This window comes from Corvus hawaiiensis, chromosome 8, assembly GCF_020740725.1.
Source record: "Corvus hawaiiensis isolate bCorHaw1 chromosome 8, bCorHaw1.pri.cur, whole genome shotgun sequence".
Taxonomy (NCBI): domain Eukaryota; kingdom Metazoa; phylum Chordata; class Aves; order Passeriformes; family Corvidae; genus Corvus; species Corvus hawaiiensis.
The window spans coordinates 15,592,220-15,851,640 of record NC_063220.1 but is presented as its reverse complement, the minus strand read 5'-3'; the positions used below and the strand labels follow the sequence as shown (position 1 = coordinate 15,851,640).

Here is a 259,421-nt window from a genome sequence, read left to right as displayed (position 1 = left end):
GCCAAATCCCACAGGGTTTACGTGTGTCCAAAGTGTTGTGCTCTTTGATCCATTTTTCAGAAGTACTGCACCTTAATCAGTTGTGTTGTTAGGAAGGAGCTTGTGGTTTGGGGTTGCAGTTCCTATCATGATCATAGATCACAATGAGATTTGGGATCTCATGCTGCATCAGTGTCTGATGCACGTGGCGAATTCTGCTTCTGACAGCCAGAGCCCAGGGGCTCCTAATGTAATCTTAGCATCTCACTATGCTGAAAGAATTTGAGATTTTTATATGTTTGGGACACTTTTTACTGTCAGGCACATGGTCATGTGTTGAAGGAGCTGATATGACTATCATATCTAGACAGTGTGGATGTACCTTTCTTGAGCTTTATGGATAAGCAGACCTTCACTTCTGCTTCCTAATTTCCTCATGCTATTTACTGTGTAATCACCTAGTCACAACACATCTAGTCAAGACATGTTTTAATAGACATGAGTCAGTATGCTTTATTTTTGCTCATTGCACTGTGACTCATTACACCCACTGCATTATTAAAAAGGCAGAAACATACCTCCATTTGGATATTGCTAAAAGCATTGTGATAACTGGTTTGACAAGTGTGTTAAAGGATCAATCCAGTTGAAAGGATCTCTGGATGGAAGGGTAAAATGAACCTAAAATGTTTGGTTTCATAGCTCGTTGCCAGTGGTACTCCTATCTGAAATTGTGACCCCCATTTTGAATTAGACTCTCTGTTTGGGATGTGTTTGATGAACACATGGAGAAAAGCTATGCCTTTAACAAGTAGTTAACAACCTGTGGGAAGAAGGGTTCAGGAGAAAGTGTTTTTTCTGTTGAAATTAGTCAGCACTGACTGCTTCTCTGACAATAACAGACAGTATTAAGATTGCCCTTCTCCTCTTAGAACAGAACCTATCTCCACCACCGCTGTGTAAGAGATGGGAGGAACTGGTGAGACATTGCTCATTTTACACATTAATCAACTTCAGACTTGGGGGAAAAGTGCTGTCAAGAGTCAGTGTGCATCTGTGGGCTCTATTTAGTTGCTTTGCCCATTGCTGTGATCAGGTGCACAATTTCAAAGGAACTCATATATTCATTTTCCTGTCCCATTCAGAATTACTTTGAAGGACAACATGTAAGAACCATCTCTTGTGCTGCTTGCAAAATGGAGTCATGTTTGCTTAGCATTTTGAATGCAAAATACTGCATATGAAAAAATGATATAAATCACAGACTGAAATTAGAGATATCAATATGGTAAGTAAACAATATCTGTGAAACACTCATACACTACCATATCTTAAATTTATACAAGATTCTCTTTGGCAAGAAAACAAACAAACGCTTCATATTTCTCTTCTCACTAATGGCCTCAGTCTTATGAAATGCCAGCTTGTGTTTTTTCTTTAAGTGGTGGTCCAACAATTTCAAAACAGATGGTAAAAGTCAGCCTTTGTGTTTGAATCATTACTTTGTTTAGTATGTGAGTGTGATTAGAGTAGGTATTGCTTGTAAGAAATAAACTGATTGATACTGCTGGGTGTTTGTTTTGTGGATGTTTTTTACAATTTGTAAATTACTCTTTGCTTGAAAATGCCTGTAGAATTCTTTGGAGTTTGCCATGTGAAACTATGTCTGCAGTTTGTAATTTACCATGTTACTTAGCTATAAAAGCCAAGTGGTATTATTCTTGGTTCACTGTTGTTTTTTGTAAATAAGCATCAGAATTGAATTGAACTGAGTTCTGATCCACCTTTAAAGGTTTCATGAACATAAACAGTGCCCCTTAAAGTTATCCTGAGCATGTGTCAGTGTGTTTACATGCTCAAAACTGGCTTTTTGTGTCCACATGATGTTGTAGGGAGCAAGAGCTCTGAACAGCGGAAGGTGAAGGGAAATGCACCTCAGCAATGTTGGTGTGAATATGTGACTGCAGATGATTGGTCAGGGATGGGGGCATATGGTGGGATGGAGTGGGAGAAGAGCAGAAACAGGTGATTAATAGGATTGATCATGAAGTGGTAAATCCTTAGAGACTGATATTCAAAGCAATGCTCAGACGCTGATGTTGTGCTTGGTTGGGATCACCATGGAAAAGCTGGTGGTTCAAACAGCTTCAGATATTCATTGCCAGATCACCATGTCTGTTAGATCACAGGGGCTAAATGTGGAGAAAAAAAGTATGTCAGATTAGACTGACTTTTCCAGCCTTTAGGTTTTACAACCTAATGATGTTTATTTAAGGTTTCAGATAAGCACTTCCATGGTGATAAACTAGAAGTGAAACTAAAAAACCCTCCCAACATTACACTTAGACTTAAATTATTAATTTTGTTATGGAAATCAGATGTATAATGCTGCAGACGTGGAGTCACAGATGCTAAAACAAATTTGGGTTGGGATTTAACAAAATATTAAGTTCAACTTTTGGACTTGTACAAGTAGTTTAAAAATGTGCTGCTGCAGAAAGCCAAAACTTTGATCTGGCTTAAAGTTTTTGTGATAGTTCAGCTTTGTTTAAAATACTTACTGGGTTATGCTTGTGCTGTTTATGTCAACAGTTGTCTCTTAGTGCTACATTACATTATACAAGAACAGGCATCACCTGTCCTCTGACCAGCCCTTGAAAGCTCATGTAAAAATATAAAGCTGATATAAGCTCTGTAATTTATATTCTTACTATTTCTATCACATCTAAATGGGACCTGTGTAGGTCCTTCTATTGATCAAATTTCTGCTGCTGGCTGATCCAACAGCCATAGATCTGTGTTAGTGCCTATGGAAGCCTGGTCTTAGCTATGGATAAGAACATTTGCATCCTGGGTATTTGAGTTTCACTTCCTTGTTCTGTAAAAAAGTTAGCTGTGGCCCAAGTAACTGAGTGACACTTGTGCCATGCAATCACTGGATGCAAATAATCCCTCAAATCATGCTCACCTAAATGCTAAATTGAAATCAAATTAATAACATGAGGTGGCAGAGTCCATGAGATAGAGCAACTATTAATGTAGTTACTGGAAGCAAAAAGACAATGAATGCTTAGAATTTTTTTTTTTTTTTTTTACCATCAATGGAGGAGGTTGAAAACTGAAATTATTTTAAAAAGATAAAATTACATCCTTCTTGATCAACTTTGTGGATCCATAATACAGATTGACTGAATTCAAAGAAAAAACACTGGAGAAGTTAGAAAAGACTCTACTGGGTTTGCTTCTGAGTTCAGATTAGGTCATACTGAATATTATTTCATGGCCTTTCTCTAGTGGTTTGTGAGTACTTTCCAAAGCCAAAATATACATTTTTGACTGATGAATGGTCTGCAGTTAAATGAGGGCAAGCAGTGAAATACTCTTGAGGTTGCAGAACACAAAGTGAATCGACAGAGCTCTTCAGCATAGCTACAACATCCCCCTCACAACAGGAGAAACATTATTTTACTGTCCCCATTCCCTTTGACTGGGATTTTGTGTTTCTCGTGAAACTACTGAGGTCATGATGTAAAATTTAATAATGGTAATGTATATTTCGCTTCCTAAGACATACTTTAGGCAGAGAAAATGAGGGAGCAAGCCAGCAACATATGATCAGAAAAATCTCCGCAACAAAAGTGGATATATGGATGTAGGAGAAGTTGAAAACAGATGCACTGCACGTATCTGTTTTCAACCATTTTCAAATTAGAATTATTTGCAACACAAATCTATATAAGTGTATCAAGACTAATTTTATAGTGTCATGGAATCACCACTTTTATTTAGCTGTATCAGGAGGAGCAGCTCAATGAGCTGAACAGCATTGTAGAGGACTGCAGCATTTGTCTTCCCTTCCTGTTTTTAGCTTCTTTCTGAAACAGAGGAATAAATGGTACAATTACAGCCAGGGTTTTTCTATGAACACCTAAACTACTTAACTAAGACCCTGGTATGGAGAGAAAATGTCAATTTGTAAAATGCAGTTTAACATGGGCTATTTTTCACATCGTTTAGAAAGAGGTCTCAGGAGTAAGATTCCAGGGTAATTACTCATGTCTGGCAGGAGCCTGCCCTGGAAGCATTGCCTAACTTTGACCTGCTTCCAACCAGCTGGGAAATAGCCAGGTTGCTCAGTGGAATTGATAAAACCTTCCAAGACTGTATTAGCATAATTTAAACATATCATAAGCATATCATCACCAAGGTTTAATTGAGGGCTACCCATAATCCAGATTTTTAAATCTGATTCTAGTTACTGCAACAGTTCGGTTCTGTTCCCACTGAAGTCAGTTGAAGTTTTGATACTGAGAAAGTTTTTTTTCTTAAGTTGTCAGACCTGTACAGTCTTTACTGAATAATTTATTACTTTCAGTGCCACATGCAGCACAAACAGTTGTGGTACCATTCCTGCTCCCAGCTATAGGAATGGCTGTAATCTGAGTGTAGGTAGCTCTCTATCTCACAGTCTATTTACCTGGGATATTAATGATGTAATTGAGGAAAATAAATTCCTTTAGAAACAGAAGACTGAATAATTGTGTATGGATGCCATTTGAAAAGGTTTAGAGACTACATAAATTCCCATATCATTAAGGGTGTCCCATCTGACACAGAAAGGGCAGCTAGTTAGAAACCCTAAGCATGCTATTTGCCTTAGTGTGGCTTGTGGCTTTAGTGCATCTTCCAACCTCCATCCTCAGTATGTTCCCAAACACTGTCACAGTAACTGCCTGCAGGCTTTTTGCAATATGAATCAAATGGATTTAGGACAATATCGGGGCTACTTTGAGGATCAGTATTTAGGAAGGGCATCGATAAGGACATCTGTGAGAAGTGGTGTGATTGCTACTTGTGAAACCCTGGCTGAGAATGAAGCTCAAATTTCTGGGCTGAAATTTGCTGAACTTGTCATGGCCGTTTTCCTGATAATGAAATGTTTCTGTTTATGGAGCTGTCAAATCTAGCACTGCCACTTGCTTTCTAATTCTCCAATAGGATCTAATGATGTTGTTCTTTCTGTAGTATTCACACAATGTCCTGGTTTAAACAGGAGAAAGAAACAATTTATTAAAAACAACAAAACTCAAGCCCTCTTCCTAACTCTCTTTATCCATTGCTGCAGGTTTATTCCTACTAGCAGAACCTTTTGAAGTGAATATCTAGAATTAGTCCCATTCACATATTTTAAAAAAAGACATTGAAGATTGTTAGCAAAAGTAGCTGGGTAAATTAATATATGCATGTATTGGCTTCCAATAAATGAAGGTCTTGCATGCAGAAACCAAAGTCACCCAGTCTTAAAATAATTTTGTAATGAGAATAAGGAGAGAGCAGCAAAACCAGGCAGCTTTTACTTTGCAGCAATTTGATGTAGACCCACAATTTCTGTATGCTTTTTAGGGATTTAAATTCCAAGAGTCAGTTTGGGGTTACTGAATAGGAAGCTATGACAGATTACAGGTCATTTGCAGGGTCCTGATAATGCAGTGTGATTGAAAACTGCTTGCCCCAGTGTAAAAGAAAAGCCAGGTGGGTTCTGTGTGCTGAGGACAAAAACTTAGCCGGGTGGTTGCTGCAAGGAAGCCTGTCAGGTTTGTTTGTGTGCAAAGTATTTTGAAGCATCTCACTTGAAACAGGGTTACAATATACACAGTGCTATTTTAAAAGAAACAGAAATGATTAAGTGTTCACAGGTTGAAAGTAATTCCAACTCTGAGAATGCATGGGAGTGTCTTAGTTTCAGGATCATCTTCATATGTAAGTGAATTGGTAGATTCTTGAATTTCCTGTCATTCTATGTACAGAACCTTACATTTGTGGGTATCTTGTGTGTGCCATTGGGATTAGTCACTTCAGCTAAAGGGTGTTGGAGAATTTTTTGGCTTTTTATGAATTTGTCTAGTAGGTGCCTGTGCACAAATGTTCGATTTTGCTGGATAATGAATCATGTATTGGTTTGAAAAAGGCTGGTATGGATGTCTGGCTCCAGAACATATATCCTGGAAAGTCTCCCATGATGCATAGGTTGGTTGGGATCTAGTGAAGGGCTGTGGTGAGAAACTAGCGCTGATAGCAAAGACTCAGGTTTGGAGCAATGCAGCCTGTGACTAAGTAGCTGCACTCCCACATAGATTGCCACAGCCTAGGTAGGCAGAGTGCAAGGCACTGGTCTTGGGCTTGAGTCAGCTCTGGCTTCCAGGTTTGTATGTGTACATTTTTTTCTGTACTCTTCACCAAGGATGCAGCTCAGTTCCCCTGAAATGCAATGGCAAAATCCTTTGCAACTCCCTTGGGCGCTTTGCTGATTTGAATTGCAGAGTTCATTGGTAACAGTAAGTGACAAGCTGTTGGCTTAGAGCTTCACTGATTGTGTGTGACTGCAGAGCAGAGGCAAATGTATTTTTGTGTGTATGTGTGTGTGAAATTGGGCATCCAGACTGTGAAATGCTGTCAATTGGCAGCAGAGCAATCAGACAAAGAGCTTTTGTTGCTATCTCTTCTCTGGAGGGGCTTGTTGTGATCAATATGTAATCACTGTGAGAAAGAAGCAAAAGATCTAACATTCCTTATATATTTATTTATATATATATATATGTACACACGTGTATATATTTCATTCGTTAGAAATACTTGGATTTTTTTTCCTGACCATAATTAAACAGGCTGGATGATATAAAAAAGTCAATAAACATTGATAATTTTGTTTGTCATTTCGTTTATTCACATAACAGTCCTCATTTAAGTGTTTATAGTTTTCCCTTTGTTCAGACATGAATGCGGCAGGGGAAAGGGATGAAAAAGAAACAGATAGCCCATCAAGCATAATCATTCTTAGTTAGTATATTGAAATCTTCAGCCTCGGGGTTTGAGGAGCTGGGGGCGCGAGAAGGGCGGGAAGCAGCAGCAGAGCCCGTGCTCAGCTCCTGGGTAGGGTTATGTCGGTGCCACGCGATGCCTACGACAGCCTGGCAGCTTGTAGCAGCTCAGCGACACCTGCTCGGATACGTGCCGACTTCTCAGAACTCACGCTCCTATCCCTGTTTGCCAGCCCGGCAGGGATGCCTGTGCATAAGTAGATTTGGGGACAAGGCTGCTGTTTCACCTCTAGAGGGACGCCCAGGACCGGAGATGAGGTTCTGCCACACGCAGACAGCAGCGCGGCTGCTCCCTTCCTTTGCCTTCCCTCCCGAACCTGCCCTGCCTCGGGACACAGTGCCCCAGGCGTCTCCAGAACGATAACAACGAAATCCTGAAAGGAGAGGAACCGCGGGAGGCAAAATGTTTACAGGAATGACACTGGCAACGTGCAGTGTTCAGGGAGGTGAGAAATCCCTCCAGACAGGGTTCGAATGTCTCCTGCTCCGTCCGCTCTTCTTCCTCCCTGTGAGAGGCCAGCGTAGGCAGATGATTGCACTCATGCTTCATGTAGGCAGATTGCTACTGCTCTCTGTCATTTGTATTTGCAGTTCAAACCACTTTAAATCACCGTTCCTCTCCAGTCTGACCTCTGCCACCACCGTCAGCACAGAATGAGCCCTCAGAATACGGTGGGTTACGTGATGTCTGGACGTGCCTGTAGCGTTTTCGTCTCTGCATTAAGTAGTTGCGCTGTGAAATTTCTGATAGGATCAGTTAGGGTAGAAAACAGCACTTCCACAAAAAATGAGAAATTGCTCGTTGGCCTCTAATTCAGACTAGAACAAGGGGAACATGATTTCCTTGTTACTGTCTCTCCAAACTAGTCTGAACTTGCTCTTCAGCATGACTCTTTCAAGCAAAATTCTGAATGGTTTCCTCATACTCCTTGCCAAATCTGTCTCCATGATCTTTGATTTTCTTACTTTTGATAACTACTTACAGTGAAATGCTTTGATGACATTTTCAGCTTTTTGATCTTAAACCTCTATAAATGGGCACACAAATGTAGTTATATAAATACATAGAAAACATTGTAGCCAGTTAAAAGAATAAGTAGAATGAAATATAGGCAGAGTCGTTCCTCTTCAGCTCAGAGCTCTGGGCTGTGGTTGGATGATCACACAATGCCCATTTTTTAAATTATGTTCCTCCATCCTGACTGTTGACATAGTTGTGTTCTACCTAAGATGACTTGGTGTTGAATTTGCTGATATTTGGGGAGTTGAAACGTCTGTTTGCTCTTCATATGGAAAGCCTGGACTAAGTATCTCTCTTTAGGTTTACACTGAAATATGCATCTGTGTTAAGGAAACTTTCCCGTCCGACCATCAGCAGCTGCTCTGGCAGTCACAGTCTGAGCTGGGGCCGAGGCCCCTTCCCAGCGGGAAGCTCCAGTGAGCTCTCCTGAGCTCCGCTTGACTCCCTACACTCGCCACACTCACAGTCAGACCAAGTTTCCCATAGTAAAGTCTTAGGCGTCTGAATCCTTGAAAGAATTTAATCTTGGCTCAACAACAGAATGACAGTTTGAGACTGAGCCTTCGAGGAGGGACCCTGAACAAAGGAAACCCTGGAGTTTTTATGCCCATAAAATCCATGCGCGTGAGAGTCTGGGATCCTCGACTCCTGCTGTGCTGAGTGTCCTGTCCCCTGGCTGGCGCCACAGGTCCCCAGGCCCTTTGTTATGCAAAGGGCGGCAGTTCACAGCCACTATCTCGGGCTCTCATCACCGGAGCTCTACCTGCATCTTGCACACCCAGCTACCTGTACCGAATGTATTCCTCAGCATCTGCGAGCCCGCAGGATAGTGAGATGCCTGTAGCCTCTCTGCATCTGACTGGAAAAGACTGAGGGACACTGGAAAAAATGGGAGAAAACTTCTACAGTTCTAGGCCAGCTTCAGGGACAAACTTGAAAAAACTGAAGAAGAGTGACTTGGTTATTATGATGTTAGACGGGTAATTTGATGGTTTGGATTTACAAGTTAGCTTTGTAATATATCACTTATCTGATCATGGTCATTTAATCTCTCTGAGGCTCCATTTGACATCACTGCAATGAGAATAATAATACTTATTTTCTGCTGTCTACTTAGGCAGGCTTTCAGAGTACTGATTGTCTAACGCTTTGTAGAGCTCTGAGCACCACTAAACCTTGAGCTGGTGTAACATGCTGGGCATTGTTGCACAGCCCTGCCCTGGTGTGTATGCTTCTGCTCTGCTCCCAGAGGAGAATCAAAAGACTGGAGGGAAGGTGACTTTCCAGTGTGTTCTCTTCCCCATCTCCTCTCACCGGATGTCTAAGTTTGTGGAGCAATAGCCTAATGTAGCAAGTGAGCTGCTGACTGCAAGCGACCAAGTACCACTTTGTGGCTGCAAAATAAATGATCAGAAAGAAACCAACTGCAAAATTCAGGAGACTTCCCAGCCATAGATTTTGTTATGTGAGTGGCAAAGACCAACAGGTGCTCCAACATCTGTGGGTGTAGACAGTGAAGTTCATCTGTTTTCACTAGTTTGGATCACATCCCTGGGAAAACCCTCTTTTGGGGGGTCTTTTAGGTGAAATGAGCTGTCTACCTGGGGCTTGATCAGACTCTTTGCAGCTCTTCTCCAGTGGAAAGGGGTAAAGAGGAAGAGGGGGGACCATTGCATGAAGTAAAGGGATGGCTGTAGTTGCAGGAGAGAGTTGGCTGACCAAAGCTCTTTTTTGACTTCCCTTTTTCTGGAGAAATTGTTCCACATAATATGGGCCACCCTCCTGGCCTGTCTTGCTGCTTCTAACAGTAGGTGATACAACTTGTCTTTCCTGCATGGCTTCATGGTTGCTGCTGCTTTCCAGCAATCAATGTCATCATGGAATGAGTTTTGTTTTCCGTGAAAACTCTGAAATTGGTTAATTCCTTCCATGAAATAATCAGCTCTTACTTTAATTTTTTCAGATCATAATGCCCAAGGGACTTTTTTTGCAAGCATTTTCAGTTTTCCCCCTGCTAATTTTAAGAACAGCTCAAGGTTTCCTTTCTTGCAAACGGCCTCACCCTTTCCCCATGCTACCTTTTCATCTTCCTACAGCTGCCCTTATAGACAGGCTGTTGCAGGTTGTCACTCTCAGGAGAAGAAAGTGGTGATGAAGGTTGCTGGTTATTTTTCTATGTGCCATCCTGTTCTAGCATCCTGTAGATAGAGAGTAACCAAAGAGCAGGAAGCAGTTTCATAGCAACCATGCTGTTTTGCTGTCTCTTTTCTGAAGATTATGCAAAAGGAATGTAGCAGAAAAATTCAAGGGACAGTCCTGTGTAATGGCTTTTCTGTTCTCTTGGAGTGTTCCTTGGGCATTTCTCCTGCTTTTAATTTCCTATTCATCCTGCCATATAAACCAGTCTTTCACCTCTCCAACCTTTATCAGACCCTTGGAAATCCTCAGACAGCATTATTGTCCATTTTCCCTGAACCTCCTCTGGGGCTGGTGGTTTTCAATTGTTTCAGCTATTTTTAAAAAAAGGGACATTGCCCTCATTTAGATGGCAGCAATGTGGGTATCACAACCAGCAGTTTCAGAGAGATGTTGTAAATCCGTTCTTGGCAGCACATCAAAATGGAATGGGTGTTAGGGATGCCAAAACAACCTGTTCTACTGCCCAACGGGTTTGAAGTCTTCATTATCATGCACTGAATTTGTTACCTGCATTGCTGAACACACAACTCATGCAAGCTTTTACTTGCGTGAGTCAGCTTCTCGACTCTTGGAAGCGTCTGCAGAATTATGTTCTATATCAGTTACACGCTCACAAGATGCGATTTCTCATTGCTGCTGTGAAGGAAAAACATGTAGGCATTTCTGATTGCTTTGAATTTTATTTACTTTCATATTTAATGTTATAGTCTTGTAATTTTTTGGGCAGCGTGCCCAGACAAGAATTTTTTTTAAATTTCCTTGTTACAGAACACTGCATAGAGGTTAATTTCCCCCCAGTGATCTCTGAACTTTTAAATGCCAAAGTCACTGCTCACAAGAGCTGACTATTTGATATTGATCTTCCATCTTTAATGCTTCTGCTGGTCTCCTCTGGATACACAGACCTCTTAGAGGGATTAGGGAATCCTTAATGAATGTAGGTTTTTGCTTTATCTCTCTTTTTTTTTTTTTTAATGGTTCACTTCTTCTTCCTGTACATTCAAATGCTTCAAGTGCTTCTGGTGGCTTTTTTTTTTGTTTGTTTGTTTGTTTGTTTTTTTGTCTGTTTGTTTGTATATCTATTATACTATAAAGCAAATGTCTGCCTGATATGTCTGCCTGAGTACATTATGATTTGCTGGTTTTCATTTTCACAAAACCCAGAGAATTTAGAGGAGGTTACCATAATTTCATGTTCATTTTTGTCCAGTATGAAAAAGTAGACTGGGAGTTAAAACTAGGCCCAGTGACCACAGTGCTAAAATCTATATGTAAATGCTTTATTTCCAGTAAAATAAATGGGTCACAGCCTAAAATACTCTGAAAATAATTAATATTCAGGCTTCATGCATAGACATACCTCCTTTCACTGCTGTTAATCCATGGTTAATATTTCTTCCCTGGAGGGTTTCACCCCCAGAACTGAAGTGTCAAATTGCATTGACACAAATGATTGCCAGTGAACAGGTCATGGTTCAGCCACACGGACAGTAATCCCAGCAGGAGCAGGGGGTGGATCAAACACTTCAACTTTTGAAAGAGGAGATCTAACTACATTCCTGAGACACTTGTTTGCACTGTAAAATCTCACCCTACTTTTTAAATTTAGATTTTGGACCTATTCACAAGTCACTTTTCTATTTTGTTATTTGCTGTTTGTAACAGAGTGGTGACATGGGAAGCTCTGCCCAGTCACAGACAAGGATGTCATTATGGATTCCTGCCTCTATTCACTGCAGTTTAGTCAGACTTTTTAAAAGATAAGTCTGAACTTTTTCATGGGTCTCTTCATTAATAGTCATCTTCACAATATCTCTTTCAGGTAAGTGTTCCTCTTATAGAAGAGGATCTAGGTTATGAAGAGAATCAAATTGAAATTCATGTTGGGTGCCCGATTTAAGAAAACTGGAAGGTAACTCTTCAGAGAATTCAGCATGATATTTCACTGTGCATATTGACAGTGTTCTCCACTGGCATGGGTGGCAGATCCAATTGCTGTGTACTTCTGCTCACTGGGATTGTAAGTAGCTTTTATTCAGAAAATGAGACACTGAAATTCCAGAGGTAACATGGTGCTTCAGTGGCCTAGTCAGCATACTAGGGGACTTCTAGAAAAGGCAGACAAAAAACTTTGTTCTCCAGTGTTCCATGCAGCTGCATTTACCGTGCATACCTGTTCTTACTATTGCAGTAATCCTGTCCTAACACTTCGTGTTTCCTGGTCCCTCAGCCCTATTCAAATCCATAGTGAAACTGGAGTGAGATCTGCAATAGGCACAGTGAAGCTAAACTAAGGGGTTCAGTGAGAGTTTAGCTGCTGTTTTCACTTCAAGGAATATAAATAAGATAGTAGGACAAAATAACACATTAACCATCACAAGCATAAAGTCCTGACCAAGCATTTCTGCCGTTCCATCCAAGGAACTAAACCTATGTCAGCAATCCAGCATCCAATTAGCACTTAAAAGCAGAGTTGGTCCAAGTGTTGCTATTATCAACTACTGTTTAAATTCTCACTTTTTAAATAAAAAATCTTTTCTAATAAACAGATTTTTGTTGAGATGGATGAAATAAAATGTTTAGAAGTCTTAGTTCTGTTATTCTTTAAGTTTTTTACTTAGTTTTAATTTTGACTAAGTAACTTTTATAAACATAATTTCCCAGCTTTGTTAAAAATTCCATAGATGAATGATTCTATAGGACTGCAGCATATTGACTCAGTGATGTCATTAGCTTGCAGTGTCAGTCTCACACACAAACTCTTCCCTGTGTATCAGACTTGCCCCTTAGTTTGCTCACAATACCCGTTCCAGTTGTCTCTCCACCTTCAGGGGAGAGTAAGTTTACCTCTACATTCCTCAATGTAGATTTCTTGTCTCAGTACCTTTGCCTAAGTAATTTGAGAGCCACAATGCCCCATCACACAAAGCTCTATTGTACCCATGGCTTGTGGTTCCCCTCCTGCATTCCTCAACAATCACCAGTCTTAGTTTGTCTCTGCCACCAGTAGCTCCTAACAAAATCCAAGGGGATTTTGACAGTCCTTCCTCTTATTTTGCATCTTTCTTGACTTACCCTTGATCCTGAATCTGCTTCTAGTTTGATACCTACTTCTCCAAAGAATTCACACAATCTTTATTTTCATTTAACCTTCATTTTAAAAAGTTAAACAAGATTAAAATAGTAGTATCAGTGTAAGAGGGAAATGTTATAATTCATTACAAAAAAAATTAGACTGGGAATTAGGAGGCTTTTTGCTGTCCATGGAGTGAAATTCTGTAACATCCTTTGAGAAAGAAGTGAAATGAGGTAAGCTCAACTATTTTCATCTGTAGCTGCAAGGAAGTTTAATTCTGCTCAGGAGTAACTATCTTAGAAATTTTAGCTATCAATCTCTAATAAACTTCCACTGAGCATATGTAAAAATAGATATCGCATAAACTCATAGATTGTAAATCCTTGCAGGACTATTGATCAGGAAGGCAATAGGATTATCCTTGAGTCAAACCTACGAATGCCATGCCTCTGCCTAATGGTTTGGTTTTTTTTTTGCTTCATTCAGACCCACAGAATCACTGAATTGGTGAGGTTGGAAGCGAGCCTTGGAGATCATCTAGTCCAACCACTTTGTTTTGCTGAAGTTCTTGAGAATCCTGTCCGCCCATTTCTCCAGCCTGTCCAGGTGTCTCTGGGTGGCAGCACAACCAACTGGTGTATTAATCACTCTTCCCAAGTATGACTGGCAAACTTGCTGAGGGTGCACTCTGCCCCATCATCAAAGCCTTTAATGAGGAGGTTACAGAATACTGGACCCCATATTGACCCCCTGAGGATTATGTGGGACTCTATCATTTTACTGCCAAAGTGACTGAGCCTTTCTTCACCATGGCCTTTACTTCTCCTTTCTTTTTCCTTTTTTTTTTTTGTTAATTTCTTTTCTTTTTTTCTAAATTAATAATAGATTAATGGATCTAAATCAAAATCTAAATCTAATCAAAAGATTGATGGAAGAAAATTTAGGCTCTGTTCAGGAAAATAACCTAGTTGCATGAAAGGACTTTGAGATACACTTGGCAAAAGGAATTTCCTTGATGATATAAAGTCACTGTCAGTGACTGATCATTGGCAGGTGTGTTTGGGGTAAATGTGGCCAGAATGGTACTTCACGTAAGGGATTATGAACACTTGGACTTGTCTTTTCTAGCTGCGTAGAACTGATCCCATATTAAAGGACTGCACATAGTCATCATGGATGCAGCTGAGAGTCTGGGCCTATAAATCTAATGTTTAGCAGTTAATCTGATAAATGTCCTTGCTGGAAGTGCAGGAGAATGCTGGTTGGAAGGGAAGAGTTGGAAATCTTTTAAAGCCTACTTGCCTCATGATCACCATTATTTTAAAGTATGATACAGCCAACAATTGGACAGGATATGTAGTTCATAGGCCACCTCTTAATATCAGTTTATCCCTGCTAGGAAAGGGAAAGAAGGCCATTAATCCTTGACTGTATTTATGTGCATAGTACTCCACAATTATAATGCAAGCCTGCTCACTATTATTCTAACTTTGCTAACTGGGAGGAGTTCAGCAGACATGTCTGGTATTCCCTGAGGTCCAGCTGGTATCCAATTTCCAGCAGAGTTTGCTGAGAAACATGAAGGTCAAGTAACTTCCCCAAGGTTACACCATAAATGGCTCAGCTGGGATTAGGACCCAGATTGGCCTTGCTCCTAATCTTTTGCCTAATTAATCACTGTCGTCTCTTTCTGCAAATACCAAACAGGTTCATCTCTGTAGTTTCACCAACAAAATGCTGTGGGCAAACTCACTTAATTTGGGGGAATAGATTTCATGAGAAGGGAAATAATGAAATAGCATTAGCAAAGCTAACTGGTAACTGAAATGGAAAACAATTAGGACTGGATTTTGCCTGTGGGAGATATTATTGTAATGGCTGTGTTGTACTTCTCTTCTTGATCTCTTATGTCTCAAAACCGTGCACATGCGGCCACTCTCCCTTATCAACTGTCAGTATGGATGCTATTGAGAGCATGATATTTGCTGAAATTTTTGGACTCTGTATTTATTTACCTTTATTATAACTCAAGGAAATTGGCTGACTGGAAATGCAGAAACAGTAACAAGGTGGCTGTCACATGGGTTATTTTCCTTTTGTAAAACTCTCTGTGATGCAAATACTGCAGCATTTTGGACACAAAACTGTTATAATGCAGTTTTTTTACTCATCTCTTGTATGGGATGGAGTACTCTAAGAGGAAAATCAGCAACCAGAGTTTTAGGTAGGATGAAGAAATCCCCTGATTTTCTCAATCTCTAACTGAAACCCATGGTCAGTATTATGGAGCATGAAACAGTTTATAGTGCCAGCTGGTTTTAATTAAAGGCTTAGTTTCTCCAGCATAAAGACACTTCATTACAAACCAATGAACGTGTTCACACCAGCAGTCTGACTGTTTCTGTAAATAGGAATGGGTACAATGTACAGGTCTGGAGAACTGCTTGGAAAGCCTTGTGGGGCACAGAACTAAAATAACAGCCAGCACATCTCACATGGATTAAGAAGCCAGAAAAACAAAAATGTCATTATTTAGGCTGTTGCTAAACTGCATCATCACAGTGTAACTGATCTCCCGCCATTAGGCAGTGAAATCCAAAGCCACAGAGCACAATTAAAAGGCAACCTGACACCTGCAGTCTCCAATACACCTTTTGAAATAGGTAGAAGGAAAATATGCATCTCATCAAGGGGTTGAGGATGGTATATGAAGGATTATCCATGGTAGGTTCCTACTTCAAAGTTAGTTCAGTACTATATTGCCTGGATTCTTACATAAAGGGAGTTCAATCTCTATCTCCACTCTTCAAAAGTTACTACTTGATACTAGTAATCTCAGCAAAAGTGCCAAAGATGAATGAATAAGGAAGTGGGACTCATTTGCAGTGTGATTACAGATGATTAAATGCAATTACATAGTTGGGGGGCTATGCAGAGAAACCCTCTTATGCTGCTGCCTTTGTCAGAGCTGGAGTGCAGCAGATCTGCTAGCCTAACATTCAAGATGCAAGATGATACAAAATTTAAGAATTGAAAACTATATTAAACCAACAGATTGCTAGATTTTAGCCTAAGAATAATAATTTAAAATCAATTTGAAACCTTGTAGGCAGCCAATGAAACAGAACAAAACTAAATAAACTGGTAAAGATTTCTGCCAATGTCTAACTTGATACCATGATGAGACATTTTCAAGGCAATTTCTAGAAGATCCAGATAAAATTCAATGTGTGGTGATACAAAAAAGTACAAAGGTATGTGAGGAGAAGAATTTAGTTTCTCATTATATTCAAGGTTGGTACGTATTTTATTTGGAGAGGTTTATCGGAGTGACTGGCATGGAAGTTATTGTTCAAGCAGCAGAGGGTAAACAAGTCCTGTCCTATTATGCATGGAAATATTTCTGTAATTTCCACAGAATTCAACAGGAAGCAAACATTCATATCATATCATAGAAGTTGTTTACTTCTCCCATTTGCATTTGGTGTGAAGTGTATGTGTGTATCTCTGGTTAAAATGCATAAAGTCCTGTCAATATTCATGAGAAAAATATGTTGTATGAGAAATGTCACCTAGTTCTGGAAAAAGAAACTCAATTTCCTAACTGATATCAAAGAATGTACAAAGCTGTTGGTCTGTTGAGAAAAACAAACAAATAATTAATTCTTTAGAACCCTCATGAACGCACAACTTCACTCCAACTGATGGATACACTGAAGCAGAAAGGATAAACAGCCTGACCCGAAGTGTGCAGGTGTGGACATGTGCATCTAGATGGTAAAAACTCATGAGAGGGTTCTACTGACAGACTCTCATAACTGTTAGAAATGCAAAAATGGACAGAAGTTTTAGTGTTATAAAATATATAATGCCATGTCTTATGTTATGGCATAGAACAACCTGTTGGTTTAGATATTTCTGTTTATCTGCGCCTTCCAAAAGGGAAATTAGCACCCGCCTTGCTAAAGAACATCAGCCCAGTATTCAGGATGTATTTTGCAATGTTGCATCAGGACAGTATGTGCAATGGTGTGTGGTTTCCAGTTTGTTTGCTACCAAGAGTAAAATCTTCTCCATTTTGAGAAAGTCTTGAGATTAATCTTGCTTTCTTAGCATTTATGTGCACTAACAGATTATTGGAGTTTGCTTTGATTCCAACTTTTCTGGGTTTGCCAGCCTCTCTTGTCTCATCTGGGCAATTGTGATCCAGCTCACTGCTCACATGTTACTTCACTACCGATAAAAAGTGTTGGGATCGTGACTGTCTGATGATGAAGAAGATGCTCGTGTGACTCGAGGCACCCTGCTAGTTCAGCTGCCACTGAAAGCTGTGAAGTCAAGATATCTCCCACAGTCAGCTCAGGCACCTCCTTCTTAGTCATCTGGCCATAACTAGTTTTCCAAAGGATAATGGCCTCACCTCTCAGACGTTGGTATAGCCTGTCTCAGTGTATGCGAAATAGGGCTGGATACTCTGGGATGCTTAATGCCTTTTAGTTGTAATTGTGCTCTAGAATCTTACTCTTGAGTGTTACTTTCATTCAAAAATCCTGATCCAGTTTTCTGCTTTCTAGACCTTGTCTTAGTTCCTCCTACTGAGTGCTAGATCCTAATCCTGCCCTTCATCTGTTCAGCCTTGGTTCCTAGATCCTGCCTCTTTCATTTCCAGTTCCGGTTTCAGCTTTAAATTAGCTTGCCTGAACTTGTTTCCACATGGACCGCTCATGATGCTGAAGACACTTGCAAACACTGAGACTAAAATTATGAGCCAAATCTGATCTTCACTTAACCATGCGAACTTTAGTTTTCATGAGATTAAAACATTTTCCAAGGACAGTGACATTACTATAGTCTAATCAAGAAATAAGATCTGTAGAAATTCTAGTTCAAGCTACTTATGAAGGTGAATCACATCTTTCAGCAGATTATCAGTAATTGATTTACATGTGGTAGAACCATAAATAGAGTGATAAACTTTTAAAAAATTTTGTTTACACATTTCTAAGAGTGCTTCTTCCTTTTGCTGTCTGGCAACACTCCCCTGTTCCCAAATTATAACAATTAAAAAGTCTCTTACTCATTTCACATATTGTGAAGGCAGGGAGATGCTTTCTCCACAAGTTTCCAAAGAAGACTCACTAAATTACTAGGAATGTTTTCTCACTTGTACAACAGACCCTTTGTATGCAAGTGATCAGAAATTGTATTTGAAAAAGCTATGCTGAGAATAAAAGTATGTAGGATATTCATTATAACAGGGCCTCTTAACTGGATGTGTCCATCTGGTGGCTGTATTAAAATAATTAACAGAGGGAACTGATGTACAGAGTCTGTTTAGCAGAGCATCTTTTGGCCAAAAGCAGATTCCAACAGAGCTGTAGAAGAGGATGGCAAATGCTGCTATTTCCCCAGCTGGCTTGAGAAACTTACTGTCATCAAATTTTGGCATGGTCCTATTTCACCCTTCTTTCTGTAGAAAGAGAAACTAATTAAAATTCTTGTTAGATTGAACGCTGTAGTTGTTTTAATTTGAACTTTTATTCCTGAATTTTTAACAGTTATGGTTCAGCTAGCTCCAAGACTGATTTGTGCCATGAAATCCACAAAGAAAACTAAATTGTTGTCTTCTTTCATTGTTGCAATATTGCTCTAGATGTGCAGGTGAAGATATGAAAAGAGTTCATAGATGTTCTGATATTAATAATGATACCTTTAGCTGTCATCATTAAGGCTATTATAAGATAATATATCTTGAAAAGGAAGCCTTAGCATTATGTTTTCCTGCTGTTTTGACCTAAACAAAAGTAGGCTATTTATCATAAGAAATACAGTCAAAATTACAGTGACATATGTCACTGACGGTGACATACAGGCAACCATGCATTGCTAGATACTTCATTGTCAAAACCAATAATGTAGTGTTCTTATTTTCACGGTGTACTGATGTTTCATCTTAGAAATATGAAGCTTCTCTTACAGCCCTACAGCTTACTCATATGAGCATTGTTTGAAGTACACTGTACTTTGTGAAAGAAATGAGCTCTGCCTAGCCAATGTATTATTTATTCTAGTGACAAGCACAGTTTGGAGATTTCTGTAAGCAGATCAGTGCAAAATACTAGACTTGAAGAACGGACTCAAAGGCCCCACCAAAAGGCTTTTATGTAAGAATTCATCAGTAAAATCTTTAACACAGAAAGTCAAGTTAGCACCTTTAAAGAGTGAAGTGGAATGAAATAGAAAAGAATGGATGTATTTTCTTTGAACCCTCCATTTGTACTGGGCTGTTTACCTGTAAGATTACATTTTCTGTTTACAGTCATTACAAGAATTTGAAACAACCACCTAGCAGTAAGATTACTCTTGACTCAGACTTAATTGTTACCATCACAAACGATATTTTCTAAATCCTGTGAACCTGATAGTCTTAAAAAGAAATAGAATCTTAATTCTTTCTTGCTTATCATTGAAAGACTGTGCTGCTGGGTAGTTTGCCTACAAGCCTAAATAAAACCTGTCATTTCCTAAACATAATTTTCCTACATCTGAGTATGTTTAGCCCCAGGTTCCTTCCTCCATGAATTTCCAGCCTCTGCCACCTGTAAAATTGCCCTCTGAGTTGTACCATGAAGACAGGCATATTTTTTTATACACTTTTCATGGACATATTCAGAACTTTCTGTCTTCTGGAGAAACAGATAATCATTGCAGCTGTTCTGACGATACTGAGTAGCAGCTGTAGCTGACAAGCAGTACATAAAAATGTGGTTTATAATCTCATTACATAAAAGTCAGGAAAGAAGTATCAATTAATTATATTTTATAAAGTATATATTTAATATATTTATTAAATGCTGAAATAGAAAAATGCATGAAATTAAGTTTTATTTACTGTCACTAAAAGCCACAAAGTGATTCAGAATTTCATCTGCTATAATTATGGAATGATTTAGCCCACATCATAAGAAAAACGATAAGAAACAGGAACTCTTCCAGAAAACCTGTACAGCCAATAGATGAGCACTCAGAATTTCAAACCACTGGAGAAAAAACAAAATGAATTTGCATCTGTGAGAACAGACTTGTGGAGGTTTCTACATTAACACTCTTCTTTATGAAATATGTGCGAAAGACTGTCAAATTGTCTCAGAAGTGTCAGTAGAAAAGATTATAGAACAAAACGAACAGTAGCAAAGTCAGTATGATCACAGCTAGGAGTTTTAGGGCAATAAAGAATGAGATGGCTGCATGATTATGTCTGAGATGTAATTTTTTACTTAAAAGTGATGTTTTAAGTGAAAGACTAGAAGGCATATGGGACACCAATTTTTACAGGATTTGAGAGTTAAATGAAAGAGCTATTTACTATTAACTCATGTCTTTACAGAACAATGTCATAGAAACACTAAAAAAAACCATGTAATACATTAATATATTGATTTATTGTATAGTATTTTGTAAACTTTGTTAGTTGAAATTCATGTTTGAACAAAAAATGTGAGAGAACCAAGACTAAAAGTTGCCATAGATCAAAAAACCTTTTGAGATTTGGCTATCGCAAACACCAACACGCTGAGTAATCACAAATGTGAAAATCTAACTGAAACTATGTTTTCACTTTAAGCCAGGTATTCCCACTTTTTTTGTAACTCAAATATGGAGCAGATTATGAAATAAATTGTTCCAATACATCCTGCTACCCACAAATAAATTTGATATCTAAAGGAAACTAGGGATGTAGTACTCCTGTTGTTTATGAAACAGGCATATACTAGAGGAAAGCATTAAATTCTCAATTTTAAAACATCATAAATATAGAACTAATAGCAACAATTAAAAAAATCACATTATAAAAGCTACTTATTTGCACCTAATTGCCCTACCAATTCATAACAGACTAATGCTAATGAGACATGTAGTGTGAAGCCCTGCCATTGTTTCTAGTTCAGATGCACAGAATAATGTGATGTAATGCACACTGGGACAGTAAAAATACCCTTAAAGCTTCCAAAATACTACACAGCTTACATATTTTTTTGGACACAATAGCCAATGCTCAGCAAAAAACCCCCACCAAACCCAAAACCCACCAAACCCAAAACTGACTGCAGAGGTCAGAGCAATTTTTTTTGGTGAAAAGTAAAAACTGTTGTGGGATATTGTGTTTTACAGAACACAGACTGTCTTGTGATTGAACATCATTTTTGCAGGATGTCCCAAAGAAAAGTGGACCAAATTCAATTTAGCTCCCGAAAAAGAGTGAAGGACTAGAATATTACATGGATTCAGCCCTTGCTTTGAAGAATTTGGAAATTTAACAGAAATCATGTTCTAGGGATAAAAGTACTTGAAAATATGTAAGTTTGCTCATGTCACAATTCATGCCACACGAAGTTCAGCTGCCAACATCAGGTAATTCCTGGACCACTTGAGAAGGCTTTGGTCTTCCTTGTATTTCCTTGATGGCTTTCAGTTTACTTTATACTCTGAGCATGGTAAAAAGGCATTTTTTTGCTTTCTTTGGTCCTCTCTTCAGTAGTAAGGCAGCCTCTCATGTTGTAGTTTATAAGGGGTTCCTGTTATTCCTGCACATGGGAAGTTGTAGACTATTGCTATTACTGAGAAATTTTTGGGAGCATTTTTGTGGATGCTTACTCTCGTGAATAATGGGCTCTTTCATTAATTTTGGGAGAAGCTACTATACAACATCAATGTTTCTGGTGGGGTTGCCCATTGCTGTAGTTTTTTATTGGATTGCTACCTTTTTCCTCCCATATATTCCTACACAGATCTTAATCCCAGTAGAAATTTATTGTTAAGTGGTGTGTTTTGATGTAACCTTTTTTGATTACATCTTTTTTGATTCCTTGAGCAATGAAGAATCTCAATGAATATGATAAATTAGGCATCAGCCTTTCTTCTTCCCTTCTTATTTCCTGTTGGTGTTATTCCACACAGGTTTTTTTCTGTCTTGTGCTTGGCACTCATATGTGTTCTAAATTTGAATTACAAAGTAATAAAATACACATAAAATATTTGTTCCTATCTTACATGTAAATTTTTTGGGCTTAATAGCTGACAATATGATGCATATTTTAATTTTGCATTAGGAATACTGGCATTCTAACACAAATTTGATACTGTAGCTGCTTGTTAGGCTGATAATTTTCATGGATCATTCTTTTCTGTTATCCTTTCTGACTTTAGGTTATCAGACAGAACTATGCTGTTTTCCTTTCTTTTTCTCCAGTTGTAGCTAAGTTTTCAGATTCTCTGAAACCCTATGGATATGTACGTACCATCCCCCCCTTTCTACTTAGAAAAATGTAATGAATTAGAAACCAGAAGAATACATTTCTCTGCTGGCTTTTGGCACAGATTGATCCATTTGGGTATAGTAGAACCATCAATGATATAATTCTTTCCTTGAAGATATTCTTTAGCGCCAAGTAACCCACCCCAAAATGGCTTCTATTAATTTTCTTTTACAGTCTAGGACACAAAGGTAATAAATGACATCAGTTGAAACAAGAAATTAAAAATATGTTCATGTTTAATGTACTCTTAGTACTTGATGTCTTTGAGCATACACATGCACTCTCAAAGACATCAACACTCCTGGTTCTCATATTTAGTCATGAGTAAATATTGCACTTATTACACTTCGTTGCAACTAGTAATATGTCACAAGTTTTGTGGAGAAAAGTTCAGCTGAATTGCTTGGCTAAATTGTTCCTTAGGTTTCACAGTGAAAAAATCTCAAGCTTTCTCCTCTTTCCTTTTGATTTTTGATCACTGTTTCCTAAGTGGAGAGAGGATTTCCTTTTCAGACCTCTTCATTCACAATTCATCTTTACAGTCTATTTCTGTCATGGGCATTCGCCCTTTTCTGGCCATGGTGCAGCAGAATTTCCTACTTCTCACATGCCTTCATACTCCTTGGTGAACTTATTCTGGGTGGTCTTCCATGTGCATTAAACTTGGCACAAACATGAAGAGCACGCTCCTACCAACAAGCACTGTTTATGCCACTCCTAAGCAGAAATGATAATGTGTCTCTAACAAGACAAGCACTTTGTAGTGATTATCAGCTTTGATTTTTGTGTTATTTTGAGCATATTAAAACAAATTAATTGATCGAATGCACATATATTGTCCTAGATGCTTTAACTGCTGACATCTTCTACAGACAGACCTTATATATTATCACGGTGTCCCGCAGTGGTAGGGAGGAGAAGAGAGATCCAGCAGGCAGGAATTGTGCAGCAAGATTCATTTATTTAATTATTTTACAAACTCTTTTATAGACTTTTTTCTTCATAGTTTAATTGGTCAAAGGATCAGGCACCCCTTGGGGTGACTGGCTAAAATCCTAAAACATCCATTGTCAAAATACTTTTCTACTGTACTACAAACAAAGCTTTGCAGGGTCGCAGGTGTTCAGAGTTTATAGAACTCTACTAATATCTTCCGTGAGAGAGAAAAATATCTCACGGGACTGGAAAAAAGCAAGAGAAATTCTTGCTAGCAGCATATTTGTATCCACAATATATTGTGTCTATTGTTGTCTATGCAGGTGAGCGAACCCATGTCTGAAGTGCGCCACAAACAGCCCGGGCCAGGCCTTTGCTTGTGAGCCTTTTGTGAGGGGCAGCAGCTCTCCATGCCCAGTGCCACTGGCGGCCATTGGCCCAAACACGCTCTTGCGTGCACGGAAGCGCAGAGCCACTCAAGGTAACAGCGGGTGGAGCTGCCAGGCCGTTCCCATAGCCGTGCCATGTGCCTACCTCCAGGCAGAGGAGGAGACAGAGGACGGGAAGGAGGATGAGAAGGACGAAGGCACTTGAGCCTGCCGGTGCCGCTCCGCAACACACCCACCCCGCCCGCCTTGAGCCTCGTCGGCCGCCGTCTGCCCATCCCTCAGGTGAACGCGTATCCCTCCGCCGCGGCCGCCCCTCGGCCGGGCTCGCACCCGGCAGTCCCCGGATGGAAACTGTGATGGCGGCCGGCAGCACCTCGCCGGGCGGTGGCGGTACCCGAGGTAACTTCGCGGAGGGCGTTGGGCGGGCAGCGAGAGGGCTCCGCGTGGAGCGGGAGGGACAGCCCGGCGCGGCTCGCAGCGGAGCGGAGCGGGTAGAGGGCGCGAGTGGCTGCGGCGGTGCTCCGTGGTGAGGGTGAGACTTTAAATAGTCCGTGCCCGGCGGCCCCGGGAGGTTCGCGGGGTAGCCGGGGCTGGGGTCGAGGGGACCGCGGGGCGCGCCCGGGGCGGCCGGACCGGGAAAAAATGGCCTCGTCTACTGCCGCCGGAACGGTCGTGGGACTGTATCCCTCCGCCGGGCTACGCGCCGAGAGTCGCGGCCGCCCCGGGGCCGTGCGGGCGCCTCCGGCGGGCGGGGGCGGCGCTGCCGCGGGGCTCCCGAGGAGGAGCCGGGGAGGGATGTGCCTGGCTCGCCCCTACCCCGATGTTGAGCAGCTCCCGCTGCTGTGTCCGCGGTCAGACGGAACCCGTGGCGCAACCTTGAGGCGGTGGCAGCTCGGGGGCTCCGTCGTCCGCTGGCCCGCGCTTTGTCCCGGCGCTTATCGGTCTCCGCAGCCCCTGCCCGGCTCCCGGCCAGCCCCGGCAGCGTCCGCGGCACCGCTGCTCCCCCGGCAGCCCCGGGCGGGCGGAGGCAGAGTCAGCCCGCATGTGGGCTGGCGCTGGTCGCGTGTCGGCGCCGCGTTCAGCTGTTGTGTTCGTAAATGGCAGGTTCGCCCTGTGGCACGGGCTGTCCATGTGTGTGAGCTCTGAGAGTGCTTCGGTGGTTTATTTTCATTTATTTTTACAAAAGCACCGTTTTGCTGGTCAGGTTGTATCTGACTGCTCCAGCTCTATGGGTTTCTTAAGATCTAGTTCTGGAAGTTCTTGCATGTGTCCAGGTCTTGGGACCACTCTAAATTTGCAGGCATATAGAATGGGACTAGTCACGGGATGTACTTCAGTATAATTTTATTTATTTATTTATTTATTTAGTAAAATTTAAATAAGTCTGAATTTTGTCAGAGATCTTGAAAATACTGCTTGCCGGGATACCTGTTTTGAATTTAGTTCTAAATGGCAAAACTGTAAAAGCTACGTAATTTAGCAGTGTCTAGCTCCTATCTGTAATTTCTCACTAGATCAAAATATATGGCTAAAACTTTCAGTCTATACTTTCTTTAAACAAAATATGGACATATTGCAGCAGTTTTTGGGGGAAGAAAATTGTGGCTGAGAGCCTCAAATGGTTACTTACACTTGTTCTTAGTGGTTTGGGGGTTTTTTGAATGAGAGTTAACTGTGGCACATGCTTAGGTATTTTCAATGTTTGTACTCACTGTATCTGCATTTAAATCTACTTACTTGTTTCAGATACTGTGAATGTAATAGTCTGCCTCCTTTCAAGGCTTTTGCACAACTTTCTAGAAACTTATAATTAGGCCTTTGCCATTGAAATTTTTCTTAAGAAAAGATAAGTGCCTTTTGAGTTCAAGTTAAAATTGGATGGACAGACATACCAGTCAATCTTTTCTGTGCTGTTTTTAAGTTAATCATGTGTTTATGCTTCCCAGTTATGAATGCTTGAGATGTAGTGGCAAAACAAAGGTAAAATAGGCATTGTTATATTGTGTATATATATATGATATTTATATTGCATTATTTGGGAGTGAAAATAGTTCATGTTTTTGTCTTCAATGTATTAAAAATCCACATAATGTGAATTTGTGAGGGATTTGTGCTTTTCAGCTTATTCTTTCAGTTATGCTTATATTTACACTATTTTAAATACTTCTCCTTTTGTTTCCAGAGCTTTTTTTAGTATTTCTCCTGACTGTGGCCTTTTCTGAGTCTTGCATACTTACCTCTTCTGTGTGTGTGGAAAAAACCCAAATGCTGAAGAATTGAAGTCAAGTATTTTTTTAGCACGTAAGTCAGACTTCTTTGAAAATATACATTTAAAAATTCCTGTGGATTTTTTTTAATGGTTGTTTTGAATAAATATTTTTATTTGTCATGCTGCAGGTGCTTGTTGATAGTTGCTACCCAAAAATAACAAAATTAAGTTGTAATTTATTAGGTTAATTAATTAAACGAGATCTTAGATCGGGACTCCTTGCCAAATGTAAATGTTGCCCAGTTGAGGACCACACTGGCCTGGTATTGAAAGCCTGGGCCTTGTTCTCTGCAGCACTTTATCCACTGATGATTTCTATAGTTTTAACTGTAAACATACTTCAGGTTTCAGTGTCTGACAGTGTAACACTTTAATCTGAAGGATGGGCAGCTACCATCAGGATGGGGTATTGCATCATGCAACCTGTAATCTTTGTGTTGCATCTGTGTATTAAAAAAGTTGTTCAAGCAAACAAATCCAGGTCGTTTTTAGTTACTTATTCTTTATCTGGAAGTTCAGCTTGCTTCTATTCAAATAAGGGATATACCATTGGCAAGAGAATGCATTTTAATGCAGTACTCTTTTAGTGGAAATGGAGTGTAAATGCACATGAGTTGTTCTCCAGGCTCAAAGTAGGGTAATATCCCATGTATTAATCTTCGGTGTGGAAGATGGGGAATGTGTCATTGAGTTACCCAAAGTGTTTCCATTTGGAGAGACTCCAAGGAGGGAGTGTATGTCTCTGTGGTTTGTTGTTTTGGGGGGTTTTTTTGAGTGTCAGATGTATAGTTGAAGTCTTGCAGTCTCTTCTCATATCTGGAGGACACAGTTCAGTGAATTTACTTGATATAAGAGTCTGTGTATGGTGTCGATGTTGTGTTTATTATTTTCAAGAATTGTGCAGAAGTGCTAATATCTTTTCCAAAGGAATGCACTAAAACATGTGCTTAAAAAAAGTGTTTTACTTTTCTTGCTACATGATACAAGAACATGGACTTGAAAATTTTTCAGTCTCCATTTTCTTTGTCAGGTATTTGAATGTCTAATGCTAGATACTTCCTTCTCCCAGGACTGTGGGAAAATACTTGAAAGACCTTAGGGCTAATGCTTATGATGGCTTGGGGATCTAGAAGCAACCCTTGCGCTTAGTCACAGTGAGGGAGAGGATGTGATCATTCTTTCAGTTTGAATGTGAATAAATAAGATGATCTCATGAGTTCCAAGTCTGTGTTGCTTCGGGGTGAGCACGAGAGTAGGGGAGAGAGAATCACTGATCAAATTTCAGCTAACAATTTACTAACTTTTGTTAGGAAAGAAGAAAGTGACTTTGTGACTTCTGTGGAAAAAGTTTGTAGTAAAAAGTGTTATACTAGTGAAGAAACAGTTCTTCCTTTCTAGTGTTGCTTTTCAGAATTCAAGTTAATTTTGCTGCTCTTTCAATTCTGCTGATTTCTGTGTCGACATTCTGTGCGGGAGTGTTGTTCAAGCATAGACTTGAGCTGCTGTAAATTGTTGGTGCAGCCTGTTATGGAAACACTGACATGAAGTCTGTAGTGAGACAGTAATGCTGACCATAACTATTTGAGCCTTTTAATCCATAGAGGAGTACTGCTGTCAGTCATGCCCTGAAAATATTAACATGTATCCAGGAACATGCAATGAGAAACCTGAGAACTTTTGTCTGTTGACTACTTCAGACTCGTGTGGTACTAAAGGTAGGCATGTGAAAAATCCATTGTAGGTCAGTGTCATTGGTTTTTTGGTGTTGGTAAAGGTCATGTCTCCATTAGTAAAGTAGATCTTTCGTCAGGTTCTGATTTTACTCTTTCCTTTTTAAGCACAATAGTTACTTGTTTTTAGTACTTCACTTAGGTTCAGTTAGTGACCTGTGTCACAAAGGAGTGTTTTTATTTGCTTGAAATCCCAAATGAGTAATAAACACTGGCTTCATTTAAAAAAGGTAGGTCTTGGGATTTCTTATGCTTACAGGGTGAGAGAAACCCAAAATTTGATGACATGTATCTTTCAGTAGATGTTGTTCTTTAAAACTTATTTTTCAAGTTTTATATTTTTTTTTTGAAAAAAAGCCCAAACAACAAACCAGCAAACACCCCCAACAAAAACAAGCAAACAAACAAAGGTACAGTGTAATAGCTTTTTTTTTGCCTCCTCCTTTTATTTTTCCCCCTCGAGTGCTATTATAAAAATTAATAACTTCAAAGATTGGCATATATTTGTTAATGAATTGTAATAGCTGTTCTAATTGCTTTCGTTTTAAAAGTAGTATTTGCTTTGTTTTGTTTTTTAATTTCAGGAGACTGGAATGGGGAAGTTGTAGAGCTTTGAGAATAACTCGGTGCAGTTGTCTCATTTGCTGCCGGAAGTAAGACTAAATCGCAAGAATTCATGTAAAGAAAAGCAAAACCTAAAATCATGTCATCTGAACAGGAACACTTTTTTTGTGGTAAAGAGCAAATCAGTTTCTTAAGACACAATGCTATGAAGAATTTTTCTACAGACATTACTTTGAAAAAAGAACTGATGAGTGATCCTTTAAGTATGACGATTCAACCAGCAATTTTAGATGTCAATCTCACTTACGGACTAAAAAATGTGAAAATTGAATTGCCCAAGGTGAACATTCCAAATGAAGTATTAATGAAACATGAAGTTGATAGGTTTAGAAAACTCTTTCAGTGTAAGCAGCAAACTGCAAGGAAGTCCTTAAGTCTAGACAAAATAAGTGGAAGCAATCCCAATTGTTCAGATGGAAGCCACTTGCAAATTATACCAGAAGTGCAATTTGAAGAAGGGTTGAAAACTGCAGCAAAGATACTGAATTTCACTTGTACAAAGTGTAAGGATAACATTAGATACAGCCCAAATGACCTACAGAAACATTTTCAGCTGTTACACTATGGTGAGTTGCCTTTGTATCCTTGTGAGATGTGCAGCTTCTCAGCTAATGACTTTCAGTCACTTAAACAGCACAGACGCATCCATCGTGGCACTTTAGTAAAATGTGAGCTCTGTAATGATGAACAGATATACACTTTGTTGGCTTTGACAAAACACTTCATATCAGAGCACTGTGTAAATGGATGCTTCCAGTGTGAAAAATGTGGGTTTTCTACCCATGATGTGGGTACATTTGTTCAGCACATTCACAAACATAAAGAGATTCTCTATAAATGTGGAAAATGCCATCAAGAGAACTTTACAGAAGAGGAGCTCCAAAATCATCTTCTTGTTCATACCAATATGTTTTCTTTTGGTTGTCCTTATTGCAGTTACAGCACATCACGGAAAGATTATCTTTTAAAACACATCATAGGTTTACACAGAGACCACTTAATTGCAAAAGAAAAACTGGAAAAGGATAAATATGAAAAAAGAATAGTAAAGACTCCAGCAGGACTGAAGCTTGTGTTAAGAAGGTATAAAATGGGAGCATCAAAAAAAGCACTCTGGAGATGGAAGAAAATAAGCAGTGGAAGTGACAGTGCCGGAGAAGAAAATACACAAGTGCTAAGAAGTGTAAATAAAATTCAGACAAATGCTGAGGAGCTGAACCAGTGTATGAGAGATGTGGAAGCAAATGAAGAGAATGATCAAATTAAATACACAGAAAAGCGTCATTTCATGGGTGGAATGCTCTCTGCTACTACTGCACAATACAATAAGGCAGATGATGGAACAAGTTACGGCCTGGGATTATTGAAAAATGCTGTTCATGGGCCAACAGTATTGATGGTTAAAAACAATAAAATATCTGTTCCAGCAAATTACAGTGCTAAATTTATGGGCTTTAAAATGGTAGATGGAAAACAACATATTGTTATAAAATTACTACCTACAAGTAAGCAAAATGAGTATTTGTTGGGTCAGAAACTCGATCCTGTTAAAGATGGTTCTACAACTCCTTTGCTACAGACTGCTGATTCCTGTGGCTTTTCTTCAGGTGCTATACCACATGTAACTGATCAGTCAACGTTAAAGAACAATTATGTTCATCCATTAACCTCCCCTCCGTTTTCTTGTCCTGCTCGTCATTCAGGAAAAACAAAAGTGGAAAAACAAAATAACTCCATATTGTATGGGAGGAGTGTTTCTGAAACTGCAGCACCTTCTAATATAGCTGTAGGAAGAAGTCCAAATTATTTGCCAGTGAAGCTGGACTCAACTGTACCTCCACATGAAGAGGTAACAAAAGTTGGAACTCAGAGTAGTATCTCACGGGGCAGCTTTAGTCCTTCAAGTCATCCTCAGGTATTACCAACCGCTATTACAAATACTCTTCATTATGACCCTATGAAAATGCCCTTCTTTCCTGAACTGAAAATGCAAAATGGTGGCCTGAATAATAGTAATGGAGCTAATAATCTCTATTATTCAACTTCGGTGGATTCATCTAATGAAGGGTTGTTGTCTTTTCACAACTATTCCAAAATGGACTCTTTGGATAATCCATGTAGCATTTGGACATCAACAGATGACAAATACAAAGAATTTAGCAAAACAGGTTCTTTTCAAAACAGTAGAAATGAATCTGCATCTTCATATTCAGAATCGATGAAAGGCTTAAAAGCAGAGAAAATTGTGTCAGCCCAATCAAATATTAATAAAACTTATGAACACATAAACACTAAGAATAACTCTGTGTCTTTTAAAAGCCAATCTAAATGTGGTGTTGACAGCAAGTGTTCTACAGAGGACAAGCTTAATGGCCAACAGTATTTGGACACTAACATAGATCAAGGCTTTCAGAACGTAGCTGAGAAATTCCAGGAAAATGCCTCTGATTGTGTTAACTCTTTTTTAATGCCTAAAATCACATCTGTGTTCTCATTGCAAAGTGAACAGGCAGCTAATTATTTATCGCCTGAGATAAACCAGTTACTGCAAGATGTGTTAAAAGTAGAAACAACTTCTCAGCAAGAGTCCTACAGCAAGACGAATAACTGTGTAAAACTTCATTCTGATAAGCTGCTTTCTGGTCCTGAGACCAGGAATGCAGCCTGTGTGCATTTAAAAAGCTCTGCAACTGCGCGTGGTTTTCAGAGGCCTCCTTCTAATGTAGACTTCAATTTATATAAGAGAGAGTTGAATACAAGATGTAGCACAAATGAAGGTACATGTTGTGGGAGAGAAAGACAGACACCCAAAACATCATTTGATTCACAGGATGCGGACAAATTATCAAGAACTGCGGGTGTTGGTACGTTGCTAAAAACTCAAACAGATGAGTTTACACAGCAGTTAGTAAAAGAGGAAGTACTGTCTGCAGCTCAAAACCCTAGCAGCTTTTCACCAGTTTTGCCTGTTCTTCAGGAACAGAAGAAAGCCCTTTTTGTTCAGTCCCTTCCATCACGATTTTTTGTTCCTTTCCACCTTTCTAACCAGTCTAGACAGCAGGTGGTTTCAGGAAAATCTCTTCCATCAACCAGTTCATCAGATGGGCATGTGACTAAAGGTGTACCTGCATCTTTTGTTTCAAATAAAGGACCTGGAATGGTTCTGACTTTTGCTGGGGGAGTTGGAACAGTTACAAATAGCGCTAATGATAGTTCTCAGGTTTTAGGGGGAATTGCTTCCAGAGAATTTGGGAAAATAACCATATCAACTTCAGAAGTGAAGGGGGAAAATGACAGTTTTGGAAGTAAAAGAAGTTCCTGTAATGGGGAAGTATGCAGTACAGTAAATGACTCGTTGAATAGTATGTTATTCAAAGCACCTCTTTCAATTACAAGCTCATCAGAGTCATCTGTGAAAGTAACTTCTTCTGTGAAGGTGTTACCAGAGCACCAGGATGCTGTTCTTGGTTCTTTGGAGTCAGTAAAGCAACAGGAAATTAAACAGGAACAACATGTTTATGCACTTTCGCCTGATGGACAGCAGGGAGTTTTTCTGAAATGTATGACACCAAACAAGCCTGTAGTTCACAAACCAATTCTTTTTCAGGATAATGCTCGTCAAAATTGTCAACCAAAGAAAACTGGAGCCATGCAACAACAGCTTTTGCTGAAAATAAAGACTCCTGCTTCAGATACACTGTCTGATACCACTCAGTCAGTAAGCAACTTGGTGCCCTCACTACAGGTGGATAACTTGCAGTTCCTTACTCCTGCACTAGCACAGAAACAAACTAATCTTAGTTTTAATGATGCCTTAAACTTACCAGGTGGGCTAATGCCAGCAAATGCCTCTTTGGCAAGCTCTAATCCAGCATGTTGTGTTCCTCCTGCAGGGACACAGTTGCAAAAATGTTCTACTGAGAGTATGCAAGTAATAACTGCTAACAAGAGGAATAACTTTGGTTGTCAGAAATCCACATGGAGCAACCAAAACAGAACTGCAAAAGTAAAACCTAGTTTAAAACAAGCTGGGTCTAAAAGTTCAGGAACTGTGGGTGTGCAAAGAAACAAGAATTTCAAACGTAAAAGGAAGGCTAGTTGCCCAGAACCTCCTAGAAAGAAAGTAGTGTTGCACAGGAAGTGTAAGGAAAAGAATCAGGCTGAAATTGTTAGTGAATCAGGTAGCCCTTACAAACCAAGGGCATCAAAAAAAACTGTAAGGAATTTGAAATTACTCCCTTTTAATTCTAACCAGCTTGTAAAATGCCCCCGGAGAAATCAACCAGTTGTTGTGCTTAATCATCCTGATGCAGATGTTCCAGAAGTTGTAAATGTAATGAAAACCATTGCTAAATTTAAGGGACATGTTCTTAAGGTTTTATTGTCAAAAAGAACTGTTGAAGCTCTTCTGCAGCCAGAGTTCTGCAATCCTTTGGATGTAACTACTGATGATTTTTCTCAAAAAAGGTACAGGACAATAAAACCCATTAGCCCTGTGAAAGAAAGATTTGTCTTAAAATTGACACTGAAAAAGACCAGCAAAAACAATTACCAGATTGTGAAAACTACCTCTGATAATACCTTGAAAGCTAAGTTTAGCTGCTGGTTTTGTGGCAGAATATTTGACAATCAGGATAATTGGGTAGGACATGGACAGAGGCATCTGATGGAGGCTACTCGAGATTGGAATTCATTAATGGAACGATGACCAGTGAAGAAAATTTGTATCATTCATTAAAGTTAAAAAAAAAGAGAATTAGTTGAATTAGGATACACAAGTTACTCTGTTTTGTATGTCAGTATTGTAACTGAGGTTGAAAAACGATGCAAAGTGCTTGTGTTTTAAAAGAGTGTATTCCCTATTGCCATCAGATTTGGGAAAGATTAAAGAACTTCGTGGTTTAAATAACTTGTAACTAACTGCAAATACAATTCCATAAAAATATGTATTATTTTTTATTACTGCTATAATTTGCTCTATTTTTATTCTATAGAGTGAGTCTTCAGGGCTTTTGTTCTGTACATACTTAAAAATCCCTAAACATGTAAATATTTTTATACTTTTTAGTTACTTGGTATAATTCTTGCACAGAAGCTACACCCCTCCCCCCAGTTTTTCAGTTCTGTGCATGCACTACTAAACCAATTTTTGAAATCTTTTCAAACAAATACACACAGGTGTTATCCTGGGACTTTTGTTACTTTCACTTATTAGCTCTTGATTTTATTTTTCAGGGATTGAACACTATTGTTAGCAAGTGCCTCAAAGATGTGAAGCAGTTTACATTATGTTGACTGTGTAACCATGGGTCCGTATAGGGCCATTCCCCCAACAGTTTCATTTAAACAAAGCCATATGTGAATGCTTTAAGCTATATTGCTATGCACATGACACTTGTACTATTTCTGTGCAGTTTGTCTACTTTCTTAGTGAAGTATTTTTCATATAAATTAATAAAACATGTTATGATTGTGTTAATATGGTGAGTCAGATTGAAATCGATTGAAAATATACAGTATATATATTCATATTGTATATGGTGTTTAAGAATGGTGAACATTCCTAATCTGTATTGATTTTGTCACTATTAAATTTGCTATAACTTGTGTTTACAGAACATGACTTTGAGCATTTATAGAAAATATTTCTGTCTTACTATGTCTGCCACAAACCCTATAGGAAGGTCAGGATACGGGGAGGTGCAGAGCACCATTTCAGGCCAGTATTTGCGTTATAGTTTTATTTCAGGTGCGTGTAATTTGTCCCCATAATGACTTAATGTTTTCTGCTATTGCTTATTCAGATGCATTGCCTTTTGGGGCACCAGGGATTTGGCAAAATGAAGGCTTGAGTTACTCTTCCCTTACTTTACCAGCCAGCAGAGTAGCGTTCTTAGGAGCCTGCTTGCTTTCTACTTTCAGTTTTAGGGATAATGAAGACAGACTATGCTTCACAGTTTTTAGTCTTTATATAAGGGCATGTAAACAAAAGACCTTCTCTTAACCATAGGGACTGAGGCTATACAGATGAAGGCCTTTGTTACCCACAGTAATTATGTGTTGAGACTTTGTCCTCTGGATTCTTAATGAACCTGTAGGCTAGAAGCTTCTGTCTTAAGTGGTATTACCCTTACCGTGGGGCTGGCACCTTTTGCCTGAGTATGGCGGTTTAAGCTAGCTTCCCAAAGTATTGATGGAAAAAACTGTCAAAATTGAATAGTAGGCTTGGAGGGGACTGGGACATTTAAATCTCTGGGGGTTTAGATTGTATGCAAGCCCAGGTAGTTTTCTGTTACTGTTTCCATAAGGTGAAAATGAAGATTGCTTTCTACCAGTGCAACAGTAGGAAGTCTTTCATGGATGTCACAGGCATGTCACCACTAACCTGAATTCAACTTACGTTTTAAAAAGTGTTAAAATTATTTAAAAACAATTGCTTCAGGCTAGATAAATTTTTCTTTCTTGATCTGTGTGTTGGCAGGAAGCCTTGTAGCTGGTGACTTACGTATGGGAGTCAACTGAAGCAGTCAAGGCAGCATAGTTTGGGTGAATTAATACACAGTTGGTATGTGTTGTTTATCCAAACTGGATCATTTTGTGCTGAACAATGGGCTTGAGCTCTGATGTTAATTTGGCTAGGAACTTTGAAGGAGACCGGTGTAGTGGTGAGGAAACAGGTTGGAAAGAAACAGCATTAGGAAAGGACAAAAACATACTAAGATTTTTTGACTAGAAGGATCTATTGTCTGCCTCAGTTTGCTGTCCTGTAAACTGTGAAATTGAACCCATGAATTTTGGACATTGCCTTTGCCTTTGGAAAAAATTTATGTGAAGTTTGTTTCTAAACCTACTTGCTGCAATTTCAGCAAGGATGACCAATTTTTATTAAAAATTACTTAGCAATGAGGTGGAAATTCTGCTATAGCATTAGGGGGGGTTCTCTATATTGATGAATCATGAGAGTGACAACTGTCACTGGAATTTTTTTCTAACTGATTTGTTTTCCTTTGAATTTCCTATTAATTAAATGGTACTGCAGAAAAGAATGTTGTAAAGATAGGAAATGTTGAAATAAGGTTGCTTTATACGATCTTAATTCATTGTCATGTGTCACTTTTTCCATGGACATCCATCTCATTTAGTGCAGAGAATTGTTGCTCCCTCCTGAGTAGTGATTTAATATTTTGTTCCCCTACCCTTAATTATGTCCTAATATTTAGAGCATGTTGCTCAAGTACTGTTCTAAATACATAATTCTTTTATTCTTATGGCCTTTTCCATAATGCTTTGTTTGAGGTCCTAACAGTTTGGCATTTCTGCAGATTAGGTTTCAGAAAATCTCAAGTGGGACTTGACTGAAATTAAGATGGCAATTAACTACCGTCAGGAGAAATTTTGGTTGAAGTGATCTGACTGGTGTCGCAGTAGATGGTGCAGTAGAAGGTGCAGGGACAGTATGTTCAGTTCTTCAATGAAATGTTCAACTACTTTATGAAGCCACTATTTTACTGGCTGACTCCTGCAATGTTGGTGCATTTCTCAGCATTCTCAGTAAATGGGGGAAGGTATCTTACAAATATCCTACAAACCACAGTCTTTCAGTACACAGCTACAATTTATTCCTGAAGTATTGTGTGGACCAAGTGAAATACATAAATCCATTTGGAAAACTATTCAATGATCATATATTTAATGCTTGTATTGTAATGGGTATAGCTATGTGTCAGGGTTGCACAGGTAACTTAAAGTGTGTTAATTTTGAGTGCTTGGCTTTGCAACCATAACATTTTAAAATAGCTTGTAACAGTGCACATAGCAAGATAAGAAACCTTAAATTGATTCTAGTGTTTTGGGACATACAAAAATAGATGCAAACACAGGATCATCAGCCACTTGTACAGTATTTGTATTAGGCATTGAAGAGGCCTAAATTGTGTTAGGCCTTGAAGAGGCCCCATTGTGTATTCTTGGCAAGATGTGTATTCATCTTGTTATAGAGCTGTTGTTATGTGAGATTTTTTTTTTTTTACACTTCCTAATAATCTCTGTTTGCTGCTCGTGCTTTTGATTGAAGGAGGAATGTAGTTTTGTAACTTGTGTGTCTGAACACTTGGATTTTTGAGAATGCAAGTTCTTACTCCTTTCATGGAGCAACGTCATCAGGAATGATACACAGTACTTGTTGTACTCTCTGTATCAGGTATGCAGACAACACTTCTCCTTTGTACATTATTAAATATGATACTTTGCCCTGAGTTCTCAGACAAAAGAATTACTTCATTTTTAGTTCTAGGTTTAGGGTGTTTTTGTGTGGGGGGTTGTTGGTTTTGGGTTTTTTTTGGTTGGTTGGTGTTTGTTTGTTTTATTTTTTATTTTGTTGTTGTCTTTAGCTATTCAGTGAATGGAAATTATTTGGAAGAGAAATTAGTTATCACTATCAAAGAAAAGTAAGGGGAGAGGTGTGTTGCTGTGTCTGTCAGGTCAGACTTCCTATACCTGTTACATGGTGCATACGCATGATGGCATTAAGATGACTGCTGGCACTGCAACAGCTGCACCAAGTCACCACTTCTTACATTCTGTAATGGCTTTTCAATCCACAGCATTGGGATTTTTAACACAGCTGGCTTCATCCTGAACGCCAATTTATTTTATGTCCAGAATGTAGGAAATGATAACTTGGTACAGTCATTTACCTGAAACTTGCTTAAACTTTTCTCTATCTAAAACTGTGTTTCAAAACAATGTCTACACCAAAGTCCTGCCAAGGTGTAACAGATCTAGCTTGGGTATGGAAAGCAGAGTAACCAGTCTGCTCCTTTGTTCCTGTATAAAACACCAAGTGTAGTAAAGTAGGTGATAACATACTGGTGTGATGTGTATGTGTTTTGGGGGTTTGTTTTTTTTTCGTTCCCCCATGGAGCCTTCTTTTGTGCCTAAGAAGTTCTCATCTCAGGCTGATGGGATTATTTTGTGGAAGGTTGTGTTGCCTATCAGCTCCCTGCCTTGTCAAAACTATAACTTAGCCCTATAATCATTTAGAACACGGATAAAAAGTAAAGAAGGGTTTAGGGTGAAGGTAACTGGATGGTTTATCTAGAGCATATTTGTTATTTGTAGGTTAGCCACAGTATTACATGTAGTGCTGAGCACTTGGAGCCGAGGGGCAGGAGCAGCAGTGCTTTAAAGTGTTCAGTGCTAATTATCTTAAAAAGTGATACCTAGTTTCTTGTATGAAAGTCTATAGGTATACACTTGAATTTCCCTTGCTCACACTATTTTTTTTCCCCAGTTCTAGAATGATGGAGATACAGCACACTTAACTTGGAAAGCAATGTTTGAAGAACCTAGACATTTTGATGAGCAACACAGAAAGGTTAGCAGACAGACTTTGTTAGTACAAAGTTTAAATACTGTGCATGTACAGTACATGCGTGAAAGGCAAGGACTACATGAATGCAAAGGAAGTTGAATACTCAGTGGCTACTTTTTCACAGAATACTTCCATTGTGAGTATTGCTTGAAATAGCTTCTAGAGTGATGCTTAAAGTAGCTAACTAATAGCACACATATAGAAGGAGTAAATTAAGCTTGCAGCCACTACTAACTTTTGTGTTAATTTTGACACCTTGACTTTGCAATCTTAATGTCCTAAACATTTCAGTAGTATTAATCATAGTATTAATATAAAACTAACACCAATAGTAGCAATATACTCTAATACAAGTATTAGCAATACACTAAACATAGCCCTTATGTAGTACTGTGAACTGTCAGGTAGGCTTATGTAATATCTGTATACATTGTTTTGTACTTGCCAGTGTCTTATTCACATTACGTATGGTAAGTACCACCTGTGTTGCAGAGGGAAGAAACTGAGATGCCTCAAGATACGTAGGTAGCATGTGCTGAGCATTGTATTAGCATACAGTTCTTTCTAGAAGAGAGGTGCATTACTTTTAGAAGTAATTGATCAAAAGCACAAGAAAATAGTTGCAGAATACAGCTACACTATGGCCCTAAGTGACTTGCTGAGACTTTGCAAGTCTTGACTCAGTCTTGCCTTTAATGCCTTGAATATAATCCTAGAGAACGCTGCCTGATTTGGAACAAAAGGAACAAACCAGGTGTGTATATAAAGTGTCAGTTTTAGAAAATACCTTTAAGATGGATGAGTCTTCAGGTCCAGTGAAATCAAACACCTCTAGAACTAATTAACAATTGCTCCTAAAAGTTTTTCACTTGTGCAATTTATACATTCATCAAATTAATTTTCACCACTTGAACATTTGTGGAAGTTTACTTTGTTCACAATAATACAATAAGTAAACCACTGTGATTAAACAGGCCTGAAAGAAGTGGTTTTTTTTCTGTATGTGTGTCCATAAATTCAGCAAGAACTGAGTAATTAGTTTAGCAGTGAAGCAGTGTACGAACAGTAGGCAATTTGAAGACAAAAGATTTCGCAGTCATTAAACCAAATATATGTGTGTGTGTATATATATGAGATACAGCTGTAAAAAATGATATTGTTCATACACTAGTGAATTGATGCTTTCTTGCTGGAAGGGTACCAAGAAATGCAGTCCAGCAAAGTCTCCATACACTTCTGAGTTTACAGTATTTTTAAATTTTATTTGTACATCTGATAATACAAGCAAAAATATCAGTGAAACAGGGTGAAGCTGAGGGAAAGTACAACACATGTCCATAAATCTAAAACATTCAGGTGGATTTATTGCCACTAATCACAAAGTACAGTCCTATTTTCAACTTGTGCACAGTGGTATATTAGGTCAAGTTGCTCTAATTTCTGGGACTGTGCACTTTACGAAGAAATTGCTGAAAGCAGTGGTATGTGGTAAACATGGATTGAAAGAGTAGATTACTATGGGTATTACCATTTTTAAAACGAAAATGTCCTACAAGAACTCTATCTCCAAATAGCAGTCAAAGGACCAACCAGGCTGGTATGCCGTTGTTCTTCATGTGACTTTGGATACCCGTGTTGTCAGAGATGACAGTGTATCTGCTTTGGCTTCTTGTGTTAAATGTGAACACTTTCCTGATAAGAGTGACATGGGATCGAACTCCATGAAACACATTTCTTACTACTCTGTAGGTGCTCTTAAAGAGTGCTTCCCATAATTTTGGATTTTCTTCTTTTAATATCTTGTCCATGTCTTGGTATGTTGGAAGAAATGATTAAAGAAGTCTTCATTTTAGCAGTTCAGTTTGATTAAGAAACTCTTACAACATGTTTCAGTTTTGTTGAGTCTTTTGTGTTGTTCTGGCTGTCAATTAGAACCAGGGAGGTGCGCTGGTGATTCTCTACTATCTCAGCAACACTGTCAAAGCGCTGGGTAAAGAAAACAAAAAATAATTAGTGCTGGCTTCTTTTAATGCTATAATATTGACAGTAATCACTGCATTGTTTTATCTTTGCTTCTCACATAACTGAAGAGAGTTAAACTACAACCACTACCAAGTGAGATGCTCTGCCTTTTAGTGAGAGCACTGATCCTTCTCTTAGTTCTGATTTTAGTCATAAACAGATTAGATTTGGACAACAGAAGATATTACAGGCACCAGCTGTCTCCTCCTTTACATTTGTGATTGCCACCTGCACAAACTGAACCACCGAGTTTGCTATGGGCCACAGTGAACTGACATTTCATGTTACCTTAGTGTAAAGATTGGCTGCTCAGAAGCTGTGGCAGATGTGGTTCAGCCACCTCAGAGGGAAGGCTATCTCTGGGAGTAACAGGTAGGCTATCTCTGGTACAGGCAGCCATCAGTGAGAACTGTTCTAGGTACACAGTTTTAATGTCTGTCACTGTAAATTAATATCCAGGATCTGCTAGGTCTGTTGCTTTTCCTTTTGGTCTTTTGTCAAATAAAGACTTTGGACTATCTATTTATCCTGAGGTCATTTTTCACCCTTTGTTGAAGACCAGGTGACCTTCAGGCTATTATATTTTCTGTAATCTTGTAACTGGTGCCTGGGAGGCAGATAATTAGGCTACGGCAAGCCTACTTTCACATTGCTGGAAAGCCTACTCTATGCAGTGATAACAAACTGTTTTTATTGGTATTTGTGTTCTGAGTTTCTGCTTTGCAATCAGAGTAATTACCTGTGTGGCAGAGTAGCCAACCAGTGATCTTTTCACTCCAGAGCTAGAGTTTAACATCTTCTTTATGTGAAAACAGTATTAACAGTAATGTCATTCTCATTTTTGATAGTGTTGGGGGTTTTTGTTTTGTTTTTTGAGCATAGCTGTTCTTCCTTTGCAATTTTCCAAGAAATCTAACTAGAGTTTTAGAAGGTAAATAGAAGACTATAAACAGTCAGAAAATTTATCTAGCAGCTGCAGCCCTTAATCCTGTTAACTTTATTCAAAACAGCTCTATGAGTATGTTTTAAATTTGATCTGTGGTTTTAGTTACAGTGTCCAGGAGTTGACATAACACTGGTTTCTCTAACTTGACAGAGAAGGGTATATTCTTACATTCATACATGAAGAATCTTTTTGGTCATAGTGCAGTATATCTTATTCATTGCTTATTAAAGGTATATAATTGAAAACTGTTAGGAAAAATATCCCCACATCATCTCACCTCTTCACCACTTTTTTCTCTGCCCAGTGCATATTGTCTTGTTGATTCAATAAATCGTATAGGAATGTTGTACACTCTTCTGTTGTAAAACACCACCAGTGTGTATGGTTGCCGTGAGTCCTGTCCAGAACTCTTCCTTACTAGAAAAGATCCATCCTAAAATGATAAGAGTAGTCCGTGTATTTGGCTCATTTCTTTCCAACAACTTAGTTTGGTTTTGGCTTAATATTTTGATTTATATTAGCATTAAACTCTTTTCTCCCATTAGAAAAACAGAATAGCAGCAGATGAAAAGTAGCATGTATTCCTGCTAACAGTAGCTTATGAAGCTGTCATTTAAGAATCACCCTTACCGCTGCCTGTTCCCTCTCTCAACCAGAGAGGAAAAAAAAGAAATAAATACACAGTGGCAGCCATCTGTTGGGGTCCACAGATCGTTAGGGAATAGTTCCTGTCAGTGGCAGTAGCTAGGCGAGAAAGCAGGGAGAAGTAGAGATACCATTTCTCCAGAGCTGTAAAAAGCACTGTCAGCACACTCAGGCACCTGCACTCCCAACCCTGTAGCCCTGTGCTCACTAACACACAGTAGCCTTCAGCTGGTGATAGCCCCCATGCTCTCCCCCTTTATCCTGCTCTGTGGACTTAGGCAAGAGTGGAAATGTACTTGATGCTGAGGATGCAACTCTACATGCGGCTCTTGTGACACCAGATTTTGTACAAAGAATAGTTGAGAATGCAGCTATTGCAACTCTTGCAACTATCTGCAACTAAATGCAGTGTTGCTATTTCAAAATGCATAGCAACACCAGCCTTTCCAAATAGCTGTTTTCACGTGAGCTGTTGGACAGTGGTGGAGACCACTTAAAAGTCACTGGGCTTTGCATTTCTTTTATGGGGTGTGTATGAGCTATCAGATCTTCCTCAGCTCTCTAGTTTGTAATAGCTTTCTCTGCAGTGCTTTGGTCTTGCAACGAAAACCAGAGTTAACTAATGTCACCACAATAATTTCAGGTTTGACAGTATTTGCATGGCACAGTAGTTCTGACCTGTTCAGAATGCAACTGATGCTCTTAGAATACTTTCAGGTTGTCTTTTTTTCAATTTTTTTTTTATTTGAAGGTTTGGGGTTTTTTCCCATAAACCAGAAATTTTTTCAAACTGACTTACCTTGTTTGATCGGTACAATGCATCTTCTGCCATTTTCCTATCACAGGTAGCAGCATACCATGCTTTACTGTGAACACCAGCATCCTAAAAAGAGAGGAACAGTGTTTCACCTGTAAAATAATAATAATAATAATAAAGAATATGGCCTGTAGGAGAGTTACTGCTAAATAATGACAGCTGTGAAGAACTAAAATGCAGAAAACACAGAGTTTAAAAAGTCTTTACCAGGAGTTCACTGTTTTAGTTGGATAGAGATAGGGCAAAGAAAAACTAGAGTGTCAAAACAGTGGTAACAGATTTGTGGTAGAAGGCTGATAAACAACAAAAGAGAGATACCCTGAGGAAAGCAGTCAGGTTCAACTGTAGGACAGTTTTAAAGATGGAAGCTATTCCAGTAGAATTTAAAGAGGAATAAATGTTGAGGAATGCTGAGGAATAAATAGACCATTAACAGTTTAAATGCTGCTCAGTTGTGGGCTAGCCATGAGGTGTTCAGATTTGGTTTGTGTCTAAGCTTTGGGTGATGCCATGATGATTTTTTGGCTTTTCTTTTATACCCCTTTTATACCTTTTTACAACTTCTGTATTCTTAGTGCTTTTTGCCTACATTCTTGGACTTGTTTGTTCAGCTGGGAGACTAAACATTTTAGAAGCTTCGTTGTTAGGGATCAGTGTGCCCCAGACCCCAAGGTCCTCTCCAGAACACATTCTGTAAACCAAGATAGAACCATCCAGGGGAAGGTCCCTTAGGGAGGGGGCTCATTTGAGCCTCTCACTGGGGAATTTTTGATAGATGTGCTAATTAGCAAGACCTATAATGTTATACCAGATCTTTTGTGGCTGTACATTGCGCTGTGCATTGGGGTGCATTCGACCTGGATGTAATGCACCTAAGGATCCTTAAAATAAATACCAAGGTAAAATCCCTTTTTCCCTTCTAACCATGCATGACTCTTGATTTTAAGACCAGGAAAAGGCATAATGGGAATGAAGTTTCCCATATACTTAATGCTGTTTGTGAACACAATCATGATTGTCTCCACCTGGACAGCATGAAGGTTGGATAAATTTTGCTCCAGCTTTATGATAAAATTAATTTTCACACAGGCTTTGTCACTTCTGTACAAAACAGATTAAAGGTGAAGTTGCGCATTATAACTGAGCTGGTCTAGCTCGCTTACTGAGGCCGGAAAGGGTATGTCTTGGCTTCTCTTTGGGCTCATTTTGTTGCTCATGGTGAGATAATTCACTTTATTTATCTTGCAGAAAAAAGAAGTTGCCTTTTTTTGTGTTTGACTGCCAGGCTGGTTTTCTGTAAGTTTAGTGACTTGGCTCAACCCACTGCAGGATCAGAAGGGAACAACAGAGAAGCTGGGAGGGGAGCTGATGGTGAGGAGAGAGCAGAGTCTCAATTTTGGGGGCATTGCACTAAATTCTTAGACTGGCTCAAGCCATTACATATAATTTTACCTTCAAAATTTTTCCATTTATTTCTTCAGTCACACTATTCATTGGAAAAAGAAAGGGTGAGAGGAACTGCAAGTATGAAAGGTACTTGCCCACATAGAGAATGAGTCCCGTAAACAAATCTTTGTTCAACAAAACAAGGAATCAATGGCCCCCCGGCCTTTCTTCTAACACTATCTGTAGCCTATAATGTAGAAGAAGACAGCTGGTGCCAAAGTTTGGATGGGAACCAAGCAAAGAGTAAATGCCATGGGAATGAACGACATCTGTGACCACCTGTATTGTGCAGGATGCTACAGCAAATGATACTACTGTATATAACTACTGGGAAAGTAGCACTAACAGCTAAATTTTTTTTTTTTTTTTAGCAAAATGGATCTTTTATTAAGCTCTTTTTGCCCATGGCTGTTACATTAAAATTGCAAATGTAATTGCTATGAGCTATTTGTTTAGAGTCTGCTAGATTGCTTATTTGAAAGTAATTTTTATAATAAATATCCAGTATGACATAGTTAAAATTTTCCAGAACTTCAAATAGTCTTGTATTATGTTTGTCATGTCAGACTTTAGAACACTTGATGTTACTGGCTCTGCATGATAGAGCCTTTGTTTTACGCTCAGCAGAACTATTTTTACCGTGTTTGTGACTACTAGGCTAATAAGAATGGCTTTCTGCATTTTGTAGTCTCCCTTCATCCAAAATGAGAATAAGGGGAATAGCACTGAAATGAAAATAACTTTGCATTTGCTTAGATCATTCAAAGCTTAATGTTGCAACAAAACACATTAAAAAAAGAATTTGCCATAAAACTGACAGTATTAACTGTAATGAGAAGAGATCTGTTTAAAGGAATAGAAAGGAGTTAGACTTGGGAGAGACTAAAAGACATGGGGGAGGCATAACAGCATCATTGTATTTGCTTACTGCACTTTTTTTTTCCTGTACACCATTTGTACAGCTGTAAGTTAGAAAAAAGGAGGTGATTAAAAACTCTTTATAGCCATCTATATCAAAGACTAGACTTAAGTATATCACCACAGATTTCCTTGTTTCAATGATGTTGAAAGTACAAACTGGGGAGTCAGGAAGACATGAAACTAAAGCTTTTTAAAGTTTTGTTTGAAGTGACTGGTAGAGTGCCAAGATTGGTTATAATACTATTTACATTTTTTTCTACAGTTTATTAAACCTCTAAACATATTTTAATGAAAGCTAACATTCAGATTATTTGTGCTACAGAAAAGCCTCATTGCAAAAAGGGGCATAGAAGCCCTCCACAAAAGGAGTGTCATTTTCTTTTGAAAGCAGGTAGGGGTGGAAATACTATTTTAAAATAAAGGATAAGAAGATAGGGAGATTTCGGTAATATGAATTTAGCTAATACTATACCTGGTCTGCAGAACTTGAAATAGATGAAGTGCTGCTGGGGAGGGAAGCACCCAAAGAACGGTTTGCAGCTTCTGGCACTTCTAGAAAAGCGAAAGAACAACATGTATAAGTTTTCAAAGTATGTTTGTTATGACGTAAGAAACTGATTTGTTACAAGGACTTTGGAAGATCTGGAAACGGTTGACCTTTGATACCACTCAGGAAAGCTTTCTACTGAAAATGGATGGGGCCTATATGAGTACTGGGACACTTTCCTGCCTAAAGGGTAGCCTTGCTTGTGAAGAGAAAACCAGTTTCGATAACAAGTTGGTTATTAGCCAGAACTAGACTTAGAATACAGGAAAAAAATTCTTCCACCACCAAAGTGAATGAACGTAGCAACAGATAAGAAAATGCAGGAACACAATGCAAATATTTGTGCTCAGTCCAACGTCAGAAGCAGTCTTACAGGTGAGGGAGTCAGGAAAATGAATGTATCTCAGAGACAATTTTTCACCAGTTTAGATCACCTGAATTGTTTGTATGCAAGTGCAAGAAGTCCAGGCAGCAAAATGGAGAAGCAGAACTAAAAGAAAGCATTATGATGCTTAATTATAATTGGAATAAACAAAGCATAGTAGAAAATAATTACTAGGGCTGAAATACAGATATAAGAGTTTAAGAAATCAGAAGCAAAATGTTTGATAGTGTTGCATAGTAATGGTATGAAAAAAATAAGTATAGATAATTGCTTTCTGGTAAAACAGAGTTTGGCCCAAGAGTGTAGGTGTCTCCTATAGGTACTTGTGAGCACAGCTGGATGCAAATCAATATACTAGAGAAGATCATTGTAGAAAGTTGAGTGTTACATATTTTGTTATTATGGGAGGTTTTTTTTCCTGTGTGTTTTTATTGGAGAAAACAAATGCTACTAGGATTGTTAGCATTCACCTGTTTCTGGATATGGTGCTCTGCAGACTATGTTGTCAAGTCTTCGCTAATAAAATTTTAGATTTTGGTTAAAAAATGAGTAAGAATGTTACAGAGAAGACCATACAGTGACCAGAATTAAAAAATTCAGTTGGACAGGAGAGCTCAAAGACAATTGTGTGAAGTACATTTAGAACATTTTGTAGTGAAGTTGCAACTATCTGGAAGCTGCATCCCAAATGGAGGGGAGACATTGCAGGGAGCAGTTCCAGCTCTCAGTGAATTAATAATCACCTGAAGAAGGCTATTCAGTATTTTGAATTTTGTTTTTTCTGTAAAATTTTGACTGACCAGCTGTTAAAGCTACAGCTGAAGATAGACTGTATGACTAAAGCAAGAACTGCCATAAATCAGTCAGATTAGTGAATTAGACTTGACAAAAAGACATTAAAATAAGTAATGAAAGATGCCTTAGCTGTGTCTAAAAAAGGAAAGAGATTGGGCTTTATGCAATAAGAATTTTACTGATTTTAAAGATAATCTATGTACTAAACAAATAGTAGTTCTGGCACAGAAATGGAAATTTCCACAATCAAATTGAAAGCAAAGTTTAAATAATCTTTACCCACATAATCTTTACCTAAGAAATTTTAAAAACTGGCACATGAAATTCAGGAGTGGTAACAGTTATTTTATGTAATTTTCAAGTCAGGATGGTACCAAATGATTAAAGAATACCAAACATAATTGCTATACCTAAAGTAGAAAAAGTGACTTGAGCATCTACAGGGCTTTTTGTCTGATTCCACAGAACACAAGGCCCTAGGAGAAAATTCGAAGGAAATAACATTAAGATTTGGAAGTAAAAGCACAACTAACAAGAGAAAATCTGAGTCTTAGCCAAGTAGATAAAACGTTACAGCTCTTCCATGAAATAACAGAGTTCTACAAAGAGGGAATGTGGCACCATACTTAATCTGGACTTCAGTGGTGCATTTGATGCTGTGCCATATGGGAAATAAGTACTTTTAATGATGAAGATGGAAGTTAGCTCTAGGCTTGTATGGGGGACAAAGAAGAGATGGCAGGTTATGCTGAAGGGACGTTAGTGATTGGGACCAGTGGTATGTCTTATAAAATTGTTATTGGACCGGGCACAGAATAAGATTATGCTAAAGAAAGTTTATTAATCAGAGCATAATTTAGCACCAGATGGCCTCAAAGAATAGTTATGGTTACAGAAGTAGTAAGAATTTATGCTTCAAGTTGAAGCACATCAGTTGTGTGACAGGAGCAGACAAACCTGAGTGCATCAGTCAAGAGCATTAATGTGAACCATACTACATTTCCTCAGCACAGGAGATATAATTGCAACATGCATCAAGCAAATGTTTCCAGGAAAGAGATAAACTTACATGCTGTTATTAGTGTAAGCTACACCAAATGTAGATTTTTATGTGCCATTCTCACCATCTGTTTACAGTGTGAAAGATATGTTCAGACTGAATATGTACAGTAAAGGGCTTACAGGAAGGTCACACAAGTGTCTGCTAACAAGTGTCTGGAACTATAAAAATGTTAGATCCAATTTACACTTCTGTACAAAGAGAGTTTATATACATATTTCCTAATTTGTTTTTAACTGTGAACTGAAACAAAATCCATCTTGGAAAGCACTGCTTAGAGAAGAGCTTTAGCATTTGCTATTATAAAAGTACCTTCTTTTTTTTTCCTTCTGTAGAAAAAGAATAAATTGGATGCAATAATAATCTGTCTATTTTCTAGGCAACAGAAGCCTTGAGCAGTCCAGAAATGTCATATTTAGGATTCTTCTGTGACAAGAAAGACTGATGGAATCTTTATTACGATGGGAAATGACCCAAACTGCGTTTGCTAGAAATTTCCAGTATTCATAAATGTAAATGAAGCACCCATTTTACATCAATAACCCTGACATACTCCCTTAATTTTACTAGCTGAGTTAAGATCCTGGATATTTGACTTCCTCTTTGTATACATTACAGATATATTAATTCATTTTGAATTAATGTGCAAGGTATTTTGAAATAATTTTAATTCAAAGGTTAATTTGAAATTACAAGTTAATCACGTTTTAATTAAAAAATGGAATTATACTTACTTGGCAGAATTGAGGACTTTGGGAGCAGAGGCCTGAAATAAATGTCAAGAGATTACAGAAAGGTCTGAGGGGATCTACCCAGTCCTGATAATATGAAAATTGTGTTATTTGAAGCATGCAGTGGTAGAGTGTGTTCCATCTCACCCATTTGTTCATTAAGAAATAGGGGTCTGATACAGGTATTAAAAAAATGATATCCCAATAGGAGGAATTTAAACATATGGTTTAAATCTCCATCACTTTATTACAGATTATATCCTCTCGTGTTTTGGTGATGGTTATAGTATTTGTATGCATTCATTTGCTATGTTTTATTTTTTTTTGCTACTGTGAGGCTTCAGGAATCTCAGCTCTCAAAAAGCAACAGGAAGGCTACAGTGAAAAGAGTGCTCCCCTTTGAGCCTCTCAGAGTTTTGTTCAGACCAAGCAGTAAGTGCTGGTGCATTGCAATATTCAAAAGAAGATGGAAAGGGAATCTTACTTTTGGGCACCACTTGGAAGGGGTGGAAGTGGAAACTCCTGGTTGGAACTGCGTTGTCGTTCTGGTGCCGTAGGTTTTTCTGTAGTTTGGGAAAACAAACGGTAGAGTCGAGATTTCTTCAGAAATGTATTATCCCGGATTAGGGACTCCCAGTAGGTGAAGGAGGGTTTGTTTTACTATAAATGTTGGGGTTTTTTTTCTTACATGGCAGCTTGGCATTGCACTGCTTTTTTTGTTAAATTCTAGGCAAATATCTGTGCTGTGGATATCTGTGCAGGGCTCCGTGACACAGCGGGAGGGCGCTGGGGCCGGCTGCCTGCAGCAGCCGCGGGCTCTCACAGCCAGAGCCGGGGCGAGACGCGTTTCCTGCCTGCGCCAGGGCCTGGCTCTTGGCAGCCGTCGGCTCCGTGCGAGATGGTTCTAGCTGAGCTCAGAACCCGTCCCTCCCTTCCCCCTTCTCCACTTACAGGGCTACGTGGGCACGTTGCTGGCCCATTATTGTCCGACATTAGCCCGCCAGTAACCTCAGCAGTTTTACTGTGACTGCTTTTAGAGAACAATGATATTCAGTGCAACTAAGGCTGCCCAGATCCAGTTTGACACTGCTAAAACCAAACACCACTCAAAAACCTAGAGTAAGTTGAACGTGGTGTATGTAGTTTGTTTCATGTTTTTAGTAAAAAAAAAACAAAAACAAAACAAAACACCAGTTCAGATAAATGTAAACTTTTTTACGGTAGTGGATATAATTTACCTTCATTTGCAGTTAAGGTCTCTCTGGGGGGTAAACATGGTTTCTGCAATAAAAGGGCAGGACAAGCAAGTATTAAATGGCACTTGTACAGCAAATGTTTATCCTTTTAAGCTTTTTGTGGAATAGTTTAGAATTGACAACATCCTGGAAGAATTAGGAGGCAGGGACATAGCCATTCTGTGAAGAGCCTCTAATTGAAGTTTGGGATTTTGCAAAGTTGATTTGGAAAGAATTTTACCCCAGTTTGTGGGTATAAATAGATGGAGAAAAAGTAAAATCTAGACGGTTTGTTCTTATCTCAGGCCCAAAAATGAAGAGTCTCTCCCAAATACTTGCAAATCGAAATTTGATTTTTTTTTTATTCGTCTATGCACACAAACGTCTGAACATACTTCTTTTTACTGAAAGTTAAACTGTAAGTTTAGCTCACAGTACAACTGCAACCAATCTTCCCATTTCTTTTTTTTTTTCATTTTGAAACAATGATAATAAACTGCCAATTTTGAAACATTTTTCAAATTAATTTCTTTGAAAATTTCAACCAGTCCTCTTACTTTCTGCCACAAGAAGTTTTGGGATATTTTTCTAATGACAAAATACTGAAAAACCTCTGACAAATTCTGGTAAAATCCTGCATATTTCTTGAGCTATCACTTGCGAAGAACTCGTTCTCCATAGGCAGCCCTGTACATTCTGGGAATACTTCTAAATAGCCTGTGTTCCCATTTATTTCTCATTTATTCAGTTCATGTACTGTGTTTATTGTTACATCCTAGAGCGCTGAATTCAAAGATTGCTTTGATCAAAATATTTTTCTGCTTGAGCTTTCTCTCTGATCTTTATTCATGTAATAGCACCCAAATATTTCCTGTCTTTATAACTCTTTCCCCTAGTCTTTTTAAGCATTTATGCTGTAATAAAACCTGCGATAAAATTGAGTTTTACAATAAATTAAAAATCTAATAAATTTTTTGTTTGATTATGCAATTACAAGTCAACTTACTGGTGAAATTACTGCATTAGAAGTTTTCTTGCTGAAGTATGGAGCAAAAAGAAAAATAAAGAATATGGTTACTTAGCAGATACATGGATTCGTTTAGCAACTAAGCATCAGTTTCATTGATTCCCAGGGTATTTCTAAGATGGGATTCACTGGATAGTTGTAGCAGTTAAACAAGAATAAAAAAAGAATAAGGGTATCAGATGCAATGTGGGCACTCAGGAAAGGTACTTACACAAGGAAGCTACAACTCTATCCAATACTTAACGTGACTTGGGTGGGGCAAAAGAACTTTAGTGAAAACTTTCTGCCCTTCTAGGCTTGCATGTGCTAGCGCTGCAGTGTGGGACCAAATTAGGCAAGACGGCCAGCATCTGCCATCAGCAGCAGGCAGTGAAGGGCAAGGCCATTTGGCATACAAACACTATTCCTCCAGAAATAACAAAATAACAGCTTGCCTTTACCTAGTCAGGGTATCTTTCACAAACAGGAATAAATACTATTCCCAAATTCTAATTGCTATAGGCAAGGATAGGAGTTAGCTCCTAATACACCTATTACACCCATCCCCATCAAAGAAGTAGTTTTATCATTTTTTACTCACAGGCCCCTTGGTAATGGAGATGGAGCTGCTCCAGTGGGAAATCTGGATTCTTGTGTGTTGCTGAACCTCTGACCTAGAGATGCAAGCAACATTTAGGATGTATTTAGGATGCAATGTGAGCTGTATCTGAACAGTGGATTTTCCTCATTGCCGTTTTAGTGTTAATGTAATAAAGGTAAAAAATATCCATTGGTTTAATTTTTGTCTTAACATGTTTTCAGTCTGATTATACAAGGGAACAGTTCAGTAACACTTCTTGCTTATTGCTGACTGTTACACATAAAATGACACTGACACACTACATTGTATGCTGTATTATGGTAACTGGTGGCATATTAGTCCCTCTCATATTGCCATGTTTTCATCTGAATACTTACTTTCATCATTATTGTTTGCTTCATGGTCCTGTAATAGAAAAATAGGTTAGATTTGATATGAAGGAATTAAAAAAGGAATTACTGTGTTCAGTTTTAAGTCCTTCACTACCAGAAGGACATAGAGGTGATGGAGCAGAGAAGGGCAACAAGGCTGATAAAGGGTCTGGAGCACAAGTCTTATGAGGAGCGACTGAGGGAGCTGGGGGTGTTTAGCCTGGAGAAAAGGAGGCTCAGGGGGGCCTTATTGCTCTCTACAAGTACCTGAAAGGAGGGTGTTGGTCTTTTCTCCCAGGTAACAAGTGACAGGACAAGAGAAAATGGCCTTATGCTGCACCAGGAGAGGTTTAGATTAGATATTAGAAAAAATTTCTTCACTGAAAGGGTGGTCAGTCATTGGAATGGGCTGCCCAGGGAAGTGGTGGAATCACCATCCTTGGAAGTGTTCAAAAGGCATGTGGATGTGGCACTTACAGACATGGTTTAGTGGTGAACATAGTGGTGCTGGATTAACAGCTGGACTTGATCTTAGAGGTCTTTCCCAGCCTTAATGATTCTTTGATTATTAAATGAGAGCTGCATGAATAATCAATATGGTTTTGGTAAATTCTTTCTTTTTAAAGAAATATTTGTACAGAAGGCAAAAAATATCCAGAATACTTCCATGATGTAATTTAAAAAATTTTAAGCAACCATCAAATTTTGAACTTTCTCAATCTTGAGATTAGTTGTAGTAAGTATTGAGAAAATTTGGCCTGAATTTTGCAGTGAGACCTTTAAGTTCACGTTTAATTTCTGAGCTGGAAGACAGAAACTTTGCAGCAGATTTAGTATACTAAAACCACATCTTCCTCTGAATGGAGGAAACTGAGTAGACTGTCTTGTCACCATGCTAAAATTGAAGTAATTCACCTAATTTCCTGGCTTCTTTTGGAGATGCTTACTTTTGCCTCCCATTTCTTGTCTTTTAGGGAATCAAGACTCCCATGTGATAAGTACCTTTCAAAGAGGCACCAGTTATTAATTTGTCTTGTCTTCATCTACCCAGCTTTTCACTAATGTTGGTGACAGATGCATCCATTCTCCGGCTGGAGAGGTGTAATCCATCACACAGCAGTTGGGAAGTAAGACATGAAGAAATTTTTCTCCCAATCAGCTCAGGCCCTTGAGAGGAACAAGGGTCACAGTTCTGTGCACATGATCAGTGCTGGTTAGTGCTGACAGGAGATTGAATGGGAGCAGTTATTGTTTGGGCTTTGTCAATGTGCTGTAGTTGGGGATGGAAAGGAACAACAGAGGGCTGGACAAACATCATGCTCATTACCATGTGTTTGTTCAAAACTGTTAAGGGCCACTTACAAAACAAAGACCCCAAAATTTGGACTGCACTGTGTGACTCTTTCCTAGGCTGACTCTTTTGACAAGCTGGCGAACTTCAAGCACCCAGGAGCTGAATACACCCATGGTACAGATGAGTGTTTGTCTGAGAGCTTCATCTTGGAGCTATAACTCACTCAGTGTGTGGCTTCAGCTAAAGGATAGTCTCTTTTTACTCTCTGCAAAGCTAGGATGATACCTCAGGTCTAAGCTCTGAAAATGCATTAATGCAGAGGTTTCAGCTGCAATATGGCACTCAAGTCTGTTCTGAAGCAGGAGTATTCTTAGTGCTGATCAGATAGTGAAATTTCTGTCCAACATTCTCCCTTTAGACTCAAGGTTTTTTTCTTATTTTGTAAGAAAAGCTGAGAAATCAAACTGTTTCATAAAAGAGAAATCCCAAATTTGGCACCGCTTGGGAGTTGTTCAGCATCCCACAGGATACAGACCTTAATGGGAAGAACTTTGTGATGAGGTGGAAGGGAAACTAAAATGCTGATGCTGTTGTATGTATGAACTGTGCTTGGGATATACAGAAATGTAAAGATTGAAGTAAGGCTGTAAGATACTCATATACCACCTGCATTAAGTCACCATAACATCTAATCCTGTGATATGACCCAAAATTTCTAGTTTTAAGTGTCTAATTTCTGTATATAGTTATTGGTAAACTGATTATTTCTTAGGGACAATTCAGAGCATAGGACTGGGACAGGGTCTGAGCATGTAGCTTTTGGCACAGATGCTGATACAGTTATGTTGCTCTGTTTTTGATAGCTGGCTCCTCATGTAGACCCTCATGCTGGCATAACTGTGAGTAGAGCTATTGTGCAAATCAACTTATGGAGCTAATTTGGCTGGAAAAGAACCTTTCATGATTTGCTTTTGCTCATTTCTGCAGCTGGACAAGTTTCCAAGTAGTTTGCTTCAAAGAAAACAGCAGTGGGAGGGACAGACTGGGGATAAGAGCAGAGGGAGAACTGGCTGGAACACAGCCTTAGGGATCCAAGGCTTGTAATTAGTCCTTCAAGGACTGCACTTTTTAGTGATGCTGGTTACTCAGAGTACCCAGTCTGACATTTTAGAAGGTTTCCATTTTCAGAAAGCATTAATCATTCACCATCTGAGAGGAATGAGGCTCAAGGAAAAGTGCTTCAGATTGGGCAAAATCATCCTTTGCTACTTAAAGTAAGGTTCCTGAAGTTCAACTGGTATTTTTTACTACAAGAAATTATTTTTGTGGACTGAGACATACATCCCTTAAAACATTTGAACTTTTTCTTGGATCAATACAGATGTCCAATGCTCTTTTGTCCAAAAGATTATTAGCAACAATCACAATATTAGATGAATCTGACATTCGGTCATCTGTTTCTGTTATTTAATCCAGATAATAAAAAGCATCCATCTATTTATATATAAAACACAGGACTAAGTTTAACATGTTCTTTTAGAGTGGCCCATTAATTACTCACTGTTTTTGGAAGAAGACGACTTCTGGGGAGAGGCAAAACATTTCTGAAAAATACACACAGTAAGTTATGATGAATAGGATTTATTTATTTAATTGGCTCAGATATGCTTTTTAAGATGTAGAGGGAAGGAGGTCTGCAGTGAATGGATTTGATTTCAGCTATGCACAGCTACAGTGGTTGTGGTGATGCTGTGCCCTTGGTGTGGAACTATTCTAGAAGAGCTTCTGTCCTAGACCTTGGGTCCCCTGTGACTGTGCACAGGACCTCAACAAACACCCTCACACACACAGTGCTGTGGATGCCTCCTTCTGGGGGCACATAACATATTTTGTAAAATAATGTCCTGGAGATGAGGCAGGGGTTATGAAGCAGCTTTCTCTGCTTCTGGGGGACATAGGAGTGAAATAGGCTGCATACTCAAGTGTAATTTTTTTTTTTCCTCCAGATATTTGGAATATAAATAATGGATTTACTGTGTCCAGTTTCTTTACAAGCAATCCTGTACAACTGCAAAAACATCTGATTTGCAAGGCTGCAGACATGGCTAATAGGACCTTAAACTGGCTTGCAGAGATATTTCATCTCTGTACTGGATCCCTAAAGGAATATTTCAGAAAATACTATCCATATGGCAAACTGGCTTGAACACAGAAGTTCACAAAGCAATGAGAGCTTTCAGTTCTCACCTTGTCCCAACATCTCTAGCTATTAGAGAGAAGAAATTTTTTTCTCTACTGATATTTTCTATTGATCTAAGCTGCTGTTAACTTACCTGGAAGTATCCTGCTTAGGTGACTCTCTGGTCACACTGTGCACGTGGGAGTGCTCTGTATTCTGAGCAGGCATAAACATGAGTGGCTTGGTGAACCTACTAATGAAACATGAATTAAGAAAGGCAAATTACACTTAACAGTGAATACAAAGAAAACATCTCCTTCTTCTCCCCTATCCCCTCAAAATTCTAAAAAGTACCCTCAAGAGTATTTCTTTTTAATATGTGTTACATTTGGGTTATTGAAGTTAACATAGAAATGGTTGATAATCTTTGTGTAGATAATCTGAAGAGATATTTATGTATTTCTTACTTCTGTTACTGTATTTCTTCTAGAGAAAGAATTATCAGACATGTAGTATCTAAATGAGAAAATATATTTTCTGACAGTTTTAAATAATGCACAAACATTCACAGCAATGGGTTACCTGGTTACCAGTGGTGGTGATGGTTTTTCCTGTAAGAGAAAATGCAGTGAATTTTTTTGGTCACTTTTTGATTCCATAAAATAAATTTGCATGATCCTGTTCATGTTACCACATCAAGATATTTTTGCATTGTGATATAGATTTCTACTAGAGCTCTGTCTGGTAATCTGCATTAGGATGGGAGAGGCAAGAACTCAACATCAGTAAATCTGCTTGGCCATATGTTATGTCAGTATCAGCAAATGGGAAAAAAATTACTGTGTCAGAACTGTCATTGCTCCTCTGCTGCAGTAAAACATTCCCTTAGGTTGTTGCTTCCCAGATTGCATCACTATCACAGAGGATTGGGAAACTTTCCCCTTCCCATTTACTCTTTTGAAATGGTTTGCCAACTTTCCTGAAAAGGGAGTGTCAGAAAGCTTTAAGTGCAGGAAGAGATTTGTTCCCAGTTTTCTCTTTTGAAAGACTATAATCTTTTCTCACAATCACGTTTGTACCCTGCCTGAGGGCAATGGGAGTCATACTATAGAAAGGCCTCACCTCTTCTTCAGGAACCTCATAGACTTCTGTAGGATAGGGAAGAAATAAAAAAAATGTTCTTTAGTTAGCAAAAACATACTGCATGTTACCATAAAAACTGATCTGAATTTGTATCAGTTGTGCTTCTGACTCTGGAAAAATAACTTGGAGAATCTGCTCAGAACTTGAATCTGCCACCAAAACCCTGGAGCAGCAATACCCCCTGTCTTCTGGTGGGAACTTCAGGTGAAGTCACAGGAGTTCTGATATACAGCCACTGTATTAATCAAGTTTCCTCCCACCCCAAAACCTTTTTATTACTTTGTTTTTCTTCCCCTTCCCTCCCCCCACCCCCGCAAGAAAGATGAATGTTTGTGTTGTGCAAATCTGGGTCAGTTTGGAAAAAATGCGTTACCACACCTGTACTAGCATTTGGCCTTTCCTTGACTCAGGGAGGAAGAAATCAAGTCAATCATAAATACAAGCTGGCTCATTTGCATGGCCAGCATCCCTCCCTGAGTTCTGACCCACAGGTATATATTAATTCATAGATCTTAAAAGTAAAAGCCACCAGCATCTTTATCTATGCTCAGTTTCTTCAATGAAAATAGAATCCTATTTCAATAAATTTCATGTCAGGTTTCATCACTTCACTGCGCCGAAGTGTCCCATCTCCCACCAGGGGGAGACGTTTTATTTTTTAGTAACATCTCTCAGGAGCTGGTTGTTGCTCGACACCGATTTACATAAAGGCTGAGATTGAAAAGGGCATTTTAAAATGTATGGAAAACAACTCGAAATCTTAAGCAGTTCAGAAAAAAATTTAGCTTACAACTTGTAGTTTGTGACTTTAAAGCTAAACACATTGCTAATGAATATGCAAAGCTTTTAAAGAACTATGTCATACCTGTAAAGGTTACATCCAAGCAATTAATTAGATAGTAAGGATGGAAAACAGCTCTAAGTTGGCAGAGAGAGATTAAACAAGAATATTTGCGCTTACAAAAGCAAATAGGATTCCTCTTATTTGCTTCTGCTTTTGTTTCTTTTTCCAAATAAACTGCTCTTTACAGAACTTCAATGGGAACACTGTTACAGGAGGCCATGCAAGCCATCAGCCTGTACAGAATTTCTATATGGTTCAGTCTCATGGTCTAAAAAGTATTTGGTCTTGATTCTTACGGTGGAATGGGATTACTGACATACTGAGTCCTATGATTCTTTTTGCTGTATTGATCCATTTGTATTCCTCCACTAAAGCAAAAGACTAAAAATAATTAATTTGGGGCAAATAACTCGTTCTAGTTCTATTAATGCTTAAAATGGATTTACTATTCAAGCTCGACAAAGCAGCTGTTACAACATAGAAAAGCTAAAGCAGAACATATTTTTGTTTTACTTTAGTATGTCATAGGGTTAGTGGTGTGAATACATCAGGCATAATTTAATGTTCCACTGTCTTAGATATTTTATTCCAACAGTGATGCAAGCTCCACATACCTTGCATATCAGAAGTAAGAGAAGGCTTTGGAGAAATAGGGGGAGCTGGCTTTGTTGTCTTCATAAATCTGTTCACAGGAGCTAAAAACATATTTTATTCATGTACATATATATATAGTTGTGCATGTGTGTATATACACACACATATTTATATTTATACACACATCTGTTAACAAAGTAACAATGTAACATTTATATACAATAAGAATGAATATTAAGTCCAAGTGACAACCTTTTGTGTGACCTTGAATAAATCAGCTGAGCCAGAAAGCAGCTCTCATTTTAAAAGAGAAACATTATTCACTTTTCCAGCCTTTCTGAAGAGGTTTCATACTGTTAGCAATATCAGAGAGCAGAACTACATACTCTTCTCTGTTTACTTTTCACCTTTGGGCTGTAGTAGTTTCACTCTCTACCTAAATATACTTCAAATAGTGAGATTAAAAAAAATCAAATCAAAGTCTGTCTTTATCTTTATCTGAAATATCTAAAAATGCTTGTTCTTCTCCTGAAACACTTCAGAGAATTTTAATGCTATTGCTCCCTTGGATGAGGAGGCAGGTCATATGCCATGAATAGCCTCCTGGTCATACAAGGGTTGGACTTTGAAATAGCTGGGTGAGGGAGGCAGAAATTAAACAGGGCTTCCAATAAAGTTAAAAATAATTTTCTTTGGCCTTGTCAAAAGCCAAAGGAGCCAACTGCCTTTTTGCAAGCTGTGATCTCTTTAATAGCTGCATCTCCACTCTTTGAACCCTAGAAACAGACATTAATTTGACCCATTTTTTTTCACTATTATTCCTAATAAAGCAATAATTATTAGCTTAAATGACTAAAACTTACATCTTGTAGGTAGTGATATGCTGCTTTCTGTGGGTTCAATATAGTTATCATCATCATTGTCCACTGGCACAATATAATTATCCTATGAGAAATTCAGGACAAAAATCTATCAGTTAAATCTCCATCATGTCAACAAAATGTTGGGATTGAAGCCCTGCCAGCAGTTTACAATAGTTGCCATTTTACAGTGACTCCTATTTCAGACATTTATCATCCTATGTGGAAGGGAATCCCAGAGACTGAAAACCCTTTACCAAATTATTCCAGTTCTGACTGGTGGGTGGAAGCCCTCCCTTCTCTTTGGTCCTGGAGTATCCTTTGAGGTTACTCTCTCCCTGTTGCCTGCACCTTGTTACAGATGATCAGGAGCTATTCCATGGTCTAAGTAGCCTCCTTGATACTCAAAACAGGCATATATTCCCTAGGAATCAGTATGATACTTGCAGGTCACTGTTTGTGATGCACAAAATTATTTGTACTATAGAGGCTAAGAAAGAGACCAGACCATGGTATTGCTGTGACATTTACAGAGTTAAAACAAGTATATCTGTAAACTTTACCTCATCATCACTGCACTCCTTAGGCTTTGGTGGCACTTTTGGTTTTGCAGCAGGAGATGGCAATGGCATGGATGGCACAGATGGTTTCTTTGGTCTGGACATGGCTGGACTGGGTGTACTTGGGAGAGGTTTGTTGATGGGAGGAAGCTGTTGATGACTGGTGCGATTGTCTTTTAATGTGGTAGAAAACAACAATTTTAGTCAAAATTATGCATTAGCCTCTGCACTTTCTCCTACTGCCCGTGCAAACAAGTCTTTACTGTGGCTGCAGCACAGGTCAAAAGGCAGACTTGAGCATAGCTGAGGTTGAGACCTGAGGACCCGATGTTGAGACTTGTGTGTAAACAGGTCCTATTTCACTGCTCAAGGTAGCAGCCTAGCCCTCTGTATCAGGCTGCAAGAGGGTGCTTAGACACTGACTGTTGCATGGACAACTGTTTCACTCCCTGGGGAGAAGGTGGTGGCTGGGTGGTGTAGTCCATACGAGACATATGAGAAAAACAGAACTGGGTGGGACTGGAACGTAAATTATGCCAGGGTCTCTGGGGTGTTATTTTAAGAAGTCCTTCCCTTTTCAAAAAACACACAGGTGAAGTGCTGATAAATTTCTATGAGTACACATTTGATATTTTAACACTTTGATGAATATTCTACAATCAGAAACAGACTTGTATCATACAAAAATGAAAGCAGGCATCATGTCAATGTTTCTTTTCACCATGTCTCACATCTTCATCTAACTGAAGCTAACTTTCATTCACTTCAATGCAACCTGTCCATGGTTGAAAAGAATCAAAACAGAAAGAAAAACATCCCTTTATACTGGACTGATGTAAATAAAATCTTGATCCTGTCCTGTTTTCCACGGTATTTATCATCCTCAGTACCAATTTTGAAGGACAATAAGGAGTGAATATTTGGGCTACTGTTTTACTGCTTTTGGAATAAAGGTTGGAAAAACAGAGAAGAAGGCACCTCTCCAGCCCTATGTGCCTCATCTTTAATAGGAATCCCTGCATCTATATATGTGGATTAATCTGGAGCCAAGTCAGTAATATCTCCCATACCTCTGCTTGAATTTTGTAGTTAGTAGATGTCTGTCAAAGTCTCTAGGACACATTATATTAAAATTATAAACATCACTACCTGCAATACTAGCCTGTTTCATGCAGTAGGAAAAAAAAAATAAATCATACCCCTGAATGCTTAAGACCTGAGTATCAGAATTAAAAGCAAACTCTTGAGGAAAGGACAGATTAGTCCTTTTGAGGCCACTTCTCTTCTGGTCCTGATCAAAAAGCAATTATCAAGCTGATATAGTCAACTATTCCATAACTACCTGCATATTCACCCCGAGAAATAGGGAATGCAGAAGGAATCTTCTTTTTCTCCTTCTCACTTGGAGGTGGCTCATAGCTGTCATCAGGATTCTCTTCACTGGGGACCACATACATCTCAGAGTCAGAGTGGTCATCTGGATTTTCATAATCACTGTCCTGGAAAGACAGAACTTCCCATTTCTCATCTCATAGCATACTTATGGCTTCATAGCAATGTATAACACAAATATCCTTGCGCGAGCATGATAACTAAATTACAACAACACATCGTATTCCCTTTTAGTGCTTAAACAAAGAGGCACTCCCGCCTCCTCCCCTTCTCCTCCTCCCAAGAGCTCCCAAGGTTTCTTGCTATCTCCAAGGGCTCCTTTCAGCTCAAGAGCTCAGTCTTCAAATTATGGACCAATAGCTTGTTTCCCTTCCCAGGACAGTTCCTTTCTAGAGCCAGCTGTGACTCTTGATGTGTGTTGTCACTTCCTCTCCCTTTCCTGTTAAAAGGGTGCTCAAGATCTGACTCCAGAAGGAAATAGGTTACTTCAGCCTGACATTTGCACCATTACTTTACATGGCTGACAGCCATGACTTGCTTCATTCTAATGTTTTCTAAAATCTTAGCAGAAGTTTTCATTTTTAGTAAGAAGTGGCTTTCCTCTCCTCACCCTTCCCACCTTTCCTCCCCCAAATAAAAACTCTCACGATTTCTGAAATTATTGTTCAGTTTGGGAAGTCCCTCAAATTGATGCCATCTGCTTACCTATCCAAAAACCTTAGTGTTCATGGCTACAATACATGACAATGTTTCTGAGAGTACTTTTAAGTTGAATGTAAAAAAATTGAAGCCGCTAAAAATCAGTGGCTACTTGTGAATAAAATTGATGTAACAAATAACATGACATTTCAGTAGTATTTTAAAGTTCAACCACAAGTAGATGATTTAAAAAGAAACTTATTATTTCTTCAGTTATTAGTGCTAACTTGTTGCTAGAGTGACCTCCTACTAGCCCAAAGTATGTACTTACAAAATCATCTGACCATTGTTCCTCTTCATTGTCTGCACGTTCTAAACCAAACATTAGAGTTATTTAAGGAGATGTAATAGTGAATATAAATGTTTATCTTAGATTGGTTTTTCAATCTATACTTCTCATAGTCAGTTAAAAAAGAGCGAGCAGAATTTCCAAACAGTTCTGAGCAACACATCTGGTTTGGACCGAGAAGTAAATGAAATGCTTTCTTGCTTGTTTTTGACGAATTATTTCAGAGCTGTTGGAAAAGCATTAGAAATGACAAACTGCACATGGTCTGAACAGCAGAGCACGCACTTTACCCACAGTGTCCTGCTAATGCATTTCATTTTTAAGTAGGGGTGACAACTTCTAGATAATGGAACTCTTGCTGACCTCTGGGCCCTGCACCTTCTTGTTTCTTGGTTAAAGTGCCAAGACAGCACACCAATTACAAGTGCTTATGTTAAACAGGGAAACAGTTACCTGATAACTTCCAAACTTTGTCCTCCTTTCTTCTATTCTTGTCTTAACAAGATGGCTGCTAACTTATAAAAATAGCCATGAACTAGTTTGTGGGCAGTGCTGTATGACAAGCAAGTAGAGGTCTGCCTTTAAGATAATTCATGATGTCATCATTACATTAATAGGATTAAGATTTTGAATCTGTAATGATGCATTTGTTCTATTTCTTCCCTATTTACTTTCACATCACAGTTTCTACAAGGAGGGACTGGATGCAAATTCTCCTCCATTTGTACAGCAGCCTAGATACAGAACTCTGACTAAGACTGATTTTGAAAGAGTAGTTACTTGCTACTCTTCATGCCAGCATAATTCATCATTTTTTTCCTTGCCTTTCATTTCAGAGCTGTGAACTACCTTCAGAGTTGTTGATAATGCTATCCTGTTCTCTCATTAAAAACAAATTATGAGGCAATGTATAACTGAAATACTGTTAGGCATATAGATAGCAAATTAACACAGATATGCAGTTTAAATTTACATGCATACAGCCTTACCTGAAGCATAATCCCTTTGTGGTAGACTTGGCGGTGGCTTTTTTTTAAGCCTGTAAATTATAATTATTACATTTATGATCTCATAAGTAACATTCATTGGAAGGGAGCATTAGCCAGACACATTAAAAAGCTGATAACAAAAGATACCTGCAGCTGAAGAAATACAGATTACCATCACAGATGCTTAGCAAATAGCTGTAGAAGAATGCTTTGAAAAGCTAGAAACTGATAAAAAATTAAAATAGAATCTGAGTTTTTAATATATTTTTTTCACTAAGAACATATGTTGAAAGGATAGCTTCCTTGCTCACCCCCCCTCCTCCTCATCTCCAGAAAGAGATGAGATAGGGGGCAGAGATAAATGACGATCTATTGGAAGATGAAAATCTGTTCAGGTTCACAGAGGCTTTACTAAGACTATGTCATAAGAAAGTGGTGTAGCACTCTCCATTCGTATTTTTAGAACTATAATTGTGCATGCACTTTATTTGCTGATTAATGTTTAAATGTATACCAGGTCTCTCAGTGAAAGATTCTACTTTTTATTATTTTATGATGTTATATCCCTTTTTTGGTAAAAACTGTTACAAGTGAGCCAAAAATAATTTGTAGAAATACTGAAAGGATCTTTATGGCTATACAGGTTCATATGTATGTGCATGTATATCTATTTAGCAAGCAGGAGTACACATAATATGTGTAAACACACACACATATATATATATATATATGTATGTAGTCATGTATACTCCTCCTTACTAACTTGCAGCTGTCCAAAGAAGACACTGAATTACAGTCAGTTGAATTATTTCACTACCCTGTAATAAAAGAGAAGAATTTGGGTTTAAAGTCAAGATGAACAGTGCGTGTGTGATGTCAGAGGCCAGACTGATGTCTCTGCAGAGGGAAAAAACTACAACCCTTTGTTTTTTCTGTAGCTAGAGAAAACATTAAGATAATTAATGACAAAAAATTATTCTTTAAAGTGACTTTTGAACATTGTCTGACAGTACCCTGTAGCACTGATAAACCTCACCATAGACCTGAAGCTTTGTCCACTGAACTGATGACTTCACTCATTCTTCAGTCAGGTCCTAACAAATTCATTTGCAAAAATAAGCAAATAATTAAAAACCAAAAAATCCCTAAAGAATTAAAAAGTTTTTTTGGGATCTCTGAGCAATAGTGTTTAAAAACGTTGCTTTACCACAAGAATTTGACACTCAATATTTAGGTCCTGAGCTTGCTGCCTAGGTATCATTGTTCAGGTACCACTGTAACTCAGGGTGGTGACATGCTGGCGCTACCTCATCAGTTTACAAACTTTACCTGTCTGTTTTGAGAAATGCTTTGGCTACTTCTGAGTTGAATTAATGGAATTCTGTTGTTCAGATAGTCACCAAAACCACCCCATGCACATATATGAATCAATGAATAAATGGTGAGGGCATTGCTAAAACTCAAAAAAGCCCAAACCCCCCCAAACAAACAAAAATCAAACCAGGAAGATTATTTTTGCAATGTTAACCTGCTTTGTTCATAGCTAACAACACTAATGATGGATAGCTGCCTCCTCAGAGGTTTTAACTTCCTGCAGCATAATATAACAGTGCACGAACAGTAAATTAAAAAGCATTCTCAACAGCCCTGCTCTGGTCTTCTGTCCAGGTTAGCACAGCCATGTTAGAAAGAAAATCCCAGGGCCACTGCCAGGGCTCATCTCAGGTCTTAGGGAGGGGAGACCAAGATCTCTTGATGTATTTTGCAACATGTCTGCCATGAGTTGTTCAGAAATGGTGGAGACTTGGAAAATAGTGGAACTGAGGCAACAGTAAGGGGCTATCTGTGTCATGGTATAAAGTACATGGCTTAAGCAACATCACACATTTCTAAGCTGCTACTCTTGGTACCAGGCCCTGTAAATCCTGGCAGTGGCCCTGGCAGAAAATGTAAATACATTATAACGAAAGCACACGAAACACAGAACAGAGGTCTGTGTCTAAGCAGTCTATCATGCTATGGTGCAGCTATGGAATAGCATACCGATCCCAAGTATCTTTCCCAGTTTTGCAAATTAAGGCCACTTGTTCATTTTGGAACCTGAATATCAATAGAAGAAAAGAAATAATGTTTCTGTCACAGAGCTGAAACAGTTCACGGCCACATCTATATTTGCTAGAATCTTTTCAAATATGTTATTTATTCTAAAATTCAAATCCACTTAAAAAGTAGTTTTCACTGTACTGGTATGATTTTCTGAGTGCCAGAACTGGAATCCAGGCTCTTTTGAAGTCAGCTGGAGCTTTACTTTACAGGAGCCAGAACTTTACCCAATGTGCAAACCACAACACAAGCTCATCAAAAGACACAACCCTATGCCAAGGCGTGGTTACCCAGCTATTGCAGACACTGACCTCATTATCCACACAGATCCTTGCAGAATGGCAATTGACTCTGTCCTGTTCCCCGAAGTTAATGAGAAAGGACTGGAAGAATCAAATGCCATCCAACTGAGCGTGCATATTTAAACGTGTTTAATCCTAGTACACACATTGTAGCTTCAACAAATAACCAGGTAGCACTTGAGACATTTCATATAATGGGTTATAGATGCCTCACACAAGAACAGAGTGCAGGGTACAGAAATTCAGAACAACTAATAAGAGAGTAAATTATTCCATTTTAAAACAATGTATTCCAAGATTTTGCCCTATAATATGCTGAGCTTGATCCAACAAAACATTTAGGCATGTACTAAGCTTTTCTCTCATATGTGGTGCTGTAGGAACTGCAAATATTAATTACATACTTTGAATTTGTAGCACATTTTTGTTTTTCTTGTTTTGTTTTTTTTTTTGAAGGATTTTAAAATAAACTGCAGCAGAGGTCTGGGTGTTTTGCTCTAGCAATGCTTGTTTTTAGAGGCTGCGCCCAGAAAGATAACCAAACAGAAATATTAGTAGACCTTTACGTGTAGCACTTGAAATTTCCCCACAGGTGCATTTCCCCACTAGTGTTTCTCCTCACTCCCCCAGCATTTAAGATACACCTGAAAACTCTGTTTTCAAAAGTCCTTTGCTTTTTGTATTATTAAGTCTGTACAACGTCCACTCCATCTTAGGAACCATTTTAACATAATAGTTTTTACAAAAATTATATTGGTATCTTTTCTGAGTTGAGTATTTATAGTAGATATTATCTTTAAGTGCACTAGCTCATCACACTTGTGATTAAACAATAAATTAGTTTAACTTTGCCAGAAGCATTTTCAGAGTTCCAAAAGGTGTGATGCGAACAGATAAACTTTTCCTGAACTGTGTTCTCCTAACCTTGTGGAATAGTTTGTTACAGATTTGTAATTATGTGGCAATTGTACCAGATAAAACTAAACTGAAAGTGTTTTGGTTGTTTTTGAAAGTGTTATTACTACTCTTTCACACATGTTCTTACATTGTGCTATGGCAATTATAGTAATAAAAATCTTGACACACAAACCACTCTATTCAGCTACACAGTGATTTTCATGTTCCTTCAGAATAACAGTTAAAATTAGGTATTATACTTTTTCTTGTTTTCTGAGTGTGGTACAGCTTGATTTTAGTACTTTATCACATCATTTGGTTCATAAAATATCACTTTTCCCTCTGCCAAGGGTTTGATCATGAAAGTCTTTTACCTGGAGCTATGCAGGTTGAAGAGACATTTAGTGACACAGCAACTATTTTTCTGCCTAAACTTACTGCCTAAATGCTATAAAAAAACGGACCACACAAATCTAAAGCAAAGACATACCCAACTAAAAAGCTGGGTAAAGCATCTTTGTTCCATTTTTCAGGTCACATGGCAAATGTTCAAGAAATTGACATATTGGGATAGTATGCAGTCAGAAACACCACTACAAGTGCATGATTTCTGATGGCTTTGTGAAGGATGTGATATTACAACAAGGTGAATAAATTGAACTTCTTGTTTCTTATTCAACACAGTAGGTCAGCACGTACCAAAACTTTAGGGTGAAGTCCTGACTTTGCTGTACATGCAGTGTGTCTTTTAGCATCGGCTTCAGTGGAGCCAGCATTCCACTGAGCAAAGCCTAGAGGCTTAAAGCTTATGATTTACAGATGAGTGCTATGTCTTTACGGGTGTTTCAAGCATAGGCAACCATCCTACATCATGAAACCTATGATTTCTCTGCTTCCCTGTTTTGTATAAAGGATGTGAATATGAAAAAAATGCCCCCAGCTCTCGTTGTTTATACAATGCTGGCTACACTCATTGCTTCTACACCTGAGTACATAATCCTCCTTGACACTGTGATCTGCACAGCAGCTGGGACTCAGTGTTGCAAACAGTTTTGCATGTGATTAAGGGCAAGCAGGTGACTGCTATCCTGCAGTGGCCAATATTTTTACGGCCAGCAAATGTTGAGTGGGAATGGGAAACAAATAGGAACTTTTAAGCAATGAAAAAACAACCTGTCAATTTCTTTCCTGTTACCAGGACTGTTCAGCCTGTTTTCCACAGACTTTTAAGACACACATGAATAGTAGACTAATTCCTCCCCACCTGCACCCCACAGATGAACTAGACTGGAGAGCAAAAGTCTTGATGCAAGAACTTTTACATTTCTGCATAATCAAGAGCCAATCCAGATTTTAGAAGTGTTTTAACAAATACTGCTAGTAAGTCCAGAGTTTTTAATGAATATTTGATAATTCTTTCAATTTGTGTAGCAGAAGCTTACCATATACATCTGTGTGATAACTTCAGGCTTCAGATAAGCAAGTACACTATTTGAATTCTCTAAAATTATTTCTACTTATAATAGGTGTGATTTTGATTTTTTTCCCCAGCATATGGATGAATCTATGCTACATAAAGCCCACTTAAAATAAATATTTTCCTGCTTCAATCATGTTTAGAACCTTGACATTTAATAGAACAATCCTTTAACTGAAATGGAAGTAGTGATCAACTGGATAACCATGTTCTAGAAAAAGCATCTACAATCAAAAAAAAGCCCCCAAAGGGCACATAGTGACGATCACAGCCAGCTCTAATTCTGTAAAGCTTAGCATCTTATCAGTGTTGTCAACTCTTGCTTTTATTGCAAGTCTCATTATGTGCTGGGTCCAAGACTTGAGCTCCGAAGTCATGTGCAAATATTAGAAATTCTTCAATTTTTAAAAACTAAATTTCTGATCTTCGTAACTGCAAAAAAGATTAATGACTCAGATGAATCACAGTAGCATGAGAAAGATTATTATGTTTTTATACCGTGGTTTGTGTTCTTATAACTTGGAGAGTTGACATGTGAGCTTTGTGTTGCAGTCATACTCTAAGGGAGTTTTTATGAGTCTGCTCTTTTTTTTTGTATCTCTAGTGAATCAAAGAATTGCAGTGCTATAGCAGCAATCTTGTCTCTGACACTCAATGATGACCTTCCCCGCTTCTGCTACTTTTGGCTCTCATGTCACTTCTCCCTTTTCTGTTCTTCCTCTTTTACTTTCTAGGAAGGACACACAATCAGAGCAACTGATTAACAACAGAATTAACGTTCAGGCAACTATGGGAGACTCTTTATAGCCTCAAATTATAAACCTTAGATGCTTCTGTTGTTTCTGTCACCTACTTTCCTGTCTGAGGCTTTTGAACTGAGGCCACTGGAACATTATTAATTGCATATAAAAAACTATTGTGAAGTAGGAAGCCACCTTTTATTAAAAAGCAACAACTGCAAGAAACCCTCTTTAACCCCCTCCCCTCCAAACACCACCAAAAAGCCTTGACAGCTTAGCAGTTCTTCCCTGTGAACATGTCGCAAGTGAAAATGAGCTTTTTTGTAGATGGGTGCTGAACAGGCAGTCACTGTATTAAGAACAAAACCGCAAATTAAATTAAAACCCCAAGTAGTTGAAAGAGGGTAATTTTAAGGGAAAAATCTCCTTTTGTGCTTGTGGAAATAAGTAAGTATACCAAGTGACTGTGATTAAATGTGAATTGCAGCAATTTTAGAGTGAAAGAGGATGAGTAAACGAAAAAAGTGATCTCAAAAGTCTATCTGATACATCAGGTGTTTTACCATCAGAGCCTGCTCAAGGTCTGTGGACAGAAACACAGCTGTGAAAATGAGAGCACAAAGGAGGGCTTGGAGCCCAAGATTACTCCTGCCTGAGGAACAGGAGAGCCAGGCAGTCCTACTGCTCCTAGGAGTGCATCCCCCTCCTCTGGCAGCTGCCCCACAAACACCAGCCCCGCCTGGGCTGGCAGCAGGGGCAAGAGCTGAGCCAGCCTGGCTTTCCAGAGCTCTTGCATAGCCAAACCAGGCAGAGCCCTACTGCTTCTGCCAATAGCTGACTGATAGTTTCATACATACCAGAATTAGCTGTTTCCCTTGACTGCCATCATGGTCCCTCTTTAGGAACAATTTAAAACAGTGTTTCCGTGTGTCTTTTATGTACAAGAGCTGTATTTCTCAAATTTAATATGGTTGTCCTGGAAACACTGCAGATAGGGTGTAGTAATTAACTTCTAAAAGTACTTAATACTTTTGTTGCCAATGACCCATGTAAAGAAAGATATCTGAATGAGAAAATCGCATCCAAATGGAATTTCAATGCAAATGAGCTGTTGCATTAAGAAAAGTGTGCTAAACAGCTAATTGCTTTAAATAGATGTTTGACTGGAAACAGTGAATAGTGTACTCATTTGACAAGGATGCAGAATTACTAGATTTCTTTCTATGTATAAATACACATGAATATTTTATGATACTTTCATGCACGTGACACCAATCTGCATGTTGTTCAGCACATCTTACTGGAATAAGGGTGCTAGGTAATGCTGGATTTTGTTTTATGAGACCAAAACACAGGAGGACTTAGCATTTTTATGGGAATTTTAAGCATGATGTCTGACCAGTTGGTTCAAGGTGGAGCTCAAATTCAGCTTAATTGCAACAGGAAGCCTAAACAGTTGCCTAAGGCGAAAGGCACACATGCAAGCAACAAGCAATGATCATTCCCAGTGAACATTCAAGAAAAAGGCTCTTCACTCATACTGTTTTTTTTCAAGGCTACAAACACAACCTACCATTGGACTCCAGTTCTGCAACTACTTTATGAAAGTCTTAATACTGATGACAATTCTGTACATTGCAGTCTGAACCAAAGCTCTTTACACACACTGAAGTATGTCCCTCTGGAATGACATGGTCCCATCATCAAAGTACTGCACACCACTGTGCTCATAATCCAAACTTCCCCACATTGATAAAACTAGGGATTGACATTGCAAACTTACTTTTTGAATTTGTTTATTATCCCACTTTCATTTTTCTTGATGTCATGCACCATCTTTTGAAGCTTCCTGTAAGATATTAAACAAAGCCAGCATTAAATTACCAAGTGGTTGAACAGCCATTAATATAAATTAAGAAAAATATGCTTAATATATCTTCAATAAGTAGTTTAATTGTTAAATCATTTGTGCATGAAGTTTTCCCCCCTTTTTAAGAGCTCTTTAGCATTATTTGTGTTATCTTTCTTCTTAATACAATTATGTACAATATAAACAATCAATTTAAGAGTAAGTGCATCAGGAAAAAATAAATCGTTGCCTAAATTAATAGTTTAGAATATTTAAATGTTAACATTTTATCTAGAACTGACTTCACAATACTGCACAGCTATAATGAGAATGTCCTCTGATTTCTTAAATATAAGGAGAATCATGGACAAATAATTCACAAGCACATCTTTAATTCCTGCTGGATACTCAAACTATTAATTTACAGCAAAATGATATAGTGCTAATATAAAGAAATGAATTATTTATAGTTGTGAGAAACAGGTATACAACAAAATGCTCCAAAATTTCCAACAACAATGTACTACATCTGTAACCAGATACATGAAATCTGAGGTGAAAAGCTCAGAAGAACTTCTGCTTTTCTGTTGTATTTGTTGGAGTTTTTTTCCTAACAGATTCAGCTTCTGGTTCTGCTTGAAACATCACAAATAGCCATCATCTGCAGTTTGCTGTTTCTGTGTTGTGCCCCAGCTGGCACCTGGCAGTGTCTATAAATGAAAAGTAATGAGGAATGAAAAGAATGAGAGGAGATCTAAATGGTTTAGTTCTAGTTTGGGGAGCATGGTTGTCTGCAAGTGCTTGTATTTCTTTCAGAAAGGCTTGCCAGACTTCAATTAGGGATGCATGTCAGCATCAGTTAATTTCTTTTGTTGTTTGTCGGAGATAGGACTCAAACACCACCACCACCAAAAACCTAATAGTAGATTTCTATCTGAATATTGCTTATTGCTCATCACTGACATTAATACATCTTTACATTAGCAAAATTATGGCTTTATTTTGAGAAAAGGTGGGCTTTTTTCACATTACTGGCTTTATTCTATATTGTCACTTAGTTGCTAAAAAAATCATCACACATGAATGCAAATAAAATCCACCACAAAATTGATAAGCACAGGTACCTGAATTAGTTGGCTTTTCATTTGATCATATTTAGGTGAATTGATTAGAGTGTCATGGGAGTTCCATGAGCCTTGAATATGGCTATCATTTAAAAGATCATTTTATTACATATTTCTATTTAAAAAGGTGCATTTAAATTAGAGTTAATCACATGCACTGGTGCTATTATGATATTTTTTTCCATGCAGAAGGACTGAAATCAGAACATTCCCATTTTTTGCAGAGTCAAATTTCTTAAAAATCTGTCTTTCTTATTCCTTATTCTTTTTATGGAGGCATTTAGATTTCTAATTACAACTTTGATAAATTAGGGAGTACCTAATATGTGTTTGTGCAAATTTTTTCAGTCTTTAAAGTTACACAGCTCTTACAGGAGTTGTTAGAACACTTGTTTGTTGCCCCTGGAGAAATTATTTTGCCTGAAGCATGTGAGAGTAAGCAGATAACCAGTTCACTAAGTGGGAAGTGTAGGAAGTCATCAAGCACAGCTGATCTCCAGTTCAAGTGGAATCCCCTTTGACCCATAGAGTTGAATGGGCTGCAAAAACCAGTCTGTCCAGTTAGCTGGAGGCTGAAATTTCTTGAGGTGCCAGGCCATATAAAAGACAACAACTGAAAAGTTTTACAAAGACCTGTCTGTCTGATTTGTGATCTTAGAGAGAGAGAAGAAAAAAATGAGTCAGATAGAAAAGTCTATGGCAAGAGGGTTCTCTGAATCTTAAGGGACTCAACCCCGAGCCCAAAGGCCATTCCAGAGCGATGAGAGAAGTGAAGCACAGAAGGGCATTTATACACCTAAAGTTTTGACTGAATCTACATATCTGACTAGCACTAAAATACTTGTATGGCTCTCAAATATTTGAGATTATACTCCAAGTAAACAGGTTTGTTGTGAGAGGACCTTACCAGAGCAGCAGTCCCGAGAGTACCCAGGAAATGGGGGCTCCCATGGCCCAGCGTAGGCAGCCCTTGTGTCAGGTATGTAACTACAACCCTCTTTCTTCACAACACACCTGAGTCAGGACCTCATTACCAACTAATGTTTATTCTCTAGTGTTCTCTTGGGATGAGCAGATACTAGAAATACTCAAGGACCTCCATCAGCTAGTACTCTAAATGAAAATTATGAGTAATGCTTGTCTTACATTGCACTGCATATAATTAAAGATAATCAAGAGGTAAAACTTAAAGTTGCTTCTTTAACTACAAGCTCCAACTCTTCATTAAACCTGCTTGGGATCTTTTTATGCAAAATCAGGTCTGCAGATAAAGGTGCAGTCTGTGTTACTGCTAATCTTTGAAAACACGTTTCAGCAATAGATATTTTGAGATACAGTGTAATTGTAACTGGTATAGACTGGATGGGACCCTTTGATCAGGATCTCATAGCACACAGAATAGATTTTCGAAGCTCTGCAGGTAGTAAGTTTGGAAATCTAGGCTGTAGGTGCTTCTAAAAAGTTTCATGTTTCTTACAAATACATTAGAAATTCTACATGTTGGAAGGAATAACAAAAAAAGACAAACCTAAAATAAAACAGTTTTTAGCCCTGCGTTGCTATTTTTCATATCTTACCAATTTGAAACTCCAGTAATTCAGAATTACCAGATCTGTTGAAAAAGGGGTCACTAGCTGTGAAACAGATGTGAAGAAAGGTGGACAGTTTTACTGTTGTAAATACCATACATCGTGAAAAAAGGATTTGCTGTGTATTTGCACCTTGCTGCACTCAAGGACTGGCAGAGCTGCCTTGAGATAAAACAAAATGAAACAAACCCACCCTCTCTTTGATCCGGTCACAGCTCAGCTTATGAGGAACATGGGATGATGAAGGGAGGATGATGAGTAGACCTGGCCTGTGACACATCCCTGCCTTCAAACATCACCTGGAAGCCTTCGGCTCTTTTGCATACAGTCCTTCCTACAAAAGCTTTCCAAAGGTAAAATCATTTTTAATGAGAAAAATGAAGAAGAATAAAGTGCGTAACACGTTTTCAACTCGGATGTGAGATGAGGTACAGAGTCCCCAGACTTGAGAAAGAGAAGTCTGTCTTAATTTCAGACAGATTTGCGTAGTATGGAATTCTCCAAACATTTAAACTAGTTTTTGAGAAATTATATTTATGGGTATTAAAATCTGTGAAGACATTTACCAATATGTATTGTGTAATATGTGTGTTATGGCTCGGAGCAGCCAGCATGAGTGGCTCCCCAGTGGTCATGACCTGTCCCTGCTCCTGGAAACAGGGAGGGATCTCCCATGTGCATGAGCAGCACAGTTCACCCCCTTGTGCACAGTGAATCCAGTACTTTGCACTTTCAGCGCACACATTGCTTGTCAGTGTTTTATCTGTACAGCTGCCTCTGTCACATGGGAGTGACAGCCCATAGCAAGAGAATTTTGCAGGGTCCCTGAGTAGGCAGAGGGACACAATTGCTTCAGGGCGTCTGGCTGTGAGCACTTGCACCTGAGAGGGGTCCTGCTATTGTTTTTGGAAACAGGGCTGACTGCAGCATCAGTGGGGAGTGGTAGCAAAACAGAAACTAATTTTAAATGATTTACAGGAAATTTTCTCTATTACAAGCGTACCTATTTCTGTTTATCTGGGGGATGAGAATTATACCTTCTTAAATTTCTGGTGTTTACCGGACTGTCTGAATTATCTGTTTTGCCTCTTGAAAAATCCCCATCTGTACTCACAAACCAGTTTCTTTAGTTAAAGAAGAGCAGAATTTTGAACATGATATATTCACATGTTTGCTAGGGCAGCTTTGCAAGCAATATTGACACATTCACCATTAAGGGACCCGTATGTTCCTTCTCCTCCTCCTAACATCAGTTAGATCTTTAACTGATGAAGTTGAATTGGTTTTAAAATAGTAAAATAATTTAAAAAATAAACACACTAAGTCAGCCAATTTGCATGCCAATTGCAGTTCTTACACATTTTTGGGTACATCTGTTTCTCACTGACAGGACAACCTGTAGTTCTGTGCCTAGAGAGTCACATTTTCTGAAGATTACTACATCCATTCGCTTAAAGTAAAACTGTGGGTAGGTGCAGCACTCACTTTTGTCTTAAGAAAGGCAGATCACATTTAAACAAAAAATTGTTGTTTCTCAGAGTTTTTGTTTGTTTGGGTTCTTTTTCAGGCAAATTTAAATACTTGGCATTAGAAACCTAGAATGGGATTTAGTAAGTGCAAATTCAGACTTGAAACAAAAAATGTCCAAAAATACCCACTTGCCTCAGCTATAAAGTTTTACAGGAAAGAACCACAAAACATAAAGCAAGGATGAGTATAATGGAATTTGGAGAATAAAAGCTAAGTTATTAGAAGATAAAAACCAAAACTCAAAGAGCAGAAAATTAAAAATTACTACAGCTACCTCTGTTAATTAAAAAAACCCCCACATTAAAATATGAAACTAAAGAAAGAACAGCAAGTCCAGACTCCTCCTTTATGGCTTCTCACAGCACAATTATTCCACCACCTTCTCCCCAGCTGGTCTTTGTTTTGTGTTTCTATTATCCTTCAGTTTTATAAACAGCTATGCAGGTGACCAACTTAAGAAAGAAAGTTATTGTTTCTGGGAAAAGGGGAAGACTCCTGCTTCCTTTTGAGGAGGGGAACCTGCTTACCTAGAAGGAGATTTGCAAAAGTACCACTTGAGATTTTGAAAAGCATGAAGCTCTTATGTTGAAATATCTTCTCAAACTGAAGTAACAAACTAGAAAAGTACCACCTTTTCTATGCCAGGCTTCCATGAAAGCAATGCTCCTGACATGGTCTTTGTGGAAGAACACGGATTTTGATGAACTGGGAGAGTGTCTTCCTAAGATGTATTCTCATATTACTTGTCAGTTTAGTGCCTCAAAGACAGTGAAATTAAATGTTATAAAACAACTCTATCTCCTTCCACCTCCCTTCTAATTCCTCGGTAGACAGCAAAAAGAAATACCAAGTACAGAAAGCATCTAATTCCTCATTAGACCTCCTTCAGGTGCTTCAGATCTCCACATGCACACACCCTTATATCATATGCTACCTGGAACAGCAAGAGTGGGAGTTTGCAAGGAAATGCCAGGTGGAATCAGCCACCTGGGTCAGAGTTGGTGTTTTCAGTGGCTGTGATATGTGAAAAATGCATAAAAATGTGTAAGAGAGACAGCTGAATCCTTGAGGTGCAGTCAGATAAACCACCTCAGTAGCTACTGGTCCAAGGTAGGGCCTTACAACCCCTCATCCACTCTGGGGTCTTATCCACCTCCTGCAATGGCTTTCATGATGGGAGAAGAGGAAGTTTAGAGCTGGAGGTGGTAACCTGTGACACCAAACCATCCATTCAAGGCACTGAGCCTTTGATCTTTATCTGTAAAGCTATCTCAAAGCTGTGAAGAAAAGTTCAAAGAGGTTTGCTTATCAGAAGAAGTCAATTACAGCTACCTATCTGAGAGGAAGAAGGAACAAGGAATTGTTTTCTCCCGTGTTTGGGAGATGCACAAGGGGAAATGACAATAGTTTATAGTAATTTTGACAAGACTGTTGATTTTTTAAAAAGTCTCAAAAACATCCTATTCTGCTCACTTTTGAATCATCCACTATTTTGCCTAAAGGCAAACCCCATAGTTAGAGCAGGTGTGTGTTTACATGGTACACACAGAAGCACAGAAAGGCTAATTGATTCTATTTTTCATCTTCATATGCCCTTTACGTAATCTTTACAAAAATGCTGACAGTCCTCCTTGTACTGGTAAGTACTAATATTCACTGAGTAAATAAAAAAGTAGCATGTAAAGGGATAATACATCCTTGACAGAAATCATTCCTAACATGAAAGTAAACAGTGTAAGTACTTTGAGGTGATTGAGAGTTCTGCATATTGAAAGAACCCATTCTAAGCATTTGAATTTATCTGGAAACAAACAAACAAACACACACACACACACACTTCAAGGTTTGGACACCTCTTCCCTCTTATCCAGATTGCTCTTCCCTTTATCCCAACTGAATACTAGTGATACCATAAGGATTACAGAAAATAATTACATATTATGATATGTAAGTGAATTACATGTCACTTTTTGACATAAAAGGTAGAGGATATTTTCTGTTCTGTAACTGACCTGTGCTCTGTTTTGAGCCTTTTTTTTTTTTTTTTTGGTACCAGCTCTCTGGATAAGTTAATGAACCAAAAAACCACACACAGAAGCCGCATTCACAAGAGTTACTCCACTTTTCTGAAAGGTTTTCAAGCAGTAGGAGGAAGATCAGCACATTAGGCTACTCTAAAATACAGTTCCAGTTAAAACTGAGTGCTGTACCTCCCTGAAGGATTAGTTCCGTACAGCCTGATTGCTCAAGGAGAGCAAGCGCAGAAATTTAAAAGAATTTAAGGGGCTTTTATGTTTCAACAAGAAAACGAAACAGAAAGTCATTGCAGGGAAATGAATAAAGACAGGATCTGGTATGGACCCAGAAAATTACCACTAACAAACACTGCTGTACTTGGGCTGAAAGTGTTCTTGTTCAAGCAACAGAAGCATACCCATCATAGATGTGGGGTGGCACTGACAGGGACCTAATGGAGGTTACTCACGTATCAGTTTTGTTTTGTTCTGAAGCCTATCAAATTCTGTTAAAACTCTTGAGAAATTCCCTAGTTGGTCCCTATGTCACTTTAATGGAGCCCACATGGGCTGCCATTGAAAGGGGAAATTCCGTTCTTCTCTGTCCTCGATGCTTCCCCAGTTATGATGAATCACGGGACTTCCAGCTGGGAAACGAACTTCTTTTTTCTTTTGCCAATTTAGATAGCAGCAGGATCAGATCCAGCTTTGTCACGTGGTCATTGAAACCCTAGTGCCAGTGAGAGGGCAGAGAGGGGCAGGGTGAGCAGGGGCATTGGGAGGGTGGAAGAAGGGATCTGCTCTTTTGTCTGCAACTCAGACTTATGCTAAAATAAACTGGCAGTGTAGCTACAGCTTCAGTAGCGCTTTGTTGCCTCTGTGCTTCTGGCAGAGATGCCTACAGCATCCATATTTTAAGACAGGAAGGAGAAACTTAGCCACATGGTATAGCCTCTGGTAGTAATAGCCTACTTCAGCCGGTTTCCCCTTGAATTAAGCTTGAAAAACATATACTCATGTTTTTCATATTATTGCCTCAGGATACATTATTTCAATTCTTTCTAAGTATTTACTGGGTAGTAATTTATGTTGAGGTCATAAACTTGCAGCATTGCACATTTGGCTTTGCTAATGTCTGGAAAATTAACTTGTTCAAAATGTATATACTAGCAGATTAGGATAAAGATGCTAACAGAATTTTCAAGCTTCTGTTACTCCTCAGTAATTTATTATGGCTAACACAAACCAAACATATTTACATAGTATGAACAGTTTACCAAAAAATCTAAGATGATGCCCTAGAGCCAAATGGGAAAATACTGTCCCTTTCAGCCATTGCTACCCATCAATTTTTCAATTCTCCTGTCTGTTGAGCATATAAACTAATACGTTTTTCCAGTGCAACAATTTATGATTGTCATATGTGCCTTCCAAATGCAAAGTATCTATCATGTTTTAATGTCCTGTGCAGTACATAGGTTTTGAATGATTCTGTAAAATACAAAACTCTTCTGTTCTGGAATCAACATATCACTGGGTACTTCATATAATCATATTATGATTTAATATCTAGCACTCTACACAGCTGTATGGGGTACATTTATAAACTAATGGTAAAAAATGGTTGCCAAGTTTGCCAGAATGTTGGGGGTTTTTTTCCCCACGGCTATGAAAATTAATTTATTGGGTTATTTGCTTGGCTATTGATAATTTATTATTTTACTAAAAAAGAACTCCAAAAACCCCAAGTCATTAGATCAAATCTAAATTACTCCCTTCTGCTGAATAACTGACAGTCACAGGCCAAGGAGAGTGTCATTTGTGTTTGCTATGGTTGACAAATGCTCCTACTCTGGACAGCTATTTTGGCAGAGCTACAATGTCACTACAAGACCTTATTTTATTTGGAACAGTGTCCATATGAAACAGTGGTAGAATATGCCATGCCAATGACTGAACAATTTTGCTAGCATAAGTAGAATGAAGCTATAGGTACTATATAAGCATAGCTGATCTTGTGAACAGATCACACTTTACACTGCTGTCTACCTGCAGAGATTAAAGCAGGGCATCTCTTGATAGTTTCAATATTATACTGCATCATTTTGTCCAAATTGCCATATTCTTGTTTAAAACACATGTAGATCACAGTCACACTTAAACATACTTTTCTATAAACAGCATTATAGGCAGGAAATTCTGTGTGAGAATAAATCCTATGTGGTGATTTAGTTTGGGTTTTTTTTTTTTTCCTCCCTTCAGCTTGTGAGTGGGCTTTTGTTTTTTTGGGTTTTTTTTTGTCCTGTAAAAATTAGCTTGTTTCAGGTTTGGTTTTGTTGGTTGGTTGGTTTTTTAGCTTGGAGATCAATCCAGGCAGGATGACACAGCTGGAAAGAAGAAAGGAAGCCTTAAAGGGATTGGTAGAATGAAATGGTTGTGCAGGGAGAAGGGAATAAAGAAGGACAAATACAGATGGGACAGAGACTATGCTGTGCTGAAGGAAGGTCAGAGGGAGAAGCAAGAGGATTTGGCTGGAGAAGTAACACTGAGTGAAACAATGGATTTTTGCAGTGGTATTTGGGGAAGTTTGCATTTCCTATCTCATTCCATTCCAAAGTCCAGAGATGAGAGGGATTCATGAACTGTTTAAGCTGACAGAAAACTAGAGGAAAACAGAGATTATAAAACCTTATCCTTCCATCAAAATCCTGTGCTTTGTACGGCAAACAGGACCTAACAATCCTACAGAAAAATCTTTTTGTTTGTGCTCATCAGCACAGCTAATGTAGCTGGTGACCTCCTTTCCCCATGCCTGTAAAATTCAACTTTGAAGACTGCAAATCACTGAACTGTGATTTCATGTGACCTTATGCTCAGCCTACATTTTGGTGGGCTAAAACACGGGTGTGCCACAAAAGCTGCTGTCACCACAGAGTGATACTGCACAGTGGAAAGTTGTCAGGAGACACTGGAAGCTGAGACAGGAGGTGGCTGTGGGTGGCAATGGGTGGTGTTCCAGAAGACCTTCACAGCTGTTACGTCCTTAGGGCAGATTAGACTTTTGCTAGAATGAGGAGAACACCAGAGCAGGTAGAAGAGCAGAAGTGAGGCTGAGAGAATTGGGATTGTTCAGCTTAGGAAAGGCAAAGCTCTGAGGTGACCTTATTGCAGCCTTTTAGTATCTGAAACAAGATAGTATCTGTCTACAAGAAAACTGGAGAGGAACTGATTACAAGGGTATGCGGTAACAGGACAAGAGGGAATGGCATCAAACAGAGTGGTTTGGATATTAAGATGAAATTCTTTACTGTGAAGGTGGTGAGGTACTGGAACAGGCTGGCTTGAGAACTTGTGGCTGTCCTATCCCTGGGAGCGTTCAAGGTCAGGTTGGATGGGGTTTTGAACAACCTGATCTAGTGGAAGGTCTCCCTGCCCATGGCAGACAGATGGGATCAGGATGGTCCCCTTCAACCCAAACCACTGAATGATTCTATCATTTGCATAGCCTTTCCTCTGGACTCTATGTCTAATAAGAGGTTGAGATGTTGAAGTTGGATGTGGGCTTTGATGTTCAATTCTGTCATGGGGAGCATTTTCTAGGTTACTTTGAAACTCCAGTTTATTTCTTGCTTGAGTTTATTTTTGTTCTTATGTCCTGTTCAAGTTCCTTGAGGCAGAAAACTAAGTTAAAATTTGCCTTGAAAAACCAGATTAAGTTTTTAAATCTGTTTGCTATTTGCTACCACTAAGAGGAATTAGCAGAACTACTATAATAAAATATTTTCTTACAGTGCAAAACTAATATTCAGATATTCCCCAATCATTTTCTCCAAAAGTAAATGCTCACTATGGTAAAGCATCCTATACATAGGAGGTGTCAGTTTACAGCTAAATATCATTTCACTCCCAAATGAATTAATTTTCTACTATACGCTTTCAAAAAGAAACAGTGTCAGAAGATCCTCTGTTAAAAAAAGGCCTAGCAGTTACAGCCAAGCTATCAGTAGAAAATTAGTGAAGACCATAAACACCTCCAAGTTTGACAGACAACTAACAGACATTCAGGCCTTAAGGAAACCTGTCTTGATTTTCATAGAATTAGGACTTAAACCCCTCTTTGTAACAAGGGCTACTAATACAAAATCCTGCAAAAAAACCCAGACACACTTGTTCAACCTGAGAAAAGTAAATTGCCAGCTTATTTCCACTTCCTTTTAAATGGGCATTATGCTTGGAGATTAATGATTTTAAGCCTTTGTTTTTGTTGGGGGCAGAGACAGACAGCTGGAAATTAATGAAGTCATCTGAAATTAACATGAAACTGTTCTCTTGGAAAAGGCTGTTTGCAATCTGGAATTTGCTGGCTGCGTGACCTTAGGCAAGTGAAAGCATGTGGCACACTTTGGTTTGTGCCACGGTTTACCCGTCACTGCAGCAGTGATGATGCCTTTGGAAAGGACTTTGTGCTGAGCAGCTGAAGCCAGCTATAGGCAGAGGGTCATCATTAAGGTTTGTGGTCATAATAAAAACATGCAGCAGGTCTGAAGAGATGTTGTGACACAGTCACATATAGTAGCTAGAAATTATCTAAATACCAGGAATCATAGGCTTATAGTCTAGGGAAGATAAACCACAAAAGTCTGCAAGGTTAGTGCAGATTTTTCTTTGAGCTGCCAACTTCCCATTACCCATGCTGTCTACTGCCCCTGATCATGAGTGCATCTATTTCTGTATGTTTGCAGCACAATTTTTGTCCCCTGAAGTTCAGTCTGAAATCCAGGCACACTAGAGCTTGCCATAGCAGCATGGCTATTGCTCATGTATTCACTCCACACTTTGGGAAATGATTCAAAGTACCAAATTATTTGTATGCACCACAGATCAGTTTCTCTCACAATAAATAACCAAGGCTTTGAATTAATTTTTCTTGACTATAAGGAAGAAGGTAGAACACACAATGTACTCGGAAGCAATATTTGTATTATACTGTGCATGCCTTATAAGAAATGATATATAAAAATTAATACTGGAATTCCATGAAATTCCAGCATTCCTGTCCAACTATTACTGAAGTTAGTTGAGTGGCTTAACTGCAAACAATGTACATACCACAACATGTTAGGCAGACAGGCATATAAGAACACTTATAGCTCTTATTATTGCAATAGACTTAACAAATGGATCATGTCAAGAATTCAGGTCCGACATAAGATTTGCTAATGCAACAAAAACCTAGGTCTGGTAGGCTCAGCTATACCCATGGAGAATAGTTGAGCTTAGCAAAACCACATAATATCTAGTTTTTCAGGTCTACACTTAAAAAAATTAAAAGATCCACTCTCAGACAGTGACTCAACAGTAGTGCTTTTTAAACTTTTGCTGCTACAAAGCAGAATTTTTAAGGAAGCTGTCTTTAAAAACGCAAACTATAATTCCTTCAATTGAAACTATGTTTGGCGGGAACATTTCTTGGCATTGCATCTTAGCATATGAAGAAAAGTATGTTTTTTACATAACCACTTAGATCATGTAAGATTCAGTAAACTCTGAACCACCTATGTGTGTTCCATGCAGACAGATGTGGAAGTCAACTGGTCATAGAGCATGAGGAGGTGCCCAGCTGTTTCAAAGAAGGAGGAAAATAACATACCGCCATGTTATGCTGATCTCTTCCTGTATTTGCACATCTCTCTTGGATTTATCCTGTGAATATCTACTCATGGAAAGTTCTGCCTTAAGGTTTTAAGATTCTGATACCATAGTAAGATTTTGTCGTCAAATATCCAGGTTTCTAAGGAGTATTTTGACATGCTCAAATTGAAGCATGTGAGTCCACTGAGCATGGTGAGAATGCTCACACACTTGAGAAATGTGTTTTCAGACATTCCCTGCACAACTAGGCTGAACTGGCCGTGAGCAGGAGAGAAAAAGTAACTTGTAATATTTCAGGTTAATACAGGAAAGCAGAGCTAACTTCTTTCTCTTCTCTATTTTACAACAGTATTAAAACCTCAGACTAGATGGAGAGTGTCATCCATGTGAAGATGCAGCAGAGGTGTGGCGCTGCCTTTCAGGTTTAGGGCTTTTGAATCAGTTCACCAAAAAGTTGTGGGTCGTTATAACCCTCACATATAGACCCACTTTGGATACTTTAAAGTAATTCTGCTTTAATTGTTTGCAAAAGTGCAGAAGATTAATCCCAGCTACAATTTTATGACAGCAGAGAGTGTGTACTTTATTTTTTATGTACCAGTAATGCATGGAATCAAGCTTTCCATCTTGTTTCTGAACTTGTTATTTAAAGATAGTTAGTTTAGACCAACACTGAGCTCTGGCACCACTGAAACCAGTTTAGACTACTTAAGGTGGTAAATTGCAGACAATGAGGAAATTCTCTGTGTTCTTTCCCCTGTCTATTGAGCCTTCCACAGAGTTCTTGCCTGGGCTTAGGATGCTTAGAAAGCCTGCTAGGCTTTTATTAGGTCTGCCTGGCTGAGGAGCGTAAGTGTCACTGCAGCTCTGCAAGTACACACACCCTGCAACAATATTTCAACAGTATGGAAAGAGTAGATATCAATAAACTGCATTCCATCAAAATGAGCTTTACAAGGAATTATTCCAGTTGGCATGAAGGTTTCTGGGGAGAGAGAGAGAGACTTGAGAAAGGTCTATAAATTAGTATTGAGTGCCTAAATATGAATTATTTTAGGAAAAAATATTTTCCAGTATTTCATTCTTATTTTTCAGGGGAAGAAAAAAATTCCATGTTACTTTAAATTGAAACAGAACTTCTTTTAACTATTCAGAAATACAAAAAGTCATAATGAAAGAGCCTTGAGATGCCAATTGTACCAGCACACCAATAGAGACACACTAAAAATACTTCAGTAACGGCCAGCTTCTGCTTTTTTCCTCTCAAGCCCTGTATTTAACATTGTTCTCCTTCACTTAGGAACATTTCCCGTTTTCCAGTTCCCTCTATTCCACCAGTTCTTTCGAAGATTAGGAAATATTACAGAACTTAACTGCAAAAGCCATCTTCGTAGGACATTAAAGCATTAAGCAATTAATTAAGTTTTTCTAATTTGCATAAGACTCATACATCATAATGAGTCACACACTATTTCCTTACAGCTTTGAAAGAGACTTTGAAAACACTCCTCTTTGCGCTGCACATGAAGCCGACACACATTTTGCTTTGAAATCAGTGTCCTGTTATCCACTCCAGACCCGTGTTTACTTCCCGCACTTCCCTGCAGCGCCCTGGCCACCGGTAATAACTCCGTTTTACTCTAAAACTTCTGCCAACTTCCTCGTGCCTCGGCGCCTCCCAAGCCCCCCGCACGCCGCTGCAGGAAGGGGCTCGTCCCCCCGCTGCGTTCCCGCAGCAGCCCCCGCGCGGCTCCGTTCCCGGAGGAGACCGGGAGCGGACCAGCCCCTACCTGAACTTCTCCCCGGCCGGCACCGTCAGCTTGTTGAGTTTGTCCATGCCCGTGAGCGCTGCCCCGCAGGACACGCTGCCCTCGGCCCGGCACCTGCCGGCGCCGCCGCTTCCCCGGGCCGGGCTCTCCCTCCGTCGGGTCCCGCCGCGGCCGTGCCGCGCTACCGGAGCCTCTCCCCGTCCCGCCCGCAGGCACCGGCGGAGGAGGGACCCGGGGCTCGGCGCGGCCCCGCCCCGCCCGCGGCGCGCACAGGTGGCTGCGGAGCCGGGAGCCGAGGAGGAGCCTTTGGGAATGGGGGGCGAGGGCTCGCCGATCCACCGATCCAGCCCTCCGCCTGGAGCTGCCGGAGCACTGCCGGGCCGCGCTGGCCGGGGAGCTGCGGAGCGGCGCGGGCGGCCCGGCTGCGCAGCGGGCGGATGCGGACGAGCTCAGCAGGCCGTGCCGGGGCCGGTGACCCGCTCGCTGTCACCTGCTCAGCTCAGGTGACTTTGCCGGCTGCGGGGAGAGATGAAGGCGCCTGATTCCCCTTCCCCTTCCCGCTCCTCTACACTTCTGGTGAATTTGTGCCAGGTGGGAATATGCTGTGTGGGAACTTTTCCTTTCCCGAGGTTCCCCAGCAAAAGCAAGAGAAAACCATTACCTTATCCCCATTCTTTTGAATGTAACTGTAAAGAAAAAAAAGTTTCTTACCCTAATTCTTAAACTAAGGCAGGAGAAAACCCTGATCCTTCCAGAGACACAGCAAAGCTGTTCCCACCCAAGATGCAGGCAGCTGTGTTTTATGGCTCTGATATCTCTAAGCCTGGGGTTTTTTGCTAGTCTTGAGCTCAACCATATTTTCCTCTTTAAAGATGAACTTTGGAGACAGCCAGTTGCTTCTGAGGGACAATGTAGGCAATTGTTCCCATCCAGCCTTTATCCTGAAGGGCTGATTCATTTGAATTCTGCACCTTTGGAGGATGGTGCTTGTTGCTCCCCTTCTGTATCTTTGGCCTCTCTGCATCTTAGTTTATAAGCTAAGGCTGTTCTAGGGAAGAAACCTAGTAGTTATTTTTTTAAAAATTGTACAGCTGCATCATTTTAATATGTTTTGATAAGTACAATACGTTTTGAGAACACACAAAGCTATTTCTTGGTGAGATTCTCATTGGCACTTGGCTAGGTTTACGCATGGAATTGTCCTCCCCAGATTGTACTGACTGAAGTTTTATCTTGTGAAACTGAAGGAGCAAAACAGACTTTCCTGGTTAGTGCAGGTGGCTCTCGGGAAATAGCCTGCCATGAGATTTTTGTCTTTGGTAGTATCATTCTGATCTTGGCAGGCAGGTGCTTTTGGTCTCTGAGCTTTCAGCATAGAAATCACTTGATATTTTAATACAGTATTTTTCTAGGCTGGGCTGATAGCGTACAAATTGCTTTTTTGGGGTATCTTATAAAGTTTGCAGGCTTTAAGGAATAATATAATGTTGAATGTCATGTAATACACAACTGGAATTCCACATTGCATTGTATCTGGTTGTGGACCAGTCAACTTTGCAATTTTACTCCCTGAAAGTTATTTTGAAAAATTAATTTTGAATTAAAAATTCACACTCTGACAATGTGAAGAAGTGGGTATGAATAAATTGCTGTGTCACTTTCCCTTTTGCTTATATAATCTTCCCACTTATCTGAACACATACCAGAATAAGAGATTTGCTCAGTAGGCTCCTGCAGTGGTTTCCCTTACACAACAACTGCCTCTTGCCTGGCTATCACAGAAAGCCTGGGCTGTTTTCCTTTGGGATCTTTGGTGGTAGCCTGTCATCTGCAATATTGTGCTGGTTTCGCCTTGTTTCTTCCTGACTCAACCAAAGCTACAGGTTTAAAGCTCTGCAGTGCCCAGTGCAGAGGCTGCCTCGCCTGTCCTTGCAGTGCTGTGACCTCCCTGGTCCCAGGAAGGGGCGGCTGCTGATGTGTCATGCTCAGGGCAGTCCCTGAGTCCCGTGCACTCAGGGCTTGGTGACAGTTTGACTCACACAGGATTTCTCATCCCGGTCATCTGCCGGGATTTCTCATCCCGGTCATCTGCTGGCCCCTGTGTTTCTGTGGCTGTGCAGTGACATGGACTGGGGAAGGAGTTCACTGCAAGCAATCTAGCAAAAAGTAAAAAAATTAGGGGGTTTTAACTGCATCAGTTCTTTGATTTGATTTGGTGTACATATGTTTGTGAGGGTGCAGCACAGGGTGAGCAGAATAGGGCGTGTGACTGCTTACATTGGTACAGCTGCCAAGAAGTTACTCCTAAGAAAGTCTTCATTACACAAGGCTTGTTCACGAGATTTTGTGGCACTCAGTTAGCTCTTTCTGTTCTGCCTCCAAGTCAGTCTATCTGGCCATTTGCCCCAGTGCTGAGAAGGCTGGTTTGGGTGCAACAACATAAGAAAACCACTAGAGAAAAACCTTAAAAAAGAAGGGCATAGCCAAGCCCCTCCAAACAGCCCTAGGCCTCTCCTTTTTGCCCAGCAGGTATTTTCAGAATTTGAGCTTCTGGCCCATATTGGGACTGATCCTGTCTGTGGTCAAGTGGACTTGTACAGCCCATATGGACAGGGACACATCACAGTGTCCAGCTAGCTGTGTGGCCCTGCAGACCTGCACCAGCGACAGGGCAAGGAGCAGGAGTTTCTCCATCTCTCCAGCCTTACTCATCACCCCAAAACAGTGTCTCTGGGGGTCCAGGCTGGAGGTGGGGGCAGGGCCTGACTGACCTTCCTTCCTCTTTGGGAGCCCTGGGAGAGCCTGGAGGTGGTGGTAGGTTTGAGCCATGCAGCAAACATAATGTCATGCTATTTTTGTGGTTGTAACCCCAGCAACTCTCCCTCTTTGACATAATAAGCTCATTTGGATAAGGCAAAAGAGGAACTGGGATTTGTTTTACCATGTGGGTGGCATCTTGACCGTAGTGGTGGTTAACACGAAACTCTCCTGCCCAGCCACAAGGGCTGTTTTAGATAGATGGGGATTTATTTCCAGGGATGCCTGTGTCACCTCCCTGCTCCCTGGCACATCTGTAGCCAGTGGGGATTGTGCTGCTGCCAACTGAGACATGGCCTTGAAGCCTGGGCCAACCTGCACTGCCCAGCTGAAGGATAGGGCCCTGGGGTGTGGGGCATAATGCTGTCCCAGAAGAATGTATCTTGAAGTCTTGGATGAGGCATTTTGCAGAGGTGTTCCCACAATACTGGTTCTCTGGAGCAACATCACTCAAGTCTTTTACCTAAATTGTATTTTATTATCTAATGTTTTAAGAACCCACATCCACACAGACTCTGTCACTTTTGTGATTATGTAGATAAGCACTAACTTTATTTTCCTGTATATGGCTGCAAAAGATAGGGGATGAATTCCTGGCACTGTTACCTAAAACAAGTAATGCAGGATTTGCCAGTAAATTCCCTTGGCTGGATGGCTTACAGAATATATATGCATTCTATTTAAATTTTTGATGCTCAAAATGCCATTGTGATTTTGAGAAAGGCCTTCTAAATGCTTGGATAGATTTTCTAAATGCCTTTTTCTGTTGCAACATAATTTTCTCTTCACTGCAAGTGTTGTGGCTCAGTCTGCGTTGGTCTCTCTCATCCTCTCCCAATATGACTGCATAATTCTCCATTTATGCTCATAAATAGAAGGATTTTTAAAAGCAACTTCTTTATCTTGTATGTTCAGAAATAAAACCTGTTTTTTATCCCCTCTGCTATTTTCTGCTTTTTATTTCCCACCAGCTCTTTCCTTCCACATGCTGCCTCATTCTGGTGGCATGTTCTGGTTTCTGTTTCAGAGCTGTGAGGCCATTGAGGCATGGCCAAAACCAGACTTGCTGAAACAAACTCTGTCACAAAGACTGTGAGCATCCTGTCTTCCTTTGGTCAAAATTTGCTGTGAATTGCCAGGTATTTCCTGTTTCAAGGCTCCAGTTCTCTGTATCCTATTGTTAGGATAATTTTTGATTTGACTTTGAATTTCTGAGTAGATAAAAAACTCCTGTAGCACAGAAACAAAAAATCAGATGACTTGTCTAAAGCATTTTAGTTCTTGGTAAATGATGTCCCTAGATCAGAACAAGCATCTTCATACAGAGCCAATTGTAGAGAAATCATTAGGCAAAATCCAGAGTTTGGCTGCTATCACTGACAAGACTGATGTATTTTCTTGCCCGAAGGTTTATCTCTGACTCCTTTGATGACTACCTTTTCTTATTTCCACTGAAATTAATGCTTTCTAGTTTAACACCTTCTAGTACATGGTTTGTATGATGATTTTGGGTTTGTCAGGGGTTCCTGCTGTAGCTACTGAATTTAAACGTAATATATCAGCTGTGCATATCTTCCTTTAAGATTCATAAGTTTTGATGCTAACACTTTTTTATGGAGACCATTTTTGCCATTGTCTTAATGCAGTTTACCGGTTATGAGTGTGTTTAGTCTAGGGAACCGAGGGGCCCGTTTGAGTTCCTGATCTGGGTTGGTGCCTGAAGCCACATCCTGACTGCAGGTGGGCTGAGGCTCAGTGGTGCAGCAGCATCTACCTATAGCCTCCTCTGCATGGCAAGAAACCCTAGGAACGTGTCCCAGGTAGGAGCTGTGGCACACAGGAGAGATGGGCAATCAAGCTGCAGGAAAGAGTGTGAAAAGTCCAAGCCAGTGTACAGGTACAGCCTTGGCTCTCAGTTGCCATTTCTGAACCTCTGGGGTTTCACACAGCTGAAATAAAAAGCAGACAGTTTTAGACTCTATCATAGAGCATAAACGTTTAGCAATGATAAGCTGAATAAAAAGAACTCCGAATAGATTGGTTTAAAATGATGATTTGCAGTAAATCTCTGTAATGTTTATTTTTGATGCTTTGAGGAGACAGTGCTGCTGCATCAAAGGACCTCAATCTATGCATGGCTATTCAAGAGGAAGCTATTTTTTACAAATTACATTAATGCTCATAGATACAGTCTAGTGCCTTCAATGTATGTAAAACTGCCAAGATTTCAAATCAGGTTTGATTTGAACTAAGCAACCAGTTTGATTGTCAGGTTTCATTTTTAATCACTACATGACCGTATAAGTCTTACTTTTTCTCTCAGTCATGTTCAGAAGCCCATTTCTTAACCCCTTCTCAATTAACAAAGTTTTCTCTCCAACATTGTTAGAGGTGATTGGCCCAAATTTTTTTCTTAGAAGTACTCAGGAGTGAAGGATGCAACTGTTCTTTATAGGAAAGAATTAATCAAGAGAATTTCATGTACAACTTTCTCTTGCCAAGTGTGTTCTTAGATTTTGACTTCCCTACTTTTGGGGAATGTGGAGAATCACAGCAGTTGCACAATTTGCTCTTTAAAAGACAGCTTTGTGAACTTTTGCTTGGCTTTTCCTTTAGGAAATCCTGGCAATAGAGCGGCACTATAAATTCTCCTGAGCAATACATAAAATGATTGCTGATTCACTTCAAAATATCTGTCTGATTTTACTGTCTTGAGGTTATAGTGTTTCACTTAGCTCAGAGATACTTTTCCCTGCCTATATCTACAGGCTGTCTTTAATCTCAGGTTGAGAATTGCTTCGAAGAGAGTATGTATTCAAATATGAAGGACTCTGTATAAAAGACACATCTACTGCTTGAGCTCTGATTTTGTACTACTGGATTAGCACGAAAGGGAGAGCCCCAGCCATAGAAGCACTGTAATGTGAATGTAAATATAACTGGTCATTAACAGGAATTTGGCTTGATCAGTCTGTGTTCACATGAAAGTTAGGAAATGATTGCCACAGTTCTCTTTTTCAAGGCTGTGGAGTGAAAATAGCTCAAACTGCTACCATCTACATCAGAAAACAGTCCAAATATAAACTGTCTGAATCTGAACTGGAATCTGTAGTCATGTTGCAGGCTCACTTTTTTCCTAACAGAATCTGCTCTTTGATGGTATTCTGTGTGTATTTGATTTCTTCTGCTTTCAGAATATCCGTAGAAAGATGTGCCAGCAGTGGGCTGTGGTGACAAAGAGCAGAGGGGAAACAGAGAGTTAGCAGTAGACTGTCACATGCTGCCTTTGAGGGTTTTGTGCTTGATTATATGGCTCCAAATGCAAATTTGTGGTACTTTATGCCAGGCCAAAAATGCACTCAAACTCCATTGTTTGAAATGATGTCAATTTAGATGTAGTGTTTTGCCCCCTCAATTTCTATTTTGGTTGATACACTGCCTACGTAACTTACTGTTCACTGTCCCATAGCTGGTATTTGGAAAGCATGAGTTTATGGAACATGATTTCTCATTATATTCTCTGTATTTGCTACTTACTCATTGCTACAAACAGGTGAAACAGTTCTGCTTTACGTTTAAAATAATACATCTCTGTTTTTTCCCAACTAATCTATTTCAATGTCTTTTTTCCTTTTCCAGGATGCATATGTGGCATTTTAAACTAGAAAACACTCCTTGTACAGGGAAAGTTACATGTGGCCTTTAGTTGTGTCTTAGCAGATGAGAGGAGGGTACATTTCTGTCCCAAGTGTTTTTAAGTAATACTGATTTTCAGAAGTTTTAGTCTTCTTGCTGTGAGTCAAATGGCTCAATACCACAATGTTGATTTTGGAAGACTCCTATCAACTGTCCTAGAAATCTTAAAACTGTAATAATTTATCATTTTGAATACCAAATGGCATACTCAAAGTTGGTCTTAAAGTACTAGTAATAGGAGATGCATTTGACAATGCAGCTATAAATTTTATTGAATGGGATTTGGGTTTGTCATTAGGCTCACTGGAGGAAGCAGGTCATACATGTAGGTGTGTACTGCAGGCAAAGATGTGAAAACAGTAAATTTAGTAGGATTTTCTCATGAAGAGTCTTCTGAGCAAACAATTTTAGCACCTGCTGAGAATATGTGTTTTATTTCTCTGGGGACTGTGCAAAAAGCTGCACTTCTGCTTTTCAGTTTTACTGTCATCTGTTCCATGTGCATACAGAAACACAAAATTTGCTCCTACAGACACACTAATTATTTACTGTCAAACTCAAAGCGTTTGAGATCTGATTGTCTTAAGAGGCAGTGACCTGTGTTGGAGCCAACAGACAGCCACACTGACTCTTGAGAGCAGCTCTGCTTGTGCTGCAAAGCGGATCCCCTTCCAGCAGTCAAGAGTGACTGCAATGGAGATACCCCTAACTGGCCTGCTTAATCCCACTCTGAGCCTAACCATACAAGGGAGGGTGTAGGGGCACAGGCTGGCAAGCCATGCTTGTTCCTGACTTTTCTGCAGAGCTTGTATACCCTGCTCTCCTTCCTCCTCACCCCTTGTTGCAGTAGGGTTAAATGGAACGAGTTTGCTTTCTCATCCATCTTCCTGTTTGGGGTGTGGATTTACCCTGAAGGGTACCCAGGAGGCCTTCATGGGAGCAGCTTGGGATATTGGGCCCTGGCATTGAGAATGAGACTTAGGACAGGGAAGGATCAGGGAGAAGCAGTGGTTTGTGTCCTTTCTTTCAGCAGGTGCCTATGAGCATCAGTCAGCATCCAGGCATAGATGGTGAATGGTCTAAATATGTTTGTGTCCCTGCTGACAAAATCGCTCACAGAAACAAAAGGCTGCACAAATTTTTAAAATTTCACAGTGAAAGGAATGTCTTGAAATAAGGTTATTTTTGTATAATGCTGTTACACATACCATGATGCCTTCAATATCTGGAAAATGATGGAAAACTAATAATTTTTAAACCACTTCTTTCCTGTACTGGCCTATAATACATACAGCCAAGGGAAAGGGTTGATGGGTGTATTCTCTGGCACAGTTTGGTAATCTGCACTACTTCACTGACCATAATTATGCTGTCTGAGCATTCTCCTATTCCTGCTTAAGAAAAGAAAAAATAGTTTTGTTGGTAGTCATTTCTATTTCCACGTGTTTCCATCTGCTTAAGACTGCTCTCTTCTGTTTCCTGGATAACTGGAATTGCCTGATGCTGTGTTCTGGGAGCAGAGATGTCAATGAACATAAAAAGTTTCAGAAGTCTTTTCCACACAAAAATGCAGTGGATTTGAAATATCACCTTCAAAAAAAAAAAAAAAAGATCAGGGAGATGAGGGACTTTCTAAATAAAGAAATTATTATCTTGTTTATTAAAAGTATCAAGCTACTATTTGAAATAATAACAAGAGAACGTTTTATGGCCAAAGATAAACACTTTAATGGAATACTCTATTCTGTGGAGAAAAATTGCTCAAACTTGTAACTACAGCCATGAAATTTTTCTGTTGTCCAAGGCCGCAAATTTTGTGGATTGCTGCTAAGGATATGTTTACACAGTTGATAACTTTAATTGCTTTAAGACCACGAAACTGTAGCAGGTAAATTGGAGTCCTACACTATATCAGAGAGGGTTATTATTTTTATAGATCCCAATGTGAAACATTTATTGCTATAGTACATAATAGGTGTTACGTCAGAGCCTGCATCTTTCCACTTTCAGAGTATATTGGGAGAAAAAATTCTATATTTACATCAAATACTGGATTTTGGAATAACTTCAGATTTGAAATGCAAAGGGAACCCAATCAGAAGTGAAAGAAGAAAGAAATTATGATAGAATTCTACATGTAAAGAAACACATACATGTAAATTTGAATATTTGAATAATATACTGCATTGTATTATTTGTAAACAATCTTCCCTTTTCTTTATATATTGTTCTAATAGAGAACAAGAAGGTCACTGTATTGAGGAAATTACAATCTAAAATATTTTGTGATTGAAGAAAGTTTCTGACTCTTAGTTTAGAAATAATATGCATAGATGATAACTGTATAAGGTATTTAATTTCTCATCATTAGTGAATTTTACCAACATCTGCAGCATGGATTTAGATTTATAACACCTTTCTCTGTATTGTAGCTAACTGCCTGGGGTTATGTCATACATTTGAAACAGTCCTGTTTGTTTTGTCCTAATGATTAGGACAAATCAGGATTATGTTATAAACAGACTGCTGAGTGCAGACTAGTTTGCTATGTAGTATTTGTAATTTGAAACTGTTCACAAGGTGTATATTATTTTGTAACTTTTGCTATAAAATGTTCATATTAGTTAGGAAGATAATACTGATACAGTAGAGTCCAGGGACTTCTTCCAGGGAGAAGTTATTGGTTTTGAAGATATCTTTTCCTTAAGCACTGTGATTTCTTTCAAGCTTAACCTTTCCTTGAGGTCGGTTAACTTTGATCATTCTGTTCACAGGAGAATTGCTCTTTTTATGAAAAAACTACTCAGAGTATCATGAGCTTCTAAAGAAATTATAGACTTCTATTATTATTCTCATTCCTGGTGGAACTGATAGTACCTGAGTCGAAGTGTGCAGCGTAATTTCGTTTGTTTCAGGTGGTCCATGGGGTGTTACACCAGCCCAGTAAGTGACGCACTGTTCACACGTGTATGGAGGCACCCGCCCGTACCCATTCGCTTGTTCTTTTCTTCCTTAAGCATCAGGTGCAGGCTACTGTCACAAATGTCACCTGACACAGACCTTTGAGCTGACCCAGAATTGCTTTGCTTTAAGAAAGCCGATCCACAAGAATGTTAGAGTTGAAAGAAAAGCTGTAATAGAGGAACGACATTTTGAGCTCAGTTTAGAATGAGTTTTAAACTTGAGCCCGGGTGTCTGCTGGAGCTATGCCGTAGGGCTGTATTTCAAAATGTTTTTGGGGCATTGGTTGTGAATGAAGAACACTTCAAATCTGTCCAGAAAGTGATGCTTTCCCAGAAACTGGTGTTCCATCCTGTGGACTCTGCAAGGTGCATGAGAGGTATAGATGTATACAGATATGTTGGTTTTATCTTAGGCTGGTTTGGGAGCATTTACATCTTTAATCCTGAAGAATTTATTCCCATTATTCATTGTGGTTAACAGAGGATCTGATACTATATTCACCTTGATGGTGGTAGAAAAGTGTTGCTGGAAAGACCTCATCTGTAAGGTCTGTGATCAGAAATTAGCTGCGTCTGTTGTTTTGCAGTGTTTACTTAGCTGCCTTTTTTTGCTTTTAAGGGAAAACCCAATAAAATACCAACACACTGGAGGCATATGATACATGTTTAGTACTGCTTTTGGTTAAAAGCTGAAATTGTTGAAATTTGTCAGTTTATCTGTAATTTTGAATAAATTCCTGGAAAGGGATAACCTAGCAGAGAATACCTGTAAGACTATACATGTGAATCATACTTCTATTTCTTTAAAAATAATAAATAATGCTGAGAAATAATTGACTTTGGAACTCCTTTTCAGGGTGTACTTAAATCTATCTATTCATGGGCTATATGTGAACAATATTTGTACCAGTAATATAAAAGTAGTATAGCTGGTAGTTCATGTTGACATTCCAAGCAATACAAAGATTTCTTTTACTTCTGTATTCTTGAACTGTAATGTCTGTTAATTAAAGAAACAGTATGGATATGTCTTATATTCTTGTGTATTTCTTCAGAATATTATTCCCTGAGCCAGAGGAATGAAAGGAGGAACTAATATACTGATAAAGGTAATTAATTATATCAGCCAGATCAGTGATTTAGGAAAGGATTGATTACACTTATGAAATGTATGGTAAGGTATGTTCTCTGAAATGGTTAACATATTTTTAGGTTATAGTCTATATTCTGAGAGCTTGGTAAAATAATAAAAAGCCATGAAACTGAGCAGTGAGGAACTAAATAGGAGAAATGACAGAGCTGTGGTAGCAGGTGTCTGTCAAACTCATTGCCAGAATTGTGAAGAAGAAACTGAGACCTAATGCTCTGTCAAGGATATCATTGGAGAGTACCAAAAATATGTGATGGCAGTAGGTAGAGGAGAATGGAAAACAGGAAACCTAGTATAAGAACTGTAAAATACATAAAATCTCTTTTTTTCTCCCAGAATTCTTGGCTATTGGAAACAGGAGATTGTCCAGGTTTAAAAAATCAGGCATGGCTTGTGGAAGAATAAAATAAAATATTTTTAGAGACAGATTAGGTAATACTGTTCTGTTATCATTTTTAGCAGCAGTCCCAGTCCAGACCAAAACAGATTTGGACAGGGAGACTGACCTACCTCCCTGCTATCACAGTGTCCCGCAGTGGTAGGGAGGAGAAGAGAGATCCAACAGGCAGGAATTGTGCAGCAAGATTCCTTTATTTAATTATTTTACGAACTCTTTTAGTAGAGACTAAAATAGACTTTTTTCTCCATAGTCTAATTGGTCAAAGGATCAGACATCCCTTGGGGTGATTGGCTAAAATCCTAAAACATCCATTGTCAAAATATTTTTCTACTGTACTATAAACAAAGCTTTGCAGGGTCGCAGGTGTTCATAGTTTATAGAACTCTACTAATATCTTCCGTGAGAGAGAAAAATATCTCACGGGACTGGAAAAAAGCAAGAGAAATTCTTGCTAGCAGCATATTTGTATCCACACCCTACTATGGAGAATGTTCTTTAATCCCTCTGCCCCCCAGGAGGTTGATAAAATAACCTGCAAGATGTGGTCTGAGTAGTCCTAAACTGTAGTATCCTGCAGGAAAGCCGCTGTTAGAGTGGCAAAAGACTGGCCATAGTCTGGCCTGAAGACAGGTCCCCTCTTCAAGAATTCAGAGCATATCTGAATTTTATTTCTAAGAATTACAGACAAACATTAAGACTGTAAAGTCAAAGTGTGTTTATACTGTGTGTGGGGGGAGCATGGTGCTGGAGCTGGTGACAACTGAGCAGTCTCTGGAACAGGCCATAGCAGAGCTACACCTTGAGACAAGACATTTCTGGTCATATGCAGCATCCATTAGAGCAGTGTTCCTGCTTCTGGCAGCTGAGCAGCTCCTGTGCTTGATGATAACTCCTCAGTTCCTATACTGTACCCAGTGCAAGCATACAGGTGCACTGAAGCACTGAAAATGAGAAGGCCAGGATGAAGATGCTTGTGACTCATAATTTCATAAATATGTACATTATAATACTGTCTGTATTTAGGTGGTTACAGGTGATCTATCCAGAGAGGCTCTCTGATGCCCTGAGTCATGTGTTGATGAGTGTCAATACATCTGCAAGTAGTTATGCACAAGTGCTGCCATGTCGGTGTCTGTGGCGTTACTAAGGTAATCCTACATTCCTCCCACTGGTTGCTCTTGGAAAGGGACTTTATAAGGAAGATGCTAGTAAAAAGGTATTTATTTGCATGCTGAACACAATTTCTGCATTTTTTGGGGGCAAATCTTTGAAATATGTATTTTTGGCCAGGTTGTTAATTCTATGGGTTTCAGACAGTTTCAGGTCTTGAATTCTGTTGCACAAGGGGCTGCTGTGGTGTTCCTGGCAAGTGCACTTCATCTTTTCCAGGCCAGCTGCACTGAGCAGCCTCCTCTGAAGCTGTTTCAAGTGTCTGGTTGCTGCAGCCCCAACTGTCTGGCTTGCAGCTGCATCAGACCCTCCTGCTACGGTCCCTTAACTTCTCCTTGCAGCTCGTCTTGTAACTTCTTTACTTTACTTTACTTGTCTTGGTGACCCCATTTTTAAGTACTGCACTTTTCATTGTTTAGTGTCGTCTCAGCCTATTCTTTTCTCATTTCTGAACTGAATAAATTTTACATGATTTGGTTTAATACTTTCCTTCGTTATCTTAGAAATAGTGCGTAGACCACCTGACATCACAGCACAAACATATGAAGTAATGAATGAAGCTCCACATGCTTATACAAAAGCAAAAAGAGGTTGTGTTTTCACTCATTTTCACAGAGGCTAGTCTAAAGCAAGAAGAATGAAATGTCCCTCCTGCAGAGAGCATAAATATATATTGATAACACACTGTAAAATAAATATTGTATTTCTTTCATAAACTGAGAGGACTCCAGTTTGGGCACTTGGAGCAAAATGAGCCCAGACATCTGTTCTGTTTTCTGCCCAGTGTGTAGCTGAGCTGGGGCACATGTGGATTTCTGCTAAAATGAGATTATAAATTAATAGCCGTTCACACTTCATTGCTTGAATGAGCCAGAAGATATTTTCTTCTGGTTTTGAGTCCCAGGTGCAGCACTTTCTGACTAACAAATGTGATTGTCTAAAAGGGAAGAAAGACCAGTGAATTGAAACTACAACAACCTCTTCTCTGTGGTCTGAGTACTGCCATGTAATAGGCAACAGGAAAGCACATCAACTGACAGAGTGGAAGAAAGGGATCCTGTCCAGAAATATGATGTTGGTGAAGAAGTGGTTTGTGATTTGGGCAACAGGTTCCATTTCTGGTCCTTGCTTCTGGCTTTGTGTGGAAACATAAGCAGGCCATTTGGATATGTGTCCTAAAAGGTGACCCATTTCTTTGATTTTTGGTACCCAAATAGAGTTGCTGCATACTGATATTCCATTGCTATTTAGGCTGGTCTAGAGTATGAATGAAGAGAAACATTTCTACTTTCACTAAAACTTAGTGAGATGAAGCTGACTGTTACAGCCCCTCCAGCTGGACCAGCACAGGCTTTGTTCTCAGAGGCTGATCCACCCTTGCTCTTCAAAGAGAACTAGTAGATCCCTAGTCTGTCTCACTGTTATCAAAAAGTATCTCTGATGTACCTTGCTGAAGGTCCCTAAAAATGAGCATAGTTTCAATATTAAAGAAACACTTATAAATGTTACCCCCGCCCCCTCTAATGACATTCCATAGATGGCTGAGCATGGCAGGCTAGCACGAAAAGTGATTGGGCAAGGTTGACTAATTCTATAATTTTCTAATTTAGAAATTGTCCTGAACACAAATGAATGTTAATGTTAACATGTAATGGAAAATCATGGGGCTGAAGAGGAGGAGACTCTGGAGACACTTCTAGGCTTGTACTGGTTTATATGTTTTATATATATGTATATATATATGTACATAATCCAGCTAAAGCTGAAACATCTGTGCCTATGTGCTTTCCTAACTGGCATAGGGAGGACAATATGTGCCAAGAAGATATTCAGACAGCTTGAAACTGGTTTCCATCATGCCATCAAGGGTGTTGGGAAGATAATTTGGGATTTTCTCTGACATCTTTCATACTTTATCAGTTCTTTGGTGACCTCCAGATAATATCAAATGGTTTTTCATCTGTTTGAGAACATGATTATTTTCAATAAGAAAGGACAAAATTAATTTATCTCATTGGAGTTTCCTGATGCAATTTTCATGAAAATGGAAAAAAAATCTCTCCAACACTGACAATATATCTTAACTCCGAGGCGTTCCTCATAATTACAATAGTGCTAATTCAGTCTAACAGTGGTATGTGCATAAAGAAAACCTTTTGTCATATATTCTTTCTGCTCAGCCCAGGGGCAGGAATATAGTACACAGAACCACAGGAATTAAACACTGCCAAGTTAGTTCCCACTTGAACCACACCTGCAGTACTCTAGCACAGTAACATCTGAACTGCCTCCTCTGCTATTTGAAAAGTAGGAAGACCCCATAAAATATCTGCTTATCAGGACTTGATCAGAGAATACAAACTTGTACATTCTGTGCATTTTTATATATTTTCAACTTTTGAGAGAACTGTTTTGCTATTATTTCTTTTTCAAAGACTGAATTACATTCTCCAGTGAATTCCAATGATTCTTGTTGTATACAGATACCTATTTTCTCTCTATGAGCTCTGCCAAATGTAGTTTTTAGCTACACCTTTATGCTTCTTAGTTGTGAGGGGGCCTCTCCTCCTTGAGTAACTGGTGTCATTGCAAAGGTCTCCATTGTTCATGACAGGATGGAAGAGGCACTGCTGCAATGCGAGTGTCTGTTGCCCCCTTTCTGCTGCAGAAGTGTAATATTTGCTACTGCTGTAAAAGAAGGCAGAATGGTGTTGCTTTGCTGAACAAAAATTTCCTAGATCCTCCTGTGAACAGGAGAATATCCGGAGTTCATTCTAATCTTCAGGCAACGTCTGCCTCTGTAAATATTTGGTGCCTGGGTAGACTTTTCTCATAGCCTTTCTGTGCTAAAAATGACTAGATAATGCATAAAAATGGGATTTGAAGTGAGCTTCAGAGAGGTTTTTTTTTTGCTTTTGGAATGTTTATAGCTGCCAAGGAAGTATCCTATAGTATTTTTCTGTAACACTAGAGTTACGTACTGGAAATGTGTTCTGGCCTCTTTTAGGCAACATTTTTTATTGGGAGGTCTCACTGTATAAAGAGGTATCTTCCGAATTTCCAGCCCTGGCCTTTTGCAGTTTTGGGAATAAGTGAAGATTTTTCAGTGGCATTTAAGCTACAACAGAACCTAGGGAAAGCAAGGAACCAAATCTACTTATTTAGACATAAAACATTCAGCCTGAATCAGCACTGGTATTTAAAGGATACAGGGTAATAAGAAACCATTATGGTATATCCCAAGGATAGAGGAAAATCTTCCCTGCTTACTAAGTATTGAAATAGAAGTCATCTACTGCCTTAGTTTTTCAGGTCAAAGCTTTCTCTGGAGTGGGGAAAGTCCAAATGGAGATTGTCTGCACAAGACAAGATTTCTGTACTGCTGGATCTTGCTTAAAGAGACAGCAAAAGCTCTTTGTCTTTACTATTTTTTTAAGGAAAAAGACTAGTTGTCATGGAAATCTCATTAATTTTATTAGTATTTTTGTTAGGATTTGTCTTTGGTTAAGTGTATTTAAGTGTTGATGTCTGTGTGAAAGCTGAAAAGTGAATTTTCCACATTAGGTTGTTTACCTTCCTAATAAAGAAATAAAAGAAAAAGTGTGAGTGGAGAGGGGAGAACAAAAAAGGTGTTAATGTGTGACATTTCTAGTTCTTGCAGTTTGAACTATGAAAGTGCAGCCATCTCAAGTGGAACACTTCAGCATTACAAAGGTACTTTCCTGGTATGTAACAGCTCATACAACTGAGAATTTGTTCATATGATTCAGGAAAAGATGTTGCCTGTTCTTGGAAGGCAAGGATGGAAAATTTCAGTTTGGAGTTCTTAAAAATTATGATCAAATAAAATAAAAAAAGATGCTAGAAACTGATCTAGAAATCACTCTTAATTACAGAATACTTACTTGATTTAAGAATAGCAAATTTTTCTGCATATACTATAAATTCCTGGTGGAATAAAGTAGTAACATTTTTCACAGAAGTGAAAATTGATAGATGTTTATTTCAAGCAAAGGAGATCAAATGCTACCCACACCATAATTAAACAGAACTTGTAATTATGTGTTCTGCAACACAGCTCACTTATCACCCAGGATCTTCCATAACTGCATGTTGCTATATACAAATGGTAAACTCAAGACTTGACACCTCAGACCTGATTTGCAGGTGAGGATTTCTCGTTTACCTGGCAATCTGTCACAGCCAGAACAGGCTTCTGAATTTGCACGTGATAGAAAGTACTGATTTTGTGATAAAAGATTTCAGTCCTGGTTTTGTAAAGTAGTCCCCAGAGCTCCCAAGCTGAGAGCAAAATTTATTCTGAGTTTGATCTGGGATGAATTTCTAATCACATTAGCTATAAAGGCAGCCTTTTAATTTCACGGTCCCTGGGAAAATGAAACCTGGGTAAGCTGAAAACATTATGAAAAAACTTCTGCATAAACATCTGATACTGTAAGTCTTGGACTACCTACACTGAGGTGATGGAGCTGTAATTACATTTCTTTCTTGAGATGTTCTTCCAAATTTTGGATGTTTATAATTGAGTTATAGCCTATATGCTGGGTTTTGCTGAATACAGTTGTAAATACCAGTCTTATTTGCACAGCAAGACAGCATGTTTGGAAAGGCCTTAAGTTCCACTATTCTCATATATCTGTGGTATGAGGTTGATTATGGTACCTGCACTCTCTTATAAAGTGCTCCTGAATGTTGCATGATGTTCTATGTAGTGTTCTCTGCAGCATAAATGTTAGCACTGACTAAACAAGCCCATGACTGTAGCCAGTGGGATGTTTGAAACTGCTCTCATGGGAAGCATTTGGAAAGTACTGGCATTCTTGAGAGTGAACTAGGTGAGTGTTTTGGGTGATCTCAGGCTTTCAGGGTGAGAGTTTAACAAATGAATCTGCTGTGCAGAGTGAAAAAAGCACAAAGGTGCTTCTGCAGGAGGAAGGGCTTTAAGCAAAGCTCCAGATTTCAACATGATGTCAGGATTGCTGAAAACGTATAAACCTGTGAGAGCAGTTTGTTGCACAACCCCGGCAGCCAGCTCCAGAGAGGGTTTGGACCAGTGACTCAGTAGTCTGCTGTCCTGTGTTTGAAAGCAGCACCTCTCTTCTGACATTGTTTTGGCAAGTGGGGAAGAAAATCTTTCATTATTGCATTTCAGGGGTAGGGCAAGATACTAGTAGAGACCACAACTTGGTAATTTCACCTTAATATTCAGTAGTTGCTCAGAAGCAATCTAGGTAGACCTATGGCTTGAAGTGTAGGTGGGAACTAGTTTATATGGGGCTGTCATTAGGCTGTCAAAGCCAACATTGATATAGTAAACCCAATACAGTAAGAGACTTCATGAAAAGTGTAGTGCAAAAAAAGTTTACTTAAGAGTATCAAAACAGAATTACAATGATAAACTCTTTCCAGATAAACCATTTTGTCTTTTTTGCCCAGGTATTTTTTTCCCCTTAGAGAACAAGCACGGTACTGGCTAGAGGGAAAAGAGCCTTGCGTTAAGTTAGTGGAGGTGTTTGGTACAGAGGGCAGGGAAGCACACTCAAGCATGGCTGCAGATTGCTCCTGGTACACCTGCCATGACATGTCCCAGCAAAATGGGGAATAACTCTGTTTTCACAGAGCACTTACAGCCTTGTAGACTCAGAATCTTGTGGAAAACAAGAATACCAAGTGTTGAACTAGAATGGGAAAGGCAAAGAGCCTTTGATGGTGGTCAGAGAACCTAACTCCTGCCTAATGAAGCCCTCATGAAGAAACTTTCATAAAGGCAGAGACCCGAAACCCTGGCCACTGCCAGGAGAAACACAGGATTTCAGTCTCACCTTGTCTGGCAATTACTCACTTTCTGTTTATCTGTCCTTAGTGTTTTGGTCCATTGGGAATTACCTGCTGTATGAACATGCTTGAACAGGCCACTTAATCTGTCTTAGGTGGATCAATGTAGATCGTCTCCAGTTAAACTGTTTGAGTGCAGAACCTCAGGCAGTTTTTGCAGTAGCAAGTAGTATGAAGTAAGAGTAACAGATTTTAGAGTGGAAGTTGGTACTAGGGATACGACATCCACACTGTGAATTTAAGGAATTTTAATGCTTTAGACAACAGAATTCATATGGCAAAACACTTTTGTTATTCCAGTATACAATTTGAGAATTCAAAGCCTGAAAGCCCACATCAGTAGAAATGCAACTCTTGGCCTCAGTTCAATATATTTCTGTTTGCCCCAATATTGTAGTAGATCAGATTCATACATATCAGAAACAGAAGACATCTCCTTGGTTGACTTTATATTAATTCTCTCTACATTTTCTCTCAAAATAATGTCCCATCAGACTAAATTTCTTTGCAAGAAAGTCCTTTGATTTTTTTTTACTCATCTAGTTAATTATTAAATTAAACCCAGAAGAATATTTACCTATGCTCTCAACAAATTTCTGTCAGTAGGAATTGGAATTTAATGAGTAAAAATGCCTTCAAATCCATCCAGTTTCTTACCAATAGAGTGGAATTCAGAAAACAATTTGTAAATAGATCAATGTTTCCCCAGCCAGCAGGGGAGGGGAAAGCTACATGGAATAACAACAACCATTAGGTGAAGAAAGCAACACACTATATTAAACTGAAGTCTTCTTGGTTTTATTGGCTCATAGAGAAAATTCCCTAATATTATTTCTCTGTAGTACTGCAAGAGAAATAATATATTTGAACATTAAGGATATCCTTTGAAATGAACTTGACTTGTCACAAGTTTATATAAAGGCATTTCTCAACCATTATATCTATATTTACTTATTCAGTACTGTATTTAAATTCTATTTAAATTACTTTCAACATAGTGCATTGTTAAATTGATCACTTAAATTGATCCATAAGTAGCAGATGAACCAATTCTGAAAATTTGACCTCAAATACCATACAAGCAAAGATCCTCTGTGTTTTGGAAAAAGTTGAACTTGTACTTCTACTAATATTATGGTTGTCCCTTTCTGTTCTGAGAAAGAATAACACCCAGCATCTGGTGCAGAAGAGACTTTCCTGTCAGCTGATCTGAACCATGGCTCTTGTAAACATTCCAGGATCCTAATCCTGAGGAAGTCCCACCCCTGTCAATTAATGTTAAAATTCACCTGAGCAAGAGGTTTCATTTCTCATTTTTCCTGATTCATTAACAGAGCAACTGTCAGAGTACAAATGTATTAGTTATTCAATGGGGAAACAGAAAATAATGGGACACTTACGGCTGGTGCATAGTTTTGAATCTGCTCAGCTCATAATCTAATGCATTCTGAAAAGAGAGAAAACAGGTTTTATATCTTAAATGATCATTTTAGTCAAGAGCAATCCATGAAGTGAAATAAATGATATTTTATAAAGTGAATGAAAAAACAGTTTTTAGTTTTGTAGCTACATGCTTGTCTCATCTTGGTTAATGCTTAACTTTTTGCTATTGGCCTGTTGTAACATTTCTAGAAAGCTGGTAGCACACACTACGTTGTTAAACTGGAATTTTACCGGGCATGTGGTGGATTAAATTAGGCTGGTTAATGAATCATTCAAGAAGTGATAAGCAAACCATTTAATGTGGTCTCTTCACCACAGAATTTCTTTGGGTTTTTTTTACTCAAATCAGCAGATAAGTATAACAATGGCTGAGTGGAAGATACTTTAACAATGGCTGGGATATTATTTAACCTCATGTTTGGTCTGTTTTGGTTCTAAAGTTCTGCATGACTTCTCAACCCATGAAAAGCTGGTGATAAAAAAGAAATAGAATTTGTAGTGTTCTACCTTGGCACATAAAGTGCCCATTCTAGTGCTGAACAAGCTAATTCAGGTACTGGAAACAGTTTCACCAAATGATTTCAATGGTTTGTGTAGTTCTATATACCTTTCACCTCAATGTGAATGAGGAGTTCATGCACTGCTTTTGATGTTCAAGCTAGTGTGCAGCTTGCAGTCAAACTTCTTAAGTCAGAGTTTTAAGTTAGTCTAAATTAAACCCTTTTTTAACTATGGATTTTTCTTTAGTGCAAAATTTCCAGTAAAGTCTTAGGATTGTACCAAGATGTGGGATTACGTGTTTTCAGTCCAGAAACCTTCTAATGCTAAAATTCCCCCTTTTTCAGTTTAGATTTCAGCAGAGGATAGGTCAGGCTGAAAATACGTCCATTTAATAGATGCAATTCTAACCATCCATCTGTTTCTGTGTTGGGAAGAGCAAATTAGTTTGTGTATTTTTTGACACTTCCTAGGCAGACCTACAGTGGATGTGAAATCTCTGAAATAGATACTTTCCAGTGAACTCAGTGATATTGAGTTCACTGTAATATGACTGGTGTTTGCCCAGACCTATCTGTTTTTTCTGAATAATGCCCCAGCCATCAGTCCCAAACCATTTTGCCTTTTCTCTCACCATCTCATCAGCATGATAGATGAGTTTGTATCAGGCATACAAATGGAGACACTAATAATAAGTGTATGAGAGAAGATCAAGTGGAGAACATACACATGCTCAGAGAAAACATATTTCCTCAGTCTATATTTAAATTCTAGTGAATCTCTGCATTTCTCTGACATATTTGTTGTGAAAATATGCCATTTCAGACAGTAGAGAACCCCCTACATTTAATACTTAGCCTGTAATTATACTGTAACAGAAAGCAGCTGCATATCTACATGTAGTGGGTATGGTAATTAGCAGATGATCCAGCAGATCTGAAATCACCAAATTCCTGGGGAAATTTAAACTGTATTGAGCTGTGTGATTGCCATACAGGCCCATCTGGGCTCGTTTGGGCTTCATCAGCTGTAGTGATGACTCACCAAATTGCCGCTGCATATCAATGACCAGCCGGAATAGGGCCATTTCCTCACCACCTCTTGTACTTTTTCAGTAAGAGGTGGAGGCAGCTATGCTTTTTGTTGTAAAGGTTTGATTCTTGCTCACTCCCTTTTCTTTGCAAAACAGAGCATTTAAACCTTTACTTTGTGTGTCTGAAGATTGCTGGGGTATAGTGGCTTGGTGATTTCAGAGAAATATCTTGTGTAACTTTCAATCCTTCCAAGATGCTGTTTGCGAATGTGCTGCCTAAGCCCAGCCGCCTTTCCACACAGGCAAGTGCTGTGTGTATGGTCACATGGAGCCGTTTTTAAACTTGCAATGGAGCTTGGTAGAGAACGAAGCTATGGATCTAAGCAATTCCTTTACTGGGGAATTTTTTTATTGAGAGTTTTAACTTTTTTCTCCCCCTCCTCTGGGACAGTCTTTAATGATGGGATTATGCTATGTGGCTCTCTGAGGTTTGAGATGATGGATCTCTGGGTCCAGCTGAAAGCTTTTTATTTTTTCCTTTAGTAAAATGCACTATTGATTGAAGGTAAGAGCTGCTGCTGCTCTGCAGCAGCAGAATTCTGGTCCTAGGAAAGGGTACAAAAATATCTTGCAAACTCAACAGTTTTGAAATTACATGGTAGGTTCTGTAGGAAGATGACTAATGCTTCCAGATTTTAATTAACCACTGCTTCTGTTGTTGGTTATGATATACGTTGTTAGTGATTCATATTGGCATGAATGGAATAAGTTGCAAATGAATATGTGTGATAAAGAAGAAGTTAAAGCAGTCTCTTTCCTGGAGGAATTTGAGTTGCCAAATATACAATGAGGAACTAAAGGGACAGAGTGTTCTTTAGTTTCATTTCCCCCCCTTTTTTCTGTTTTCTGTGTTTTGGTTTTTATGTTTATGGTTTCATATTAGAGCACAATTTAGAAAGCATATAAAAAAATCTGTTCTCTTCTAGCCTGCTGTTGATTTCCTCATTTCTGCTGGCTGCTTCATTCACCCAACATCAATTTTCTCAGTAACTCACTTAGCTCAGTAGCTCAGAGTAACCAAAATTCCTAGCTTGCAGATCGAGCCAACCAGCTTTGTTCTGCAGACAGCATCCTGGAGCGAGAGAAATGCTGTAGTAGTGCAAATGTTTGAGGTGTGTCTTTTGCTCCTTTACTTGCAGAAGCATATCTTGGACCTGAGCCTTTCCTGCTGTAGCTGCTTGCCACCATGGGTGCTGGCAAAGGAGACGCCTTGCATCAAAAGCAAAGAGAAGGTACAACCTGTGACGATCTGGAGCTGCAGACCCATAAATGGGTTTTGTGTATTTTCGTCTGGCTCGTGTGCATGGACTGTGCAGTACATGCAGAGTGATCTGGCATGTCTGAGGTGCTCTGCTTCAGTGCATGCGCTTGCAAGAGAGCAGCGTGTGTGCGGGTGGCTTACGTGCCTTGGCTGGGTGGGATTTAGGGCATTTTGCAGTCCTGGGGATGCCTGGTAGGCAGATAAGAGATAGCGAGTGTTGGTAGGAAGGTAAAAGGAATGGGGTAAAACGTTGCAACACAATACACAGCATATAGACCCCATCATTTGCCCCAGGCATAACACTTCTCTAAGGAAGGCTCTTAAGTCATGAACATTGCTGTCAGCAGTCATGGGACTTGATGTGTTTTGGATTCTGTGTTTGCTTTGGAGTTTTTTTGCCATGCTTTTACAGTTGCTGAGATCGTGCAGATGGATGGTTTCAGTGGAGTTGTTGCCTCAAAAAAGTTTTTGGATGTCTTTGGAGAAGGTTGTTGATAGAGTTGATTGCATGATGCAGTGTTTTGAAATTCATTGAAATACATCTTTCCCCTTCCTTCCTTTCCAGCCCTTTCTGGTAGGAAGGCACTTGTGTAAGATGGTTACAGCTGCAGGTGCAACGAATACCTTGAACAATCCAGGAGAGCTGTGAAGGATCAGTAGGAGCTTGAAGATGTCAGATTTTGATGTGAATGAGGGTGAGGGGATTCCTTTGACATTATGATAGACAAACATACTGTGTTGCTAGATAAACTGTCAATATCTGGGCAGTACAGCTGCATGTAAGGTGACAGTCTTGTCATTACCTTACAAAAATTCAGAGCTACATTCTGTAATGTTGCCAGTTCTGAGCATGGACAGCTTTGGAAGTGTTTGTTGCTTTTTGTGTGTGTATGCATATATTTGAATGTAATAATGTATACTGAATTTGACTTCCTCCTAATTTTCTTCAATAATTTTTCTTTGGGGGGAGGGATTAAAGACAGATTTGCTTGACAAAAAGCAATTTCATTTTGCTGTGATAAAGTAAATACATAATATAGAAGTTCTGTGTTCAGTATGACCAAGTTTGTGTTAAGACTAGTTAATGAAAACTGTTTTCAAGAAAAACACCTGGAAGGAGCTCCTTGATTAGGAGGAATGTACAACTGCATTTTTTACTTCTGAGAGACAGAGGTTTAGTGTATAAACAACAGCTATCTAAATTTAGGCAGTCAATGTAAGTAAAAATCTGAAAAATCATAAAATTTTAATAAGCCATATTAATGATATCCCTTATTAACTGGCATGGCAGCCTATCTGTAATTACTTTGGCATTTCTTAGTAAAAGTGTCCTTATGGAATATGAAAATATCTCTGGGAAATAAAAGTAAGATTTCAGTGCTGGCCTCTAGAGACACAACCTGAGCTATAGACTTTTGCCAGGTTATCTGGGAAAACCGGCCAGTGTCTCAGACTGAGTAAATAATGGAATAAATGCATAGAGGAAATTTTTATTTTTTTCTTAAATAAAGGAGATCTATGTCCCAAGGAGGTGGGGGAGAAGTGGAGAGAATGTAAATAAAATGTGAGATACTTAAAATTAAAGGTTAGTTCAGAAAGAATGACACAATAGAGAGCTGCTTCTATTGTGAACGAAGAATTACTGTTTTTAAGGGAATTGTCCATTTTAAAGTGTGTAAAACTGACATCTAGTGGCAGCAATAGCACTTTGTGTGCAAAGTGGCCTTATAGTGAGACCAGTTTGCATAGCAGATGAATGGATTTTAACTGTATTACATACTAAAATTGCAATTCTCTGTGCTTTATCTTGGTGTTACAGAGCACTTCCAACTAAATCTTGCTTATTTTAGTAATGTCTCATTTATATAATGCCAGGTTGTGGGTCACCTTTCTGAATGCACAGCCTCATGCTAGAGAACTGATGAACAGTTTCATTAGAGGAGAAAAGGTTGAAAGGGGCATGAGGCTTAAAAAAAAGGTGAGGGTAAGAGTTACAGAATTCCATCAAGGTCAGCTGGGAAACTGCTTGGCAGCTACCAATTTTTGACCTCTTATGAACAAACAGGGGAAGTCTGGCCTCAGAGCTGTGATGTGTTTCTCAGGTGTGGCATTACTCACAAGTGTAAGCTCCTCTGGGAGGGGAAACAGGACTTTATGACCAAAACTGAGATCTCACATGAATTCAGGCAAGATATGTAGGCTATGAATTGATAAAGCATATAGACATGTGATTAAATCATTCCCATGTTCGTTTGCTGAATCATGGTTAATATATTCATTTCTCATTCATATTTTTATTCAAAGGGCATTAAAAAAATATTTTTCTTTTCTGTTTTGTGTAGCTTGTGTTGCTCGTGTCTTTGAAGAAAAAATCCCTTGCTAAAACTCTGCAGGATGCCTGCCCCACTGAGGCTTTAATTTATCTTTGTCTCCAGTGCCATTATATACATAATGTATAAATTACTAATAACAAGCAAAGATATGCAAAAATGAAGTATCGATTATTTTAAAAACTATTTTTAAAAACATGGCTTAGGGGCACCTATAGTCATATACCTATACTCAAAGGGTGCAATTTAAAATGAACATAGAAAAATATAAAAGCATTATTCAAATCTATCTTCCAGATAATAAGATGAAAGACATCACCAATAGAAGACTGGGTGAAGACAAAGGCAAATCTGAAGGAAGAAGGGAAGTGAGTGTGCTTCAGTGAAAATGTAATTAGAAGTGTGGGGAAAAAAAATCATAGATTATTTTTTCTGGGTTAGCAGTTTGTGGCAAGAATTGCCAAATAATATTGGTCAATTTTTGATTGTAAGTGTTTCTTTTACAGTCTTCTCAGTTTATAATAACTGTTGCAAATATCTCAGAGATAAAAAATGTTGGTAGCATAATTCTAATGAAACATAACTGTGCAGTTTCAAGGCTGTGGTGAATCATATGCTGCCTCTATCATTCCATCTCTGTTACTTTCAAAACATGGTGAATCATATTTGTTGAACACAAATGTTGACATTCTGCAATGAGACTCAAGTCACAGTTATAGAAGTGGTATAAGAAACAGCAGCTGTCATTTCAGATAGGCAAGCCTGCTGCTTTAGTGGGAAAGCAGAGCCGAGCAGCAATCCTGTTTGCTTCAGAGCTGCTCTCTAAGGACAAGATTAGTTGTTAACAGTTGTGCCAGCCAGAGCTGGGAGATGGAATCTTATCTGTCCTGAGCCTGGTAATCCACTGCAGGTGCTTAACAGTTGTAACATGCGTTTGACCTTTGGGGTCTGAGTGGGAGTGGTTGCAATGACATGAGGCCAATTGCTATGTGCAGAGTCGCTCTGACTTTGTCTGCACTCCCTGGGGCTTCTCCTTACCTCTTGGACACTGATGCCTTTCCAAAACTGTGGAAGCATAAGTCATGCTAGTAGCACCAGAATTGTTAATATACATGAGATCTCTAAGATTTCAGAGCAGCTGTCTCTGCACTTGGTTTATATAAACCCTTGCACAGTACAAACCGAGTTGTATTGGTAGCAAGGGAATGTATTCAGGACATGCTTGTTGTAAATAGGACTGCTGGGGTTGGGTTTCTTGGTCCACAGTGGATTTGTCATCCATGATGGAATGCTGCTGTTATTTTGTCCTCAGGCGGCATGCTTTTAGTTAAAAAACTGCCAATCTAATATTGTGTTACCAAGAGCTGTGTTCAGCATGTAATGGGAGTTTGAGATCTAGATGTTTCCCTTGCTGGAAGGAACAGTAGATTACTTCACATTCCTTAGGGCAGCTGGAAATACTTTATTACATTGATGGAGATCTGTCTGTAGTATTGCTGCTCTAACATTTCAAATCAAAACCAAAGGGTTTTTGGAATTTTTTGATAAGGTTTAATGTGCGTTGAGCTGTATGGTTCTGAGGAATCTGTGCTGCCTCACCTACCACTTTTTTTAGCTGTTGAGATGTTAGAAACCTGTTTTTTCCTTGACTGAAAGATGTTTTCTTTCAATAGTAGCTCAGTGAACCCCTGTGGTTAGCATTGTTCTGAGGAAGCTGCCTATTGCAATAGTACCATCTTACATTAAGAGCTCAGTGAAACATTAAACTAGTTGACCCTTTATTCTTATATGTGCTATGAGTGGGTTCACCTATGATTTATTTATGACCTAGGGTTTCCAACCTGTTGTATACCCCAGGAGCTGTTTGCTTATACTTGACTGTCCAAGACTTTTTGAACCTGTTTTATTCAATCTCACATGTGGAATGAATGGTCTTCTCCTTGAGAACTGGCTGCAGAAATAGCTTTGTTCTAAGACAGACAGTAAGGTTTGATTTGTAAAATAAATCAGTTTATATAGTGCATACAATGGGAAAGTTCATGTTATTTTTCCTGGAACATGATGCCCCCATTAGTGTTAGGCTGACCTGATGGAGAGATGAGAGGTTTCCAAGGTTCTTTCAAAAATATACTTTCTTCCTCACTGAGAGTGTAATGTTCTGTGGGCCAAGCTCCGTCTGTATTTGCATGTCCTTACTGAAAGGACATTTACTGGAACACAGAAAATAAAACCACTTCCCATATCTTTGTAGTAATGCACCACTATGTGCTTAAGCAAATTGAGTTTCAGTGTTTGAAAGAGGAAGGAAGTCACCACATATAGAAATAACTGTGACCACCAGAAATTCAGCCTCAGCAAAAAGCAGCAGAGCCTCTGCTGATGTAGGCTGCAAGATTAGTAAGACTGATTTGTTTTTGTGAGAAAAGAGAATTCAAAAGAGCCAGCTGAAATTCTTCTAGCAGAACCATTTATCTCTAAAAATGCTTCATCAATGAAAACAAATTGTTTTTCAGGGCTTCTTTCACTTCATTGATGATTAAGAATCTATAAAAACTTGGTAAAGTTGAATCAATTCATTTTCATGTTTTTTAATATAAGGTAAAAGACCCAAATGAGGCATGTAAGCATTACTGCATTAGTGGTTCCAAAGCACTTTATTTTTACTTTTATGTGAGGTTTGCAACTATTCCTTCTGAATCAGAGCAAAGGGAAATATTGTAGTGTCAAAAGTTCCATTTTTTGGCCACATCTAAGATTTTAGGCCTGGAAAATGTTTCCAGTCTGTAGTCAAAATGCCAAGAAACAGGACATGCTGCAGAAATGTCCTCAGTACAGAGGAGTCCTGCTGGAAGCAGACCTGGTGCTTTAAGAACTGACCTTTCTTCAGGACTCAGCCCAAGGTGTGAGTGCAATATGCTGTTGACCCAGCTTAATAATGACATAAAGCAGAATTGACACTGCCAGCTTCTGTTAATAATCTTGCCTTTGTCAGGGCTGAAACAGGTCTGAGGCCAGCTGCTGCTTCCAGCTACCTGATCCTGTTCCAGTAACTGCATGCAGGTGATTTGAGTCAAGTGGTGCCCTTCTGTGTCTAGCTTATGCTGTGAAAACAAAGACTGTCCCTTGGCTGTGTGGTTATGTGCAGTTTCTTTCTAGCTCCTCTTTCCTATTGGAATAATCTGGTTTTGCTATTTGGTATTTCCTTAAGTGAGCAGACATCTCTGCAGGTATGAAAAAGTCCCTTCAGTTAATCTAATTTGCTTACTAAGGGAATGGGAGGAGGCAGGAGCTAAAATGGTTGTGGTGGTGGTGTTTTAGTACTTGAATATTGAATTAGTAGGAAGAGTAATGTCTGTGAACAATGGCTGAGGCTGAGTCAGTGCAAGATGCTCTGTGCATTGCACTGAAATACAAAACTCAGTTTTCTGGGTACTAACTGTTTCCATCCTGCCCTCATGAGGGACACTGAAAATGACAACAGGAAACAGCATATCAGGAATCAATTCTCAGGTCACTGGTAGCTGAGACTGGCAAGGACTCTTCTTTCTTCGGGGAAGGGAAGTTATCATCTTAATGAACTGCAGTTATACAAGCCAAATAACTAAATACAGGTGCTCCCCAGGTGTGTCAGGCTGTTGGGAGCAGTGGGATCAATCTTGGAGAATCCCAGAAAGTGGGTGACATTGGACCTTCAGCTCTCCCCTGCTGGCCAAGGGCCTGGGAACTGTGCAGATGTGCTCCCTGCTGACACTGCCTGCAGAATCAGCTGCCTTTTGCTTTCCTGCATCTAGACAAAAACAATTAGAACAAGAAGTGCTGGGAAATAGCTGAGCCTGAAAAAGCTGTAGAGAAGGGGTATGAGAATCATCTCACCTCTCAGAGCAAATACTATGGCAGAAGCTGTCAGCAGCAGTTAAGCTGTAACAGCAGTCTTAAAATCAAAACCTATATATTCTTGAAAGATTAAGCAAGAACATCTGCATAATTGTAAGCACATTACATTTCATCAAGGGAACTAGAAGTAGCAAATCTTAATTATAAGAACAAATACTCTTGCTGAATCAGGAAACCAAATGTGACTTAGTACATGCCTGTCTACCCTAAACACTTTGATGGCTGGCTGTCTTCTCTTTAGAAATAAGCCACCTCATAAGCTCCTTGTGCATCTACATTGAAGAAACAATTTCAAATGCCCACACAGAAACGTGCTGAGCTACTTGACTTTGAAAGTTCTCCCTGCATAGTGGAATAGATTTGCTGTCCCTCCTTTGATACTGGTTTAGGGTTTTGAGGTAGGGCTTTAGTTCCACTGTTTAGATTTTAATAATCTCAGTGGTTATATCTATCCTATATAGGTACTCTTTAATTCACATAGTCACAAATATGTTGTGTATCTGTAGGCATCTTGAAAATGAGCACTTGATTTGCTTGATTCATATTACCTCAACCACAGCAAGCAACGTTATTAATAGTGAGTAATCACGGACTCCATCAGCAAGATCATGACTGCTGCATTTCAATGGCTGAAATAACTTTGTGAAAAGATAGACCTGAAGGTGCTGGCTGGCAGTCTTTACAAGTAGGACAAAATACTGTAATAGTGATAATTTAGGTAAGCAGCAGAGGTATCAAGATTGAGCACAATTAAGACCTCTTACTGTGAAGCACACATGCTAGGTCTGAGCTGCTGCAAGAACTCAGCCTTCACAACTGTTATGTGTTGAAAAGACCATCTGCCAGCAGTGCATGCAACATGTGGCCCTGGCTGAAACAGAAGAAACTATTTCTGCCCCTGGAGAAAAACAGCTACACGTGCCTATGTCTGTAAATGTCTTTACTCAAAGCATGAGCAAAATCTTTGTTGGGTCACAGCATGGTGAATGTGGATGAGGACTTCTAAGGTGGGGAGGAAGATAGGTATAGCACAGAGTGGTGACATGTCTCCTGGTCTGTGATAGAGAGCAGGGTGCTGCTTAGTGGTTTATGGCCGGGACAGCCCCAAATTTTGAGAGCCACATCTTGAAGGGGCAAAGCCAAAGGCTTGTACAGTATTAGTCAATGCTACCAGTGACACAAAGAGCTTTACGAACTTTCTCATTATGTAGTCGGTTACAAAGTGGTTAAGGATATTTGATTTAAACATCTGCTTTGTTTTTCTCAGTTTGGGAATTTGAAAGACAGCCTGTAGACAGAGCATTCCCTCCCCCATACCCCAATATCCTGTCGTTCTCGGATGCCATTAAATTTGTTAGTGTGCTTAAGTGGTTTAATTAAAGTCTTTTCTGGTTTAATGCAATCAACAATGTCTTCTGTCAGTGCAACATGTCTGGTCCTAATGAATGCTTCTGGGTGATAGATGTTGTGGGGATAGCTATCAAGGTGGAGAGTAACTTAATTTGAGAGGTTTGATTTCCTTTTACTTCAGCTGTCAAGACCTGAACAGATAGCATCAGTTAGAAAGAAGCAAAGGAAAAAGTGCTTTGAAAGTTTTTCACCTCCTTTGTTCTTATATGGAAATTTAAGGGTATAATGACCTATTTGTTAGGTGATGTATATCTATCTAATAGATGTTAAACTGTTAGACAATTTCAACAGGAAAAAGGACATCTAGTTTTGGATACAGGACTCATCATATTAGGTTGAAGTTATGGTGTTCATGTGCGTATATATTGCTTTACAGAGTATCAGTATGTAAGTGATACAGTATTTGTGTTTTTTATACTTCTATATTGCTGCTTGGTCTTTACACATGAACATTTATTTATTTGGATTTCATGCTAGATCTGCATATTTAATCAAGGTCCTGGGGTACCCAGCATGTGCATCTTTCCCTTCCCCCTCAGCGTGATGAATCTTCATAAATGAAAATATTGGTCTTTTTCTCTTTGACACTTCAAGTTAGCTAGTGAAGTCTGTCTATGTCTGAAGTTCTCAAACCTTTTAAGTATTCTGATTTTATAATCCTGCTGTTAGTACATTCAGCATTGATTTTATAGCATTAGATACTGTTCAGGAATGCAAGTGAAACAGACTTCCTTTTGGCTCATTCTAGAAGTGACCCAAGTTAACTGTGAGCAAGGCAATTAGTGTGGGTTATAAGAATGATGCCAAATGTCATGGCAATGACTCTTCCACTATATATAAACATACATGAATCTACTTTAGAGAGGACTTTTTCTACCCATTTGTAAAATTTAAATTACGGTAGTTAGCAAGCATGGCTCTTGAAGTGAAATAAATACCAGAATATGTATTTAAAGTGTCTAAAAATAAATATTTTGGTTTCAAGGCTTTATAAGTCAATGACCCAACATGCTGTTGACAACCAAGATTAAATGATTACAAGAAATTCCAAATTTCCCCTGACATACAGACACTGTTTCCTTTCCTGGCAGTTCATGAAATAACACTTGAATTTCAGTGTGCTGCCATTGGACCGTTTTGGAGCAGTATGTCTTTAAATCTATTAGCAAGCTTGTGCAGAGTTCAGAGTGTGAGGAGAAAAGAAAAGCAGCATGTTTTCTTTGAGAAAAGTTGAGCTTTGAAAGCAACTGGAAGTTTCGGAATGTTAAAATACAAACCAGCTGAGATATATTAATGGGCAAAGAGCAAGAGAAGAGGTCAAAACCGTTCATGCAAATATCTTTTCACATAATTTCAAAAATAAGCTCATTCCAGGAAAACAATACCCATATTTGTGAACAGTTCTAATATTAGTCTGTCATGATAATGGTATCTGAAAGCCAGCGATATTTATACTGGGATGAAAGCGACCAGCATGTTAACTTTAAATTGCTCTCCTAACCCCAGTTTCCTTGTGTGTGGGAGTATTTCTTTTTAGGAAAAAGGTCACTGTTGGTTAACTTTGTCTCTCCCTTTCTCACCCTCAAGCCATTGACTGATACTGAAATTTAGCTTACAGCAAGTATTTCTATTTTTACATTTAAATGCTTTAATCAAGGTTTTAAAGAAATGTATTGTGCAGAGTGACTGTCAGTGTTGTTTACATGAAGAAGCAAACTAGTAATTGTGTGAACATTGTGCACTAATATAAAAAACATATGCTGGTCTCTAAATGATTCGATGATTTGTGAAAGTCAAGAGGCAATAATGGATGATCATATTGCATAACAGCCATCCTTACAATTGGGCACATACGCTTGTAAAACACAAAAAGAACACAAAAAGAGAGAACATTTGAATTTTGATATATCAATTATCAACTGCTGACAAATTGTTTGTTTATTAGAAGTTAATCCCCCACTGTTAAAAGGTTTGTGATGAGTTCAATATCAATGTGAATCCAGCTCTTTTTAAATTGACCATGAGTAAAATAAAATAACTGTTTTGGATAAAACCAGTCAATTTTGATTACTTAAATTTCTTCATAGTTCAATAAATACTGCAAGTACTATTTTTTAGCATGGCTTTCCACATTCATTCTGGTGATTAAAGCTGCTAGCCATGACCATATTACTTCAATTATAGGATGGAACTACTTGTAGCTATTTCTGGTGCAATAAAAGTATAAAAAATGAAAAAAATTAAACTCTCTAATAATGGAGGATGCTGATGAATTGGATGGGTGTTTTTGCTAAATCTGTATTTTACATTCACTTATTTTTCTTGGAGGGGAGAGAAGCACAGGTTTTAAACTTCAGATATGCAGGCTTAGAAAATAAAATCAATTTAGAAACTTGTCCTTATAAATGAATGAAATAACCCATAGTGGTGTGTACCTCCTACATAAATCAAAACAGAAGTATTGTATTTTTAGTCTAGAAAAGTAAAACATAAAGTAATAAAAGTAAATTTTATTTTTACTTAGTACTTTCTACTGATTTTTACGTGACTCTATTTACCCAGCCAAATAGTATACCTGCATAGTATGACCAGATATCTTCTAGAATACTTAAATATGGAAAACCAAATTATATAATTTCTATTGCATTACCTGCCAAGTAAAAGACCCTGGCATTTTCCACTCTAATATGTTTGTTAAATGATTATGTCTTTCCACTATTATCCACATGTGAGAGGGGGAATCTGTAGCTCATTTGAATGTGTGTGAGGTGCACAAGATCAGATGGTGGATGTTGGGAGAGTTGTTGAACTGACTGATAACCAGGCTTTTGCAGAGTGTCTGTGACTCTGGGTACTGTTTAACATGACAAAAGTGGCTCTATTTGGCTTTAGCTGATTAAAATTAATGAATAGGGGTTACTTTGAGCTGAAGCTCAACAAAGGCAAAAATCGTATCCAAGGAACTCTTGATGTTGCAGATATACTTCATGTTATGTTGTGGAAATTCAGCTATTGTCTGCCAATATCAAATGATACCAGTTTTATCTGGGCTGACCAAATGGATATTTCTCGCATTTGGAACCAATGTGGTGGTTTGTGTTGGGATGAAAAACATAGGAAAACATAAAAAACCTCCTATGACCTAATTGTTGAGTTCCTCAGTTTCATATATTTCTGAATTTATTCATGAGCACAGTCACAAAAGTCCTTCAAGACCCAACAGAAAATGTAGCTCTACCCTGTAAAAATCAAGAATACTTAATTGGACAGGGAAAAGGAAGAAAGGATAACACCATAAATAATGCATGGTACAGTTCTAAAAAACACTGAAATTTTGTCAGTAGAGGACTTTCTGTTTGGAAAGTGTATATATGACCAAATAAACCCCAGGCTTTGGGGATGATACACTTGCAGAATTTATTTGCTCTTTTTTCCTACTGCCTCTTCAAAATTCGGTGCTGTGTTTGTACAGATGTATTTCAGATACTCTGAAACCACCTGAATCAAAAACATTCAGGTAAAAGATTGAGGTTTTGAGGTTGATTTGTTTGTTTGTTCCAGTGAAGAGTCTTTTTCACTTAGTGTGATGCTGGCACATAAGACATTTCTCTAATCTGCTTTTTATGTACTACAGGACCCAGACAATCTAATGCACAAATGAAGTGTTGCATTTTCCTCTTCACAGGAAAGTAGGGGTTAAGGGCAAATGCCAACATTTGCCTTGAGTAGTTCTGAGTGAGTAAAATAGGTCACCAGCTATAAATAGATAACATATGTTTGTAGTCTAATGCCTGTATTTTTTTTAACCAAAAATTTTTATGACTTGTTAGATTCGTTGTATCTCATCCTACATTCAGATGGTTAAGCACCTTGCCTACTCATATTATGCTGATTAGATGTTCTGGATGTCTACTGGGACATTTAAGTAAGTTTGGTAGAAAATCAACTTTTTACTCTATCAGAGTCGTACCATGAGAAATCAACCCCTGCGCATTTGTAAGGTTTTAATAGTTCTCAGTCCTATGCTTTTCAAGGACTGTGTTGCAATGGATGCAGAAAATAACACCTTTTAAAAGTGTAAATTGCATTCAAGTAGCAGGGGACAAAATAGTTAAACTGTTAATTGAAAAAACCCAGCTACACAGGAACATTGGAGGAAATAAATAGAAAAGCAAAGGAACAAAATAAAAGTCTTCTATAGCAGGTCAAAACAATATTAATAAACAATTTAAAGTATCTTTTGTAGGAATTTTGTGTCTATCTGCTTATTAATGTGAAGTCAAATGCTGCAGGTAAGAGTGCCTAGAGGAAATCAAGTATCCTACAAACAGGACCTGTGTTTCTGCATTTGACACACTAATGTGAATTTTGGATAGAATTTACTCTTCAGTATTCCAGGGGCCTAAAATACATGAAATGATTGAAATTCTTACTCTTCTAAGCACTGTTTTTGTAGGACCTCTGGGAATTCTAAATTCTTTCCAACATGCTTCTTCCTGAGCACCAGTGTGTGATGTGGTTTCCCAGCAGTCCAACCTAAACTTCAAGCCAGATTCCCTAATGGTAAGGTCTGCACTTGTGCACGAAATTGGCACTGGGAAAACTCATGAAAGATCTCTGCAACTGCATTTGTGTGTGCTTTGTTTTTATTTTTTAATGTGGGCAAATTCCATAAGTTTTTAGATATGGAAAGATTGATAAATATTTAATAGTGTTTTTTGAGCCATTCTAGGAATGGCTGGAAGCTTTTGCTCTTAGCAGTATGCTGGTTGTGCAAGACATCTGCTGATCATTTTAAATTAAAGACAATATTACATTGAAATTTAGCAGTCACTACATTAGTAGCAATCTATAGGGTTGGGTTAGTGTTCCTGTTTTGTTTGCTTTTTTTTTTCCTTTCCCGTAGAATCGTCCTTATTCAGAGCAGATGTCATCCTATAAAAAACCCCAGGATGGCTTCATTTCATTAAGGGGAAACTCCCTGACACTTGGTAACTTCATGGACTTTCATTTTAGGTGCGTTAAGCTTTTTAATATAGCCATAACAGCTCAGTCAGCATCAGCAAAATGTGCTCAGGTTATTGTGGGTTGTATCTAAATCTTAGGCTACAACTGTGTCTAAGTGAAAATCTACCAGCAGGACTGTCCTGGCATAATCGTCCTCATGTAACACCCCTGTGGTTGTTCTGTGGGGGTAACAGTGTACTTGTTTTGCTTTCATTCATGTCACTTTACAATTAGTAGCTTTGGAGTTGCAGTATCTAGACATGTTTTAACAAAAGGGTATTCCTTTCTCTGCTTTTTTTTTTTTTTTTTGAAATGCAAGTTCCTTTAATTTTTTTCAATAATTATTTCTAGCCATCTTTCATTTCTGCACTTAGGACTCCATTTAGTTCTTTGATTGATTAAGAATAGTAGGTTGAAATGTATCTCCTTGGAAATTTATCTCATTTTGGCACTACCATCACCCACTGCCTCAAGTAAAGTGTTAATATTCGAGGCCTTTCCAGGTTCCCCCTGTTTGGAATAGAGACTTTAGTCTAAAGTCAGCTGTACTTAATGCAATCCTGTTTTTACATAGAAAGCTCATAAAGTCCTTCCTTTCTGAACTCAGTAGAAACAGACAACTTAAAACTCCAGACTCTTCCCAGCCTATTCCCAAGGAGCCTTTTCTCCCTGCTATATTGTCTGGTTCTCACAGGATTTTCTTGTTTTCAGTGGAGTTGTATATGTATTCACCTTTCCAAACCAATGGAGCCCTAAGAGCTGTCCCTTTCTTGGAAAAACTCCTCTACAACATCAATTTTTAACCTTGTTCATGCCTTCTCATGAGAATTGCTAATATTCAGCTGGCTTTAGCCTTTACTGCAGAAAAGTTGATTTTCCCAGAAGCCTTCAGAAATCTCTCTCAGGTTAAGAGCACTATGGTGCCCCTCTTCACCTGCCTCTTTAAGGATAAAATAAAGACTGGAGAATTAGGAGTTTATTGCTTTGTATTGGAAACAGATAATGTGAAAGCAGTAGGACTAAATTCTGATTAGGCATGCTAAAGATTTCTGAAACGGTTAGCAGCTGGTATTTAACAATGGGGGAGTGATTATAGTTTCTGGCTCGATTTTTTTAAACATTACTAATGATTTTGGACATTAGTGTTGTGAAGCAACTTACATGCATTGTAAAATACCCTGATCTTTCATGAAGGAAAGAGTACTAAAGCAACCAAAATGAAGATTCTTCTAATCACAAATTCTCAAAAGAAGGGGTGCACTTTTGTAACTGGGATATTTGAACAAAACAGAAAGAGGAGGAAATTAAAAATTGCAAAACTCTGGACTTCTATTTTTCAGTTAAGGGCTTACAAAGTCCACATTAGAAACTATGACACAATGGCTTAATTTCCACAACTTCTCACATTCTTCTTCATGTTCCCCGAACTTGAAAGGTACACAAAACTTAACATTTAAAATTATCAGTAAACTTTAAGAACAAAGAATTCTGCATCAAAAGATATTCCTTTAATCCATATTTAATGTAATTATGACTAACATGACATTTAGAATTTGATTGAATTGTTGTGTGCTGGAGCTTAAAGACTGGAAAGCAGACAAGCACTTCGTATCCTTTGCAGCTACTGCATAAAACACAAAAAAATTATGTTCAAATAATTTCTGGCAGCAGCATTTGGAATATGAATAGAAATGCTCTTCTGTCACAGAAAATAAAATAACGGGCCACTCCTGCAATAAATACTTTTGCAGTGGCTCAGGATTTTTTACTGCAGGATTCCATTGCTAGTTTATGACATTAGACAATTTTATTAAATTGCTTTTGAGATATTTGAAAATACTTGGCAGGAAAATAATTCAAAATGATTGGATAAAATTCAGTTTCTAAGCTAACAATAATGGGAATCCAGTGATAATGATGTTTGACTTTGTATCTCAGTCTAATAATTTCTTTTGAGCTTTTTATTTATTAATATTCATATATGTTTAACTAATAACTTGATAGCTAAAATCACTTGTATTCTTGTGTGCCAAGAATGATGCATATCTTCATAGTGCCCTACATTTCAGAAATTATATATACATTCAGTAATCTAGCTTCATATTTCTTTTGCCTTTTTTTTTTTTTTTTGAGAATAAGGATAAATATGCAAATTTTGCTTTTACTTTACAGTTTCCTCATGCTTTGATGATGCATGAATGTGTAATACCCTTGTACCTTACGACTTCATTGAAGATGGTTGATAAGCAGAAGAGGTGCTAAGCTGTAAAATACCTTTCTTTAGCCCATGTCTCTTTAAGATGACTCTTTGCTTCTAGTTACTTGATAAGTTAAACAACATTTGTCTTCTTTCTAAGACATGTTCTTACCATTTTCCTCTTCTTGAAATGACTCTAAGTAACTGATTCTGCTTTCAGAAACAGTTTCCTATTTGGTTAGAAACAGTAAGAGCCAAAGCCCTCTGTAGCTGGCAGCTGCTGATGTTCAGGGCGACCTAGGGATCTGTTCTTACCTGTCCCTTTGCTCCCTCCCCCACTGCATCGCTGCAAGAATTGCTCGGGGGCGAAGCTTGCACTGCCCTACTCTTTGTTACATTTTCTGCCTTCTCTTTTAATGCTTTGCACCTATCTCCGTGGAGAAGAAACGATTTTCAGTTTCTACCTACCCTGAAAACTTTCATTTTAAGCGACTTTATTTTAACTGTGTTTTCAAAGTCTGTAAAGTACTTGCTAAAGGGATAGGTGCTGAGATCACTTGTCTTTGCATAAAGAAGACAAAGCGCTCAAGGTGCCCAGCTCCTGCTACTATCCACTCTTCATTTAGAAAGTGAGCACAGTCTGTAGAAATACCTGGAAATTGAGGCGTTTCTGAAAATGCACTTCTGATATCTAAGCCGCTTCTGACAGGAAACCTTTACATCTGAGAAGAATGGAAATGAGGAATCTCTGAAGGAGTGTAAATCCATGAGGAATGTCAGCAGGAGAAATTTCAATCCATGCCCCATAGAAAATAATTAAGGAGCAAAGGGAAGGAGAACCCTGGCTAAAAGAGGAGCAGAAACAAAGCACTGGGTGTTGGAAGGCGCTGAAGGCAAGGAGGTCTAAACGGGGAGCGGGCTCAGTCGCCGTGAAATGCAGAGGGGAAAGGTGACAGGGAAGGTGTCAGATGGTAGACAAATAGGAGAAAGCAATGTCAGAGGAATAAAAGCTGTGTAAAAATACAATTCAATTAATGTAGTTACGTGGCCTAATTAATTTTTGTAGCTGAAAATGTGTATTTTTGTAACATCAATTTTCTGTGGTGAACAATCAGGTTTTTTTGCCATGGTAACCTTCTGTGCTTGCCAAAGGTAGGACAAACAATGGGTATGCCAAAACATTAATATTAAAATTTTGTGTCATTGTAAAAAGCTTAGGGCTTTCTGAGATATGCAATATATTTTTAAACCCTGGATATGGACTTGTGGCCTTAAGGTGTCAACTGCCAGCCCAAGGGTGTGACTCAATAGTACCTGCGACTTGTACCATGTTTCTCTGAATTACCTAAGCTTTCTGTGCTTGCTTGACACTCAGGGAAAACACTGCAAGAGTCTTTTGGCTCTTTCTCAGAAGAATTAGGTTATAAGAATGTACTTAATAAGTCTTTAATTTCTTTTGTATATATAGGACCTAGAAAAGAATTTTTCTCCCCCCCTCTGGAAACTCAAGACATTCATGGTCTGAATTTTATTTGTAAGACTAAATATACAGGGATGGATGTCAGATCAATCTGAACAGAACCCAATGCTGGTTACCTTTTTTCCAAGACAATATCCAAGCAGCCTAAAACAATATTAATATCTTTCCACCTGTTCCCATATCCCATGCTGTGAAAATATCACTTGTAGCATTGGGAAATACTCTTTTAGCTGAAACTGGGGAAGGTGGGACTCTGAAGATTTTGGATAGCGACAGAGGAGTTCTAAGTGTGGTGTGTTTGGCTGCTCTGGTCACTATTGAAAGCAGATGTGGTTCCTGTCCTTTCCTGTCTGCTGCTTCTGCATTGCAGGGATAGGAGGGAGCACCCAAGTGAGATGAGAGTTGCTTTTTCTGGACAAGAGTTGCTTTTTCTCAGTAGCAATGCTGACAGAAATGGATGTCAAAGGACAGGCTTGGTGAGTTGAACCTGACAAGCTCTGGCAGTGTTTTACACTGGCACAGAGCCAGGAATCTCCCACAGGAAGACACAGGTTCCATTTTCTAAATATTATTCAGAAATCCCCTGTAGAGTATTGGTGAATAATATGGCTCTGGTTTTCTCCAGGGCATTCCTATTCCAGCCATGGAATTTGAAACACATTTTGAAAGAGCAAGAAAGAGGAGAAGTACATGAAAGTTGTTTAGAATCAATATCTGACAATTTTTGCTGTGTTAAGATTTCTTTTAGTAAATTTCCATATACAAATCTATTAAGAAAGTCTCCTATTTTCAGTTCTAAAGTTCAGGTAAAACTTCACTGTTTTTTATATCTTTTGCAATCTGTCACTGGGAATTCAAAACTGAATTTAAAAAAAACATCAAACAAGCAACCTACACTTAGAGGGAACTGAAAAGCAGGAGCACAGTGTAGAAAGTTCGAACATTAAAAGGCAAGAGAATATAATATGCTCTGTGCAATGCAGCTGTGGCTTAATGCTGATTTGCACATTAGGACTAGATTAGCATCACTCAGACATGAGCTGCATATTGAGTAACTATCACAAGTATGGTACTATTGATGAAAAATGAAACTGCATGGTGCACTTCAGATCTAATATACCATCCTTTTGTGTTTTTAGGTTCAACAGAAGTGTAAAGGAAGAGCTATTACTTCTAAATTTTTATGAAATGCATGTAATTTAGTTTCCTATAAAAGTTCAGTTTGATACTCAGTATGTTTATAAAACAGAATATGATATTACCATAAAAATGATTGGGTTTTAGCCACTCAAAGGCAAGAAATATTCAAAGAAATGACCATATAAATGTTGATTACTTCTATTCTGAAGGCAGTCAAATTGATTTGAGGTGTTGTGGCCAACTTATCACAGATTTTGTGGCTATAATGCCTGCATGACTTGACTTTGAACATTTTAAATTTCAAAAAGACCTTAGTCTTGATATATTTGTTTGATTCACTTTCAAATAAAATGCAATTTGCATTTGACATAGATATGTTGTGCAGGACAGCTCCCTAAGTCGTTTTGTATTAGTTCAGTGGTGAGCTTTAGGATAATTACCTTTTGCAGCATTTCCCCAACATTTGACAATATTTGTCTTTGGAAAAATTAAAAGGATGAGTGTCCTTGCTGAAAAACCAGGAAATAAAGGCACATCTGGTGGGTTGGTGTTTATATCTTTGATAAAATGCAGTGTGCTGGCTGCAGATCTTTCTTTCCAGGAAAGCTTCCCTCCAGTGCTGCCTAGAAGTGGGCTGGCACTGCCTCTGGGTGTTGGCATATCTCACTGGCACAAAACGCTTGTACTGCATATGCTTAAGGTGTCAGTGCCATAGCAGCGGTTTGGGGCAGGCTGGAAGAGTCACACAGTGAGAAGAAGGGCTTGTCTGGGAGTTGTGAAGGGTGGGATGGATAGGCACTGGGGTGGTTCCCCTTGGGCCTCCCTGCCTTCACAGGCACTCGGATGTGCCTTCTGCAGCTGTGATGGAAGAGAGTTTTTCAGCCCATGCAAAGGTAAAACAGTAACTTGTGCCTCTCTGAATGTGCAGTGGGGGAAGCTCACTGTGTTCTCATGTCAAATACCACAGAGTTGCTTTCTTCTTTGTCTGCCAGGCTAGAAGGAATTTTCATTTTTCTGGTGATTCCTAACAGATTTCATAGCAAAACCAGATCTGTATCTAAATATTCATCTAACATTGGCTAAACACACAGAAACACTGCACATGTATTGTGACATCTAAATGTGTGCACAGGGTCTCTATGCACACACAGCAGCAAACTTGTATTTGCTTTTTGAAAATTATTATGCAAAAGTAAATCTGTCACTTCTATTTAGTTGATGGCATCAAGCTTGTTCAAGTGTTTTGTTTTATGGGTTTTGGGTTTAGTTTTTTTGGTTCACTGCTGTGTATTGATAGATGGCCAGCTTTTCTCTAGTGATTCTGAGCTCAATATCCAAAGGTGATATTGAGCTTCTTTTTAGACTCTGCAGATAGCAGTAGAAGGAAATCATATGCATCTTATAACTGAAGGATAAACTGAAGTGCAAAACCTCAGATTCTTGCCAAAGGCAGCTAACAGACACATAACAGCTTCAGGGGTTTTGGGATTTTTGAATTCTGGAAAAATTGGCATCTACACAAAACAGTAGATCCAGTTAGGGAATCACACTATAAGTCATGCAGACAGAAATTCAGATTTTAGGAGTGGAAGTGTCTGACATCTGGTTACTCCACTGTATATTGCTAAGGTAGATTTACTAAGGTTGTGCTTTCTAAATCACACCTTGTAGCAGATAAGGAACATTTAATTTCTGGCATGGTACAGATTTCTTGTATATTAGGCTAGGAGCTTGGAATAAAAAACTTGACTGTTGATTTAATTACTTTTAAATTAATATATTTGTTAGCTTGTACATAGGAGAGCAACATCTTACAATTACCCAAATAAGGCTATTAATGATGGCAAAATATAGATATTTGAATTTTTTTAGTATTGTCATAATTCTGTTTCAAGCATGCAGATTTATCATGTTGACAATGCTACTGAACAATTCAATTAAAGAATATATAAAATTTGTAGGAAAGTTTCTACCAGTGTGTGACCTGTCTCATTTTTTCTATAGTGACATAAAAAAATGGATGTTGCTCATTGTATCACATGTATGATGCCATGTTTTCTGCAGTGCAAAATAATCTTTAAAGGTATTTGAAGAGACTACATAGTTTAGAGAACATAGTAGCAAATGCTTTCATTTTTAATCATACTACTTTTGTATTGCAGACTGTCACCGAAGGCCATCCATTGTTCTCCTTGCTTTTTTCACTTGTGTTTTGAATAGGTTACCACTAACATCTGAAATTACTTCTCAGATCCTTGTCCACTGCTGCTGTACAGCTTTATTTGCAGAAGCACAGGAAGCCAACACACCCACCCTTAGCTTTAACTTCACTGCCTTTCCTCCAGTGATGAAGACTACAGCACCTTTAGTGATCCAATTTATAGTGGATGAATGGGGAAGGAATCTGTATTTGAAAGCTTTGTTAACCCTACAACATTAGTATGAATTGTTGGTAAAACCCAGTTTTACTCTGTGGCCATGCTGCACCTGCAGTCTCATGAATTATGTTGCAGTACTGAAGCTCTCGTTAGCATAAACAGCAGGTATAACTCCTGGTGCACCCAGGAAACAATTTTGTTGAGCAATGAATTGCCAAGCAAACATAATATCTCTGTAGTGCATAAATACACCATAACAATAATTTTACCTTTAAAACAGGTCTAAAGGAACTTCTACTTCGATAGCTACACAAATGGAATCAGTGGTAGTGGAACTGCTGCAGTTCAAGGAGTTATTTTAGTCCCTTCTCCTAATTAGTTGCAATCAATTAAACACACTCTTATACAACAAATTCTACAGAGGTCAGGAAAGGACATTATCAGATTTTTCAGGCATTGTTTCCAGCATCTCTAAACTTTTACTATAAAATTCATGTATAATTCTGTGCTGGTAAATGTTCTTAATCATGCAAGTTTTATGGAAAAGCTTTTACATGAATGATGGCTTTAAAATATCTATATTGTTAAAAAACCCCACTACCTCCTTTAAGTCATATGTCATGAGATGTCCCCTGCCTCACCTGTGTGTTGATGGCTGATACTACAAATCTGCCCTTTCTCTGGAGCAGGGGAAGGACTGACTGAAATTTTTATGTTTTGGGATTCCTTGAGTCAGAGGTGTAAATCAACCCACTCAAATGCAAAATCAAAGCAATTGATGAAATGTGTATAAAGAAGGAAAATTTCAGGTTATTTCCTGGCACTGTAAGGAGTACAGTCCTCATGGTGAAATACACCTTAGTGAGAGGTCTTATGGAATATTTGCTTACCAAGAAATGAGATCCATTCATACACAGTTTTTCTACAACCGCAGCAGATTCAGGCATTCCAAACTGAGGTGAGAAAAAAGACAAGATTATTACAGTAGTATGAAACTTGACATTTGTAAACAAGCTAATTAAAATTTCTGTGCTCAAATACTTGGGGTTGTGGAAATTGTTATACTACTTGACAAGGATAATTAGAAAAAGAATATTGAGTAAGTGTAATGCTTAGGCAATGACTTTCACATATGAGATAAGACACAGTACTTCCTCTTTCTTAGGAAGAAAGATTACAGGGAATAAGAGCCAATAAACTGTGAGTGGAGTAGACAAGAAAAGAAATTATGAAGCAGCAAATGTCATATAAATGGAGCAAGGAGCCTAACAGAAGTACTGTGGATTGCTGTGGGGTAAGAAGCCAGAACTAGAAACAGGTTAAAAGGTATCTGAGGCAAAAGTTCATCAGTAGCCATGTCATCATCCCACATGCCTGTTTACCAGCCTCTGTTTGCTCTGGTGGCTGCTGGGCTTCAGCACCAGATACTTGGGCTGTGTCTTGCACTTACCATGATGATGGGCATTGCTGAATGAATTCAGATTCAGAAACAGGATTTCTTTTCTGTAATGTGGTTATGGTAATGGTGTTTTTTAAGAAAGTTGATGTTGATTATAAATTAAAATGAAACTGGCATGTCCAGAAATATTACACCTTGAAATAGAACCAAAGACTAAATATAATTTGGGGGGAAAAAAAAGCAGACACATCGGATTTCCTACTAAAAAGTAGAAAAGAATGGATCGGGGCTGAAGATGTCCTAAAAAATCTCAGAGTGTGTTAGATGGCTTAGTGCGGCTTTTAAAAGAAATGACAGTTATGCATGAAAAGTGACAAAAGTTTTAGAATTTTTTTATTTAAGAATATATCATTGTCAAAATGAGCTTTAGTATTTGTAATGCTTAGATGTAAATGTCTGTAGCAGTAGTGACCAAATCAGATACTAACAGAGAAATATTGGTGAAATAATTTCTTCTCATAGACATAGTTATGTGGCTTTTCTAAGATAATTCTTTATTTATAGACTACTTAAAACTGATCGTGCTTAAATATTCAATGTGTATTTTATCTACATTTTTGATATGAAAATGTCCTGTTCAGACATATATTCAGATTCTTTTTGGCCTGTTAGCTGATATGCCTGGGCTTATAATTTTTTTATCTACTGTGATTGGGAGAGTCCTGCTTGTTTGCAATACAGAATAGATCAAAATTCAAAGGAGAAGGTTCTTGTGGTTGTTGGACCAGTGGCTGGTTGTGGATTATGTTAATTTGCTATCAGTTGCACTGGTGGTGGTGGAGAGGCAAAGAATCAAGGCTATGCACTTTCTGCTCTTGGCTTTTGCCCATCTATTTCTAGTTTCTAGCTCTATCTCCAGTTATTGGTTTGATGAGCTGCTTTTGAGCCTTGCATTATGCTATTAATCAAGCTTTTGTGTAAGGGAAAAAACTTTTTTTACATGGTTAATGCATCTGACAAGTGGGTGTCTTGCTACTGGTGTTGTGATGACCATGGAACCTTTCATTTTCTTGAGATTGCCTTAACTTTTCTTGCAAGTACGTTAAGATCAGTACTGGGAGAGGGACCAGACTACATGGCAAATGGAGCCCAAGTAACTCTGAAAACAACATGAAGTATTTCAGTGTTGTTGCAATTACAGCATAGATACAAGATGACAGGAAGGTACATACACATGGCTAACAGGTCTCCATTACTGCCTTTGCTAATTAATGAGGAAAAACTCAACATCTGTATGGTTAATTTTTATTTAGTAGTTAATTTATTGATTTTATAAAAAATGCCTTTCATGAGGCTGGAAACACTTTTCAGAATGGGTGGTTAAGAATTTTTGTAGTCAGGACGCAAAAAAAATCTGTATCATTAAGACTTTTAAATTTAAGAAAGTGCTAAAATTACAAGGTACATATGTACATACCCATTTTCCATATATATTGTTGCACCAAGATGAATATACCTCTTCTGGAAAACTCAGCCTCAGTCACAGCACATGGAAGCTGATGCTACTTTCCTGAAGGTCAGTATATTGCTTTCTGTTCAGTGCTCACTGCTTGTTTATCTTGTGTACCTGTACTGCACACTACTCAAAACCTTCTCTGAATCCAGAATGATTTTTTATTTAAATCTGAGCTGTTCTCCAGCACTTATTATCCAAGTGCTTCAGGAACACTAACTGCTTTTTCTGAGACCACTCTCTGACATGAAAATTTCATTTATAAGGGGAGTTAAGATGCACGAGAAATAAAACACAGTATCCAGTGGGTTTGGATACCTAACTACAACTGTTTAGATCTAAGAAATAGAAATGTATATTTGCATATTCAATATTTTGCCATTTTTACCTTCTGAGCAGAGCTGCCACTGTGGTCATAGCTCTTGCCTCCCACTGCTGCAAGTCAAGCACTTGGGAAATGTCATGTTTTTTCTGGGTGACTTGCATATCTTCAGGTAAAATTTTGTACTGGGGCAGTAACAGGGTCTGATATTTCAAGGCAGAACTAAATCAACAGTACTGTGTATTTGTTCTCTGGTTTTCAGCAAGCCCTGGCCATGTGCACCTTACAATTTCTGCAATGGCATAGAATAATACAGAAATCTGCTGGTTTCTCTGCATTGGCAAAGGCAGGTTTTTGTCAATGGAAAAGGTAGTATGTGAAGAAGCAATTACAGGCTATCATGGTGTGCATGTGAAAGGTGGGAAATTCAGGCTATGGAGGTAATCCCAGTTCTGGCACATTTTAGTACTCATTTCTGCAACCTTGACAGCCTTTTTTTAGGGTTCATGCACATGTATGGCCAGTGCTGTGGTGAGGAGATTCAGCACAGCCCCCAGCATGTGGTCTGACTATGGAAATGATGGAATAGCTGGTGCTGAGGCTCTCTGGAGTGTTGGCAGTGGGAGCTGACAGCTCTGCCCACAGTGGCCACAGGCAAATGGCTGGGCCAGTCTTTGATACACAGAATGGCCAAGAACTTAATGTGGATATGCTGTAGTAATTGGTTTATTTAGCCACTTTGATCAGTGTTGTGAGTGTAAGCATATGCATTGACAGCTCTTTATAAAGTTGGAAGACTCACTGTTAACAAGTATGAAGCCAGTAGTTATGGTGTGCCTGAAATTTCCCTGGAAACCTCTGAGTTGTTGAATGATTGTTATTAATTTTCTGTCTTGTATTCTGCATAGAATTGCAGGGTACTTTAAAACCATTCTAACTTCTATAAATTAGCCTGATTTCCTTTAAGCTGAAAGGCTTTGAGCTAATTAATTCTCTGAGTAGCTGCTCACAGCTGATCCATTACCATTGTGGTGTGAATTAATTCCATGGAATAGGTTAGCTTTCTCAGGGTGAGAACAGTGGTCCACCTGTGATACATCTCCATTGTGAAACTGTTTGTGGTTTTGTTGTCTTTAAAATTTTTTTTAATTGAACATGAATAAGCATATGTATTTATACACAGACAAAATGAACAAAATAATAAAATTATAATTTTAAAGTGTGGCCTACTTTTTATCTGGGTACAAATGGAACTCCTGTGGGAAGACTTCATAGCATCATTGTGTTCCTTGACAAAGATTGTATGTTCCTTCAGTTGAAAAGGATGAGAAACCTTAATGACCATAAATTCTGACTGTTGGTGTAAAGAAGGTACTGGAAAAGATTGATGCTCTTACAGTTAGAATTAGGATAAACATAAGAAAAAAAGCCCTATATACAAAATTATATTCAGTACTTGCATAAAAACAAACAAAAGGGATATAAAATGAGACTATATATCCAATTGCAGGAATGGACTTTATAAGTTACAGGTAGAATTCTAAAACCTGAGCCATAGTGTTCAGTCAGTTATAAGGAAAAGATATGATAACAAAAAAAGGCTATTATAATGGAGGATATATTTTATATATCTGAGAGGAGATTAGTAAGGTAGTGAAAGATGTCTGGAAAGGAGCTTGGAATACTTTGTGCAATTCAGGTTATTTTAGATATACTAGAAAGGACATTGTAGAACAAAGAAATGTACAAGCCAACAAAGGAATGACTCAAAACCCCCCCAAAAGCTTGAGTACATTAAACTTAAACAACATCTAGCAACTACTGTGTGTATATATGCATTGAGAAGAAAAGATGAACAGTAGATTCTTATTGACATACTGTAAAATTTAAAGCTATGTTCAAATATAAAACTAGACATACTTTCTGTGAAATGATTATTTCTTTCCAGAAGGAAATAAATTTGGGCATGAAATACCTTTTCTCTTATAAGAAATATTCCTGTGAGCAACTTTTTTTTGTATGAGTTGTAATGTAGGAGATCTTAGCTTCTGCTGTGAATTAGATTTCTACAGAAAACAGGAGAGTAACAAAAAACTCAAGTTATATTAATGTAAGTGGTGATTAAACTATTTTTTTGTGCTTTTAAATATTTGTGCTAGATTTAGGATAAGATATTCAGTTTTCAAGAATAAATCCAGTAAGTGTTTCTGCTAGCTGAATATAGACTGAACTCTCTAAGTGTTACATAACAGATTCAGTACCTGTCTTAAGAGATCTGCAACTTGAAAAGCTGTCCAGTTCTCAAACTCCTCTTGAGATGGTAGTTTTGTGGTCATGCTTCTATCCAGGGAGAAAGACTTGATCTGCATGAGTAACACTGAACTCTTGCTTTAGTGTTTTTCACTGACCTGATGTAGAAATCTGAGGAGGAAGTCCTTTTTGCAACTTTTTTCCTGTTTGCTCACTTAAAGTGAACGCCTATAAAGGGTAATTTAGGAAGTATCAATGTTCTTGTGTGAGCGACTCCAGTATAAGGAAACTGGTTGTTATATCAACAAATGCCCATAGGTGTCATTACTGAAAAAGTGGAAGTGTCTCATCTGCTATCTTTCAAATTTTCCTGCATGTGTTTTCACTGTTAGAGTGACTGACAGGTCAGTTATTGGCAGTGAATACCTTTTTGCTGTTTTCTGACTTGGCAGAACACTGAATCTGGCAAAACTCAACTGGAATTTCAGAAACAAGATAGAAGCTCTTGCATCTTAAATTTGGCCTGCTCGGAATAATCTTCCAGGTGCCTGGCTGGCATATTATGAAAAAATTATGTTGAATTTCGTAGTGCTTTGTAGTGTTCAATGTTTCATAATGTTGGCTGTGAGTTTCTCCAAGGGGGTCACCATCTTCCTGGATGGCAGGAGGCATCAATACTCTCTCTCCACTGTATGCAGAACCAGAAGAGAGAGGTGCATGTGTTCCTTAACATATTTTGCTTGCCTAGTTTGAGTGCAGGAGTGATTTTGTCAGTTGCAGATTCTTTATGTATTGTGAAGGTGGGAAGCAGCTGGATAGGAGACGTGTCAGTTACAGGTTTAATGATTGCTTACAGGAAACAACAAAACAGCATCAGATGTGAAACACGAATAATGTGAAGTGCAGATACTTATGCGGTACAGGATATTTGCTGACTGAGTAGGTGTAAGCAGTCCTAGCTCAGAACATCTCAAAGGCAAATTAAAAATAGTGCTTTAAGAATTTTGCAGCTCAGTGCGTGCTGCCAGCCGTGCCTGCTCCTCCTCCTCGGACTGCCCATCAGGCCAGGAGCATTTTCTAAAACAGAGGTGCGAGGAACTGCTCCTGGCTGCCAGCTGCCCTCTGCTGTCACGTTCCTGCACTGCCTGGTGGGCTGCAGGATGAGCTGGAGCTCTGCCCTGACAGCTCCCCCAGCTTGCTGTGCCCAGGCATCCTCCTTCTCCTACCTGCTCTCCCCCAGCACTAAATTGTGGCTAGATCTTCTGTGTTGACATTGCCTTAAGTTGTATGCTAGGCTCTTAGGACAGTACTCTTGAAAGGCTAGTGTTTATGCAGTGCACCTCTCCTCACTGAGTGAGGCAGATTTATTTGGGAAGGTCATGCTCAATTTTGTGCTCCCAGCGGGTCTGTAGCCTATGTGGTTGAACTTATGTGCTCCCAATGGGACTTTAAGACTTGCAAGAAATATTTTTCCATTTGTGTTTTAGTCAAATTAAACATAATAACAAGAGAAAAAAAAAATAGTAGAAACCAGGGACATGGGGAGGCTCATCTGGGATCCTGCATCTCTTGGTGCTGATGTTGCTCTTGGCTTGATCAATGCTGTAGGTTTCTGTCCTTAAGTGTGTGTAACAGAAATGGAGAGTATTGTTATGCACTTCCACTTGCTTTCCTCTACCCTCAAGGGGATTATTTCAAGAATTGTTGGCTGCAGAACCCCAGATTTGATTCCTGATTCTACTTCCTCTGTGTAATGTATCACCTTCCATGGTGCGAGCAACCCAAATAAATATGTGCACTTGAACACATGTTGGCTCTGGGGGCTGTAGTGGGGGGAATTCTTGAGCAGAATATTGAGGCTTCCAGAGTTCCCCAGATACAGACAGGCCATAGAAATGGTTTCTTTCCAAACTTCCAGGTGCTTACATAAAATTTTGAAGCAGATTGTAGGTACTTGAATGTGAAACAGCACTAGCCTAGGGCAGGTCAGGCTCGCTTGCTACTTGAACATTCCCTTGAGCCTCCTGATCTGCTCTGAACACTGGCAGACTTAAAAATGTATTTGGGTACATGTGCAGAGAGTCATCTGCTATTTTAAAAACTTGTATTTACTGGAGATGTTAACAATTTTAATCTGTACTGTTTCACTCCTCAAAAAAAAGGTAGAAATCTGATTCTATATATCAAGAAATTTCTTTTTTTTTTTTTTTTTTGGAGCCCTAATAAAAAAAGTACTTGAGAACTACCAAATTTCAGAGGGATCTAAATGTGTGCATTTTATATGCTAGGCATTTTGTACTTTAAAGAGAAATTCATTCCCATACAGAACCTCTATATCAAAGCAGAGTTAACACATCTTTACACTATATCTTTGCAAAAGTTCATTTCCTAGAGTCTGAAATGTGCAGGCAATGTGAAGAACAAGTTTTTGCTGGCTACAACTCCTTGACTTTTTGTAAATTAAGTTCTCAATTTATGATTTCATAGAGATTGTTAAAAGGCAGTATAAAAACGGTTTCCTAGATCATACCACTGGCATTTCTGACTAAATACTTTCTATATGTTCATGAACATAAGCACTAAATGTGTTAAACTTATCTCAAAACTTTTAAAGTCAAGTTATGCTTTGCAAAACCCTGCAGCAGCTGCAAGCAACTTGTTTAACTGGATGTAACAATGGAATACTGCCCTCAGGAAAATATACTTGAGCAAAATATCTCAATGAAATATTACTGTACAGAAAATATGAACCACTGTCCCAGTTTGTGTTTTCCCATCTTATACAGGAATAATGAAAGTAACATGACTTACCACATACTCATTTTTTTTTCTCCCAGGCGCACATGTTGGAGTCGATTCCCAATAAGTTAAAGGAGCAGTTTCTCATGTCTGTTCTTCCTCCTTAAACTGTCCCATATGTATTTTGTTGTTGTTAGTGTGATTGACAGGCTTGGCATTTATGGTGGGTGGGAGAAAAACATTCTTAAAGTAAAAAGCTAGAATATACTCGTAGTCTAAAGAAGTCTACAAAGAATGTTGGAAAATGGAGTCTTGCTTGCAGCTATCTGTCTAGAAGTTTGATAAAAGTCTTGCTAATTGGTTTTGTCTTTTTTCTTTTTTTCATTTAACAGGAAATAAAAATAGCAACATAATCAACAGAAATCACAGAGTCTGAAAGGGACATGGAGAGATCTTGGCAGGGCTTCAGCAGAGAGGCAGGATCAAACACGACTAGAGGAAATTGGGTCAGTTTTGGAAATCAGTTTGGTAACTCATTTTTTTAACTGAGTTCTTGGGGGTACATCAGATTGTAACCATGTCCTTGAGTGGAACAGCAGGAAGATGATCTATAATAAATTTTGTGCTCTACTTCTGGAGGGAGCAAAAGGAAATGTCTGTTTGTAAGGATAATTGCTGTCTAAGCATCAGATGGGCTCGACTAGGTCATCCTCCTGTTTCTGAAGGAGCAAACCCAGTTTCATTAGCATTTGTTCATAAGTAGTGGTTTGGGAAACTCTTGTTAAGTCTTTTCCCTTGTGGCACACTCTTCAGTTTGGTTATGTCTTACTGAAAAATGAGGTATCTAAACTAGTCCCAGTATACTGTTTATCTCATGGAAACTACTTCTGGCTCAGTGATATCCTGACAGACTTTAGGACTATGCTTGTTATGCAGCACCCATGTTATTAACAGAATCCTGAATACAATTAAAACCAGGACAAACTCCTGGGGAACTCTACTTGAAATACTCTTTGAGTTTGGAAGTGATTCACAGGATATTTTCTCAATGAGAGTCAGATGAACTCTTACAACAGACAGTGCTTTAATCACATTTCTCTAGTTTGTACATGATGGGTTTTTTTTGTGGGACCTCATTAAAAGCATCAGTGATAATATGGGCCTTGTGCCCCTTATCTAGGTAGCTATCATAATGAGGAAGGAAATGAGACTTGTCACAGTTTATTACTGAAAAGTCAGTTTTTACTGCAGAAACAATTTATAGGGATATTGAGGCCCCAAAATTTGCATTGTATATTTGTGAGAATTGAAGTTGGGCTGACTATTCTGTAGTTCGCTCTCCTCTTTTCTGCCCCTCATGTTGAAGGGAAGATGTTTGCCCTTCTTTAGTTACATGAGGTATGAAAATGCAGTTCCAGAGTCTTGAGTTTCCTTTGTGACTGAAGTAGATTATTTTTTATGATTTTGATAAATCAGTTAAGGAGTTTTTCAGAGGCCAAAGAGAATTATGCCTGCCTAAGAACTTCATGGATCTTTGAAAATCTCCTTATTTTCTGTCGCAGTGTTTTCCTCCGTCCTTGTTTCTGTGAGAGCATTCAGTACCGTAACAGGGAGAATTACAGGACATAATATATCCCTGTTTGTCCAAAAGTTATGAAAGTCTTAACATTATGAAATGGGCACAAGGGTTTTTTAGGTGTCTGTTATTCTAGTTTTGGTATGTGGCATTTCTTGGGATCACAAAAGACTGAGATCCAAAGAAGCCTCAAATGGAAAAAATACAAAAACAAACCCCAGACCCCAAAAAACTTGCTGAGAATGGTTAGTACCCTTGCTACACCAAGGCTGCACACTGATTTGAAGCCTATCACCTTTAAATCACTTCCACTATATACAGTTTGCTGCATAAATATGCCCTTTTTCTTTATCTCAGTCATTCTTCAACCCATTTCTGGGGCATGTAGTTTCAACTGAATTTTAATTATTGCCGGATGCTAAGGGATTTTGTTTGCATGTTTTGTCACAGAGGCTGGATACATGACATAAAACCCATTGTCTCAAGGACAATTGCTTTTTATGTTATTACTCAACCTTCTGAAATCTTTTTATATGGCTTTTCATTGTTAGTTTGACCTTCTCTTTGAATCTAGCAACAGATTCAGCTGTTATTCTAGAGAGCTTTGCCACAATGAACTATGCATTAAAAATGTACTTTTTCTCATAGGTATTTGTTTGTAACCTGGATTTTGCACATAGTTTTCTTTATCTTTTCAAAAATTTGTGTTTTTAAGTAGTACAATAAAATATGACAGTAATAAAACCACAACCTGCTAAAGAAGTGACATTATTCATTAGAAATTCTCTTTGATTTTTTTGCAGGGTGGAATTGATGCTGTAGTGCTTGGTTGTGGTATCCTTTGCAAGTACTCAGTATTCTTTGCTGTTTAACTGAGCCACTTTTTTGATTATTATTCTTTTGAACACTTTGGCAAAATTTGCTGTCTATTCTTCTAGATTCATGTGCTACCTTTTATAGTTTGCACTTAGACTTTATATAGTTTCTTTATAAAGCCTTTCCTTTGAAATTCATCTGTGTTGACTCTTCTGATAAAATATGGAAAAATGTATATGAACAGCTTTCCATCTGGCAGCATTTACATGCACTAAAACCTAGTGAGTAAATTTAAAACCAGCAAAACAGTATTATTTCAGTGTCTTGCCTTATTTAAATAAAATTCCTAGGCAACTTAAATTTGAAATGCTGTGGCTTATGCTTGTTTTAACTTTTTTTTAATATTCTTTGATGGATTTTGTTAGTATAATGAGTTCTTGTTCAACCACTATTGATTTTTGTGAGGCTTGAGCATTGATATGTGTAGAAAGTATTTCACTATGCCCATGACTCTCGATATGAAATAAATGGAAAAATGTCAAAGTAATGCTTCAGCTCCCAGTGGGCATCATGGCATGGTATTTTACAGTGGAAGATCTCAGTGCACCCTACTGGTGCATTTATACTGTATAATACAGTGCCACAGGATATTATGGTCCTGTATTACAGTGTTTCCGTGATTCTGACATGCAGGTTTCATTAAAAAACTTGTACCAGGTGAATTCACGAAGGTCAGAACTTCCGTTCTCTTACTTATTTAGAACAATTGAGATAGAGGGAACAGGACACTGCTAAACCCAGGACCTTTCTGTAGGACATGTCATATAGAGGAGGGAGAGTCTGAGAACAGAATCTGCAATATCAAGTTGTTTGGGCAAGGTATTTATTGCTTATTGTCACAAAGAGAGCATGTGGAAGGAAGGAAGGAAGGAAAGGAGCAAAAAGTGATTGTTTTGGGAGGACCAAAGGGTTTGGCGAAGCATGCTATTCACTATTCAAGAAGGGCGGGGTGGAGTGTCCGTGTCAGCTGGCCAGCATCCAGATATTGTTTGGACCAAAAATAAGCAGACCTCCTCTCTACTTCCAATCAGCAGATCCCTGAAAATGGAGTTGGGAAAATGAAGTTCTGAGCTTGTTAAATAAAGGCAGACAAAAGGAGGAATTCCAAAGAGGGATGGGGGCTTGAAGATAGATTAAGAAATAGATAGAAGATAGAGAAATTGAAGAGATTGACAAGGGGAGAGGGTTTAGAAGTGGAAGAGTACAAAAAACAAAGAAAAGGAGAAAGGAGACAAGCTGTATAAATAGAGAATGTTTCTCAAGGTTTTTGGATTCATAAATAGGGCTCTTACATGTCTTATGTCCTTAGCCTGCTGACATAGATAAAACTTAATGAGCAGAGTTTATTTGACAGTCAACAGAGAATATAAAATCTCAATAAGTAAGAAGGACCTTGAAAGCTGAGAGAACTATTTTTTTTTTTTTTTTTTTTTTTACATTCTGACTGTATTTGGGGAGATAGCAAAAAGAGATTTCAAGTGATACTATGTTTATGATAATAAATTGTAAATGAAAAACCTATCAAGAAGAAAATGACAAACTGCTTTTGATTTTTTCTCATTTGACTCACAAAACTTAAACTCGGTAATTTCATAACCTTTTATTCTAGATTCTTTTTATTAGCTTGGTTTAGTTTATCATTAAGGTAATGGTAATGTCATTGAACATCTATCACCATGGTATTAAGTGAAATTACATTTAGATAAAATGCTCTCATGATTACAGGAGAGGTATGACAGGAACAAACACTCAGTGACAGATCGTTTCCCACACCAAATGTGGAGGAGTCTTCTATTGCTATATGCTGAATAAAGCCAGAGGGCTTATGTCAATTCTCTTTTCATTTTTCTTGTGAACCTGCTTTTGTCAACCTTCTTCTCATACCTTTAGCATCTCCATTTCTATTGCCACAGAGATACTCAAGAAAAACAGTGAGTTTTCTCACAGGTATTTTCTTTGCGCAGTGCCAAAGTGCCTTGTATGAATCAATGACAATACAGAGTGGTTTTTGTTTATTCTCTCCTCTCTTCCAAAGCCAGAAGCCACCCTAATCATGTTGTTTTCTTTCCAAGGAAATATTGTGTTGCCTATTTGAAAAATGCTGGGGGGATTTTGTTGTACCAGGTGGAATTAATGGAAATGAGGGTAGTAGTTAACTGCTGCTTATACTGGTACTGTTAAAGTGTATCTCAAGATTTTTTGCTGTTTCTAGGGAATGTACTAGGAAATGCTGGGCTCAGTATTCATGCATATTGGAAACCAGTGGACAATACTCCAGTAACACTTCTCTTGTGTGTTGTAAACATTCCTCTGATAAGCTTTATAGGAGTCTAGATATGAGGTGTTTGGTATGCATCCATCTACTGACAGCATTATAAATATTGCATTTCTGACCTTCAGATTTTCTCTTTTGATCTCTGGTTAAATGATGTATTTGCCAGCTTGACACTGCTGACATTCTGTCTGTTTGGTCTAGCATTGTTATACCATGATTCCTTGTGATCCCATTGTCATGGGAATGATCTATCTCAAATGATGAATATACTTTGCAGCAATGTGGGGAATAAACACACTGGCTAAACTTCATTTGCAAAAAGAATTTTTCTTGTAAAATACCTACTTCAGTGTACAGTATAAATTATTTACCTAATGTCAGTGTATTTAAGAACACTGCTGTTTTATCAGATAGTATAAAAGAGGATAAGCTGCTGTTTGGGTGGATAGTAAGTGTCTTACGGTTTTAATCAGATTTCCCCTTACTTTTGTTTTTCCTTGCACTGCATTGGGGAAACTTGCATTTGTAAGGCAATAAACTGAACAGTAGTAGAAATAGAAGTTTCCTGTTTTCCCTCAATGATGAATGCTTCACTTCTCTAGTTTCTCTAGAAATATTCTCTTCTCTAGAACTGCTGAATATTAACTTCACTTTTACGGAAGTGAACCACAAACCACAGGAAGTGAGAGAAGAAATTAACACAAAAATTTCCACTCTAGTATAATGTTTTTCATATACTTGTTTTAAGTTTTTAACACCTCAAAAGCAGTCCTACCTTAGAATTCCATGCCTGTTTTCAAAAGCTGATTGGATGTATGATGTGAATAAAGACTTGATAATGTTACCTGTATTCCTGATAAATTGAAGTCTGTTTAGATTCAAGTATTTTATGAAAAGTCAGTGGGAGTTTTTTATGCATAACCTTCATGTCCTCATTCCTTTGTTATTAAAATGAGATGAGAATTTAAAAAAAAAAGTTGACAATAAATGTCAGACTGATAAAAACCTCACCACTGACCTTCAAAGCAATGAGATTTGACTATGATATGGTTATCCACTGAGGCCAGAAGTTACAAATCAGGTGAAGTGATGACTTTCATCCTCTGGAACATACACGTTCTGCATAACATCCCATGCCTCATTTTTCACCTCTTTTCCGCTGTCCAGAGCATGATCTACTCTTTCTGCTTGCAGTTTTGCATCTCTCCATTGTTGGTAGACTATGGCAGAGAATTGAATTCCCTGGCAGTTCTCTCCTCTTGGTCAGCTGTGCCCCAGTTCATAATACTTCATGTGCTGTGCTGTGTATATAATTGGTGCATATGAGTGCAAAAGCTATGGGAAAATACACTGGCCCTGATACACCTGTATCAGCAAAATGAAATGGAATGGCCCATAGCTTATAACAGATTAGAAGTTATTTAATGTCCTAGTAAAATTGCTTTCAACTGTATTCATCGCTGCTCTTTCCTGTTGACTTTGGGGGCTGACCTTTAGTTCGACTTTCAGACATGGACATCATTTTATTGTTTAGAGTTAATGTTCTGTCACAGCGTGTGCTGCAGGCACTCTGATCCAGTGTCCCCTTTTCATCAATGAGATGATGCCATCAGTGGCTTAACCAGCCAGTCCATCTTTTGGATTTCTATTGACAGTTTGCAGGGTGCTTACAACAGCTTCAGTCATGTTTTTGTTTCTGGTTTTAAAGAAAGCTTAAAAACATGTAAGGGACAATAACTACCAAGTAATTTGCAGGTTGCACCTGGAAAGCTTCACAATCACTGACTCATTAAAAAATTTCATTTTTTACTGAGGATCTTCCTCACTTCTTTTTCCCCATAACTTAATCTCTCAAGACTTCATAAATAGTTGCAGATCCAAAAGGAAGCTTGAGTTGAGGTATTGAAGGATTTAAGTGTCTTAAGAACTGAGGTTCTGCTCTGGATGGACTGAACTCAGGAACTTCATGACACTATAAATAATTATTTTCATTTTCCTTTTTGTTCTCATAACAGGTGAATTGCATTCGGCTCTCTTACCTCTTGCTGTTTCTCACAGCATACAAATCCCTGGGAGTCAACACTTTCTGTAAGAGCAGAACAGCAGGAGAGAAAGGCCAGAAAGAATGCAGTATTTTTGTGAGGGTTTTCTTAGATCAGTTTCCTTCAGATTTTTTATCTGTATCTTAGGAAACCTGAGAGCCCAGATACTTGCTTGTGAAACTAAGCAGGCTGAAACACCTCTGCTGCACAAGTGTGGTTAAGAATCCCTTAGAAGGTGAGGGATGTCCTAGGTGGTATATGGTGGCCAGCTTTAGTTGTGTCTCTGAAAGACTGGCTTTCACCCTGCTACTGATATAAACTGAAAAACCCCTCTGTTTGATGTGAGGCAATATACTAATTCATAAGGATTGCTCTCCTGCCTCTTATTTTCTTTCCCCTGAGTTTCTGTCAATTTGTCTGCTTTTAGATTACAAATTGCCTGTGGGAGTAGGGTGTTTTCCCCATCTTGAAAGATTAGAAACACCTCAAAAACAAGGTGATTCTCTTGTGGAAAAGCAGCTTTCTGTGTCTGTTCATCCTGAGACAGAGCTTTCCTATTTATGGTGTTTAATCCTCTAACAAAAAATCCTTGCCTGTATTGCCTATAACTGGTAAGAAAATACCTTTACAATTAGTTCCCTCTATGAACTCCACTTTTTAAAACTCAAAAGTATTTTGTGCGACTGCATATAGAAGAATCCTAGAACATCTACCTTGCAAAAGAAGATTATGTTCAAATACAGTCTCAGAGCAAAGTTGAAGTCTAGCATTTCATATAAAATTTCAGTGCTATTTGATAGCTTCATAACAGTAGAATTTAGGAGAAATGTTGAATAACCTTCCCTGTTTCATAAGGTATCACCTCCTTTAAGACTTAGTTGTAAAATTTTTACCTAAAAGAGGAATTTGGGGTTTAACATTATTTGGAAACTTGAAAAGAAATATCAGGTAAACTTCTTGAATGGAGATGACAACACCCCCTTTGTTCACAGAGGAGATGAAAATAATACTGGGAACTGTTTGTCAAATTTTACATGGATTTTCAGTATTGAGGCTTAATTTTTTTGTGAGGGGATTTTAGTAGGTTTTTGCCAAGTTCCCCAGTTGATTTTATCCTTTGTATTTTTTGCACACTTTGAGTGCTCTAATAAATGTTCTAAACAAATTTTTTTACATTAACTCCCACAGAATATGCTGCAGAATATTGTTAATCTGATTACTTTGTTTAGATATCTAATTGCAATTTTGTTTAGATATCGAATTGCAAATCCATTGCAGATAAACCCATTCATTTTTATAAACTGAGTAAGCAAAGATAAAAGCACTTTCAGAAAGGATGCCTTTTAGTGAACTGTTTTATTAGAATGACCCCAGAACCACTCAGATAAAGTTCAGGGAGAAGAACTTGAATCAAATGAAGTACTGTTTATTTCCAGAGAGGATCTTAATCCTTAATGTGCTTTGCTTAATGTTACAGGATCTTCTGGGGGAAGTTAGTGCTTGCTGTTCTTTGAAGTTACCAGCTGAATTTGCAAGAGAACAGAGCACTTTACTGGACTGACATAGCACAAAGCAGGTGAAATCATATCATTGTTAAAGAATGTTTTTCAGTACGTTTTGAGAAGATGAACTTGTGTTAAAAAGAAGTGAAGAGGATCAATGGTAACTATGCATTTTACTGTTTGAATAACATTTCAGATTAAAAACACCAACACACTTTCCCCTGCCTGCATCCCCTTCCTCCTCCTTAAGCATGATGAGGACATAGTAGAACAGGAAATGTGTACTAACCCAAACTGCACTGAGGAATAAGCCATTACAGTCAGTTATAGCAGGTGAGAGACCCTGTGTGTTTTCAGTCAGTACTAGGGTGAAAACAGAAATCAGGAAAAGACTTTTTGAATGGTGAAAGGCATTTTAAGTTGAATAGCTTTTAATCTAGGCCAGCTGATCTTATATAAAGTCCATTAGTAAGTCTTTCTTCTAAAAGATTAGCACAATGAAGTTGCAAATCCATTTTGAAATAGACTGCTTGATTTGAAGAATGAGTAAGGACCTTGGAGGTGAAAGTTATTCTCACCAAATAAACAGAGAGAGTAGGTGTCAGTAGCCACATACACATACTGTACAGTTTTTTCCACTTCTTCAGGAAAATGTATTGAATATAATTTTAATTAGGTTTCATTTCACTGTTCTACATTTGTTTCTTACAGGATTAACAAATATCATTTCAAATAAATCACTTCAGTGGCAAATCTCCTATCAACAATGCTTAGATGTATTTATTGTCCAGGGTCAATTCCAATAAAAACAAAACACTAGTCAGCGAATCCTGATTTAATAAATTCTTTTCCTATATATTTATTCTGTATATTTATTATGAAATTTAATAGTGATGATCAAAAACACATTTCAAAGCAAAATAATGAATGACAATCTGCAGTTGCAAAAATCAGTTATCACAGACTTACTCAGTGAAACGAAAGTTTCTAAGATGGGTTGTAATGCTTGAGGCCTATCTTACCTCTGTTGCATATACAGTGCATGTAGGAGGTGGTAGCATTTAGTTAAGAGAAATACAAAGCACTCTAGTGTGATGTTGTAGCAGCCCGTAAGGGGGAGTTTTCAACTGCATTGAATCCTTAGAGCTCAGGAGCAAAGAAAGGAAATCTAATCCAAAGCAGTTGATCTGTTGGCAGTGAAAAGTAATATCCTAAAAGAAGAGTTTTTTAGACTCAGAGTTATTTTGCCCCATGTATACATAAAATCAAATAGCAAAATGTCTTATTGACCCAGAACCAGTATATTAGTTTTCAAAAATGGAGGGGTGATTTTTTTTGTTGCTTGGAATAGTTTCTTCATTTTATTTGACTGGATGATTAATTTATTAAGAGTTAAATTGGAAATATTTATACATACAAAATTACTGTTTCATTTTCTTTCCCATATTCATGCAGGTTCTACCTGTAATTTTACCACAGATAGTTGGTGTACTTTTTATGTTGATGTTGTTTATGAAAGGAACTTTTATTGTGACTGCTGTAACTGAGATAGAAATCTAGCCCACAGTACACATTCATGCAGGAGACATTTGCAGCTGTCAGAGTTGGCAGCTCATTGGCTTGTTTTGAGATCTGTGGATAAAACCCAGTGCAGATTAATGACAAGATATAGGATTTTTTTTTTTTTTTTGATAACTGACACTTGGTATCAAGGGGGCTTAACATGACAGTTGACTATTAGTTTATCCTGGCAAATTTTGTGTGGAAGGCATTGGAGTAATGCCATGCTTTGGAAAGAAAATGCTGTATTTTGCCTTTTATTTGGGAATCTCCATGTTCTTGTTAAATACTATTTACACAAATAAAGCAAGTCATAATTACCAAAGTTAGACAGAATTCTTAATGTTCCCCTATTTTTCAGCAACAAAAATACAACAAATACAGAATTGTTCTCTGTACTAGTGTGCAACAGCCTTTCACTGAACCTTCTTAAGCAAAATATTATGCTAACTCTAGAAAATATTTTCAAATTCATTTTTATTGCCACCAGTATATGAAAGGGAGGTAAGTGTTAAAGTTTCTCCTTCTTGTTTGTCTGCCAGGGCTGATATTGCCCATGTGCATACATCACCCTGTAAATAGAAGCTGTGTTAAAATATGCCAAGTTCTGACTTCGATACACTTTCTGGTGAATAGATGTTTGCTGATTCTATAACTTCAGGACTTAATGTTTGCTCAGTTTGAAATGAGGTCTTTAGTGAAGGCTTTATTTGAAGATGATCTGCTGTCATTGATTGTAAGCCTAATGGATTTTCTCTCCACTTTTGGATTGATTAAACAGTGACTTACTTCTGAGTTAGACATTTGGAAATAAGTGATATTGAACATAGGCATTTAATGTATGTTTTTATGCTTTAGTAAGACAAGTTCAAGAAGTGTGTCAACAGTTATTGAAACAATACCTTTATCTCTATCAAACCATCTCTTAAAACGGCCAAAAATTCCAAAATTTTTCTTAATGAGCCAGAGAAAATTATTTCATTTTTTAAAAGGATTACTTTTTCTTGAAATAAGTTTGTGTTTAGAGGAAATAAGGAATGTGTTCTCAGTCTGGAACAGTAGTTACCACTCCTTTCTCAGGTGAACTATTTGAACATTTGAGGTTCCTTCCCTGCCCCAGCAAAAACAGTGATCACAAGAACAGGAATTTTAACTGAGTTGTACTTAGCACAGAATTGTCCTCATGTAGCAATATCATCCCTTTGTGTTGAAGTAATTAATCTAAATTGTTCACTGAACAATTCTTTCTCCATTTCAGTTTAGTGTTCAAATATTTCTGGATAAAATATTGCTAGATGTAACACCGGAATCTGGCTTTAAAGGTGATTAATTCCCATTTTATGGACAGTATTATTGGCTTACAAATTTCAATTAAATTTATGGATTAGACGAGAAGAATTTATATTTAGAACAAAATCACATGAAGAAAGGAATTAAGCCTCTGTGGACAGAACCAAAGCTTACGTGAGGGGTCAGAAGGGTCATATATGCAATGAGACTGGACTTGCCATGTTTTAAAATGGCATGTATCATGATCAGCCATTATGCAAAATATTATGGTACAATATTCTTTCCTGGATGGTATAGTAATAAGCAGTTGGATAGCAAGAAAATGTACCTCTGGTTAATATACTCCCTCACTCCCTGAATCCCTCAGGAAAAGTCACTGTCCTGAATCTCTGTTGATACATGACTGCTGTCTCCAATAAAGTTGTACCAACTGAATGATAAATGTTTTCAACTTTGAGCATTTGACCTACCCAACACAGACAAAATGGTTTTAACATTCACAGAAGTGAAAAGTGTATATGTGTGAATGCACCAGTATGCAAGTTAAAAGCACATTTCTTCTGCACCAATTGTAAAGGGCACCACTCTTCCCTAGATCCTGCTGAATACTTGTTTACTTATTTAGTCTTCTGAAAACCTTGGATGAGTCTCTTATTGAAACACAAGTTTTTTCTTGCCATCTACTAAAGTTTCAGTTATAATAGCTGAAGCAGAAATAATCCTGGCCTTAAACCAGGAATGAAAATGAAATGATTTCTACTCAGTGTAGAAACCACAGAACTCATTTTGGTCTTTTTTTTTCATGAAGTCTTCAAATAGATTTGTAAATTCATAGGTGTTGAAGTGGCAGATGACTAACAGTCATTATAGAGTGTGACCTTTTGCATAACAGAAATTGGTTTATGTAGAAAACCCCCTGTTTTATATCCTGTGACTGTGATTGAACTAAAGAATATACTTCATAAAAATACTGTTTTGATAAAGGGTTTCTGATGTTTGAAAATTTGCCACCAATGCATCTGCACAGAAATTGATAAAGGTGAATGGATCACATTTGCCATGTATTTCTGTGAGAACTTGAATTTATTAAGATGGCTGCATACTGCATGATATCAGTCTAAATATATCTAAGTCTGAGTATATCTCATTAGGGCTTGTCCTGACATGTCAAAATATGACTGTTTTAAGACCAAGATCATAGTTAAAGGAATGCCTGCAACTTATTTAAACAAGAGCATGCATTTAAAAAAACCCAAACCATAGTAACCCCCACCCCAAACACTGTTCAGTGCTGTTACCAAAATCTAACAAAAGCCAGAGATTCAACACATACTATATGAAACGGATTGCTCTGGGATTAATTTTGCTTATGCTTGTATAGGACTCAGTGTTTACAGAACTCAGATAAACCGGTAAATGTCACCAGCAGACTAAGGTGTTCTGTTTTTTTTTTTCTTTTTACTTCTCATTGAAAAATGATACTTTAAAATAAAAATAGCCCTAAATTTAAAAATAAAATATGGAATTAGGAGAATAAGTATTTTGAAATTGCTTTATATTGCCTGGCTTCACATCAAGTGAAACACATTTTTCAGCCTAAGCTGAATATGGGTTATTTTTGGGTAATTGATACAAGGAGTTTCATTTTTGGTTGAATGAACACTCTTAATCACAGAGAAATACTGTGGTTTCATTTTGTGGACAGCGTTCTGCCTTTTCCAATCAAACAAGTATATCTTTCAACAATTGTTCAGCAAATGAACCAAACCCACTTTCTTTACCTGCTTGCACTTTATGAGATTCTCTGCATTCACTATAAAGCACTTGCCCACATGAGCACACTAATTTGCCCGAGAACTATATTTAATTAAGGGTGTCATATGATCACTTTACAGGAGGAAGAGAAGAGAGAAGATAGAAAAGAGGAGCAAATCTTGGCTTAAGAGCTCTGCAGAGGAAAATGATTTCTTGTATGACCAAAAACCAAGCCAGGTGGCTTCTTCTGCATCAGGTCTGACTCTGGTCTGTTGGACACTCTTAGCCCAAACACATCTGTTGCCTCCCAACACTTAACACCCTTATACAAGCAGTAAGGTTTCTTTACTTCCACAGAAATTAATTAACCACTAACCTATTGGGTAATGTGGATATATAATCCCAGCAATCCTGACCCCTGATACGTTAACATTGTCCCTATGCCTGAAATTGCTGGCCCTGTAGCACTTTCAGGCCGTGGGATCTTATTGAATGCTTAGCACTAGTGAACTCTGAGCTCTAAAGATTTAACTTGTTCATTAATTTTCAAAAATTTTTCCTTTTAGCTGAAACCCAAGCACAGTTTTCAGAGCCTTGCTCGCATCTGTGCTCAATCAATTTTCTCCTTTCTAGGCTTAGTCTAAAAGACAGGCAAATGAGCTTTGTTTCCTTTGAACCTAGTGATTATCTTAACCTAATTGTTAATATGGAGATATTGCACCACACAGATGAAAAAGATTGAAAAGCAATGGTCTAAATGGAAGGTGGATAAGTTTGGAGCTTCTAGTCACTTACAAAAATAAAAAGCCTGAAGAGCACCAAGTATGCTGCTTAAGCTTAAATATCTGCCTATTTTGAAATATGAGGGAGGGGAATAGTATTTACTACTTTTCAGGCATATTCAGCATGAATTAGGGTGCAAAGTGATATGTAACTGTTCAGGTGTATCCAGTTTATTTGTAGTACTGAAGCAATCTTGACAAGGTTGAATGTTTTTAATGTATCCATTTTAATAGGTGTTGATTAAATGTGGGAAAGACAGCAACGGGACAGACCTTCAGTCATTGCTGTAATGAAAAAATAGTCTCAAACTTGACAAGAATCTGAGTGATCAGTGTTTTGACGTATTCCTAAAATCTTTCTTGTTTGCTCTGGAGATAATTGAGGAGGCTCTACAGCCTTTCTTAAAAGTAAGTTAAGAAGTGACTGGCTCTGCTATACATGAAGTGACTTCTCAGCTGGATCTTCTAACCTCAGTTTGCTCAGGCTTTGCAAGGGCAAAGTTTTTCAAATTTTCCTGGATGGTTTACAGAGTCAGGTGCAGCAGTCGACTTCTTTTGGCTCAGAAATTTTGGAGAGAGGCTGAGTTGTAAGTTTTGAAGTCAAATGTACAGTATTGTGAGTGATGAGGTAGTAACAAATTGTAACTCCATCTGTTGTGTACTGCATATTTAGTAGTTTTATTTTGCAAGTTTACTTTTCCATTATTTTCCTAATGATTTGACTCAATGAATGTGCTATTCTCCTGTGCCAAGCTGTGTAAAATAGCTTTGAGAACACATTATGAATGTAAATACATAAAGTAGAACTGAGTCTGAAGAAGTATTGCCAGTTGCTACTTCTTTCCTGCTTAGTTCTTTGAAAGAGTTTTCCTCAATTTCTGCCCCTCACCTTTACCTTTCTAGGTTGTACTGCTGCTTGTTTACCCTGGTATTTGTGCTGCATCCTGCTTGTGGGTAGTGCAGCTGTGGAGGTGACATGAGGTGATCCTGTTGTGGTTTGCTGTGAAGCAGAGGGAGCATGTGTGATGGCTTCCTATCATGCCACAAAGGCTGCCGGGTTTGTGTTTTATTTTCTCATGATTTTGACCAGTGAGCAGTGATGAGAATATGTCTAAATGTTTGTTAAAAGTGAAGAATATTACTTCCTCTAATATTTTTTGCCTCAAATGTGAGTTTATTTTTATTCCCTCTCAGAAACATCCACCCTTACAGTATTATTTAGGTAGTTTCTTTAACTTCCCTTTGTCAGTATTCATCAAGAAATATTTGTTTGGTTCCTTTCACCACGCTGTTTACAACCAGAACATTAAGGGCTCTTGAAAATTTGATCTGAATCTTTTTTTTTAGCCATCTAAGCTGAGCATAATTGCCCACAGTTGTGTCCCCTCTTCATCCCCTGTGACATGTGTGTCCCCATCCCACCCTCTCTCCTTGTTTTCAACACCTGTAGAATGTGCAGGAAAGGGTCAAGAAGATATTTAACTCGCATAACCCATATACAAGTGAAATAAGGAGCCAGGAAGCCATTGAGTCTGTATAAAAGGAAAAATATACCGTATATATAATTACTTGTGACAGAGAATTTTCTGAATTTACTGAAGTATGAAAATATACATGGATTTTTCCCTCTGCAGGTTGTGGAATATAGCACATTTTGTACTTTATTAGATCCTACACAAGATAATGGAATGATCAAATTTTCTGTAGATACAAACCCATACTGTTAGCAAAACATAACTTTATCAATGTTAACTGCATGGTTCAGTGGTTATGATACTTAGAGGCACACACACCCCCCTTACAAGTCTTTAATTAAACTTGTGTATACAGTTTCTAGATCATGTCCCATTTTGTTTACATAAAATTTCATTACTCAGAAGAGACATTGGATTGCTTTCCCATACATTAAAAATCATGATTACATCTTATATAATTATTTTAGTAGTTCAGTAGTATTGAGTATCTTCCTCTACAGACTTTTACTTCTTGACATGATTTTGATATACATTCACTTACAGCTGTCAAAGCTGTAGTCTGTGTGTGGTGTTACGGCTTCCTCATTCTTTGAAGGTTTTTGTACAGTTGCTGTGCGCGTTATGTTGAGATACTCAGGTGTTCTGTGTGATGAGCCTGTAGAGCACAGAATGGTGGGTAAGGCCATAAGAGAGAAAAAGCAGTATTTTCCTCAGTGCCTCATGTAAGCAAGTTGGTGGTTTGGCCTAAATATATACAGGAGATTTTCTCCAATTTCTCCTATTTTACTCTTTGCTTTGGACAATGAAATCTTGAGTGGTAGGTTGGTGTCACTTCTCTGGTGCTTGACTCAAGCTTGCAGAAGAGCAGCCCAGAGTACCAGGAAATGAGCTAGCTGGGTTTTGAAAACATGTCTGTACTTAACTTGTCAAAATACTATTTCATGGCTATGTGGTAATTTCGGCATCTGTTGGTACCTGCTCTCCATAACCATTAGCACAGACTCAGGATTTAAGCCTTTCTCTCCTCTGACTTCTCCTGATTTTAAATCTTTGTAAAATAACACTGTTGTGCAGATGAATTTAGCTCCTATTTTGTTTTTCATGTTTGTATGGATGACGTTTTGAATTCTAGTGCATTGTAAACCTCATAATGATCTGCCAACAACCAAAAAAACCTATGATATTGAATTGTGTCCTTAATAACATCACAAAGTGTGAAGTGACTAAAAATAGCACATATTTTTAGTAAATATTTAGTAAATATTTTGAGTAAGTTGTAACAGAGAAGCATTTGCAAATGTATTTATCTGCTTTATATCCTTCCTGCTGTCATAGTGCATAACATATGATAATAATTAGTTTAGCATGGGAGCAGAAAACCAGAAGGATATAGGAAACCTTATGGGAAGAAAGACATGGAAGCTTTCTGGTGAAGTTCTTTAATATGGTGTGTTCTTGTGATTTGTCACTTAAATACTGAATTACTGGCTTGATTAATAGTTATGTGAGAGTACGTCGAGTCTGATTTTTATGTAGAAGATAATTAACTTCCATTTCTTAAAATGGAATCCTCTCTGCAGGAATAAACACAGGAAAGAGGAGTAAAGCTCATAACACAACTACTTCAATTAGGTGCAACTGTACTGTCTTTGAAAAGTATAAAAATGTGTCAAAGCTTGTGATGCAATTTTCTAATAAGCGGGTGTGCATCATAAAATAAAGGCATGAGACTTGCACCTATCAGTTAAAGAGTCACAAAGATGACTCTAAAGGCTGCCTTCTCAAAAATGTTCTATGGACAGTGCTTTTTTTTATAAAGATTGACCAACATATGTTCACAGCTAAGTAAACATGCAGTGCTACACTGGGACACGGTTTCTAGGGGCTATTGAAACTTTGAATTGACATAGTAATGTTGAGTTTTCTGCAAGATGAAACAATGGAAGCAAACCTTGAGATAGCCTAGAAAAAGAATTGCTCATAGCTTGGAGAAATAATTTTTTATGTAGTTGGAAATTAACCTTCATTGTAGTTAAAGGTAGAGCCATCAAATCCACACTGCAAAATAAAAAATGTGTAAGTATTTTGTGATACTCCAGGCAGCTGCCAAATTATTAGGTGAAGTCAGTAAGAAATAGAAAGTATGCTTTTTGTGGAAACTGTGTCAAGAGCTGTTTTGGGTTAAAAAAATCCTGCTGCCTGATGTTAAGTTTTCTGCTATGAATTAATTACCCAGCTAGGTTACTTCTGCTGTAATTAGTTCTGCATTAGTGGAACACGGAACCTCAATAAATTGAAAAGGTGAGAATTCTGCTCCATTCCACTCTGCTTTTCAGCTTCCTTCAGTTCAAATTTCAAGGATAAAAAAGAAAAGGCTTCTAATTGATTTTTCCTTCACCTGCAAAATTCACAACACATCATTTGGATGAACATCTGTTTTGTTTTCTCTCTGTAGATAACAAGAAGATATGTCTAATCCTCATCAGCAATTCTTTCAGCTTCTCTGATGCTGGCTCTGGCTTTTTCCTACAGCTAATTTCAGTGGAATGTGCAGAAAGAGCTCTGTCAGGACTCACCGTGCTGTTAGGTGTTACCTGTTGCTTTTGCTCAGTAGCCAAAACCTGAGATAAAATTTATCTTGGTTTGACTTGCATAAATTTTTAGGAAGGGGGCATTTTGTATAATGTTATTTCTAAGTTTTTCTACCCTCTGCAACAGCATTATATGGTGCTTATTCCTTCTCTCTTTTATATTACTTGGTCAGATTATCCCCTCAGCTTGATGGTATGGGAACTTCCCTGTACTACTCAAAATTGAATGTACAGTTGAAAGATTTCTGTGAATCATGGCAATAGCCTTTTCCCAGTTTTCATTATTTTGGTTTAGGTACATCTATCTTTATTAAATGCATCATGCTTTAGTACCTGTAAGTGTAGAAGGCATAAATCTCACACATACTGCTGTTTGTATGTTCTGTAATGTAAATAGGTCTAGAAATGCTGCAGTGTTGCTGCAAGGTGCATCAGTTTTACCACCTAGCAAGCATTATAACAACTAATTAAAAGAAGATACATGAACAATTTAGATATTTTATTTGCAGTTTCCTACTAGAGGAGCAGGAGAGGACATAAATACTCTTTATGGGATAATGAATGATAAGAATTGTTATTATAACACTATTATAATTCTATTATAATTTAACAGTGTTAGTTTCTAGTATTATATGGTTATATAAGAAGTTCCTGAAATGTCCACAGAAACATTATTGAGTTCTTGTTGAGATAAATAATATTTACAGCTGCCTGAATATAGACTGTGCAACCTGGTTTGTGTAGCTCCTCATCTCTGGAAGGTTGCTCAGTATTTCTTAGTTAGTGGAAATGTCTTTAATAGTAGCAGTGAGATAAATGTGACCAGCTAAATAAATGCTGCTCAATATCCAGGCAGATTTACCCTTGTAAACTATGCTTGGAAGAGATGTATAACTGTCAAAGGACCTGCCTGATCATGTATATTGATGGTGTTATGCAGATATGTCTCTGCTTGTTGCTAAAGGTTCACAAGGCTCTCATGAGACTACACTATAAAGAAAATCATTGATGTACCAGCACAAAAATCAAAGAATAGTCCAATAACAATCACAACAAGGAGAAGCAACTACCATACACAGAGTAACTAAAGAGAGCAATTGTAAACCTTGTAACTGAACAGAGAGACTGAAGGATGAGTGAAAACCATAGTTTCCAGGGAGTATAGGCATATTGATGTGAGTAGGAAGTAGCTCCTGCTAGGATTTGTCACCAATTATTTTTCCTCAAGCTGTAAGGGAGAACCCTATTGCTCTATTTAATAATTCAGAACTATGACGTTGCTCTTCCCTAGTTTCTTCAGAAAGGGTTTAGAAAAAAACCCCTTTCTAGAATACTGTGTATGCACTAAATTAAACAAGCTGTTAGCTCTTGGGATGATTTTGAGAGATGTTGCCAAATAAATTCTTTTTATTCAGATTTTCATCTTTATGTAGCAAAAAAAAGAAGATAATCAGCTATTTCAACCATATACATCAGAAATATTGTATGTTTGATGACAGCTATTACAAAATTTTGTTTCCTCTCTAAGTCTACTTTACTTTATATGCCAAATAGCATCATACAGCCAAGCAAGCACATTCAAAGCATATTATCATTTAATAAGTTTTTTGAAATTCTTGGTCATATGGCTTCTTATGGAGTTTATCATCTTTGACTGGAATAATTAAAGCACCTATACCTCAGAGCTGCCCCCTAAAAATATTCTAGCGGTTCAAAGGATATAAATATCACAGAATCAGTTTGGTTGGAAAATACTTCTGACATGGAGTCCAACCTTTGACTGAACACCACCTTCTCAGGCAGACAGGGCACCAAGTGCCACATCCAGTCTTTCCTTGAACACCTCCAGGGATGGTGACTGCTCCACCTCCCTGTGCACTCATTCCAATGCTTAATCACCGTTTCTGTGAAGAAATTCTTCCTAATGTCTAACCTGAATCTCCCCTGGTTCAGCTTAAGACTATAAAAAGGGAAGTGGTAGAATTCATTTTTAGACCAGGAAAAATGCCTGCTGTATGATTTTTAGACACTGAGAGATTGGTAGAACAGATATAAAAGACAAAGGAAATGCTTAGCAGCCAAGAAAGCCAGATTCAAAGAGAAGAATAGTGATGGGAATATCTAGGTAAAAACAAATACGAGAAGCATAAAAAAATTTCCATGAATTGCTTCATTGGAAAATACTGAGTTACTGAAGAAAAATGACTAAATGAAAAAGCTAAGGAAAATTAATCGTTGTGAAACAATTCTGCATGGGATGCTGTTAAGCCTATGTGGAATAAGAAAGCATCTGAACAATCACTTCTCTGATTTTTATTGTTGGTATTTGAGAGGTGCTTTCTCTGAGGGTTAGCAGATTGTGTATTAAAAGCAAATTTCACCATTCTCCTCGTGAAAGCTACATGAATGGACAAGTACTAGTTTATAAAATATTTACAATGCAGCTCACATGACAGCAAGGCACTAAAAGACTGACAATAATCAAGAACATGCAGTGAAAGCATGTGTGAATATTGAAATTCAGAGGAGCTGTACTTTCCAGCACTTTTCCTCCCAAAGAACCTCCCTTTGAAGTTGTTCAGTAGCCTGGGCCTCAGGCCTGTATGAGACACTGTTTGAGGAGTTTGGGATGCTGTTGTTGGCACCCACATCACAAGTGATAGAAGATGTTTACTTAAATGGCCATCAGTATTTGTGTCTCATTCTTAATCTCTGCCTTTGGTAGTGTGCAAAACTGATCCACAGCAAGAACATAAAAGTTTGCTCTGGATTTTCTTCAAGGAATGTGAAATACTCTGAACCCCCATGAGACTGTAATGAGATGGAAAATTTCTGCAAGTCTCTGTGGTTTTAGGCCACGAATCATATGTGGTGTCATGACTCAGATAACAGTATGCTTTTCCTTTGTCATAAATAAGAGACATGCTTTTTCTCTGTTTTATTTGCTTTCTCCCTAGTGCATGTTCTACTTTCTGTGGTGCTGTCAAAAATATTGTGATATAATATTGTAGGAGAGAGAGTTATTCACTCATCTGGGATATGGAAATCCTGTTAATTTTAGAAGATACATTTAATAAAATTGCATCATTGGCAGAGAATTTTTCATATTTTACTGCGTTTATTAGAGAAAAATCTCTTTGCATTAGGTTCAAAGCCAGAAATTGATTTCCAAAGGAGCCAAGTGCCTAGGTTGCTTAGATATTTTGAAAATCCCACTTGGTCTCTGTTTGCAGTTTTTTGGCACCTAAATACCCTCGAAAATCTGGCTTAAGAGTTATAACAGTAACACAAAGGAATAATAACTTGTTATTCATGCCAGAAGGATTTTACTGGCACTGAGCATATTGATGTTACACTGGGGAAAATTATATTTACATGTTTTAGAGCCCTGAATTAATTTTAACATAAAATAAAACTTTGTTTAACATATGTAAAGAATCTGTTCTCAAATACCTTATTCCTTGTAGGGATTGAGATAAAGTGTTTTACCAAGCCTAGGACAGCTATAAACAGGGAAGTGACCAGTGTTCAATGGTGGATTAGTAGTCTGGAAAAAAGACATGAAGCAACCAAAACAGATTGCTCAGCCTTAATGCCAGATCCATCACTATTTTTTTTTTTTTATTGCTTCCTTGCTGCTATTCTTTTGCTTAAACTTCTTGAAGTCTGCTTGTTGATTTTCCAGTTCCTATGAAAATATCTCATATAATTTCAAAATAAGCTTGAAATGATTTATTTTGACAATTTTAATATTATAAATCCAAAAGATGAATAGATATTTTGGCTTCTGGGTTATCCTTAGGCAAAGAAAGAAATGAATGAAGTCTAATCTATATACTGCACTATGTATATATTTTCTTCATGGCCTCAGGAAGACCCCAGAGCTGAAAGCTCTATATTAATTTTTGATGGTTAGTTTCCATTCTGATGAAAACTATTTCTTTATATCTGCAATAATACAGTTGAAGCAGCAAGAGCTATAGGGCTCAGAAAATGTCAGCAGTACTTTTACAATTTAATTTTAAACTCAGGGCCATAATTGCAGGAAACAGGTTTTGACTCATTTTCCTGAAACTCAGGTTGTATATCCATCGGTGATAAAATAACTGAAAATATAATTGACAGATCTGACTTAGGGATTTTTCCACCTTGCTTCCCCTCCTGAATTTGAGCAAGGAGAATTGTAACATATAACATTTCTGATGTGTTGTGAAGGACTAGTAAAATCCAAATTCTCTGCTATGTTAAAAATAAAAATCCAGCTTGACATGGGAATAGGGATATTTACCACTGAAATAGATTTGTGCTGAAGTAGATGCAGATGCTGTAAACCTGGTTGTTTGTGCTCACCTTGCTCTGATGGAAATTCTGGGACATAAGGAACCGGATCCAACATGAGGTTGGCAACGAGCAGCACCCCCTCCTCTAGATGAGGAATGTAAATGGCCTCCATTGTCTCCTCTGTAGCTATTTGGAGGTCACTGGGTGCTTAAAAGCAAAAAGCTTTTTTTATTTATGTTGTTACTTCTGTGACTGCCACAGGTAGCAGTGCACTGCAGGGCCAAAACCAGAGAGCAATATTGGCCATGCATGCCAAAGGTATATTTAAACACATCTCTAATGAGTTCTCTTTTATTTATTTATTTTTATTTTAGTAAATAGGATTTAGTTTAGTGAACTAATGTGCTCTGCAATTTGGAAAAGTAAGATTTGAAAAATATTTGAAAGCAGAAATTAATGGTGGAACTCAGCCATTAAATTAGCTGAGGATCTGGTTGAAAGTTTGAGATGATTTTGCTATGATCAATATTATTTGGATAAAGTCTTTGTAGGCAATGGCTGGTTTTGGGAATAAAAGCATTTTTGCACCTGTCTGGAGTGTTTTTGTTGAAGAAGTCCCAGCTGGTAGGGAACAAGTGATGTTTCTGCTTGTGTGGCACCTGCTTTTGATTTCAGAGGGGAAGCAAGAAAATTACTTCAATGGGTGGTGACATTAAATACAGCTGTTGCCTGGCGGAAAGCATGTTACCTCTATTTTACCCAAGTGAAAGCACTTCTACCTTGCATCATGGATAGGTTCAAAGCTCCAGCTGTAATCTCCCAGAGGAAGAGACAGAAAGAGTTGCATTCCCCAAAGCTGTCCTGCAGTTATGAAATAAAATTCAGTAACTTTGTCATTTTTATTATGCAGAGGAAGATGGGGAAGACCAGAAGAATGTTTTTGATGGAACTAGGAAGAAGAAAAGGTTTCAGAGTAGAAAGTGAGCTAAGGTAGGAAAATGTTTATATGTTTTGAAATAACATGTAGTAATGCTGTTTGAAGCATTCTAATTCAATAAATACAGTCATACGAGTGACTGTGATTGAAGTTTTTGCCTATGTTTTTGGTGGATATACTTGGCTCTTCCCATTATAAATATGTTTCAGGAGTTCAGTGGGTGTTCCCAGTATGTGGCTTATTTCTATTGTCTTCTGGACAGAGAGCAGGGAAATCACAAACCTTAGCAAAATTTATTATTTTTCACTTTTAAAATGTGTGTTTCTTATTTATCTTAAATATGCCAATTTTCATATGTCTGCATGTGAATTGTGTCTTTAGCTCATCCAAATCAGTCATTGTTTATTTCCTCTTTGAAGTCAGGTTAAGATTAATCTAAATTTAATGGCCAATTTCTAAAATGAAAAAAAGTTAAATATACAGGAGTGTAAAATGTGATTGGTTGAGGGGGGCAGTTGTCTACATTATCTCTGGTATTATAGTATTTAATCTTTTTACCCTGGTGTGAGTCTCAAAGTTACTGGCTAATGCCTTGGTACAATCTAGAAGAGCACTGGAGAAAAAAGCTTCGGAGTAAAATACCACAGATGTGGCATTTGAGAGTGAAAATACAGTCCAGCTTCAGATTTGTCTGGTTTTAGTAAGCCAACTCATTCTGAAGGAAGGCTTCCTCCAAAGAGTGCTTTATATAAGTGCTAGTTATGTCATTATGCAGTTTTCCAAGAGCTGCATCATTACATAGGTTCTCTGAAAAGCTGGAGGAAAGCCAGTATTGATCATTTCTCTGGATCTGTACAAAGATAGTGTACAGCTAGGTCCTCCCTATAAAAGCTTATTTCCACAGATTTTTTTCAATCCCATCAATTTTGAAAGCCTGAGGAAGAAGGGAGGGTTAAATAATTTGTAAAGCAAGATTCAAGAAGGTATGGAGCAGAAGTAGGCAATTAGCATCTGATACAAAACTAATTGAATTTTTGGGGAAAAAAAGAAATGAAGAGTGCTCTTCTGAATCCTACATTTATAATCTGTAGAGGGCTGTGTAAATGCTTGATCTGGGCAGCTTTGACACACAGGTATTTATTGCCAGTATTTCAGACTTTCTGTAAGTTGTATGAGGCAGGTGTTATGTTTAATTTCAGCTTGGCTGCCACTGGATAAAAAAACCTATTTAACTGTTGATTTTTGTCTTTGAAAATGCCAGAGGAAATGCTAAATTTGTTATGTTCTGCGCCAAGAAAACAGCACAGCTGTACAGGTATGAGAGGAAACTGGAACACAGCAGCTAAACTGCTGCTGTGAGCATAGTTATGGCAAAGTTCCCAGATCTGCAGCTTGGTACAAATACATAATATATGAATATTTTATAAGAAGTGAAATAAACCACAGGAAGCAGAAGTTGTTTGTCTCTAACTGATTTTTTTTTTTTTTTTTTACTGAAGTATAAAGATGTGACAGTTTAATTAAAGTAGAACCTAGCAGGGTTAAATAATAATAAACCCAACAATATTTCATGGAGATTCATTTAATCTGTGTTTGTAATCTTGTAGAAAAAAATCAATTGGGATTTTTTCTTTTTCATTGGACTCTGCTCTACAAGTTCCACTATATGGAGAGAAAAAAATTGTGCTATAGCATGACAGTTTTCACAGTTCTGAAGCATAGTCCTTTCAGTACCTTTCTTATATTTCCGAAATGAAGCATGTTTATTGCATTGGAGAGTTATTTGATAAGTTTTCTATGGAGTGATTACAGTATTTGTCATTCTGATTTCATGACTTATTTGGTGATTACTTGTATGAATAAGGATCACAGAGACAGGCCAAGGGATTTTCTTGGTCTTCTGGAAGGTAATTTGCTTTGAAAGGTTGTGCAGTCTGCCTTTAACAGCACATGTTTTGAAGCCCATGCTAACCAGCAATCTCCACCAGTGGTCTCCTCCCTGCTTTGACAGGTTGATGCCTTAACTTCTGCAGGTGTTACAGAAGGGCTGCAGAGCAGTCTGTCAGGTCCATTGGAAATTTACTGTATACGCACAAGGCTGTCACCAGCATGGGCTACCGGAAAGTCACAGAGACTTTCAAATGGAGGTGCCTGCCATCAAGACAATTTATGTTCCAATTCTAGCTTTATTTGTATAAAAATAGTGTCAAATAGTGACACTGACTGTCTGTGCCTTTCCTGCAAGAAGTTTAGGAATCTGTTACCTGATAGAAATTAATATTGGAATATGTTTTGGAGATACCAAGGTCCTACAAGTTCATGGAAATGAAGAATTCTTTCCTTTCTCTGGTGTTTTTTGTGTGGGTGACAGCCCCCTCGTGGGCTGTATGGGGAGCAGGAACACTCAGAATCACTCAAAATTTCCTACCAAGTCTTTGTTTTTTTAAACTGGCTGAGAAACATCAGCAGGCCAGGTAGAAACTTACAGGTCATCCTAAATATGCATGTAATCTTTTCTTGAAACGTAACTTTTTCCCTGTCCATTATTCTCCTGTGACAGGTGCAGAAGTGTGTCTTTTTAATCATGTGATCCTTTCCAATGTTGTTCTAGTACAACAACCCAAATTTACTGCAATAGTGTTTGTGCTATTGTATTTTTAGGCTATGTACACCATATAATGTATTAAACAACAATTCAAGCTGTAAATTTTGTATTTACTAAACCATCATTTTTGCTAGACTGGCTTAGCAGCAAGGAAGTGGTGTTTAGATGGAGCATGTAGTTAACAAGATTTAATTAATGAACATTTCTCAATGCCATATGAACAGCTTCACGTAAGTAAAGAAAACTTAGATACCCAGAAAGGTATTACTAGCTGTAAAGTTTTAAATAATTATTGTTAACTGACTTTCTAATGTTGCAAAGTTTTCACTCATTGATGAAGAATATTGGGAAGAGGCTGTCAGGTGTTGTCAAGCAGCTTTTTAATTATGGTACTCCTTGTGTAAGCTAAGTATTTTCAGAATTGCAAAGAATGTGTGTTAGGTTAGTGTCTATGGAAGGTAAGTGATCCTTCGGGAAAGAAAATGCTGCACTTACAGGAGCTGTCAGACTAGAGTCTTCCCTCAAGGCAGAGTCAGTGACTGGAATAGATATATGGTGATATGAAAACTTAAGTGCTTCCCACATCCTAACATACAATATAGACTGCAATTTTCAGGAAGTGGATGGTAAGTAAGTATGGAAATAACAGCTCTGTATCTGTGTACAGTTGGATTCAGTGAAAAAAAAAGAAAACTTTTTGTGTACTTCTTGACAGTGACTCTGTCACTCATATTGTGGCTGAGAACAACTCTTACCTGGAGGTGCTGGACTGGCTGAAAGGACAGGCTGTGGGTGACAGCTCTAGGTTTGAACTACTGGATATCTCCTGGTTTACAGCCTGCATGGAAGCGGGAAGACCAGTTGATTCAGAACTGAAGTATCATCTTATGGTAAGACAGATCCTGCAGTGCGAATACAGTGATATCCAAAATGAATGGCCGGGATTTTTTTTTTTTAATCTAAACCAGATATAATTGTGTCATGATATTTGAATGTAAAAATATTTTCTCTAAAATTTATGAGTAATTCACACATTTTTAATAGATTGAAAGCATATTGTATGCCTTCTCTATCAGTGTCTGGTAGTGCAGAGTTACTGTGTCATCACAGGTTACAAAGTGGTAATGCGGAATCGCAGAGTGGTTTGTGCTGGAAGTGACCTTAGAAATCATCCAGCTTCCACTGCCCTGCCCTGGCCAGGGACACTTTCCACAAGATCAGGTTGCTCAAAGCCCCATCCAACCCGGCCTTGAACACTTCCAGGGATGGGGCACCCACAGCTTCTTTGGACAACCTCTTCCAGTGCCTCAACACCCTCACAGAAAAGAATTTCTTCTGTACACCTAATTGAAATTTCTCCTCTGATGGTATAAAGCCAATTCACCTTGTCCTGTGCCCTTGTAACAAGCCTCGCTCTCTTGTAACCTCTTTAATTACTGGAAGGCTGCTGTTAGGTCTTCCTGGAGCCTTAAGAGGCTGAACAGCCCCAGCTCTCTCTGCAATATCCATCAATGAGGCACTTGTTCCTATGCTGGTACTTGTGGTATTTGCTCAAATACATCAATATCATGGTAAATATCCCAGTGAGAGCAGTGCATTTCAATGGGCTCCTGATGGAATACTTGGCCTCCTCAAAACAATGCAAAAATATTACAAGTTTTGCTATAGCAGGTTGATCAGCTAACAGCTGGGCCCTGGAAGGACCTATGAAAAGAAGACTGCTGTAGGCTGTGGACATGTGTTTACAGACTTAGCACTATCAAGTAAAATTGTGCTAAGAGAAAAAAAAGTTTTATTATATTCTATTATCTCTCAATGGAAGCTGTAAGCCAGAGGATATTGTAAATGGCAGGCTGATTATTTGATAAATGGTGTTTGACCTTGAAGCAATGGATGATGATGTTTTCCTCTGATCTATATCTGACAAAATTATCTGTTAATTTCTCAGATTGAAGCATAGTGAGAAGCAGTGGTATTCAATACCTCAGCACAGACTGTAAGTGATGGGGTTTTGGTGAGGATGCCCAGCTCATGCCACTGAGCCATGAAATAGGCCCTGCACAGCAGCTGGATGAAGCTGATCCCTCGTTCTGCACCCACCTGAGCCTTGCAGTGGTGGGTTTAATGTGCACCGGCAAAGGAGTTAATTCATATGTCAGGAGAACTACAAGTCTGATCTAAAGCTCTCTGAAGTAAAGTGAGGGATTCCTGCTGATTCCTGAGGGTCTGGATTAGGCTCTGTGACCACACTGGGACCATGGCAGGATGTGCAGCATGTGCCCCCCCTGTGAGGCACAGAATGCCTGAATATTTAACAGCAATGTTCAACTGTTTGCTGCTTCCTCATCTTGATCTTTAGATTATGAAAGATGATTGATTCATAAATACCATCCTTTCCCAAGAAAAACTGTAGCTCCTGATTTTTTTTTTTTCAGTCATGTTTCATTTTCATTGCCAGAAATTATTTTCAAGGTTTTTACTTATAAGAATTACTGTTTAATAACAGTTTGGGCTGGGGGAGGGGGGAGTGAATACACCAGATGGAGCTGTCACTCTCAGACTCAGTATGATTCCATGATAGAATGTGTGTTTATATTTGAAATCCTTCCAAGGATATATTTTTGCAATAAATTTATAATATTTTCAGTGAATCTGCTGGAGGGAGAACAGACCAAAGAAATTAATACAAAAAGAAAAAAAACCCCTGAAAGTAAGCCTTGTAACTACTGCTTTATTTTATCTTATAGGCCGTAAAAATAGAAATACAGAGAATGCAAAGAAGTTCTCTAAACAATAAATGCATCAAAACCATAAACAAAATCCTGTGAGCCTTCTTGAAAGTTTCACATCAGCATTAAAAGTAAACTGAATTACCCTTTATGTACGTTCTTAATTTCAGCAGTGTGAGGAGACCTATAGATTTAGATAGCTCAGAAAATATGTTTTCATAATTTTCTTTTCTTTTCGAAGCAAGAAATGCCTTCGTCTTTCTCCAAAATTCCTCCAATTTTTTTAAGTCAATGAGAAGGCAACTGCCTTAGTTTTCTTTTATATAAAACTCCTTTTGTAATATTGATGGAGCATAAACTTCTGAAAAAGTTGTCAGCACTGTCAGGAGATCATTATTATATTTTGAGACTTACTCTGCAAGTAACAGCTTCTGTTTTTATTGAAACATAAAGATTTCATACTAATAAATGTAGAGTACAATAAGGAAGCCAGTGGCAGCTATACTGTTATTTTTAAAGCTTATAGTTAAGACCAATCTTAATTATATAGTTGCTCTAAGGCAATAAACATTTTGTAAGGCAAACAAGGAGAAAACAAGAATTCTAGGAGTGTAGCAAATTTAAAAATAATTTTATTGTTGCAGTATCACCATGCTAATTCTTTTTTCTGCCTTGAGAAATGAGGAAAGATTGAAGTAAAGGTTAATTTTCTTTTTAAGTAGTAGACTGAACTCATACATAATGTAATTTAATTGGAGTTTCACTGAAGACAAATTTGGTTTGTTATGTCAGACTTGTAAAATGTGAAATGAAAGTGAATTAACAAACCCTGAACTCACGCTAGATCATGAAGATTTTGAAGTAAAAGGAATGGACTGCAGTGGGGGAATGCGTTGGGTGAAATCTTATCCCCATGTAGTTTTGTGGTCAAATTCCCATTAATATCAATAGCAGTAAGATTTTGTCTTTCAGATCCTACAGTAGCCTATTTGGAAGGTTGTTCTTCATTCAGGACATTTGTTTTACTGCATCAGTGATAAGAAATGCCCTTCTCCATGCAAAACAAGGGGAATAAAGTCAGAGTTACAGACCATTAGCTAACATCCTAATTACAATTGTCATTAAAGTACATTTTTCTGTGGTTGTGAATGATCCGAGAGATGCTCTGATGTCAATGATTTATAGGGAGTAAAAGGCTGGTTGACCAAATTTAAGGTGGTCAGAATTATTATTGATTCATTTGGTCACAGTTGACTTTTAGGACTAGTAGCCATCATTTAATTTAATAAGCTTTAGAAATATGGTAGCCAAATATCTGCTTTAAAAGGGAAGCAAAATATTTCTCTGGCAAAGGTCTGCCCTTTTCCAGAGACACCTTTCCCACCACAAGCAGATAGGTATCCTTGACAACAGCAGGACGTGGACATTGATACGTACACAAGGGCATCCCCACGTGCTAGAAAGTACTGATGTTTCCTGGGCTATGGAAGAGAAAGAGGCAGAGGGGAGGCTTTCAGAGGGATAAAAGAGGAAGAGATCGGTAAGGGTCGCTGCACACTCAGCAGCCTTAAGAACTGTGCTGTGACTGCATCTCTTCTGCCTTTTCCTCAGTCAGAACCTAGAAGTTGTTAGCTAATTAGTTTGTTTGGGGTTTTTGTTTTTTTCTTCCTAGATAGGAAAAGAAATTTATTTATTTGAACAAAGGATTTTTCTCCAAATTAGGGAAAGAAAAGTGCCATCTTTTGATCCTTTGTCTTATCTTGTGTCAGGCAGCTCATATTTAACATTTTCTGGAGCATCTCACTGTTTCCTTGTGAGAGAGAGAGGCTGTAAGTAATGGAAGAAATCCTTCAAACTGACAGTCAGTTTCTCAGGAAATAAAAATGAAACTTATAAACTGTCTGCCTTCTCTTCATAAAATGCTGGATATCAGAGGACTTTATTATTTGGTCAGTGCTGCCTGGGCTTTACAAAGCTGCTGGCTGGTTGCCTCTGTGCGCTTCTTTCACTGCTGCTTCATTTTCTCATTATTTCCCTATGTCATTATACTTCTCGGTGTGTTAAAAAATAATTTGACAAAGAGCAAAGTAGTCCCCCACAAGATTAATTCTGCAGCCAAGTCTGTCTGCTTTACAAATTGATGTTAGTGGTACAGGCTGTTTTGCCTGCTTATGCCATGTGGAAAATGTCACTGTGAAGGAGTAGAAAGTGACATTCACTGCAGCCTGGACGTGGGGTAGAAACTCTGACTGGCTCTAGTGATTAAGTAACCTACACATTTGGATATTTTTCAGTGGTTGCCCCTGTGCAGTACACTATAATTTCATTTTAATGTAGAATTATCTGGGAAAAAAAAAACCAAACAATTTTTAATGCTTATATTTTACTATTTTTCTCTTTTCTGTAGTTGCTTCTTCCCAGTACTAGAAATTATTTTGATGTAATGAGTTTCCAGGATTCCTCATTCACTGTAATTGCTATTGATGGAACTTTAGGTTTGTCCTGTAATCTGTACAAACAATTTTTTCCACATCTGGTTTTTCCACCAAAAAGCAGTATCAATACTGCTCATGTTCTGCTGCTGATAGATCATTTCTATACTTCACATGCAAGCATTATAATATTCCCTGCAAATCAGACTGTAGTAATTATTGTTTGCCAGATTTTTTTGCTGTTTGTATCCATCCAGAGTTTCTTCTGGTGATATAGATAATCAAGTCCAGTTAACTAAATGTCGAATTCTTGCAGATTAAGGAAAATGCTCAAGTATCTCTGATAAGGCAGGAACAGGATGTTTAGGTCCAGTCTATCACACTCTTAAATTCATAGATCTCCTGTATTGGTTTTGCCCTCCTCCACAGTACCAGGTATTGCTGCATGTAGGGCTCTTGTTCTTCATGTGTCTGTGTCCTAACGAAGGTAACAGCTTATTAAATATTCTATTTAGTAACATTCTGTTTGTTCACAATCTTTGCAGCTGGCACCAGCATTTCAAGAAGTATATTAGCGTTAATCCATCATAGTTTATGTGATTTAAAATCAATTAAAAATATAATTCATGAATGTGTACAGAAATAGATGACTTGTGTTGTTGTCTTGACTGAAACCTATTTTGGTTATTCCCAAGACCGGTCTTACACATAAAATAGCTTTCTTCCTTTCAGTGTATGCTATGAAAACCACCATATAATTCACTGCCCCTTCAGTTGTGCAAGCAAATACCTTTTGTGTGTGTGAATACTGTTATTTAACTACTTTGTGTCATAGGCAATTTAGCATGAAATTATATTTGGGGGTGTGGTTATGAAGATACACACATGCTTATACGTTTGCTAACCTTTTGTCTGTGTGATTGGATACAGAGGAGAAAGGGCTCATCATTCCATTATTAGTGTGAAAATTTCTTTTGTGTGTCTTCATGATATTTTTTATTGTTATTGTTGGACCCTTTCCCTGTGGCTTTTGAGTAGTGCAATGCAATAGGTTTTCGACACATCTGCCAAAAGTTTTCAAGCAAAAGGACCAAGAGCAAAAAAATACGCAGAACTGCTGAAGGTACTACATGTTTGTGAAGTATTTCAGATTTGGCACATTAAAGAAGGTGAAGGAATTGAAGGACTGGATATATAAAGCAGCAGAAAACCAAAGCAAGACTGCCTTTTTCAGGTTGCTCCCTGGTCAGGACACTCACATGTTGAGGACTTGTGCTCAGGACTCCTTTGCCAATGGGGATATGACTCTGAATCCTGCCTGTCAAGAGAATTCCCTTCCCATTCTTCAGGGGTGGGTTGCCCACAGACCTGTATGCTCTTGGTCTGTTTTGCATGGAGCAAAATTAGGTGAAAAGTGAATGAGCATGGAGGCAGCCTGGAGATTAGGAAATGCCCTTTCAAGTTTTGGCATCTGGGTCCTTTACCTTGTTTTGGTGAATATGTGAAAATGACGTTTGGATTGGATCAGCATCTGTGGGAATTGACTAAGGGAGAAACCACATGATAAGGTGAACACTGGCTGTCGGGTGAAAAAAGGATGGAGGTTGCTCTTCTGTAGCTGTTTATTAATGTTTCCTTCACTCTAAAATGACCCCAATATTGAACATTTAGCTTAATGAATTAAATCCAAAAGAAAAAGTGTCCTATCATTTTACCTGCAAGATGGGAGAAAACTCTATTTCCAATTCATACAAACATTTTTCCTCCACTACTGAATTTAGCTACAGACTGAAAAAGTCAGTTATTTGAGCATTTCTATTTAGTCTAATATCCCTAATCTTGTACTGAATAATCTAGTGTTTTCTGTGAAAACTCTGTTCTTTAGAGCTTGTTTGCTCTTGAAGCTTTGTAGTTTTTCCAACTTACTGCAATAGTAAGAGTAGTAGAGACACGCATCATTTAGAAAGCCTTTTTTTGTTTTTTAAATGGCAGTGCCATTGAAAACTCCCTGGAAGAACTTAGTGCAGAAAATCAGAAATCCCAGTAATCACCAGATAAACTGGTACTGTCAGTGCAGCCAATGTGAAATCAAATGTTTTTCCTAGGATGACAGGACCATTATTATTTTCTTTCCTGCTCTCCAAAGGTTTGTATTTTGGGCTCATGAAATGTATTTTTTTGTATTTTTAAGCTATTTGCCATGTGTGTCACCAACCCTTCTTTTTTTCTCCTTGTTAGGAGCAACGTCAATCTCCTCCTCTGAATGTACCTGAATTGGAAATGCCAGCATTTACTGCAACAAAAGTATCTCAGTATTCATGCCAGAGGAAGACAACTTTAAATAACTACAACAAGAAATTCACGGTAATATTAATTCTATCCATAAAATAAAAACTAGTGTAATTAGAATAATTAATATGGTACTTGCCTCGGTATTTTCTATGGCACCCTCAGCAAATTCATGAGTAAACAGGCAGCACAATAACAATTTAAAAAGTTATAAATCTTCCATACTTAAATTAAAAATGAGTGCAAGCTTAATTGCATCCTCTAGGTATTGCTGAAAGCTTAACACAGTGGATCTTTAAATACATTAATAGTTCATAAACGCATGAATTTTTAAAACAAATGATAGAATAACATTCCAAAAATGTCTTTTAGCCTTTCATTACAGTCTTATTTGACAAACTGCATGTATGATAAACAAAAGTTTGGTTTAGGTGAGTTTATGGTTCTTCACAATTGCTGTGCTGTCTTTTGGTTTGCCCAAGTGTTCAGTTGTTCAAAGTATGGTTCTAAACTTTAGATTTTCACAATTGAGCAGTTACTAAAACAGATTGCATGTTAATTACTTTAACATCACCAAACCCCCTTTGAATTGCCTAGTTAAATAGAAATCTTGGAGACTGTCATATATCCTAGTTAATGCTCATAAAATTGCACATTTCAGAGGGTATGAAAAGTTTGAGCCCTCTGGTCTAAATACCTCTGGAGTTATTGTGCCTAATGGCTCCTCCTGGCTGGCTCCAGATACTCAGTGACCACTATTCAAAAGGAAACATTTCTCTGAGACTATAATGTAGTGTAGTCTAAATACATCTGGCATAGTTACATGCATATGTTTCCACTATAACATCAAACACCTCCTCATTTTTCTAAAGCTTTATTATTTAGTTATTATTTATAATTTTTATGATTCTACTTTGTGTGTGCCTATAAACACACACAAATCTTTCAAGAAAATATTATTTTTAAGATCCATGTAAAAAGAATAGCAACAGATACCAGTTATTTGTGAATATAAACCCTTTACAAGGTAAATACTAAAACCTCTCTGAATTCAGAACTAAAGATAAACCTAGAAGCAACTAAAAAATGTCTTGATCTGGGAATGCACAGTTAAAAATTAAACAACCTAAAATTTGGCTTGTAGTTATGCTTTGAAATAATCATCAGTTATATCAATTACATGATACTATTTATGCTACTCAGGTTAAAGTGTTTGCTTATTTACAAAAAGTCCCTTTTTGAACAATGTTATGGGAATTGAGTTTTGACCATTTTTTCAGCCTGAGGTCCCTTCCAACCCCAATGATTCCAACATTCCCAAAACTGCTTCTTTTGAAATAGCTGTATTTCCCCACCTCCTGCTAGAAAAAGAGGGCTGTGATTGTAACCATTTAACCTCTTGAAAGCAGCAGGTTTTTTTCACTGATTATAAATATCAAATACAAGCTGCTGTGGGGGAAAATGTCAGACCAAACATAGTATGACTGAAACATTATGTAAAATACCAAATTTAGTGGAGAAATAGGAAGTAAGTGTCTTAGTTCTACACTTCCTGAAAAAAGGGCTCTTTGCTGAATTGTCTGTATTACAACATTTTGTCAGACATTTAAAAGGTAAAAATTTAAAAGGAATGTGATGGATAATGGCAAAATAAAATGGTTGCTCCCAGAAGGCACAAGGTTGTTGATTTTAATTTTCATTAACATTTAAACCACATTATTTGACTGGTTTCTGTTATACCTGTGTTATCCAGAGGCACTCCCTAAATTACTTCCAGGTTTATCAATGCAGCTGTGTTAATGTCAAAGTACAACTTGTATTTGATAAGTGAATTTAGCTGAACACTTTAGAAGAGGGACAGTTTGATGATGGGAGTACTGAGATTCCCTTCTGTTAGCCTATACATCAAACATTTCTGAGTCTGAGTAGACACTGGATTTTGTAATGACAAAGGTGTCAGTTTTTCATCTTTAACATCTTTTGAGAGTAACTTCTCCTAGTGCTGTATTTTGTTTCTGGAGGTGGAACTGGGCAAGTTTATAATACTTGAGTCTGTCTAGAATCAGCATCTTGACAATAATAATGGAACTCCTTAGGGCTGTTTCTCTTATTCCTTACAGCCAAAGCTGGCAATAACAGCTGCAGGGCTGGGTGTTCATGGGCTGCCAGAACTGGCTCTTGCCCTGGAGAACTGCTAATTAGTCTGCCTAATGTCACAGGAGCCTGATTTTTAGATTTGCTGTTGTTTTGTTGGCCATGTATTAATCCTGTAATTCACGTTCTCAAATAAAAGTGTTCCAACAGATTTTTCAGCGCAAGCACTTAGCAAATGCACTGAAGCATTGGTATAATTCACTTGTGCATGCTGTGGGCAGCCAACCATTAAATGACAGATTTTCCCTGGGTCAATACCATACATCCTGAAAATTGAGTCCAAACCATCTTGAGTTATGTGTTGATGGTAGCATTTTGTTGTAACAACCTTATTCTGTGAGCCAGACTTGTTCCCTTTTCTTACAGATTTTGTTTTCTTTGGTTAGCTTGTTTTCTGATCATGCCTTTAACAGGGGTACAAATATTATTTGCTAACGCATTCTTGATGAACTCTTGGATTCTTCCTTTTACTGGACTTTGCCCTGATACGCTGTATCAAATTCCTCTTCCAAATAAGTGTAGTTGTGTTTGAGAAAGTGTAGTAATTACATTGGAACAGTCACTAATAGGCAGCAATGTGGGTACAGCAGGATTTGTATGTCCTGGTTTCTTGGGAGAGGCACTTTTGGGGACCTGATTTCTGAAGAAATTGATACTTAGTGATCCTTTTTAATCTTGAGTCATGTTCTGTGTATATTTCATCATGAAAGACTATTTATTAAAAATAAATAGCAGAGATATTTGATGAGAGCTCATGAGGAAAATGTGGTGGTTTAATATACTGGGTGCAATTTCTATGTTCAAATGTCTCATGTTTCCTGTCTGTAGCAACAGCCAGAAAATAACTCTCAGAAAGTTGCAACAAACCAGTTTTACACATGGAAGAAGCTACAGAAGAGTTGGCAAAAATTCTAGCCAATGGGGCAAATTCTAGCCAAATAATTTATGAGCTGTTGTGCAGTCAGGCTTGTTGTGTCAAGATACCAAGGAGTGGCATTGTGTTTCAGTTCATGGAGTAGAAGTGCAACTGCTTCAGTCTTCGTGCAGTCTTTGGGTCACAGTGCACTGTGATCCATGGCCTCAGGGTATGCGGGCTGAGAACCTCTGCCACAGGCTTTGCTGACCTGGGTGTTCTAGGAATGCATCTGAACACATCACCCTGAGTCCACAGGTGAGCTGTGGCTGCTCAGATGGGTAAAGCTGCAAAACAAAAGAGCAGATCATTTGAGTGGAGTCTGTACCTCAGCAAGTTTCCTTTATGTTTGTCTTAAATATTAATGTTATTATGGAATATAATATTACAATGTTGTTCTCTGGCTTATTTGGAGCTATCTTTCCTCTCCCAGTGAAAATATACCCTTGGAGGCTGCATTGTGTTTTCTTGTGCTGTGCCCAGGAGGGGTTGTTGGATTTGAATACTAATATCAGACTGCAGTAAAATTCAGAAAGACATTCTTCTGTGAGGAAAATACAATTTAATTCTTACAGAAGAAACCAATTAAATCAGAGGCAAATTGTTCTGTGATTCTGAGGTTTATCGTTAATGCTACTGAATGTAACTTTGCTTTGGCTGTTACTCATGGTAATGAGAATGTGGATGTTTAGCATGGGAAAGATGCCTGGTTTCCTTTCCACTATGTCAGAGAAAAAAAAAATTTCTTTTTTATTTTTCTTCTTTTGTAGCTACAGAAAAATGTATCAGTTATGCCAGTGGCTTAAGGAATTATTATTATTATTCCATTTTAAAACGGACTTCAGAAGATCCTTTTGTTTTGATAATGAACTTGGGAGCTGTATAGTGGAAAACCACTAACTGAATGGATACCCTTAATAACGTGTAGTGTCCCACTGACATAGCTTACTTCAGTAAAAATTCTCCACACTGCACCTCAGAATTATAATGTGAATGTGTGCAAAGTGTATACCTATTCAAAATTAATTGGTGGTTTCATCTAAGGAGTAAATATCCATTCTGATTTTTGAGATAAGTGGGAAGGTGCTTTGTAAAATACAGATTATAAATACATCTTTACTTTTCAGCGATCCAAATTTGTATGATACATCAAGGCTATGTTGCTTCCTTTGGCCATATTAATATATGTAATATACATTTTTTATTTTATATTATTACACAGTGTGTCTTTTATGTAGGGCGTTGTTATGTGGTTAACACTAACTGCATTTCTGTGCTGTGTCAACAGATCTTTTCTCACATTTGCATTGTTTTCTTTTACATCATGTGGAATAATATGGAAACTTCTCATGAATTCCACTCTGTTTCAAGAAATGAACATGTTATTTTTGGTTAATATGAGGAGCAACTGGAACTAACATATTTATTTCTAATACTAGTGTTTATGCAAGGAGATCATGCGTATTATGCTCTTATTGTTATTCTCTCAGCTCCTTTGTTTTTCTAGCTGATGTAAGATAACATGATAAAATCTTTGGATCTGGAAGAGTGTTGGTCTTTTCACTTCGGACACAAAACCAAAAAAACCAGACTGAACAAAAATGGGTAATTTCTTTTAGTTGGAAGTCACTTTAGTCAACACTAAACAACCTGTAGAGTTTGGCTTAAATTGCTTAATTCTTCTTGAAATAAACACCTGAAAATATTTATTTTCTCTCTCAGCCTAGACAAAGGCCATTCATATGCCAGATATCTCTTCCCACTGAAATGCAAAATTGAGATTTACAGTGAATAAAGAGAGAAGAAAATTATTAGAATGAAAGCTGCATTCTAAAACTTTGGTCAGTTTTGAATGGACATGAAACACTGGTGATGCTGATGTGATGAGCAGTAGGACCTGTCCTTTGTATTTGCAACTTACTGAATAAACAAGTAGAAAAGAGTGATTTAGAGGGAAACCAATTTAACTCAAAGTGCTGTTCTGACTATAATAGTTTTTCAAACACTTGCCTACTTTGTAGGATTTTTGGGTTTTTTAATCACAATTTGCTATTTTGGCAGATTGAAGTTACTTGTACAATAGTGTGTTAATATTTTTTAAATTTGTGCTGCAAGTGTGTTTGCAGACTCAAGTAAGACAGGGGTCTTTTTTATGAGAGATGCTGTACAAGCACATTGTTAAGAATTCAAGCCCTGGAGTGTTCACAGTCCTAATAGAGAGCAAATGAAAGATGCCAAGAGAAACAATGGCAGGGAGGTGTGAAGAAGCTTTCCAAGGTCTTGCAGCAGAGGAATTGTGAGTGTAGGCATGGCAATAAGACAAGTGCCCTCTCCATGAAGCTGTAATATTTTCTTTACAAAACAGATTAGATTTCAAATACGTTTTTTGGTGTGGTAATATTGGTGGTGTCTGTTCTAGCAGAGTCTTAAACTGAGTTTATTAAAGGCTGTTTTGCAAGTAGCAATGGAGCTGCTCTGACATCGTTGTTGAAATGAGCAGGATAGTATGAAATAGAGAATTAGTTTGTTTTGCTTTTCTGCATGACTTGTACTCTGATATTCATGCTGAATGTTATTGGGTCAGCTGTTCAGCAGACAGAAACCACCATGGTCTTATTATTATTATTTTTTTTTTCTGAGAATCATTCTCATACATTAGTTGAGAATCTTGCACTTTTTGTTGGTTTCACTTGTGTGATTTTTAGCATTTATAATATTTTAGTCTGCATTTTTGCATATGTAAGATGATTACTGGTAATTTGGTGTTGTTAATGATATCTTATTAGTTCTTAAATACCAGATATTAAATGAGATTCAAAATTCCTCTCTACATCTGGCACCTTTCTTATTTTTAACACAATTCAGCAAAATCTTAGAGTACTTTTGGACCTGACCTGCTGGAATCTGGAAGTGCATTTAAATCCCAAATTTTTCCATAGTCCAAGACTCACCAACAAACATTCCACAATTTCAGACATGGAAGTAAAATTTTCCATAACTGAAGAACTGAAATGTGGCCCAACTCTGTTTCACATTTAATTAGAGCAGACCCTGCAGAGTACTCTGAAGATCATGAAATTCCCATGTGCTGGAAGTCTCTGGAAATTTAGTTTCCTTTTATACTGGTACTTTTTAAACAGGTAACTGGAATATTTGTCTGATTGATAAAGTGGAGGCAAGGTGCTTCATGTAAGACATATAAAAGTTTAGAATAAATGGTCAATAACTTTCCTTTTTATATCACCATAAGTAGACTTCACCAGAGATCTATTACATTGTAAGATTTTTCTTAGATAATATTAGAGTTTTATATGTTTTTCCCCTCTACAATATTACTCAATATGAACTATACTGTTTAATAGACAGCAAGTCCATTTGCTGTCTTTTTTTTTTTAAATAAATATCTTATTAAAAAATGTCAAAAGCAGCTTTATGTTAAAAGACAGATCTGTAATTAGTTGCAGCATTTGCAGGCAATGTTTATTTTTGTACAGAGAATAATGAATATTCAATACTCTTTAATTGTTTATTTTAAACAGCTTAATGAGCTTCACAAAGGCAGGAAAACAGTGAAAAATGCAAACTAGAATCATAAAAATGCTTTGATTATATTTTCTCGTTTGCTATCAACAGCCTCTGGGTAAAATGCTCTGTGTGGTTGTATTTTTCGATAGTGATGGTGACACAGCTTTTCTGAAAACTGCCCTCCCACCAGTGGGAAGGGACTGACAGCTCTCTACAGCAGGGTTAGTGCTGGGTTATGCAGACACAATTATCACAATGGCTGATTATTCAGTGTAGAACACTTACCAGATGTGCATGTGAGAGACTGCCTTTTGGGAGTGAGAAAAAACATTCCTAGATTTTTTGAGCACTCTAATCAAGAAGATGGCTTTGCCAGTCTCTGCCATTATTAATGCATGCTGCTGAGCAGCTACTTTTGGGAACTGGGAATTTTTCTGGATATGTTTATCAGTATAGACTATTTTAACAAGAATGTAGCAATTATATCTTTTTATCTCTGCCCCTGATTAATGCTTTTAGTGTTAACTGGAGTAAGAAATTTTTTGCTGAACACTGCTTTCTTGAGTATTCCTGCACACAGATTATAAAGAGAGAAAAAGAAAGCAAAAGTAATCTTAATTTTTTGAGTTAAACTGTAAATCTCACTTGAAGCAACAGCATGTTCTATTGCATGGTAGGAAAGAATCTTTAAAGCTGATAAAGAATAAAAACTGTAAGAACTGGGGAGAACATCCAGAAAACCCCACAGCAGAGGAAACATCTGACTCCTTACCCCACTTATAAAATATATTTCCCCATTTGCTTTGCAGTACTGTCTATGTTGTGTTTTTTCTTTCTTATACAAACTGGGATGAATCCATGTTGCTCATGACCTCAAACTGGTAGTTTCACCTGTTTTCTGCATTACTTCTCTTTCTAAATGGAAATTATAATGTGCCTGTCTTTTACCAGAAATTGTGTAATTACATACAACATAATCTGTCAAGTAAATAAAGATCTTAAATGTGTGTGTGGGAAAAAAAGCAGTTGAATAAATCCAACAATTAGCTCCTGCAAGAGATTTAAAGACAGCTGTTAGGAAGCTAAGGCTTGTGCATTATTTTTCTAATAATTGGAGTTTTTGTTGCTGTTGTTGGGTTGGGTTTTTTTTGTTGTTGTTTTTTTGTTTTTCTTCCCCCCAAAGGAGCATTCTCTTTCCTCTTATTGATTCCTTATACCCAAAGGCTAGTTGAATGTAAATGATAGTTGAAACTTCCAGATCAGGCATGTTGCTAAACATCTGTCCTTCTCATGAGATCTTTCATGAAACGTTATGAAAATGAAATTTCACAGCCTTTACTAATGAGGGTAGCTGGTAAATGAATATGCAGCTAAGGGGAGGATTCTTAGAGTGAGACAGACAACAGGTGACTGATTCTTAGGGAGACCAAGGAGTAAAGTTATATTGGTCATATAGAATAAAGCAAATTTCCTGTAGCAAATCCTATTTTTATACATTTTAACATATCAGTGCAGGTAAAAAAAGGTGAAATGGTTTTGTTCAGCTAAGGTACCTATTTCTTCTAAAGAAATACTGACAAAACAATTAAGATATTTTTTTTTGTTAAGAGGAAAGTTTTGCAAATCCTAGGGTAAGTTAACACAATGTTTTCTTGAAGATATAGAGTTAAACCTTCATTTTGTTTCAATGAGACTATAATGTTTATTATCTAAACAACACACCATGTCAGATGGTCTGTTTTTCTAGAACTGACCAAACAATGAAATGTAATATGTAAATAATTGACATTCATTATGAAAGGTATATTTAATTTTAAGAAATTGTTCTATTTTAGTGAGCTAAATGATGGTAGTTCAAGTAAAATCTTGTTGTTGTTTAAATGAGTCTGCATCCATTCAATGCAGGGTGATAGATACTGTTTTCTATTCCACAGATGTAATAAAGAGCTGACTTCACTGGATTTGCTGTCATGTCAGTTAGTGGGGTTGGGACAGACTCTCCTGGAGATATTACACATGGAGAATTTAGGATGTACAAGGCCTGCTGGTTTTTACTGGCCTTTATCTTCCAATATAAAGCACACTTAAAAATCAAAGGAAAATCTAAAATTATTTTTCTTTAAACTATATAAACTCTGTATTCATTACAAATGAAATGAAATTTGAGACTGAACATGAACAGTGAGGGCAGGAAAAAGACACTTAATCTTTTTCCTTCCTACTGTCCGCTGCAGTCATTGCTCTGGTAAGCCATTTGCTGTCTCTTGATTTTACTCATATTTATTACAAAACCACTTCTGAACAGGCCTACAGCTCTGGGAAGTGGTAATTGCAGGCAGATGCACACTGACAGCCACTTCTCTGAGTTCTAGGAAAATATTCTGAATAGTAAAAGTTTCTTCTAGTAATGGTCCACTCTTAAGCATTTCTGAAGAAATCACTTAATTTTGCAGTCGTGAAATTTTTTGAGGTCTGTGCAAGATTTCATTCAGAACTTTTTTTTCCAGCTGCTAATCAACTAAAAACCTTCATAAGTTCTTTGGTTATTCACAAAATTACTTTGCAGCATTTGTTCTCTCTCAAAAGCTGGTATTCTACTGTGGCAAGCAGCAAAAGAATGCCTCTACACCACTGTGTGGTCTGTTCCCTGCATTTCATTTCTAAAATTTGCTACTATTAAGATACATATTTATATATATTCTGGGAGGGAAACAGATCTCAAAGCTGCATAAATTGCATATGGACTGTTTTAAAAAAACTCCTAACTGTATGGACGTTCTTCAGGTATTTTTGAGTGCAATGTTAAATAAACCAAATCATGGATAGCTGCAGAACCATAAAGGAAATGTGTTTCTATTTGCATAGGTTATACATCTGAAAAATGAGGAAAAAGAGAGTTTGTTCCCTAAATTACTAAATTAGAAGCATGGTTTCATGTTCAAAAAGATGAAGGTGGTTTCCAGTGTTGCCACAGTTTCCTATTTGGTTGTATCTGAAAATGCAGATGTTACATGCTGATCAGCTGGATTTCTTATGGTTGGGCATAATTCTAAAAATTATGGCTCTATTTCACATTGTTTTATTAGATCTGCACAGAATACAGAAGGCATATCTCACAAAAGGTTTTCAAGTTAGGCTCTGCTACTGATCAAAATATTTTCATCTATTTTGTCTCTAAAATTTGTCTCTAAAATACCATTTTTATGATACTGGGAAAACGTCAAGTTATTAGAAAATTAGTCTGCTTTTCTTTTTATGAACTCTATCTTTTCACTCTAAAAAACTAATTCTTGAATTATCATACAAAGTAACCTTTTTTTGGAGCATACTGAATATTTTAAGCTTTTATTAAACTTCAACTTTTTTTTTTCTATACCTCGCCCTGTCCCAGGATGCCTTTGAGGTAATGGCTGAAAATTATGAGTTCAAAGAAAGTGAAATATTCTGCCTGGAATTTTTAAGGGCAGCTTCTTTGCTGAAATCTCTTCCATTTCCAGTAACGAGAATGAAAGATATACAAGGGTTGCCCTGCATGGGAGACCAAGTCAGAGATATCATTGAGGTAATGTACTTCTGAATTATCTGACAATAGATTCTTTTACAGATCTACATTGACAGGTCACAGAGAGGAGCACTGGTATCTGTGTGTATGTACACAACCTTCTGTATTTCCTGTAATAACAATGTGCTATCCTTGTTTCTAAGAATGGAATGGTTTCTGGAAACCTCTTGTAGTAACACAAGGCTCTGTCATGGAAACTCCACTCTTAGGAATGAGGGGAACAAGTGAGTAAATACAGAGGAATAAATAAAGCAGTATCAGCTTTGCATGTAATTTTTAAGGGCTCACTCTGATTTGGATGCAACCGGTTAAGTGTTAATAGTTTTGTTCATGTGACTTCTGCCCTTGGCAACATCACTTTGCTCACCCGAATGCTTTATTAGAAATACTATTTTTTGCAAAAGTGGTAAATATTTTAGTACTCTAATGTTAAGTCTTACCTTGCTATGTTATAGCAAGTTATATATAGTTATAGCAGAGACTTTTATCCAGGTGATGGATGAACTCTACATTCTTACAGGAACTTGGAGTTCCTTTTTTTTTTTTTTTTTTTTTTTTTTTTAGTTCTTAGCCTTTTCAGGACTCACATCTCTGGGTGCTGTTATTCCAGCAGGCAACTGATCAGGGGTCTCAGCTGAGTGTTAGAGGGGTCATTGCTAAGTGTTGTTCTTGGCTCTGGCTCCTTGTTTGCCCCATTCCTCCAGTTAAGAATGTAACCCCTGAAGTGCCTTTAGTACCTTCTACCTGGGGGGTTGGAATTGCAGTCATGATCCCACAGAAAACAGGATGGTTTTTTTGGGTTATATTTGGTTTTCTTTGTTAGTTTTGTTTATATTTTTTATCAGAAAGACTAGAAGTAGTGAAGTAGTGTACACTCTGCAAAAAATGTATTTGTTCTTACAACGGTCTTACTTTTGGGAATAGAAAACTCAACTAAATAATGAAATCTAGTTTTCCGGACAAGTCATTGATAGCTTATGATAAATAACTGCTTTCTGGCTGTGACTTCATGGGTAAATAAGTACTGTGAAATATATTCCATGGTCCCGGTTTCTACTTCATCCTTGAGTAAATTTGTGAGTGAGTAGTACTGTGAATTTATTCTGTGGTTCCAGTTTCTCCTTCATCCTTCAGTAATTTTCTGTCTTTAAAAGGGTTGCAGAAGTTGATCCTAAGAGAATAAAACCATATGCTTGCTAAGGGTTCTGTTTATTGATTGATAAATATTGATAAAACTTGATTTTAGATTACTTTACTAAATCTTATAATTGTGGTAAGATCTTACAAATTGATTTTTAAATTTATTTTTTATAAGTAATATTTTTCTTTGTTTAGGAGATTATTGAAGAAGGAGAGAGTTCTAGAGTTAGAGAAGTGTTAAATGATGAGCGATACAAGGCATTTAAGGTAAATCCTTTGAGTTTTGTTGCTGTTGTTTAAAATTGTCTTCCCTTTTGTAGAACGTGGACAAACTCATCAATTTTATTATAAAGGAACAATCAATATCAAGTACAAAGAAAGATATGGAGATCAAGAAACTGTGATAAGGAATAATGTGAAATTATTTTCTATTTTTAATTAATGTGATGTATACCTAGTTGCTCTTAAGTGATGTAATGCATCCTCTTTGCTGTAAGTTTAATGCAATCCTGAGTTTATTTCTGTCTCAGCTGATTATTGTTTTAACACTACATTTCATTCTGGAATTAAAAAAATACCAGGTGAAGAAGATGACTCAGATCTATTGTAATTCTCTTTTGTGTGAGGCAGAAGGAGGGCTGGAGCTGTTTCTTCCTTAGGGAGATTGTAGAGTCATAGTCACACTACTTCATAGTTGCAGGGAATCTAAACTGCATAAATACTGCAGTTCCCATTTCCAAAACATTAATTGAATTCTGCATTAGAAACATATAAGATGAACAAATATTTTTTCAATTTTATCTGCATTTTTGATCACTATAAATACACTGTTTCTGTCTTCAGAAAAATTAAAACAGAGTAAGATGGGACTGTTTAATGGTACTGTTTAATGGGACTGTTTAATTCTCCATGGCATCACTCAGTTTTACTTCAGGTATCCAAAGGTTCTTCCATTCTCTCTGACCTACAACACAGGTATGGAAGGATGTTCAGTGGCAGCTGTTGATGCCATCTATAGCAATATTCAAAAGGAGGTGTAGCATGTTCACGTGTACAGCAGGATTCAAGGAGCAGACTTGCTTATTAATGCATGATTGCATTACAGCATGGTTGAGGAACAGCTATTAAATCTTACAGTTCAGGGTTTAAGAAAATCTCTTGAAGATTAGAATAGAACCTATCAGGGGACAAATTATCTCAAATATGCTTTATGCCTCATTTCACATGCAAAATTGCAACAAACTTACATGACTCTCTTGTTAGCTGAGCACGTCTCAACATTTTGGCTAAATTAGCTGTAACCAGTTGTTTCCACCAATTTTTTATGAGATTCTAAGAAGAATCTCATATTAGTGAATTCCTAGATTTTACTGTTTGTCATAGTCCTGGTGCCTGCTGCTTCACTTATGATTTAAAAGATCACTTCTGGCCCCAGGACCATGGTTATCAAATTAAGTTATAGTCAATGTTTAAGATGTAGGGACATGAATGCCTCCTTATGGAAGTGGGTGCTGCAGAGAGTGAGTTCACAGAATTCATTTCACCAGCTGAAAAGAAGCAGTGCCCCCACACACAACTGAAGAAATGGGCTCCCTGTTACTTGTGCTGCACAGCTGACAGCATCTCTAGCATCTATAAATATGTTAAATAACAATGGGTCTTAGTATGGAAAGAAAAAAACCACTGTGCACCCTAAAAATTTGGGTGCACAGAATCCATTTTCTTTAGTTCTCTATCCCAGTGTTAATTAAATCTCTTAGAATTGTTTAAAACCCAGTAATAGACCCTTTTGAAAATATTTCTGCACCAGTAAAAACATTAAAAAGATAACAAGCTAAGTATTTAAAAAATCACATCCTTTTATAAGCACACATGATTGAGACAAAGAATAGGTAATTTCACCCATTATATACAAAATCTGGGGCAATTCCTATTTAATATTATCCATTATTTTAATTTTTCTCTTTTCTAATCTTAATTATTTCCAATGAATTAATATCTTCACAAAACCACAAAATAAAGCTATCATGGTTGGAATTCAGAGGTTGTAGATTCAATGGAGAACAGCAGTTATTCATGTCTTACACAGGTACTCACTGAATTCCATAAAAGTACAAATAAAGTCTGGAGAGCTTCGGTATTGACTAACTGAACTTAAAGAGCATGCATTTAAGCAAGCATGAAAGTTCTCCCTCTTGCTTTCATATCACTGTTCATCTGAGATATCGATCCATTGAATAATGCTTACAACAGCGACATTTTTGCTGTAGATTTTTTCACAGGTAATAAGCTATTGAACATTACTTTGGAATAAATGGAATATAACCACCAAAAAATTTCTGGTAGACTGGTAGATTTTGGTTTGTTTTAGGTTGTTTTTTGTGTGTGTGTTTTTTGGTTTTTTGGGGGATATATGTGTGGTTTTTTGTTTGTTTGTTCTGTTTTTATTTTTTGTTTGTTTTTTGTTGTTTTTGCCTTTCCCCCCCCTTTTTTTGTTTGCTTGTTTGTTTGGTTTTTTGCTCTTTTGTTTTGAGAGCTGGCAGTGCATATAACACAAAGCTGTAATGTCAGTCAAATTATGAAGATAATCTTGTGATATCTCTTATTCTATCAGGTCAGTGTCAGGGAATCGAGCTACCTAATGTTGCTGTTTGCATTTCTATTAATAAATGGAGTAAAAATAAAGGCTACTACCCTTGTATCAAACCTTAGTTAAAAGTGTACATTTTGGTAAATTACATTAAGGTGCTGGGACTACTACTGTATTGTTTAGATCTCATGATAATGAGAACTGTCCATGTATAAAACCAGTTCTCTATTCAATGTAGTTATGCAAAGAAGGGAAGCTGAATTTGTATATTTTTATTATGCTATTTATCTTCAATGTAGGATTAACTCTGCCCATTACTTTCCTTGTGAAACCTTGTTGTTACCTACTTATTTTTAATTCACTGCTCCTTTAGAAAACAACACTGAAATGTGTATTTTCCTACCGACTTTAGCAATTTACTTCCGTCTTTGGAGTGGGAGTGAAGACATCTGAGAAATGGTACAGAATGGGTTTGCGAACTGTGGAAGAGGTAAAAGCTGACAAGACCCTGAAGCTGTCAAAAATGCAGAAAGCAGGTAAGGTGAAAGTGTCATAAAAACTTCTATCTCAGTGCTCTAAGAACTGGAAAACAGAAGCACAGGGGAAGGCAAAGTTCATTTATACATCTGTTCTCTTGCTGCAGTGTTGTGTCAATACTGAATTATTGGGTGAAAATAGTACTTGGACCAGCTGAGCTCCTAATTAAAAATAATGTCATAATGTCATTCAAAACATAGGAATATGCATATTTTTAAATTGCTTGCACGGATACCAAATGAAATCTCTTATACATGAAAATATTAATGGTTCATTATTGCACAGGTTGTGAAAAAATTACAAAATTGGGAAAACCCAGAATTAGTTTTCAGAGGAGATCTGTCTCCCTCAAGGCAGCCCTACTTTAGTGATAGATCTAGACTTGTAATAAAGTACTTATATAATTCTTTCCATAATCCTAGCACATCTTCGCTTTAAAGTGTTAAACATGGTTATTTGAATAATGTTGCTTCCCCACAGATTCTGTGTGTGCACTGTTTTCTTAAATAAGTGAACTAATTTAAACAAAGGAGTTAGTTATATTAAGGAAAACATATTCTATAATATGACACTAAAACAATGTAACTTTATTTTTGCATTAAATCCATGTGCTTTATATCACCTCAGAATCCCTTGAAATTCATGTGCTTTGTATCACCTCAGAATCCCTTGGATCAGCTTTCTTATATTTATGCTCCTTTGTCCTTTTTTCTTTTACATGTCATATTCAAGTGTGAAGCAAGCTGCCATACTGGGTTCTTTTGACATAACCTCTGTGATCAGAAATAAGATAGCTGGGGTATTTCACATACTTCTGAGCCCTGTACTTGTGTAGAACACCATTATTTTGGGAAGTCTGTCTTTTTGAATCCAAAAATGTCATTGATGGGAGCTGGTAGGGAAGTCAGAGTAATTTATAAATATTCAGGTCCTCAGATAGTGGAGCAATTACTGTGACTGATATATTGACAAATTACATGACAAATTATAATGGCAAAAATATATATAAACTCTGAGGGCAAAGATGAGGGAAGAAAGAGGCTGTCTCTGGCCTGTGATCCCTTGCACCCACACCACCTGTGATTTGGGCCTTGAATAATGCTGTGTAGATTTTGATATTTCTGTGGAGTGATCAGCACTTTTTGCCTTTGATTTCCAGGGTTTCTCTACTATGAGGACCTTGTTAGCTGTGTATCTAAGGCAGAAGCAGATGCAGTAAGCTTGATTGTCAAGAATGCTGTGTGCACATTTCTACCGGATGCTTTAGTTACCATAACTGGTGGTTTCAGGAGGTGAGTGAAAACAAATGAGGTCACTTGTCTGCTTTATTCAGGTACATTAAAAAGAAGATGTTTGTGTCTTGGAAAAATCAAAGAAGCTTGGTGGGAAAGTATCAGTGTTTGTTTTCAACTTTTTTTTTTTTTTTTTGCGGGTTTGTTGGTTGGCTTGTTTTTTTTTCAAACAGGAGAGCAATTTTATGATGGTCTTGGGCTATGTGTTTTGTTACTGCAGATGGTTAGTTTTACTGGATCTGAATTCCCAAGGCTGAGACTATTCTAAGGCCATGTTTGAAGGAAAGACACAATAAATAGGCTTAAGGCAGTCTTGGTTTGGTTTTTTTTGGGGGGGTGGCTGTGTGTTTGTTTAAGGAGATCTTAGTTACATGAGTTTGAAATGTGCTGAGGCAGTTTGTAGTGTTAGAAGTATACTTGGAATAAACAGTTACTAAAATGACTATAAAGCACTGGATAAATTAAATATACACTAACCTCTGTATAGATGGGATGATCTCAGTATTCCTTTCCTGGCTGATTTTTTTTCCTAATAATTTTGATTTTGGTCTGCAAAACCAAACCACAAAGCTGTTGCTTGGAACAATTTATTCTTTCAGCACTTAACTGAGAGCTTTCTTACAGCCACACAGCACAGTACTGAGACTGGGAATAGTCTTCAGGAGTTCTGCTTTCCTTGCTCTATTCTCAGTCCCCCATTATGTCCTTCTCATTCTACATGTGATGTTCTTAAACCAAAAAGTCCCTCGTCAGCACCTAAGCTCTTGCTGCTTCATTTGTTACTTCATAACATTTTGACTATATTTTGAAAATAAAAATATCTTCCAAAAATACTTAAAGTATTCTTATAGAACTCAAAAGATACATTTCTGTAACTCTCATGCACCTAAAACTGGTAGGAGAGAAAAAGACAGAAGAATATTAATAAGTAATGTATTACCTGTTTTATTTTGTAAGCCTAGATAGGTCACAGACTCAGTCCAGTGCTAAGTTAAGACCTTATATAATTATAATTTCTACATTACAGTTATTATGCTGAATGCTTTTATCATCTTTTAATTTAATGATGTTTATAATTATTCCTTGTATGTCCCATATTTATTGTAAGAATGTTTGCATCCTCCAGCTACATAATTTCTATAAAACTGTCTGGTCAATAAGAACCATTAAGCTTCAGTAGGAACCCTGACTAGAAATTTCAGAACAAGATAAAATTTTATGTTCAAAACCTCAAGTGTCATCATTCAATGAGTCTTTAGGAGACATGTGATGGCACTCTCCCCACTGATGCAAATCAGTCAGGGACCCTGTGTAATTGGTAACCTGGATGTAAATGATTACACATGCCTAGATGGGTCAGAGCCTTACAGGTTATTTACTGAAAAGTCCCAGTTCTTCTAATATAACGTATTTGTGAGCTTTGTTGAATACTATTTGCAAAGTTTGAATCTCACAAATCTAATATAAGCCTTTCGTCTTGCTTATTCTTGTGGGGAGATATGATAGTCATTCTCTTTCTTACTAAGAATAAGCTTTAGTATCTCTAATTGTGTATCAAGCCAGAAGAGAAATCATTTAAGTATCTATTGATGCCTACTAGTGGGTAATTCTGTATACTAATTACATGCCTTTAAATGTACAGGAATATATTAAGCTGTAAGTTTCAATATGTCAATCCCAAATGATGTTTTTCCAGCCCATGGAAAATAAATGCTGCAGTGTAGGATTTGCAGATAACTTGATGGATTGAGGTACCTCTTTCAGGCACCTATATTTTAATTGTTGAGTTGCAATAGGGTTGGTTATATCTGTTCTGTTTTGCCTTTCTCTTATAGAGGCAGTATTCTTCAGTAAGATGTTTGTGTAAGTTAAGTAGCTCACGGTTTTCAATTACCAAATTACTTTTCGTTCTTTTCATCATTATATATTTTAATAAAATAGGCAAATTGTATCATTTAAACAATTCCCTTATACTACGCCTTGTACTGCTAACATAAGAGGAAAAATAGCTCATGATTGGTCTGAATAATATATTGATTCCCCAAGATCCAGATTTGTCTTGGTTTGTATTTCAGTTTGATAACTTGGAAAAAGTGAACAGTTGATTGTTTTCCTCCAGTTTTTTGATTGGAGAGTTGTAAGTCATGAGTCTCATAAATCTTACTACGCAGGAGAACTGGATGAATTACAATGAGCGGAACTTCCATACAGCTATGGCGATTCAGTAGAGATGAAAGTTACATTATTTTCCCCAGATCTATTATGTACATACATGGATGGATATATTTAATATATCACCAAATATTTTCCTTTAAATTCCTGACATGTCAAGGAAACAGATGATGTAAAAATTGTTTTAATAAAAATTAAGAAGCATAGTATAAAGTTAAAATTAGTAAGTTTTGTTTTGTTTTATTTTAAATCCCAGCAAACTTCTTTGTGGACTTTTCTTTGGTTTGATTCAGCTTGTAGCACTAATCTTCTGTATGGCTTCTTTTTCTAGTCTTGTAAAGAGTAAAAGAATCACGATGGTAACCCTTCATATCTTCCTAATTTGAAATAATTCAGGAGCAGAAATTAATAAATTAATGAAGTCTGGATGAGTTTATCCCCCTTGCTCTGCTACAGGAACACTTGGCTAACCACCTGTAAAAAACATTCCTCAAATTTCATTTAATATAGCTTGAATTGAAAGGTCGGGAGAGTTTTTCTTTTTTTTCGTCCTCTTCCAACATTTATCTGGGTCATTTTGAAACAGAAATTGCAACATGGAAATGCATGGAAATACAGAAGTAGAGCAATTGTAGTTATGAAATAAATAAGATACACCCACATGGTGTGGAATGTATTTCATTGTCTATTCAGGGAAGGGGTCAGGGAGGGTGACTGCAGAGAAGGAAGAACCAAAGGTGCTGATAGTGCAGTATAAATCATACCACAGACAATGTTATTCGGAAGCCTGAATTTGCCATGCCAAGTCTGTTTGAATTGGCATGGTATTATTTTCAATGCTCAGCCTTTCTTATTTTGAGATTTAAGTTAATAAGACAAATTCTGAGGTGGGGAATAGCACCTCATAAGATAAAAACCACTGAGGGTGAAGTTTCCCTTCCTACATAAACAGAGGCCCTGGGATGGGGAGAAAAAACCCCTTATTCTAATAAGCAACATCCCTGATTAATAATACGCTTGTCCCAGATATAGCCAAGGCAGGAGTGTAGTTTAGGCTAATGTGTGTAATCACTTGTAAATGCATTAAAGTGTGGAACTGACAACTTTGTTTCCTGGATATTAAAAGAGCAAGTTTTAGTCTATGAAGAGAATGAAGGAGATTTATGTAGTAATAGCATTATCTCGTCTTGTGTATATCACTGCATGCTACAGAAATTTTTATTCCTATTAGCAGTGTGTTAATACTATTAATAGTAATATTAGCATTGTTGTAGGGCTGTTAGCAATCACAAGTAGACAAATAACTTTGCAGTAGGTTTCATGGCAGTGAAACTGGAGGAGTTTTTCCCTTTTTCCTGTAGTTCCATGTTAGTATATGGCTTCAGAACAACTTCTAGAAAAGGTTGCCATGCACTGGAGCATTATGATGATACTCTGTAAGATCCTGGGTTTTAGTGAACTTGATTTAGCTGCTGATACTTGGTTTTGCCACAAGATGTGATCTAGATTGAGGGTTTCATAAGAGCAAAAATTCTTGGAGGAAGCACTCTATACTATATGTAGTTTATGGTTTCAATCTCTTTACTGGTTATTCATATCTCAATACATATACCCACAAGCCCCAAATTTGGCTGAAGAAGTTCAGGAAGGGATCTGGAATAAGAATTACATACAGTAATAACAATATTTTATATATATATATATATATATATATAAGAACTGTATTTTCAGGATGGCTTTCTGTGTGCTTTATCCATATAATTCACAAATTACTTACAAATTACATTTCATTTTTATTGTGTTGCATGTAGCACACTCAGTTGTGGTTAGCTCTGCAGCAGTAGAATTGTATCTCTATGATGTAAGGACAAGGTTACTATATCATTAATATGCACTTATTTTTTAGAAAATTATCTAGTCGTCCTCTTGGTATTATGATTTCACTTCTCACTGTCTCAAATATTTACTTAGACACACTTTTGTTGGCTTCTCCTACCTTAGCCTTTAGAGAAAGTGAAGTAGACTAAGGAGACACTTTTAGGTAATTTTTCATATTGCAGTTCTTAAGAAGTTGTTCAAGTGTCTTGGGCATTGCATCATGAAGAGTAACTAGTGTCTCTTGTCTTTTATTTATCTTTGTGGGAGATTAATTTTTCCATGCTGTATCAGTCTTCAGGGAAGTTCTTTCCAGACTTTCTTATTGTTAATTCTGTCCTAACATGAACCTAATTGTAGATCACTATCTCCTTGCTTGAATTTTATATTATCTTTTAGAAATCAGGATTTGATGCTCTGTAACACTTGTAGATAAGAATTGTTAATAAAAAAGCAATGAAGAGAACAAAGGACAGGGTCAGTGTTTTTGTCAGGCACCACCGCCATACTTTTGTATATTACAATGCAAAAAATTCATTCCTGTGTGCAGTGACATTTCCTACAAGGCAAAGGGATGCATAAAGTAATGACATGGTACAGGACTCTGGTCTTTCCTGTTCTGTACCAAGAAAATAATTTAAAGATATCACTTCTTTCAGTCTTGGAGATAAAATAAGATGAAATAGCTGAGACAAAGAAACGCTTTGAGAGATTATTTTACAGGTTCATGCAGCGATAAATAACCAAGGTTATTGTGACACCTTTGTTTCAGAAATAAGACTTCTATATGGCATCTGAAATCACATTTATCTAACTGTGTTGGCACATGCTCATAAATGAGAGACAGTGAGATTGAATGTTTGAAGAATATTATGCTTTCCAAGCTTTTGGAATATGTGCAGGACTTTGTGGTTTATTTAACTGAACTTGTCATGTGGTTTCTGGCTGAACTTCTTGATAAATCATAGAACATTTGATCACAAGTTCTGATCCTGATAAAAAACTCTATTTGACCTTTTGATATTGTATACTTCTAATTATATTATTCTTTTGGAGGCTGTAGATGTTCCTCAATGAGGTTAGAATACCTGACAATGACACCAAATTTTTTTCACTTCTCAGAGTAAATGTATTTGAAGTCCTATTACACAAATTATTTTCTTTCTCCTCAGCTCTAGTATTAAAATAGTTCCAGACTTACTCACTAAACTAATAGAATTAATTTTGCAAAAGATTCTTTCATTAAGTTTTTAGGCAAACTCCTAAGCAGAGATTTCTTATTCTACTTACACATTGTTACAGTGTACCTTTGCATTTACGCCGTTCTTAGGTACGGTTATTTCTATGCTTTTCTTTTACTCCAAAACACAAAACTGTGGTAAGGAAAGATATAAACTGTATCCAGGTACTCAAGTCCAAATACTGTAATTTCTGCTTACTTTTTTCTACTGCTGTTAAAATAAGTAAATTTTTTTATCTGCTGGTATTTCATTTTTTTTTTTCCAGAGAGAAATCTGCTATAAAGGAGCAGTGAGGCAAGCTGCTCACTGAACATTTCAGCTGATATAGTAGTTTGCACACACTCTAATTTAAGCAGATCCTGGAATAATCTAGCAATTATTCCAGCAACAGACTGAAGAGACTGCTTGGCTATCATTCATGAGCACAGCCTTTCCTCAGATAAACTGTAGCCTACTTTGGATGAGACTTTTAACCTGGAGATGTTCTAATCTGATCTGGCTGGTTTTTAAGATAATGAAAACAGTTTTCTGCTAATTTTCTCCCTTTCCTTTCCGTTCCGTTCCCGTTCCTTTCCCGAGAGTTTGGATTAAAAGGCAGATGACACTAGGTCGTTCTTCGGACTTAGATGTTTATTGTTTTCTTATCTATGGCACAGCTGCACGGGATGTGCCCCTTAGTTAATAAGGTGGAAAATGGCCACGAGTTCTAACTTCCAAGGTCTTTTAAGGTCCAAATTACCCAATTACGGAATGCCAAGTAATTTATTTTTACTTATAATCCAAAAACTAACTATTCATGATCCACACTGCAGGTTTTTTGACCCAGTAACTGAACACCCAGATTTGTGAATAAGGAGAAAAGGAGAACAAATCCACACCCCAAATCCTCCATATTGTTACATATATCCCAGAAACCAAAATTTTCTAAACCCAGGGTTCCAACAGCTTTCCTTATCAAACTCTCTAAGATTAGAAGTGTTTGAACTTGAGGTATTGATATGCTGCAAGTAAAAATAGTCTGTGGAAGGAGTTAGGAACACTGCAACTGTGAAAGAACAGAGATCATCACTGGTTTCTGTTTTTAATTTTCTGTAATCCATTAAAAATTAAGTTGGGAAAGGAGAAAATCAAATTAATGGTTAGCCAAGTCAATTTAGAAGATAATCTATTGGAGTAATTCAGATACTTCCTTTTGTCATTAGAGCTTTGATTATTTTTCCACTCATTTAATCTATTATTAGCCACAATTAATCATGAAGTAGAAACTGATGAATAAGGTATCTGGGAGTCATAGACAAAAAGAACTTTTTAAGAATCCATGAAACTTCATAAAATTGAGTACTCAGCAGAGTATATACTTTGAAGTCTTTCAAAAACTTGTTGATTCAAAGTTTTTTACATGCCCTACTCTACCTAACCCCTTCCTACTTTCACAGGCTTTTTAACTCATTAGAAGGATGCTGTTTGGCTATGTACCTCTCTCATCTCTAAAACTAGTTCAAGTGGTGGGTCCAGCATGGAGGTGGCAATGCAGGTGGCTGATTCTATGAAGGCAGAAATTTCATACTCTCTATGTAGAGCCAGAAAACCCCCTGCCTTTAGTCTTACAGTTTCCATGATCACCCTACGCCTTCTGGAATGCATTTGTAAGAGCCTTTATAGCGTTTAGTGTTTTCTGTTTCCTATGAAGTCTGATGGTGACTGCTAGTAAATAAACCAGAGCAATACAAATAATGTTTGGAAGCAAGATATGAAACCGCAGACTGTATTATTTTGGGACTGTTAAAGTCTCTTGTATTGGCTTTTTCTCTTTTTTTTTAAGCTGAATTGGAAAAAATGAGAATGAAAACCAAAACCAGGGGTTTCCATTTCCTTGTCAGGCAGTCAATCTGAAATTTTACTTATGTACTGATACACGATCAGATTTGTTACCATTTTAATCTAGACAAAGTTTTCATTTGAAACTGATGAAAGTTTTTTAAGTTACTGCATTGATGGATGCTTTGTGCTATCAACGATATTTGTTATTACAGCGTATAAGGAATATTGGAATGGCATTTTCAAATTGCAAAGGCAAGCTTGTGGTGGCAAAGCAGCATATTGCAGGTACACTACTAGAAGTAAGACAGGGCATTGTCTTAAAAATAGATTATTTCTTTACACATCTTCATGTCTAATTCATTTGATATCCAAATGAATTCAAAGTTAAAATGAAAACCAAAGTGCACAATTACTAGAATAAAAGACAGTTTCTACATGAAGGAAGAACAGAATGACAGCTAATGATGGTATTTGAAAAATTTTTCTCATTTTACTTTTTTTTCTGATTTGCCCTGTAAGGTCACTTTCAATCATTTTTGCTATGTAAGGATCAGCCATTTGGCACTTCTAGGTTTCTAAATTATATGGAAATACTTTTGGAATGCTTGCCACTGCATAAAACCAAAATGTTAATGGCTTCACTAAGTCAAATTAAATTTTAATGGCCAGGGTTTTTAATTTTTCCTTTTAGCCCATTCACATCCTTTAAGTAGCATTAAATGTGATTCAGTTGTCTTCTAATATCACAGCTGACCTGAATAGCCTTTTCAATTAGACTTTTAGATGAAGCAGATCTGATACATTCTAAATAAATAAAGATCTCTTTTTATTGGTTAAATGCTGATATTCACAGCTCGTTTAATCCATTTATAGAGATGCAATGTCAAAAGAAGAACCTTTTTTGTGGTGCAGTGCTAGTGATAATGTGCAGAGATGAGACAAAAAAATCACACCTTTGTTTTGTCAGTGAATGGAAATTAAGGAAGAACAACTCAAAAAGATCTGTTTAAGACTTTAAGAAAGATGCATGACTGAGAAACGATGAAAATTATTTGACCAGAAGTCACACTTTAAAAGCATTTTATGCAATGGTGTGAAGAATTTTCAGTTAACAATGCACATTCCCCTCATAAATTTATTGACTTCTTACAAATAATCTAATACCTAAACAGTAGATGTCCAAAGTTTTTTAAATTGGTTCATTCGATACTAATGTAAAATGTTTTCATTTAACCTTTTCATAGATTATTTTACTGTTTACAACATAGCATGCCTTTTACTTACACAAAAAGTAATAGAAATTGTTAGAAATCTACCACAGTTTGTTCAAAAGCATCTTTGATGTTTCCATAATTCTGTTTGATGTTTGTTCTCATTTTTGGATGAGAGTGTCTCAAAACCTTCACTATGTAACAGAGACAACCCACTGTGATAAAACCTTCCCTGTGTATGAGGGCAGGCATGGGGAAAGAGGTTTCTGGGTTTACTGCTCAGCATGGGATAGAACAAAAGCCATCTGGGGTGTCTGATATGTAGAAAGCTGGGCTAAGAGTGATTTGGACTGTAGATGTATCATTTCCACTGGCTTTGCTTATCAAAATGCAAGAGAATGGTGTTTTCGTTAGAGCAGATTTCAGCACTGAGTTCAGTTTTGCCATTTTAGTAGCTTGTGTGAGTGTCAGATTATAACTAACAGCTAACTTGCTTTCTCCTGATGTGAAGTCCCAGCTCTGAAACAAATACCAATCTCTCATGACGGCTGGCTCATTAGACCCACCTAAGTGGAAAGGAGCAGTGACAGCTGTCAGTACAAATTACAGTATTCCCAGCTCCGAACTGCAGCGGCTTCTGCACTGCCACTCTTTAAAATAATATAACATTAGAATTCCAGAAATGTAAAAACAGATTTTGCATTATTTACACAATTTTCTGGACAAGTTTGGCCAAAGTGAATATTTTGAAAAGTTATAAAAGGGGGTTATAATACAATTATTTATAGTCCTAATATATCAGTAAAAAATACTTAATAATGTATATTCTACTGACCATTCCCATTTTAAAAGGTTAGCAATAAAAACTGTTGTGGTTTTTATTATGCTAGGTTAACTGAAAAGTATTAATTCATCATTTTAGAGCAATTAGCATATGCACTACTGGTTACTATTTGCATTATGGAAATTAAACATGTAAATTAGTAAGTTCTGGTATGACATATTAAAAACACTCCTCTGGTGTTTTGGAAGGGGAAATGTTTTGCCTTTCCTTGAACACAATTCTTCTAATATACAAGTACGTAATTTTCAGTGAGCATAAAACATGTATTAAATAAATCCAGAAAAGGTCTTTTGTATAGGACACAGGCACTGGTGCTGAGACAGTCTGAATAGGATACCACATCCAAAAAGAAAAAAAAAAAAAAAATCATATTAAGTCTGACTGCCCCAGGTATTATTATAACATATAATTGGGCTGAGGCAGGGAAGCAGGTTGCATGATACAGAGCATGTACTAAAATTGATTTATCAGTATAATTTAATAAACTGGAAGACCTGCTTCCTGCATTAGGGTTGAACTATTGCTCTTTGAATGTTTTGGTAATTTGGGAGTAGGTTAGTATGATATGTCATGGGGGAATAAAAGCTCTTGTGATTAAAAAGGAAGCTGTAGAAATAATTGGTACCTAACACCAACATGTACAGAGATGTATTCATAGAATGAATAAGCTTCATTTTCAAGCTCTGTAGAAAGAAGGACAAGCAACTCTTTACAAGAAAAACTCATCCAATGTGAGTGATGGCAACCTTAGAAATATTCTGTAGCAGAGTCGTGTTATATTTGCTGCAATTAACTTGAAGTGTATAAGATAGGGCTCAAGCTCATTCTTTTTCATGCTACTGATATTAGGCATATTATGTTGGGAATATGATAAAGGAAGATTATGAATAAGTAATTTCCACTAAGTTTTGAATTTTATTACATGCTTCATTACGCATAAGAAAATCTAAATTCTCTGAAGATTTGATTCATTCTTTTTGGATTTTATCTTTGTGGCTTTTCAGCAATGTTTGTCTTGTTGTTTGCTGGTTTTGGTTTTTTCATTTTAGTTCTAGGGGATAGGAGAATTTGTATATTGCTGTTTGGGAAGAGGTATTGAAAGCCAAAACATAGCAGTGGTGTTATGGAACAGCTCTATAGCCAGAAACTAAATCAGTGAATGAAGTAAATCATACATTTATGTTTAGGGTTACCTGTAATATACCTACCAAAATATTTATAAGTATTGTTTGTTTTCTGTGAAAATTTTCAATTCTCAATGAAAAACTGTGCAGAAATGTAATTCTTTTCCTGGTAGGGGCTATAATTCAAGTGGGTTTTGTTTCTTTAGCAAAGTGAGGTTTCTAATCAGAATTTCTCTTTCATGATTAGCCTCAGCTATAGAAATTTCATACTGATATAGTGTCATTTCATCTAAAGACAAGGGTATATGCATCTGCAAGAGGTAGTCAGAGGCACAGAAACCAATACGAAGCATCACAGTGCCTTTGCAAGATCACTGAAATATTTTGTTTGAAGTTTTAGACAACAAATTGAATTGACAACTTGTACTAAAACATTTGTCTCATTTATTTTTAACTGTCTACCTAAATCCTTTTGCTTTTTCTCATTTTCTTGACCAGCTCTGCTAAATCCTCACTGTGAATAATAGATTGAGTGATTAGAGAGAATAAACAATCAACTATAATTATCACTCTGAATTTGTAGCAAAACCAAACATTTCAAGTTGTTAGTGAAGTTTTTTAAAAATGGTTTGTGTTTTTGCCTTTTACATGGATATTGTGGGGAGGCATCATATTTTGAAGTACTGTTCTGAAGAGTCACAATAACTGGAGAGTCTCTTACAGACATTTGACATGAATTCAGCTAACATCATGCATTGATTTCTGAAATGCTCAGTCAGATAATTTAAATGGATCAATTTTAATACTTAGGCCAAATATGTTCAAGTATAATATTTAAAATGTACTACTTGAAAAATATTTTCCATATATGGATCAGCACTAAGGATCTTACAAATATATAGTTATAAAATAAAAAATATTCATGGTACTACATAAAACTGGTAAATAAAAAAATCTTCTAAAAGTTATAGAGCATTAGGTACAAGGAGGACTATTAAGATAGTGGAATATACTCAAGGAAAGATGAAGTAGCAAGATTAAAAAAAGAGGAGATTTCAGATAAAGTAGTAAGATAAAAGAGAAATATAATGCGGAAGCAGCCAAATCAAAGACATACATGGCTTTGACGAGATGGAGATGCCTATTTTGATAGATCTTTTCCTCACATGTTATCTATAAAATAGTTTCATTGGGGTTTACCTGCTAAGAAGAGGATGCCTTACAAAATCGAGGCTGCTCAAGGTGGGAATGGAATGAGGAGAGAGAGACAGAACAATTGTCTTCATAACACTAAGAGACATGCCAAAGAAAGTGACATTCTTTCTAGAGGAAAATCAAATCAGAACTCTGCATAAAGGGTAATTGAAACAAAACTCTGGCAGCAGTCTTGGACTAAGTTTCCAGCAGTAAAGGCAACTGTAACTTAGCATTAATAGGCCAAGGATAGGGCTTGGCTATGATTAAGAGGCTTAATTAATGTGCTAAGAGAGAATAGTGCTAATGATACGTCACCAGCCTTCTGTTAAACATATCTAGGTGCACCAGAAAACAAGTGTCTATTTCTTGTTTTGTTTCAGACAACGGTACTTAAGCATTTCTTACCTACAAACTGCAGTGCCTGTGCCCAAGTGATTCAGGAGAGAAATAGAAACAATTTAATACATTTTGTCTTTCTTGCAGTCTTTCTTGGATGCGTGGTGTTTCCTCTGAGAGGTTTCTGATGCCTGAGTGTTCTTGAGTATATTTCTTACTGTTAATATGCTCTACTTGTAAGGGTCTCAGGGCATGTGTGTCGGAGATGAAGTTGTTCTGAAAATTTTGCATTCTCTTAGTGAAGTGTTACTGTGACAAACAACGGTGTTCTGTGGTTCACCATGGGCAAAAGAGGTTTTGCAGGCTCAGATGCCAGGTGGTTCAGAGACTGCAGGATCAAATGCCTAATGTTTAGAGTCGAGATATCAAAAATCAGTTCTAATTATACTATGTAATGTGCTCTGTCATTTTTTCCATGGTTTTATTCGTAGGAACCTGGCTTGAAAACAGGACATTTATAGCAGAGTTTACTTATTGCTGATACACTCTTTAGCAGGAGTCAAAGTTTATTGTAGACTGGTTAGTTGCTGTAAAGATGGTTGACAGCACAAGCTAAGAATGATGTTTTCCTGTCAGATAATCATGAGAAAAGCTGCAAACATCGGTGACCTTGCAGCCAAGGGATACATTTTGCAGATCCCTGTGAGCAAGAGCAGCCATAACATTTTAATTAAGTGTGACATGATCTTGCTAGTGGTGTAGGGACATGATAACAAGGATCTAGCTTCTAGTTAAATTTTTTTTTGTTACAATATGAGTCAGACAGGATATTTTCTACATGTCAGATAACAAGGAAAAGACTAAAAAGTTTTACAATAAATCATTGTATGATTTAAAGGCATGAATTAAAAGATATAGTCAGAAATAGTCCTTTTAGTTGCTTTCAGTTTGGAAAGGGTGGAATATATTATGGATTGTTGCTGTACTACAGGAGAGGTGGATGGAAATGTTTCGGGCAATCTTTTTGAAGAATGGAAAATCGGCATTAAATAGCAGCAAAACCTGATAAGATAGACTTGGTTTTAATCATCTGCTATGATAGCTGTTCTGTCGTATCACTTGGGGCTATCTTGGAGAGCAAAACCCCCAAACCCATTAAAGCCTTGTGGATTGCTTCTTCTCATATACATACTTGTAAACTCATGCTAGTTCATAAAGTAATAACCTTACATGCTGTATCCTGTGCTATCAAGGACGGCAAAATATTTTCCTTCTATCTTGGCATATCTTACACCTAGACACAGGTCCACTAGGTATTCCTGATTATCTGATCCTGTTGCAGAGGTTAATGTGTCCAGTTGCACCTAATTTGTTTACATTAGTAATAATATCCTCATCGGATATGATATCCAATGGGGATGTTATATATTGGATATAATATCCTTATTTCATTGCTGCTTATGAAATGTCTTGATGTTGTTATAGTATGCATTTGTATCTCTACAATAAATGGTGCTACACTGACACTTAGCTGACGTAGATTTTACCCTCACCATTCCAATCTTATAAATGAAACATGAACAACCTATCTGTCTGTTCTCACTGAAAGGTCAGTGGGAGCTTGGACATTGATTTCAGTTGAATCATGACAAAATAGGGGGACATTTTCAACTGATTGTTTGAGAAATTGAACTGGCAAGAAACGGTGACCCAGGGAATGGATCGTCACATTTCACCTGAATATTAAACTATACCTATACTGTACCTATATTGAATGGGACATTGGAATGTCCCATTGCCTGAGGTCACAAAACAGTGCAGTTTGAAAAAGTCAGGATTGTTTTCAGAAAGAAGTCAGAAAAATAGAAGAAATATGACATGACTGGTTCTTTGAAAGACTTTCTGAAAATATATGGCTGGAGCTTTACAGTATCTGGATCAGGAAGGGCACAGAGAGAGCTCTAAGAAGCTACATTCTGAAGCAGAATATTTCCTTGCCATGGGTTGGGAATTACAGAAGTTGGTTAGTAATAATCAGAGAAGTTTTCAATTTAGAATTAAATCGACTAAGTCAACTTCATGAGCTCCTTAGGCTGATGGAGAATCACATCTTGAAGCAGAGCAAGGGAATTTTGTAAAGGAGGGTAACAAGATTTCACAATGGAGGGATTTATTCAAGTTAGAAGTTAGATTTAATGACAGGCTTGTCCACACTTTAAAAGGCTTTTCTGGTATGCTTATACTTGTAGAATATATTGGCAGCCTTTCTCTGTGGAGATGCAGCATTCCTTTGATAGTATAGTTTAAATGATTTTCTCAAATGGAAGAACCTATTTTGGCCCAAAGGTTGTAACTATTTCAGCTTCAGGGAACTGCTGGCAAACAGTGTGCGTTCACACCACACAGCTCCCTTGGCAAACAACTGATGTAGACCAAGTAGACAACTTTTGAATTTCAGTTTGTTTCTCTGTAAAAGTCTAGTTTTCTAAGTGTATACTATAGATTAGGAGTAAAGTCCTCTTCTGTTAGACAAAATTAGTAGATTACACAATCCAAATTAAGTATTGAAAGAGAACAATCTCATTTTCTCTGCATTATGTGCCTGTAAAATTCCCACCTACCTTACTTGCAGTAGGGGCAACTACTACTGCAAATGCAGTTATTGAAAATCTGTATGTCAGCTCAGTCCTGGAAAGATTTCACAGTTCACACTAAAAATTTGAGGGAGTGAACAATTTTCTTAAATCTAACCAGATTGTACATATGCTTGAGGTTTAAACTGTGCATATTTTTTTCAGGAGTACTTGAGTAAAACTTCAGCATCTTAGTAGAAAGGCTAGACTCAAACTCACCATGCTGCAGCTGTCTGCTGGCAACTACACAAATGTTTAAATTGAAATTAGTGTATTATATCCCCTTTGATGGAATAGATTGATAAAATACCTTAAAGTAATCACAACTAATGTAGAATTAGACATATTGCCCCAAAATGCCAGAATTCAAAAGTTGGCTTCTCATGTCTTTGTCACTAACCCAAGTGCATGAAAAATTACCTATGCTCCATGGCCATTACACCATCAGCTCAAACAGAAGTGTTAATCCTACTTTATTTTAGAATTTCTGGGAGATGTCTTTTTTCTGGTTGTCTTTCCCCTGCCCACCCGCCCCCGCCCCCCGCCACTGTGGATGCAAGCAATCTCTTTCTCAGTTCAAGGAATTGTAATAGAAAAACTGTCATGTTTATATAACTTCCAGTACAGCTGAGCAGGAAGCAAATAGAAACCTTTATTTTTATGGTATGTTGATTCTACAGATTGTCCCATCACTGCCACGTAAGTGAAACCCAGGCTGAACATTTAATATCATTCAGACATTCTGAAAATGCATGTTTCCTTCCTCACATGAACATTAATATTGTCTTTTAAATTGTTTAAAGTGAATGTTTTGATTTTTAGAAATGCCAAATTAGACATGCATGAAAAAGAACTTGTTGATGAAAGTTTCTGTGACAAAGGGATATGTTAAAGGAATAAGCCTTTTGAAACACTCAAGAGAATTAGCTAGAGAGAATTAAAATGGACAGGGTTTGAATTCACATTTTCAATCTACTGCCAGAAAACTTCAGGACAGCAGAAATTGTTGTTATGAAGCTGATTGTTAATTTTGTTAAAGTATCAGTATAGAAAAAAAACTTTTACTTTCTTCTTTAAATTAAAATACCATATCTTAAATATAAGCTTCTACACATTTATGAGATTCTGAGTAAAATAGAAATATAATTCTGAACCAAGCAATTTTGTCTTGGACAAAAAAAAATCTAAACTGATAAATGGAAACCACGTTAGTTGCAAAATAATTTTTTTACTGATTACAAAAAAAATAGTGTGACAAGTAATTTAATGAAAGCATTTTTTTTAATATACACCTTTCATAATTAATAATGCAGACTTTTGTTTACTTATTTCAGTAAATAATTTGAATGCAGCTGGCTTTTCTGTTTTTTCTGCTGCATTATTAATGATGTTGAAGAGATCACTAGGTTATTGTTCTAGAAATATATCTCTCACTTAGTTGAGGTTTTGCTTTGCAACTAATGCTTTTTGAAATGTGGCACCTGAGCAGTTTATGCACCAGCTGAGATGGAAACAAAAAACTGGAAAGCTTTCTGACTTATCAATCTAGAATGTCAATGCATTGCAAGCATTCCATCCTACCTTTAGGTATTTGGAGCACATATATAATCTACAGCCAGCTCTGGCCAAATGTTTTCTCTGGCAGAACACCAGCAGAATGTGGATGATGCACCTGAATTGGTCTTGTAACAAAATAATAGCTATACATAATGGATAATCCAGATCTAGAAGGGTCCAGTACTTTCCCGATTTGTCGGAGTCTGTCCTGAAAAGTGCCAGTCACCAACTACCTCCAAAAAAGTCAGACAGAAGTCCTAAAAAACTTAACCTTCTCTTTCATCCTCTCATTTTAATTTATTTTTGGATAGAGGGAGAGGTCATTTTCTTTACCTTCCTTTCTTAGTGTTTTGTTTGTTGTTGTTGTTTTGATGATGTTTTTTTGCTTGTTTGGTTTTTTTTGGTTTGGTTTCTGTCCCTAAAGTACATCATATTCTCTGATAATTCACCAAAATATCTGGTGTCTGAGTGCACTGATCTCTTAGTTGTACTCTTCAAAATTAGAGGTAGTTGAATTTCCCTGTCTCCCAGTTTGCATAATTCTAAAGTCACCTTTAAGGCTTTTAATTAAGCCAAAAGAAACTAGGTACTTCAGGATGTCTGAGCAGGTCTACTCTGAGATGCCTCCTCTTATAAATAATAAAAACATACCTTCTGTCCAGTCAAGTCTGATTCCTCAGTACTTACCACATATTGGAATATGTTCTTTTTTCCTGCAGGTTTCAGAATAATTAAAATCTGTAAAATTTCTAGTAACTAAGATGCTGTACCACTGTCTTACATGCTGCTTCTTAAGAGTGAGAAAGCTTGTTTCTGTAGAATATGCTGACAGAAGAGTTTACACATGCAAAACTAGGTAGATGTTTTAAGAATATTCATCTGCATACCTCACATTTCAGCTGAATATATGAGATCCTCAATCCACATCAATACTTATTGGACTGTATATCTTTTTTGAACAGTGTTTAAGTGATTTTGTTTTGTCATTGATTGGCACTGGGCAAAATTTGTTTATGCAGGAAGTTTCTATGATGTCTTTTGAAATACTTGATTGAAATGAAGTGTAATTTAAAGGATTTGCCAAGACAGCAAAAGCAAAACTTCAGCAATGTATGTCATGGCTTTAAATAAAACTGTGACAGATTGGTATGATACATTTCATAAGCCTTAAAGCCTGAAATTACATGGACAGCTTCCAGGTACAGTTGCATTATTTATATGAAATTGAGACAGCACTAGCAGTGATTCAAAGCTTAAGCATAGTTTTATTTTGCTTGGTGGAATAGTGAATTTACTCCAAACAGAGGATTCAGAGAGGCTAAAGCTGTTAGCAACAAAGTCATCTTGTGTGCAAGCCAAAAGTGATAAGTATTCAACATCAGGGTATAATTGGTGACAGCCACATTCAGGCATCGATGTCATTGAAAGAAGACAAATATGATCTTCCCAATGAGGAAGAACTACTTACATGTGTGAGTGACTGTGCACCGGAACAGATTGCCCAGAGAGGCTGTGGAGTCTCCCTCACAGGAGATATCGAAGAACCATCTGGGTGCGATTCTGTGCAATGTGCTCTGGGATACCCCTGCTTGAGCAGGGAGGTTGGACCAAATGACTCTCTGGGGTCCCTTGCAACCTGACCCATTCCATGAAAGCCAGAGGACAACAGCACCATCCAGGCTGTGCAACTATTCCAATCCCTAGAGAGAGCCATACTTTCTAAATAACAAGTAGGTGACTAAATTCTTATGTTGGCCATTATCCCATTTTGTTGTCTTAGTAGAACCAGACTGGTGGAAGACTAGCTTTATGAACTATTTTAATAATGTACAATAAAATACAATTTTGCAATAGTTTTTCACAGAAATTACTTTTCTGTTTTTAAACTCTGAAGTTAAGGTTGGAGAGAAGTAGTTTCAGCATGTGAATAATAGGTGGTCCTCCTCAAGATAATGCATACAAAAATAGGTGAATCACTTTTTTAAAAATGTTTTTGTGATTTTTTTTTTTAATCAGTTCTTCAGATTTTGAGTTCCATTCAGATTTTCATGTTGTTCCATGACTATGGTTTTCTTAGATGCTAGTGCATAAGAGAATCCTTACACAGTCTTATTTTAAACCAAATATGCTTTGAAATAACCATTTGGCTAAAGGTACACAGAAGGCAATATATAAACACACCATTCACCATTCATTGTTTTCACAGGGCAGGGAAATATTTTCAGGATTTTGCATAGAATATGTTTAACACATTAAATAATTTAAATGCAAATAATCTAAGAGAGCTTTCTAAGATCAGTGAATAGCTCTAAGTTTAGCTACACTGGTCATTTAAGGTCCTCAGTTGAATAACTGCTTTCTGATTTATCTTTTCCTTTTATTACATTAAATATCTGTTGAAGCAAAACTTAAAGCAAGCCCATCATCATGACATGAAGAGGAGTACCCAAGTGTCTTGTATTCTGAGAAATGTCTAAGTTTCTTTTGGGTCATAAAAGATACAGTCAAGCATAGCATGACATACTTTGGTCTTTGAAAGTGCATTTAATGAGACGAGGTGAATGCCATGCATTACTGCACTTTTTTTGAGGCAATGTAGTCACTGAGGGTGAAATTACGTTTCAAGTAAATTTAAGTGCTATTGCACAGGTTTTTCACTGGTTCTCTTCACTTCATTGATTTTTACCGTCAGAACAAAACTTCTAGAAATAACCAGCGATGTGGTCCTTTCTGCTGCAGCAGGTAATGCTTCTTTCTCCTGACTTGATAAAAGAAGATCTTTTAAGTAATTCATTCTCTGCATTGTTAGGTCTTTCCCTAAAAATCTTCTCGAACAGAAGCTATGGGTGCACAATAGTAGCGATATCCTGCTGAATAAATGAGAAACCAAAAATGCTTGTTTTGTGTATCCTATATTAAAGCTGTATTCCCTTATGCTGTCTTGTAAGGTTTCTGCTCCTTAAAGGGAAGAGCTTTTTCCCAATGCTGCTTCGCTGTAGAGTTGGATTAACTTCAAAAATAAAATAAATATGTTCCAGAGCCATGGAAAATGGGTTCTGCCTCCAGTGAATTAGAATTACTGTTACACTGGGCAAGAAAAATAGCATTTTAATGAAGCGTCCACCCTCAAGCACTTTTTCCAGAGAAGATACCTGTGAATCTTTGCCAAATACTTACATAGTTCAGCTGGGTTTATGTTGAATTACTTGGCTGGGTGAAGAAGCTGCTATATGCTACCTTTGGCAATTCAAGAAGCCTGATTTATAGCTGGCTAGGGGAACAGTTCTCAGTTTTCACTATGTTTATATTTCAGAGACAATGTAACCTAAATAATTTTATTCTTAAATTAGTGGGAAAGTAATTCTGCAGACAAAGCTATGACAGCAGTTTTTTTACCCACAAATTCCCTCAAAATGAACCGGGGTAGATCTCATAACCATATGGTATCTTTTCAGTTAAATATATCATTATTTCAGTTTTATTTTTAATTGTCTTTGCTAGTGGCAGAATTTATTTCAGTTGATTTAATTAGATTATTGCTATTTCAGACATCAATCAGCATCCTATTAAACCATCTCACAGATATTAATTATACCCCAGAAGAGCACTCTAATGTACAATCAGGGAAGAATTAGTCCTCAAGGGGCAGGAATTCCAGAATTTCCTTTGATATTGAATAAAAAGTCTCAGTCTGGCTTTAGAATTCCGGAAATATTCAACTCAAAATTTTTATCAGCTGGTGCAAACTAAATGCAGTAGGTTGACTGAAAGGCTGGGCCTTGAACTCAGGAGTCCACCTACAAAATGTTAGGACAGGTATCTTCCCACACTGGCACTTTTCATCTCCACAGGTGTTTTATTGTACCTTACCACCTATGTAGCATTAGAAAGAAGAGGGAATTAATTTTGACACTGACTGGGAACCACTAGTGTCAAACTGCCTTCAAAGGCAATTAGGATCTAATTCAAATAACAACCAGGAGAGCAGAAATTATCTGAAGAAGCCGTATCTGTCTTCTACAGAGCCCTGATTGGATCTTGGTTTATTATTTTCCTCATTGCTTCAGGTGTGTTACTTTATTTTTGAAAAGCAGGTACTGACTGTGTTGGCCTTCACTGAATCAGGGGTATAACAAATGACAATTGCCATAGATACTTGCAATGTTAAAATGGGGAGGAATCTTCTTGGTTATTATTTTTTAATAACTGTGCTCAAAATTGTCATCTAGTACTTGTAACTAATTTTTGCATAAAGTAACCTGGTAATCTCTACAGCTCTGTCTTCCTATTTACTACCCTGTCCTGCAATGGAAGGTGTTTCTGAGTTTTAATTCTGGAATCAGAGTGATCTATGACTCTTAAAACTCCAAACTTAGGGAAGCATAATATGGCTTTATGTGATAAATTGTATAGATGAGCCTTCTGTCTAATTTGGTGAACTATAAAATGGCATCTTGCTTCTGGCATCCTCATTGATCTTATGTCTTCGTTGTGTTTAAGGTGGAGATCAAGCACCTAGAGAACAAACGAAGCTGATGGTAGAGTTTGGCAGGTTTGGGAGCCCCTGGTTTATTCTGACTGAATGTTCCCTCATCCCCTCTCCCTCGACTGACAAAGTGGTCACTGCACAATGCAAGTCAGGCTTGCCAACACTTACATTTTTTATTCTGCTGTCTCTGCTTTCTCTGTGTCAGTGTTTTTGGATTGTTAACTTTGGTTGAGTTGCTTTTGCACTTCAGTGAGCATTTATTTTCTTGCTACCTACTCGATATGTATGTGAACCACCATGGCATTGACACTGTTGAATCTAAATGTTGTTTTGAAAATGTGGAGCTGACCTGAATATTAAGGAAAACTCCTGAGCTAAAGCTGGAAGTGATTTGAAGAACAGCTTATGTGTGGTGTACAGGGCTTAGCTGGTCATTAATGCTAGCAATGGGCTGCTACAGTATTATGCTGCTACTACTCTCTACAGTCAGAATTTGTCTGAATCTCTATTTGTCAGAATAGAGAGTTTCATTTTATTTCAAATAAATGTTACAGCGTTTTATTGTAATTTGGAAGACACTTTCTGTCACAAAATAACTTTCTAACTTCTTTTAACTATTACCCAGTTCCTGCTGCAAATGAAACAACCATGTTGCAAACATAGTAATTTCTTCCGTTTAACAAAATCCTTCAGCACGAAATCAGTGTTTCAGAAACCCTTGCACAGATCTGATTCTGCTCATTTCCTGTCAGTGTACTAATTGTATAACTAGCAAAGGTTAATGTCCTTCTGAGTCAATAAAGCCACTTACTCTGGGTTCAGATATCAGACCTGAAAAAAGTTTGGGGTAAAAAATGTGCTGGAATAATAAACTTCTGATTAAATTCTGAATTCAGTAAATTCTCTTTAGGCAAAATATTCAGAGAATTTTACTTATTGGTCTAATTTGTAGACTACTACTTTTATATTTTATTAAAACTCTAATAATTTATATCTGAAGATGGGACATTGTGTAACAAGGTTTTGAAAATCTGTAGTATCAGAGCCAAGAATTATTCTGTAACTATTTTACAATTGATAGAATTCTTCTGTCAAACAGCCAGGATTTTACTTCCTATGTAATAGTTGTAGGACTGTCACACTCCAGTACTTCAAGCTTAAAGAAGTTTTTTTCTATTCATAAGGGCCTTTATGCAAAGAAAATATGTAGTTCTTCATAGTTTGACAGTAACTCAGAATTGTTTTAATATTTGGCTGTAAGAAATTGTCTATCCCCTGTTTGATGTCTCAGCAAAGACTGCTTAATAAGCAAATCCACAGGCATGCAGACTACCTGGGATTTGGAACAAAAATGTATGTTCCTTTTCCTGAAAGCCACATGTTGGTTGGAGATAGGTTGTAGAAGCAACTTAATCAGGACTGCAGTTATTAGACAGAACTCCTGTGCCACTTCTGTTTGGTCAAACTCAACTGATGTCAAAAAATAGTTCTACATTGCTGTTGCCATGGGAGTTAAATGAGACCCAGCACAGAGGACACCTCCCTAGACTAAAAATATGGCATTGATACCAGAACAGACAGAAAGAAATGTTTGCACTATGTGTACATATGTGTGCATGTTCCATTAGAGCTGTAACTACATGTTTTACTGTGCATGTACACCAAGGCTACTAGGGTTTCCCCTCAGGAACGTGCATTTTATGGTTCTTACAGATTATTTGTTTGCTTTTTCTAAAAGAAGTGATTCTGCTACTTATTGTTTGCTGCTCAAACAAAAGATCATTGTGTTATATCATTGTATTTTCATTTCTTCAGCTATGTGTAACCTTCTGCAACATTTAATTCCTTTTCCATTGCCACACAATCATCACTTCAGCAATTGCGTTTGTTCTTCTTATATGTTTATGCATATTACTCATCTATATTCAAGAAAATCTTTAAATGGCCTCACATATTTTCAAATCGCTTGGCGATGTCTGTCTAGAAGCTGTCCTCCCTGCATTTCCCAAAAGAAGAATGCAGAGAAGATGGCGCTTAATTTAACATATAATGAATCTCCATATCTCTTTCAATAAATAAAAGGCTTGTCTTTTTTTTTTGTATCAGCTTCCAGCATCTTAGCTAGGATCCAACTTGTTATACAAATGAATTTCAGATGGATTGCTTTTAATCTGAGCTCTCTGGAAGGAAGAGAGAGTTACATCCTCTGATATTCTGTGCAGACTCTCCACATGCTGTCTAAGGCCCACTCCGTGTAGATCTGAGATTACTTTTACTGATTTTCCTAGCTTTCTGTATCAAAATACAACTGTACAATAAAATGCTCAGGAACAAGAGAAGTAAAAAAAATCTTTCCAGTTTTATGGTGAATATTGGCTGCATAGCAATTCCTGATGGACTGATTTTTTCAATGTCTTTCCTGATAACACTCTCCATAACATATTTCAGAGTTATGGGGTTTTTCTTATTCAGTGTGTAGGCTGCAAATGTCATAGGTAAAATGTTGATTAGCATCTGAATATTACCATAAATAAACTGTGTTAGTAAATACAATCTGGTTTCACCAAATAGATTAACTGGAAAATTAGCAAACACCCAGTGTTTGAGAGTTTGTGTCTTCCTCTGCAATTATTATTTTTCCACAATTTTGACAGGAATAAAAAGTTCAGTCACATAGAAAGAAGGTTGAAATGACTATGCCAAATCTGTTTCTGTTCACCACTATTTGCACCCACTTCACTGTGCTATATTTTGTGCCGTCAAATGAGTGTATGATTTGAAGATTTATAATGTAATTAATTACATGAAATTAATTTTCTGAATTCCAGGAACCCCACAAAAATTTATGCTTCTTTAGTATTTATTATAGTTGATCAGACATTGGAAATAAGCACTTGTTAGTTGTCAGTCTACCAGTAAATATATATGCTTGACTTCATGCAAATGAGTAATGATTCTGAGTATCTGTGGCAGTGTTCTCATGTGTAAAGTTCAGATGCTTGTTTAAACACTGAAGGATTTAACACACATGGGACTTCATTCAACACTTTTAATGCTATCAGGCCAACAAGAATCTTCTCTGATTAAGGAATAGATAGTGATGCCTTAGTTTTTAACTTTGCCTCTAAGGGGGGCAAGCTGAGAGGAATTATGTCATTAAACTGAAGCTTTAATTGGAGAATTAACCCTGATATGCAAATGAACCAAACCTATAAAAGTGTGAAGAACTTGTGACCTGTCGTCCATCTTGGCAATAGCCTCTGGCTCCCCAGGGGGTACCTTTGAAGGCCTTTCAAATAAATACCTACTTTTATTCCCTTAGTCCTGTCTAGTCTCTCTTTTGAGGAGGCCTCTTAAGGCACCAATAGTATTTGCTTGGTAAATGTAGTCATGGCTATGCTGTGACTTACAACAAAAAAAATCCCCAAACCAAAAAACTCCAAAACAACAACAACAACAAACTGCAAAAAATATTATTTGGAAATTTTTCATCTGTGTTTTTTGAGAGATAGAAATACCACTTGTCCAGCTTGTCTCCAGTCCAGATTCTGAGACTGCAGAACCAGTGGGCCACAGCTATCTCTGATGGTCTTTCAGAGCAGCTGTTGAAAATCTTTTTCTTCTGAATATTAACTACCATCTTTCACAAAAAGAGTGTAGAAATGCCATTCCTAAGACGGTTTTGAGAATCAATTGAACAATATGGTATCTGTGAAGAAACAGTATTTTGGACTGCTCTGAAAAACATGGTACTAAACTGGATTCCTAGTCCAAAATTCCTAGTTGCCTTTCCATTTTTAATCCGAAGTCAGGCAAATTGCTTGTTATTTCACTGACAAGGACAGACCTGAGGTAAATCAGTTAACTGGAGAACTGTTTTCACACAGAAGTAAAGTAAGAGTTTTGCTTGAGAAGGATTTGTAAAAAGTATATAATCTCACTCTGAATGAAGTGAGAATCTCTGAAGCCAGGAAAATACAGTCTGTAAAGCAAAACGTCACAGGAACCCATTACCAAATAGCCTAAGTAAACCATAGACGAATCTAGCACAGTGTTTAAGGTTTTAAAGTCAGAAGTTATTTTTCTGATCATCTAGTACTGCAGGAAGGCCCTTGTGTTAATCACCTCAAAGGTTTGAAAACCTTCACAGAAGAATTTTATCCTGGAATTTATCCTATTTCTTCTGGTTTATTCCACAGCAGGGTAACAGTTGGATTGTCAAATAAGAAAAATCTTTTATGCCTATCCGAATGTAATTCTAGGAACTTAAAAACTACCAGGTACACTTTAAAGAGCTGTAGATGAGAAAGGTGAGGTGTACCCATGAGGGCAAAAAAGGTCTAATACAGAGCCTGTAAAATTGAGGAAAGAATGCCAGAAAAACAAAAAAAGTACCTAGATCTGTGCATTCTTCCTTATCATTCCTATGGTCTCTAAATGCTAAGCAGCAGACAAAACTGACAATGTAACTTCAGTAGAGCATAAAATATTAAGAATAAATTATCCATGTTGTGCAAAAAGGGAGGAATCAAATTGTAGGGCAAAATTATGTAGACCTGAAAGAAATCTGGACATAGAGGATGATAGTGAAAAAAAATGATAGTACAGCAAGCTTAGCTGAGTGTATGTACTGGGAATAGTGGCAGACCTGGATAGAGCTGCCCACAGCTGCAGAAAGGAGTCACTCTTGGAGACTAATCCTCCCAGTTGAAAGAAGCTGGTAGGGAAGATGGTGGTGAACAAATCTAGGACTTAGACTGCAAAATTTCAAAGAAGAAACACCTTTCCTTGTTAACAGGCAAAGCCCAGCATGTTTTAGCAATACTGAGAAGTGGGTAATAATGTGGGCACAATACAATGTCAATAGAAAAGGTAATGATAAATCATTTTTATGACAGATGATCTGAAGATATTATACTCTCTGTGACTTTACTTTGATGATTATATTTTCTAGAAATATGCCTGAGCAGGAGATGCAGTTACTCTTTGTCTTGGTTTGAAAGACAAGTGTCTGCTAAGGAAGGCAGGAGCCTCCCTCGGAATGGAACCCCCCTTCACTCTGAATTACTGTAATTTTGAAATTAAGGGGCTTTCAGGCAATGATAGGAGAAATAGGAATAATACACTAATACATGTGTATTATTAAATAATACACTAATATATGTGTAACAAGGCAAGCAAACAACAATAACTATGTCAGTAGCAGCAAAGAGGACCAGGAACCCAGTCCATCCCTTCCCGGCTGTTGGGCCCTTTCCCCTCGGGTGCAGTTCCGCTCGCAGCCGGCAGGGGCGCTGGCGGCTCCCGGTGAGCAGGGCAGGTGCGATGGTTCCCCCGCGGCTGCAGGGGGCGCTCCGGAGCGAGCTCGGGGAGCTCGCGGCACCGGTGCCCCGGGATCCCGGGAAGAGATGGACGAAAAGCTTCACAAACCCCTTGGGCAGCTGATCCTCGTGCCTCACCAGGACACTCGGGAACAGCAGGCTGGAGCAGCAGGGACGAGCACAATTCCCGGGTGGCAGACAAGGTGTATCAAACTCCGGAGCTGCAGTGGGAACCCTGGGGTGTCTTGGCAGGCAGGGCGTGTGGAGCTGCAGTGTAGTGAAGGCTCGGAGCAGTGCCAAAAAAATGGCGGGGGCGGGGCAGCGAAGGCCTGGCTCCCAGCAGGGTAGCGAAAAGCGGGCTCAGGATCCCGGGGTTTTCCCTGAGACACCCGAGCAGATGGTGAAAAAAAAGTTTCTCTTTTAGTGAGGTAGGGTGTTAAATAGGGTCCCACTGTAACAGCCGCTCCAGTGAGCAAGCTGCACTCACGGTAGAAGGAAGGCAGCAGAAGGTAGAACCCCGCAGTGGTGATGAATTCTTCCCACAGCAACCACAGCCTCTCTCCCCTCTGAACGCCAAGAGAACAAGAGGGCTAGGGGCTGCACCCAACCCCTTTTTCCCAGTCCAAATCTTGTGGCATCTCTCCCCTTCATGAGAAAACCCCAGGTAAGAGAGAGTAGCCAGCTGGACCCCTCCCCCGAGCTGTGGCCAAGTCTTTTGTCTGTCTTAAGTATCCAGTTGTTATTGTCTCCTAGCAACACGTATGAGGAAAAATTCCTTAAGAGAAAAAAACCAAAAGGAAAACTCCTGAAATCCCAACACTCTTAAAACATAAGCTGTTAATTTTCACTTTGTATTTCACACACTTCAAGGGCTTGCAAGGTTAAGAAAAGCTTACAGTTTTACCAGATGCAAACACACATTTGGAAATACAGTTTCATCTTCTGTATCCTCTTGAACTCTGTGTAAGTGCAAAGGTTGCTAAGTGGTTTTCAGGGTTTTGACACATAACTCACGGCTGCAAAAAATTGGTTTAAGCTCCTCTGATAGTGAAGTTTTATGAGTAGTAGGGAAATGTCAGTCTGTCTTTCCTCAGCTAAATAATTTTATCAGAATTGTCATTGATGTGGCTTAGTCGTTATGTACTCTTCTAGTATCTCAAAATATTCTGCACACATACAAACAAAATGTCTAATCACGCAGGTGTTGCCATTGTAGATTAAGATAGTATGATTATCCTCTGCCATACATTCATATCTTTAAGTTTTAGTCATAGTGATAGTTATATTTGATGACTTGGAATCTAACAACAGCAAGAAAGATAATTCCAACAACCTTAAAGGTAGTTAATTGACTGCTAAGAAACATTTACCAGCTCTATACAAGTTTAGTCAGCCAAGAATTGAACACAATTAATAGTGCATTGTCTTTTATAGTCTTCTGGCTTGAATAAATTATTAGAACAAAAGGTAAGCTGCAATTTCCATTCTTTAAGGTTCTGGTTTTCTTATAGCTCCAGCCCAGCAAGGGTTTATGTTTAAATTAAAAGAGAAGAAAAAGATGTAAGTGTATCTGAATAGGAAATCCAGAACTTGAGTATTTTCCTGCTCGAAGGCTCAGAAACCTGAACTCTCCAGCCCTGTCCATGATTACTTTGCTCCTGGGGTACATCTACGCTCCTGGTTCACCAGAGCCTCAGCAACTCCAGGTGTAAGCAAATAATTTTCCAGATCCTGCTTATGCCCAGGTAGAATGTAGAAACTGGAGAGATTATCACTGTCGCCTCACAGGAGGCATAGAAAATAGACAAGTTCTGTGCAATTCTCATACATATTAAGAGGGTGTATATTATTTTTACTAAAACGTCATTACACCACTTTTTATTTTAAAAGAAGTACCCACATTTTATATAAAATCCCTGTGATTAGAGTATGTAAACTGTGGTGTGCCAGAATAAAATCCCTACGTCTCCCATCATTCATTAGTGTGCTAAAACCTCAGGTGGGCTTATGCCACCCTGCAACATAAAACGGGAGAGTTGTAGATCCAGAGGGAGTGCAGTGTAGCATACTGACTCGGATGCCTTTCGAGTGAGGAAAACTCTTAAGACCCTGCTCCCTGTACCAAGCACTGCCTCTGTGTTTTGTATTTAACAGCCAGTGAATGACAAATAACTCGACTGTGTAAACATCAAATGGTGTTCTCCTTCCTGGCTTAGTGGTTTTAATTCAATAGCTAATAACAAGTAAATAACCTGTGAACACTGGCATGGACCCAAATTCTGAACTCTGGTCCTGGAACTGTACCCCAGTACAAGTCAGAAGGAGAGAAGACTGAAAGATGTTTCCTGTGAAGTAGGAACAATGCCAGTATTCCTAACTGAGGAAAATAAGGCAATAAAAAGATGAGGAATCACTGCACCGATCACTGGGCTATGAAATGAGAGACAAAACCAGGCAATATTAGCATCAATTTGGTGTTTGTTTTTAAGTAAATGATGCTTAGTTAACTCCCTTCAGTCTCTAGATCCTGTTGGAGCCTCTCTGTAGCCCTTTGTAAGGAACCTGCTCTCTTGAATGTGATGGGATTTGAAAAAGACTGCAACCTGCAGTGTTCCCCTTGGTGAGCTTCAGGAATGAATGAGAGGTTGAGGTTTCATCGCTGAGGCACCTCATCAGGTGATGAATTCTGGGTTTTCATTACCCGTTTGAAAACCAGACATCTGGCACCATGGTGTTTACCTTGTATATAATCAAGCCCTGTGTCATTTCTAGTCTTTAGGTATATAGTTAGCTACAAATCCATGTACGGAGCACCTTGGCCCTATGCCATCCTATGTGCCCTTTATGTAACTTTATGAGTTCCCATGATTGTATGTTTGTATGTATGCATGTACAAATACATCTACATGTATATATATGTGAAAAACCCTACTCTGATGAAATTAATGGTCACATTTCAGCTTCAATAGAATGATGGTCTGAATCCATGTACTCTTTGCTGCAACTTTTTACATGATTTACAAGTTGGGAACAATATATATTATACATCTTCTTAATTTACTACATTGTTTTTCTATTTTAAGGAAAATAATACATTTTTCTAGGCTGAAATACATTGTTTGGTAAAGATTACTAGTGGCAATTAGACTAAATGTTCCAGTAACAGCTTAACAATTTCAGTCAGAAATTAATCCGTTGTGAATTAGTTCAAAAAAACCTGAAATATAACTCTGACAATAACTAATATTGTGTGCTTTTATATAAGATTTAAACTCTCTAATTTCACCTAAAATCTCCTGAAAACATTTCAATAAATACTCTCTGTCTTGGGAAATAGATGGCCAGTGAAACACCTTGGATTTTCTGGGATTTTATGGCTTGATTGATGCAGGTTTTGTAGATGTGGTTAACTTAAAATATGCTTATATCGAGGAAGCATTGGGAATTAGCTCCCAATTCCATCAGCTTCCAATTTCTTCCTTTGATTTCTTTTAAAAATAATTTTAAGCAAATTTTCTTATGCTGCTCTGCATCTCAAAGATAGGAATAGTAAATTCCTTCCCTTTGAGAAAATATTTTGAGTCATATTAGTAAAAAGTGCTATGTAAGAGCTTTGCATTATTGTAATTTTAGAGATAATGAATGGCATCCTAGAAAATAACTCAGTGTTACATGGAATACTAAATATTTTCTAACTTCTTGAGTTTGAATTGCTGTTCAGTTTCTAAGCCTAGACTGATGCTTTGTTTGAAACCTCTTTTGAAATAATTTCCACCTGTTTAAGCAATTTCGACTTTGCTGCAGACACAGCACAATAGCTGCATTATAGTGAGTTAGACTGCTTGTCAAATGCAAACCCCAGGCTTTCATCTCCTTACAACTTTGTGCTAATGCTGTTCAACTATCCATCAGTTAGATGACTTCCTGTCACACAAATGGCAGTTGACAAGTCCGCCTATCAGTTCTGCTCCTACAAATTTCCAAGTTTAAGAAACCAGGCCAAGTTTTAGGCATTATTTTAAGGGAATAAATTATTAAATGAAATGCAAAAAAAAAAAGATCTTTTGGGTTGCACAGTTTTATTTTCATTGCTTGCATAGCAGTTCACAAATTCTCTGTATACTTGACACAGTGTTGACAGAAACCCTCCTGAGCTATAACATCACGCACCCTCGTGAACATCAGCAAGAGCAGACTTTTCCCATAAACACATGAAAAACATTTAGAGATGTGCTACACGTAAGTGTCACTACTCCAGATCTTGGGTGCTTACTCCATCAACTCCATAATGCAGAAATATTGTCATTGCAGAAATACCTCCTCTGCTCGTTTCTCCTTAGGCTGGACTGATTGCACTCAGTAAATGTGTATGCAGTTCTTGTTGCAGTATTTAGAACAAAATTAAAACCTTGTATTGGTTCTGCAGTACTCAGATGAATTGCACTGTGAGATAAATTTTCATGTGTTCTCAAACATTTTATGATTCTGAAGGGAAACATTCCAGTAATGTGCTTTTGCCTGTTTTCCAATGATAGCTACATCTTAATCAGATTTAGGTTTAACACCCTTGGTAAGTAGATGAAAGGTAAGCTGAATGCTTAGACTTAAACAGGGAAAAACAAGGGGTTATGACATAATTTTTCATTAACATTTACAATTAAATTTTGTGCACATGGATTTAATTGTGAAACCCTTAGTGCTTGTAATAAACAGGCTTTAGGCACATTCAGGACGAACTGTCCTCAAAAGAAAAATCAACCTCCATCTCTGTAAAAAGAATTGTTATATTTAAAAGAGAAGAAATGCAAAATAGTCGAAGGATTTATATCTGCTGCTAAAAGAAAAAATAAAATGATTCATAATCACAGTTTTATACATTAAAGTGTCCATCAAAAGCAAAGAAGAATATTTAAGCCTGTGGTAGTCTGACTGGCAGGTTTATCTGCTATTACTGCCCTGGATTCATGATGTGTAATGTGGTATTTTGATTATGCTTTTCTTAAAATCCAAAGATGACTGAAATCTTCCTTTCTGGGACTTAAGGGGAAGAAAGAGAGATTTAACATCTGCAAATGGATCTGTAGTATCTAATTGAAAAACAGAGGACATAGATCAAAAAGTAATTATTATTTTATAAAGAACACTAATAGACCCCATAATAGACATAGAAGATTCCACTTTGATTATGTTTCAAGCAACATTGCTATCACTTTATTCTGCGAACTTTTTTTATAATGCAGAAAAAATATTCTCTTTGAACACAGAGCAAAATTCAACAGGAACTTAACAATTTTGTCCTTGTTATTTATCCTTCTAGGGGTAAGAAGATTGGACATGACATAGACTTTCTGATCACCAGTCCAGGACCAGGAGAAGATGATGAACTTCTGCATAAAGTTATTGACTTATGGAAAAGGCAGGTATGAACTAAAGAACACTTGTCCAAAAGTGACATGTTCTAACTCCACTGCAAAGCCTATATACTGCTTAAAGAATGTTATACTCCTTTTCACAGCTGACTGCAATGTTTTAGAGCTGGGTATTGCTCTATTTGGTTATTAACCATGATGATCTAGGTGCATCTTCTAGCTCTGGATGCTCAAGTTGAAGGGTATATCAGAAGTGCTCTGCACACATTCTGTATTATCTTACCCTAGGAATACGCAGCTAGCCAGAGGTGAGAAATCAAGCTAGGTAGAGTTTTGATTATCAGAGAAAATTGTTCTTACACTTTGAAAAAACCCTGTATTTGTTTAATTTCTTCTTGAGGTGGGAGTAGGTTTTCCCAGGGGAAGCTACTTCAGGGAGATCCAGCTTTAAGTGTAGTGGATTTGGGTGACTTCATGGGGTGAGGTGAGCAAGTCTGAAAGCTTAGGTACCAAAGCTCTGGAATTCTGGCTTCCTTTCAGTCCATTAATTAGCAAATTTCCCAGCTTCCACTGAAACATTCAAAAGTTGACATAGTTTTCCATGATGTCTGTGTTTGGAAGAATGGACACATCTCGAAGGTCCCTTCCAACCCAAACTGTTAGATGATTGTATCATTTCATAGGGGAATTGTTTATCTAAGGGATGGAGAGGTTTTATTATTTTTTATTTTTTGTTGGGTTTTTTTGGTTGTTTCTTTGTTGTTGTTTGTGTTTTGTTTTGGTTTTTTTTTCTATTCAGCTCTTCAGTTTCCAGCAGCTTTAAAGTTGGAAGTGTCTCGCTTATAACAGGTGCAGGTAGCTCAAAATATTCCTGGGTCAGAAAAATATAGTATGTTGGGAAAAGTAAACTTTCATTTCTCCTTCTACTTTTCTAGCCAGCTGAGATATTTCTCCACATTTACTAACAATACTGTTCAGAGCAATGGAGTACATTTCAAGAAGTAGAAGGCCAGCACTCTGGGGTGACTCATCAAGTGCCTCACTGCTAAGTCAAGTCAGCTTTCAGTGCAGACAGCCTGCAGAGAATGCTTTTGAATTGATTCTTGAGCTGCCTACTTTAATTAGTGTATAATGGGTTAACATATGGAAGATTCAAAACATCCAACTACACAAAAGCTTATGTGACTGTATGAAGTTATCTGTTTCAAGGTGGTCAAAATCTTTCAGCTGGCTTTAGTGGAAGGGCTTCAAACTTGGGGTTTTTTCCCTGGTAAAATGCAACATCAGCTGAATTCATCTTCTTTGAGTTGATTTTCGGTCTTTGAAGTGTTAACAGACTTTTATTAAATTTTTAGATTTCTCTCATTTCTCTGTGGAAACTATGTGTTGGAGTAGATTGATAGCAGGTACTATTTAGACTACTAAAAGCAATGAAGCCATGGCAGTTAATGAGTGCTGAGGAAATACTCTATTTTTATCATTTTATTATTAGTGTGTAGATCCTTTCATGGTTATACTCCCTTTACTATGAGAAAAGTTGCATTTCTTCTTAGAAGGTGTCTTTTTCCCTTCTTATGCACACTTGAATCTCTAGGAAACCATGTTTGGGTCCTCAAAAAAATCATGTTTATTATAATACAGCAGAAGGGAAAGGTGACAACAGACCAAGGCTAGAGCCTGCCCTGAGTGCAGCCTTTCATTCCTTCTTTTCCACTTACATTACTGAGAAAAATGGCTGTGATCTGAGAAGTCTGACAAGTACTCAAGTTTTTCAGTTCACTTTGAGCTGCTTTCATTAAAAGGAATTGAAAGGAAAGAAATAGAAAATGAATTGTTCTTGCTGATTTTCTTGTTAAGGGGACTATTTGGCAGAAAGGAGTGCAGGCAGAGTATGGGAGGTCAAGGGTGGCCAAGAGTTTGATAAAAAGATTAGGATTCCTTTAGAAATCTTGGCATGAAGAACACATCCGTAGAAACCAAACTCAAACAAGCTGGGTATAGTTTAAAGCTGTGGAAAAGTATTTCCTGTGTTCTGTTTGTCCTCCAGATTTTTCATGGTTTATACTACTAACTACACCACCTCTGTACTGTGGCATTTGTAATATGTAGGCTTTACTGTCACTACTGAAAAATAAGCTGCCAGCAAAATCGAAATGCAAAAGAAGAAAGAAAGGATTTATACAGCTCTTGCCTTTTTATTATTTTTGATTTCTGAGGGAAAGGGGAGGGCACAAAAAAAACCCCAAATAGAGCACTTTTTTACTTTTTGAAGTAGTTTGCTTCACAGCTTTCCACTTTTATGCTACTGCTTCTATGACCAGATTCATCAATGTACATCATGGAGGTCATGATGTTGACTTTGTTTTGGCAGCTCTTAGTGAATAATTCCACAATGTTTAACTTCTGAATTATGGACCTCAGATTTAAATGGTTTAAAGGGCATTTTTCTTAGCTGAAAAGTTTAGTGTTAAAAGATCCTTCCAATTGAAAGCTGCTGAAAAAGAAGTGGCTAAATCAACACCAACATGCTCTTTGATGCAGCATCACCAGGGATAAATGGGCCAAGGAACAGAGAACATAAAGTCTTCAAAGTAGAATGGCAAAACAGAATAGCTGTGAGGCAGTACACAGGTTATGGTTTTAATGGTTCCAAAAAGCCTCATAAACAAAGTAAGAAATTACTTCTGTGGATTAGATGTTGAAAGTCTGTGGGCAAACAGGCTGAGCCATCTGTGTTGATGTAGCTTCATTCACATGCTTTCATTTTTTGCTGAAAGCCTATATGGCCATATTTAGCACTGCTCCTGTTATATACATACTTTCAACAATGGAAGAGATACTGTTACTACAAGCATTCCTGCACTCTTCAGTTTTTCTCTTTGTATTCATGTAAGTGTAATGTTGCATTTTTCTTTTGGCTTTAGAAAAATGAGTAATGGAGATGCCTGCCTGTGCTTACCTATTTTAATATACTAGTGGTCTGATTTAAACTCTAGTATTCGCTCTTGATGAGGTGATCAGGAAGGGGAAGGCTTGATGTCCCATTAGAGAGGAGGATGGTGAGGAGCAATTAATATTTTTTCGGTTGCTGGAAACAGATGTTTGGAAACAGGGTTCACAGAATAGCCACATATTCACTGACAGCTGGATTTTACCAGCAACAAAACCTGTTTCTAAGACAAGACACAGAAATGGTTAAGAGGCCAGAGCAAAGAACCTTTTGTTTCAGATGAAAGAATGCAAAAGGATGCAGAGCTCCTTTTCGAACACATATTGTCTCAGCTTTCTTCTCAGTGCATTCTGAATTTTTATGTTTCGTTCTGACTCAGCCGAGGAAATTCTTGCCTAAAATAGACTATTGCAAGGTGGTTAGAGCCCTGGTCATGAGAGATCTTGGCTTAAATTTATTTAGAGAGGGTATAGGGCTGAATGTGATTATCCTGCTTGTGAGGTTATTGTATAAGGTAGGCAGAAGTGTACCATTTCCTGCTATGTCCTAAGTGACGATCCAGGCAATAGTGGCATTTCTTCAGATGTGTGATCTTTCTGGTGTGTATTGCATAGCTGTATGTGGGTGAGTAGGTATGTGTAAGGCCCTATCTGTCTGTCTGTCTCTATCTTGCTCAGCAGTGCAAATGCTCATGGCATACAGAGGTAAACACCTTCATTCATGGATTCCAGGGCTGATCTATGCATTGCTATCAAAGCCAGGCTGCTCCAGACACTCAGAAATAGACCATTCCAACACACAGGGAACTTCGAGAGGAAAGAGGGACCAAGGCAGCTGCATGATTAAGCAGCAGCTGCCGAGTTTTGCATTGCTGATCAAACCTTTGAAGCCATTTTCTAATGACTTTTTACCTTAAAAGGTCTGACTTCTCCCAGGCATCAGTTCCTTTAGCTCTTCCAGTTTATAGAATTCCATCTGTCTCATCTAGGTTGAGATTTTTCCAAATTAACATGCTACATCCTATTTTGGATTAGATATAGGAATTTAACTGAAAAAAAAAGAAATCCACTTTCACTTTATTAAACTATCTCAGAAGAAAATTTAGAGCAACAACACATATGCATTTCAGAAGAACATATTGGATTATATTTTCAGATGGTATAAAATGATCCTTCTTAGCTTTAACAGAATTAATCCAGCTACCAACAAGTATGAATAATGACAGCATGTAACACTAGATGTAGAATAGGATTCTGTTTAATTAAAAATGACAGAGAATGCTAGTGACCGTATTTGATTGATTTTTCAGTGATTGATTTGATATTTTTCTAAAAAGTCATATTTTCCCTCAATTTAAGCATGGATTTGCTCCAATATCAATGCTATTGATGTGCCAGTACTCAGCATATTTAAGTAAAAGTGCACAGTCATTCTATAAATGGAAAATTGTTGAGGGTCTTAACATAACTGTCCTAAAAAATACATTTTGTTTTGATGGTGTTGTAAATTCGAGAAATTAAAATGCCCACACTTTAGAACTTGATTGTGTAAACAAGGCCTACAGCACTTTATGGTGTATAGATCAAGCGGAAATGTGCAAAGAACTGCAGATTCCCTGACACACTGTAATGAGAAGGCTGCTGCTCTGCAGCTGGCAGTGACCAGAACTTCACACAATCTTCACAGCTGACTGCCCCTTCAGGCAATGCTTTTTCCAAATGTACAGAAGTGCCATTTCAGCTTTACTTTGTGGGGTGATGGTGATCTCCACTGTCTTATTATACCAGGTTAATTGGAAACTCTATCCCAATGCATATGACCTAGGCTTTGGTTCCTATTCAATGGTGATACCCTGACTTCTGGTATAAACTATGTAGTGTCCTAAATCTCCAAGAGCAAAAAGAAAAATGAAGCAAAAGATGAGAAAGTACTGCTAAGCAGCGAACAGATTTTTATAGAAAATGGGAAGACTGTCAGTGCATAATCAAAGTGTGAAGTCATCAATTAATTGTCAATGAATAATGATACTAAAATGATTTTTATTAACAATAAAAGCAACAAAATTAACCTGAAGGGAGGATAGTTTCATCAAAAAAGAGCAAGAAAATAAGCAGTTATGCATTAACATTCAACAGCTGTTTTGAGTATATTTGGAAAGAGCAAGCATCAGTGCCTCGTGACATTGGGGTAAAATTGAGAAGAAATTACTCTTTTAAAGATGGATGTTACATCTAAATTTAAGCATTTTCAAATCAGCAGACTTGGAAACTAGTAATCCACGGGAAGAAGCTACATAAGGAGTTTTCTCATATCAGTTTATGATAAATCTTCACAATCAGGAAAAGTTCCAAAGAAGTTAAAGAATGTCAATGCAAATAAAATAGTTATCACTAAAAAGGCTGGCTCATTGACCCATAAAAAAGCCTGTAACTGATTTCCAGTAAAATAATGGGACTGTTAATTTGGAACGATCATCAACAAAAAGCTGGAGGCTAAAAGTGTAATAATACCTATCAGTGTTTCTTCATGGAAATCATATCTTGTTAAGTGTTTTTGTTATGCTTTTTTTTTGGCCAGAATTATAGCTCTGAGTGATAAAAGTAATTTTGTTACTGTAAAGTATTCTCTAAGGCATTTAAGATATTGTCATGTAAACTTACCACACCTGCACTATATAAAAGAATTAATCGAAAAGAAATAATCAAAATATGTTTTTTAATACTGAGGTATTATTGAAAGATATCTGAAAAATCAGTTCATTATTACCTGTGACATTAAGCGGTCTCATCTGGAGACCTTTTGTCCTGGTTTTGGCCCAGATCACCAGGAAAGGGCGTGGCCAGACCCTAATACCACTAGATCTCATTTTTCAATATCATTTTTCATTTTACATCATTTTTCAGTGCCACCTTATATCATCTCCAGGGATGGGGGAAAGGGACTTTCTCTCCTCCTAGAAGAAGGGTATTCCTTCCAGTGGGAGAAAGTGTGGTAGTTGAAATGGTCTGGTATTTTGCCTGTAAATAGTTTCTTTGTCTTTCACCTTTTGTTATTAATATTGTTGCTGTTACTGTTTGTTTTCTTATCTAATTGCTGTTTCCAGTAAATTGTTCTTATCTCAGCCTGTGATCTTTACTTTTCATGCTTTCAGTTGAGGGGAGTAGGGAGAAGTGAGGGGAGTAGGGAGAAGTGAGAGGAGTGGTTTTAGCAGGGCTACTAAACTGGAGAATACCATTCCTAAACCACACCACCATTGTAGTTAACCACTGTCAGCCATCAAATAAAACCACTTCTAGACACTCTCAGTTCAACATTGCAATTTTAAAAAGCCCCTAGTTCAGGGGCAGGAGAATGTGTAAACATTTAAGTGATTTCAAAGCAGAAACAAGTCATCCAAGGACCTAAAGAAATGGACACTTCCTCTAAGCAAAAGACATGGCAGGGATCTTCCAACTCCCTGGAGACTCCAGACCTTGTTACAAGGAAATATCCTGCAACAGATACAGTCCAAATGGAATCTTCCCCTTTGGAATCTGTCAGCAAGGCTGTGCGCTGGACTAATAGTTTTTTCTAGATGTCTGACATGGGAACACATCAATCCTTACTCGGAAATTTCTGTTGACATTAACTAGAAAAAGGCTTAGGAGAAAAGGAGGGAGGGGAAGAATTGCAAATACTATCTCCTTACTACAGGGCAGGACATTGCTACTGTCAGATATCTACCAGTGCAGATTTCCCTCAAATATTTTTCCAAACACTGAAGCTGTTTCATGACTCTCCCTAGCTGAGATTTGGCCTGGCACAGTTCCTTGTTTACTGAAATTACATTTCACATGAATTTTTTAAGACAACTGACTAGAACTCCGGGATGACATTAAAACCAGTTCAGCAATTCAGTGTGAACAATATCTTCTCTTTAGGGCTTACTCCTTTATTGTGATATCATTGAATCAACGTTTGTAAAGGAGCAGCTGCCAAGCAGAAAAGTTGATGCCATGGATCATTTTCAGAAGTGTTTTGCAATTTTAAAACTATGTCAGCCAAGAGTAGACAACAGCACTTGCAACACATCAAAAAAATTGGAAATGGCAGAAGTCAAAGACTGGAAGGCAATCCGTGTGGATCTGGTCATAACCCCCTTTGAGCAATACGCATATGCTCTGTTAGGTTGGACAGGCTCCAGGGTAAGTAACCACAACAGTATATGTTTTCTTAGAATTGCAAACACGTTTTTGTTGTTGCAGGACCATTCAGAGTTCATGGATTAAAAAAAAATATTCCTGATGTCCAAGCATCACATTTCATACTGTCATCCGCCCCTGATAATGAGTTGGAGCTGATGAATTCATCACTAACATTTATGTATGTCTCTCTAGGGGAGTTAAGATCTATTTTCCTCAAAGCTTAGTGTTTAGGTCCATGACCTGGAGAGCGAGGTTTTTGGTCAGTTGTGTTGTCTTTTTACATCGTAATACTGTTAACAAGCAATTAAATGGTTACTGAGTAGAGAGACGATTTGGAAAGTGTCACATAATTTTGCAGGAAATTAAACATTTGAGGAATGTTCTGAATTGGAACTTAATTTGTTTTGTAGGAAATTAAAAATGATTTGACATCTTTGGATTAGGTCAAATGTTTTGTTTCAGTTGCATTATAATTGACTCTTTTAAATTGTAAAAAAAAGGAAAAATTTTTAAATTAGTTTTGAACTAGAATAAAATATATTTTGATATATGTTTTAATAAGAAAACTTGAAATGATATCTGCTTTCATAATAGACACTAGTTAGTTGGCATAATATAAAATAGTACACTATTTTCAAAACAAAAAATTCTACCTAGTGCAAACTCAAAACTCAAATGATAATCTCTCTCCAGACAGAATTATTTTTTAATCTGTTCGACATGCTTGCCTTCTGATGTTAATTTTCTTAGGGGGTGATTACATGGTACAGTGGAGAGCTCCTGAGCCTGCTCTGAATGATCTTTTTGATGTGTTGGAAGCAGTACTGGTGCCTTGCCACTCTGTTCTACTCAGGTTAATTGGAAGCAGAATGGTTTAGACCAGGCAAAATGTTGAAATTGATGTGTTCTCCTGCTGAGCTTATGAGTTACTTCAGTCACTTTTTTTGAGATAACAAAATGTATTTATTTGGATTTGGGATTAAGTTCTGCAGACTTTGGGGTCCTTTCTTATCCTGGAAGTGTTTGGCAACTTAAAAGCCCTTCTCTCAACTCTGTTGATAGGTGTCTATACTAAAAACACACAGTGTGAGGCCTTTTGGATGAGTAGGCAATGACTTTGTTTTTCTCTGCCTCACTGAGCTCCTGCTCCCTGTTGAGCTAATTCACCCACGGACTGTGGGAGCCCATCACAGGTTTACTTTCTTATACAGTGCCCAACTACTCTCAGAGTAACCAACTGAAATGATGGACGATTCCTTATAAAAACATTTCCTTTCAGGTGATTAATTTTATCAGACTATATTCTTTTAATAGAGGTAATTTTTGCATTGTTTGGTTTGGTGTTAGAACTCTTATGCAAAGGATAACAATTTTGGTTTGTGAAAATGGCTGATATTTGCTATATCTTTGACAGCAATTTGGACGTGATTTGCGGAGGTATGCTTCACATGAAAGGAAGATGGTATTGGATAACCATGCATTATATGACAGGAGAAAGGTACTGTTTATTCTCAGAAATAAAGCTAATGGGTTTTTGTTTCTGAGTCTACATTTCCAGTTCATTTTTTATGTTCAAGTATATAGAGTATTTTAGCTTGATCATCTATTTGGTGATAGAAAACAGTTCCACCTTCCCAAGATTTATTTTCACTGGAACAACCTGATTAAATCCGAACAAGTCTGGAAATCCTTTTTTTTTTTGGCAATTGCGAGATAATACCTGAAATGTAACAAGAAACATGCATTAGACATTGGTGTTTGATAGGAACTGTGCAGCCTTCACAAAACTGAGAACAACCCATCTGTGAGTATTTGAAAAAGGTATTTAACTGTCCCATTTCAGAAGGAGAGGTCATTTCTGTGTCCCAGGCACAATTTCAACTGGTATTGGGCTGACATTTCAATGGAGGAGGGGATATTGAGTGGTACAGGCTCAGTTAGAAGGCTCGAGGAAGTTTTTTCAGGGTATGACACTAAGTAGAGATCAGGGATCATCCTGCTTTTAAAGCCCTGCATTCAGGAGTCTGTGTGGAATTCTGTTTAGTCAGGCTTGGCAGCCTGGGGAGTAATTGATATAATTTCTGGTATAAAGGCTCTTGGCTGCAGTTATACTGATCTCTGCATTTATCTGGCTTAATGTCTGTATTTGTATTAGGCCATTTAAATAATAAGCAAAAATCAATACTACAGATGCTTATTGATGTCATTATAGGGGAAAGGCAGAAGTACCATGCCAAGACTTTACATTAATCTTTCCTATATACTCCTTATAGAATGGAGACTGCTTTTAGCACCCCTACTTATATGCATTGTCTCATTACTTCTAAGATGCAGGAGTGATCTTAGCCATCACTCCATTTCAGCTGTCTCCATATGTGCTTGTCAGGTCCAGATGCTACTGTAGCATCCTCAGCTCACATGGAAACCTGGGGAAATCATCAGGCTAATTATCCATTTAGTCAGATATCCTGTCTCCAGCAATTGTCAATACTAGATGCTTCAGAAGAAAACATAAAATCAATAGTAGATAAATATGCTATGAAATCTTTAAAGAGGAGAGATTTCTTCACAAACTCAGGGATGATGTCAGTGTATTTATGCCTGTCTTTTATATTTTGAAAGCATTCAAAATATAAACTCTTTGCCTAAACATAATATGGCTGGTGTTACTATCTGCACTTTAATATGTGCTCTGTTCAATAGATTTTTGCATGTAACAGCAAATAGCACTGGGGAAAACCAAAGAATTTGAGGAATGCCAGTGTTATTTTTTGTGTGCAGCAAAATTTGCCTGCTTGGTATATGAGTATCATTATATCTGTTGCTTTTACTCAGAGCCCTGAGGCATTCAGAGATGCAAAATGGACACTGCTCATTCACGAACAACATCAATCAGTATTATTTGTTCTTGATTATGTTCAGGCTTTATAACTGACATACCATTTAAATCCTTCTGGGGAAGAAAATGCGTGTTTCCATGTATTTTTGACTGGATTAGCCAGGATGTTTCACAGATAAATGATGAGTTTATCTTCACAGTGTCCTCTGGGAAGAAAGACTCTTGTCATCCCAGATTTTCAGTAGAGAGCTGAGGCAGGGAAAGATTTAAGGTCTTAAACATCCATTGATTTCAAGGGCCCCACATTTGCAGTGTCCAACCTGAAGTTTCTCCTGCTGGGTATCTGCCTTGGGAATTCAAAAAATACAAAGAAATGTCTATACCCATGTCATGGTTCCCAAAACCATCAGCTGTAACTGTAACTTAATCTCCAGACCTTCTACATGTCTGAGTCTCAACTTACACTTCCTGAATTCCTCAGTTGTACTGCCCAAAACTGAAGAAATGGACCTTGTGAGAGGACTGAGAAGTAAAACTCAGAAAATTTTCTTTATTCCTTATCATAAGGCAGGAGTTGTTGACAAAGGCAAAGATAAAAACGCGGCAAACCAAAAACTGAATCAAACCCAAAACACTCAGACCAAATCTTCAGGGAAAATTTCAACTATCTTGACCACAAAGTCTTTAATCTACAATTTTCATTTATCAAATGAGGTACATGAATGGATCAGCTGTCCCTTTCAGGGTGGGACTTTGCTTTCAAATGTCAATCTGTCATCACCCCTCTCCCCCACCAATATCTAAGTCTGCCATTTCTCATTTAATCCCAAACACAGATAGTTTGCTTCCAAAGATTTTTCTGTAAACCACAGATGCACTGCTGATTTCAATCACAAGAAGTTGTGTTAGTATGTTGACACAGCAGAATACTGTTCTTATTTCTGCTGCAGTCTCAGAAATATCTTAATTACATTAGCCAAATTTTTCCAGAAAGAAAGAAAATTCTAAGGCAGATACGCAGTATGAAAAATTTCAGACCAGGTAGCACTGAAGTTATAATCTGCTTAACATGGGCTCTTTTTTCAAGTAGTGTTATTCTAGCAAGAAACAGGGAGATGACTCCCTGGAAAGTTATTCTAATATATATAATCTAATGTGCTAAATTCGAATAAATTTTAAAATTATTTTTAACGTTGTAATTTTTGTATTAAGTTATTCCCACAAATGACATCTTGAACAAAAAAACCCTTCCATACTGCCACCCAGTGTGTAGTAAGATCAGAAATGGGCAGGATACAGCAATGGTGTCTGTCTGTGAAATTTGAGATGATGGCCCATAGTGGAAGAGGAGAGGTTTGCAGTAAATTATGTGCCTGCCAAGTTTGATTCATTTTTAGGGTCATCAGGGTAGCAAGCTTAAAATAAGTGATAAAAATAATTAGTAATTTTACACAAGGGAACATATGCCCAAATTGTCAAATGTTTAGGGTTGGTTTGTTGGTTATTTTTTACATTAAACTATGAAGTGTAGAGAATCTCCTTTATTTTAATTCTAGTACTTTTCTTTTAAAATTATTTGACTAGGAGGGAACACTAAAACCATAGATGTTTTATCCGTACCATCTCATAAAATTAGATTGGAGCATGAACGTTTGTATTTCATAAGTACATTTCTCTTTGTGTCAGAAAATCTTCCTTTCTCAAAGCTAAAAACAATCAGGAAGCAGATATCCCTTGTGCAAGCTGCTCAAGATCCCTCAGCACAACCTTAATTAAGGTTAATTAGGCACCATATGTAAAAGCTGAAACACATCTTTTCCATATTTCTCTCCTTTTTTTCTGAAGAGAGATTATTTTATGTTGCTGGCTCTGTCCAGACAGACAAACCTTCATGCACAACTCTAACAGTCACTGGGGTATTGACTGGGGTGGAATTTGGAAGCTGGGCTGTTGGGGTCCCTCCCCTGCCGTGTAGCCCTGGGAGAGGGGCCCTGAGGGCACAGACACGGGGCCTCCCTGTCCCTGCTCAGCCTCGTTCCCATTGGTTGGTTTGTGTTCCCCTGCGCGGGCAGAAGGACCCTTGGTCCCGTGACTGGAACAGTTCCTGGGCAGAGCTCCGGCCATGCGGCTGGAGAAATAAACATCTCTCTGAAACAGCTATCAAGAATCTGTCTGTCCGTATATATTTCCTTTCCACGAGACTCCTGGTTTGATATATGCGTGTTGCAGGATCCCCACTGCAACAAATGGTGGAGATTTGTGAGCAGAACGATCCCCGATCCCTAAGCGACTGATTTGTGTGAGTAAACCCTGGAAACTTTGGATTCCTCTTCTTGGTTTTGCTTTGCTATTCCATATCTAAACTATGGAGGAACCGTGGGAAGACTCTTGGCTCTCAGAGCCGCATATGGACATTTATCTTAAACTTAAAATGATTCTTGAACAACGATTTGTAAATTTTAGCTTGATTCAAGCTCAAAAAGAACTGAAACACTTCCTGGCATGGTTGTTTAAGAACTTTTTCTATGTTTCTTGGGATTTAATTCTTACGAAGGGCTTTTGGAAAACCGTTTGGACACAGTTAATACTGGAGTCAAAATATATGCCGATGGAAGAATATTTTCGTGAATATTATTTAGTTACCGAGACTGTTGAGCAATGTCAGCTGTGTCCTGGTGAAGAGAAGCGTGGCGCAGGGACCGTGCGGCCCAGGCCACGTGCACCGAGCGCTCTGAGAGCAGCAGCGAGGCAGTTCCCGCGCGCGGGTGGAGCCACGCGAGCCGCAGTGTCGGTGGCGGAGCGGGGAGCGGCGGGACCCGGCGGGACCCGCACGGCGCAGCACAGCGCGTGGTGGAGCGAGCCCCGTGAACGCCCGACCGAGAGGGGCGGCGCGCGGGCAGCGGCTGGCGGCGGTGGCGGTGGAACGGAGCCGCGCCCAGCCGAGACGCGCGCTGGAGCAGGGCGCGGGGGAGTCGTCGCTCGGGGGCCCGGCCGAGACGTGGGTGCAGCGCCCGGCAGCGGCAGCGAAGCTGCGACCAGAGGAGGCGACGCACGGAGAACTGAGCGGCGTGGCCCGGCCCGGCCCGCGCAGCCCCGAACGCGACCCCGGGAAGAGCGCGCAGGCACCAGCAGCCCCGACAATTCCAACACGGGAGCGACCGAAAGAGAGAACAAAGACGCAGCGAGACAGAAAACAGCAGACACTCGGAAAAAGGAAAAAATCATAGTAACTAAGATCTTAGGGATAGTAAAATGGTATAATGTTAAGCAAAATTATGGTTTTATAACAAGATGTGACAACCAGCAAGACATATTCGTGCATAGAACTGCTATTAAAAAGAATAACCCTGAAAAATGCATCCCAAGCTTGGGAGATGGAGAAGTGGTGGAATTTAATATTGTACTAGGGAGAAAAGGGTTACAAGCATCGCAGGTCACTGGGCCTGATGGTGTTCCTGTAAAAGGCAGTATATATGCAAAAAATCGTAGTCATGTTAGACAGTATCTCTATTGTAAGCCCCCCCTACAGTTTCCCTTTCCTAATCCCACCTTTCCCTTTTACCCTATGTCCTATTACCCCCAGTGTATTCCCAATCCGTTTTTTCACCCATGGTTTCCCTCACAAAACCATGCTTTTGCCAATTGTTTCCCCAAAAATCCCTTTCCAATGCCGAGTGGGGGATGAAAAGGGGGAGGGAAGAAGTTAAACCCTCTCCTGCCTCAGTTTCCCCACAAAGCATGCTCAGAGAATTCTGTCTCCCTTCTGTCAGCCCTAAGATGTTCCAGAGAATCTGTTTGGACATTTAAAGACTCAGGAGGGTGGCTTGTTTTGTTTTGAAACTGTTCTTGTTATGTTTATCCAGTTGTTTTCATTCTCCTTTTATTAAAATAAAACGGGTGAGGTGTTGGGGTCCCTCCCCTGCCGTGTAGCCCTGGGAGAGGGGCCCTGAGGGCACAGACACGGGGCCTCCCTGCCCCTGCTCAGCCTCGTTCCCATTGGTTGGTTTGTGTTCCCTGCGCGGGCAGAAGGACCCTTGGTCCCGTGACTGGAACAGTTCCTGGGCAGAGCTCCGGCCATGCGGCTGGAGAAATAAACATCTCTCTGAAACAGCTATCAAGAATCTGTCTGTCCATATATATTTCCTTTCCACGGGACTCCTGGTTTGATATATGCGTGTTGCAGGATCCCCACTGCAACACTGGGCCAAGTCCTTTCTGCTTTGTTATTTTTCTTTTATTAGTCTGTGTGTGTGTACAACACAAGATCAGGAAGAGTCAAACTAATTCTTGATCTGCCGAAGACCAAGTCCTTTCCTTAAAAACACTTGCCTGTCATAATTTAAAATTTTGCAAGTCTTTATAAGAAATTAATAAACCATGCTATAGCAAGTATTATTTGCTCTTATTTAATTTTTATTTGGTGGAATGTAACAGTGCTTGTAAGAGAATGTAGTTCGTTATAAAAGAAAACAATTTCCTGATTTGCTCTACATTTCAATATATAATTCAGTGTACTTTATTCTTCTATATTAATATTTATCAGCCCTTTGGCACAGATGCTTGCACTGTGGCCCACTGCTTGAAATGTGATGCATGTCACAGAATCCCTGATTCCAGCGTTCAAAGGGTTGCATCAGGAGAGAGTCCTGCTTACTTTAATGTATTTCCAAAGGGATTCTGCCTGGAATAGGGCGCATTAACACAGCAGTTAGGAATCAATTACATAGCTTTGCAGATGGGAACAAAAGGAAGAGAAATTTTCTCCAGGGACTTGTTACAAAGTTACACTGTGAAATTATTCCTCAGCCTGGATTTATTTTTTTCTTTCTAGTGTGAATCTTTTTCATATATTTGTTGGTTTTGGAAGACATTGTGCAATTACCAAACTAACGATTTTTTCAGTTTTGTAATAAGAAGGGCATTTTGTAGATCTTCCTTTCATAGGAAAATTGTGACAAAAAATTTGAAAATTTGCTGCCAAGTATCTGTCAGCCTCTTTTACATAAAAAGATGAATGCATGTCCAAATCTGTGTCTCTGTAGAACCGTGTACTAAAGGTATGGAAATTGGCACTTGCATATATCAACCCGAGGTATGTAGTTCCTGTGATTTACACCAGCTGGAGGTCAAACCTTACTATAATCCCCACTCTTACAGAATGGAGTTCATTGATCAGTCATGAGGAAGAAAGAAAAATTGTATGTTCCCTGTGTCTAATGGTATTATTGCTGCTACAAATGGCATGGCATTTTTATGATCGGGGGAACAAAATTCTCATTGTAAAACTTTCGCAATTCATGAATGAACAACATGCTCTCTAAGAAAAATATAAATGGTTTTGTAAAAAAAAAAATTCCTTTTTCTCTGTGAAGCATAAGTCAGGTCAGCTGAACAGTAGGCTCTTCCTCAGTAAAATTAAGGTCCTTAGTCTGTAAACCATGACATCAGTGGTTGTTGTGACACTCCTCTGTGTTGGATTAGGAGACAATTATCCCTTAACGCACAATAAAGAATTTTTGGTTACATTGTGCGTTGTCTCTGGACTAGTGGTGTACCAGGGCAGCTGTTGGCAAGTTTTGGCAACATCATGACAGCTTTTTACCTGGGTGAAATGGACAGAGATTTAGTGGATCTAACTAATGAAGATATAGCTCTAAACCTGTTTTGAGTATCTGTCTTTAAGATGAGTAACTATCATATGTTTACAGGAAAATGCAAGAAATGTGTGATTTACTTTCACATACTGTTTTATTATCTTTAAAGTGATTTTTAAAGTGGCTTGCAAACCACAGGATTTCTATTCTTAAAGGAGGTGTCCTTGAGGTATGAATGCCCTTTTACTGTATAAGCAACCTGGAATAAGATTCAGCAACTACGAAGGTTGTTGGTGCCTTTACCAACTCTGGTGCTGTTAGCTAGAGAAAATACCTTTGTCATGCAGAAAGGCCCTGTGGAGAGTATCTGAAGCTGGACTCTGTTACTGGGCTTTTGCACTGGCTGGTAGAATGACAAGGTTGCAGCCAGCCAAAGGATCACATACCAGGTCAGACGTGTAACATCAGAGAGCGCAGTCAAACAACCTTCAGGCTGTCACGTTCTCTGCTCTCTGAATGTTTTCTGCTCCCTCTTGTAATTCTAATTTGGCTTGTGAAAAGGCAGCAGGGGAAGGAATTGTGACATTTAACATAAAGTGATGATTATGTGAGCTTAAGAGTCTACACGTTGTTGTAATACAGGCTAAGGAAGGAGGATGGTCCAGAGGTTTGACTGTTAGCTTGCAACTTGTGTCACTCTGTAGCCAAAATTTCCCTGTAGTTTTAAGCAGGTCATTTAGCCTTCCTTGGTCTCACTTCCCAACAGTAAAACCTAGTTCCCATGATGGAAAGGTGCCGTAATGGTAAGTAGTTAACCACTGAAGAAAAAGCTATTTCAGTTTAAGAATTTTGATCACCCAGTGTTTTGTCTTTCCCTATAACTAGAAGAAATAACAAAGGTTTAATGAAGAATTTTGATTATTCAAAATTTGCTTGATCTCTTAGTCAGAGGGAAATGTTGACACTTTCTGTTAAAGGAATTTCTTTCTGAATCTTGGCTTTGGAAACAATCCATGTATCAGACTGTTCCAAACCTCCAAAGCTCAGACAGCTCTTGGGGCTGAAACTCAGAGGCATTTGCTTGGCTGGCTGCTCCAGGCCCATGGAGCCAATGAGCTCTGGGGACCTTGGCTCTGAAGTACTTAAAATTACGTATTTGAACTCAGGCTCGCAGTAGTAGCCTATCAGGCAGGTTATTGAGAAGATGTGCAAGCTAGCAGGAGCTTTAATAGGCTCAGATTTTTAAAAGTGCCTGGTAAACTAGATTCTATTGGATTGTGACTTTTTCAGGGCAATATTTTGATAATTATGTCATTTTTATGGAACACCCAGGGTAAGTGAGTAGGAAAACTCCAACAAAGTAAAATTCATTAGTGTTTTGCTGATTAGATCTGTTCAAAAGGCAGTGTGATAATATTTTTGTATGACTATACATGTGTTAGGTAGAAATACTGTTCCCTGGAACTGTCTCTTCTCTGGGAATCCTGGGAAGTTGCATTCTAGTGATTCTCAGCCAGCCAAATCTGTATATTATCTTTCTCAGTGCAGCCTGCTATGAGGATACCCTAAACTTAACTACAGTAGATGCTTCTTAAAGAGCTACTCTTCTGTGCAAAACCCAGCCCTACCACTTATATTGTGGATAAATACTACTTTTTAAAATGCAGGATTTATCAACCTTTTTCACTGTTGCTTCCTGACTAAACTTCCTTATCTGAATTAATTAAAAATTAGAGCCATTTCCAAATACTTCAGAATCCATAGGAAAATAAACATCTTTTTGTTTGTTTTTATGTTTTGGTAACTATTTGGAAACTATTCCTTGGTCTTACAGTAAAGAATGAGGTTTAAAGCTCCCTCACTGTACATCACACAGTTTCAGCTGCAGTGGGGTTCCCTATTGCTCTTTCCTTTCATTCAGAGTATATTTATTTTTCTTTATGCCATTTGCTGTTCAGCAGCTACTCAGAACCAGCTCTGCATAAAACAGGAACTAACTTCAACAGTTCCATGCTAGAAATTCTGAGTGATATATTTCCTCAAACTGTTATCTTTTGAGCACGGGAGAGTTGAGCTGAACGAGTGGTGGGGTGGAGTGGGTTGGAGGCCTTAAATTGCTGCAGGTACTTTTCTCTATTCCTGTTTCATGTGAGGAGATTTCTGAGGATGGCATGTAGAAAGCATCATGGCTGGATTGTGGTCATGTAGAAAGTGTCTCTCCTGCACTTTATACACCACTCACCAGTGGAGATTCTTAAACCAGGTGTGAGATTGGAGGATTGAATTTGTCTTGTAAATTCTGATTTATAACTTATATAAACCCATATATTTTCACAATATTGCAGAAAATCCCTTTCAAATCAAATTGCTACTTTATGGAGTTCATGGGAGCAAAATGAAGTGATGTAAATAATTAGCATTGCTTTTTTTTGGCGAAAGAATAGATGGAGTTCTTAGGGTATAATAGATTAATTGAATTATTAGCATATGAATGTTCTTGCACTGACATTGTAGGTTGCTTTTTTTTGTAAGAGAAGGATCATGAGTTTAGTGTTATTTTGAAGAGTCGTTGGAGCAGAAAGCAGTTATTAATTTTATGTCCTATGTAAATTTAAGATGTGAAATAGGTCCCTTAATGTTTTCTATTAGAGAAATATTGGAAAAAATATGACACTATACTGATGACTGATTGACGATTGATGACAATTATGCATTCAAAAAACCTTGTATGAACTTGAATGGCATGAAATGTTATTTAGTTGTTGAATAACGAGAGAGGTGGTTTATATAACTGTTCTGAATAACAAACTCACAAGATGCTCTGAAAACTTCATAATGGGACCCAGCTTTGCAAGCCATTAAGTGCTGTGCAGTTACACTGAATATAGTAAGATTCTGTGATCCCAGTTTTTTTAAGAGAAAATTTACTTTTTCTTGGGAAACCATAATAAGCATGAAATGGGAAATTTATCCTGGGATATCTTTTAGTCGGTGAAGCTCACATGCATTCAATTGTCACCATCAGTATTGCATAGTCTTTTACCACTTGCCTGCAGAATGAATTCCTATCTAGGAAAAGCCTGACTGACTCTTCAGGCAGGGCTTGTCCTGCCTGCCTTTGCACGTATCCGTAAAGCCAAATGAAGGTGTGATTACAGCCCCAGTAAATGGCTATTTTATGATGGTAATGCTCTGGTCTGCTAGCTTCAGTATCTGAGTTCTGCTACTGCTCATCTTTTGTCCGAGTAGCTGCTTCACAGACAACCACAGTGTTTGCAGCAGGCAATCCATCCAGCCATTCCTGGCAACATCCTTGAGATTCTAGCCTCCCTCATGATATTCAGATTTTTCTCTGATTGAGTCTTCATCTGTATGGTGACTTTTATTCTGAAACATGGCTTACCTGACTGTGACCATGCTGCTGCAAAACGTCCTGTGGTGGCTTGGCTTGGAGGACAGAAACAGCTCTGAGGAAGCCAGACTGATTGCAGGTGGCTGGGCGGTTACCTCCACATGCCAGAACTTTGTAAATATATCTCCTAATAAAAAGCCAGCTTTGTTTTTCAAGCGGGTATTCTTTTTTTTCACTGCCCAATACATTATTTCTCAAAAACCTGTATGACCAGGAAGAGCTGTCTATTATTTTACAGGCTCATTTTATTGCATAAAGTTGTGTAATATTCACGTGTTTGATTGTGTATTTAGTTACAGTCTCTAAGTCAGTTTTTTGGTGTCATCTGAGAACATTTACTCCACATTACCTTTCACTGAAAAAAGATGCTTGCAGAAGTTTACTTGCACAGTTAAAGAGACATTTTTTATGGTTCTGTAAAACTGGATGTGATAGTCTTATTTTGGCAGATGCTGCTCTAAAATTATAAAGTTATAATGGTGATATAATCAGCCTTGAGAACATCTTGATGAATTAAACATGCTGCAGCTGCAGAGTTTGCTTTAGACATCTGCAACAATGACTTGATTAAAGCTACAGTAAACATAAAGATCCAAAGTTTATAATATTGATTTCCAATGTGCTCTCTATTACTACTTGAAAGTAAGCTACAGCCAGGTGGGGCTTGGCCTCTTCTCCCAGGCAACAGTGACAGGACAAGAGGATATAGTCTTAAGCTGCATCAGAGGAGGGTTAGGTTGGACGTGAGGAAGAATTTCTCCACAGAAGGGGTGACTAGGCCTTGGAATGGGCTGCCCAGGGAGGTGGTGGAGTCGCTGTCCCTGGAGGTGTTTTAAGAAAAGACTGGATGTGGCACTCAGTGCCATGGTCTGGTTGACAAGGTGGTGTTGGGTCATAGGTTGAACTTGATGATCTCAGAGGTCTTTACCAACCAAATGGATTCTGTGATTCTATGATTACTACAATTAAACACTGAGCCATTGTAAACAGATGCTCATACTTTCATTTATGTTTCAATTCTTCTCACTCTCTCTCAGGAAAGTGGAAATTACATATGTGATTTGGGTGATTTTTTCTTTTTGCACCTGATCTATTTTTAAAAAATAAGAATTAAAGTAATCTACTTTTCTTACCTCTTGGTAAATTAAAAAATGATTGCGCATTTTCTTACAAAGCATGCTTCTCTTCAGTGTTCTCTTAGCATTTTAAATGTTTCACATACAGCATATGATTGGTCATTTTTACTAAGTTTGCATGTAATTCATATATATATTTAGCTAAGCCTAATCTCTTTGCAATAGCAATCTGTACATCTAACACAGAGATAAAAGTACCTAATAGTCATTTCCTTTACTCAGTGTGTTTTTTTAGCAGTTCAGTGAAACCTGTATTGCTAATGAAAAGACATCTCTCAAAATGCATAAGTAGGTGCAATCCTGAATATTTTGACTATACCTTTTTGCTCAATTTCTAAGTCAGTACAGAACTAATTATTTTCAATTATTTTAATTCAATTATTCAATCAGTATGGTGGGATAAGTTATTGAATGTGGGGTAGGTTACCAAGTTTCATATTTTCTGTCAAAAGAAAAAAGAAATTAATTTGAGAAGAAGCTATGTAGAGAGGAAGCTGGAAAAGGAAGGAGCTGAGGACCAGAGAGGAAAATGGCATAGGAAGTGGGAGTCAGAAGGGGATGGTGGATGTACAGATTTGATACAGAGTAGCTGGAAAAAGCAATGAGGAATGGAAAGCGTATATTTAATTAGCAGCTCCATTGCTGAAAGGAATCTGGGTTGGTTGAAGCGACAACTGAAAAGAGGCATGAAAATAGAATGACAGGGAAGAGATATGAGTGGAAGTTTGATGGAATGAAAAATAAATTCATCAGGCTAATGCTCTAAGCTGGCAACAAAACATAGGTAAAGTTTCAGTTGCCCCAAAAACTGAGTAAACGACACATATCTCACTTAACTCTGGATATGGAATAAGTGGAGCCTAGAGTTACATTAGAAATCTGAGGGCAGAGATCAACAACTTAGCATGGGGAGTAGCAAAGACAGGGAGCTAGAACAGATACAGATTATAAAAGCTCAATTTCCTAAGACTGATTGATCCCACATTGGCCTACGACTCAAGATTGTGTCAGTGCTGTCAGCAAATATTTGTTAGCCCTGTAGCACGGTACATTTCCTGCCTAGTGAACAAAGCCCAAGTACCTTACAGGATTTGAAATAAGCAGCATTTCTTTGAAGAAATGAAGTCTCTATGCATATACATAGGAAAATTGAATTAAAGTTAAAATTCAATCAACCACGTTCTGGGATTTCTTAAATTGCAGGTCTTTGATTTTGCAATCCCAATAAACTTCTTCTGAAGTGGTTTGTTTATAGTAATCCCATATGAATTACTCACAACTGAGTTTCCTAAAATCCAGTTCTGCATTTTTCTCATTTCATTCACTCTTACAAAGCTTTGGAAGGGAAAATACAAAAAACCGCAGTATTTGAGAAAGCTGCTATAAATAGCATAGACTTAAAATGAAACATGAGTATAGCTCATGTGTGAAAAAGGAAACAATGCCTGGGAATATTTTCAACTACTTTGGGATAGTACAGAGATTGTCAGAGAACTGCAGGGGACAGTAAGTTTTTGATCTGTTTTTGTTTGCAACAGTGTGCTACTTAACATGTTAAAATTTTTGCCTGGGTTGTCAGATAGGAAATTCCAAGTTTCCTTTCACTATGTGTGCCCCAAACTGAAAACATTTTAGTCTGGATGGGAATGTATTCTATTGTTTATTTACTGTGGAATGTTTTTAATTTTTAAAATTGTAATGGGAGATTGGATGCATAACGATGTAGTGTTTTGCAACAAAGTAACCACAGATCTGTCATTTTAAACAGAAAATAATTCCATTTTATGCACAACATGGTCTTGTTTACAAACTGTATTTTAGCAAGTTCTGTTAAGTCAACAGATAATGTTTTTTAATATTTTATTTCTCAAACTGTCAGTGCTTCAGCACCGATCTTTTTCCTTCTCCTTCATCAAAACTACTTGGAGTAAGTAGATTGCATGTAGAAAACATGAAGATATTTCGTTACACTATGTTATGAAGTAGTTGTGTAAGTGCCTAGAATATTCTAATATTAGCCTGATTATTCTATTTTACTTGATTAATTTACTTGTTACTGTTCAGAATTTAATATCAATAAACCTGTAACAAGACCTAGAGATGAGTTTAAGAGAAACATTCCAGTCTGGTGTTTCTGATTAAAAGCACAGGACATGTCCAGTGGTAAAATGAAATGAGAATTCATGATTATGGCTTCTATTACCTTCAAGAATTATTCATGCCCAGAATTATTAGAATAAATTCCACTGCATTATTTTGCATCAGTACCATGACACATGATTTTGCCTGAGGGTATGAAGTCAATGGGTAATGCTTGCAATACTGCTTTTTCAATCATGGTTTGTTATAATGTCATTTCAAAGAGTAAATTTTTTCTCTCTGATTTATTTATCAACTTATTTGTAGCTGGATTAGGAACAGAGTAGTTTTTATTTTAAGGCAGGCAGGCTGATGTGAATATAACTGCAGAAAATACCAGTTAAACATGAAAATTACATATAGAGATAATATATTGTCAGAGAAACTTCAGGTTATTGCTACTGAAAACTGTTATGATACCGTCAAATGAAACATGCACACTGTCTGCACAGTGTTGTGGAATATTATTATTGAATTTGTTGACATACTTCATATTTCTAGCACAATTAGTACTTCAGCATTTATGCTCTATAATTATAATAAAATTGTTTGCACTGTTGATAGTCGCATTAATATACATAGCTTAACTATTTAGTAAAATGACTAATTACAAGAAAATCAAAAATCACCAATGGCCAGTCTTAAAAATGAACCTCTCCAAAAAAAACCCAAATGAAAAAGATTGGGAAAAGCAAAGAAGGAAAAGCACCTGAAAGTTGTTAGTCCTGTTGCTTAGGAAAGTACTAGAAGACAGATTCTCTGATGTTATAACTATCCACAAAATATAAAGAATGTGTGTTGACCTTAATGAAGCTAAATACTGATGGGTAATTACTACACAGTTCCTTGGGCCTTGATTCTGTAATGTTTTTTTTCATCAAGCAATGTTTCACGTTGAGAATGTTGTCTGACTGAGTACTGATGGAATGAGCTGCTGTCCCTCAGGCTGGATAGCAGTATGAATATCAGGACCATGAAGAAGTTTCATTTTTCTCTGGTACTTTCTGGCAGTGTTCATACTATGCAAGACAATCATCGAGTACAATTATTTGAAAGCTCTAACATAATGACAGGATTGTATACATTTTTATATGGAAATTGCTTTACTTAGCCTTTTTTTCTTCCTCTATTTCTTCCCCATCCTCTTAATAAAATCATTTTGCTTGCTGTGAAAGTTACTGAGCACAGTGTTTCTTGTTAGCAGTTTGTCTAGCTGATGAGTCAGCTGGAGACTTCGGAGAAGTAGCCACTATTTTACAGATCAGTGTTATGTTGTTTTCCCATACTTTCATTGGCAATTGAAGGCACTCAAGCTCCTATCAGTCAGTGATGCAGGAATTTATGGATCTTCCATAACGCTTCTCTGCAGCTGCTTTACAAAATTCTGGGTCTGTAAGTGGTGTAAAACTGCAAAGCCATTTTTTATGCTGAAGCTCAGAGCAGATTTATGTTTTCCACCAAAGACGTACAACATTCATTCTTGTAAACTTAACAGTAGCATAGAGAAGGAAGAGAAAATTGCTGGCTTCCTGCTCAGTGTTTGCAAAGCCTGCTTTCACCTCTGTCATGGCAGGTCAGAAGAGAGGGAATGGAGCTGGTTGTGATGCTGAAGGTAAGGCTGCCTGGCACAACATGACAGATCTGAATGACAGATGGAAATAAATCCTGGCGCATGGGCTGCGCCCGGTTATGGCTAGATCGAGGACATACACCTTTATCTGTTAAAAAGAAATGGAATCAGTCCCTATGGATTAACATTGTTATCACCAAATTCTGATACTAATGTCAAAAAATTTTAAGTGTTGATGGTGGCTCTGGGCTCCTCTTAGTAATTTTAGTAAAAATCTCTCTCTATTACCATATGTATTCCTTTTTGACATATAGCATATAAAACACAGCCCACTCTCCTGCTTAAGGTGCTGTTCAGTGACTCAAGTTCCACATGATAAAGCTAGAAAACAGGAGCTAGGTATTTAGGGAAGATATTAAAGAAATATGCTTGGGACAGGCTAGCTTTCACTCACATTTCTTGTATTATTATAAATCATATAACCTATTAAATCAATATTAAAAAAGTAATGATGCTTGTCTTTAGGTTAGTAAACTCAAATATAGACAAAACCACATGATAATTATGTCAGCAAAATGCTTATTTTCCTTGAAATCAGTTCCTAGCTATTGTTATGAAGAGTTATTATGCATTTTCTCATAGGTTCCCTCAGACCTTGTGGCTTATACCTTTTAGAGCTACTAGCTGCACTAGTTAATCAACAAGTTGGGTCTGCAAAAAATCACTCCAGAAAGTGATAGCTTTTGATAATGAGGAAGGTGGGAATATATTTTTGCAAGTAAACAACTTTTGAACAGGAAACAATTGAAACACTTGAAGCTTGCAACATCCTTCCTCTCCCTCCCTCACAGCTGCTCCTTCTGCTGAGTCACTTGCCAGACACTGCCTGCACCTTCTCAGAAACCCACTCACCCACTTAGCCATTCAGATAAAACAAAAATAGGTTATGCTTTTTTTCAATCTGCTCTAAGTCTTAACTAAGACCCAAATAAGTTTATCTAGACTATTGCTCTATTCTAGGTGCTCTTGTTTGCTTTTTCACTGGCTGGTGGTTGGAGTAAATTTGTGTGGTTCTGTAAATCTTGGCTTGAGTAAAGCGTTCTGAGTCGTTATATTAGATATTTTAGTCTGAGTTTGCATCTACCTGAGAAAAAATCAATTCAGAAATGTCTGAACTCAAATTCCACTGAAATTTTCTCTTCACTGCTTTCTTCAATTTTACCTCCCTATCTTGTTATGTGTGTTGGACTCGTTCTCCAAATGAAAGTGCTGAACTGCAGAAGCTCATCAGCATGTTCAGTATTGTAAGAACTGTTAGCATAGGAGGCACCATTAGGAGGTCATGTCAAGTCAATCATTCAACAACTCCTCCATCCTGGTTTGGCTTTAGTGTTTTTCTACCTATTACTGATGTCCTCCATTCTGTCCTTCTCTCCTGCTTTTTTTTTTTTTTTACTTATTTTTAGAAAATGTTACTAGCATCTACATATTTATGATTCCAGGATAAACCTAATTGAATTTGATGGGGATCAAGGATATATACAACTCAAAGTGTTTATTCTGGGATTTGCAATAACTTAATTGTCAATAAATAGAATGTCCAATTAGTTGTGCCATGGAGTGAATTTGGATAATTTTTCATCAATCAGTCTGTATAATCTGATTACCTCTCTTCTGATTGACCTTTCTGGGAGAAGATGTAAGTGTGTAGCTGAAACAAACATATGCTCTTCCTGTCTGTCTTGTCTTCTCTTGGGCTTTCCTGACTCAGGTGCTTTGACAGTGGTCCTTGTACTTGTCACATCCAAGGATTCTTAGACATCTGCATTCAACACATTCAATGGTTGCCTTTGGAACTCAGGTTTTTTTTTGAAAATTATGCTTTCCTTGCTAGAGGATGACTTTTTTATGACCTCTGTGTTTTCAAGTTTACTTTTTATTGTGAGCTAATGGAGATATTCAGGCTTGTGAGGCAGCTCAGTCTTCCCAGTGGAAAACAGCAGTGAACTTGTATGATTTCATAAGCCTTGTTTGCTAAGGTTCACCAGAAATCCATACAGCTCACTGTAGTCAAATGGAAAAGCCTTTGGGATGTCTTTAATTTTGCATTGAGACCTTCCTTTTCTTCTCACTGGATTTGTGTACTGTCAGTTACAGGAACCTTTAACTCTCAAAAATAGGAAGCAAATTAAATTATATAGGTATAAAGCACGATGTGGGTGTCCACGTATATTTAGCTTTGCAAACTTTGAACAGTTGACAGAACAACATATTTTTTGCTTTCTGGTCTCATCTTTTCTTTCTTTCTTTCTTTCTTTCTTTCTTTCTTTCTTTCTTTCTTTCTGTCTGTCTTTCTTTCTGTCTTTCTTTCTGTCTTTCTTTCTTTCCTTTCAGGCTGATCTCATTTCTGTTTTTAAGGAATTTTGTAGTGCAAGCCCCAAAACTTTCTTGCAATTCTGATCATACAATAAATGAAAATGTGACTAGTTCAAGCTTCCAAATGTCTTTTTATTTCTTTTTTCCTCAGTATTTTGTGTATTAGAAGAAGTGTTTGGGGCTATTGTCACATATTACATTTAATATTCATATATCAATAAACAGTTTTATGTACTACAGCTACTTGTTTAAAAATATGTTAACAATGGTTGCTGTAGCACTCATAGAAATTCTCCCATAAAAGTGTTGGTTGTTTGAGCCTATTCTAACTTGTTGGTTTTATTTCTGTATATGGTTATTTCAACATTTTCACAGATGAGAATTAATTTAATGCTCTACCCATTTATTGTCAGAACCTTTCACTGAACTCAGTAAAATAGGACTATTGAGTACAAAAGATAGCTGCAGTCAATCTAAGAATTGCAGGAAATGTTAAAACAAAAGTACTTCAGTGCATTGTTTTATGTATATGTGATTGTACAGACTTTTTGGAGGCAATGCTCAGACAATCTCACAAGCTGAATATTTTCAGCTTGGTATGCAGGAGTTTAGGTCAAAATTATCCAAAAATCACACAAAATAATGAAATGTATACCCACATTGTCAGGTGTACATTATAAAAGGCTGATTTAGTAAACACAGCTTCTTCCTAAAGTTTCTACAGTGCTGATGTAACCTGTGTGCCATGGTGGTGCATCAACACTTGCACTGGAGAACTGGCCCGGGGGCAGAGAACAGGTGGGGTAACACTCAGGTCAGGTAAACACACAGGAACATTCCCACTGGCAATCATGTGGAAGCTATATGATGGATTACTTATGTTTCTTCCTTCACAGTTCTTTCTGTAAGCCTCTTTTATTAATTTAATTAATAGCTACTTATATTTTTTCAAGGATACAAATGCTATTTGAGCAAATGGGATCAGAGAAATAGGAGTGTGACCAATTTAATAGCATTGTACATTTAGTCTGATAAGCTATTGAGGTATATTCTATCAGTTGTGGGTCTGATGTTATAGTGCACTGCTTCACTGAATGCCATGGCCTTTCATAGCTAAAGAAGCTATTGCAAGGAATGTAAGCAGCATCATCTCTTAATTTGTCCCAATTATCTTTAATTAAAAATCTTCAATTGACTTGGCATAAGTGATGACTTGTGAAGATGTCACTAAAGTGACAAATACATGTGTAAGAAATGTAAGGTACATTGTGGTATCTTTTACCACGGCTGATTAAGCAAGTCCTGTTGCTATCATCATTCATCTACAACTGACTTTACCCATAAAACTTATTTTTAGAATGGACTCTGCCCAAGAACAATGAACAATTAAGTTCCAAGTTTGCAAATGACAGTCTGTCCTCTTCTTTTCTGTTGTTCATTCATCATTGTCTTGCTTATAGCCACTGTGATAATTTGAAATGTAAAGTGATGGGGGTTTAGACTGCTTGGTATTTATCATTCAGTGTACAGGCAGAACTACAAAGCTAGGTATGATCATGTTGTCATTATATCTTCATTTTAATAACTTTTAAAAGAAAAGGAAGTATTAAGGTAATTAAACTGCTGTGAATATGTGTCACATGTTAATATGAAAATCAGTGAGAGAAGACAAAAATTAAATTTAAAATCCCTAAACACCTTGTGTAAGATTTTGCCATTTTAAAGCATGCAACACAATCCTGGACACAAAGAAAAGGTTAGAATAAATGTGTATGTTAATGATGTTCCAGGTGCTTGTCTAGAAGCAAAGTTGTATCAAAGAGTATTTTGTAAATTGTTAACAAGATACTGTTGGCAATAATCTCTGTGCCCTTCCTCCCCTCCCCAATTTATTTCATGTAATAGTATGTCAGAAGGAGTCCAGGCAGACCTTAATGATTATGGTCTTTTAGGGTCTTTTGCAAAAGGAAGGGATGTGCCTCGTACACAATGTCATTGTTTTCAAATAGATCATGAAACCTGCTAGAGTATGACTGCCTTCTTTCTGAATTACGGCTGTAAAGCATATAAAGTCATGGCTCTGAAAAGAGCAGGAAAAATGGGATACGGAAGGAAATTACTTGGTCTTTAAGGGCACAGTTTGGCTGTGACTTAGTCAAGAACAAAGGTTCAAATAGTTTATAAAGCAGAGTTATGCCAGTAATTAATTAGGAAACTTCATACTTTATTCTTGTTCTTCACCTAATACCAAGGATTATAAGGATTTAAATAAAGAAATAATCAAATTTCCCCCACATGTCTTATCCTCAGAACAGTGGATTTCACATGCACATACAAACCTGGAGTACTTTGCTCTGCAGCAGATTCTGCTGGTTCAGAACCATCAAATCGCATTTCGTCAATGACAATATGCAGTACTGACTTTTATTTTTGGATACTTGTATTCAAACTAATTTTCTAAGTTCATCTTGAGATGGGGTAGATAGTAATGAAATGCTATAGTGACAGGCTAAGAGTTATTCATAGTATTACTCAAGCGTAATAGATTATTTAATTTGGTGTTGGACAACACACTTATTGCCAAGCAATTTGGTAATAAGCAGTAGGATATCAGTCTGCTTGGAATACAATTAACTGTGTGCTTTTCAAGAAGGCTGTGCTGTTGGCTAATGCTGATTTAGATAACTAAAACTAGAATTCTGCTTTATTAAGTAATGGTTTTGTTTTGCTGGACTCATCATAATAAAATATGATATGAAACCAAGTGACAGTAGAAGTATAACATGCATGAATTTTGGCAATGATTGTTAGGATATCATAAAGCTATGCTAGCTCTGTGCCTTCACTCTCTTCACTCTCTTCACTCTTCACTCCTCCCATTCACCAAAAGTATTATTGATCATTAATGCCAAGATGAAAAATAAGAAGTAGCAATTCATATAAGAAAACTTTAGGATGGCAGTTGTTCTACATTAGGTGTAGTTAATGGTCATTTTTGCAACCAGAAATGTAATATTTACATCCATTGAAATGACAGAATTGATTAAATGGGATAAGAGAAAAGTGGTACCAGAAGCTCCAGAGCATTGTTTTTTGTAAATTTGATTGATTTTGATGGGGCATGTTTTGGATCTGCAGAATATTAGTAAGAAGATGAAATAAAATCACAACTAGGTGAGCAGTTCATTACTTCTCTTGAGCAAAAAGAAAAAAGCAAGAAAGAATGGTAGTGAATGCAATAATCAAATTTGCATCACTGTGTAAGCTCTGCATAGGCTGACATAGAAGGAAAATCATAGGTTATGATTACATTAATAACACTTACATTGCTAAAGCAGTTGGCAGATATCAGCTAGAGATTCATTTAGAAACATTGCTTGTAGCTACTGAGAATGGTATTCAGCATCAAATACTTTGTATTAGAAATTTTCCCTGTCAAGCAAATGAAATGAGTTTAGCTTCCAGGAAAACATAAAGTGACAGAACAAAAGAAATGGAATGCAATTTGGGGTTCCAGAGATATGAAGAGCTTCTATTAAAGTGTGTCTGTAACATCTGTCTACAAGTGTAAAATTTTTTTTTCTTGTTTTAACTTTTATTCTTTTTTTGGGTTTTTTTGCAGTAATGTAGGTGTATGGATTGCCCTCTTTTTCTTAGTAATACTAAAAGAAAAAAAAAAGAACAAAAGAAAGAACAAAAAAATCCCTAAGATCCTGTCATCCCAGGAGATACTTGAGGAACAAAATATCCCCAGTATTGTTATCCAATGGGCAGTTGTTGATGTCTTCTTTCCCTTTTTTTTATTCTGTTCAATTTTTATTTTCTACCATTTTTTCTTCTCCTGTCTATGTGAAAAAGTACAGTATTTCCCCTGTTCAATGTTGTTTGTAGGTTCCTTTTATTCCAGAATCTGACATTTGAACTTCCTAGGAAAAAAAGGAATATTATTTGTCTATGCTTTGTAAGCAATCTTTGCTACTGAAGAGACAACTTTAATCAGTCAGTTCTCGGTTGTGAATCTCTGGTGCCAGATGTTGCTCCACCATCCATGGGTCTACTCTGATCAAGTTATGGACTCCTCTTCCTGACCCATTCCCATGAGTGTGCTGGACAGCACAGCCCTCCTGGAGGAATTGCTCGGCAGCTGAGAGAGCAGAGGTGTTGGTACACGTGTTCCTAAGCATTGTGGTAGTCAACTTCTAAGGAATTTATCAGTGGGTTCTCTACACAGCATGTCCTCTTTCACAGTAGAAAATAAATCTAGAAACTTAACCTTGAAGTTTTCACAACACTGGAGTTTGATTGTTCAGAGCTGAACACTGATTTAGACTTCAAATGATTAGGGAATTGCTGAAATATTAACTATTCTTTCTAGCTTCCAAACTCCTCTAAATTGTGAGGTATCATTGTTTTAATATTCACCTAGCTTAGCAGATTTTAAAATTATTATTGGACTTTAGTGATGAAAGGAGTGCGTAAGGCTATGTACTTTATTGTATCAGGCATTGCAGGGGAGGTAGGCTTGTGAGTATTCCTGTGTAAAAATAATCTCCTGTATTTTCAGAAGTGCAGGTATGAAAAAACTTCATTTTACTGTTAAAACATTCAGCAGGAGGGTGTGTAAAGAAAAAAAAGCTTGGCTTTTAATTGATGCTTTTAATGCTTGGCTAGGTACAATTAATGTCACCATCAAATCAGCTTGAATGCACTTATAGAGAACATTACTATATTAATTTAAGCACATTTATGATTTTATGAAGGAAGTCCTGCTATTGACCCTCATGGAAAGAAAATGTAAGTAGGATCTGAGGGGCATAGGGTCTTGAAAAAATAAATCAAAACAAAGTTGTAAGCTAGTTATGAGAAGTGAAAACATCAAGCAGCATTAAAATTCTTTTTTAACTTGCATTTGCATTTCAGGGTAGGCACATTGATGAAGACAGTGTTTTCTATAGAGGATACAACGGGTAGAACTGTCAAAAATTAACTCCTTTTCAACAGCGAAAAAACATCAATTGAAAATTCTTTCTAACACCCTTATTGACTTTCTTCTTAATTTTTTTTCACAGAGGATCTTTCTCAAAGCTGGAAGTGAGGAAGAAATCTTTGCACATCTTGGCTTGGATTATGTCGAACCATGGGAAAGGAATGCTTGAAATGATTTGCCAGTGTACGTTCATCAGTTGACAGCAATGGTCTTTCTGCTCATCTTGCAGTCTGGTTTTGCTATATATACATATATATAATACGTGTTTCTATCACAACTAAAAAAATTAACTAAGTATTAGAAGCCATTTGCACATGCTAATGTTCCTAGAGGATAAGAGTTTAAGTTTTTCAAAATCTTTTCCAATCTTTTCTGGTTTTGAAGTTTCTATGTGAGAGTGGTAAGACTGAGCTTGTTTTGGGGGGGGAAACTTGGAACTGATGAGGTTTTTGCTTATGATAGGAATTTAACATTAGTATGAACAATACTTGCTTTTTAAAATAGTCAGCTAGAACAATACGTAAATAATTCAAAACATTTGAGCTGAGTCAAAACATTACTGAAATGTATGCTGGTCTGTAACTGTATTTCTTATGTATTTTGCTGTATCTGTGTATAAAATTGCTCAGAATATAACACTTAATGATCTAGGCAGTAACTACGTCGCAGTCTCAGCAACTTGAGGCTTCAGTTGTAATATTTTTCCAGGTAGGACACCATTCTATAAAAACTGTAAACAAGTTGACAATTCAACGAGAGTTAAAAAACATTTCACAGGAAGGGATTTTGAAAGGAAAAGTGGAATAACTCAGTAGCAATCTTCAATTGTACAGAAAAATACTATAAATTTAGAATACTGATTTGGACTAAAGAAGATTCAGATTATGTGGGGTGATGGTCCTCAATCAGGAATTTGAATCATATCAATTTGAAGCATGAGAACCACTGTTTTAACTGTCAGGCTGGTGACTGCTCCAGGACAAAATATTTTAATTATCCGTGCTCAATTTAGATAGCTGGAAATTTATTTATTAGTAAGTGTAAATGCATTGGAATGGGAACTTGTGAAAACTTGAGCTGTTGGGCTATTGGCTGCTCTAGAGTGGTATTTCCAGAATAGAATTTAGTCAGAAATTCATCTAGGATGTGAGAGGCTTTCTGATAAAAGCCCTACAAGATATTTTGGTTTCAGAAAATGTCCAGGTAACCTTTGTGACCATAGTGATAATGAAGGATTTATAATACATTTATCCTTTAATAAACAGGGGCATTCAGAGCTTTAGGAAATGAAGCTATTTACTGACCATCTGCCATTTGTAGAATAAAGGTGATTAAGAACACCAGGACTGATCAAATAATTTTCTTTCTTAGAAGTCTGAACTTTTTTTCCTCTGTTGAGGCTGACTACACCTCTTGTCATGATGAGGAAAGAATGGCAATGACAGGGCTGTGCACAACAGTTATTACTGACAGTGAAGGCTTCCCATATTCAAACAGTATTTGATACTAAGAAACAGTATGCTTAATTTTTTTACTCATTACTTTCAACTGGGGAATAGACTTTTAGAGGATTGTGTTGTAAGCTATTCTAAAACCTCAGTCAGGGTTTTAGAAAAATGGGATAATGGCAGGAACTTGCTTCTTGCCTGTTTCAATAAAACCATCCTATTTAAGTACAGTTTTGCTGACTGAGCTGAAAATACAATGCTACTTCCTAAACTCCTGTAACTATAAAGCACTGGCATTGCTTCCTGCTTTACAGTGCTGATGTATGAAGTATCTTCTCTGTGTTTTTCATCAGGATGCTGACACTTAAGTGGCAGCGACATTTTTCAGTCCTAATGGAAGAAAACAAAAGCTATGTTACCTTGCCTGAATATTCTTTCTACTTGGCCAACATTTATCAGAAATTATACATTCTGGTTGTGCGGTTTCTGCAAACTTCAAGACACACATGAAATATCAAACATTCTGAATTCCACATAAATAAATAACTCCCATCTTGGGTGCCTATGCATCACTTATAATGATACCACCTGTAAGGGAAAAGTTACCAACACAAGTTCTGTCAGCTCCTCCAAGACTGGAAGAAATCAGCATATCACTTTATTCTTTTATTTCCTTCAATTTTTCTGAACTTTAGAATACATCTTAGAGATTGCTCACTGAATCAACTATTATAAAAAATTATGGAACTGATAAATGAGGGGTTGTGTTAAAGAGAAGAGCAGATTAGATGACCAGGATGGTTTGACCATGAAGACAATGCACACCCTCACTGGAGAAGCTGCTACCCCAGTCACTGTCACAGGTACCATGTGCAGGATCATCCCTGGTAGCACCAGCCAAACTAGTCAGCTGAGACTATAGTCAGAAAAGATAAAAGTCATACAGGAGGCCTGGGATGGAACAGGTTAAAGGAAATAAACCCTTTATCAGCTGAGCGTATCTGGATCCATGAGCTAGTGAAAACTCCCTCTAGTGTGATGGAACTGTTGGAGTCAATGGCAGCAAATCTTCTGAACTCATGAAGGACAGGTGAGGCCTCGGGGCCTGGAAAGGGCAAGAACAGACCAATGTTTTTAATAGGAGGAAGGGAAGAGAATTTCAGATCAGTGCACTTAATACCTCCTAAATTGCTAGAATGATTAATAGACTGTGTTTTTAAAGCACCTAGAGGAAAAGAAAGTGATAAGTTATTGGTAACTTGTTCATCAGAAACAAATCATATCAAAGTAATTCAGTTGTAAAGTCCCTGGAGGCTGTTTTCTAAAATGCCTGTCCCTCCTCCCCTGCTTTTACACCGAGGCAATTTGGCAAGTATTGAGTAGAGAAGGATCACTGGTTTAATAAGCATCTTCATACTAACTCTCTAAGAATTAATCTGTAACTCTATCTCTGGGAAAAAGTGAAAAGTAAAAGGAAAGCCAATTTTTTGGGTTTTTTTCATGGTTTGAAGTAATATATGATTTGTCAAATAATCTCTTAAGGCAAAGGCAATGAGATATGTTTAGTTCGGTGAGTAATAACGTAGTTAATGTCTAGAGGACTAATGCACTGAAGGAAGAGCTAATTCTATCTACACAGCTCTACAAAATTGCAAATCTGGACAACCTAAATACTCACACAACTGAAGCCACATGGACTTTCTGCAAATAACTGGAAACCTGAGAACTGCTGCTACTTCGCATAAATAACTCCAGAATGTTAAAAAAACCCAACCCCAAGGATTCGCATATGTTATAATCCCCAAATAAAATGTCTTTTCTACTGTTTATGGGCAGAATTATTTGGCTTTTACAGGTGAGACCATCTTATTCCTAGGTATGAAATATATTCCTTTGCTTTTTGAACAGCTATTTCTTTCTATTATAGAGTTTTCTTTGGCAACTGCAGTAAAAATAACCAGGTCCTGGGTCTAACAGGTTAATTGAAGTCACATAAACAGATGAAGACAGAGGACTCTGTAAACCTTCCTTAAGAGGAAGCAGTCTTTAGCCCTGTTGTGTAGATGCACAAAGTGTCTTTTGCTTTAATCAGGATGCTTCAAGTGTCATTTGTTTTAACTGAAGAGGCTCCTTAAGTATACTGTAGGACATCCTTGACAGCACCAGCCGTTATGTGGAATGCTGTGAAAATGTGTCTTGTGTCACCCTGACCTAAAGCCCTTTGCTAAAGCCAATCAATCACCTCACAAAATGTCAAACAATAACTGGAAAAGGCTTTCCGCCACGAATGCTGTTCAAATGCCTCAGAATACTTAATTCAGAAATCTATTTAGTGTCTCCTTCAATAAATGTGTATTATAGGCAACCCATAAAATCTAACACTGTATTTCAGTGGGTGCCTCCAAACAAATACTATTCTCCAATACGACCAGTGATACAGAAACTCCTCATGTGTTGCACTGAGTGGGGGGGGGGGGAGGCTGAACTACATATCCCAGAAGCCCAGGTGCCTCAGGGAAGTCTCTTGGCTGATAAGACTCAATCCCACCTGCAGGTTGTGACTGACCATGGGGAGAGGAGGAGAGAGAATATGTGTTGGGTAAGTACAAAGCCCCCAGTTTTCTGTGTTTTAGTAAGTAAACACACTTATTTGAAAAGCAAGCTACTTTTTTTTTTATTGTTGCATACATTTGATTTCAGTTCCTTTGTGACTGTGCAGCAAAAAATAATACTACATGGTATATTTCCTTTTGTGTTTCATTCTCTCCAAAATTAGCATGCTGATTCAAAGGGATTTTTGGAAATGGCAAAGCTTCCCAGATCCTTTCCCACCATTTTCACATTTTAAGGGAACAATATTTATATGAAACAAACTCAGACACATTTTTATTAAATAAATAAAGCCTTTTTAGCAGGACTAGTATAATTTCATGTGTTTGTTGCTAAATATACTCATACTATGTCCAAATTATCCTAAATCTTCTGTCAGCTTCAGTGTCTTTTCCTCTTAAGGAAGCTATGCATTAAGATATAATAGAAAATAGCAAGAAGGATCCCCATTTTAAAATAATTGATGATTTTTCTGCTGGGGATATGCAGATTATATTCCAGAAACTGGTGGTTGCAACACTGAGAGAAAAAAGAGCAAATAATAAAAAATCACCCAGCACTTTGAAAATAAAATAATAATCTTCATATTTTTCTAACCACTAAAAGAGAGATGACTTCGAATTTTCTTCACAGCTGGGTAGATATAACTTCAAAATTGGAGCTTGACAAGGTTATGTAATTGTGTGACTAGGTAGGAGTGTTTCTGCAGTTGGAAACTGTTGCTGATGATACAAGTCTGAACGTGTTCCATTTTTAGTAGCCTAAGGATGGGTTGAAAGACCACTTGAGCCTGTGGCTTCCATAAGTGTACTCTATAAATCCCACACTTCAACGTGCAATGGTGGGGAAATTTTGCCTTTGCACTCCTCTGACACACAAAAGATCAAAAGATGTTGAGAGGATACCTGGGATTTACTGCTTCCAGCGATCCTGAAATCCTTTGGTTCTCCTTTAAACTATATTATGGTATATGAATTGGGTTTCTATGTTTTAAACTAAACTAAGGTATCAGAGACATAATTCTATGCCTTTTGTCCTTTTACAGTATGCTTTTAAATGTGTTAAAGCTGCTAGAAAGTGTATTTTGTGTTGGCGTTACGTGAGTGGGAAGTGGTTGTTTTGGAAACCCTTACAGACTGGTTGCAGGGCTGTAGCGGTTGCAGGGCTCTTGACAAATGATTGATGATTTAATTTGAATCCTTCACAATACCAGCACTAAAGGTGCCGCACTAAAAAAGAAGCGAAATACCATAAATATCAGTGTCCTTTCATACAAGATACCACAATCACAGAAGGAATATGGATGTTTTTCTCCCATTAATCTTACCCCTTACGCCCAGTTCGATTTGATTTTATGAGGGGACAGGGACACATATCTGAAGGACTCCACTGTCAGCCACAGCACAAATGCTCTCCTCCTCTCTCTTGAAGAGGCTCACCTTTCTCTCCCTACTCACCTGAAGGACCCAGAGGTTCTCTTTGACCACATATGACCAGGAAATTGGACATTGAACAGCTTTTAGCTAATTCGTCTCAGATGTAAATAAAGGGGCCTAATGAACTATATATTTTTAAAATGTGCTGCAAGATCTACTGGTACATGTGTGTATACAGGAAAAGATTTTCAAAAGCACCCAAGTGAGAAAGAAACTGTAGATGGGTGGGCCACTCCACTTTGAAATTTAGTGACAGATGGCTGCTGAGACAATCTACACTAGATGACAAATGACTATACATTAAAGCTTTCAAAAGATCAAAAAAAGCCTCCAAGAAACGTTTGAACTGAATTTTAATGATCATACAAAATTACCAGCAAATCAAGAATTGCAAGCTTTTAAAAAGAAGGGCTGAGCAGAGAATAAACCTTCTATTGTAAGGGAGGGATGAACAGACATGAAGATTATCAGAGCCCTCAGTGATGAACTTAATATTATAATTATTGCAGTCCCTAGGAAGTCAAAAGAAGAACCTCAGTGAGTTGTATTAAATCCCTCTAAAAGCAAATATTTCTCATGCCAAATAAGGTGGGTACCTAAAAATCCCTGAAAACCAAGCTTTTATGCACAGGCTAGGACAAATTAACCATAGGCAAATGGGAAAGAATAACAAAAATGAATAATGATGAACTCTTACGATTTACAAGTTTTAACATCAGGTTGTAATATTTGTAAAACCATAATGGAGGCTCGCCTGAGAGCTGAAGTATATAGCATTAAATGAATAGAGTTCAAGAAAAACAAATGACTTGTAGGATGAGAGACATCTATCTCAGTGGTCTAGTTGTGAAAAACCATTATTAGAGGTAATGATTTCTTGCTTTTGGGAAAGGGGAATAGTATCTTCAAAAGCATCCAGCTTGCAGAATCTATAATCTCAGCAATTCCTTTTAAAAGAAGCAAAGAGGATTGACAGTTATTCTTATTGCAACAGGACAACTGTTCATTTTCCCTTTTTAGCTCTACAAAATGATCACAGAAACAGCCATATGATGTTGAGTACTAGTTGAATTTCACTGCAAAAAATTCATCTAAAAGCAGACAGAGACAACAATCTCAAATTATGCTGATATATCAATCATAGTATGCCACGGGGTTCTCTAAGGGAGCAGAATTTTAAACTTAAAGTTCTTAACTTTTTATATGAGTGATTCATATTCTTGCTGTTGTATGGATTTCTGGTTGTAAAACGGACAGGTCACATTTTAGCTTTTGATCCTCATATAAAGCTAATTAAGAAAACGTTATTAGGAATTTCAGTGCCTCATCCAACCAGAGCTCTTTTCAATGCTGTGTCCTTTCTTTGATCTGAGTTTTTTCACAATTTGTAGAACACTTTCTTAGCACCTAAGTGCTCAATTAAACATTTTAGGCATTTCTGTGCAAAACCAAGCAAACCGTGTAAGAAGAAATATTAAGACACCCAACAGCAGCACTGTACTGGGCAATGATTGACTTACATAATTATGAGGAGGTGTTTGTTCTCATGCAGCACAAACCAGACTTCAGGCTTCTGAATCAGGAGACCCATTTCAGCTACACTGGGCTGATTTTAAACTGATGAGAACTATTACCCTTAAAGAAGGTTGGGCTTTTTTATGCCAGTGAAAGAACTGCTTTATGCCTACAATGTCTGTGTGGGATGAAACTCGTGGAAGAAAAAAACTATCTGACAATAGGATGTTTATTTGAATCAAGATAAACCTGTAATCATAATCAGAAAGTAAACAGATAATTCATTTGTGTGAAAATATACCTTGGATCCTGTAAAAACAAAATACTGTTGGGACCTGCACATATTATTTGTTCTATTCCTTTTAGGAATTTATGTAGCAGGGCATTCCGGATACTTCTTAGTGACATCCTAGATTCCAGAATCCTAAAATAATGGGAAAAATGATGTAAGTTGAGAATAAAATCCAAAATAATTTGGTTGTATTTTTTATTTAGCAGGACCATCATCATGCTCAAGAATAGTCAAGTTACTAACATTAACTGGCAACATGTTGTTTAACTTGCAGTTATTTCACTTCATTAATGCCAGTGAGGACTTCATAAAGTAAGTTTATCTAGTCTTCTTGATAAGAGTGTATTACTCAAAATTAGCTTGCATCTTAGAAAATTTGGAATTATTGCAAGAGTAAGAATTATCCAACTTTTTAAAATTATTAAACCTTGAAGTTTAATGTTTAACAACCAAAACCAGAATAAGTATGCACAGAACAGACAAGGGTAGTAAAAAATTGTTACTTTTCTGGCCTCTTTCTTGTTATTCTTGGGGTTTTTTTTTCCTAAGTCTTACCTTTAAATAAGAAAAATCTTATCCTTGTGTGCAACTGAGAAAAGAAAATGGTTTTTTTGATTGTATTATCAAACTAACTGATTTACACAAAGATGCTATGCTTTTTAAAAATATCTTATCAAAACACAAAACTCAGTTTATGGAATGCATTAACATTCACAACTGATAATGCAAATGTGAATTATATCACAGTACACTCAATATACCATCTGCTGCAGAAAGAAAAACATCTGTTGGTAAATGTAAACTGTTGAGCTTATGTGGTATGCAATATGTTCAGATACTGTATGGAATAAATAAATTGGACGTTGACAATCTATTATGTTAGAAGCATTCAAGACTTTCTTATCTTGAAAAGAGGAAAAGCTCAGCTGCAAGTGTGTTTTGAGATGGTGGAGGAAATTATTGTGCCATGTCCCATCCAGATGGCTTTTGCTGAAGCCAGTCACTGACAGGCTGCTGCAATCATCATCAGCAGTTATGAGATGCTTTAAACCAGCATGAGCATAGATGAATATACTTCTCGACAGTAGAAGTTTCTGTGCTTGAATTTTCATGATGGTGATGACACTGCAATTTGTGACATTGTTGGAATTGGCTGTATTTTCTGGCTTCTAGGATGAAAATCATAAGCATGAAAAATGTATATTCACATGTACGAATGATAAAGAAGACTGTTGCGTCTTTGAAAATATAGTTATAATCTTGTGTTGATGCTATTTTTAATTTTTAATGTGCTGCACTGCTATAAAAATGGAAAATAGACACTAGTTTTTGAGTTCTAAGGGCCATGATAGCCCTTATAAGGTCTAATCTAATCTTATAAACTCAAGCCCTTGTAAAATCTAATGGGTTTTTTTCTTAATTTAGAGTATCCTGTTTTCACATTCATTTGTTCAATACATTTTAAGCAATTAGACAAAGATTTTTTTTTTCTTTTTTTTTACCCACAACTGAATGAGACAGCTGAGGCAGAGGTAAAAGTCTGGGAATGGCACTGGCAAATGCATCCATATGTAATGTACTGTACTGCAGAAATTTCCCTGACAAGTCTCCTTTCATTCCTTGTCAACTCATGGAAAGCTCAAAGAGTTTTTCACGTATTTAACAAACTGTTAAGTATATAGAAATGCATATTTGGCCATATATCTGAACAGGCAGAAAACTTGTTCAAAATGTCAGCATTTCTATTTGAGTTTAAACCTTTCCTTTTCCTCCACATTGTGAGAAGGAATTTATCATAATCTGTTGTTAAACAAGTCAAAATAACATTTGTGCTAGTGATAGTTTCCAGGTTCTGTTTATTTAAGCATCTTAAAATGCAATGTTTATTTGCAAGGGAATATAAGCCCTCCTGTGGTTACCACAGCACTAATGTTTCTCCATTGTGGAGAATCCAAAAGAAAGGGAACCCTTGCTCAAGAAGGTTTGGGCTTCTTTTCTGCAAGAGCATTCACTGTTGGTCTCTGCATTGCTTTAGAACAGCTCTTTAGCCTTTTACTCTGTGCTGTCCTTGCAGGCCATTGTTTCTTTTCTTCAGTTTTCCAGCATGTTCTCATTCATTTTCAGGCAGCAGATAGCAATGGAAGAACGCTGCAGACAAAACACGTTTTAACTCTTTGTTTGGATCAAACTCCTCAGTATACTGTTCTTTGTGGTACCCTTCACTCCACGTATCCATAGAGAACTTTTTATCCTTAAGAATGGTAACTGAAGCGAGCCTCACAAGTCTTTTTATTAGTGTTAAGATGTTTCACCTGCAACAGAACGGAATGACCCAATGCAAAGTGAAAAATCTTTGCAAAAATAAGCACTACAACAGGGTAGATGTGGCAGCTCTTAGTTCTACATTGCAAGAAAAATATCCTATGTATCAATATTCAAAACACTAGAAGGGATCAATGCAGGGACTAAATGGCTGCATATAGTCTCTCCAGCTGTCCCACCTGTGCAAGAGTGCCTTATTTTAACTTATTACATGTGACATAAGTGAACCATACATTTTGTCTTAGTAGACCTAGCTTTAAGTTTTCCTTCTGTCAATCTCTCCTAGGACTGGTGGTCTATTCTGCACCAAGTTTTTAAAAATTGGGGTGCAGGTATTTTTTCAGGTCTCCTCTGTACAACCAGAGATGAACTCGACTGTTGAATATAAATAGTTTAAAAAGTTTCAGAGAAGACAGAGGCAACAATACTTTTTTATGAGTTCCATTTTGTCAAAAAAAGTAGATTTTGAAATATGAACAGGTTCACAGCTATCTTGCTGCAAGAAATAAAAGCACAACCCAAGCTCTCAATATCAAGATAATAAAAGAGCAGTCTATCTTCCTTAGTGGAAATAAAGATCAGTTAACTGAATGGACCTAGGCTTTAAATATCAATAACCGGACTGGCAGCTCTCTTCTCCTTTTCCTATTTGGACTGAATGTTAGATACAGGACTGCTTATGTACTAAAGAGGAAAATAACAGCTTAACAACCTTTGCCAGTAAAAATAACCTGCTTTCTTTTTTTGGTTGAATTTAGATTTAGAAAACGTTACAGCTCATCTGGTAGTGGAGATCGGACAAATGATCTAAGAACAATAAAAGTGCCTGAGGGACAGAAGGTGTTAAAGGAAGATAAGTGGAGTATCAGAGTCTATGCAGGCGCATGCAAATACTGCCAAAGACTTTGTCCTCTTAGTGCCAGCATGAAGATTAGAAGCAGTATTGGGCCAAGAATGGAATGCTCGAGAGACATCAAAGCTTATGCTTTGTAAGAAATTTAAAATCAGAACAGCCTAAGATCAGAAACTGACCACTGATCTCCAAATTAGACGAGACTAAAATAGGCAGTGTAGGAAAAAACCAGTACTTTAAATCTCCTCATTAGAGTGCTGCAGTGCAGTGATGAGTGAAAGAACACAAAGAAATGCATAAAAATTTGGGACTATTTTGAAATGTTTATATTTGCTCAGTCACATAATTCTGAAATAATTCTAGGTATATATAAAGGAAATACAGCCTTTGTGTGCAAACGACAACTAATTGAAATCTTATAAAATATTGGAGATTTTTTATTGATTGTCCTAATATCAAGTCAAAATGGCACTCAGCACCTTTGACAAAAATTTAAAAGGTACAAAAATGTTATCAGCAATAAAGTTTATAAATTATTAAGGCAACACTTCAGCCTGAGGAAACAAAAATAAAAGTTTTTTTAATACTACTTAATTTAAATTGCACTCTGTAAACCTGGGACCTTCTTAGATGGGTTTTTACACTTGTCAGGAAACACAGAAGTGTGTGTTGAATCATAGGTGTTGGTGATGCTGTGGAGATGTCAAATACAACTCTATCACTGGGAATCTGTAGAATATGTCAGAAATTTTGTTTGATGATCCTTAAAATGAAGGAGGAAAGTCTGAGAAAGCAGACAAGGGAGTCAAATTCAAGAAGCAAAGGGGATGTGAGTAGTGAGGCAATAATAGAATTCATGAGAAGATCCGCCTTTTGGGGAGAGAGTGGAGGTTCTGGCAGTTGACAGGCCAAGATGAAGGGCTGTCTTTGTATGTTTGACAGCAGTCGGAAAGGGACATAGTAGAGCTGGAGAAATAAAAGTTTTTAAAATAGTGCTTTAGTACATAAGGCCTGAAGAGGGCAAGTTTCTGTAAATCTAAAGACAAACAAAAGTGCGAAGTTAGGCTTATAACGAGTCAAAAGCAATGGCTGTGATTCTCCAGATCTCAAATCACCAAGCAGGCAACTTGTCTATTTTGCAAAGCTTCAACAGGCAGGATAAGTGTGGGAGTTCTCTTCCAGTGTAAGATGAGATTTAGGTATGGTGCAGATTGCAGTGTCTCCTCCTATGTGATAACAAAAGTTCTTCTATTTTCTCAATCTGTTTTAAGATAAAAATGTCATATTGCAAAGTCAAAGTAAACCTAAGGCTCCTAAGAACCCTCCATTGCAAAGATGAATTCAGCAGCTAAAATGAGATTGAATGAATTGATAAGCCTTATGCAATTTACCTCTAGTTATGGAGGAGGATTTTCTGCAGCTTTCATATTAGTTACATTCTGCACTTGAAAATGCTGCATTATTTATTGTATGCATAAAACTTGATTCTGTAAGGTCTGCAAAGAGTTTTTTTATTAGAAAGAAGTGGCAGCAGTTTCTGTTTCTTGGCATCATACCAACAGCAAACAGTAAAGTCACGAGTGCTGGCTACCTTCCTTGATTTATATTTAAAATGTATATGTTTTTCTAGAAGATCATTGTACTAATAAAGTGTTGGATATTTAAAAATGTGAAAGATGGCAGGTTGATTACTTTTTGTTTGCACAACTTTTAAAGCTAAGAATGTAACATAAATAATGCAGTATATGATTATCAGCTGGTGAAGAAACAGAACAGCAGTTACCTCAGAACATCAATTCCTGTTTACCAAGATATTTTGGGGAAACTGTGCTATTGTGGTGAGAGTATTGCATACATATTCAAACTGTGTGTTTACTATAACTAGTAGTTAAATTTAAATTATTGTGAGCTATATAGCATTCTAGTTGTCACAGGAAATACCATGGCTTCTGGCTTTAAGAGTTAAGTAGATTGTATTTCCAACATAGAGAGATGTCTCAGAATGGTAAACTTTTGTTTTCAGTTGGAGTCTGCAAGTACCTTCCAGTTGTTTTTTGTTTCTTTTCTTCCATACTTTATATAATTGAAAATTATTCCTATGCCTGCTTGGCTCCCTCAGACTCAATATGCATTAATAGGTGGGATATATTAGCCATCTTTCTGGAGTGCGTCCCCTGCAAGCTGAAATACGGTGAGTAGGAATAATCAGGAAATTTGCTCCAAAAAGTCATTCAAGACCTGGATTGCAACGGTAGTGTAGTGTACCCATGGACTCAAAAGGTATCAGAAGATTTCTACATGTCAGCTCTCTCTGTTTCCTTCTACTTAATGATATTATTAAAAACCTTTACAAAAAGAATATTATTTTTCAAGAATACCTGGTAATTTCAGCATTGCTGTGAAATGAGAAATATGACTGTGAGAAGCAGGTTGAGGGCACAGCATCAAGATATCTGCTAGACTTTGATCACTAGGTGGGTTGTATCAGAGGGACTGGAAAGGTTACCAGCTGGAGAGATCCTGTTTCATTAAAACCTGTGAAGCTTCTGGGCCGTTAATAAAGAACCACTACATTGTACTTTCAGTGAAACAAATAAATAGTAGGACTTGTTATTTATTGATCTTTTCATATACTGAGATATACTGAGGACCATTTAAATAAGTGTGTGCGTCATCAGTATAATCCTGAAAGTAACAAAATCAGCATCTGCTGGGTTTTGCTTGGGTTGTTTTGTTGTTTGCTTTTTCTTTGCTACAGTACAAAACAGAGCAAAAAGAAAATCACTGCCAAGTGTATAAATATATGAAGACATATCTTTGTAAATATTTAAATAACTAGTAAAATAACCTTCCTAGTTTTGTACAATAAGTAGCAAAAACTGCCAAATATGATTCCAAATGTTCTGCATTCTCTCTTCTATAATCAGTGCAAAGATGTAATGGGCTTTATTTTAAAAGAGGATTCACCCAAGTACCTTGTGTTTGTTTTCATGGTTTTGTAAGACGTTAAAAAAAATTGAAAGGAAAAGTATCATTTTTTTGCAGATGTACCATGGGGATTTAAATAAGCATACAAAAACTTCTGTACATTTTTTGTCTTGGTAGTTGATAATTCTTCCTAAAAATCAACACATTTCATATCCAGTACCACCTTTCTCTTCGACCAACACATTGATTAAATACTCAGCATCTGCAGTGATGGCTGAACTTTCCAAGGGTGTAGTTGCATCTTTTCCAGGGTCACATAGCACCGTGCTGACCTAGAAGCAACTCAGTGGCTAAATCGCCTAATTTACTACCTTTTTTTATTTCCTGCTCCAGCAAGATGTGATGTATGTCCATCAATGTTGCAATGCAAAGTTGTGCAAAGACTGTCTCCTCTGTGATGCTACTAGACTGTGTCAAGCAGTCAGGAGCTGTCCTAGGCATTCTGTACATGAGGAAATAGCTATTTTACAGCTATTTTACATGGGTTCTTAGGCCTACTTATTCCCTAGAAAGATTGTATCTTTCTTTAACCTGCTTTGAGTAGACTACACACAAGCACAAAAAGACAAGCATACAGAAGCACAGGTTTGCTTTCAAAAAAAGCCAGTGAAAAAGAGTTGTTATATTTTAAACTACCACCAAACCTCTTTTACAAATGCTTTCTGATATCAACAACTACTAAAACTAAACCTTCAGGGAGCATGAATGCAATATGTAATGTAGGTTGTGCTGTACAGTGCTGAGAGAAAAAGTATGAGTAGGGTTATACTAAGATGGGTTGATGTTACTCTCTGCCCTTAAAGTCCTTAATGAATTGGGCTTAATTCTCCCTTTTTCAGTATTTTCTTTTGCTCCATTCTGATAAATGTCCATATGTGAGCTTGGAACATGCCTAAAGCATTAATACTTACATGTTAGAATATAATTTTCCTTCCTCTCAAAGTAGTGCTGTCTTCTCAGAGATGATCCTCTTAATTGTTCACTCATCATTCCTTAGAGTACCCTTAAATGAGAGATGACAATGTACCTTAGAGCCACCCCCAATCTTCCACTCCATGTTCACATTCCATTACAATGAATTCTGGTAGAGTAAGACCCTGGAGAGTAATGTTTTTACAGTCTCATTACCATCTAGTGTATTAGACCATGGCAAAAACATAGCTTAACAAATAATATATCCTGTTACAGTGAATGATCACTTGGCAGCAATGGTTATTTTAAAACTTTATTCTAGGCCTTTAAACTAAGCTTTCAC

The 259,421-nt window shown here is 37.6% G+C and overlaps 3 protein-coding genes across 17 annotated transcripts; 2 read left to right on the top strand and 1 right to left on the bottom strand.

Annotated features, from left to right (window-relative positions):
- Positions 1-24,097: 24,097 nt before the first annotated feature.
- Positions 24,098-34,036, top strand: ZNF518A (zinc finger protein 518A). Its single transcript, XM_048310447.1, has 3 exons — positions 24,098-24,194; positions 25,978-26,096; positions 28,379-34,036. The coding sequence occupies exon 3, from the start codon at positions 28,498-28,500 to the stop codon at positions 33,124-33,126; it is 4,629 nt and encodes a 1,542-aa protein (XP_048166404.1). The 5' UTR covers positions 24,098-24,194; positions 25,978-26,096; positions 28,379-28,497; the 3' UTR covers positions 33,127-34,036.
- Positions 34,037-39,032: 4,996 nt separating this feature from the next.
- BLNK (B cell linker) lies at positions 39,033-133,946 on the bottom strand. 8 transcript variants are annotated; one of them, XM_048310453.1, is made up of 26 exons: positions 133,688-133,946; positions 126,283-126,345; positions 102,662-102,708; positions 69,465-69,530; positions 64,206-64,262; positions 62,163-62,212; positions 61,156-61,196; positions 60,136-60,292; positions 58,797-58,966; positions 58,237-58,318; positions 57,394-57,474; positions 55,915-55,940; positions 55,375-55,403; positions 54,947-55,045; positions 54,175-54,217; positions 51,326-51,353; positions 50,949-51,021; positions 50,348-50,378; positions 49,345-49,387; positions 48,591-48,669; positions 48,110-48,141; positions 46,726-46,791; positions 45,061-45,140; positions 42,204-42,287; positions 41,037-41,192; positions 39,033-39,777 (listed from the first exon to the last, which is right to left on the bottom strand). In XM_048310453.1, the coding sequence occupies exons 2-26, from the start codon at positions 126,337-126,339 to the stop codon at positions 39,658-39,660; spliced, it is 1,797 nt and encodes a 598-aa protein (XP_048166410.1). In that variant the 5' UTR covers positions 126,340-126,345; positions 133,688-133,946; the 3' UTR covers positions 39,033-39,657. The 8 variants fall into 8 exon arrangements, with proteins under 8 accessions (XP_048166410.1, XP_048166407.1, XP_048166406.1 ...); XM_048310450.1 differs by lacking the exon at positions 133,688-133,946 and adding an exon at positions 130,888-131,022 and having other exon boundaries at positions 54,947-55,042; XM_048310449.1 differs by lacking the exon at positions 133,688-133,946 and adding an exon at positions 130,888-131,007.
- On the top strand, positions 83,574-247,979 carry DNTT (DNA nucleotidylexotransferase). 8 transcript variants are annotated; one of them, XM_048310461.1, is made up of 14 exons: positions 83,574-83,800; positions 141,862-141,960; positions 146,632-146,747; positions 156,531-156,610; positions 159,878-160,052; positions 166,562-166,687; positions 176,596-176,766; positions 178,102-178,173; positions 180,909-181,032; positions 182,193-182,325; positions 213,464-213,566; positions 220,386-220,649; positions 222,064-222,147; positions 244,785-247,979. In XM_048310461.1, the coding sequence occupies exons 3-14, from the start codon at positions 146,697-146,699 to the stop codon at positions 244,869-244,871; spliced, it is 1,470 nt and encodes a 489-aa protein (XP_048166418.1). In that variant the 5' UTR covers positions 83,574-83,800; positions 141,862-141,960; positions 146,632-146,696; the 3' UTR covers positions 244,872-247,979. The 8 variants fall into 8 exon arrangements, with proteins under 8 accessions (XP_048166418.1, XP_048166417.1, XP_048166416.1 ...); XM_048310460.1 differs by lacking the exon at positions 83,574-83,800 and adding an exon at positions 105,269-105,527; XM_048310459.1 differs by lacking the exon at positions 83,574-83,800 and adding an exon at positions 134,012-134,121.
- The last annotated feature ends 11,442 nt before the right edge of the window (positions 247,980-259,421 follow it).

Excerpts from the sequence above, each read along its gene's own strand:
- ZNF518A (XM_048310447.1), top strand. The coding sequence starts at position 28,498 with ATGTCATCTGAACAGGAACACTTTTTTTGTGGTAAAGAGCAAATCAGT.
- BLNK (XM_048310449.1), bottom strand. The coding sequence starts at position 130,995 with ATGCAGATCAAGTCTTTCTCCCTGGATAGAAGCATGACCACAAAACTA. Across the intron at positions 64,263-69,464 it reads ATAATAAACAAATTCAAAAA|GTTCCAAAATGAACAAGTGG; the intron begins GTAAGTTTGCAA and ends ATTGATATTCAG. Across the intron at positions 57,475-58,236 it reads CATATCACTACCTACAAGAT|CTCCTGTGAACAGATTTATG; the intron begins GTAAGTTTTAGT and ends ATATGTTTTTAG.
- DNTT (XM_048310457.1), top strand. The coding sequence starts at position 156,408 with ATGGATAGGTTCAAAGCTCCAGCTGTAATCTCCCAGAGGAAGAGACAG. Across the intron at positions 178,174-180,908 it reads AGCGATACAAGGCATTTAAG|CAATTTACTTCCGTCTTTGG; the intron begins GTAAATCCTTTG and ends TACCGACTTTAG. Across the intron at positions 181,033-182,192 it reads GTCAAAAATGCAGAAAGCAG|GGTTTCTCTACTATGAGGAC; the intron begins GTAAGGTGAAAG and ends TTTGATTTCCAG.